The following is a 288,358-nucleotide window of genomic DNA, read 5'->3' as shown; positions in this document are numbered from 1 at the left end:
AACACGAAGAGTGCTGGGAGGTGGGTGGAGTTTAGTCTGCACCAAAGAGCGGGGAAGATAGGATTCAGGAGCAGTTGGTGAGAGGACCGCATCACGGTCTGGGACAGGTCCTGCTTAAGCACTGGTCCCTATTTATATACATATAACATTAATGATATATAATTAAGATATACTCTTGGGCCGTTTACTATATGGGGGCTGCATTTTCGGGTAAGCACCTTGTTTCCTCCCCTTACTTTAACTCTTTGGAATTATTCCGTTATGGCACATTAGGAGTTAAATTAGATATTATTGAGGGGGTGCTTTTGAGCAGGTTTTGCTGATTCACTTATTGCCATCCTATATATGTTTTGGAGGAGTGACATTTAATACTGTATATTTTGAGATACTGGTCACTTTTATAATGTCATCTGTATTTAGTGGATTTTTCCATTAATACCATGGGCACACGTTCCAATTTTTGGTGTCTTTTGTAATGCATTGTCTAATTGTCTGTTTTTAATATTTGTATTGTATTAATAAATATATATTTCGATTTAAATGAGCTCCTGCATTCCTCTTGTTTATCAAGATATGATGTTTTCGGTTGGAACTTTCCAGAAAAATCCGGCATTCTATGACATTGAAAACTGCCAGCCTGGCAGTGGGGCTGCAGCCCCCTCTCTTCCCCTTCTGAGTTACATGGTACACTGTAGTAGTTTCCCTTCCCCCCAAGTGCTATAAACCAGGACACTTCCTGTCACACCATTTGGCTTCTCTCAGCCTCAACTGAAAGAAAAAAAAAAAAAGTGCGGGAAAAGGGTCTTTGTCTGAAATCAAGGTTAGATGTAAACCTTTAAGAGCCTGCCCTGCGAAAACCGTACAAAGTAGAGATATGAAAATCATCTTTTGGTAATCTGAGCGGTCCCAGCTCCGCTACAGTGTCACTTCCGCAGTTCTAACATGTCCAGACCCTGAGATATGATTTGCTCCCAAATGGACGGTCATATCGCATAGATGTTTGATGTTTTCTTGATGGGCTCATTACGCTGGGAAACATGATACCACTGATGAGTCCATACCAGCTTCTCCCATAAAGTTATAGCTAATCTAAGTTTTGTAGCCAAATTATAACTTGGATGAGAGAGGTGGGATTAACCCAGAATGCACCTCTCTGCGATGTGACATCGCAGAGTCTATAAGGCATTCCCTTGGCAAAACCAGCAGAGGAGGGCTCCAATCCTCATGCTGACAAGAACTCCAGATGAGTGGAGATGGTGGCTCCGCCTTCTTTCTCCGCCGCATGGTTTTGCCTAAAGAGCCATGAACAACCGTGAGTGTACTTTCTATGTTCATCCATCTTTTATTTTATATTTGTAACTGTACATAATTAATGTCTCATCTTTTTAGCAACTTATCTGTAATCACTGTCCTCTTTCGGAAAATAAATGATTTGATATTTAGTCTGCCTCCATGCTCTAAGAATCGAACTATACGCCTTTGATAGATAATCGCTACTAATTCAAGGGGTTTGCCACGGACCCTCTTAATTTAACACTGTGAATTAAGTAACTGTGACTGGTGGCAGCGCGTTGTGTACGGCTATTGCGGCTTGCTGGCAGTACAGAAGGGTCTTATATTGCTGAATGAGGGGCTGCGGCCACAGCATTGATAATTCCCTTACTGCAGAAGCCTAATTGCCGGTTCACAACAGGCAGCCCGTCCGGCGACCAATTATCCTAGGTGCAGTTCCCTGACTGACCTGAGGGTAAGGGGGGTGCCGGAGAGCTGCGAGTTCCGAAGTGGAACTGAGGAAGTGGGATGTACATAAATCCCCGCAGTACTTAGAAGATTGATAGCAGTGGTGGGGCACCCAAAATACTCCCCTGCGGCAAATTGTAGACCGAGATTAGCTTGCTGGATATTTTTGGTCACATGGTGCCAGTGGTGGGATAACTAAGATAAGCCCCCCCACTGTGCCTGTGATAGCCGTGTGCCGGCAGTGTGTCTCGTCCCTCTGTCCGCTGATACACCCCCGTCAGTGGTGGGACTGTGACATAGTGGTGACACAGGGTCCGCTGTCCGTCGCGTTTTGGTGGTAGCGGGACCCCCGTCAGTCGCCGTATCGGACGAGCAGCGGTGGGCTGTTCGTCACATATTGGTGGCAGCGGTGGGATAACTACCGCTGTTCATCACATATTGGTGGCAGAGCGGTGGGATAATCCTAGAGCATTAGTGATTTGGTTTGAGCAATCATTCCTCTCACTAAAAACCTACACGGTTCCTGCGGGAATCCTGCATCATAGGTTTTGGAGAACAGACTCAGTGGTTACTAGTCCTGAGACATTAGTGTGTACTTGCAAGTATCCCCTCCCGTTTCTTCGTTTTTCTTTTCTATCTTTTATTTGGCAACCATGGCGCAGATGAGAGTGGAGTGGTATCAGCAGCAGAAAAAGGACACCCTTACTGGGTTATGCCGTACTGAGGCATAGACGCCGCAGGCGGAACCAAAGATCAAATGATCGCGGGTCTAGTGCAGCTGGACAACGACCAGAATCCAGCGGGCGCAGACGTTGGCCCAAGTGGCAATGGGGCTGCAGCAGAGGCTCCACTCATGAGCACTGGCCCCACATTCAATCAGAGCACGCTGGACCCCTACCTGCAAGAGGCCTTGGACGCACTCCCTGCCGAAGACAGTGAGGCACGGGGGAGGCTGATCCAGCAATATCGGCAGGAGGCCCAAGCCGAGCGCCAGGCCCAGGCTGAGAGAGCCGAGCGAGAGGCGGAGAGAGCTGAGCGCCAAGCTGAGGCTCAGAGAGCCCATGAGCTGGAGATGCTCCGACAAGGGGGGCATACCCCCACAGCCCGAAGCGGTGAGCCCAGCAGCGTCCAGACTCCCAAACCCCGGCCAGAGCATTTTCCCATGATGGAAAAGGACGGGGACTTGGACACGTTTCTGCGAGCCTTTGAGAAAGCCTGCAGACAGTACCGACTGCCCGAAGACCAATGGGCCAGGTACTAGACCCCAGGGCTAAAAGGCAAAGCTCTGGGGGCGTTTGATTCTCTTCCGCAAGCGCATGATGATGACTATCGCGCCATAAAGGAGGCGCTGATCGCCAAATATCGGCTGACACCTGAGGTATACCGAAAGAAGTTCCGACACCTCCAACGTGGCCCACATGATAGCTACAGTGATGTAGTGCAAGGACTCAGGACCCACTTTGACCAGTGGATCCATGGACTGTCGGTTGAATCCTTTGAGCAGCTACGGGACCTGATGATCAAAGACCAGTTCCTGCATCTCTGCCCAACGGTGGGCTGTTCGTCACATATTGGTGGCAGCGGTGGGATAACTACCGCTGTTCATCACATCCATCGACTCGTACGTCTGTTATTCTATCTGGCCTGTTGCTTAAAATTAAGTCCAGAAGGGCCGTCCCTCTAGTTGGGCCCTGCACAAGTGGTGACAGATAATTATCCTTGGACACTGACAGAAATTGGTTTCCTTTCTGAGATACGCAGGTTTCAGTTTCCCAATCTATGTCATTTGAACAGTTTTGGATGGCGGAGAATGTGGTGGTCTAGAGGCAAAATGGTGATCATGGTAATACGGCCGGACTACACCACCGATAAAGCAGCCACAGCGGGTGACTGAGAGGAATCTGTGACTTCTCTGCATTCAGTGGTTACTACTCACCTGGGTAGTCACATGTGGGAATTTCCTCTTTACACCACTCATCATCTCTCACATATGTCTCTGTAGTATTAATATGGGTCAGATCTTCACCCTGAAACAAATATTGTAAAAGTCACCGACAGATGGAGAAGTCCCATCTATGATCAGCTCTAATCCTGCCATCTCCACCGTTCTCATTACACAAGTATAAAACATATAATACTGGTGGATAAAACAAGACTGAGCACAAGACCTTCACAGCCGTCTACACATCATAGGGGAGATCTCCTGACACCTTCTCTCCATCTACCTGATGATCCTGAGGAGCACTGGGATCTTCTTGCTTACAGTCCTGTGGAAGAAGAGGACGAGGACATCTTTCTGGTGTTGTCCTCTTACTGGATAGATCTGGAGGAAACACATACAGGGACTGAATTCATTCTCTACATACAGATAATTATAGGCCATGTGTATTTAGTCCTGTCTATTACCTGGAGATGTGAGGTGCTGGGGAACCTCCATTATGACATTCTTGTACAGATCTCTGTGTCCTTCTAAATACCCCCACTCCTCCATGGAGAAATAGACAGCGACATCCTGACACCTTATAGGAACCTGACACATACAATGATACCGTCATCCCCCGATCCCTTCATAGTGTTACTGTGTAATGTCCCAGCATTCCCAGCAGTGTCACCTCTCCAGTCAGCAGCTCAATCATCTTGTAGAGGAGTTCTAGGATCTTCTGGTCATTGATGTCCTCATGGGTCAGGGGGTGAGGTGGAGGCCGCGTGATTGGGCTCAGGGGTCTTCCCCATCCCTCAGACACAGGGTCCTGACAGTGATCACTAGAGGTCTTCCTCACCACTGTGTAATCCTGGTTATGGAGAGACACATTAATAAATCTCACTACAGACATTTCCAGAGTCCTCACCTCTCCAGTTCTGTCCATCTGTTACTCCCATAGATAAGAATGATGTAATGTGACGTCATCAGAATCTCTCACCTCTCCAGTGAGATGGAAGAGGATCTCTAGGGCGAGGTGTAATATCCTCTCCGCCATCTTGTCTCTGTCCATATCCATCCTTGATGGGGAAATCAGGAAAATTTTCTTTTGTAGAAGATCTTCACTGAGAGGATCCGATATTGTAGAGACCTGAATGAGAAGAAGATGATCCGATGTAACATCATAAGAATCCTGTGTAATAATTCAATTACTGGAGATAATAAGGGAAACATATGAGGAGATTTATTATTTTACAGGGTTTAGTTTTCTTCCCTGACATCTGCTAATAAAACCTATATATTTAGGCCACAGACAACAAGCAGTTTCCTCCTCGGAGTCGGCAGCTGAACACGTTCCTCATAGACTCATCTTCCATAACGCTAATTCTCGTCTCATTACCGACACTGGAATCGGCATTAGCAATACTGCAGGAGAGATTCATTACACGCGACATGAGAAATAACTCCTTCATGATGAGGACGACATCTTCATCTTCTACTACGGCTCTAGAGACAGATTTGGCCAGAGTCGGTCACTGCCTCCATCCCCACCGGCCGTCTATATGAAGGTTTCCTGTCTTCCCCGCACTGGAATCTTCTATCACGTTAGATCTCAGCTCTGAGTCACACACAGAAGTTTGAGGCTTTTAGAAAAGATTTTTAGTTTCCACAATCAACGCGGACAGAAATGATCTGATCCCAAAGTCTCCATGTACAGTGATTTTATGGGGTTTATTTCTGGCCTTAGGCTTTCCCATATTACTGGAAAAACTCCAGAAAAAGCCGATATTAACACCTTTCCTACATTAGATGTACTATTCCGTCCATGTGACCTGGGACCTAAGTCCCAAGGACGGAATAGTACGTCTAGCACGATCAGCTGCGCTCACGGGGGGAATGCAGCTGATCGTGGCCGGGTGTCAGCTGATTATCACTGCTGACACCCGACACTATGTGTCAGGGGCAGTCACGGACCGCCCCCGACACGTTAACTCCTGGCACACTGCGATCAAACACGATCGCAGTGTACCGGGGGGTTTAGGGAAGCATCGGCAAGGAGGCTCCCTCCGTGCTTCCCTGAGACCCCCACAGCAGCGCGATGTGCAGCACTGCTGCGGGGGTCTCCTTCCCTGCAGGTCCCTGAAATCCAAAATGGTGGCGGGGACCTTCGGGGGCCTGCAGGGAGGCGGCTTCCTCATGGCTGCAAAGCGCCAGCATGAGGAAGCCTGCAGCACTGCCTGTGACAGATCGCTGATCTCTCACAGCGATCTGTGATGTGACAGATCAGCGATCTGTCACATGACAGTTATGTCCCCACTGGGACAATGTAATAAAGTTTAAAAAAAAAGTGTAAAAATAATTTATAAAAAAAAAAAAAAATCGCTAAATAAATTTAAAATATATATATATTCACTAATAAATTCATTTTTTAAATAAAAGTACACATATTTGGTATCGCTGCATCCGTAACGATCCGCCCTATAAAACTGTCCCACTAATTAACCCCTTTATTGAACCTCTTAAAAAATAAAAAACGAAGCAAAAAATAATGCTTTATCATCATACTGCCGAACAAAAAGTGAAATAACGCGCGATCAAAAAGACGGATATAAATATCCATGGTACCGCTGAAAACGTCATCTTGTCCCGCAAAAAACGAGCCACCATACAGCATCATCAGCGAAAAAATAAAAAAAGTTATAGCTCACAGAATAATTATTTTTTATATAAAATTGTTTTCAGTGCATAAAAGCGCCAAAACATAAAAAAAGACATAAATGAGGAATCGCTATAACCGTACTGACACGAAGAATAAAACTTTTTTTATCAATTTTCCGCACGCAGAACAGTGTAAACGCACCCCCCAAAAGAAATTCATGAAACGCTGGTTTTTGTTCATTCTGCGTCCCACAAATCGGAATAAAAAGCGATCAAAAAATGTCACAAGCCCGAAAATGGTACCAATAAAAACGTCAACTCATGACTCTGTGGGTCAAAATATGGAAAAATTATAGCTCTCAATATGTGGTGATGCAAAAACTGTTTTTACAATAAAAAGCATCTTTTAGCATGCGACAGTCGCCAAACATAAAAACCTGCCATAAATAGTAAATCAAACCCCCCGTTATCACCCCCTTACTTAGGGAAAAATAATAAAATAAAAAATAAAAATATTTCCATTTTCCCATTAGGGCTAGGGTTAGAGTTTCCACTGTTTTGGCACATCAGGGGCTTTCCAAACGCGACATGGCGTCCGATCTCAATTCCAGCCAAAAAGGTCAAATGGCCCTGCTTCCCTTCCGAGCTCTGCCATGCGCCCAAATAGTGGTTTACCCCCATGTATCGTACTCAAGACGAATTGCACAATAACTATTGGGGTCCTGTTGCTCTTGGGAAAATAACAATTGGGGGTAAAAAGATCATTTTTGTCGAAAAAAAACAGGATTTTTGGGTTGCTTACCGTAAAATCTGTTTCTCTGAGCCTTCATTGGGGGACACAGAGACCATGGGTGTATGCTGCTGCCACTAGGAGGCTGACACTATGCAAAAAAAGGTTAGCTCCTCCTCCGCAGTGTACACCCCACCGACCGGCAGGGAATTTCCTCCGTTAGTGAGAAAGCAGTAGGAGAAGTAACAGAACAGATTGAGAACAGAACAAACAACTCAACTGTAACCAATCAACCAAAGTAAGAACAGGAGTTGTAGAACATGGGAGGGTGCTGTGTCCCCCAATAAAGGCTCCGAGAAACAGATTTGTTTTCTCGTTCGCCTTATTGGGGGACACAGAGACCATGGGACGTCCCAAAGCAGTCCCTGGGGTGGGAAACAAACTTCCATCAGGCCAGTGGACTCACCACCCCTCCCTGCAGAATCCTCCTACCTAGGCTGGCATCCGCCGAAGCGTAGGTGTGGACCTTGTAGAATTTCACAAACGTGTGAACCGATGACCAGGTTGCAGCTTTGCAAAGCTGCAGCGTGGAGGCTCTGTGTCGTACCGCCCAGGAAGCACCCACTGCCCGGGTAGAGTGCGCTCTGATCCCCGGAGGCGCCACTCGATGCTTAACCCGGTAGGCCTCCAAAATTGCCGATCTGATCCAGCGAGCAATAGTAGCCTTGGAGGCCGGGTGACCTTTCTGCGCCCCATCTGGAATGATGAAAAGAGAGTCTGTCTTCCGCAAGGAAGTCGTCCTAGACAGATAGATTCTCATCGCCCTGACCAGATCCAGCTTGTTCAGGGACCGCTCCCGAGGGTGAGTAGGACTTGGACAGAAGGACGGCAGAACAATATCCTCATTGAGGTGAAAGGAGGACACCACCTTCGGAAGAAAAGAGGGCAGAGGCCGTAGAACTACCTTGTCCTGGTGAAGTACCAAGTAAGGAGAGCGGCAAGAAAGAGCCGCTAATTCCGACACGCGCCGGATGGAAGTGATGGCCACCAGGAAAGCTACCTTCCAAGAAAGGAGAGAAAGGGAAACATCCCTGAGAGGTTCAAAAGGAGAACCTTGCAGAACCTCAAGAACCAAATTAAGATCCCATGGATCCACGGGCGCTTGGTACGGAGGAGCCGTGTGAGCCACGCCCTGAAGAAAGGTTTTGACCTGAGGGCGGGAGGCCAACGTCTTCTGAAACAAAATGGACAGCGCCGAAACTTGACCCTTCAAGGAACTGAGAGCAAGCCCCACATCCAGCCCTGCCTGAAGAAACGCCAGAACGGAAGGGAGCAAAAAGCACATGGGCGCGATGTTATTGGCCTCACACCAAGTGAAATAGGCCTCCCAAGTACGGTAGTAAATCTTGGAAGACGATGGCTTCCTGGCTCGGATCATGGTATGAATTACTCGACCGGAGAATCCTGCTCGTTTCAAAACCTCGGTCTCAACAGCCACGCCGTTAAATTGAGCGGCCGAGAATTGGGGTGGCAAATCGGACCTTGAGACAGCAGATCTGCCCTGTCTGGAAGCTTCCAGGGGGCGTCCGCGAGAAGGTTGCCAATGTCCGCGAACCAAGACCTTCTGGGCCAATTTGGGGCGATGAGAATGACTGGAATTCCTTCTGCTTTGATCTTCTTCAACAGCTTGGGAAGAAGGGGCAGGGGAGGGAACAGGTAGGGGAGCTCGAACTGCGACCAAGGAATGGCCAGAGCGTCGGCGCCCACTGCGAGAGGATCTCGAGCCCTGGATACAAACTGTGGGACTTTCCTGTTGAGGTGAGAGGCTAGCAGATCTACATCCGGGGTCCCCCAACGACGGCAAAGCTGAAGAAACACCTCCGGATGTAGGGACCACTCTCCTGCCGCGAGACCCTCGCGGCTGAGAAAATCGGCGGCCCAGTTGTCCACGCCGGTAATGTGTACCGCGGAGATTGTCGGTACCGAAATCTCTGCCCACTGAAGGATCTTGGACACTTCTGCCAGGGCTGAGGCACTCCGTGTTCCTCCTTGGTGGTTGACATATGCCGCTGTGGCATTGTCTGTCTGAATGCGGATAGGCAGGCCCCTGAGGAGCCTCTCCCAGTGGACGAGAGCCAGATAAATTGCTCGTATCTCTAGGACGTTGATCGGCAGGGCTGATTCCCGAGTCGACCAACGACCCTGAACAGTGTGATTGCGGAACACTGCCCCCCATCCGAGGAGGCTGGCATCCGTTGTTACAATCTGCCAGTGAATGGGAAGAAAAGACCGCCCCAAGAGGATGAGAGGTGACGTCAACCATCAGTTGAGAGACCGCTTGATCCGGCATGAAAGACGAACAGGGCGATCCAGGGACAGAGCAGACCTGTTCCTCCGCGACAGAATGGCGCGTTGGAGAGGTCTGGCGTGAAATTGGGCAAAGGGAACTGCCTCTATCGCCACCACCATCTTTCCCAGGACCCTCATGGTTGTTCGGAGGGACGGATATCGTGTGGTCTGCAGCGATCGTACATCCTGCTGCAGGGAGAGAATCTTCTCTCGTGGGAGAAAGACCCTTGACCGACGAGTGTCGAACAGTAGGCCCAGAAACACAAGGCGTTGAGAAGGAACCAGACAAGACTTTTTCCTGTTGACGATCCACCCAAAATTGGAAAGAGTGTCTAGGACGATCTTCAAACTTAGGCGCACCTGGTGAAAAGAGGGAGCTTTGATCAGAATATCGTCGAGGTACGGAAAAAGAACGAGACCTCTGATCCTCAACAAGGCCATCAACGCAGCCATGATCTTCGTGAAGACTCTGGGAGCGGTGGCGAGACCTAAGGGCAGCGCAACGAACGGGTAATGTTCCTGGCGAACCGCAAAACGCAGGAACTTCTGATGTCCGGAGAAAATGGGAACATGTAGATAGGCATCTTGGATGTCTATTGAACACATGAATTCCTGCTCCTCCATGGAAGCGATTACCGAACGAACCGACTCCATCCAGAAGCGGCGAAGACGGACTCTCTTGTTGAGCCACTTGAGATCCAAGATGGGTCGAACCGTCCCGTCTTTTTTCGGCACCACGAATAGGTTTGAATAAAACCCTGTGAACCGCTCCGATTCGGGAACGGGCACAATCACCCCGGAACTGAGGAGAGAGGCGATGGCCGTAAAGAACCCCGGGATCAAGGCTGGATCTTTTGGAGGATGGGATTTGAAAACACGATCCCGTGGAAGAGAGACGAACTCTATCTTGTATCCTGATGATACGACCTCCCTGACCGAGGTGTCCTCTACTGAGGCCAGCCAGACATCCTTGAAGAACAAGAGTCGACCTCCCAATTGGAAGGGACCCTCGGGAGTCAGAGGATAGTCATGCTGAAGTTTACCGTCCAGATCTGGATCTGGATGGTCTGCCCTGTGAAGAGTGGGATCGCCAGGAGGGAGTGGGTCTGAATGAAACTTTCTTCCTATCTTGGTGTGCCTGCGGCCTGTCACGCTCGCGCCTTGGCTGAATGGCGCGAGCCGGGGGTTGTGGCCCCACTGTGCCACAGACCAGACTACCCTGGAAGGGGCATGACTGCGACAGCTACCTTGGTCTTCACTGGAGCCTCTGATGGTGAGGTCAGGCTTGTGCGGCAGGTAGCTGCCGGGTGCCACTCCAGGGTGGTGTCTGGCTGTGGCTGCTGATCCCACTCGGGAACAGGACACCTGGACAGGTGCGAGTGACAAGCAGGCTGAGACACTGGGCAAGCAGGCACGGCTTGGTACACTGGCAGGCAGGCACAGCTTGGAGACAAGGCTTGGAGACACTGGGCAAGCGGGCACGGCTTGGAGACACTGGGCAAGCGGGCACGGCTTGGAGACACTGGACACGGCTTGGAGACACTGGGCAAGCGGACACGGCTTGGAGACACTGGACACGGCTTGGAGACACTGGACAAGCAGGAGTGGTATATGAGAGAACAGGTTTGGACCTGTTCACACAGGAGATGCAGGTATGGATATAGGCAGGAAGGAGTGGTATATGAGAGAACAGGTTTGGACCTGTTCACACAGGAGATGTAGGTAGGCAGAGCCGCAGGAGTGTAGAGCAGGCAGAGCCGCAGGAGTGCGGAGCAGGCAGAGCTGCAGGAGTGCGGAGCAGGCAGAGCCGCAGGAGTGCGGAGAAGGCAGAGCCGCAGGAGTGCGGAACAGGCAGAGCCGCAGGCGTGCGGAACAGGCAGAGCCGCAGGCGTGCGGAACAGGCAGAGCCGCAGGAGTGCGGAACAGGCAGAGCCGCAGGAGTGCGGAGCAGGCAGAGCCGCAGGAGTGCGGAACACAGATAAAGCTGCGAGGGTGCAGATGCACACACAGGGAGGACACAAGGAAAGACACGGCAGAGAAGGAACCACAAACAAGGAGACTGACAGACAGAGGTAAGACTGAGTTCAGACAGAGACACAGGGGCAAAGACACAAGGACCAGGATATTCTGAGACAGAGCACGGACAAGGTACAGGGAACAAGACTCAAGGGCCAGGATATTCTGCCTCCTGGCAGGCGGACAAGGGACAAAGCGAGACAGAGTATTCCTACAGAGAAGGAGATACACAGAACAGGGCCTGGCTAGTTCAGCAGCAAGGAGCTAACTGAGTTTAGACATTGCACAGGCAATGTTTCAGTGGGAGTGGTGAAACTAAATAGTCAAGGGCTCCAGGTGATTGGTCAGGGACAGATTACCCAGGTGCACCCAGACTGCATAAGAACCAGAGAGTTCAGGCGCCGCCCCCTATACACACAGTCAGGAAACATGGAGAGCAAGCAGAAGAAGAAGAGGCATAGCACATGGAGCTCAGGGCTGGCAACAGACAGATTTCACAGCATGGCTTGAAGCAGAAAGTAAGTTGGTGTGCGGGGGATGGGAGGCCATGCAGTGACGCCAGCAAGGTTGTTACAGTACCCCCCCCTTTACGGCCCCTCTTCTTTAAGCCTGCAAGAATGGCCTGAAGAAGGAGTATGGGACCACACACAGTACAGGTTGACATGACATCCTTTAGGTAGGGTGGAGTATGTGTGCCATCAGGGATCCCAGATTGCCCGGTTTCTTGGTGCCCAAGGGAGTCAGTTTCCAACACAGAGGGTACAAAGACTTCTTCCTCCTGATTGGCAGAAGGCAGGGACCTGGAAGCTTCAGACTTGACCCCTACATCAGCCGGCCAGCTAGAAACAGAAGACACCATCACCGAGTCCGACTTCTGCCCGATGTGCCAGAAAAATTGGACCTCCTCCTCCCAGTTGGTGAGAAATGGAGATAGGTAGGTCACTGCTCCAACATCTTCACCCACCTGCCAAATGGAAGCTGGAGGCATACATACAGGGAGCCACTTCAGCCTGTTACCCTGAAAAAACTGGACCACATCTTCCTGGTTAGATAATGGGTGAAGCTCTGTCTTGGGACCTTCACCCCTGGGCCACAGGGGAGCTGAAGGCATACACTCAGGATCCATCTTCAGCCCTCTATCCTGGGGAAGACAATCAAGAGGCAGGGGTGCTCTTGGGAGCAGGACACTGGTATAGTCGCTGGGGATGTGTGAGGAGACTGAGACCGCCTCCCCCTCTTCAGAGGCATCCTCACACCTTGACTCGGCGACTAGCAAACCAGGCGAAGAAGACGACTTTGCTGACTGAATGCGACACAAGGGAACCAGACACCTCTCGTCCCTTGGTTGTTTCAAGTGTGGTGCCTTGCTGGGTCTCCAAACAAAAATGGGCATCAGGATCTCTGGTTCAGAATGACCCATGGGCATACCAGACAGCAAATGGAAGACGAACTTCTTCGTATACAAAGCTCCGACCTGGAGCTGTAGTTGTCCTTGCAGGACTAGACTGTTCTCCAATAGGGCTCGGCCACCTCGAGACAACGCCCACGCCGGCTTCGGGAGCTGTATGACAGAGACCACACACTGACTCTGTAAGACTGGCGACTTAAATACACCAAAGCTCCCTGAAGGCAGAGAAACAGCTAAAGAGTTTAATGGAGAGGGAGTACTCTCGCCAGGGACAGCCTCTTCTACTGGCCCAGGGTTCTGGAGTACAGGCTTCACAGGACAGAGGCCAGATTCCGGCTGCAACTTGGCCCGCTTCTTCTTTTTAGACCTCTTGGATCTTGCACGGGAGGCTGCATCAGCAGACTGTGGAACAGGTGATGGCTGGACTGTCATAGGTGGTGGAGACGATTCATCCACAGGTTCCTCTTGTCTCTGGAAGCTTGGAGGGGAAGACTTTTCAAGAACAGCTGGACGAGGCATGTCGAACACTTTACGGAAGGCCACCAGGAAGGCCCCCAGGCTCAAGATGACAGGATCCCCTGCTTCCCAAAGGGGACAGATCCATATCAAGGCATCACCAGCTAGGTAGGACATGATATATGCCACCTTGACCCGGTCAGAGGGGAAACAAACTGCATTCTGCAGGATGTAGTGCAGGCACTTTTTCAGGAACCCTTGGCACTCTTTGGGGTCCCCATAGAACCTAGGCGGATCTGCTGGGTCATGCTCTTCATAGGCCAGGAGCTGCTCATAGATGGCCTTGGAGACTATGAGTGGTTCAGAAGTCTCCACAATTGGAACCACACAAGGCGGAACAAACTCTTCCGGTGGCTCACACTGGCAGGGAGAGAGTTCATGACGCTCTGCGAGTGGAAGGACATGGGACTCAGCGGGGACCATGGCCTGTGCAAACTGTCACGCTCGCGCCTTGGCTGAATGGCGCGAGCTGGGGGTTGTGTCCCCACTGTGCCACAGACCAGACTACCCTGGAAGGGGCGTGACTGCGACAGCTACCTTGGTCTTCACTGGAGCCTCTGATGGTGAGGTCAGGCTTGTGCGGCAGGTAGCTGCCGGGTGCCACTCCAGGGTGGTGTCTGGCTGTGGCTGCTGATCCCACTCGGGAACAGGACACCTGGACAGGTGCGAGTGACAAGCAGGCTGAGACACTGGGCAAGCAGGCACGGCTTTGTACACTGGCAGGCAGGCACGGCTTGGAGACACGGCTTGGAGACACTGGGCAAGCGGGCACGGCTTGGAGACACTGGACACGGCTTGGAGACACTGGGCAAGCTGACACGGCTTGGAGACACTGGGCAAGCAGACACGGCTTGGAGACACTGGACACGGCTTGGAGACACTGGGCAAGCGGACACGGCTTGAAGACACAGGGCAAGCAGGAGTGGTATATGAGAGAACAGGTTTGGACCTGTTCACACAGGAGATGCAGGTATGGATATAGGCAGGAAGGTGTGGTATATGAGAGAACAGGTTTGGACCTGTTCACACAGGAGATGCAGGTATGGATATAGGCAGGAAGGAGTGGTATATGAGAGAACAGGTTTGGACCTGTTCACACAGGAGATGTAGGTAGGCAGAGCCGCAGGAGTGCGGAGCAGGCAGAGCCGCAGGAGTGCGGAGCAGGCAGAGCCGCAGGAGTGCGGAGAAGGCAGAGCCGCAGGAGTGCGGAACAGGCAGAGCCGCAGGCGTGCGGAACAGGCAGAGCCGCAGGAGTGCGGAACACAGATAAAGCTGCGAGGGTGCAGATGCACACACAGGGAGGACACAAGGAAAGACACGGCAGAGAAGGAACCACAAACAAGGAGACTGACAGACAGAGGTAAGACTGAGTTCAGACAGAGACACAGGGGCAAAGACACAAGGACCAGGATATTCTGAGACAGAGCACGGACAAGGTACAGGGAACAAGACTCAAGGGCCAGGATATTCTGCCTCCTGGCAGGCGGACAAGGGACAAAGCGAGACAGAGTATTCCTACAGAGAAGGAGATAAACAGAACAGGGCCTGGCTAGTTCAGCAGCAAGGAGCTAACTGAGTTTAGACATTGCACAGGCAATGTTTCAGTGGGAGTGGTAAAACTAAATAGTCAAGGGCTCCAGGTGATTGGTCAGGGACAGATTACCCAGGTGCACCCAGACTGCATAAGAACCAGAGAGTTCAGGCGCCGCCCCCCTATACACACAGTCAGGAAACATGGAGAGCAAGCAGAAGAAGAAGAGGCATAGCACATGGAGCTCAGGGCTGGCAACAGACAGATTTCACAGCATGGCTTGAAGCAGAAAGTAAGTTGGTGTGCGGGGGATGGGAGGCCATGCAGTGACGCCAGCAAGGTTGTTACAGTACCCCCCCCTTTACGGCCCCTCTTCTTTAAGCCTGCTAGAATGGCCTGAAGAAGGAGTATGGGACCACACACAGTACAGGTTGACATGACATCCTTTAGGTAGGGTGGAGTATGTGTGCCATCAGGGATCCCAGATTGCCCGGTTTCTTGGTGCCCAAGGGAGTCAGTTTCCAACACAGAGGGTACAAAGACTTCTTCCTCCTGATTGGCAGAAGGCAGGGACCTGGAAGCTTCAGACTTGACCCCTACATCAGCCGGCCAGCTAGAAACAGAAGACACCATCACCGAGTCCGACTTCTGCCCGATGTGCCAGAAAAATTGGACCTCCTCCTCCCGGTTGGTGAGAAATGGAGATAGGTAGGTCACTGCTCCAACATCTTCACCCACCTGCCAAATGGAAGCTGGAGGCATACATACAGGGAGCCACTTCAGCCTGTTACCCTGAAAAAACTGGACCACATCTTCCTGGTTAGATAATGGGTGAAGCTCTGTCTTGGGACCTTCACCCCTGGGCCACAGGGGAGCTGAAGGCATACACTCAGGATCCATCTTCAGCCCTCTATCCTGGGGAAGACAATCAAGAGGCAGGGGTGCTCTTGGGAGCAGGACACTGGTATAGTCGCTGGGGATGTGTGAGGAGACTGAGACCGCCTCCCCCTCTTCAGAGGCATCCTCACACCTTGACTCGGCGACTAGCAAACCAGGCGAAGAAGACGACTTTGCTGACTGAATGCGACACAAGGGAACCAGACACCTCTCGTCCCTTGGTTGTTTCAAGTGTGGTGCCTTGCTGGGTCTCCAAACAAAAATGGGCATCAGGATCTCTGGTTCAGAATGACCCATGGGCATACCAGACAGCAAATGGAAGACGAACTTCTTCGTATACAAAGCTCCGACCTGGAGCTGTAGTTGTCCTTGCAGGACTAGACTGTTCTCCAATAGGGCTCGGCCACCTCGAGACAACGCCCACGCCGGCTTCGGGAGCTGTATGACAGAGACCACACACTGACTCTGTAAGACTGGCGACTTAAATACACCAAAGCTCCCTGAAGGCAGAGAAACAGCTAAAGAGTTTAATGGAGAGGGAGTACTCTCGCCAGGGACAGCCTCTTCTACTGGCCCAGGGTTCTGGAGTACAGGCTTCACAGGACAGAGGCCAGATTCCGGCTGCAACTTGGCCCGCTTCTTCTTTTTAGACCTCTTGGATCTTGCACGGGAGGCTGCATCAGCAGACTGTGGAACAGGTGATGGCTGGACTGTCATAGGTGGTGGAGACGATTCATCCACAGGTTCCTCTTGTCTCTGGAAGCTTGGAGGGGAAGACTTTTCAAGAACAGCTGGACGAGGCATGTCGAACACTTTACGGAAGGCCACCAGGAAGGCCCCCAGGCTCAAGATGACAGGATCCCCTGCTTCCCAAAGGGGACAGATCCATATCAAGGCATCACCAACTAGGTAGGACATGATATATGCCACCTTGACCCGGTCAGAGGGGAAACAAACTGCATTCTGCAGGATGTAGTGCAGGCACTTTTTCAGGAACCCTTGGCACTCTTTGGGGTCCCCATAGAACCTAGGCGGATCTGCTGGGTCATGCTCTTCATAGGCCAGGAGCTGCTCATAGATGGCCTTGGAGACTATGAGTGGTTCAGAAGTCTCCACAATTGGAACCACACAAGGCGGAACAAACTCTTCCGGTGGCTCACACTGGCAGGGAGAGAGTTCATGACGCTCTGCGAGTGGAAGGACATGGGACTCAGCGGGGACCATGGCCTGTGCAAACTGTCACGCTCGCGCCTTGGCTGAATGGCGCGAGCTGGGGGTTGTGTCCCCACTGTGCCACAGACCAGACTACCCTGGAAGGGGCGTGACTGCGACAGCTACCTTGGTCTTCACTGGAGCCTCTGATGGTGAGGTCAGGCTTGTGCGGCAGGTAGCTGCCGGGTGCCACTCCAGGGTGGTGTCTGGCTGTGGCTGCTGATCCCACTCGGGAACAGGACACCTGGACAGGTGCGAGTGACAAGCAGGCTGAGACACTGGGCAAGCAGGCACGGCTTTGTACACTGGCAGGCAGGCACGGCTTAGAGACACGGCTTGGAGACACTGGGCAAGCGGGCACGGCTTGGAGACACTGGACACGGCTTGGAGACACTGGGCAAGCTGACACGGCTTGGAGACACTGGGCAAGCAGACACGGCTTGGAGACACTGGACACGGCTTGGAGACACTGGGCAAGCGGACACGGCTTGAAGACACAGGGCAAGCAGGAGTGGTATATGAGAGAACAGGTTTGGACCTGTTCACACAGGAGATGCAGGTATGGATATAGGCAGGAAGGTGTGGTATATGAGAGAACAGGTTTGGACCTGTTCACACAGGAGATGCAGGTATGGATATAGGCAGGAAGGAGTGGTATATGAGAGAACAGGTTTGGACCTGTTCACACAGGAGATGTAGGTAGGCAGAGCCGCAGGAGTGCGGAGCAGGCAGAGCCGCAGGAGTGCGGAGCAGGCAGAGCCGCAGGAGTGCGGAGAAGGCAGAGCCGCAGGAGTGCGGAACAGGCAGAGCCGCAGGCGTGCGGAACAGGCAGAGCCGCAGGAGTGCGGAACACAGATAAAGCTGCGAGGGTGCAGATGCACACACAGGGAGGACACAAGGAAAGACACGGCAGAGAAGGAACCACAAACAAGGAGACTGACAGACAGAGGTAAGACTGAGTTCAGACAGAGACACAGGGGCAAAGACACAAGGACCAGGATATTCTGAGACAGAGCACGGACAAGGTACAGGGAACAAGACTCAAGGGCCAGGATATTCTGCCTCCTGGCAGGCGGACAAGGGACAAAGCGAGACAGAGTATTCCTACAGAGAAGGAGATAAACAGAACAGGGCCTGGCTAGTTCAGCAGCAAGGAGCTAACTGAGTTTAGACATTGCACAGGCAATGTTTCAGTGGGAGTGGTAAAACTAAATAGTCAAGGGCTCCAGGTGATTGGTCAGGGACAGATTACCCAGGTGCACCCAGACTGCATAAGAACCAGAGAGTTCAGGCGCCGCCCCCCTATACACACAGTCAGGAAACATGGAGAGCAAGCAGAAGAAGAAGAGGCATAGCACATGGAGCTCAGGGCTGGCAACAGACAGATTTCACAGCATGGCTTGAAGCAGAAAGTAAGTTGGTGTGCGGGGGATGGGAGGCCATGCAGTGACGCCAGCAAGGTTGTTACACGGCCTTTGTTGGTTGGAGGATGTCTCCGCCGTATTGAAACGGCGGAAAGCCCGAAAGGGTCGAAACTGACGCCTTAGTGGAGGTCTGCGAGGCTTGGACTGAGGGAGGAGGGAACTCGTGCCTCCGGTGGCGTCCTTAATAATCTGGTCCAATTGGGATCCAAGGAGGCGTACTCCCTGAAAAGGCAGATTAGTAAGAGACTTTTTAGACGACAAGTCCGCCTGCCAAGCTTTGAGCCAAATTGTACGTCGGATTGCCACGACGTTGCTTGACGCCTGAACTGTGCAGGATGCGGCATCCAAAGAAGCAGAAAGCAGATAATCCCCCACATGGGAAATCTGATTGGCAGGATCGGCCAATCGATCTGGTTGTGCTTTCTCTAGGATGCCCTGACGAAGATCCTCTGCCCAAGTAGCTATGGCCTTTGCTGCCCAAGATGAAGCAAAGATTGGGCATACCACCGTCGAAGCCGCTTCGAAGGCAGACTTCGCCAGGGATTCTATAATTCTATCATTAGAATCCTTTAAAGACGCCACACCTGAAAGCAGGAGAACCGTGCTATTAGACAGTCTGGACACGGGCGGGTCCACCGAGGGAGAGGCAGACCAGTTATCCGTGAGCTCTTTAGCAAACGGGTACAGTACGCCGAGACGCTTTCCTCTTTGAAAGCGTCTGGTCGGATCTTCCCTTTCTCTTGTAAAAATCTTTCCAAACTCGGAATGAAAAGGAAATACCCTGGAGGGTGTTTCCTCCCGTCTGAACGAAACCTCCTGATCTGAAGATTTCGCAGGGGAGTCAGAGATTTTGAAGGTGTGGTTAATTGCTGCGATGAGGTTCTGTACTGTAACTTTCATGTCCGCGTCCTAGCCAGATTCCAGCTCTACAATCCCTTCAGAAGACATATCCGAGAACGCTTCACCTGACTCGGGTGAGGAGGCACGGGAGGGCGACTGCTGGGAAGGACTAGGTGCAGATGATGGGCCAGGAGAGGATTCCAGCCGGAGATCCTGCCTGGGCCTTTTGCGGCTTCTGCTAGCTGGCTCAGATGGAGCGTCTTGTGACCTGCTGGACCCTGCAAAAGTGTCCAGGGGAAACTTGTCAAGAACGGCCACTAGGGACTGAGACACCCTGGTGAGGTCGGCCACAGATTGTGAAAGAGACGAGGCCCAGCCAGGAATGGGTGGTTCGCTTTCCCGTGGCGCAATAGGTGGTTCCTGGACGGGGTCATGCTGAACGGGATTGCTGCAGTCCAGGCAGATGGGAGTAGGCTGACCTGAGGGAAGTTTGCGATTGCAAGAGGAGCATGCGAAGAACTGGACTAGGGTGCCCGTGGGGACTGGCGGTCGGCCACAATCAGGCTTAGAAGTAGACATGGTGAAGGAAGAGAAGATGAAAACCTGCGGAACTGCCGGAAGGTTGGGGTACAGAAAGGCAGAGTAGGGTGTCAGTCTGCAGATGCAGAAGTACTCACAGTCTGGTGACCCCGAAAGAGATGAATTAGGCTCCTGCAACTGGCCAGGGACCGACAGGAAGCGCTGGTCTCTGCTTTGGTCTCCGGCTGTCAGGCTGCAAAGATGGCGACAGCCCGACATGAGGAAGTAAAAGCACGGTTTCTGTGCAAGAAGAAGGGCGGAGCTAGTCGCCTCCACCAGAGGGAAAACCCGCCCCCCCTTCCCAGCCACAAGCCTGAAGAGGCGGTGGGAGGGCTTAGGAAGGCAATGGCCTAGGAGAGCGGATGGGGGCGTGGCCGCGACGGGCGCGAAGGCCCAAATTGAAGCCGGAGGCTAAATTAGACACGGCGGCCGCCTGTCAGCACGGGGCGGCGCGGAAGAACTGCGGCGCAGCCGCGCCCGCCCCTAAGAAGAATGCCGCCCTAGCCCTGCTCCCAGACGCCACCCTAAGCAAAAATACCGGTGGTGGGGTGAAGAAAGCCCGCACCGCAGCTGGGGCCAAAAGGGATGCGGCGACTGGGAAGCGCCGGCCGCTGATAACCTGCGGCGCTACTTTGGCGTCCTTGTGGAGACTCTGGGAGCGGTGGTGTCTTCTTCCGGTCCAATAAAGGTACCTTCCATATCCCACGCTGTCTGTCCATTCCGTCTTCGCGCCTTGTCCAACCGACAGGCTCTGGTGGGCGAGTGGGTGGGAGGCAGGGGGCAAGGACCATCCGTCTTCGCTGGCACGTCCTGTGCTGAGCCCGTGGTCCGCCCGGAGATCTATGAGGATACGGGGTGACAGTACACGCCGTACTCATAGTCTCTTGTGGGAGTACAGTTGTGACCGTTCACACTGTATCCCGCCTAAGACCTGAAACGACGCACATCGAGGTAGATATGGGTCTAATGAAGGACCCGTGTCCACCTCCTACTGACACTAAGCTAAACTGAGGAAATTCCTGCCGGTCGGTGGGGTGTACACTGCGGAGGAGGAGCTAACCTTTTTTTGCATAGTGTCAGCCTCCTAGTGGCAGCAGCATACACCCATGGTCTCTGTGTCCCCCAATAAGGCGAACGAGAAAAATGATTTTTTAATTGTACGGCTGTACTTTATAAACATCTGTGAAGCCCTTGGGGGTTCAAAGTGCTCACCACATATCTAGATAAGTTCTTTGGGGGGTCTAGTTTCCAAAATGGGGTCACTTGTGGGAGGTTTCCACTGTTTAGGTACATCAGGGGCTCTCCAAACGTGACATGGCGTCCGATCTGAATTCCAGCCAATTTTGCATTGAAAAAGTCAAACGGCGGTCCTTCCTTTCTGAGGTCTGCCATGCGCCGAAACAGTGGTTCCTCCCCACATATCAGGTATCAGTGTGCTCAGGACAAATTGCACAATAACTTTTGCAGTCCAATTTCTCCTGTTACCATTGGTAAAATAAAAAAATTGGACCTGAAGTAGTTTTTTTGTGAAAAAAAGTTAAATGTTAATTTTTTTTTAAATATTCAATAAATTCCTGTGAAGCATCTGAAGGGTTAATAAACATCTTGAATGTGGTTTTGAGCACCTTGAGGGGTGCAGTTTTTAGAATGGTGTCACTTTTGGGTATTTTCTATCATATAGACCCATCAAAGTGACTTCAAATGTGATGTGGTCCGTAAAAATAAAATGGTGTTGTAAAAATGAGAAATGGCTGGTCAGCTTTTAACTAGAGTTGAGCGACTTTTGGTTTTTTAGGGTCGCGTTTCGTTTCGTGAAACCCGACTTTTCCAAAAGTCGGGTCGAGCAAGATCGTCCGATTATAGGGAAAAGTCGGGGTCGTCCCGAAACACGAAACCCAATGTAAGTCAATGGGGAATAAAAGTCGGCAGTGAGAGGAGGACAGGAAACACACCTACAGTGCCCATTTGAATGCCAAAAGCATCAATTCTTCTTTCTTAAGCTTGTCAACCTTAATTAACTTCATAATACAAGTTACGCACTGAAAAATGGGGGTTATTTGGCTACAAACTGTGGGGGGGGAGGGCTGGCTCCAGGTTTTCATGTGCCCTGGGCGAAAGAGCGCCCCTTTAACACATACCACAACTCATCATGCTCCGATACGGCAGAGAAATAGCGGTATAGTACAATGAAAAATACCTCACTTTTTACATCTCATGACGAGGCCCATCTATTTCTCCATATAGAATCATTGGTCCCATATAATGTTTGAAACAGTATATGATGAGCTCCACATAATGCTACAGTATATGTTGGTCCCCATGGATGAAGCTCCACTGTCTTATGGGCCCAAATAATGCTCCAAACATAATGGGCCCCATTTCTAATGCTCTAGTGTATAATGGGCCCTGTAAATGCTGCTCCAGTGTCTGATGTCCACCTTTGGAATGTTCCAGTGTATGGTGGGCCCCATCTATCATTCTCCAGAGTAGATTCAAGATTCAAGATTCAAAGAAGCTTTATTGGCAGGACTAAATACACATTAGTTTTGCCAAAGCAGGTGTACAGAAGGGAATAGGGATAGGGACTGTAGGGATGTTGGGAAGGGGCTGTAGGAAAGGTGGATGAGGCAGATCCAGGTTGGGGCTATAGAAGTCCATGGCATAGGGAAGGTGGATGGCGGCATGGGGGCAGATCCAGGATGAGGCTATAGAAGTCCATGGCATAGGGAAGGTGGATGGGGGATTGGGGCATATCCAGGGTGGGTGCCATAGAAGTCCATGGCATATCAGAGTTCTCTTTCTCGCAGTCTGTGGCATTCGTTCACATATTGCGCTGCTATCTCCACTGCTCTCTCTTCTTCCCCCAGCAGGATGTATGTTTTCTCTTCCTCCTTCATGGTGGTGAAATCCGGGAAGAGATGTGAGAGTCTCCTGAAGTGAGTGTCCCTCACTGCTGAGTACTTGGAGCAGTGTAGCAGGAAGTGGGTCTCATCCTCCAGGGCCTCCTGGTCACAGTGTTGGCACAGTCTTTCCTCCCTGGGCTTGTAGCTCTGCCTGTGTCGGCCGGATTCGATGGCCAGACTGTGGGCACTGAGTCTATACCGGCTCAGGATCTTGCGGTCTTTGGGGTCCTGGAGTTTCTCCAGGTATGGAGCCAGTCTGTAGTCTCTCTGTAGACTCCGGTACATGGTCAGTTTCTGTGAGCTGATGATGTCGTTCTTCCAGTCACTTACGTACCTCTCCTGGCCTTCGTCTACCATCTTCCTGATTCCGGCTTTTGTCAGGTTGTTGTGATTGGTTTTCTGGTCAGGTTGGGTTTGGGTGAGCTGTTCCGAGGGTCCTGGTTTTTCTGTTTCCCCTACATGTGTCAGGGCTTTATGGTGATGGGAGCTTGGATTGCTCCTACGTAGATGAGCCCGGAATGACAGTGCCCTCTTTAGAACCGATAGGTGTAGAGGGAATCTGCCCAGCTCGGCCCGGCAAGCACTGTTGGAGGTGCTCCGATGGACTTGGAGAAGGTGCTTGCAGAATTCCAGGTGGAATATTTCTGTTGGGCTTGAATCCCACCTTGACCAGTCTGGGTAGGTGTGAGGACCCCAGACTTCGCTGCCATACAGGAGGATTGGGGCGATGATAGAATCGAAGATTTTTAACCAGACCCTCACTGGTGGCTTTAGATGGCAGAGTTTCCTTCGGATGGCATAGAAGGTTTTGCATGCCTTGTCTTTCAGGGTCTCTATGGCTTGTTTGAAGCTCCCTGATCGGTGAATCTCTAGGCCCAGATAGGTATATTTGTCCGTTCCTGTAAGGGCGCAGTTGTTGAGGATAAATGAAGGGTGCTGGTCTGATTTTCTCTTTCTCTTCTGGAACACCATGATGTTGGTTTTCTTTAGGTTGACCGGTAGAGCCCAGGTGGAGCTGAATTTCTCTAAGATTTTCAGGTTGTCTTGGAGGCCTTTCTCGGTTGGTGACAGAAGCAGCAAGTCATCTGCATACAGCAGGAATTTCACCTGCACGTCGTGGAGGGTGAGACCTGGTGCTGTGGAAGATTCCAGAGCGGTAGCCAGCTCATTGATGTAAATGTTGAAGAGCGTTGGGCTTAGGCTGCAGCCTTGTCTGACTCCCCGGCTCTGCTGGAAATAAGCCGTTCTTCTGCCGTTCACACTCACACTGCAGAGGTTCTCGGTGTAGGAGCTTTTGATAACATCATAGGTCTTTCCTCCTATTCCGCTCTCCAGCAGTTTCAGGAATAAGCCTGGGTGCCACACCGAATCAAAGGCCTTTTTAAAGTCCACGAAACAGGCGTATATCTTCCCGTTCTTTGTATTGTGGACGTGGCTCTGAATGAGGCTGTGCAGGGTGTAGATGTGGTCAGTAGTGCGGTGGTTTGGCATGAACCCTGCTTGGCTCTTGCTGAGGACGTTGTGCTCGGTGAGGAAACTGAGGATCCTCTTGTTCAAGATGCTGTTGAACAGTTTTCCCAGGTTGCTGCTGACACATATTCCTCTGTAGTTGGCTGGGTCATACCTGTCCCCATTCTTGTGGATGGGTGTGATGAGGCCTTGATTCCAGGTAGGAGGGAAGTAGCCGGCACTTAGCACAATATTGAAGAGTTTAACCATTGCGGCCTGTATTTCTGGTGGGCTGTACTTCAGCATTTCTGGTAGGATTCCATCCAGGCCACTGGCTTTTCTACATCTTATGGAAGAGATTCTCTCTGCTACTTCCTGTAATGTAATAGGTGCATCCACGGGGTTTTGGAATTTTTTTACTTTTTCCTCCATTGCTTTTAGTTTTGCCATTATGTTTTCCTGTTCTTGGCTTAGTTCTTCCTTTGGAATGTCTTTATAGAGGTCTCTGAAGTACTGGAGCCAGATGTTGCCATTTTGGATATGGATGTTGTTTTTCTTGTCTTTTGTGCCCATGTGGTTCCATAGTTCCCAGAAGGAGTTGTCTTGGAGGGCGTCTTGGAGTTGGTTAAGTTTGGTGGAGATGTAACTCTGCTTCTTCCTCCTGAGGATGGTTTTGTACTGCCTTTGTATGGTTTCATAGGCTTCCCTCAGACCCGGGTGGTTGGGGTCTCTGTGTTTCTTGTTTGAGGCTGTTCTCAGGGTCTTCCGTACGGCTTTACATTCTCTGTCAAACCATCCATTGATCTGTTTTTCTTTTGGTCTCTTGTAGTTGACTTTTTTAAGGTCGGACAGTCTGGCCATTGCATAGAATATATTGTTGAGGTCTTTTGCAGCTTGACTCACTCCCTTTGGGTTAGGCTGGTACTCGTAGTTGTAGAAGTGGTGGAGCATCCGCTGTATTTCAGGTCTGCTGGGAACCTCTTTATACTTTAATGCCGACGTTTTGTGCCATTTATAGGATGGAGGCCGGGTGAAGAGGCCGCTCTGCTGTGGCTTTTGAGTGGATGGTTTCTCTGTAGATTTCAGGTACAGAAGAAGTTGGTTGTGGTCTGACAGGTGCGTTTGTGGGGAGACTATGAAGGCGCTGATATTTGCCAGGTTCATATCTGTAATGGCATAATCTACTACACTCCTCCCTACATGGGAGTTTAGTGTGCACCTCCCTAAGGAGTCTCCTTTGGTTCGTCCGTTAAGAATATGAAGTCCTAAACTTCTGCATACGTTCAGGAGCTTTTTACCACTTTTGTTGACTGTACTGTCATAGCTGTTTCTCTCTGTGACTACTGAGTCTTGGCCGTTATTCTCTGCTCCAAATATGTAGATGTTCCCATCCGTGGTCAGGAAGTCATTTTCTCTCCCTGTTCTTGCATTGAGGTCTCCAAAGATGAGAACTTTGCCCAGGCCCTGATAGTGGGCGGCTTCTCTTTGTAAGATCTCGAAGCAGTCTGGATTGAAGTAGGGTGACTCTGGCGGTGGTATATAGGTGGCGCAGAGATAGACATCAGACTGAGAGGTGAGGTTGGAGCTGCTGATCCTGATCCATATGTGGCTGCCTCCTCTCTTCACGGGTTTGATGTACTGATGGAGCTCCTCTTTATGCCAGATCAGTATTCCTCCTGAGCTCCGACCCTGTTTGATGTTTTTATTTTTCAGGGCAGGGACAGAGATTTCCCTGTATCCGATGGGCACCAGAGATTCGTCTTCGGCTCTGGTCCATGTTTCCAGGAGGATCTGAATGTCTATATTTCTCAGTCTTTGTATAAAGTCAGGGTCATTTGTTTTACATCCAAAGGCCGAGGTGTTGAGACCCTGAATATTCCAGCTGCTGATTGTAAGTGAGGTCATTTTTTTTTTTTTATATATATCTTGGGTGTATATACCTTGTAATGAGTATGGCTGTGTAGGACACACCGGATCTCTGACTGGTTTATTAATGGTGTTGTTTCCGTCCAGTCACATTAGTTTCCTGCACACTGTGTTGAGTAGAGTCTTTATCTCCTCCATATCTCTGCTCTGTATATCTCTGCTCTGTATGCCTCTGTTTCGCATGTCTCTGTGTGAGGTCGGTGAACTCCTCCATGGTGGTCTCCTCCTCTGATGGTCCAATTTTGGGTGAGGGTGTATGTTTTCAGCTTCCTTTGATATAATTGTTGTTTCTTTCCTTCTTATTGTCGGGGGTCTTTTCATGGGATTCTGGTTGGTGTTGGCTCCAGGCCTAGGGTGGTCTCTGTTTAGTACAATGTCCTTCAGCTCTTTGGCCAGAAGGCTGACCCCTGATTTGTTCAGGTGCTTACTGTCATAGAGGTGATGGTGATTTATGGAGGGGTGTTGGGCCAGAATCACTCCTGGCACAGATTTCATTCTTTCTGTTAGGTCCATATTGATGTTCTGGATGGTGTGGTTGGATATGTCCTTTCTTGGGAGCAGAGATGACAGGATGATTTTGCTGTCTGGGAATCTTAGTTGTGCCGTCTTTGCTAGTTGGGCCAGTTCTCCTGAGATCTGCTGGTGCTGGTCTGGCAGATTGTTTGTGCCGGTGTGTATAATGATATGGTTTGGGTTGGAAAACCGTGGATTATTGATGACCGCTGTCACCTGCTCAATAGTTGCACAGCGGATTTTTTTGACCCTTTTTTCTGGGAATAGCCGCCTTGTATTCAGGTATTTCCCATTTGAGTCCATTATGAGGACGGTGTCAGGACTTTGTGATGTTGTTGGTGGGGGATGTGGCTGCTGATGGGGGTCTGTGCTGGAGATTATGCTGGTAGCAGGTTCTCTTCTCTCCTCTATGGGTCTTGTTTCTGGCTCACTTTGATTAGACTCCGGTTCCTCCATATTGGGGTTGTTTGGCCTCTCAGCCTCCTGGCCAGTGGAGGTCATGTCCTCTCCACTCCTCGTTTCCATGGCCCCCTCCTGGCTCAGATGTCCAGGTGTTGGTGCTTTCAGCTTTTCTATCTCCTGTCTCAGCATGGCATTTTCTTCCTGCAGTTCACACATTGCGGCTCGTATTTGCTGTAGGGATGACCTGTATTCACATTTCAGTTTGCTTATCTCAGTAACTATGTGGTCATTCGCATTTCTGTCACCAGTGTTTCTCAGATGTTCTTCCTTAAATTGTACAAATTCTCTTTCTAATTGAGATAAACAGTCTCTGAGGGTCTGGGGTGAGGGGTGTGAAGCATTGGGGGCAGTGGTGTCTCTGGAGGTCTCTGTAGGCCTGTGGACATCAGAGGTGGCTGTAATGGTGTGGATATCAGAGGTGGCTGGGGTTTGTTGTTCTTTGTGGGATTGGGCCTGGAGTTTAATATGAGGGAACCTGTCTTCAAATTGCCCCAGATTGTCCTCAGTCCCTTGCACCAGGACGGTGCCACTGTTGTACAGAGTGATGGTGAGTGAGCTGCATTCGTCGTCTTCATGGTTTCTGACTCTGATCTGCCGGCTATTATTGGTATCAGACTTGGTTGTGTGTTGATATAGCTTGCACAGGGCGGTGTGCCAGGCTCGGAGATGCTCTGTAAAGAATAACACATTGGTTTTCCTTTTCTCTTCCTCACTAGATGTGAAGTCTGCATACAGGGTCTCAGGGTTTTCTCTAATTGTGGCAGTTTTTATGGCTTTCTTTGCATGACTGTTCTTCTGCCCTTCAGAGTGTGTTATCTCCACGATCTTAGACCCCCTGCTGCCTTGTGTCTCCGGCCCTCTATCAACATTTACTTTGTTCAGTTTCCCTTGTTCCAAATTAACATTTTCCATTTTTATAATTCTAATTCTAATTCTTATTTCTGATAGTTTTAAGTTCTAGCAAGATTCTGAGTGTGGTGAGGCTGAGGATGGTCCTACCTGCGGGTGCTGTCCTCTGGATGTCAGACCTGGTGCTGCCTGGTGGTTGCTGTCTGTCCTCCAGGGGATTCTTGTTTTCTCCTTTGGAACTTATTTTTTCCTCCTTTTTCATAAAATCTTTAGTCCGGCTCCGTCCTGCTCACTTCTGTATTCCAAGGGGATGAATTTATCCAGGTTGTGTCCTAAAGTTTCCTCATTACAAGGTATAAAGTGATGAAAATTCAGGAGCTCATGTTCAGTGCTGCTTACTCCTGGAATGGTGGGCGGGGTACTATGTCCAATATTGGGGTCCAATATGTGACGAACAGCCCACCGCCGTTCGTCCACTTACGGGCGACACTAACGGGAGTCCCGCTGCCACCAAAACGCGATGGACAGCGGACCCTGTGTCACCACTATGTCACAGTCCCACCACTGACACGGGTGTATCAGCGGACGGAGGGGCGTGACACAATGCCGGCACACGGCTATCACAGGCGCAGTGGGGCTTATCTTAGTTATCCCAACACTGGCACCATGTGACCAAAAATATCCAGCAAGCTAATCTCGCTCTACAATTTGCCGCAGGGGGAGTTTAATTTGGATGCCCCACCACTGCTATCAATCTTCCAAGTACTGCGGGGATTTATGTATATCCCACTTTCTCAGTTCCAGAGTATAGTGCTCCCCAAAAATTGCTGTCCCAACATTAAAAACAATCAAATAAGTCTCCTCGCTAGGGAATCCCTGTACTTGTCTGGACAGGTGCTGTAGCTTGCTTAACAGCTCGCCAGCCGTTCTCACGCCCAGTATGGATTACACGTGATTGCACAAAGGTGAGAAAGGGTACCGTATCCCCAGATAACATGTATGGATAGCGTACACATTCAAAATATATGTCTCAGGAGGCAGGCTCAGACGGTGTTAGGCCCAGTATGGATTGCACGTGATTGCACAAAGGTTAGAAAGGGTACCGTATCCCTGGATAACATGTATGGATAGCGTACACATTCAAAATATATGTCTATACAGCATGAGGCAGGCTCAGACGGTGTTAGGCCCAGTATGGATTGCACGTGATTGCACAAAGGTTAGAAAGGGTACCGTATCCCTGGATAACATGTATGGATAGTGTACACATTCAAAATATATGTCTCAGGAGGCAGGCTCAGACGGTGTTAGGCCCAGTATGGATTGCACGTGATTGCACAAAGGTTAGAAAGGGTACCGTATCCCCGGATAACATGTATGGATAGCGTACACATTCAAAATATATGTCTATACAGCATGAGGCAGGCTCAGACGGTGTTAGGCCCAGTATGAATTGCACGTGATTGCACAAAGGTTAGAAAGGGTACCGTATCCCTGGATAACATGTATGGATAGCGTACACATTCAAAATATATGTCTATACAGCATGAGGCAGGCTCAGACGGTGTTAGGCCCAGTATGGATTGCACGTGATTGCACAAAGGTTAGAAAGGGTACCGTATCCCTGGATAACATGTATGGATAGCGTACACATTCAAAATATATGTCTCAGGAGGCAGGCTCAGACGGTGTTAGGCCCAGTATGGATCGCACGTGATTGCACAAAGGTTAGAAAGGGTACCGTATCCCTGGATAACAAGTATGGATAGCGTACACATTCAAAATATATGTCTCAGGAGGCAGGCTCAGACGGTGTTAGGCCCAGTATGGATTGCACGTGATTGCACAAAGGTTAGAAAGGGTACCGTATCCCTGGATAACATGTATGGATAGCGTACACATTCAAAATATATGTCTCAGGAGGCAGGCTCAGACGGTGTTAGGCCCAGTATGGATTGCACGTGATTGCACAAAGGTTGGAAAGGGTACCGTATCCCTGGATAACATGTATGGATAGCGTACACATTCAAAATATATGTCTATACAGCAGGAGGCAGGCTCAGACGGTGTTAGGCCCAGTATGGATTGCACGTGATTGCACAAAGGTTAGAAAGGGTACCGTATCCCTGGATAACATGTATGGATAGCGTACACATTCAAAATATATGTCTCAGGAGGCAGGCTCAGACGGTGTCAGGCACAGTATGGATTTGACGGCCCAGATTACACAGCGGAGGAGCAGGGAGAGGTAAAGATTGCAAATGCTGGGGCCCTGCCCAAGCAAGGGGGGCCCACTCGTGGGCGTCGGTACTGGCACTGGGCCCCTCATAGTACAGCGGTGTGTCTGACGGCGGGTGTGCACCACCACCGTCAGAGACACTTGATTGCACTATGAGGGACCCTGTGCCAGTGCCCGTGCCCAAGAGTCGGCCTACCCACCTGTCCAGGGCAACGGCACTCGCACGGTGTCGTGCGGTAGGTGGTGACCCCGGCCATGGGGGGGGAGGCAGCACAGTTAGGGAGTTTTAGAAAGTGGCATATGTTCATGTTGGACATTCAGCTGATGCAAAAGGCGAAATAGGTGAAGTACCAGGAAGAGGTGGACCAAAGCAAGCCATTTTTCTGTCACCCTATGTGTCATCAGGGGAAGGTGGGACAAAATCCTTGGAAACCCATGCGTGGTTCATTTTAATGAAGGTTAGATCATCCACATTTTGGGTTGACAGACGGGTCATTTTTCTGTCAGGATTGATCCAGCTGCACTGAAGACTCTTTCCGATAGCACACTTGCAGCTGGGCAAGCGAGCTCCTGTAAGGCATATTGGGCCAATTCAGGCCAGGTGTCCAGTTTAGCGGCCCAATAGTCAAAGGGGAATGACCTGTGTGGGAGAACATCGATATGGGAGGAAAAGTAGTTTGTTACCATAGTTGACAATTGCTGTCTCCTGTCACTTTCCATCGATGCAGTATTACCAGTTGTGTGAGCGGTATTTGAAAAATCAGTCCACAACATTGTCATGAAACCCCTGTCTCCAACGCCACTTCTGCTGTGTGCACCACGAACACCTCTGCCAAGCTGCCCCCGGCCCGTACGGCTCGTGTGAGAACCATCACCGCTGCTGTGTGCTGGGAATGCCTCAAGCAACCGATTTACCAGAGTTGCTTGTTTATTAGCCAATATTAGGTCAAGGTTCTCCTGTGGCATGATGTTTTGTAATTTGCCTTTATAGCGTGGATCCAGGATGCTGGCCAACCAGTAGTCGTCATCGTTCATCATTTTGGCAATGCGGGGGTCCCTTTTTAGGATCTGCAAGGCATAATCTGACATGTGGGCCAATGTTCCCGGTGTCAATGATGCACTGCGAGTGCTGGGTGGAGGAGCACTTTCTGGCAAATCCACATCCCTCCAGTCACGCACAAACCCTGTACCAGACCTTGCCACGCCAACATTTTCACTTGCCCCATGAGATGCATCCTCCTCCCCTAAGTAATCATCCCCATCATCCTCCTCCTCCTCCTCTTCTTCCTCCACCTCGTCCAGGAGAGGTCCCTGAGCAGACAATGGCTGAATGTCATCAAGGATTCCCTCCTTCTCTTCCTCCTCATCAACATTGGCTGCAGACGCCTGCTCCTTAAGGTGCGTCAATGCTTGCATTAGCAGACGCATAAGTGGGATGCTCATGCTTAGGATGGCGTCGTCTGCGCTTACCAGCCGTGTGCATTCCTCAAAACACTGAAGGACTTTAAAAAGGTCTTTCAGCTTCGACCACTGCACACTTGTCAACTCCATGTCTGCTCTCAAAGTGCCTGGCCGTGTATCCTCCCACAAATGCATTATGGCCTGCCTCTGCTCGCACAGCCGCTCCACCATGTGCAGGGTGGAGTTCCACCTTGTTGCAATGTCGATAATGAGGCGGTGGTTGGGAAGGTGGAGCAATCGCTGCAGCTTCTGCATACGAACGGAGTGTACAGGCGACCGGCGGATGTGCGCGCACAGTCTTCGCACCTTCTGGAGCAGGGCTGTTAACTCCGGATAATTTTTGAGGAAGCACTGCACCACCAGGTTCAAGGTGTGAGCCAAGCAAGGTATGTGGCTGAGTTTTGAAAGGGCTATGGCTGCCACAAAATTACGGCCGTTATCACTAACTACCTTGCCTGCCTCAAGATGTACACTGCCCAGCCATGACTCAGTTTGTCGCTTCAAGTCCTCGGCCAGCACCTCGGCGGTGTGTCTGTCGCCCAAACACATCATCTGCAACACAGCCTGCTGACGCTTTCCACTAGCTGCTCGATAGGGGGACACATCGTGTGCAACAGTGGCAGCTGCAGATGGAGTGCTCGTACGACTGCGCTCTGTGGACGAGCTTTCGCTTCTGGAGCAGGTGGAGGAGGAGGAGGGTCGAACGCCTACAGCCAACTGTTTCCTATACCGTGGGCTAGGCAGCACTGTCCCACCACCGCTGTCCCCTGTGGACCCTGCATCCACCACATTAACCCAGTGCGCAGTGATGGACACGTAACGGCCCTGGCCATGCCGACTGGACCATGCATCAGTTGTGAGGTGCACCTTTCCGCTCACTGACTGCTTGAGTGCATGGACAATGCGGTCTTTCACATGATGGTGGAGGGCTGGGATGGCTTTGCGAGAGAAGAAGTGGCGACTGGGTAGGTCATAGCGTGGTACTGCATAGGCCATGAGTTCGCGGAAAGCTGTGCTTTCCACCAACCGAAAGGGCATCATCTCAAATGAGATTAGTTTGGCAATGTGGGCGTTCAAACCCAGTGTACGCGGATGAGAGACTGAGTACTTTCTTGACCTACTCATAGTGTCTGGGAGGGTGAGCTGGACTTGAGAGCTGCATATGGTGGAAGTAGCGGTGGACAGGGCGGACTGAGAGAGAGTTGATGATGGTGATGGAGTTGGTGTTCTTTCTGAAGGCCTAGAATCAGTCTTTCGTTGATATAACAGTGGGATTCCCTGACTGCTGTGGCCTTGCAATGACACCTCAACATTTGCTGATGTGCTAACCGGTGGGCTTACAGTGGGGGAAACAATGTAGCGTTGCTGACTACCTTCGTTGTGATCAGTTGCACATGTGGCACTTGAGGTTTGGTGTTGTGTCCACGCTTGCAAGTGCATGCTGGTTAAATGTCTAAGCATGCAACTGGTATTCAAATTTTTCAGATTTTTCCCTCGGCTAAAGGTCTTTGCGCACTTCTTACAGATAACCTTGGCCTGATCATGAGGATTTTGTTCAAAAAAGTGCCACACTGCACTCTTCCTACTTTGGCAGACATTTTGCGGCCTAGCACGCTGTGATCTTTTGACCCTCTGGACAAGCTGTCCAGCAACTCTTTTGATGTTTGGAACCTGTCTTTGGAGTGCTCCGGGCCTGCCAGATAACAGCTGTTGCGATGTCGATGTCTGCTGTGGATGCTCCTCATCTGAGCTATTGGAAGCAGCACCCTCTTCCCCCAATGGATGCCAATCTGGGTCAACAACTGGGTCATCCATCACCTCCTCTTCTATGTCATGTGCACCTTCCTCTGTGTCACCGTGTATGGTGGTATAGTGTGCGGGAAGGGGCACCTGAGTCTCATCAGGGTCAGAATCTGGCTCTGTACACTGCGAGGACAATGTAGTGCTCTGAGTGAATGTACCAGCAGAATCATCCATCAGCGGCTGTGCATCAGTGCACTCCATGTCAGATTCATTTTGGCCTGGGTAATTCACCATTTCACTTGATAATCCAGGCATGGTATGTGAAAACAGCTCCATGGAGTAATCAGTAGTATGGCCTGCGTCATCCTTCGATCTTGGTTGGGGTGAAGGACACAAGGAAAGGTGTGGTTCATGAACATGAGCCTCCAATGACGACTCAGTGCTTTTACTTTTTACAACTAAAGAAGAGGAGGCGATAGAGCTGGAGGCTGAGTCAGCAATGTAAGACAAAACTTTTTCCTGATGCTCTGGCTTTAAAAGCGGTTTGCCAACTCCTAGAAAACTAAGCGTTCGAGGCCTTATGTAGCCAGACGATGACGCAGGCTCAACACCTCCTGCATTCGGTCCTATTTTGCTCTTGCCACTACCATCAGATTCACCACCAACACCATCATTACCAGCTGCCAACCCCCGCCCAATTCCACAGCCTCTTCCACCAGCCTTCCTCATTTTTGGTAGAAATGTAGACAAAATCCAACAAACTATATAGTATGTAAAACAAGGTGTCTATAGGACAGGGGAGATTTTGAATTTCTGCACACACTTTTGGACACTGGACACTTTTGGATTGTGTGAGGCCCACTGATATCTGAGCGCTATGTGACAGGCTCGATGGCACAGCTGTGACCTAAGTGACTAGAGAATAAGTGAGATTTTGAATCTCTGCACACACTTTTGGACACTGGACACTTTTGGATTGTGTGAGGCCCACTGATATCTGAGCGCTATGTGACAGGCTCGATGGCACAGCTGTGACCTAAGTGACTAGAGAATAAGTGAGATTTTGAATCTCTGCACACACTTTTGGACACTGGACACTTTTGGATTGTGTGAGGCCCAATGAATATCTGAGCGCTATGTGACAAGCTCGATGGCACAGCTGTGACCTAAGTGACTAGAGGATAAGTGAGAGTTTGAATCTCTGCACACACTTTTGGACACTGGACACTTTTGGATTGTGTGAGGCCCAATGAATATCTGAGTGCTATGTGACAAGCTCGATGGCACAGCTGTGACCTAAGTGACTAGAGGATAAGGGAGATTGGATTGCTTTTAAAAAAGCAGTTTGCGGAGCAGTGGGTAAACAGCAATGCCAGCCTGTCAGGAAGCCTTAAAAGGCAGCCCAACAACCAACACCACTGATACACCACTATATAGCCTCCCCTTGCACTGCACACAGTGACTGGTGTGTTGTGCAGGCCAAATTGCTATCAGCAGCAGAAGCAGTTTTTTTTTCTTCTCAGCAGGACAAAAAAAAAAATTGGGATTGCTTTTAAAAAAGCAGTTTGAGGCCCAATGAATATCTGAGCGCTATGTGACAGGCTCGATGGCACAGCTGTGACAAAAGTGACTAGAGGATAAGGGAGATTGGATTGCTTTTAAAAAAGCAGTTTGCGGAGCAGTGGGTAAACAGCAATGCCAGCCTGTCAGGATGCCTTAGAAGGCAGCCCAACAACCAACACCACTGATACACCACTATATAGCCTCCCCTTGCACTGCACACACAGTGACTGGTGTGTTGTTCAGGCCAAATCGTTAGCAGCAGAAGCAGTTTTTTGGTCTTCTTCCCTGCCTAACGCTCTCCCTACAGAATCAGCAGCAACCTCTCCCTATACTGAGATCGGCAGAAGTAAGATGGCGGTCGGCGTGCACGCCCTTTTATACCCCCTGTGACGCCCACCAAAGCAAGCCAATCACTTGCATGCCCTTCTGAAAGATGGTGGTGACCCGTGCCTATGTCATCACGTTGCCCACAGTGTCCGTGGATCCTGATTGGCTGAAAAAGAGCGCAAAACAAACTTTTGAAACGCGACTTTGGCGCGTAAGTCGCCGACCTCGTGGCCGACCTCATCCTAGGGTCGGGTTTCGTTTCATGAAACCCGACTTTGCCAAAAGTCGGAGACTTTTGAATTTTTTCGACCCGTTTCGCTCAACTCTACTTTTAACCCTTATAACTTCCTAACAAAAAAAAATTTTGATTCCCAAATAGTGCTGATGTAAAGTAAACATGTGGGAAATGTTACTCATTAAGTATTTTGTGTGCCATATTTCTGTGATTTAAGGGCATAAAAATTCAAAGTTGGAAAATTTGCCAAATTTTCAAAATTTTCGCCAAATTTCCATTTTTTTCACAAATAAACATAAGTTATATGAATGAAATTTTACCACAAACATGAAGTACAATATGTCACGAGAAAACAATGTCAGAATCACCGGGATCCATGGAAGCGTTCCAGAGTTATTACCTCATAAAGGGACAGTGGTCAGAATTGTAAAAATTGGTCTGGTCATGAATGTGCAAACCACCCTTGGGGGTTAAGGGGTTAAAATGTTTCTAAAGAAAAATTGTCTCCAACAATTCTTGTAAGAAGAAAAAAATAAGCAAAAAGCAGAAGACACATTTTATAATTGTTAACATGTTAAACATTTATTAAAAAGAAATTAATCTTTTTGTGCCCCAGAACATAGATGTACACCGCAGGGACGGCACAGATGAGGCTTCAACGAAAACCCTGACAGTTTAACCACTTGCTGCAGTAAAAAGCAAACATGGCATCTAAGAAGGTGTGACAGTTTGGCTGAATGCCCCCCGCCCCCAAGTACTCGATAGTATGGGGCGGCCTAGTTACTCCGATACTTACATGCCTAATAATGGGGTCTGGGCTGCAATGTATGAAGGTCTATTAGGCCGGGCCAGGGGCAGCGTCCAATAAGTTACCTTATAACGCCCCCATACACATTAGGCTAAAGTTCCATGAAAGCACTGATTTCGGGGGGTTTGGCCAACCATATAATGTATTTGGGGGCCTCCCGACAGATGATGTCAGGGCAGAGAAGGATCTGGCATCCTGAATTTCAGAGGATAATCCGTTTGTTCTTCCTGTAGATAATCCTCCTCTAGAGGAGTCTGGAGGCGACTCTCTCATACAGACCACAGGAAAGCTGGAATATTTGTGTGTATGGGGGAGTCGGCAGAGATCGCCGTCTGCCAAATGACCGTTCAGCCAACTCTGATCTCATGTGTATGGGGCCGTTAGTATTACACTGACAGGCAGTGATGATACACGGCACTACAGTAGTACAGGGCATCACCGGAGCCATCAGAGGCTTGTATGTTGTGTGATCGCACTGATCAGAGGGGTTTAAAAAAGGTTTAAAGTGGAAAAAATATCACAGTTTCAGCAACAAGAAATATCCATCACTATATGGAAAGCAGAGTCACTGCACAATGTTAGTTACGTCACGTCCATAACTACTTTATTATACTCTATTATCCTGTACACAGTGGAGTAGATAGAAATCACAGATCCCACAGCAATAGCTGGAATTGGACCCTCCAACGTAAAGAAAAAAAATCTCTCTATATACACTGTTCAAAAAAATAAAGGGAACACTTAAACAACAGAATATAACTCCAAGTAAATCAAACTTCTGTGAAATCAAACTGTCCACTTAGGAAGCAACACTGATTGACAATCAATTTCACATGCTGTTGTGTAAATGGAATAGACAACAGATGGAAATTATTGGCAATTATCAAGACACCCTCAGTAAAGGAGTGGTTCTGCAGGTGGAGACCACAGACCACATCTCAGTACCAATGCTTTCTGACTGATGTTTTGGTCACTTTTGAATGTTGGTTGCGCTTTCACAGTTGTGGTAGCATGAGACGGACTCTACAACCCACACAAGTGGCTCAGGTAGTGCAGCTCATTCAGGATGGCACATCAATGCGAGCTGTGGCAAGAAGGTTTACTGTGTCTGTCAGCGTAGTGTCCAGAGGCTGGAGGTGTTACCAGGCGACAGGCCTGTACAACAGGAGATGTGGAGGGGGCCGTATGAGGGCAACAACCCAGCAGCAGGACCGCTACCTCCACCTTTGTGCAAGGAGGAACAGGAGGAGCACTGCCAGAGCCCTGCAAAATGATCTTCAGCAGGCCACAAATGTGCATGTGTCTGCACAAACGGTTAGAAACTGACTCCATGAGGATGGTCTGAGGGCCCGACGTCCACAGATGGGGGTTGTGCTCACAGCCCAATACCGTACAGGACACTTGGCATTTGCCACAGAACACCAGGATTGGCAAATTCACCACTGGTGCCCTGTGCTCTTCACAGATGGAAGCAGGTTCACACTGAGCACATGTGACAGCCGTGACAGAGTCTGGAGACGCCGTGGAGAGCGATCTGCTGCCTGCAACATCCTTCAGCATGACCGGTTTGGCAGTGGTCAGTAATGGTGTGGGGTGGCATTTCTTTGGAGGCCGCACAATGTTGGGCTGTGAGCACAACCCCCATGGAGACACAATTGTGCCTTTACCTGGAGATAAATTCCCAGTGGGGGCAATTTCCAAAATGCAATAACTTAAGTGGGGAATTCAGCTCTTTTCTCACTTAAGGGATCTGTATATGGAGTCTACAAACTACAGTGGGGAAATAAGGATTTGTTACGCTGCCAATTTTGGGACTAAAGTCACATTTTCGTGAGGAAAAAAGTAAAATTGTCATTTTTTCCTTCCACATTGATTAAATTCCTGTCACACTATCCGAATTCAGATATTGTCCTGTCAGAAAGGAGAATACAGGGAGCAAAAGGGTTAATAGGACTCACAGGAGGAACCGGCCCAGAAAGCAGAAGATCCAGGAGTGTCCGCCACTTATATGACTGCTCTGTGCACACAGGACCTGTGATGAGGTCACAGGAGGGGAGGAGTCAGGGGTCACATGATCAGGGGCCTCAGTGTGTGCAGGACTCAGTGTGCTGGAGCGCTCCCGATAATCAGCTGCGTGTGTCGCGCTGTGTGATAGTCACAGCACCTGCATGGAGGGCGACACATGCAGCTGATTATCGGGAGCGCTCCAGGGATCCGGGGTCCCGATGCAGCTATTCGGTAAGCGATATTAGCCAATAACAACTTCTCCGACGATATTCGCTCATCTCTAGTAATAACAGCTCAAAGAAATTCACCAAACTTTTCATTAAGTTTAATAGTAAGACCCTATTAAATATTGAGCACCAGCGGGATGAAGCATTGACAGCGGCATGTAAAAGTGTGGGCGCCCCGGGTCAAAATGACCGTTATTGTGAGCAGTAGTAAGATGAAGATGAAATGATCTCTAAAAGGCCGAACCTCTAAGATGACACATGGCCTTTGTATTTTAGGCAAAAATAATAATTATAAAAAAATATATATATATATATATATATATATATATATATATATGGACTTTTTACAATTTCATAATTGCAAAAAGGAAAAAGGGCGCGATGCAAAACTTTGGGCACCCTTGGAGATTTGTGTACTGAGATAATTTTGATCAAAGTTTCACACCTTAATTAGCTTGTTAGGGTTATGGTGAGATCACATGGTGACCAGGAGCTACAGTCTGAAGAAAGGGCTAAAAAGCCTTCACTAGACCCCTGTACAGCTGTATAATGAGGCCCAGGCTTTATAGTGAAGGGACAGGAGTGAGGGCCTGTTCCCAGGAGCTACAGTCTGAGGAAAGGGCTACAAAGCCTTCACTAGACCCCTGTACAGCTGTATAATGAGGCCCAGGCTTTATAGTGAAGGGACAGGAGTGAGGGCCTGATCCCAGGAGCTACAGTCTGAGGAAAGGGCTAAAAAGCCTTCACTAGACCCCTGTACAGCTGTATAATGAGGCCCAGGCTTTATAGTGAAGGGACTGGAGTGAGGGCCTGATCCCAGGAGCTAGAGTCTGAGGAAAGGGCTAAAAAGCCTTCACTAGACCTCTGTACAGCTGTATAATGAGGCCAAGGCTTTATAGTGAAGGGACAGGAGTGAGGGCCTGATCCCAGGAGCTAGAGTCTGAGGAAAGGGCTAAAAAGCCTTCACTAGACCCCTGTACAGCTGTATAATGAGGCCCAGGCTTTATAGTGAAGGGACAGGAGTGAGGGCCTGATCCCAGGAGCTAGAGTCTGAGGAAAGGGCTAAAAAGCCTTCACTAGACCCCTGTACAGCTGTATAATGAGGCCCAGGCTTTATAGTGAAGGGACAGGAGTGAGGGCCTGATCCCAGGAGCTACAGACTGAGGAAAGGGCTAAAAAGCCTTCACTAGACCCCTGTACAGCTGTATAATGAGGCCCAGGCTTTATAGTGAAGGGACAGGAGTGAGGGCCTGTGCCCAGTAGCTAAAGTCTGAGGAAAGGGCTAAAAAGCCTTCACTAGACCTCTGTACAGCTGTATAATGAGGCCAAGGCTTTATAGTGAAGGGACTGGAGTGAGGGCCTGATCCCAGGAGCTACAGTCTGAGGAAAGGGCTAAAAAGCCTTCACTAGACCCCTGTACAGCTGTATAATGAGGCCCAGGCTTTATAGTGAAGGGACAGGAGTGAGGGCCTGTTCCCAGGAGCTACAGACTGAGGAAAGGGCTAAAAAGCCTTCACTAGACCCCTGTACAGCTGTATAATGAGACCCAGGCTGTATAGTGAAGGGACAGGAGTGAGGACCTGTGCCCAGGAGCTACAGTCTGAGGAAAGGGCTAAAAAGCCTTCACTAGACCCCTGTACAGCTGTATAATGAGGCCCAGGCTTTATAGTGAAGGGACAGGAGGGAGAAAAGTGGGAAAAGGAGCCAGAAGAGCCGGACTGCCCATCACTAACCTGCAGAGCCGCACTCCACATATATGGCTGCTCTGTGCACAGGACCTGTGATGAGGTCACAGGAGGGGAGGAGTCAGGGGTCACATGATCTCCGGAGTGCAGACCTCCATGGAGCCTTCTCCTCAGTCAGTGACATTCCCGCCATTATTCGCCCCTCACTACTGGCACAATTACCCCGCGCCGCCTTCTCTACACAGTGTTATGTGTGAAATGTAACGTGTGATTTCTCTGGAGGGAAATAGACCCCACACATGAGGGAATTCTCCCCAGTTACCGGCCGTCTACTATATGGCGGCATATGATTGTGCTATCGACTCCACACCAGGAGCTAAAATGCCCAAATCTCTAAAGTAACCGCTATAAGAGAAGATATAACAAATTTCCCCTAAACTCACACAGCGGAGGAGGCCTCACTTGGAGCAATGTGACTCGCGCACAGAAAATCTATTCCCGGTTCTGTGATAAGTTATCGGCCGACAGGAAGAAGAAAGGTCTGAATTACAGCCCAGACTGGAGGAGAAACTGCAGGAGTTAGAATTGGCCAATCAGCGCTCTTCACCCCTATACTTATCTACACAAATACAAGATATGAAATGACAATTAGACGCCATTCTCACCACCAGAACGGAGAGGCGCTAACTTGGAGTAAAGCCGCGTTTTATCACCATGCCAATAAGCCTAATAAGATGCCGCTCGTAAGCTCAGAATGAGAGAGTCATATAATCTCCTCTATAAAAGACCCTAAGGGTCAGACCTCAGCCCACCCCGATGTCATGTATAGCACTTATAATGAATACCCCCAGAGTTTGTATTCCCCCCACAATCACCCCCCCTCACTACTGGAGTCATTCCTTCACACACTACATCTACCTAACCTGACTGAGTCCGCGGCACAACAACTCCATTCACACATCTCTGAGGAGGAAATAGTTTCAACACTCAAAAAACTAAAAAGAGGAAAGGCCCCGGGGCCGGATGGTCTTACAGCAATATATTATAAAAAATGCAGCGATGTGCTGACACCACATATAAAAACCTCTGTAATTCACTACTAAATGGCTCACAGCTGCCCCCTGAGCTCTACGTGGCGCATGTAACCGTAATCCCTAATCCTAAGAAAGATCATCTCACCACAAATTATAGACCTATATCCCTCTTATACATTGACTTCAAAATCTTTACATCCATTGTGACTAACAGGACCAATAAAATCCTCCCTCACCTCATCCATCGGGGTCAGGTTGGTTTTATACCAGCGCGACAGGCCCCAGATAATATTAGGAGAGCGTTAAATATTATTCATACAACTAACCTACAGCGAAAGCGACTTCTCCTGCTTGCATTAGATACTGAGAGGGCTTCCGATTCGGTGTCCTGGACATATCTCTTTACGGTTCTATCGGAAGTCGGATTCTCCCCTAAACTTATAAAGTGCCTCCAATTGTTATATGATAGCCCTATCGCTTATGTAAAACTTCCGTCACCACATCCCCCTCCAATTAATATTCAGAGGGTACCAGGCAGGGCTGTCCTCTATCTCCGGCTCTTTTTGCACTTACAATGGAACCCATTGTGGAAGCAATAAGGAGAGATCAGAATATCCTGGGCCCTGAGAATATGGGAGACCAATATAAAGTCAGCCTCTTTGCGGATGATCTCCTGCTAACATTAATACGTCCCCACACTACACGCCCTCACTTGTTTTCCCTCCTTCACGAATTTGAGAAGATCTCAGGGTTAAAGATTAACATTGATAAATCCGAAGCATTATTTGTAAATTTTCCTAAGACAGAGCAAACTAATATAGCCTCCCATTTTGGGTTTATACACAAAGAACATTATCTAACATATCTGGGTATCAACTTAACAGCCAACAGGTCACCTCTGTTTAGGTGGAATTACACTCCACTGATCCAAAACTTCCAGAGGGACCTGGATAGATGGGCTTCCTCAAAGTTATCCTGGCCCGGCAGAATACAGGCATTAAAAATGGTGTCACTGCCTCGCTTCTTACATCTATTTAGGTCCCTCCCAATTATGGTACCAGCCAGAACGTTCACTCATTTACACTCTATGATGTCTAAGTTTCTTTGGCTCGGAAAACAACCCAGAATTGTGCAAAAACTTATGTTCCGACACAGAAAAGAAGGGGGTTTATCCCTCCCTAATTTTACACTTTATTACAAGTCGGCACAGATTGCTCCATTAATAAGTGCGTGTTCATATCCCAATAGTCCGAGATGGGTTATTCTGGAATCATTTCTCTCCAAACCATTCTCTTTATCAGGCCTAATGTGGACCACAGACCGACTTCCACGGGGGTCAATGAATGTGGCTCCTTTTACAGTCCACTCGTTGCTTCTTTGGAGGAAAGTCCGATTTAAATATAACTTACAATCAAGCCCTTCTCCCCTGACAGCTATATTACAAAACCCCATGTTCCTGCCAGGTCTTGAGCCACTAATGTTTTCTTGGTGGAAGCTGAAAGGTATTCATATACTTAAACATTTGTGTTCCCCATTTAATATCTTACTTGACAGACAGGAATTTGTTCAAACATTTGACCCTCCAGTTAGGGAGGTAATGCGACTGAACCAGATCTCCCACTTTGCAAAGCAGATCCTCCCGAGCGGTACTACTCTCAGGGCAATGAGTTTTGAAAATTAATGTCTAAATGACCCTTTGGGCAGGGGAACGATCTCATTGATCTACTATGCTATAAATTCTCCACAAGATGATAAGAAATTGAAGTATATAGTATGTTACAGTGGGAGGAGGATTTGGGGTTTGAACAGTCAATTGATGAATGGTATCGTAGCTGTGACACCCTATCATGAGGTAGTCACCAGACTTCCCTTGTGGAGACCTCCTTAAAACTACTGCACAGAGTCTATTATGTACCAGAAAATATTCACAGCATTTTTCCTAAAATCTCGGGAGACTGTTTTAGGTGCTGTGGAATATCTGGTGACATGAGACATATTTGGTGGTCTTGTATGGTGGTTTCTGGGCTTTGGGAGAAGGTGAAGCGTCTGATAGCACAGATGTATGGTGGACCGGTTGTTCTGGAACCTTTTAACCTTTTACTGGGAACCAGGCCTTCCCGGCTTCCAGAAAGCTTTCAGAAGCTAGTAAACTACTTATGTATGGCCACTAAAATCCACATTGCGGCAAAGTGGAAGTCGCCCTCACTGCCAATATCTGTGGTGAAAGAGAAGATGAACGACATTATGTTATTCTCATTTGTGGCCCCAGTGTTTCTTGTAGAATAAATCCCTTTCTCACACAGTCCTGTAGTAATGACTTTGTTCTCACGTTTTGTAGGAGGGTTCGTCTGACTCCATCTTATGTTATCAGTATAAGTGCGAGAGATGAGAGACCGACGACCGCAGTTTTACCGTGTGTGTCCGGTGCCAGTTCTACAGTGTGAGAGATGCAGGGTCTGTGACCGAAGCTGGGGGTATACGGGTGTATACAGCATACACAGAGGGGTCTGTGACCGAAGCTGGGGGTATACGGGTGTATACAGAGTACACAGAGGGGTCTGTGACCGAAGCTGGGGGTATACGGGTGTATACAGCATACACAGAGGGGTCTGTGACCGAAGCTGGGGGTATACGGGTGTATACAGCATACACAGAGGGGTCTGTGACCGAAGCTGGGGGTATACGGGTGTATACAGCATACACAGAGGGGTCTGCGCCCGAAGCTGGGGGTATACAGGTGTATACAGCGTACACAGAGGGGTCTGTGACCGAAGCTGGGGGTATACGGGTGTATACAGCATACACAGAGGGGTCTGTGACCGAAGCTGGGGGTATACGGGTGTATACAGCATACACAGAGGGGTCTGTGACCGAAGCTGGGGGTATACGGGTGTATACAGCATACACAGAGGGGTCTGTGACCGAAGCTGGGGGTATACGGGTGTATACAGCATACACAGAGGGGTCTGTGACCGAAGCTGGGGGTATACGGGTGTATACAGCATACACAGAGGGGTCTGTGACCGAAGCTGGGGGTATACGGGTGTATACAGCATACACAGAGGGGTCTGTGACCGAAGCTGGGGGTATACGGGTGTATACAGCATACACAGAGGGGTCTGCGACCAAAGCTGGGGGTATACAGGTGTATACAGAGTTCACAGGGGTCAGTTACCGAAGCTGGGGGTATACGGGTGTATTCAGCGTACACAGGGGTCTGCGACCAAAGCTGGGGTATACAGGTGTATACAGAGTACACAGGGATCTGCGACCGAAGCTGGGGGTATACGGGTGTATACAGTGTACACAGAGGTCTGCAACCAAAGCTGGGGGTATACGGGTGTATACAGCATACACAGAGGGGTCTGCGACCAAAGCTGGGGGTATACAGGTGTATACAGAGTACACAGGGATCTGCGACCGAAGCTGGGGGTATACGGGTGTATACAGTGTACACAGGGGTCTGTTACCGAAGCTGGGGATATACGGGTGTATACAGTGTACACAGGGGTCTGCGACTAAAACTGGGGATATACAGGTATATACAGTGAACACAGGGGGCTGTGACCGAAGCTGGGGGTATACGGGTGTATACAGCATACAAAGAAGGGTCTGTGACCGAAGCTGGGGGTATACGGGTGTATACAGCATACACACAGAGTTCTGAGACTGAAGCTGGGGGTATACAGGTGAATACAGTACACACAGGGGTCTACGACTGAAGCTGGGGGTATATGGGTGTATACAGTGTACACAGGGGTCTGCGACCAAAACTGGGGATAAACAGGTGTATACAGTGAACACAGGGGTCTGTGACCGAAGCTGGGGGTATACAGGTGTATACAGCATACACACAGGGTTCTGAGACTGAAGCTGGGGGTATACAGGTGTATACAGCATACACACAGGGGTCTGCGACTGAAGCTGGGGGTATACGGGTGTATACTGTGTACACAGAGGCGTCTGCGACCGAAGCTGGGGGTATATGGGTGTATACAGTGTACACTGTGGGGTCTGTGACTGAAGATGGGGGTATAGAGAGTACACAGAGGGGTCCACACAAATACGGCTCCGCTCCGTACACCTCGTACACACACAGCTCCGCTCCGTACACCTTGTACACACACGGCTCCTCTCCGTACACCTCGTACACACAGGGCTCCGCTCCGTACACCTTGTACACACACGGCTCCGCTCCGTACACATCGTACACACACGGCTCCGCTCCGTACACCTCGTACACACACGGCTCCGCTCCGTACACCTCGTACACACAGGGCTCCGCTCCGTACACCTCGTACACACGCGGCTCCGCTCCGTACACCTCGTACACACACGGCTCCGCTCCGTACACCTCGTACACACACGGCTCCGCTCCGTACACCTCGTACACACACGGCTCCGCTCCGTACACCTCGTACACACACGGCTCCGCTCTGTACACCTCGTACACACACGACTCCGCTCCGTACACCTCGTACACACACGGCTCCGCTCCGTACACCTCGTACACACATGGCTCCGCTCCGTACACCTCGTACACACATGGCTCCGCTCTGTACACCTCGTACACACACGACCTCCGTACACCTCGTACACACACGGCTCCGCTCCGTACACCTCGTACACACATGGCTCCGCTCCGTACACCTCGTACACACACGGCTCCGCTCCGTACACCTCGTACACACACGGCTCTGCTACATCCACCCTGCAAACCCCTCCTAACCCCACACAGAAACTTCCCCTCATCCAGCACCATGACAACCAGCACAGCAGAGTCCTGCACACACTGAGGCCCCTGATCATGTGACCCCTGACTCCGCCCCTCCTGTGACCTCATCACAGGTCCTGTGCGCACAGTAGTGATGGGTAAAATGCGTTTTTTTGGTGAGCCGGCTCTTTTGGCTCCGAAAACGGCTCTTCATTTCCTATTACCTTTGGCTTTAAATTTGAAGCCAAATTCTGGTATGTGTTAACCCATGATTGTATACCTTTTAGTAAAAATCTACACATGTGCCAATTTATGACATAAAACAGAATAGTTTCCAGAATAACCAGATTTTATATTTGCTGTAAAAACTTTAACAAACACAAAATGGACATGCAAAATAGCAACAAGATCCTAATTATCAGTGCCACATTTTAAAGCTACCTTCACACTTCGCAAGTTCGCTGTGGGCTGTCTGCTGCAAACAGTCTGCAGCAAAACTGCAGCGTCACATGTCGCATCTGCATCCAGGCGGATTTAGATAAGGAATTTGTGCCGTTGTGGGTCGGGCGGTGACAGCACGGAGCTGTGCGATCGGTCCCCGGAGGCCAATCACGGAGTTCTGTGCGCATGTCATGCGTGCGCACAGAACTGCCTGTCGCATCTCCGGCCCCGCCCCCTGAGGCAGGGGCATAAGAGAAAATGCAGCGCTGGAGCCGGGAAAGGTAAGAATTGAGCCTACCCCTTTAAACCTGATAATTTCCAAAATAACAGCGTGTGTGTTAACTTAAAAACAATCACAAGAGGGCAAGGAATGCTTGTCACAGATTGGAGGGGGGCGGGGCTGTGAGTCAGTGCTATGTGCGGCAGCAGGAGGAGCATGCATTCTTTCTCAGTCTCCTGGATAAGATCAGAGTGACTACTGCCGGGAGGGGCGGGGCAAGAGGGGACTGACTGTGGAACGTGAACTGGCAAAGAGCCGTTTAAATTTCAATTGGCTCCCTGCCAGGAGCCGGCTCATATGATTCACTATAAAGAGCCGGCTCTTAGAGCCGGCTCCTTCGGGAGCTACCCATCACTAGCGCACAGAGCAGCTGTAGAAATCTCCGGCCTCGGGGGGTCTCACCAGACTTCGCTCTTTTCTTGCAGGGGCCGCAGTGGATTTCATCCTGGATCCATAGAGCTGAATAGAGGAGCGATGTTCCTTCACTCTGATGGGAATTGATGGTGACGTTGATGAGTCTATGAGGAACGTGTTCAGCTGCCGACTCCGAGGAGGAAACTGCTTGTTGTCTGGGGCCTAAATATATAGGTTTTATTAGTAGATGTCGGGGAGAAAACTAAACCCTGTAAGATAATAAATCTCCTCATATGTTTATTATTATTATCTCCAGTAATTGTATTATTACACAGGATTCTTATGATGTTACATCGGATCATCTTCTTCTCATTCAGGTCTCTACAATATCGGATCCTCTCAGTGAAGATCTTCTACAGAGGAGAATTTTCCTGATTTACCCATCAAGGATGGATATGGACAGAGACAAGATGGCGGAGAGGATATTACACCTCACCCTAGAGATCCTCTTCCGTCTCACTGGAGAGGTGAGAGATTCTGATGACTTCACATTACATCATTCTTATCTATGGGAATAACAGATGGACAGAACTGGAGAGGTGAGGACTCTGGGAATGTCTGGAGTGAGATTTATTAATGTGTCTCTCCATAACCAGGATTACACAGTGGTGAAGAAGACCTCTAGTGATCGCTGTCAGGACCCTATGTCTGAGGGATGGGGAAGACCCCTGAGCCCAATCACGGGGCCTCCACCTCACCCCCTGATACACGAGGACATCAATGACCAGAAGATCCTAGAACTCACCTACAAGATGATGGAGCTGCTGACTGGAGAGGTGACACTGCTGGGAATGCTGGGACATTATACAGTAACACTATGAAGGGATCGGGGGGATGACGGTATCACTGTATGTGTCAGGTTCCTATAAGGTGTCAGGATGTCGCTGTCTATTTCTCCATGGAGGAGTGGGAGTATTTAGAAGGACACAGAGATCTGTACAAGGACGTCATAATGGAGGTTCCCCAGCCCCTCACATCTCCAGGTAATAGACAGGACTAAATACACACGGCCTATAATTATCTGTATGTAGAGAATGAATTCAGTCCCTGTATGTGTTTCCTCCAGATCTATCCAGTAAGAGGACAACACCAGAGAGATGTCCCCGTCCTCTTCTTCCACAGGACTGTAACCAAGAAGATCCCAGTGTTCCTCAGGATCATCAGGTAGATGGAGAGAAGGTGTCAGGAGATCTCCCCTATGATGTGTAGACGGCTGTGAAGGTCTTGTGCTCAGTCTTGTTTTATCCACCAGTATTATATGTTTTATACTTGTGTAATGAGAGCGGTGGAGATGGCAGGATTAGAGCTGATCATAGATGGGACTTCTCCATCTGTCTGTGACTTTTACAATATCTGTTTCAGGGTGAAGATCTGACCCATATTAATACTACAGAGACATATGTGAGGGGTGATGAGTGGTGTAAAGAGGAGATTCCCACATATGACTACCCAGGTGAGTAGTAACCACTGAATGCAGAGAAGTCACAGATTCCTCTCAGTCACCGGCTGTGGCTGCTTTATCGGTGGTGTAGTCCGGCCGTATTACCATGTTACCATTTTGCCTCTAGACTACAACATTCTCCTCCACCCAAAACTGTTCAAATGACTTTGGGCATTGAAAGTCCTTTTGTATAGAACTTACAAACTGGAGGATCCACCAACACCCTGCGATTAGTGTGAGGGTGATCCCTTAAAGCAATACCTATATGATTCCTTGTACTGACCCAATATAGGCTGAGTGCACACTTAAAGAGTCACACCGAATACACAGTTAGGCCGGAATCACACTTCCTTGTGTGATACGAGAAACTCGCACGAATCTCTCGTAATCAACATCCAGCACCGCTGCTGGTACTAAGGACCGGAGCTGCGGCTGCATAGAAATGCATAGAAATACATGCAACCACAGCTCCGGTTCTGAGTATCGGTGGCAGTGCCGGGTGTTGATGCGAGAGACTCGTGCGAGTTTCTCACATCACACACAGTAGTGTGATCCTGACCTTACATGTCTACTCCTTTCTCAGTAAAGGCTTGCACAAAACTCAAGTTTATTCTCAAAAGAAACGAAATAGCCATTCTCTCCATCACATTAGGAGACGCTGACCGTTACCTGCCCAGATCTGTAACTATAAAGCCAAATGACAGCGTACGTAGAATGTGCTGACAAGATAGAAAATCACTTGTAGAAAAATCTTATGCTGGGCCTGTAAGAGAAAGCGGAGGGTAATGATGCTGTTGGCTTCCTAGATCCCTGAGATCTTATCGGATGAATCTTCTCTCCCTTCTCTGCTGCTGAATGTCTCATGGTCCCTACAAGACCAGGTCCAGTCTTTCTGACCAAACTTCCCTTTTATGAGCGACACCAGTAAATGTGCAGTGAGGCCAAGTGTGAATTTCTGTCCAATAGCAGCAGAGTTTCCCTTTATCCTGACTTTTCCATTTGTATTAAAACCAACTAACTTCAGGAGGATTGTGATAATCTACAGGACAAACATTCCACCTGTGCCATTATAGATCTCTAAGCTGTGCGTGGCTGAGGGCTGTAATATACATTTATTCCCGGCTGCAGGAGATGTGTTGGCTCCAGCCCTGGTGTCATGGATTCACTCCACGTCATACATTACATTGTTTTCCATCGTAAGGAATTCAGATTACTGCACAATCTCTCCTGAAATGGGGACCAATATTATTTTCTCTAATCTTCTGGTCAGGATTCATAGTAGCTCCAATGGTCCACCATAAATGAGGGCAACTCTGGTTTACTGTTGTGTAATCTGTATTTGTAGTTTTCAGTAATGAGATTCTCGTGCTCTGGGGCGGGGCTGTGGGCGGGGCTTTATGTGGTGATCTGATTACATATTCCTCTGTATTGGCTTATGACAGGTCGCTGACCCCTCACTGACCTACCCCCATTATTACATAATGCATATAATAGCATTGATATTATTGGTGATAATACCTATAATATTGTGGCTATTGTGAGGCTTAGAAAAAAATTACATCCAGCACAATGTCACCGGTGATGGCGGCGCCTGCACAGTAGCCTCTATATCAACTATATCAAATTTTTTTTTGTTAGGAAGTTATAAGGGTTAAAAGTTAAACAGCGATTTCTCACTTTTATAGCAAAATTTACAAAACCATTTTTTTAGGGACCACCTCACATTTGAAGTGAGATTGGGGGGTAAATATGACAGAAAATACCCAAAAGTGACACCATTCTAAAAACTGCACCCCTCCAGGTGCTCAAAACCACAATCAAGAAGTTTATTAACCCTTCAGGTGCTTCACAGGAATGAATGGAATGTGGAAGGAAAAAATAAACATTTACTTTTCTTTCACAAAAATTTTCCTTTACACCTAATTTTTTTTTTACTTTCACAAGGGTAACAGGAGAAAATGGATGATACATTTTGTTTTGCAAATTCTCATTTTTTTTTTAGTGTAAAATATGCTGGAATAATTAGCGGTTGCCATGTCGCATTTCCAGAGCCCCTGATGTGCCTAAACAGTGGAAACCGCCAACAAGTGACCCCATTTTGGAAACTAGACCCCTTAGGGAACTTATCCAGATGTGTATTGAGCACGTTGAACCCACAGGTGCTTCACAGAAGTTCATAATGTAGAGCCGTGGAAATAAATAGGGAAACCACTGTTTGGGCGCATGGCAGAGCTTGAAAGGGAAGGAGCGCCATATTGGAATTGTTTGTGGGTGACGTCACATTGTCAGAGACAATGACGTGTCTAAACAGTGAAGTGACCCCATTTTGGAAACTAAACCCCCCAAGGAACTTATCTAGATGTGTGATGGGCACTTTGAATCCCCAAGTGCTTCACAGAAGTTAGTTACATACAGTTGTGAAAATAAAAAATCATATTTTTTCGACAAAAAATTAACTTTTCGACCTCAAATGTTTTTTCCAAAGGGTAACAGGAGAAATTGCACCCAAAAAGTTGTTTTGCAATTTGTCCTGAGTATTCTGACACCCCATATGTGGGGGTAATCCACTGTTTGGGTGCATGGCAGAGCTCGGAAGGGAGTGAGCGCCATATTGGAGAGCAGATTTTGCTGGAATTGTTTGTGGGTGACATGTCACATTGTCAGAGCCCCTGAGGTGCCAGAACAGCATAAGCCCCAAAAGTGACTGCATTTTACCAAATACTTCCCTGAATGAATTCTTCTAGTGGTGCAGTGAGCATACTGACACCACTGCTGTTCCATAGAAAATTATACCATTGGGCAGTGAAGAAAAAATTACTGTAGTTTTCGGACCATAAGATGCACCCCAAATTTTCAAAACGAGAATAGGGGAAAAAAGTGCCAAATGGGGGTCCGTCTTACAGTCTGAATTCAGCTTACCGGGGGGGGATCAGCACAGGTGCAAGAGTGATCACAGAGGTTGTTCGGTGGTCTATGCTGGTGCAGTGGCCTCCGGAAAATCCCATCCCAGGCTGGTGCGGCAGCGGTGCTCTGTGCTGGGGTGGCGGCAGCGCTCTATGCTGGTGCGGCAGCGCTCTACCTGCGACGGTGGCAGCACTCTGTGCTGGGGCGGTGGCGCCATTTTGTCAAAGCGGAGGCCTCTGCAGCTCCATTGCTGCGATGCGGTGGCTTCTGGGAAAATGGCAGCTGGGGGCGGTGCATGCTCAGATTCAGATCTCGGCAACGAGATCTTGGGGCGAGATCTGAATCTGGGCTTTGACAAAATGCTGGCGGAGCCCTCCACGCAGCACAGAGCGCCACTGCATCATTTGTAAGTATATTCCTACTATAAGACACACCCCTATTTTCCCCAAAAAATATTTGGGAAAAAGTGCGTCTTATAGTCCGAATAATATGGTACATTTATACGACTAAAATGTTTTTTTAACCCCAGATATTACATTGGAAAATAGGTAGATAGGTAAATGGTCACTACACCCAGAGATGAATTCCCAGAGGGGTGTCATTTCCAAAATGGGGTCACTTCAGGGGGGATTCTGCTTTTATGGCACTTTGGAGAGCCGCTAAGTGCCAGAACAAGAGAATCCTCCCTGAAGTGACCCCATTTTGGAAATGACACCCCTCTGGGAATTCATCTATGGGTATAGTGACCATTTTCACTACATGGATGATTTCCAGAAACTCGTAGTAGAAGTTTTATAGCAAAAATTGCAAAAATGTCATTGTAGTGCCCAATATATTGTGCCCAGCTTGTGTCTCTGGAGACCTCCCCCACCTACCCCCGGAAATTGTTAAGTCAGCTCTACTCAAATGTGTCGGTCACTAAATAAACCAAATACTTGAATGTCAAAACAGTTCAACAACGTGGTTCTGTGTGGAAGATTGTAAAGCCGTCATGGAGGCATAAGGCTGGCAATGATGGGCATTGTGGGTAATAATAGCAGGGATCATGCCTCATTCCTCTCTAGGAACATACACGACATCTTCTCTGGGGGTTCTTTCTTGTTTCAGTTACTGGGATGAGTGCATTAAAATGTCGCTCAGTGAGTCTTCTCACATCTTCAGATTCTAAAGGATTGGTGGGGGCAAAATTGTCAAAAACAAGATTTTCAGTGACCTTTTCATGATAATCAAGGAAAGTATCTGCATTTCCGGCTTTTTGTATAACACAAAAGAATTATATGTGGCCACCTGAAACAAATACATGACTAACTTTTATACCAGATATATGATTTTCTTGATACCTGGTATGGCTGTAGAACCTGATCTGCAAGGTCCACACCCCATATATTTGTTGTAGTCAGTGACAGACACAGGTTTTGGAGTAGTGGATCCCTGTTGGTCTGCAGTGGCCCTTGTGGCATCTGTGTGGATCGAGCTCAGGATAAAAATATCTTTATCCTTATACTTAAGGACAAGCAGCTCTCCATTGTGTAAAGCCCCTGACTGCCCCTTTCAGAACTTTTCTTTGACCAATGATTGTGGAAACCCCTGATGGTTCTTGCGAATGGTCCCACAAGCCCCTATGTTATGTTCAACCAGACTTTTAAATAGGGGTATGCTGGTGTAGTAGTTGTCAACATACAGATTGTAGCCTTTTTGTAAAAATGGAGTTATCATCTCCCAAACCATTTTTCCAGATGTCCATGTCATGATACCAGTGCTGGATGACCGGCACTTCTGGGGTTAATGTTCTGATCTCAGTGCAGACTTTCACCTGCACACCTGGGACCTATTATGGTGGCCTCTCATTGGTTCTGGGGAGGCTTCTTATAGCCTCAGGAAGCTCCCATCCCCCGTCAGTTATACTTTCGCCCTTGGCATTGTGTGGTGACCCCTGAGTGTGTTAGTGTTGTGTTCTGGTTGCTTGATTCTCTGTGTACGACTCGGTCTGTTCTCTGGATATCGCTTTGGATTCTGCCTGGTACCTTCTACGTCTGTTTGGTTTTGATCTCTGCTTGGCCCTGACTGTCCGTTCTGTCTCATCCCTGGTACTGTACTGATATCTTGTGTATGACCTTTGGCTTTGTCTGACCTTCCGTCTGTTTATCCCTCAGGTACCTCGCTTGCCTGTATTGTGCTTGACCCCCGCTTTGCCTGACTCTGAGTTTTCTACCTCCTCTGAAAGCAGGACACTAAGCCCTGCCCCCTTGCAGTCACATGACCATAGGTCCTATGCCGGCTTGCTAAACTTCTAGATTCAGGTCCTGTGCATCTTTATTTTCCAGCTGTTCTTGTCCCCAGGGGTCCCTACGGTGTGGGTGAGTCCCTGCTTAGCGGAGGCTGTACGCCGGCGCTGTCAGGACCCTGACATTATAACTGACCATTAAGTTTTTGGGGGGTTTTTTATGCAGAGAGTTATGGCTCCCATATGACAAGATGAAAAGTCTGAGTCAGATGTTTCAGGGTTTATCTCTGGAGCAGCAAGCTCTGGCTCGTTCTCAGCAGCAGGTTTCTGAGACAGTGCGGGGGGCTTTAGCTGCTGGGTCTCTGGGGGCTGGAGCGAGTGATGTTGCTTTGGTGTCCCCTGAACCACCTGTTAAACTGCCTGACTTTTTTTCTGGAAACAAAAAGGAGTTCAGGGTCTTCATGGAGGGGTGCCAACTTTTTTTTAGTTTGAGACCACGTTCCTCTGGGGACGAAAGTCAGAAGGTTGGGGTTGTTATGTCTCTGTTAAAATGGTCCCCACAAGCTTGGGATTTCTCCCTTTCTCCCACTGCCCCTGAGAGAGTGTCTGTGAATGCATTTTTTGAGGCCCTCGGGCACATTTATGTTGAGCCTGACCGAGTGCGATTGGCAGAGGACATGGTGATGAGTGTCTGTCAGGGGAAACACTCAGCTGAGTGGTTTTGTACTGAATTCTGCCGCTGGGCCGCAGAGGTCTCTTGGAACGACGCCGCACTCCGAGGACTCTTTCGCAGAGGCTTGTCCGAGCGGCTGCAGGATGCCTTGGCATTACATCCCCCACCTAACTCTCTCGAGGACGCCATGACCCAGGCTGTCTGGATGGACCGCAGGCTGTGGGCCAGAGGGGTGATGCAGGTGGAGACTCCATTGTTCCCCAGTGGAAAAGAGACTGCCCCTGAGCTCATGGATGTAGGCGCCCTCTCCTTGAAGGATACAGAGAGGAAACGCCGGAAGGACAAGCAGTTATGCTTTTACTGCGGTAAAACGGGACATTGGAAAAGGGAGTGTCCTGATTGCCCATCTTCAACCCGGTCAGCGGGAAACAACTAGGTCTAGGTAGTCAACAGGGAGACTACTCAGACCCTCAGGTACCCTTTTCCTCGTTTTCTAAAGTGTTACTGCCTCTGGAACTGTTTGTGGACGGTAGTTCTTTTTCCTCTACAGCCTTCGTGGACTGCGGGTCATCGACTAATCTCATTGACTCCCAATTGGTCACACACTGCAAGATAGGGACAGTTAGGCTCAAGGTTCCGATCAAGGTGATGGCCATTGACTCCTCTCCCCTCACTAAGGAGGGAATTCTCTTTATGTCTGACTTGTTTTCGCTCAGAGTGGGCGCTACTCATGTGGAAAATCTAAGTTGTTTTGTGCTGGACAATCTACCTGCAGGGTTGGTGTTGGGCATGCCCTGGTTACAACACCATAACCCAGTTATTAACTGGAAAACGGGGGAGATTGTTCAATGGGGGTTTAATGATTTTAAGTTATGTGATAAATCCGCACTGCTGGTTGAACCTGTTAAATCTGTGTCTGTATCATCTGTCGAGCTGAAAGGTATTCCGGGATGCCTGAAGGACTTCGAAGATGTATTCTCCGAAAGCGAGGCCGAGACGTTACCGCCACATAGACCCTTTGACTGCGCTATTGAGCTGGTCCCGGGGGCTAAATTACCTAAAGCCCGTCTGTTTAATTTGTCCGGTCCTGAGCCTTGGCTATGAAGGAGTACATTGCTGAAAGTCTGCGCAAAGGACACATACGTCCTTCAGTCTCACCTGTGGCGGCAGGTTTCTTTTTTGTAAAGAAAAAAGATGGCAGGTTACGTCCCTGTCTCGACTTCCGGGAGCTTAATCAGATTACTGTATGGAATACGTACCCCCTTCCGTTGATACCCGACTTATGTAACCAACTATCAGGGGAAAAGTGGTTTTCTAAACTGGATCTTCGGGGGCATATAATTTGATAAGGGTCCGAGAGGGGGATGAATGGAAAACTGCGTTCCTCACGACCGAGGGACTATTTGAAGATTTAGTCATGCCGTTTGGTCTTACCAACGCCCCCGCCATATTTCAGAATTTCATCAACGTGGTATTCTTAGATCTCATTGGTCGTTTTGTCGTTATCTACTTAGATGATATTTTGATATACTACTCCGACAAGCATTCTCATTTGGAACATGTACGATCTGTTCTCCAAAGACTGAGAGAAAATCATCTGTATGCCAAATTGATTGGAGAAATGTGTATTCTGTGTGCAAGAATTGTCTTTTTTGGGATTAATTGTATCCGGTGAGGGTTTTCGCATGGACCCCAAGAAGGTGCAGGCCATTGCGGATTGGGTGCAACCCCAAGATCTTAAGGGTCTTCAGCGCTTCTTGGGGTTTGCCAGTTATTACCGCAAATTTATCCGGGGGTTTTCGCAAGTGGTCAAACCTCTCACAGATCTAACATGCAAAGGTGCGGATGTGAGAAATTGGTCCTCACTCGCAAAAGAGGCCTTTGCGACGCTGAAAAAATGTTTTATGTCTGCTCCTGTCTTTGTACAGCCAGATCCTTCCAAGCCATTTGTGGTGGAGGTAGACGCCTCCGAGGTGGGGTTGGGAGCGGTGTTGTCCCAAGGGCCTGCCACTCTAACCAAACTCAGGCCATGTGCCTTCTTTTCCAGGAAGTTCTCTGCTGCTGAAAGAAATTATGATGTAGGCAATAGAGAGCTTCTTGCGGTTAAGTTGGCGTTTGAGGAATGGAGGCACTTTTTGGAGGGGGCCAGTCACCCGCTTACTGTGATCACTGATAACAAAAATTTGTCTTGCATCGAGTCTGCTAAAAGATTAACGCCCAGACAGGCCCGTTGGTCACTTTTTTTTTTCTCGTTTCCAGTTTACTATTACATTCCATCCAGGGTTAAAGAATGTCAAGGCTGACGCCTTATCTCATAGTTTTCACCCTGTGTCTGTCCCTGAGCCATCGTCCTCCATTCTGCACCCTGGGGTGGTGTTAGCAGGGATCTTGTCTGAATTGGAATGGGGAATTGAGGGGGCCCAGTCGCTGGCTCCTGCGGCCAAGCCAGGGGGCAAGTTGTTTGTCCTAGAGCAACTTCGCCTTAAACTCTTGCAAGAGTTCCACGAATCCAAGTTGTGTGCTCACCCTGGTATATCAGCCACACGACTGGTGGTGGCTAGGGTCTTCTGGTGGCCTACTCTGGGTTCTGATATAAAGAAATTAATTTCTGGTTGTGGGGTCTGCGCTAGTTCTAAAAGCTCCCATAGCCGGCCGGCGGGGGAGCTGATGCCCTTGGAAGCTCCCGAAAGACCGTGGACCCATCTGTCCATGGATTTTATTACCAATCTTCCCTCTTCCAGGGGTAATACGGTGGTATGGGTAGTGGTGGACAGATTTTCAAAGCATGCTCATTTTATACCCCTGTCCGCATTACCTTCTGCTGAGATCTTATCCAGATTGTTTGTGCAGCATGTGGTCCGCTTGCATGGGGTACCCCTGAATGTGGTGCCTGATCGTGGTGTGCAGTTTGTGGCTAAGTTTTGGCATGCTTTCTGCAAAAAATTAGGGATATCTCTGTCCTTTTCGTCTGCATACCATCCTGAGAGTAATGGTCAGACGGAACGCACTAATCAGTCTCTGGAACAGATCCTCAGATGTCTGACTTCTGCTAGACAGAATGACTGGTGTGATATACTGCCATTGGCTGAATTTGCCTTCAATAGTCGGGTGAGTCAATCCACTGGTATGTCCCGTTTCTTGATCAACTATGGGTTCAGTCCTCATTTTGGTGAGTTTTCTCGTCTGGATACGGGGTGCCCCGGGGCTGAGGACTCTGTTCAGCGGTTAAAAGATACATGGGCAGAAGTCCAGCAGCGTATATCTAGGTCTCAAGGCAGGTATAAGTTTTTCGCGGACAGGAAACGAACACCTGGTCCCATGGTTCAGGTGGGAGAGAAAGTTTGGCTCTCCACGCGAAACATTAAGTTAAAGATTCCGTCAGCCAAGTTGGGCCCCAAATTCATTGGCCTGTACAAGATTGTGGAAAAAATCAACCCAGTAGCGTACAGGCTGTGCCTTCCACCCTCTTTCAAGATCCCTAATGTCTTCCATAGATCTCTACTGAAGCCGTTTGAAGCAGTCCGGGGAGAATCCGAGTCCGCTGCTCCTCCGGTTTCGGTTGAGGGACATGTGGAATATGAGATTGGTCACATCGTAGATTCTAGGTTGGTACGGCGGTCAGTACAGTACCTAGTTCATTGGAAGGGGTATGGGCCGGAGGACAGGTCCTGGGTGCCGGCCCGGTTGATGCATGCGGATCGTCTGGTTCGGGCTTTCCATGCTAGGTACCCGGGCAAGCCTGGGGGTCCAGAGGCCCCCCCGTTGAGAGGGGGTTACTGTCATGATACCAGTGCTGGGTGACCGGCACTTCTGGGGTTAATGTTCTTATCGCAGTGCAGACTCTCACCTGCACACCTGGGACCTATTATGGTGGCCTCTCATTGGTTCTGGGGAGGCTTCTTATAGCCTCAGGAAGCTCCCATCCCCCGTCAGTTATACTTTCGCCCTTGGCATTGTGTGGTGACCCCTGAGTGTGTTAGTGCTGTGTTCTGGTTGCTTGATTCTCTGTGTACGACTCGGTCTGTTCTCTGGATATCGCTTTGGATTCTGCCTGGTACCTTCTACGTCTGTTTGGTTTTGATCTATGCTTGGCCCTGACTGTCCGTTCTGTCTCATCCCTGGTACTGTACTGATATCTTGTGTATGACCTTTGGCTTTGTCTGACCTTCCGTCTGTTTATCCCTCAGGTACCTCGCTTGCCTGTATTGTGCTTGACCCCCGCTTTGCCTGACTCTGAGTTTTCTACCTCCTCTGAAAGCAGGACACTAAGCCCTGCCCCCTTGCAGTCACATGGCCGTTCACATGACCATAGGTCCTATGCCGGCTTGCTAAACTTCTACATTCAGGTCCTGTTCATCTTTATTTTCCGGCTGTTCTTGTCCCCAGGGGTCCCTACGGTGCGGGTGAGTCCCTGCTTAGTGGAGGCTGTACGCTGGTGCTGTCAGGACCCTGACAGTCCCCAGATAAGTAGGGCATCCTGGTGGGTTCAGGTTGCTGTCATAATTGTGAAAAGCTGATGTGTATCCGGTTGAACTCTCACACATTTTATAGAGCTTTATGCCGAACCTTGCCCTCTTAGAAGGAATAAATTGCTTAAGATGCAGTCTTCCTTTTGAATTTTATAATGGACTCATCAATGGAAATAACATAGGGGTGGCTTGAACAGGGCAGTTGGACCAATAGGACTGAATGCTCATTTTTTTAACAAGCTCCATATTGAATGTAAGTCCTAAAAATGTTTTCATTTCTAGGACATTAGTTGGTGTCCATAAATTTGACCTAGCATAATAGGATCGTGGATTCTGGCTGATGAATTGGGACACATATAAATTTGTAGGACAATATGCTCTAGCAAGCTATCTGTCAGAAACAAATTAAAAAATTAATTGTTCCAAAATTTTCCACCTCCACATTTATACCAGTAATGGCATTAAAATTAGGGATGAATGGAGTAGCTGAATCCGAAGCCTCCCATCTTGGAAATATTTCATCAAGAAGCAAAGCCCCTTGGACATTGGTGTGCGCTAATTCCCGAGCACTAGGGACAGCGCTAGTACTGGGCATTGTTCCCTGAGTTGGAGACATTTCTCCAGAAGCGCTATTTGTCCTTCTTGTTGTACTGGTCCTTGTGTGTGAGGATGGACCAGAATCACTGCTCATTTCTGAACTATCACTGTCGCTGCTACTAAAGCCCTCGAAATCCACATCACCATCTGACACTGCACTTTCTTCACTGTCAGAACATAAAAGTGCATAAGCCTCCTCTGCACTATAATACTGACGGGCCATTTTATTTATTTATTTTTTTCCCGGAAATAGAAAACTCTGACGTGACCAAATAATTGGGGAAACAATTGAGAAAAACCTAATTCTTTAGCCTAACCCTAACCTGTCTTATCTGTATTGTTACTTTATAGCACAATCGCTGACTGACACAGCTGTTCCCAGCAGCTCTTGTAACACTGTTTCTCCTCTAATCTCTCACTGACAGGAGATCTGAGGAGAAACAGCGTTTTTATGGGGCAGATTGCCAGGAAAAGTTCGCTGCTACAACAAACTTTCCTAGTGATTTGTCTCATTGGCTGGTGTGACACTGACGTCATAAGGACCTGTACCGATCAGGTCTCAATGAGGTAGGGGGTCACAGGAAGCATTTTGCGGTGGAATCCCCTAGTTATAAGGTACGTGGGGCCCCGATGAGCACAAAACTGCCGACCGTAGACAAACGACTGCGCTGCACAAAGCCCTGCTAGCGCTGGCGTTTATCTACCATTGGCGGTCATGAACCGATTACGTTAAGGCCTATTTTCCCTTCACCCATGACAGCACCACATGAGAGAGGGATCCGCCCCGCCAGGACAGGAACCTACTGAAACATAAGGGGCGGCACCTCTCCCCCGCTTCAGTTGGGTTCCTGTCCTGGAAAGGAATCCCTCTGACAGCGGCGGTGCCTGTCAGAATGAAAGACCCAGGGCCGTCCCGGCGTGTAAGGATTGCAGGGCTGACTTGCCTGCAACGCCGGCCGTCGGCAGCTGGTAGTGCAGTCCCCGGGGTGTTGCCTGATTCGGGCCCCGGGTTCATGCGGGCACGTCCTGATGTCCTCCCTTCGGAGGTCCTCCTCGTGCCGCCCTCCCCCTGCGCGCGCCCGTCCTTCGCCTGCATGCAGGGGAAGCCGGGGGCGGGGACCGGCGTCTGACGTCAGCGGCGCAGAGGATTCTGGGAGCGCGACCGCTGACGTCATCAGGACGCGACGGTCATGGCGCCGGGCGCGACGCCGGCCAGGAGCGGCTGGCGGTCGCGGGAGGGAGGGGTAATGTGGGGCTCACTCACTGTTAAAAGAAGGAGCAGAAGCGGCTGCAGGGGTGACAATGGCGTCTCAGGAGGATCGCTCACCGTCCCCATTGTCCCTGCCCCCATCGCAAGCTTCTGGTCGCAAGAGCCGCTCGAGCGGCAAAAGCAGCAGCCGTCCAAGTCACCGATCGAGGGATTCCTCGAGGTCAAAAGAGCGCAGGACGCACGCTCCTTAGCAGCCCCAGAGCCCGGTATCAGTCTTTCCTGGGTGGTGAGTGATCTCCGTGAAAGTTAGGCAGTATTATAATAGGCCTTCCTATGTCTTTTTTGTTTTTCTTAGGGAGCCAAAAAAGCCATAAGTAAAAAGAAAAATAGAGAATGTGCCATATGCCACAGCCCTTTAGCAAAAGACTACCCAAAGGACTTATGTATCAGCTGTATTCAGCGGACTATGGCTGAAGAGGTGCCGAACCTGGCAACAAACCTCAGATCGATAATAAAATCTGAGGTACAGGGCTCACTTAAAAAATTATTAAAAAAGAAGAGTAGGAAAGCCTCCCCGAGTTCCTCATCAGGCTCCTCCTCTTCGGAGTATCAAGTTGAGCAGGGGTCATCTTCATCCTCAGACAGTGATACGGGGGGCAGACCTTGCTTTCCCGTAGAAGATACGGACGCTCTCCTTAAAGCCATCAGGTCCACTATGGGCCTGCAAGAGGAGAAAGCAGAGAGATCACTGGAGGATGTAATGTTTGGCGGCCTGCAAGAAAGGAAAAAGCGTACCTTTCCGGTCAATGACAAGGTTCAAGCCCTAATCGAGAGAGAGTGGAAGAAACCGGAGAAGTCAGGTAGCCTTCCCTCTTCAAAGCGCAGATACCCCTTCGAGGCTAAAGACACGGACGTCTGGGACAAGGTCCCAAAGATTGACGCTGCAGTGTCTAGGTCTTCCAAGAAGTCGGCCCTGCCCCTGGAGGATTCAGGGGTTTTGAGAGATCCCTTGGATAAAAAAGCGGACTCATACCTAAGGCACACTTGGCAGGCAGCGGCAGGGGGTCTGAAACCAGCAATAGCCGGCACCTGCACAGCCCGGTCATTAATGGTCTGGCTGCAACAACTCGAAGAGAAATTAGTCTCCAAAGTACCAAGGGAGAAAATATTAGGAGAAATGTACCTGCTACACGGAGCTGCCGCCTTCTTGGCTGACACCTCCGCCGACTCGATGAGGTTAACGGCAAGAGCAGCGGGGCTATCGAACGCCGCAAGACGGGCGTTATGGCTCAAAGGCTGCCCTGGGGACATTCAATCTAAGGCGAAATTATGTTCGTTACCATGTGATGGGCAGTTCCTGTTTGGAAAAAACCTGGATGACATCCTGGAAAAAGCCGGTGATAAAAAGAAGGGCTTCCCCAGATACATGGGTCATCAAAGGAGACCGCCCTTTCGGAGGGGAAGGTTCAATCGAGGCCGTCCCCCGGGAGAGCGGAAAAGGTGGGACGACAAGAGGAAAAAAGAACCAGGATTCATGTTTGGGGGAACTACCTCAACCGCCAAAAAATCCCCGCAATGACACCAGCCCTCCTGTGGGGGGAAGATTGAGGCTCTTTTTCCAAGAATGGGAGAAAATATCGGCCAACAATTGGATTTTGAACATTATAAAGAAAGGCCTAAAAATCCCCTTCTTCCAGCATCCAAGAGCTTCATTTGTGGTGACCCCCGTCAGGAAGAAACCAGAAGAGCAATCAGCCTTAGAAACAGAAATCTTAGGACTGTTGGAGAAACAAGTTCTGATAGAGGTCCCAAAAGACCAAGAGAGAAGGGGGTTCTATTCTCCCCTCTTCCTAATAAAAAAACCCGACCTTTCCTTCAGAACGATAATAAATCTCAGGCGCCTCAATCAATGGATTACGAACCAAACATTCAAAATGGAATCAGTGACTTCGGCCATAAAGCTGTTACACCACAACTGCTTCATGGCCGTAATAGATTTGAAGGATGCCTATTACCATATCCCGATGCACCAAGAATACCAGAAATACCTGAGGGTAGCCCTATACATCCAGGGCGACCTCAGGCATTTTCAATTTACAGCTCTTCCGTTCGGCATCTCCATAGCGCCAAGGATTTTTACAAAAGTAATAGCGGAAATGACAGCTTTCCTTCGAATCCACAATGTGATTATGGTGCCTTACTTGGACGATTTTTTGGTCATTGGCAATTCAGAACATCACTGCGCACATCAGGTAGAGAAAATAACGGAGACCCTGCAAAAACTGGGTTGGATGGTAAACTTAAAAAAATCAAAACTCCAACCCCTAAGGAAACAAACATTTCTAGGTTTCGTCTTGGACTCCGACCGTCAAGTTTGTCTCTTGCCAGAGAAAAAACTAGAGAAGGTGAGAGAAATGACCCTTACGGCAATACAGCATCCTCACATGACCCTAAGAAGGGCAATGTCCCTGTTGGGCACGCTAACAGCCTGTATCCCGGCGGTCAACTGGGCACAGTTTCATACCCGGCAACTGCAGGCGGAAATCTTGTCAGCCCAGAGACGATTGAAAGGGCGTTTAGAGGGGAAGCTGGAACTTTCCGAAAGGGGGAAAAACTCTCTCACTTGGTGGCTAGACGGCACAAATTTAGCAGGAGGAACGTTGTGGCACAGGCCCGTGTCCGATGTAATATTGACGGACGCAAGCTCCTCGGGATGGGGGGCACACCTGAGAGAACATATGGCCCAAGGGTCCTGGGGTCACATAGAGCAGAAGGCTTCCTCCAACTTAAGAGAGTTAAGAGCGATAAACAAAGCCCTAGAGGCATTTATCCCCATGTTTCAGGGTCAAAACGTCCGGATTATGTCAGACAACAGGGTGGCAGTGGCATATGTCAACCACCAGGGAGGGACAAGGTCAAACTCCCTAATGGACGAAGCCAAAAGAATCTTCCTCAAAGCAGAACAACATCTAACCTCCCTAACAGCCCTACACATCAGAGGGACAGAAAATGTTCAAGCCGACTTTCTAAGCCGCAACAAATTAAAACAGGGAGAGTGGGTCTTAAATCGTATAATATTCCAGAGGATAGTACAGGTATGGGGGCAACCAGTGATCGACCTCTTTGCTACCAAAAACAACCGGCAAGTGAGAAGGTTCTGCTCATTAAACCCAAGGGAAAACCCGTGGGCAGTAGACGCTCTACAAATCCCGTGGCGGTTCAAACTAAGCTACGCCTTTCCCCCGATAGCGTTAATCCCGGCAGTGGTAAGAAAGATAAGAGACGAGCAAGCCAGAGTAATCCTCATAGCCCCGTTCTGGCCAAAAAGACCGTGGTTTTCACTACTACAAAGGATGTCTCTCTCGGACCCGTGGGTACTGCCAGAAATTCCAGATTTATTAGCTCAGGGGCCGATATTCCACAAACAAGTCAAGGGGCTCCATCTGACGGCGTGGAATTTGAGAGGGCGCTTTTGAGAGATAAAGGGTTTTCCCCGGGGTTGGTGACTACTCTAATGAAAAGTAGGAAACCAATAACAACCAACATATATGGCAGGACGTGGAAGAAATTCCTTCAATTCCTGGGAAAACCGTTAGGTCAAGAACCCCCAATCAAGTCCATCTTGGAGTTCTTGCAGGCAGGCTTACAGCTAGGCCTGGCGGTTAATACCCTAAATGTACAGGTTTCAGCGCTGGGTGCATTATACAATTGCAACATAGCAGCAGACAGATGGGTAGCCAGGTTCATAAAATCTTGCCACAGATCTAGGCCAGTTTCCTTACCGAAAATAGCTCCATGGGATCTAAATCTGGTACTGGAATCCCTTACGAAGGAGCCGTTTGAACCCATACAGCAGATTTCAACTAAAAATCTCACCCTAAAAACCATCATTTTGGTAGCTCTAACGTCGGCACGTAGAGTTAGTGACCTGCAGGCCCTTTCAGTCAACCCACCATATACCCAGATATACCAGGATAGGGTGGTGATGAGAACAGACCCTGCTTACTTGCCGAAAGTAGTAACTAACTTTCACCGAAATCAAGAAATTGTCCTCCCTTCCTTTTGCGAGAATCCGAAAAACCCAGGGGAGGAGAAATTTCATAGCCTAGACGTTAAAAGAACCCTAGTAGAGTATATGTCTATAACCAGCCAGTGGAGGAGGTCCCAGTCCCTATTTGTAGCCTTCCAGGGTGCTAGGAAAGGTTATGGAGTGTCAAAAGGGACTATTGCCCGATGGATTAGGGAGGCCATTAGTGTAGCCTATTCAGCTAGTGGCGTCCCGGTTCCTGACGGCATCAAGGCTCATTCCACCAGAGCCGTGGCGACCTCCTGGGCTGAGAAAGCAGAGGTGTCAATAGATCAAATTTGTAAGGCCGCTACCTGGGCCTCACCCTCAACTTTCTTTAGACACTATAGACTAAATCTATCCTCCTCGGCTGACTTGACCTTTGGTAGAAGGGTGCTGCAAGCGGTGGTCCCTCCCTAAGGTGTTCGAAGTCTCCAGAATCTCTCATGTGGTGCTGTCATGGGTGAAGGGAAAACCACCATGGTTACTTACCGGTAGCCGTTTTTTCCGGAACCCATGACAGCACCCGTATATTTCCCCCCCTTTTCACCGTTTGGGTGTGCACAATAGCCGGGTGTATTTGTGTGATGTGGTGTTGGATAAATATGTAACTAACCGGGAAGTCCTCTCAAGTGCTCTGTAATCCAACTGAAGCGGGGGAGAGGTGCCGCCCCTTATGTTTCAGTAGGTTCCTGTCCTGGCGGGGCGGATCCCTCTCTCATGTGGTGCTGTCATGGGTTCCGGAAAAACCGGCTACCGGTAAGTAACCATGGTGGTTTCATGAGTTTTAATTTTTAAAAAATTCTGTGGAAGCCTGGCTGAAAAGCAATGTCAGACTTTCATCTGCTCATTTTCATAGATTTTTGATTTATTTCTACTTTTGTCAGATTAAAGTTATTTCTGTGACAATTGTGGGTTTTTCTGTCATTAAACGAGGGGTACCAACAATTTTGACCACGTGTGTAGGAGGAGTGAATATTTTGACTCCACAGCCCCTTTCCGGAAATTAACACGCAGTGGATGTTGGAGTGAAAATTACACATTTGCCATTTTATTACCCAGCACATAGTGCCCAGATTGTGCTCCAGGAGACACACACCACAAATTAAGTGGATTCTTCTCACTATAATATTGCTAAATACAGGAATCCTAAATGTTGTTTGCGCACACTGCAAGACTCCGAAGTGAGAGCGGATTTTGCAGGATTGGTTTATGGAAACCTTGTTGCTTTTCAACAGCCTTTGAGCCACTAATAGTGTGGGAACCTCTGTTTTTCCATTGACAGATGATGGACCTGAGTGGGGACTTGTTTTTGTGAGATGAGAATTGGTATTATTTTCGCCTACATAACATTGATTGGTTTCTTTTTATTTGATATTTGGGAGGCAGAATGAACCAACAGTTGAACACCGCACACTACTGGCTCATCCAACAAGATTTTCTATTAGACTGTGAACTCTCATTGTCTTGGTAAATAATTAAAGTTTTTTACATAGCTTGCCATTTTTATGGACAGTTCAAGTAAAAACGTTCAAAGATATAAAACTCAAGGATATTTTATTAAAAATAATTGTTTTTTTATTTTAGCAGATGACTGTACCAGGAGATCAGAGGGACAGCTGACATCTTCAATTTTGAAATCTGATGATCTTGAGATCCTACAAGATACAACTGAAGTGATTGCTATTACTCCAGATATATCATCATCCATTCACAGCAAAGATCTGTCATCTGGTCCTATGAAACAGGTCCCATCTTCTGATTCATTACTGACTACTAAGAAAAATCAAAGTCACAAAAGAGGCAATAAAAAACAAACTGCTCCTAAAGCAAAGAAGTCATTTTCATGTTCAGAATGTGGGAAATATTTTGCACGTAAATCACTGCTTGTTGCTCACCATAGAACTCACACAGGGGAGAAGCCTTTTTCCTGTTCAGAATGTGGGAAATGTTTTACACATAAATCAGATTTTGTTACCCACCAGAGAACTCACACAGGGGAGAAGCCTTTTTCATGTTCAGAATGTGGGAAATGTTTTCACAAAAAAAAACTTTTTCTTATTCACCAGAGAACTCACACAGGGGAGAAGCCTTTTTCCTGTTCAGAATGTGGGAAATGTTTTAACCAGAAATGGCATCTTGTTAGTCACCAGAGAACTCACACAGGGGAGAAGCCTTTTTCATGTTCAGAATGTGGGAAATGTTTTAACCAGAAATGTAATCTTGATATACACCAAAGAACTCACACAGGAGAGAAGCCTTTTTCCTGTTCAGAATGTGGGAAATGTTTTAACCAGAAAGGGAATCTTAATGAACACCATAGAACTCACACAGGGGAGAAGCCTTTTTCCTGTTCAGATTGTGGGAAATATTTTAACCGGAAAGCGCTTCTTGTTAGACATCAGAGCAGTCACACAGAGGAGAAGCCGTTTTCATTTTCTTAATGTGGGAAATATTTTACTTGGAAATCAACTGTTAATAAACATTAGAGACATCACATAGGGGAGAAGCCTTTTTTATGTTCATAATGTTGATATAGTTTTAAAGGCGAGTACTCTGGCAGCTGTGCTCTGCTTGTGAGCAACGCATTATGTCCCTGCCATGTGCTGCTTACAAGCATAAAGCAGTTGCTGGTATCAGAGCAGGATTCAGCAAGGGAGCGCCGGGTAGGTAAGTGTAATGCTTTTTTTTAATGTTTTGTGATGGGGCCATGGATACCAGGATGGGGCCAATTATAAGGATTGGGCTATGCATACCAGGACTGGAATGGGGGGCCAGTCATACCCGAATAGTGATGGTGCCCTGCATACCAGGATAAGGATGGGGGCCATGCATACCAGGAGCGGGATGGGGCCAATCATGCCAGAATAGGGATGGGACCCTGCATACTAGGACAAAATGGGGACGCTGCATACCAGGATAAGGATGAGGGCCATGCATACTACGACATGATGGGAGCCCTGCAAACCAGGATAAGGATGGGGCCATGCATACTAGTATAGGGATGAGGGATCTATGTATACCAGGGTAGGGATGATGGGACCATATATACCAGGATATGGGATATTAAGTACAGAATAAACCACAATTTTTGCTTCAATTTTTTTTCCTAATTTCCTCTAAACCTAGGTGTGTCTTATAGTCCAAAAAATACAGTATATATATCTTTTTTTTTTTTCTCAGTGAACTCATTCCTCACGTTTGACCTCATTAAAATAAAAACACACTACACTGGCGGGCCGGCTCCACTTCAGTGGTGTTGAGACTCACGGTCCCGGGGCTAATGTGAGGTTCTCACATCACACGAGCCCTGCACCCAATCAGCGGCAGCTTCACTGCTCCTTCCTTTGGTCTGAACATCAGCAGGAAGCCAGGGCTGCGGCTGCTCTCTGACGGCCTCATGATGCTTGATTTGTCCGAAGGTGGGGACAGTGATGTCAGCGCTGATTGGGCACAGGGCTCACATGACATAAAAACCTCAAGAGACCCCAGAAAGCAGGTACCGACAACGTTTTCAAACATCAAAAATCCCACACGGGGAAAAGTCATTATTATACCTAGAGTGTGAGAAATGAGTTACAGGAAAATCGTATTTTGTGGGCCATCAAAAATAACTCAGACGAGGAGAACCTATATATATTATTCACAAATTGTACAAAAACATGATGCACGCGGCGTGTGTTCAAGAATGATATATTATATGGGAGTTTTATAGAATAAACCAAATACCAACAGAAAATAAACGACCAAAAACAAACATTTATCAGTAAAATTAACTCATCTTAATTAGGTAAAGTATGAAAGAATTGTGCCATTTTCCGATACCCGTCGCATCTTCATTTTTCATGATCTTGGGTTGGGTGAAGACTTATTTTTTTGTGGACCGAGCGGACGTTTTTAATGATACCATTTTGGTGCAGATACGATCTTCTGATCGCCTGTTATTGTATTTTAATGTAATAGTGTGGCGACCAAAAAAACTTAATTCTGGCATTTTTTACGTTTTATCTCATTACGGCATTTAGTGATCGGGTTAATTCTTTTTTTATGTTGATAGATCGGGTGATTCTGAATGCAGCAATACCAAATATGTATTTTTTATTGTTTTATTTTAAATGGGGCAAAAGGGGAATTTGAACTTTCATATTTTTTTTTACTTTTTTAATATTTTTATTAACTTTTTTTTTTTTTTTTACTTTTGCCATTGTGAAGACATACAGCAGTGTTCCTTAATTAACCAGACAACTATTTTTAGCAAATAAAGAATAATAGAATGTTATCTGTATGTTGGCCTTAATTTTAAGTGTTTAATTTCTAGTTGGTCAAGAAAACAGACTTTTGTTTGTAAGTCGGTAATATTGACTTTTATTGTGCGCTTATCCTTGATCACTAGTGATGTTTGCTGATATGCTAATTATGCATTGTGTTATGGAGCCAGTTTGTTGACTTCTAAAGCAGAGAGGGAAAAACTATGCAAATAGTTTAATCAAGTAATGCTACTTGTTCTCATCTCCATTCTTACCCTTTATGTAAATACTAAATGAGGGACACTTGTTAAGTGTACAAAAAGAATAACTACAATGTCCCAAAACCTAATCCAAAAGGGCAAATCACGCAAATCCGTATCACAAATCCCATCAATATAAACATGGAACAAGGAAGAAATCCCAATAATATTAAAAATTCATTTTATTCAAAAATTCTAAAAATGACAAAAGCGTAATGCCGTAATAGGGGACACCGTACACACTTAAGTAATCATGATGAGACAATGTAAGACTGACATGTATGAACCAATTACATGACAGTACATATCAATTCTTATATCAATAATTATAATATTTATTCCATACAGTCAGAACCCATATACAATGTCTGAACAAGATCAATGATATCCAAAATATCCCTCCCCTAAGGGTATAAGGGAAACCACTCAGAGGCTAAAGGCATATATACTATAACCGTGTAAAATAACACGGACACAATGAGAACGTCAAGAATCCTGATCATAAATATGACGATATGCACAGAGCACAAGGAATGAAAAAGTAATATTACCTCTAATTACAAGTGTGATCCAGCGTCCCCTCACCCCGACGCGCGTTTCGCCGCCTGCTTCTTCCGGGGGCGTCAAAGAATTAAGAGTGGTGTACTTAATTATTTGTACCAACTGTCCAACTGGGGGGTCTGTATGTGGGAGAGACAGGGCAAAAGCTTAGAACAAGGATGAATTCTCACAACTACACAATAAGAGAAAAAAGAATAGATCTACCTGTGGCAAAACATTTTTGTAGCCCTGATCACAGCACCATGGACATGAAATTACTTGTATGAAAAAGGTAACTTCAAATCTCAGAGAAACAGAAGGATCTGGGAGTATAAACTCATGACAGTCTTTGACACTCTCAATGCAGGAATGAATGTGTCACATGGATTCATGTCTAATATCAATTAAGGAATTTTCTCCTCAGACATTGTGGGGCATCACAACACAGAACCAGACCCCTATCAGGGGACAATAAAACTTTCACACTCCTAATCTATGAACTGTTCCAATATTTATGGCCACCACTGTTTATCCCTCCCCCATAATGATAGTTCTACTTCACGTCATTTGTCTTACCTATTGCATTATGTCTGTGCTATGTGATTCTTCAGATTTTGTATTACTCTATGCCTGAAGAGACCTGAGTAGTCTGGAAAGCTTGCAATGTGTTACCATCTTTTCAGTTAGCCATTAACCCCTTTACTCCCAAGGGTGGTTTGCACGTTAATGCCCGGGCCAATTTTTACAATTCTGACCACTGTCCCTTTATGAGGTCATAACTCTGGAACGCTTCCATGGATCCTGGTGATTCTGACATTGTTTTCTCATGACATATTGTACTTCATGTTAGTGGTAAAATTTCTTTGACATAACTTGCGTTTATTTGTGAAAAAAATGGAAATTTGGTGGAAAATGTTGCAATTTTCCAATTTTGAATTTTCATGCCCATTAATCACAGAGTTATGTCACACAAAAGACTTAATAACATTTCCCACATGTCTACTTAACATCAACACAATTTTGGAACCAAATTTTTTTCGTTAGGAAGTTATAAGAGTTAGAAGTTGACCAGCCATTTCTCATTTCTACAACACCATTTTTTTTTTAGGGACCACATCACATTTGAAGTCACTTTGAGGGGTCTATATGATAGAAAATACCCAAAAGTGATACCATTTTGAAAACTGCACCCCTCAAGGTGCTCAAAACCACATGCCAGAAGTTTATTAACCCTTCTGGTGCTTCACAGGAATTTTTGGAATGTTTTAAAAAAGAAATGAACATTTAACTTTTTTTATAAAAACTTTACTTCAGATCCAATTATTTTTTTTCCCTAATGGTAACAGGAGAATTTGGACTGCAAAAGTTATTGTGCAATTTGTCCTGAGTACGCTGATACCTGATATGTGGGGGTAAGCCACTGTTTGGGCGCATGGTAGAGCTTGGAAGGGAAGGAGCGCCGTTTGACTTTTTCAACACAAAATTGGCTGGAATTGAGATTGGACGCCATGTTGCGTTTGGATAGCCCCTGATGTGCCTAAACAGTGGAAACCCCCACAAGTGACCCCTTTTTGGAAAATACACCCCCCAAGGAACTTATCTAGATGTGTGATATGAACTTTGAACCCCCAGGTGTTTCACTAAAGTTTATAGCGTCTGGGCGTGAAAATATGAAAATCATTTTTTCCACAAACATGATTTTTAGTCCCCAATATTTTATTTTCCCCAGGGTAACAGTAGAAATTGGACCCCAAAAGTTGTTGTCCAATTTGTCCTGAGTTCACTGATGCACCATATGTGGCAGAAAACTACTGTATGGGTGCACATTGGGGCTCGGAAGGGAAGTAGTGACGTTTTAGAATGCAGACTTTGATGGAATGGTCTGCGGTGTCATGTCACGTTTGGAGAGCCCCTGATGTGCCTAAACAGTGGAAATCCCCCACAAGTGACCCCATTTTGGAAACTAGACCCCCCCAGGGAACTTATCTTATTTAGATAAGACCCCCCCTGGGAACTTATCTAAATGTGTAGTGAGCACTTTGAACCTCAAGTGCTTCACAGAAGTTTATAACGTAGAGCCATAAAAGTAAAAAATATTTTTTTCCACAAAAATGATATTTTCTAAGCCAATTTTTATTTTCTCAAGGGTAGCAGAAGAAATTGGACTCCAAGAGTTATTGTGCAAATTGTCCTGAGTACGCTGATACCCCATATGTTGGGGTAAACCACAGTTTAGGTGCATGGCAGAGCTCAGAATGGAAGGAGCGCCACATTTTACTGTTATGGTTTGCAGGTGCCATGACACACTGGGAGAGCCCATGAGGTGCCAGAACAGCAGAACCCCCTATAAGTGACCCCATTTTATGAATTACACCTCAATGAATTCATCTAGGGTTTGCAGTGATCATATAGACACCATGGGTGTGTCACAGAATTTTATACCATTGGGCAGCCATGCGGAGAGACTCGGGAGGACCGGAGCACTATTTGCCTATTCAAGTGAATGGGTCTGTGCACATGTCAGTGTGTTTCCATGGACCGTGTGTCCATGAGCAAACCACGCTGACGTCCATTTTTAATGTCAGCATGGGCCACAAAACAGCATACGTGCACACATAAATCACATGGATATCATTCATGTGACACGCATTGGCACCGGGGAAGAAGCGTTACAGTAAGCGCTGTTCCCCAGTGCCAGGTGCTGAACACGACTCACCATTCTCCCCTGCTTGTGTCGATCTCCGGCACAGTACCAGTACCAGAAATATCAGGACATGTGAATGAGGTGCTATAGCGGGTTTTTATGCTTGGCAGCTGTCACACACTAAAAGATGCTTTTCATTGTAAAAATAGTTTTTGCATCACCACATTTTGAGAGCTATAATTTTTTGATCGCTTTTTATTCTGATTTTTGGATGCAGAATGAAGAAAAACCATCAATTCATGAGTTTCTTTTGGGGGGGCGTTTATACCGTTCCAGGTGTGGTAAAATTGATAAAGCAGTTTTATTCTTCGGGTCACTATGATTACAGCAATACCTCATTTATATCATTTTTTATGTTTATACAATAAAAACTATTTTATATAAAAAAATAATTATTTTTTCATCGCTTTTTTCTGAGAGCTATAACTTTTTTATTTTTCCGCTGATGACACTGTATGGGGGCTTTTTTTTGCGGGACAAGATGGCGTTTTCAGCGGTACCATGTTTATTTATTGATCACGTGTTTTTCCACTTTTTGCTTGGCGGTATGATGACAAAGCGTTGTTTTTTTGCCTTTGCTTTTATGGTGTTCACTGAAGGGGTTACCTAGTCGAACAGTTTTATAGGTTGGGTCGTTATGAACGTGGCAATACCTAATATGTGTACTTTTACTGTTTAGATTTTTTTTAATTCAAATATTTATTTAATGTTAGAATAAATATTGACTTTTTTATTTTCTATTTATTTTTTTTATTTCTACAATTAGTTGCATGTTTTTTTCATTTCATTCTATCTTTTACACTTTGTCCCACCATGGGACAGTCATTTTTTGCAGGCTGATCGCTTCTATGGCAGGCAGATGAAGCAACATCCCCATGTTATAGAACAGGGGTGGGAATCTTCTTTCTTCCAAGGGCCATTTGGATATTTATACCATCCTTCGGGGGCTGTACAAGCTCCGCCCACAAAGTACATCCTGACTCTGGCACTGGTTTCATGACTTAATCTTTCATTGCATGCCCTTCAATGTTCAGTAGTGAACACTGTGTGTGTGTGCTAACAGAGCAAGAAGAAATTAATGAGCTTCTGGCAATCAAAATACAGCTCCCTGCCCAAGAATGCAGTCCCTGAGAATCTGCTCGGAGGCCTGATAAAAGGTCATCGAGGGCCGTAAATGGCCCTGGGGCCTGAGGTTCCCCACCCCTGCTATAGAAGCTGTCAGCGCTGCACTCAGTGCCCTGACACTGAGAGACCGCCTGACTTGCACTGCGCATGACCAGGAAGTTTCTTAGCTCTGGTCGTGACAACATCAGGTTACCATGGCAGTGATCGCGACCTTGCGTCACGTTGTGGGGTCTCCGATCCAAAGGCAGAGGGACTGTCAGACCTCTGACTGCGCCAGGAATGCTGTGATCATGTTCGATTGCAGTATTTTGGGGGTTAAAATGCCGGGAGTGGTCTGTGACTGCTCCTGGCACTTAGTGCTGGGTGTCAGCTGTGAGAATCAGCTGACACCCGGCCACGATCGGCCGCACACCACCTGTGTGCGCGGCCGATCACCGAGACATACTATTCCGTCAATGGTCAAATTGGCTCAGGGCACATGGACGGAATAGTACGTCTGATGTCAGAAAGGGGTTAAACACAATACCACCCCTCTTATTTATTGTATTACGCTGCATTAGAAACTAAATAATTACGGTATGATGAAAATCAGCTTAAAGTTTCATGGAGCAATGTCTACCTTTCCCTCTTACCCCCCTTAGTTCGTATGATCCCTATTTTTTGTGCTTCAGTTTTCCTTGGTTTTTCCTTTTCTCTAGGAGCCAAGTCATATGTGACGCCCCTATCACCGACTCTATGGTCTCTGCGCTGACTGTAGGACTTGTAGCTGTTTAACATTTAATAATTCATTGGTTATAAAGAAGCTGTCTGGTTGAGTTATGAAACGAGCCGTGTCCTCCTGATTCTCCCCTTCTGAATTCAGAGCTGACAATGACAATTTTACTTGTCCCTTGTTTCTACGAGATCTACAAGTTTTCCTTTTACCGCTACATGTTATTGATACATAAAAGTTTCAGGACTCGGAAACATTATTTTTGCAAATATAAAGATGCGTAATATTTTGTTAGGCCAATTGTCTGATACTTAGAGGAAGCTTAGCAGCAATTCCAATATCTAAGACATATCTAAACACTATTACGGATTACAGTCACAGAAATTGCATTATAAGCTGTGGCCCTCATTCAGTGACAGCTCTTTTTCTTGTCTCTTGTACTCCGGCACCGGGTCATCTCTTACAATGGTCCAACGTTATCTACAAGCATTGGTGGATTCCATTGTCCTTGATCTCTTTTTTCCATAGGTGCAATATCTTGGTGAAATCTCTCACCGTGCTCATCGCTCACGACTTCACAGTTTGGTTGAAAAATGTCTTGATGCGAATGTAAGAAATGAATCTTTAAGGACATGTACAGCCAAGATCCTGACACAGTGCGGAAAATAAGTATTTGATACGCTGCCGATTTTACAAGTTTTCCCTCCTACAAAGAATGGAGAAGTCTGTAATATTTATCACAGGTACACTTCAACGGTGACAGAAAATCTAAAAATAAAAAAAACAGAAAATCACATTGTATGATTTTAAAATAATGAAATTGCATGTTATTGCATGAAATAAGTGTATGATCACCGACCAACCACCAAGAATTCAGACTCTCTCAGACCTGTTAGTTTTTCTTTAAAAAGCCCTTCTACTCTGCTGTGACCTGTATTAATTGCAACTAGTTTGAACTTGTTGCCTGTATAAAAAACACCTTTCCAGATAATCAGTCACACGTCAACCTCTCCACCATGGCCAAGACCAAAGAGCTGTCTAAGGACACCAGGGACAAAATTGCAGACCTGCACAAGGCTGGGGTGGGCTTCAGCACAATAGGCAAGCAGCTTGGTGAAAAGGCAACAATTGTTGACAAAATTATTAGAAAATGGAAGAAACACAAGTTGACTGTCAGTCTTCTTCGGTCTGGGGCTACATGCAAGATCTCATCTCGTGGGGTAAGGAAGATTCGGAGAAAGGTCAGAAATCAGCCCAGAACTACATGGTAAGACTTGGTCAATGACCTGAAGAGAGCTGGGATCACAGGCCTGGGCCTGCTCAGGAAGTGTGCACAGCTAATCAGCTACCTAGTGTTCACTGGTGGATACAGACTGACCTGCAGGTAGCCGCCAGGTACCACTCCGGGGCAGAACCCAATATTGCAGCTGCAGACCCCAGGGGTCAGGTTCGCTGACACTGAATAGGGATAGGTCTCTGTTCAGACTAGTAAGTTCTGGTACCTCTACAGAATGGTTACTGACACTGATTAGGGCAAGGTTAAGACACTCTGGTCTATGATACTGGAACAGGGTTTGGGCGAACACAGACCAGATGACAATGTTCAGGCACTGGCCACTCATGGACAAGCTTCAAGCACTGGCCGCTCCGGGAATGAGATTCAAGCCATGGCCTTTCTGGATCCAGGAGACTATGGATACAGGACTTGCCACACCGGAATGAGTTTCAGACACTGGCTGCTCTGGGACCAGGGTATGACGGATTCAGGACTGGCCACACTGAGGCAAGGAATACAGGTTTAGGACACTGGCCAAACCAGGACCAGGGGACCTCATAACTCACTAGTAGTACACCTTACTGACTAATGATTCTACACGTTGCATGGCGAATCCCTAAGGGAGAGGGAGTCTTTTATATAGGATGACTCCCAGCAATTAGCTGGAAGCCATCTTCCAGGTGTAGTAATTATACTAAATATCTCTGAGCAACAAGCTAAGAGTATTTAGTATTTATTCGGACTCCCATGACAGCACCACGAGAGAGAGGGGATCCGCCCTATAGGAACAGGAAACCTACAGATACAAAAGGGCGGTACCTCTCCCACGCATCAGTTGGTTTCCTGTTCCTGAGGGGACGGGATCCTACAGAAGAATGGGATCCCAGGCCGGCCAGCCGACACCGGTAGCGAGGGGGTCTCCTACCTCGGCTTGGTTCGGATTTTCTGGAAGACGCCACGGTGGCCCAGGATGGGTGTCACGGCGGTGGCGTGGACAGCAGGGAGCGGCGTCCGGAGGATGGCCGTCTCCGGAATTAAGCTGCCGCCGGTAAGTATTCCCCCCCCGGGGATTCCCGGCTCCGGCGGCGCAGATAGGTTGCCAGCGCTGTGCAGGGGGCTGCGACCGGGCGCTGCTCCGGAGCTCCCGGGCGTCCCGCGGAGCTTCCGGCGTTTCCGGGGTAGCGGTGATGTCAGGGGGCGGGCGGAGGAGGCGCTTCCGGGTCAGCACGCTACTGCGCATGCGCGGCGATCCCAAGATGGCGGCGCCCATCGGAAACACCGATGGCGCGCGGTGGGGCGCCAGCTGGGATAGGGAGCTCCGTTAAGGGGGGGGAGGGGCGCGGCATGGAATCTGCTGACCGGAGGAGGGGTATTTAGGTGGGACCCGGGCAGGGTACCTTGCCTTGGCCACATTACTACATGCAGCAGTGTGCAGCAGCAGCAGCAGCAGTGGTGATGGAAAGCGATCGAGAGCAGCAGCGACAGAAGCAAGGGCAGCAGCGGCAGACATCACTGCCGCCCCTGGATGACCTTCGGCAGGTCAAACAGAAAAAGAAAGGGTCCCGTGACAGTAATGCGGGACGAAGTGACCAGTCCACTCGTAAAAGCTCCTCCAGGCAGACAGGAGCATCGGCTGAAAGAAATCCCCCTCGTTCTCCGGTACTTGATTGTGGCACTGGTAAGTGATCTTCGTGAAAGTTCACTCAGTGACGGGACCCCCCTTCTGTGTTTTTCTTTTTCTAGGGAAAAAAAGCTACAAATAAAAATAAACATAGGGAATGCGCACTCTGTGCATGCCCATTACTGGACGCGTGCCTCAAAAGATTGTGCCCCCCCTGTATTCAGCAGACGGTGGCAGAAGAGTCGCCTGCAGTAGCGGCAAGTTTGAGAGACATTGTCAGGGTAGAAATGAGGGAAACCCTAAAGTCCTTGTCTCAGCCGCAAAGTCTAAGGGGCGAGGTCCCGGCGGAGTCTGATTCCTCGGCAGAGTGGAGAAAAAGCAGAGACTCCCAGGCTTCATCTCCCTCGTCCTCTTCAGGAGAAGAGGACTCGGGGCGATTTTGTCTGCCTCTTGACCGTGTAGACAAGCTGGTCAAAGCAGTCAGAGGGACAATGGAGGTAGAGGAGCCTAAGCCCCATTTATCCATGCAGGATGTCATGTTCGGTGGGCTGGAACAGAGGAAGCGGAGAGTCTTTCCGTTAAACCAAAAGATACAGGATCTGATCCACAGAGAGTGGAAAAGACCGGACAAAAGAGGGTCGCTACCACCAGCCCTCAAAAGGAGATACCCCTTCGACGATCCGGCAGTAAGTTCTTGGGACAGAGCCCCCAAATTAGATGCTGCCATTGCGAAGGCATCAAAAAAATCCTCGCTCCCCTTTGAGGACATGGGATCCCTTAAAGATCCCTTAGACAGGAAAGCTGATACTTTCCTGAAAAACACCTGGGAGATGGCGGCCGGGTCCTTAAGACCAGCAGTGGCTTCAACGTGCACGTTCAGGTCCATGATGGTCTGGTTGGACCAGTTGGAGTCACAACTAAAGCAGGGTACATCAAGACAAACAATTCTTGGGGCCCTACCGACCATCCAAGAGGGAGCAGCCTTCCTAGCAGATGCCTCAGCGGATGCAGTGAGAATGGCCGCCAGAGCAGCAGGTCTCTCTAACGCAGCTCGCAGAGCCCTGTGGCTAAAGTGCTGGCAGGTAGACATCCAGTCCAGAGCAAATGCTCTGTGCGATTCCATGTGAGGGCGAATACTTGTTTGGAACTGTCCTAGACGAGCTGCTTGAAAAGGCGGGGGACGACAAGAAAAAGTTCCCAAACCTTTCATCAGCGTCCTACCGTCGCCCATTTGGTAGAAGGAGATTTGGCCAGGGGAGAAGGCGCAACTCTTCGCCTGTTAGAGATCGACCCAGATGGGAAGACAGAAGGAGACGAGGTACGGGCTATATGTTTACACGCTCGTCAAGAGATCAAAAGAAACCAAATCAATGACTAGCGGTTCCCGTAGGGGGTAGACTGTCATCCTTCTTCCCGGCATGGTCGCAGATTACGAATAGTGACTGGGCGCGCAAGGTAATATCCACCGGGCTTAGGTTGGAATTTACCCAGATCCCGCGGGACACCTTTAAACTGACCCCCTTAAGATCTTCTCATCTTGAACAAGCGGTTTTAGAAGCGGAAGTCTTGAGCCTATGTCAGAAAAATGTTCTGGTAGAGGTCCCAGAGGCTGAAAGAGGAAGAGGGTTTTACTCTCCCCTGTTTCTAATCCAGAAACCTGATAACACGTTCAGAATGATTATAAACCTTCGTACCCTTAACGAATTTTTGATTAATCATAAATTCAAAATGGAGTCCATTAATACAACAATAAAAATATTGTTTAAAGGTTGTTTTATGGCAGTCATAGATTTGAAAGACGCGTACTATCACGTACCTATCCATACAGACTTCCAGCAGTTCCTGAGGGTGGCAGTTTCAGTAGAGGGCACAGTACGTCATTTTCAGTATAGAGCCCTTCCCTTTGGTCTCTCAGCAGCACCCAGGGTTTTTACAAAATTAGTGGCCGAAGTTATGGCTCACTTACGAGAGGTTGACGTCTTAATCATTCCATATTTAGACGATTTCTTGATTGTAGGAAAATCGGTGGGTTATTGTAAATCCCAGATAGAAAAAGCTAGATCCAGGTTAGAAAACCTAGGATGGATTTTAAACTACGAGAAATCCCGACTCCAGCCCTTAAAAATACAGAAATTTTTAGGATTGATACTAAATTCAGACACTCAGCGGTGCCTGCTACCACTAGATAAATTACAAAAGATACAGGAGCAGGTTCTTCGGGCAATGGATAATCCATCTATGACCCTCAGACAGGCCATGTCCCGGTTCTCTAACTTCATGCATCCCAGCAGTAAGGTGGGCACAGTTCCATACCAGAACCCTTCAAAACGACGTCTTGATTAATAGCAGGGCGCTTGGAGGCTCCTTACAAGGTCGGATGTGTCTAAGCCCCTCAACTGTTACATCACTAAGATGGTGGCTTCAGAGCCAGAACCTAGCGTCAGGGGTGCCCTGGATAGCACAGATAACCCGTATTATAACCACAGACGCTAGTTCCTTTGGTTGGGGAGCCCATATGGGGGACATAGTGGTACAGGGCCAGTGGGATTCTAATTCTGAAATCTCATCCAACCAGAGAGAACTATTGGCGATAGAGCGAGCAGTCAAGAAACTCATTATCTACCTGCAGGGCCATCATGTGAGGATACACTCGGACAACCAGGTAGCGGTAGCATATGTCAACCACCAAGGTGGAACCCGCTCCAGCGCTCTGATGCAGATAACAGAACGGCTCCTCCAGATAGCAGAGAGAAATTGTCTATCTTTGACCGCGCTCCACATCAGCGGAAAGGACAATGTAAGAGCAGACTTTTTAAGCCGCAAGGCTCTAAGACAAGGAGAATGGGCTTTGAACAAAGACATTTACCGCCAGATTGTCCGCAGATGGGGCCAGCCAGAGGTAGACCTCTTTGCCACCAGAGAAAACAGAAAAGAAAGATTGTTCTGCTCTCTGAACCCCAGGGAAAATCCCCTGGCGGTGGATGCCCTACTGATAAGATGGGACTTTTCTCTGGGATACGCCTTCCCACCATTGAATCTTCTTCCCCTGGTAGTCAGGAAGATCAGAGAGGATCAGGCAAGAGTCATACTGATTGCCCCCTTTTGGCCCAGGAGGACCTGGTTCGCGTGGTTGAGGACCATGTCGGTAGGCGATCCCTGGGTACTACCGAACCTTCCGGATCTCCTCTACCAGGGGCCAGTCAGCCACCCACAAGTAGCGGGACTTCATTTGACGGCGTGGTGTTTGAAAGGTCACTATTAAAGGATAGAGGGTTCTCCAAGAACTTAATTGACACCCTCCTAAGAAGCAGAAAATTAACCACCACTAATATTTATGCTAGGACCTGGAAACGCTTCCTATCCACCTTTCACTTTGACATCAGAGATGGAATTCCCACAAAACATATTCTGGAATTTCTCCAGAAAGGTTTCGAATTGGGTCTCTCCACAAGTACGCTAAAAGTACAGGTTTCAGCCTTAGGGGCCCTGTTTGCAGCTGATATTGCAAAAGATTATTGGGTAGCAAGGTTCATCAGAGCAGCGGCCAGATCGAGACCTATACACAAAGACAGATGCGTACCGTGGGACTTAAACTTAGTCCTTACAGCCATGACAGAAAGTCCGTTTGAACCTTTAGATTCCGCCTCACTAAACATTATATCCCTTAAAACAGCATTCCTGGTAGCAATAACATCCGCACGTAGGGTGAGCGACATACAGGCACTCTCCAGATTGCCTCCTTACACAGAGTTCTTACAGGATAGAGTGATCCTAAGGCCAGATCCAGCATACCTTCCCAAGGTAGCAACACAATTCCACAGGACACAGGAGATAGTTCTGCCTTCCTTCCTCCCTAATCCAACCAACCCTAAAGAGCAGAAACTTCAGGCATTAGATATTAGGCGGTGCTTACTGACATATTTAGCAGCCATGGATCCTTAGAAGAAGGAGAACGCATTATTCCTATCCTTCCAAGGTTCCAGAAAAGGATACAGAGTATCAAAACGCACATTAGCAAGGTGGATTAGGGAGGCTATCTCTCTTGCCTACACAGCAGGTGGCGGTCCGGCTCCACAGAACCTGAGGGCACATTCCACTCGGGCCATGGCATCATCCTGGGCAGAGAGATCTGGAGTATCAATTGATCAAATATGTAAGGCGGCCACCTGGTCATCTCCTTCCACCTTTTTTAACCACTATCGGTTAGACATGGGTGCCTCCTCAGACCTCACCTTCGGGCTAAGGGTGCTGCAGGCTGTAGTCCCTCCCTAAGTTAGTTTACATCTCTGTAATTCTCTCGTGGTGCTGTCATGGGAGTCCGAATAAAGTATTAAGTTACGTACCGGTAACGGTATTTTTCGGAAGCCCATGACAGCACCCTTAGTTCCCTCCCTTGTTCACATATAGGGGTGCACTCCTTAGAAGTTTGTTCATAGAATCACCTTATGTGGGAGATGGTATGAAATAATTCTGTTAAATAGGGTAGATAGGTTGTATATATCATATGTTGTGTACTAACCATGGTAGCCTCTCAAGCTCTGTAATCCAACTGATGCGTGGGAGAGGTACCGCCCTTTTGTATCTGTAGGTTTCCTGTTCCTATAGGGCGGATCCCCTCTCTCTCGTGGTGCTGTAACTTAATACTATACTTGCTCTGCCCCTTTAAGAATGGGGGAGTGCGCGCATGTGTGTACTAGGTGCATTGCTTAGAGCTGCGGCTCTCACACAACCAGGAAGCAGGAGAACGCTGGGGATTGTGCCGAGGGTCTGAGGCAGTGAGTAAGCTGGCATCCCACCATGCAGGGGTGCCAGTAATAGAGCTACAAGCACACTATGCCATCATGGATTAAAATCTTTCAGGGCACGCAAGGTCCTGCTACTCACACCAGCATATGCCAATGGCCATCTGGATGATCCAGAGGAGGCAAGGGAGAATGTCACTTGGTCAGATAAGACCAAAATAGAACTTTTTGCTATCATCACCACCCGCCATGTTTGGAGGAAGAAGAAGGATGAGTGCAAATCCAAGAACACCGTCCCAACCATGAAGCACGGTGGGGGGAAACATCATACTTTAGGGGTGTCTTTCTGCAAAACAGACAAAATGACTTCACCGTATTTAAGGGAGGATGGATGGGTCAAGGATCGCAAGATTTTAGCCAAAAACCTCCTCCCTCAGTTGGAACATTGAAAATGGGTCGTGGCTGGGTCTTCCAGCATGGCAATGACCCAAAACACAGCAAGAGGAACTAAGGAGCATTTCAAGGTCCGGGCGTAGCCTAGCCAAACTCTGATCCTGAACCCAATAGAAAATCTTTGGAGGGAGCTTAAAATCAATGCTGCCCAGCGACAGCCCTGAAACCTGAAGGATTAGGAGAAGATCTGTATGGAAGTATGGGCCAAAATCCCTGCTGCAGTGTGTGCAAACTTGGTCAAGAACTACAGGCAACGTCTGACCTCTGTAATTACAAACAAAGGTTTCTGTACCAAATATTAAAAGTTATCCACTACCCTAATTCGTTTAATTTTGTATTCATTAATCTTACCATTATGTGCCAGTAATGGATCCATACTCTTATTATAGTAATATATACCTTTATAAGGCAGATAGCATCACTTGGTGTCTGCCAGATGCAGCTCTGATGTTTATCAATCACTTCTTGTCCCCCGGCGTACTGCGCTCTAATACTACAAGCTCCGCTATGCGTTGCAGTGGCCTGTGAGCTAGCACTTAGCACGCCTTCTCCATTTTCCACACAAACTCCTCCCTGCCTCCTCACCATCACCATATGTATATACACACACACTGTATATATGTATACATAGACATATGCACACACATTTCCTATTCTTTGGCATGTTTGTCACACTTACATGTATCAGATCACCAAACAAATGTAAATATTAGCCAAAGAAAACACAAAATGCAGTTTTTTTAATGACGATCTTTATTATATAGGGAAAAAGAAATCCAAACCTTCAGGGCCCTGTGTGAAAAAGTGATTGCCCCTAAACCTTTTAACTGGTTGGGCCACTCTTAGCAGCAACAACTGCAATCAAGCGCTTGCAATAATTGGCAGTGAGTTTCTGGAGGAATTTTGACTACTCATCTTAGTAGAATTTCTGAGCATGGACCGCCTTTTTAAGGTAATGACACAACAGCATCTCAAATGCATAGCTCCCAACCATCCCAGATTCAGCTGGACTGTCATGTCCCGTCTCAGCTGTTCTCCCAACCTCTATATTCCTCTCCGACATTTTCATCGCTCCTGTAGCTCCTCCTGCTTGGAGGGATTGGCCGCTTCTCTCTGCTAAGTCTCTCTTATGCTAAGTGCATAAATTAGATTATAGATTCACTTCCTCTCCCTTCAGGGATTGGTCTCCCCAGGACTATGAGCTTCCATCTCAGTATCCACAGGCTGCTGCTTTACCAGTGAGCCACAGCTCACGATGCTGGAGATGGGAGAATTTGGTCATATTGACCGCTATATTGCCGGCAATGAACTCAGAAGCAGAGTATACATATCCATAGCAATACATTGTGTATAAGAATGCTTTTTATGGTGCCTGTATACTGAGGGGAAGAAAAATATATATTTTTGTTCCTATAAAAGTATTTAAAATAATAAGCAATTTACAAAAATGTATTTTTTTAACGTTAGCCTCCCAGATCCTGAACCCACAGCCTCAACATTACTGACAGGCACTGTAAGCTGCTGAGCCACAAGCTCCGGTGAAGTGACTGCAGGATTGTGTGCACTTGATCCATATTCCAGGCTCTGACTACAGGCAGATTATTCTGATAGAAATACACTGCTGTGTACAATGGATGTTTCTGAATTCTAGAGGAGAATAAGAGATTTTTTCATCCCATAAAATTACTAATAATAATGAAAAACACTTGATAATGAAAAAAAATAATAAGCATCACAGATCAGTGAATAACCCGGACATAGTTGTGCCAATATAACTGTAATGACCCGCAGAACGCAGCGATCAGATTATTTACAGGAATCGGTAAATTACGGGAGAAACAAAATGTGTAATTGATATTTTTCTCTATAAAACCCATAAAATAATGTGATAAAGCTGTAATGCGGAGGACGTGTTCACACGTAGCGTAAATGCTGCGTTCTTTCTTCTGTAAATGTCTGACCCAGATGACGTAGTGACAATCTTCCCTGATTATTGTGCGTTTGCTGCGTTTCTTCTTTTTTACATTTTCCCCCATATTTGATGCTTTTTTGGCAGATATGAAGCCGCGTTTAACACTTGTTTATTAGTACAGAAAAGCTTTGATTCTGCGCTTATAAATGTGATGGCGGTTTTCTCTTCATACATTTTTTTTCTTAATATGTTTTTTTCAGAAGAAGCATATAAAGGGAAAACGCATCAAAGCCCCAGAGGTCCGCAGGGTCTTCAGATCACAGAGAGCACAGATTTCATGAGAACTGCGGCGCTATCAGACTCCAACACTCAGTATCTTCCATGGTGTAACAGTCAGGATTCCTCTAGATTCTCGTCTCTCCGCCTGGTTACAGCTGTTCTTCCTTTCTCCCCTTTTCTTTCCTCGCCTTTCCCATTCCTTCTCTTCTCCTCCCGCCTCTTAAATGTTTTATATATAAGGTATTACATGTGTCCCGCAACCCCTTTCCCGGCCTATCCTGTGCAGACCAATCTTTTTCATTTTCTTTCTATCCCTTTCATTTTTCCCTTTTCCCCATTTTCCTTAACCCCTCCATGATCATCCTAGTACGGCGCAGGTAGCTTCTCTCCCTTTGATGTCGGCTCCGGCGGTGAGCCCGCATCTTTCCCAGCACACGTCAGCTCAAGTGAGGTATTCTGCTACATACAGGAGACCTGATCATCGCCTGTACGTAGCAGAGCCGACCGAGTTATGGCAGCTTCTAGTCTCCCATGGAAACTATTGAAGCAGGCCAAAAGTAAAAAAAAGTTTTTAAAAATATATAAAAAATATAAAAGTTTAAATCCCCCCCTTTCACCTCACTCAAAATAAAACAATAGAAAAATCAAACATACACAAATTAGGTATCGCCGAGTTCAGAATCGCCCGAAATATCAATAAAAAAAGGAACAAACTGATCACTAGACGGTGTAGTGAGAAAAAAAAGTAAAAATGCCAGAATTAAGGTGTTTTGGTCGCCGCGACATTGCATTAAAATGCAATAATGGATGATCAAAAGATCGTATCTGCACCAAACTGGTATCAATAAAAACATCAGCTCGGCGCGCAAACAATAAGCCCTCACCCAACCCAAGATCATGAAAAATGGAGATGTGACGGATCTTAGAAAATGGCACATTTTTTTTCCCAACAAATTTTTGATTTTTTTTCACCACTTAAATACAAAAGAACTGAGACCTGTTTGGTGTCTATGAACTTGTAATGACTTGGAGAATCATAATGGCAGGGCAGTCTTAGCATTTCGTGAATATGGTAAAAAGAAAATCAAAAAAAAGTTGTGGCGTTACACTTTTTTTGCAATTTCATCGCACTTGGAATTTTTTTCCCATTTTTGAGTACACGATATGGTAAAACCAATGATGTCGTTCCAAAGCACAACTTGTCCCGCAACAAACAAGCCCTAACATGGCCATACTGACGGAAACATAAAAAGTTATGGCTGTGGGAAGAAGGGGAGCGAAAAACAGAAGCGCAAAAATGAAAAAGGGCAAGGTCTCTAAGGGGTTAACAAACCCTATTTTTCCTTCCCCATTCTCCTCCTTAACCCTTTCTCCCGCCTCTCTCTTTCATGACTTTACATTTCTCTCTTTTTCTGTTGTTTGGTTCTTGTCTGTATTACTGGGTATTTATAATCTGTCTCTCCCCTTTTTTCTTTACCCCATTTATGTAAATAAATCCTTAATAAAAACTACTTTACCTTAAAAGGCGCCCGCTGTGCGCCCAAGGCACGCGACTGATCTGTGCTGATTTGGGGCTTTTCTCTCTAATAAAATCGCAGGTAAAAAACTGCAGAAACTTTATTAAGTGCAGAATCAAAGCTTTTCTGTCCTCTAAAAAGCGCATTAAAACTGCGGCTTCACCTCTGCACCAAGAACGCATCAAATAAGGGGGAGAAGATCGTTATTGTAGATGGTGCGGATCCTGCAGAAAACAAACACCGTATTTCTGCAGTGTGTGAACACGGCCTTACAGGCACAAATAAGCCGGATGTCGTATAGTGACGCTACATAAAGAGGAGAACGTTCTGGAGGCTCCGACTGTGAATGACGGCACAAAAAATAATCCCCAGGTCCCACGCACGCTGGACCAGAGAGCCATGAATCCACCTGCTCATCTCTAGTCCCAACTGTCCTGGATACAGCAGTCAGTCCCAGAATTGGGTCTACGTCCTGCAGTCTCAGGCGTCTGCTGAATTTCCCACACTACCAGCGCCCCTCTGACAACTCCTCCTGCCGGGGGAGAAAGAAGTGGTAAATGGCCGTGGATTAGGGTGAGGCCAAAATTTGCTGCTATGTGCGCCGCATGCTCTGTGCCTCTATCTGTGCTTCAAAAGTTGTGAGATGTGCACAGTTACTTGGTGTAACACTGGTGGATGTGGACCCACTGCACCATCAGCCAGGCTTACCCTAGAGAGGTGTAACTGGGTGTCCACCAGGTCTTCACTAGAGCTACTGGTGGAGAGGATAGGCCGGACAGCCGGTAGACACCAGGAACTACTCCACGGTAGTCCCCAAGACTACCTCAGCTGATTGGTGGGTCAGAGACACAAGTGTGAGGTACAACAGGCAAAGTGAACTGCCTAGGAACCAACATCCAGCAGAAAGCGGATGGTGGAGCTGCCTAATATAGGACCTGCCGGCACAGGATAGGCTGGGGAACCTAATCTGTGAAGGACACAGCAGGGTTAAATTCCTTTAGAGACTGGCCAATCCCCCAAGGCTAAATGGAAGCAACATGCTGAAAAGCTGCAGTGACCATAGTGAGTAGGGAGGCGCTGAGAGGGACCACCATAACACCTGGTTAGGAGCCCACTCAGATGTTTCCCCACCTGTGCTGCACCTCGGAACAAATGTCATATTATCTTCACAGCAAGTGGTAAAGAAATCAGTGACACCTGTAAGATAAAAATGCCCATTACACCCTTAGATGACTTCCTGATGGGTACAGTGTCTGAAATGGGGTCACTTTAGGGGGTTGTATGTTGTCCACAATCATCGGGGACTTTACAATTGGCCCCCACAAGCGAGAACTGCCAAATTAGTGCTCCAAAAGCAAAACAGTGACTGTCCCCATTGGAGCCCGGCTGTGTGCAGTCATTCCTGGCCTCAGGTTTGGGAAACATTTCTCTGTAAATTGTGGCTCCATTTTACTCTGTGAAATTGAAAAATTGGATTCTAAAACATTACACCTCGTACATGCAGCTCTGCTCTGTACACCTCGTACACACAGGGCTCCGCTCCGTACACCTCGTAAACACACAGCTCCGCTCCTTACACCTCGTACACATAAGGCTCCGCTCCATACACCTCGTACACACACAGCTCTGCTCCGTACACCTCGTACACACATGGCTCCGCTCCGAACACCTCGTACACACATGACTCCGCTCCGAACACCTCGTACACACAGGGCTCCGCTCCGTACGCCTTGTACACACACGGCTCCGCTCTGTACACCTCGTACACACACGGCTCCGCTCCGTACACCTCGTACACACACGGCTCCGCTCCATACACCTCGTACACGCACGGCTCCGCTCCGTACACCTTGTACACACAGGGCTCCGCTCCTTACACAGCAAAACAGTGACTCTCGCCATTGGAGCCCGGCCGTGTGCAGTCATTCCTGACCTCAGGTTTGGGAGAAATTTCTGTGTAAATTGTGGCTCCATTTTACTCTCTGTGAAATGTAAAAATTTGAGTTTAAAACATTTCACCTCGTACACACAGGGCTCCGCTCCGTACACCTCGTACACACAGGGCTCCGCTCCGTACACCTCGTACACACAGGGCTCCGCTCCGTACACCTCATACACACACGGCTCCGCTCCGTACACCTCGTACACACGCGGCTCCGCTCCTTACACCTCGTACACATGCGGCTCCGCTCCATACATCTCGTACACACAGGGCTCCGCTCCGTACACCTCGTACACACAGGGCTCCGCTCAGTACACCTCGTACACACGCGGCTCCGCTCCTTACACCTCGTACACACGCGGCTCTGCTCCGTACACCTCGTACACACAGGGCTCTGCTCCGTACACCTCGTACACACACGGCTTCGCTCCGTACATCTCGTACACACGCGGCTCCGCTCCGTACACCTCGTACACACGCGGTGTCATGATGTATATATTTTTCCCTGTCCTGTATTTGTATAATATGCCACGTAACTGTTCTCTGCTTGCATTTGCTGTGTTAGCCATGTTTCCCTTCCCCCCAATGCTTTGCAATGCCATGTGATGTGTGTAATTGTTCTCTGGTTCTATTAGCTGTAACTAACCTGACTTCATTCCTGAGACTATAATGTAATTAACTTGGTCAACAGATTGGGAGAGATTAGCTATTGTTTAGTAAGCAGAGGACTACTTTCAGTGCAAATCCTTGTAGACACAGCGGTGCCTTGCTGTGGGCCAAACCATTGCATAGGAGGAGTGGAACCCTCCTCCACTACACACATGGGCTGATCCAGGAGCAGAGCAACTCAGTCAGATGTGAGTTGGATGCTGAAAAAGAAGGACGAGGCTGTCTGAGGAAGCCTCGGCCTCTGTGTGATCTTGGTGGATTTCTGGGACTCTTAAAGGACTATGGTTTTGTGATCTGGCACAAGGATTGTCGGGAGGTGCCCCCGAATCAGTTTCCTATGGACTTATTTTGGGACTCTGCAAATTACCTTCGTGTTGTTCCTGTTTTCTGGTCAATAAATCTGTTGGATAGTTCCCAGGCCTGTTGTCCCTCCTTGCTCTTGAGAATACTCCCGTCACAAACTGGTTGGCAGCGGTGGGATCAGAGCAGAAGAAATGGAGGACAACGGCCCATCAACTTCTGGAACCAGAGCCTCAGAGTACAAGAACTGGACTGCGAAGAACCTACAAACAAAGGCCCGTGAACTGGGAGTCAGCTACAAGGGACTCTCCAAGGAGCAGCTGATTGAGGCTTTGGAAGCAGTTCGCCTGCAAGACGATGCTGAGGAAGGATCCTCACAGCAAAGAGAGGAAAGACGGCAGCCGGAGGTAAATACCCAAAAAAGTCAGTGGGTTGTGTGGTACGAGGAGGAGATGGCCTTGCTGGGAGAAGAGGTCTCCATAGAATATAAGATGGAGGTCATGCGCAGAGCCGAGGAGAGGCAGTGCAGGATGGAGGAGAGGGCATTGCTAGAGGGGCAGAGGGCAATGCTGGAGAGGGAGATCGCTTTGGAGGCAGCGAGAAGCTCCAGACAGACTGTACCCACAGCATCCCCCATGAGGGAACTCCCCAGAGTGTCCCGCAAAGACTTCAAGCCGTTTAATGAGGCTTCCGGTGACATTGAGGGCTTCTTCCAGGACATTGAGCATCAGTGTCGATTAATGGAAGTCCCGGAAAGGGAGCGCGTCCGACATCTGGTGGGGCTCTTAGAGGGTGGAGCTGCCGCAGCCTATAGAGCTATGGACCCTCAGTGGAACTGTGAGTATGCAGAGATTAAACGGACTGTTACAGAACATTATGCTGTGACCCCAGACACTTACAGGACCCAGTTTCGTACTTTAGCCTGTAATGAGGAAGTGTCTTTCAAGATGTATGCCCATAAACTCAAACAAATATGTAATCGCTGGCTGGAGGCAGAGGAGGCCTTAACCTGGAACACCTGTCTCCAGGTTATCCTAAAAGAACAATTTTTTGCCCAGTGCCCCGCTGAGATCAGGGAATGGGTGCGTGAGAGGAAACCTGCTACAGTGGAAGAAGCTGCATCTCTCGCTGATGAGGCTCTCACCATCAAGCCTCAGTGGAGAGTTCTGTTGGAGGATGGAGAGAGGCCTACCTGCTCCACAACACCGGTGGCCCCCAGTTCTTCTGTCCCCATTGTTCCCCGTTCCTCTGAGCCACCACCTCGTGTTGATACCTGTGTTAATGTGCCTCCTGTTGCTTCTACTGCGCCTTCTGGAATACGACGAGGAGAGGAAGTAGCAGAGCGCAGGTGTTATGGTTGTGGGCATCCGGGGCATCTGCAGGCCTCATGTCCAGCCAGCCCATGGAGGAGTCGTCCTCAACCCCCTACAGCACCTTCAGGTGGGAGCCGCCCGGCAGGTTCCCTTACTCCTCGCCCAAGAGGACGCATTGGATGGAGTGAGACACAGCACAGATGCTATTGATGTGGGCAGCCGGGGCATCTGCAAGCCTCCTGCCCAGCTGTTCAAATGAGGATTGTTCCTGTACCCAATCATATTATTAATTATGTACAGCCAAGTGCCATGGAGGAAGACGTGTCACCACTACATGAGGACTGGCCTAGTGCCTCACCCACCCATGTTGCACCACTAGGAGTTTATGGTGTGCGACCCGCAGCTATGACGACTTCAGCTCATCGAGGTAAGCACTTGCAGGAGGTCGTGCAGGATGGACAAAGACTTGTTGGATTTTGTGACTCAGGGGCTTTCCTCACGATGGCTGATCCCCGAGTGGTTCGGCCTGAGGCAATCCATAGAGGACCTGGGATTGTCATTGAACTGGCTGGTGGACAATGGAGGACTATTCCCACAGCCACTATGGATCTGAACTTTGGTTTTGGGGTCAGGCGATGTGTGGTTGGGGTGATGGGTGGTCTGCCTGCAGCTGTTCTCCTGGGCAATGATGTGGGAAAGCTACGATGCCAATTCGTGGCTGCATGAAGCCACATGTAAGTTACGCCATGCCTGTGTGTACTTAACCAGTGACCTGTAGAGGTCCCTAGTACGTACACAAATTGGGAGGGGAAGGGATTGTCATGATGTATATATTTTTCCCTGTCCTGTATTTGTATAATATGCCACGTAACTGTTCTCTGCTTGCATTTGCTGTGTTAGCCATGTTTCCCTTCCCCCAGTGCTTTGCAATGCCATGTGATGTGTGTAATTGTTCTCTGGTTCTATTAGCTGTAACTAACCTGACTTCATTCCTGAGACTATAATGTAATTAACTTGGTCAACAGATTGGGAGAGATTAGCTATTGTTTAGTAAGCAGAGGACTACTTTCAGTGCAAATCCTTGTAGACACAGTGGTGCCTTGCTGTGGGCCAAACCATTGCATAGGAGGAGTGGAACCCTCCTCCACTACACACATGGGCTGATCCAGGAGCAGAGCAACTCAGAGCAACTCAGTCAGATGTGAGTTGGATGCTGAAAGAGAAAGACGAGGCTGTCTGAGGAAGCCTTGGCCCCTGTGTGATCGTGGTGGATTTCTGGGACTCTTAAAGGACTATGGTTTTGTGACCTGGCACAAGGATTGTCGGGAGGTGCCCCCAAATCAGATTCCTGTGGACTTATTTTGGGACTCTGCAAATTACCTTCGTGTTGTTCCTGTTTTCTGGTCAATGAATCTGTTGGATAGTTCCCAGGCCTGCTGTCCCTCCTTGCTCTGGAGAATACTCCCGTCACATGCGGCTCTGCTCCGTACACCTCGTACACACGCGGCTCCGTTCCGTACACCTCCCACATACAGGGTTCCGCTCCGTACACCTGGTACACACGCGGCTCTGCTCCGTACACCTCGTACACACATGGCTCCGCTCCGTACACCTTCCACATACAGGGCTCCGCTCCGTTCACCTCGTACACATGCGGCTCCGCTCCGTACACCTCGTACACACGCGTCTCCGTTCCGTACACCTCGTACACACGCGGCTCCGCTCCGTACACCTCGTACACACGCGGCTCCGCTCCGTACACCTCGTACACACGCGGCTCCGCTCCGTACACCTCGTACACACGCGGCTCCGCTCCGTACACCTCGTACACACGCGGCTCCGCTCCGTACACCTCGTATATACACGGCTCCGCTCCGTGCACCTCGTACACACAGGGCTCCGTTCCGTAGACCTCGTACACACAGGGCTCCGCTCCGTACACCTCGTACACACACGGCTCCGCTCCGTACACCTCGTATATACACGGCTCCGCTCCGTGCACCTCGTACACACAGGGCTCCGTTCCGTAGACCTCGTACACACACGGCTCCGCTCCGTACAACTCGTACACACAGGGCTCCGCTCCGTACACCTCGTACACACAGGGCTCCGCTCCGTACACCTCGTACACACACAGCTCCGCTCCGTACACCTCGTACACACGCGGCTCCGCTCCGTACACCTCGTACACACACGGCTCCGCTCCGTACACCTCGTACACACGCGGCTCAGCTCCGTACACCTCGTACACACGCGGCTCTGCTCCGTACACCTCGTACACACACAGCTCCGCTCCGTACACCTCGTACACACGCGGCTCCGCTCCGTACACCTCGTACACACACGGCTCCGCTCCGTACACCTCGTACACACGCGGCTCAGCTCCGTACACCTCGTACACACACGCGGCTCTGCTACATCCACCCTGTAAACCCTTCCTGACCCCACACAGAAACTTCCCCTCATCCAGCACCATGACAACCAGCACAGCAGAGTCCTGCACACACTGAGGCCCCTGATCATGTGACCCCTGACTCCTCCCCTCCTGTGACCTCATCACAGGTCCTGTGTGCACAGAGCAGTCATATATGTGGCAGACGCTCCTGGATCTTCTGCTTTCTGGGCCGATTCCTCCTGTGAGTCCTATTAACCCTTTCGCCCCCTGTCTTCTCCTTTCTGACAGGACAATCTCTGAATTCGGACAGTGTGACAGGAATTTCAACAATGTGGAAGGAAGAAATTACAATTTTCCTGTTTTCCTCACAGAAATGTGACTTTCCCCCAATGTATCATTGTCCTACAGGTGACAGGAGCGCTGAGGCCGCACAGTGCGCCGTGTCTCCTGAGTGCCGATACCCCACAGGCTCGGGAGGGAAGGGGCGCCATTGTGGCTGGGATAGACGGCGGACGCCGTGTGACGTGTGAAGAGCTCTGACACCAGAACAGCAGAGACCCCACAAGTGGCCCCATGTTACCCCCTCCACCTCTGGGGGACTCATCTAGGGGGCAGGGAGGATTATTAACCTTCAGGGGGTCACAGAATTGTATAACATTGAGCGGAGGAATGAAATGTTCCCACTAAAATGTCGCTTCTGTCCCCGAGTCTGTAATTATCACACGGGAGAAGAGGAGAAAACAGAAACCACTTGTTCCACAATTTCCCCTGAGCGCCGATACCCCATAAGGGGCCGGACACTCCTCAGGAGGGAAGGAGCGCCGTCTGACAGGGCAGAGTCTGCTCTTATGGTGTTAGGGGGTCACATTATCAGAGCCCCCAATAAGAGGCGCCATGTTACACCTGCCACCTCTCAATTACTCATCTTTCTCTCAGAATTTTGCACCATTGGGCGATGAGGAAAAAATAATTACATTTTACCACAAAAATAGTTTTCTCCCCAGAGCAGCCATAGAAGCTGTCAGTGCTGAGAGAGAGACTGGATTGTTACAGGAGCCTGAAGAAGGAGCCGCTGTGCTCTGCAAGCTGCAAACATACTATTATCTGGTTATAAAGGCGTCACTCCGAGAATAGTTATATCATCATTGGGCAGAAAAGTCTTCACATCCATCTTGTAATATAGGAAAGTCTAAGGCCAGAAATAATCCCCATAAATCACTGTACATGGAGACTTTGGGATCAGATCATTTCTGTCCGTTGTGTTTGTGGAAACAAAAAATCTTTTCTAAAAGCCTCAAACTTCTCTGTGTGTGACTCAGAGCTGAGATCTAACGGGATAGAAGATTCCAGTGCGGGGAAGACGGGAAACCTTCATATAGACGGCCGGTGGGGATGGAGGCAGTGACCGACTCTGGCCACATCTGTCTCTAGAGCCGCAGTGGAAGATGAAGATGTCGTCCTCATCATGAAGGAGTTATTTCTCATGTCGCGTGTAATGAATATCTCCTGCAGTATTTCTAATGCCGATTCCAGGGTCGGTAATGAGACGAGAATTAGCGTTATGGAAGATGAGTCTATGAGGAACGTGTTCAGCTGCCGACTCCGAGGAGGAAACTGCTTGTTGTCTGTGGCCTAAATATATAGGCAGGGCCGCCATCAGGGCATTACTAGCCTTACTGGTGTAAGGGGCCCCGGGAGCTGGAGGGGCCCCATGCTCAGAATTTTCATAAACCGTCGTTCTGTGTGTGTGGAGGGAGCAGGAGTCATTGTGACAGACAGCTGGGAGAGGCAGCCAGTGCTGAGCAACAGGAGGGTGGGACTTTCCAGCAACCAATCCTGGCTGAGCGCGGGCTTAGTGCGGTGCAGTTATAGTATTCTACCGTCACACAGTCAGGAGTCAGTCACTGAGCAGCAGTGCAGCCCTCAGTCCCCCCCGGTGAGTGTCTGAGCCTGTGTTGTTTAAGTGTATGGCCAGTGTCTTGCCAGGATCTACTGTAGTCCAGCCCCTGTAGCAGATGGATCCTCAGTGAGTGGGCTGTGTGCTCAGTGACAGCGTCAGTCACACTATCAGCACAGCAGCCACTCACCAAGGAAGGACGCTGCTATGTCCTGAGTCTGACCCCTGCCTGTATCAGCTATAGACCAAGATAACAGCAGAGCTGAGTGCCCCCTCACCTCCTACAGAGAAGCATAAGACCGCTGAGCACAGCCTGCCCCCTGACAGGACAGCAGCCCCCTCTTAGGATTCCCTGCATTTACTCTCCAAACTTATGTAAAAAAACTTCAGTCTTCAGAATGGAGCTGTGGTGTCCTGTCAGGGGCAGAGGGGGCACAGCAGCCTTATCCTTCTCTGGAGGGGACAGGGGGCCAGGACCCTGCTCATCAGGATTTATAGCATCTCCCAGAGATGTTATGTAACCCTAACCACACACTATAATCACAAACACAGTATAAGTTAGGGTATATGCACACATGGCAGATTCTGCTGCGTTGTACCCTTAGGCCATGTGCACAGGTTGCGGATTCTGCTGCGGATCCGCAGGGGTTTTGGCTCTGGAACTGCAGCTGAGCTGCGTCGTACAGGACCATTGTTTTCAATGGAAAATGAAAAATGCTGTGTGCATGCTGTGGATTTTTCCACGGGTTCAAATCCGCAGCATTTCTTTGTGCGGAATCCGCAGTGGTTTCACACCTTCTCCATTGTGAGGTGTGAAACCGCAGGGCTAATCCACAGGTAAACCGCAGGACTTTTGACCTGCGGATTTTTCCAAATCCGCACAGAAAAATCCGCAGTACGTTTCACTACGTGTGCACATAGCCCAAAAGTCTATCTAAAACCAAAACTGTTGTTCACATGCTGCGGCTCTAAATCTGCAGCATGTCAATTCTTTGGCTGATCCGCAGCATTTTTACACCTCTTTTATTATAGGAATCCACAAGTGTAAAACCGCTGTGGAAATCTGCACAAAATCTGCAGAAAATCCTCAGGTAAAACGCAGGTCATTTTACTGGCGGATTCAGTGAAATTTGTGTGGAAAAATCCGCAGCAGAATCCGCAACGTGCACACACCCTAAAAGTATGCAAAAATTCCACAGTATTACAGAAAAGTAACTGAGGCCGGACTCCAGCATGAGAGGCTAATGAGAGAAGATCTGCAGGGGGAATGAAGGCTCTCAGTCCTCGCTCACACAAGCGTATAACACGGCTGAGCGCTATGTGATGTTTTATTGCATAACACTCAGCACAGTGTTATACTATGGGGCATCACAGATCTGTGATTTTTTCTACAGACCGAATTCGTCTGTGGAAAAATAATCTGCAGCATGCCGTGAGTGGCTTTGGAATTCGGATCACACGGACCCATTGAAATCTATGGATGCGTGTGAACCATCAGGCTGCACTCAGCTGTCAGCTGAGTGCAGTCTGAATCCACGACCTCAGACAATGGAGAAGATGGAGAAATTAAGTTCCCTGTCTTCTCAATGTGCTCCGATTATTTCATGCAAGAGAATCAGATGACACTCGGATGAGAGTTTGAGCTGAGTGTCAGTAGCATAACTAAGCTGATTCTCTCACATGAGAGTATCATCACTCGTGTGACCCCGGCCATACACTTTTTTCAGCTGGACAATTCTTTTATATACCTTAATAATTCCTAATATTACCAAAAACTTTATAATATAAGTATCCTTCCCAAACCCACTGACCTAAGCAGGGCCGCTATCAGGGCATTACTGCCCTTACTGGATGGGGCCTGATGAGCAGAGTGGGCCCGGAGTGGGGCCCCGGTCACTATGTGGTGGTAAAATGTGGTCTGGTCATGGCGTGATGGTATTTGTTCCTTGTATATGGGATTTTAGTTCACCATGTGGTGGTAATATGGTGGCTGGTCATGGTCCGGTGGTATTTGTCCCTTGTATGTGGCATTATTGGTAATTTTTAAAAATGGAAAAATAAATAAAAATATACCGAAATTGTATTGGATATTTTAGCAAATGTTTAGTAAGTTACAGTAGAGTAGGGCCTGGCCAAAAGAGTCTACCTTGTCGTGGTGGCGGATTAAAAAATCTTTTGGCCAAAACAAAAGCTGCTGGCTATGTATGTGGTGATGGGAACTGTTAATGTGTGATTTGTGAGGACATGGTGCAGAAGTGGAGTTGTTCCAAGAGAGAGTGGTGGGACTTTGGAAGGTTCGAGGGGTGGAGACGGGGCTGGGTAGAGCCTGGGCGGAGTTTCAAAGGGCCCCGAAAATTTTGCCAGTATGGGGCCCCGAAATTCCTAGTGGCAGCCCTGTATATAGGTCTTTCATAAGTTCCCTCCATCCAGCAGGATAACAACCAGCACAGCAGAGTCCTGCACACACTGAGGCCCCTGATCATGTGACCCCTGACCCCTCCCCTCCTGTCACCTCATCACAGGTCCTGTGCACAGAGCAGCCATATATGTGGAGTGCAGCTCTGCAGGTTAGTGATGGGCAGTCCGACTCTTCTGGCTCCTTTCCCCACTTTTCTCACTCCAGTCCCTTCACTATAAAGCCTGGGCCTCATTATACAGCTGTACAGGGGTCTAGTGAAGGCTTTTTAGCCCTTTCCTCAGACTGTAGCTCCTAGGAACAGGCCCTCACTCCTGTCCCTTCACTATAAAGCCTGGGCCTCAGTATACAGCTGTACAGGGGTCTAGTGAAGGCTTTTTAGCCCTTTCCTCAGACTGTAGCTCCTGGGAACAGGCCCTCACTCCTGTCCCTTCACTATAAAGCCTGGGCCTCATTATACAGCTGTACGGGGGTCTAGTGAAGGCTTTTTAGCCCTTTCCTCAGACTGTAGCTCCTGGGAACAGGCCCTCACTCCTGTCCCTTCACTATAAAGCCTGGGCCTCATTATACAGCTGTACAGGGGTCTAGTGAAGGCTTTTTAGCCCTTTCCTCAGTCTGTAGCTCCTGGGCACAGGCCCTCACTCCTGTCCCTTCACTATAAAGCCTGGGCCTCATTATACAGCTGTACGGGGGTCTAGTGAAGGCTTTTTAGCCCTTTCCTCAGTCTGTAGCTCCTGGGCACAGGCCCTCACTCCTGTCCCTTCACTATAAAGCCTGGGCCTCATTATACAGCTGTACAGGGGTCTAGTGAAGGCTTTTTAGCCCTTTCCTCAGTCTGTAGCTCCTGGGCACAGGCCCTCACTCCTGTCCCTTCACTATAAAGCCTGGGCCTCATTATACAGCTGTACGGGGGTCTAGTGAAGGCTTTTTAGCCCTTTCCTCAGTCTGTAGCTCCTGGGCACAGGCCCTCACTCCTGTCCCTTCACTATAAAGCCTGGGCCTCATTATACAGCTGTACAGGGGTCTAGTGAAGGCTTTTTAGCCCTTTCCTCAGTCTGTAGCTCCTGGGCACAGGCCCTCACTCCTGTCCCTTCACTATAAAGCCTGGGCCTCATTATACAGCTGTACGGGGGTCTAGTGAAGGCTTTTTATCCCTTTCCTCAGACTGTAGCTCCTGGGAACAGGCCCTCACTCCTGTCCCTTCACTATAAAGCCTGGGCCTCATTATACAGCTGTACAGGGGTCTAGTGAAGGCTTTTTAGCCCTTTCCTCAGTCTGTAGCTCCTGGGCACAGGCCCTCACTCCTGTCCCTTCACTATAAAGCCTGGGCCTCATTATACAGCTGTACGGGGGTCTAGTGAAGGCTTTTTAGCCCTTTCCTCAGTCTGTAGCTGCTGGGCACAGGCCCTCACTCCTGTCCCTTCACTATAAAGCCTGGGCCTCATTATACAGCTGTACAGGGGTCTAGTGAAGGCTTTTTAGCCCTTTCCTCAGTCTGTAGCTCCTGGGCACAGGCCCTCACTCCTGTCCCTTCACTATAAAGCCTGGACCTCATTATACAGCTGTACAGGGGTCTAGTGAAGGCTTTTTATCCCTTTCCTCAGACTGTAGCTCCTGGGATCAGGCCCTCACTCCTGTCCCTTCACTATAAAGCCTGGGCCTCATTATACAGCTGCACAGGGGTCTAGTGAAGGCTTTTTAGCCCTTTCCTCAGACTGTAGCTCCTGGTAACAGACCCTCACGCCTGTCACTTCACTATAAAGCCTGGGCCTCATTATACAGCTGTACAGGGGTCTAGTGAAGGCTTTTTAGCCCTTTCCTCAGTCTCTAGCTCCTGGGCACAGGCCCTCACTCCTGTCCCTTCACTATAAAGCCTGGGCCTCATTATACAGCTTACAGGGTTCTAGTGAAGGCTTTTTAGCCCTTTCCTCAGTCTCTAGCTCCTGGGATCAGGCCCTCACTCCTGTCCCTTCACTATAAAGCCTGGGCCTCATTATACAGCCGTACAGGGGTCTAGTGAAGGCTTTTTAGCCCTTTCCTCAGACTGTAGCTCCTGGGCACAGGCCCTCACTCCTGTCCCTTCACTATAAAGCCTGGGCCTCATTATACGGCTGTACAGGGGTCTAGTGAAGGCTTTTTAGCCCTTTCCTCAGACTGTAACTCCTGGGAACAGGCCCTCTCTCCCGTACCTTCACTATAAAGTGTGGGGTGCAGCACGCAAGCATCCCATAAGCAAAGCATCACAGAAGCTAAGCATCCAGCAAAACGGCAGTTATACATGGCAGTTAGTCAGGGCAGGAGTCAGGTAACCCACACTTTGCTCTCCCCTTTAACCATGTGTTTTATTTTTATCTTCCTGTGTTCCCTTGCCATCCACATTCACCACCCTATCCCCCCTCCATCATGACTCGTACACATCAGCCCCTCTATACTTCCCTTTCCCATGTACAGCTCACATGTGCTCCTCACCTTCCTGAGAAACCTCAGCCCATCTTGCCCAAACACATCGCAGAAAAAAACTACTTACAATTCCAACAACTATTTGCTCTTTATCTTCCTACTCCTACTGATTTCAGGGGACATCTCCCCCAACCCTGGTCCACCATCCCCCAACCTCAACCCCTACCACATATCGAAACCATAATAATCTTATTAACATTACTTGCACTCCCTCATCTCCATCTTTTAATTGTGCCCTCTGGAATCCACGGTCTGCTTGTAACAAGCTTCCTTTCCTACACAACTACTTTCTGAACAACTCTCTTAATCTGTTGGCCCTCACTGAAACCTGGATTCAGGATTCTGACACTGTCTCTCCTGCTGCCATTTCCTACGGTGGCTTACAATTCTCTCACTCCCCGAGACCCACAAACAGACATGGTGGTGGAGTCAGCATACTCCTGTCCCCACAATGCACTTTCCAGGTCATCCACCCCGTTCCATCACTCATTCCCTTTTGAGGTCCACACCATCAGGCTCTTCCGTCCCCTCTCCCTCCGGGTAGCGGTCATATACCGGCCCCCAGGCTCACCCACCCACTTCCTTGACCACTTTTCAGCCTGGCTGCCGCACTTCATGTCCTCAGAACTTCCAACCCTCATCCTGGGAGACTTCAACATCCCCATTAACAGCCCTACTTCCACATCTGCATCCCAGCTTCTATCACTAACCACCTCTCTAGGCCTCTCGCAGCTTTCAACCTCTGAGACACACAAGGACAGTAACACCCTTGATCTGGTCTTTGTCCGGCTCTGCTCAATCTCCCACCTAAATAACTCACCGCTTCCACTCTCTGACCACAACATTCTCTCCTTCACACTCACAAATCCTCGCCCACCCCAGCTCACTCCTACCTCCCACACAGTCAGAAATCTACAAGCCATTAACTCTCAGACACTTTCAGATTCCCTACACTCATCACTGTCCCCTATCTCCTCTTTTTCCTGTCCTAATCTGGCTGTTCATCACTACAATGACACGCTTAGAAGCACCCTTGACCAAGTAGCTCCCCTCACCCTCAGAACCTCCAAACACTGAGTAAAACAGCCCTGGCTCACATCACAAACTCAACTTCTCCAGCGATGCTCTAGGAGTGCTGAACGCCTATGGAGAAAAACCCTCACACCAGAAGACTTCATCCACTTCAAATTTATGTTAAGAACCTATAACGCTGCCCTTCACCTCGCCAAACAGACCTACTTCACCACCCTGATCTCCTCACTAGCCAACAACCCCAAGAAACTTTTTGACACTTTTCACTCCCTCCTCAGGCCAAAAGCACAAGCCCCTATCACAAACATTTGTGCTGATGACCTGGCCTCCCACTTTACAGAAAAAATAGATAATATCCGTCAGGAAATCTGCTCCCAACCACCAAGTCCTGTGACTCCCATCCCTTCCTGCATCTTCCCTGGCTCACTTTCCACATTTGATCCCATCACAGAAGAAGAAGTCTCCAGACTCCTCTCTTCTTCTCGTCCGACTACATGCACTACCGACCCCATGCCCTCACATCTCCTCCAGTCTCTCTCTCCAGTCGTCACAACCCACCTAACTACAATCTTTAATCTCTCCCTCTCCTCGGGCATTTTCCCATCCTCCTTCAAACACGCCATTGTTACTCCATTACTAAAGAAACCTGCTCTTGACCCATCCTGCACAAACAACTACAGACCAGTCTCCAATCTCCCCTTCATCTCTAAACTTTTGGAGCGCCTAGTTTACTCTCGCCTTACCCGTTACCTCTCCACTCACTCCCTTCTAGACCCTTCACAGTCCGGCTTCCGCCCCCTACATTCGACTGAAACTGCACTTATCAAAGTGACCAATGACCTTCTGACAGAAAAATGTAACGGTGACCACTCTCTGCTCATTCTTCTCGATCTATCTGCAGCTTTCGACACTGTTGACCACCATCTCCTACTCTCTAGGCTCCAGTCACTAGGCATTAAGGACACCGCACTCTCCTGGTTCTCTTCTTATCTCTCTGACCACTCCTTCAGTGTTTTGTTCTCTGGCTCCACGTCATCTCCTCTTCCTCTTGCTGTCGGGGTACCTCAGGGCTCAGTCCTTGGCCCCCTTCTTTTCTCTCTCTACACGGCCCCAATTGGACAGACCATCAGCAGATTTGGCTTTCAGTACCATCTTTATGCTGATGACACACAACTATGTACGTATTCCCCCGACCTTACCCCCTCTGTACTACAGAACGCCAGTGACTATCTGTCCGCAGTCTCCAACGTCATGTCCACTCTCTATCTGAAACTCAACCTCTCTAAAACTGAACTTCTTCTGCTCCCGCCGTCTACTAACCTCCCTTAAATCTGACATTTCCCTCTCCTTGGGTAGAACCACAATAACAACCCTGCAGAAGGCGCGCTGTCTGGGTGTTATGTTTGACACCAATCTCTACTTCACATCCCATGTACAATCTCTTGGCCGCTCTTGCCGCTTACACCTAAAGAACATCTCTAGAATTCGCCCTTTTCTCACCATGGAAACAACAAAAACCCTCACTGTAGCATTGATCCACTCCCGCCTGGATTACTGCAATGCTCTATTAATTGTCCTCCCCGTCACTCGACTATCCCCTCTCCAGTCCATAATGCAGCAGCCAGTGTCATCCATCTGGCTAATCGGTACTCGGACGTGTCTGCTCTTCGTCAGTCATTACACTGGCTGCCCATTCATTATAGGATCCGATTCAAAGTACTTGTTCTCACCCACAAAGCTCTCCATGGTGCGGCACCCCCCTACATCTCCTCCCTCATTTCTTTCTATCGGCCTAGCCAATCGCTGCGCTCTGCAAACGACTTTCGACTAACCTCTGCACTAATCCGTACCTCCCACTCCCGACTCCAAGACTTCTCCCGTGCTGCTCCTATACTCTGGAATGCTCTACCCCAAGAAATTAGGACTAACCACAGTTTTAGGCGCTCCTTCAAAACACATTTGTTCAGAGTGGCTTATCACATTCGCTAATCAAAGTCATTCTATGTGTAAGTGTGTGTGTGTAGCCCATTCACTATCTCCATCCATCCTTCACTCCGTCAAGATGGCTGGACATCATTGTAAATATACAATTGTAAATTCACACCTGTACTTTGTATCTCCCCCACCTCATTGTAGATTGTAAGCTCTCACGAGCAGGGTCATCTTATTTCGTCTTATTTTGCTTTAATTATTGTATTGTTGTTGTTACTTATGATTTGTGTTTTGAAACTGTTAAACTGTAAAGCGCTGCAGAATATGTTGGCGCTATATAAATAAAGATTATTATTATTATTGAAGATTACAGTGCGGGGAAGCCGGGAAACATTCATATAGACGGCCGGTGGGGATAGAGTCAGTGACCGACTCTGGCCACATCTGTCTCTAGAGCCGCAGTAGAAGATGAAGATGTCGTCCTCATCATGAAGGAGTTATTTCTCATGTCGCGTGTAATGAATATCTCTTATTGCTGATGCCGATTCCAGTGTCGGTAATGAGACGAGAATTAGCGATATGGAAGATGAGTCTATGAGGAACGTGTTCAGCTGCCGACTCCGAGGAGGAAACTGCTTGTTGTCTGGGGCCTAAATATATAGGTTTTATTAGTAGATGTCAGGGAAGAAAACTAAACCCTGTAAGATAATAAATCTCCTCATATGTTTCCCTTATTATCTCCAGTAATTGTATTATTACACAGGATTCTTATGATGTTACATCGGATCATCTTCTTCTCATTCAGGTCTCTACAATATCGGATCCTCTCAGTGAAGATCTTCTACAGAAGAGAATTTTCCTGATTTACCCATCAAGGATGGATATGGACAGAGACAAGATGGCGGAGAGGATATTGCACCTCACCCTAGAGATCCTCTTCCGTCTCACTGGAGAGGTGAGAGATTCTGATGACGTCACATTACATCATTCTTATCTATGGGAATAACAGGAGGACAGAACTGGAGAGGTGAGGACTCTGGAAATGTCTGTAGTGAGATTTATTAATGTGTCTCTCCATAACCAGGATTACACAGTGGTGAAGAAGACCTCTAGTGATTGCTGTCAGGACCCTGTGTCTGAGGGATGGTGAAAACCCCTGAGCCCAATCACGGGGCCTCCACCTCACCCCCTGATCCATGAGGACATCAATGACCAGAAGATCCTAGAACTCATCTACAAGATGATTGAGCTGCTGACTGGAGAGTTGACACTGCTGGGAATGCTGGGACATTATACAGTAACACTATGAAGGGATCGGGGGGATGACGGTATCATTGTATGTGTCAGGTTCCTATAAGGTGTCAGGATGTCGCTGTCTATTTCTCCATGGAGGAGTGGGAGTATTTAGAAGGACACAGAGATCTGTATAAGGACATCATAATGGAGGTTCCCCAGCCCCTCACATCACCAGGTAATAGACAGGACTAATTACACACGGCCTATAATTATCTGTATGTAGAGAATGAATTCAGTCCCTGTATGTGTTTCCTCCAGATCTGTCCAGTGAGAGGACAACACCAGAGAGATGTCCCCGTCCTCTTCTTCCACAGGACTGTAACCAAGAAGATCCCAGTGCTCCTCAGGATCATCAGGTAGATGGAGAGAAGGTGTCAGGAGATCTCCCCTATGATGTGTAGACGGCTGTGAAGGTCTTGTGCTCAGTCTTGTTTTATCCCCCAGTATTATATGTTTTATACTTGTGTAATGAGAATGGTGGAGATGGCAGGATTAGAGCTGATCATAGATGGGACTTCTCCATCTGTCTGTGACTTTTACAATATTTGTTTCAGGGTGAAGATCTGACCCATATTAACACTACAGAGACATATGTGAGGGGTGATGAGCTGTGTAATGAGGAGATTCCCACATATGACTACCCAGGTGAGTAGTAACCACTGAATGCAGAGAAGTCACAGATTCCTCTCAGTCACCGGCTGTAGCTGCTTTATCGGTGGTGTAGTCCGGCCGTATTACCATGATCACCATTTTGCCTCTAGACCACAACATTCTCCTCCACCCTAAACTGTTCAAATGACTTTGGGCAGTGAAAGCCCTTTTCTATAGAAATTACAACCTATTACATTGTTTTTGATCCTAAGGAATTTAGATTACTGCACAATCTGTCCTGAAATGGGGAGCAATATTATTCTCTTTGTGCAGTGGATGATTTTGCAAACTCCCCTCTCCCGCTCTCTGACCACAATCTTCTTTCATTCTCTATCAAGAACTGCCAGGCCGCTCAGGTCACCCCCACTGTCCATACTTATAGAGACATACAGGCCATTAACACCCAGAAACTTATGAAGAACTTGCATTCTTCATTGGCCCCTATCTCCTCCCTCTCCTGTCCTGATTCTGCATTGAAGCATTACAATGAAACACTTCAAACTGCCCTGGATGAATTTGCACCCCCTATAAATAGAACACCACAACACAGATCGCGACAACCCTGGCACACGGTGCAAACACGTTTCCTGCAGCGGCTCCAGGTGCGCCGAACGTCTGTGGAGAAAATCCAATCTACACGAAGATTTCATCCATTATAAGTTTATGCTTAGAACATACAACACTGCCCTTCACCTCTCCAAACAAACCTATTTCAACACCCTCATCACCTCACTGTCAATAACCCGAAACGTCTCTTTGACACTTATCATTCTATACTCAACCCAAGAGTACAGGCCCCAACCACGGAGCTCTGAGCTGACGATCTGGCCAATTACTTCAAAGAAAAAATTGACCAGATTCGACAGGAAATTATCTCCCAATCACCTCATACCATGCACTGTCCTCCCTCCCCCACTGCATCTAGCTCACTCTCTGATTTTGAACCAGTAACAGAAGAAGAAGTAAGCAGGCTCCTTGAATCTTCTCGCCCAACCTTTTGCATCAGTGACCCATTTCCGTCACATCTCCTCCAGTCCCTTTCCCCTGCTGTCACCCCTCACCTAACTAAAATATTTAACCTCTCTCTCTCTCTTCTGGTATCTTTCCCTCCTCATTTAAGCATGCCATCATACATCCACTACTTAAAAAACCATCCCTCGACCAAAACTGTGCCGCTAACTATAGACCTGTCTCTAATCTTCCCTTCATCTCTAAACTCCTGGAACGCATGGTCCACTCCCGTCTTATCCGCTATCTCTCTGATAACTCTCTTCTCGACCCTCTCCAATCCGGTTCACGCTCCTTACACTCTATTGAAACTGCCCTCAATAAAGTCTCTAATGATCTACTAACAGCTAAACCAAATGGTCATTACTCCATGCTAATTCTCTTGGATCTCTCTGCAGCATTCGACACTGTGGATCATCAGCTCCTCCTCACTATGCTCCATTCCATTGGCCTCAAGGACACCGTTCTCTCCTGGTTCTCCTCCTATCTCTCTGACCGCTCCTTTACTGTATCTTTTGCCGGTTCCTCCTCCTCTCACCTTCCCCTTACTGTTGGGGTTCCTCAAGGATCGGTTCTAGGCCCTCTCCTCTTCTCCTTGTACACTGCCCCTATTGGTCAAACAATCAGTAGATTTGGTTTCCAGTACCATCACTATGCTGATGACACACAATTATACGCTTCTTCTCCTGACATCACGCCAGTCTTTCTAGAAAACACCGGCGATTGTCTAAACGCTGCGTCTAACATCATGTCCTCACTATATCTGAAACTGAACCTGTCAAAGACTGAACTCCTTGTATTTCCTCCCTCTACTAATGTACCTATACCCGACATTGCCATTTCTGTGTGTGGCTCCGCTATTACTCCCCAGCAACATGCCCGCTGTCTTGGGGTCATACTTGATTCCGAGCTTTCCTTTGCCCTCCACATTCGATCACTGGCTCGCTCTTGTCATCTGCACCTCAAAAACATTTCTAGAATTCGACCTTTTCTTTTGCAAAAACTCTTACTGTTTCTCTTATTCATTCTCGTCTCGACTATTGTAACTCTCTTCTAATCGGTCTCCCTCTTACCAAACTCTACCCTCTCCAATCTGTCTTGAATGCTGCAGCCAGGATCATATTCCTCCCCAATCGTTACACCGATGCCTCTACCTTGTGACAGTCATTACACTGGCTACCCATCCACTCCAGAATCCAGTACAAACTTATTACCCTCACCCTCAAAGCCCTCCATGGCTCAGCACCACCCTACATCTCCTCCCTTGTTTCAGTATACCACCCTACCCGCGCCCTCCGTTCTGCTGATGACCTGAGGTTAGCATCCTCAATAATCAGAACCTCCCACTCCCGTCTCCAAGACTTTACACATGCTGCGCCAATTCTTTGGAATGCACTTCCTAGGTCAATACGATTAGTCCCCAGTCCCCACAATTTTAAGCGTGCTCTAAAAACGCATTTATTCAGACTGGCCTATCACCTCAACACATTAATCTAATCTATCCCTGTGTGGCACAGCCAAAAGTTTTACCATAACCAGGTTTCCCGCATCATGTTCCCACATGCTTTATGCATTCATTAGCCCTCTGTGTCTGTACTGTTACACACTTAACATTATGGCTGGTCCATACAATCAGGGCAACTGTTACCACCCACCTTTCGTGTCTACCTCTTTCCTCATAGATTGTAAGCTTGCGAGCAGGGCCCTCATTCCTCTTAGCATTTGTTATAATCTATGTGATTATTGTTATGCTGTAATGTGCTGCAGAATATGTCGGCGCTATAGAAATAAAATGTATTATTATTATTATTTTCTCTGATCTTCTGGTCAGGATTCATAGTAGCTCCAATGGTCCAACATAAATGAATTCAACTTTGGTTTACTGTTGTGTAATCTGTATTTGTAGTTTTCAGTAATGAGATTCTCGTGCTTTGGGGCGGGGCTGTGGGCGGGGCTTTATGCGGTGCTCTGATTACATATTCATCTGTATTGGCTTATGACAGGTCGCTGATCCCTCACTGACCTGCCCCCATTATTACATAATGCATATAATAGCATTGATTTTATTGGTGATAATGCCTATAATATTGTGGCTATTGTGAGGCTTAGAAAACAATTATATCCAGCACAATGTCACCGGCGATGGCGGCGTCATTTGACTTTTTGAATGTAAAATATGCTGGAATAATTAGCGGTTGCCATGTCGTGTTTGGAGAGCCCCTGATGTGCCTAAACAGTGGAAACCCCCAACAAGTGACCCCATTTTGAAACTAGACCCTTTAGGCAACTTATCCAGATGTGTATTGAGCACCTTGAACCCACAGGTGCTTTACAGAAGTTTATTGCGTAGAGCCATGGAAATAAAAAAAAATAAAATTTTTCCTAAATCTTTTTCCCTCGATATATATTTTAGTTTGTCCTGAGTATGCTGACACCCCCATATGTGGGGGTAAACCACTGTTTGGGTGCATGGCAGAGCTCGGAAGGGAAGGAGCGCCATATTGGAGAGCAGATTTTGCTGGAAGTGTTTGTGGGTGACATGTCACATTGTCAGAGCCCCTGAGGTGCCAGAACAGCATAAGCCCCCAAAAGTGACTGCATTTTACCAAATACTTCCCTGAATGAATTCTTCTAGTGGTGCAGTGAGCATACTGACACCACAGCTGTTCCATAGAAAATTATACCACTGGGCAGTGAAGAAAAAAATAATTACATTTTAACCACTAAAATATTGTTTTAACCCCAGATTTTACATTGGAAAATAGGTAGATAGGTAAATGGTCATCATAGGTAAACCTATGGGTGTACATAGATGAATTTGCAAGGGGTGTCATTTCCAATTCCCAGAGGGGTGTCATTTCCAAAATGGGGTCACTTCAGGAGAGATTCTGCTTTTATGACACTTTGGAGAGCCGCTAAGTGCCAAAACAACAGAATTCCCCCTGAAGTGACCCCATTTTGCAAATGACACCCCTCTGGGAATTCATCTATGGATATAGTGACCATTTTCACTACATGGATTATTTCCAGAAACACGTAGTGGAAGTTTTAGAGCAAAAATTGCAAAAATGTCATTGTAGTGCCCAATATATTGTGCCCAGCTTGTGTCTCTGGAGACCTCTCCCCACCTACCCCCGGAAATTGTTAAGTCAGCTCTACTCAAATGTGTCTGTCACTAAATAAACCAAATGCTTGAATGTCAAAACAGTTCATAAACGTGGTTCTGTGTGGAAGATTGTAAAGCCGTCATAGAGGCATAAGGCTGGCAGTGATGGGCATTGTGGGTAATAATAGCAGGTATCATGCCTCATTCCTCTCTAGGAACATACACGACATCTTCTCTGGGGGTTCTTTCTTGTTTCAGTTACTGGGATGAGTGCAATAAAATGTCGCTCAGTGAGTCTTCTGACATCTTCACATTCTAAAGGATTGGCGGGGACAACATTTTCAAAAACAAGATTTACATGACCTTTTCCTGATAATCAAGGAAAATATCTGCATTTCCGGCTTTTTTGTGTAACACAAAAGAATTATATGTGGCCACCTGAAACAAATACATGACTAACTTTTTATACCAGGTATATGATTTTCTTGATACCTGGTATGGCTGTAGAACCTGATCTGCAAGGTCAACCCCCCCATATATTTGTTGTAGTCAATGACAGACACAGGTTTTGGAGTGGTGGATCCCTGTTGGTCTGCAGTGGCCCTTGTGGCATCTGTGGGGATCGAGCTCAGGATAAATATATCTTTTTCATCCTTATACTTAAGGACAAGCAGCTCTCCATTGCATAAAGCCCCTGACTGCCCCATTCGGAAATGTTCTTTGACCAATGATTGTGGAAACCCCTGATGGTTTTTGAGAATGGTCCCACAAGCCCCTATGTTATGTTCAACCAGACTTTTAAATAGGGGTATGCTGGTGTAGTAGTTGTCAACATACAGATTGTAGCCTTTTTGTAAAAAATGCTCAAAACGATTTTTCCAGATGTCCCCAGATAAGTAGGGCATCCTGGTGGGTTTAGTTGGCTGTCTTTCCCCTCATAAATGTGAAAAGCTGATGTGTATCCGGTTGAACTCTCGCACATTTTATAGAGCTTTATTCCGAACCTTGCCCTCTTAGAAGGAATAAATTGCTTGAGGTGCAGTCTTCCTTAGAATTTTACAAGGGACTCATCAATGGAAATGTTTTCTGTTGGGGTGTAGAGCTTTAAGAACTTTTCTGTCAAGTCTTCGATGATGGGTCTGATTTTGTATATTCTGTCATGTTCTGGGACATTTCTGGGCAGGCATTGACTATTGTCATTAAAATGCCAAAATCTCATGAGCATTTCATAACAGGTGCTAGGAAGAACGGCAAAAACATAGGGGTGGATTGAACAGGGCTTTTTTAACAAGACACATAGCGAATGTAAGTCCTAAAAAAAATTTCATTTCTAGTTGGTGTCCTTAAATTTGATCTATGAATTGGGACACATATAAATTTGTAGGACAATATGCTCTAGCAAGCTATCTGTCATAAACAAATTAAAAAATAATTGGTCCAAAATTTTCCACCTCCACATTTATACCAGGAATGACAATAAAATTAGGGCTGAATGGAGTAACCGAATCCGAAGCCTCCCATCTGGGAAATGCTACATCAAGAGGCAAAGCCCCTTGGACATTGGTGTGCGCCAATTCACGAGCACTAGGGACAGCGTTAGTACTGGGCATTGTTCCCTGAGTTGGAGACATTTCTCCAGAAGCGCTATTTGTCCTTCTTATTGTACTGGTCCTTGTGTGTGAGGATGGACCAGAATCACTGCTCATTTCTGAGCTATCACTGTCGCTGCCACTAAAGCCCTTGAAATCCACATCGCCATCTGACACTGCACTTTCTTCACTGTCAGAACATACAAGTGCATAAGCCTCCTCTGCAGTATACTACTGACTGGCAATTTTATTTTATTTTTTTTTTTCGTAAATAGAAAACTACGACATGACGTGACCAAATTATTGGGCAGGCAATTGAGAAAAGTCTAATTCTTTACCCTATCCCTAACTTTAGAATAAACCCTAACAGTAACCCTAACTTTAGTCCCAACACTAACCCTAACTATAGCACTAACCCTAACCTGCCTTATCTGTTTTTTACTTTATAGCAAAATCGCTGACTGACACAGCTCTTGGCAGCAGCACTTGTAAGGCTACTTTCACACTAGCGTTTCCTGGAGCTGTGGAGGGATGCGCATGGCCGCCCCTCCTCCGGTCAGCTCCGCCTATGGGCGCATGACGCTGCATGCGACCTGCGTATCCTATCTTTAGCATTGGGTACGCAGGCCGTGCGCAGGTATGTATTTGCTGGCGCATGCGTTCTGTTGACGGTGCGCCGAGCGCACCAAAATGCAACACGGTTAAAGTTTTTTGCATAGCTTGCCATTTTTATGGACAATTTAAAGAGGTTGTCCACTACTTTTTAGTAACCCCCCCTATTGTATCCCCCGGGGCCCATAATGATTTTTGTAATTACCTTGCGTTGCCAATTCTGCCTGTGAGCGGCGCTATGCGGGCGGCTGAGTCCGAGTCATGTGACCGCCAGGCTACAGCCGCCGCTAACATCCGCTGTCACGTCAATTTCCTGACTATGGAAATTGATGTGACATCAGCAGGCGTGACCCAGTATCAACACACTGCTGTCACTCATCAAGAGTCACAGTAGTGTGTGGGCGGTGCTGCATCACACATCACAGCCCCGTCACTCTGCAGCGTCTGTCTCCTCACCCATCAAGAGTGACGGGGCTGTGTAGGGGTTGGACAGGCTGTCTGCCAGCTGTGCGAGGGGTGGACAGGCCATGCAGGGGTCTGCGGGCTGCTGTGCGGGGGGCCGCCGTGCAGGGGTCTGCAGGCTGTCTGCTGGCTGTACGGGAGGTGAAGGAGCTGAGCGGGGTCTGCGGCCTGTCTGCCAGCTGTGCGGGGGGTGGGCGGGTTGTGTGGGGGTATGCAGGCTGTCTGCTGGTGCCGGCTCTGCGGGGGGTGGAAGGGTCGTGCGGGGGTCTGTGGGCTGCTGTGCGGGGGGTGGTGGGCGGGCTGTGCTGGGGTCTGCAGGCTGTCTGCTGGCTGTGCAGGGGGTGGACGGGCCGTGCGGTGGTCTGCCGGCTTTGCGGGAGGGTGGGCGGGCTGTGTGGGTGTTGCCAGGGATGTGCGGGGGAGTCTGCGTGCTGTGCTGGCGGTGTCGGGGCTGTGCGGGGGGGTGTGTGCGCGTGCGTGTGTATGCAGGCAAGCATCATCCAGTGGGACTACAAGTCCCATCAGGTGATGCTTGCTACACTGTCAGTGAGTGACACATTAGCCAATGATGGGACAGAAGTAGTCCCATCATCCGGCTAATGTGTTGAAAGTGAAAAAAAAAAAAACACATACTGAGCATACAACATATAGAATATACATATAACATACAACACATAACATAGAGTATATACTTACCAATCACCTAGTTCCCCGAAGCCATCGATCTTCTGTAATAAAAATAAAATAATAAAGCAACCTATACTCACCTTTCCGCTGTAGTCCAGATAATAACGAGGGTCCCACGACGATCTCCCGTGTAGAGCAGCCACATCAGCTGATGCGACCGCTCTCCAGGGGCCCCAGCAATGAAATGATAGACGGAGGTAATCCTCCGCTGTGTATCCCTCCGCCGCCGGGAAAGTGGTCCCGTAACCCTAACCCAAGCCCTAACCCTAATTCTCATGCCGCATTGCTGGAAAGTGAGAGCCTGAACTCATGTAACCTCAGTGATGCACTGCAGGAGCCATTGTCTCCTGTCAGTTCACCACTGGGAGGCACTATAGAGCGGCCACATCACCTGATGTCACTGTTCTATAGGGGAGATCGTCGTGAGACACTCGTTATTAATTGGACTGTGCCGGACAGGGAGTATACGGTTTGTTTATTTTTTTACTTTTTATTAGAGGAGACCGAGGGTGTCGCTTGGATCTGGGCGTGCAATAAAAATATGATATCCATGTTGTGTTTTATTTCATTAAAATACTTTATTCTTATGTGTGTGGTTTTTTTTAACCCTTTATTACTATAAGATTAATAATGGATAGGCTGACGCCACTCCATTATTAACCGGGCTTAATGTCATTTTCCAATAGCAAGGTGACATTAACCCCTTATATACCCCTTATTACCCCATATCCCACCGCTACACGGGAGTGGGAAGAGGGGCTAAGTGCCAGAATTGGCGCATCTTATATATGCGCCATTTCTGGGGCGGCTGCAGGCTGGTATTTGTAGCTGGGGGGGTCCAATATCCATGGCCCCTTCCTAGGCTATGAATATCAGCCCGCAGTATAAAATTTAGGGGGACCCCCACGTCATTTTCTTGGGGGGTCCCCTATTTTAATAGCCAGTAAAGGCTATGAAGACAGCTGCGGGCTGATATTCATAGCCTGGGAAAAGGCCATGGGTATTGTCCCATTCCCAGGCAAAAAATATTGGCCCCCGGCAGTCGGCTTTCCTCCTCTGGTGCAGAAAATTGCGCTGGAGCCCACGCCATTTTTTTTTTTACTTTCTAAAATGAAACATAGTTCATTAATAAACATGGATATGGAAATATCTATGGATATCTATGGAAAAATCTATGGAAATATCTATGGAAATAAAGTATCTATGGAAAAATCTATATATAAATCCATATATCTATCCCATATCTATCTTTCTATCTAGCTATCTATCCATCTATCCCATATCTATCTATCTATCTATCTACGTGTGTAATGTAGTGTGGGTTGGACAAGTGTAAATGAGGAGGTTGGACAGAAATGACAACACAAATCTTTCTTTTTTTGTTAAATGACATCTTTATTTAGGTTACAAAAACACATACAATCCACATGTAAAAAAGCACATGAAAAACCGCATGACAAACGCATCAATAACGCACCTGCATTTTCTGCCAAGAGCTGCGGTTACTGAGTAGAATAATCCGCCCTGGAATCCGCCCGGTGTGCACACAGCCTTATAGCTCTCAGCACTATAACGGTGTGTACATGGGGACTTATTATTAAGAACGCCTGTGTCTGTGCGCGCTCCTGTGTGTGCGCTCATGATGCTTGCAATGTGTTTTATGTGAACACGTGGCGGATTGTGCTGTGGATTTTTCTGTGTGGATTTTGCTATATCCGCAGGTACAATGACCGGCGTTTTATCTGCAGATTTATAGCGGATTTTGTGCGGCTTCCACCTGCGTTTTGACACCTGCGGATTCTTATAATGGAACAGGTGAAAAACGCTGCGGAATCCGACATTCTACAGAAATGAACCCTCAGCGTTTATGCTGCTGATTTTCTGCACCATGGGCACAGAGGTTTTTGTTTTACATTGACTATAATGGTACTGTACAACGCAGGAGAATCTGCTGCGGATCCGCAGGGCCAAATCCGCTGCAGATCCACAGTAGAATCCACAACGTGTGCACAGACCCTTACAATAAGATGCTTCAGATTGAAGAGAGAGGAGGGAGAGGTTTGGGTGTGTTTTGGAGTGGGTGTGCAAGGTGCTGGCTTAGGCCTCTCTCACACTACAGTTTTTTGTGTCAGTTAAAATCCGCCAAAAAGGCGGACAAGCGGATCCGTTCTTAACTGATGTGAACGGATGCCACAGGATCCGTTTTTTGACAGATCCGCAAAATGAGGAAATTTAAAGGAACCGCTGGTCAGAGAGAGAGAGAATTTTTTTTTTTGTCCGGCACCCAGACAGAATTTTGGGTTAAATCAGTGTCTGGAGGATCCGCCGCCCAAAAAAACGTTGCAAGCTCCGTTTGGAAATCTTTGAGGATGTTGACGGACACCAACATTGTGGCGGATCCTCATAAAAACAGATGCAACGGACGGCAATCTGTCAAGATCCGCCAATAATGAAAGTCAATGGGGAAAAAAACGGATCCGCAAAGAAAAATGGCGAATCCGTTTTTTTTCCAAATCGGCGGATCTTGACTGATTGTCAAAAATGGAAGTGTGAAAGAGGCCTTACAGGCCAGTGCAATGCATCATGGAACTTGTAGTATTAGAGCACAGTAAGTCGGGAGAAAGAAAGTTGTCAATTAACCCCATGAGAGCTGGAGCCAGCACTGAAAATGTGCTGCGAGAGGATGATAAAAGGTAATATTGCTAAAATAAACACAGTGGATGTTTTTAGTGGCACATAATAGCAAGATTTATGAAAAAAAAGTTAAAGTAGTGGACAACTTCTTTAAGTAGAAATGTTCAAAAATATAAAACTCAATGATATTTTATGAAAGAAAATTGTTTTTTGTCTTGGTAGATGACTGTACCAGGATATCAGAGGGACAGCTGACAGCTTCAATTTTTAAATCTGATGATCTTGAGATCCTACAAAATACGACTGAAGTGATTGCTGTTACTCCAGATATACCATCATCCATTCACAGCAAAGATCGGTCATCTGATCCTATGAAACAGGTCCCATCTTCTGATTCATTACCGACTACTAAGGAAAATCAAAGTCACAAAAAAGGCATTAAAAAACAAACTGCACCTAAAGCAAAAAATTCATTTTCATGTTCAGAATGTGGGAAATGTTTTCACAAGAAATCTCATTTTGTTACACACCAGAGAACTCACACAGGAGAGAAGCCTTTTTCATGTTCAGAATGTGGGAAATGTTTTAACCGGAAATCAAGTTTGGTTGATCACCATAGAACTCACACTGGGGAGAATCCTTTTTCCTGTTCAGATTGTAGGAAATGTTTTAACCAGAAATCACATTTTGTTAACCACCAGAGAATTCACACAGGGGAGAAGCCTTTTTCCTGTTCAGAATGTGGGAAATGTTTTAACCAGAAAGGGGATCTTGTTAAGCACCAAAGAACTCACACAGGGGAGAAGCCTTTTTCCTGTTCAGAATGTGGGAAATGTTTTAACCAGAAAGGGGATCTTGTTAAGCACCAAAGAACTCACACAGGGGAGAAGCCTTTTTCCTGTTCAGAATGTGGGAAATGTTTTAACCAGAAAGGGGATCTTGTTAAGCACCAAAGAACTCACACAGGAGAAAAGCCTTTTTGATGTTCAGAATGTGGGAAATGTTTTACTCAGATTTTAAGTCTTGTTGCCATGAGAGAATTCACACAGCAGAGAAGCCATATTCATGTTCAGAATGTGGGAAATGTTTTAAATGGAAAATACAGTTGTGGCCAAAAGTATTGACCCCCCCTGCAATTCTGTCAGATAACACTCAGTTTCTTCCTGAAAATGATTGCAAACACAAATTCTTTGGTATTATCTTCATTTAATTTGTCTTAAATGAAAAAACACAAAAGAGAATGAAGCAAAAAGCGAAACATTGATCATTTCACACAAAACTCCAAAAATGGGCCAGACAAAAGTATTGGCACCCTCAGCCTAATACTTGGTTGCACAACCTTTAGCCAAAATAACTGCGACCAACCGCTTCCGGTAACCATCAATGAGTTTCTTACAATGCTCTGCTGGAATTTTAGACCATTCTTCTTTGGCAAACTGCTCCAGGTCCCTGATATTTGAAGGGTGCCTTCTCCAAACTGCCATTTTTAGATCTCTCCACAGGTGTTCTATGGGATTCAGGTCTGGACTCATTGCTGGCCACCTTAGAAGTCTCCAGTGCTTTCTCTCAAACCATTTTCTAGTGCTTTTTGAAGTGTGTTTTGGGTCATTGTCCTGCTGGAAGACCCATGACCTCTGAGGGAGACCCAGCTTTCTCACACTGGACCCTACATTATGCTGCAAAATTTGTTGGTAGTCTTCTGACTTCATAATGCCATGCACACTGTCAAGCAGTCCAGTGCCAGAGGCAGCAAAGCAACCCCAAAACATCAGGGAACCTCCGCCATGTTTGACTGTAGGGACCGTGTTCTTTTCTTTGAATGCCTCTTTTTTTCTCCTGTAAACTCTATGTTGATGCCTTTGCCCAAAAAGCTCTACTTTTGTCTCATCTGACCAGAGAACATTCTTCTAAATCGTTTTAGGCTTTTTCAGGTAAGTTTTGGCAAACTCCAGCCTGGCTTTTTTATGTCTCGGGGTAAGAAGTGGGGTCTTCCTGGGTCTCCTACCATACAGTCCCTTTTCATTCAGATGCCGACGGATAGTACGGGTTGACACTGTTGTACCCTCAGACTCCAGGGCAGCTTGAACTTGTTTGGATGTTAGTCAAGGTTCTTTAACATCCGCACAATCTTGCGTTGAAATCTCTTGTCAATTTTTCTTTTCCGTCCACATCTAGGGAGGTTAGCCACAGTGCCATGGGCTTTACACTTCTTGATGACACTGCGCACGGTAGACACAGGAACATTCAGGTCTTTGGAGATGGACTTGTAGCCTAGAGATTGCTCATGCTTCCTCTTTGGTCATCTTTCTTTTCTCCATGCTCAATGTGGTACACACAAGGACACAGGAGAGAGGTTGAGTCAACTTTAATCCATGTCAACTGGCTGTGAGTGTGATTTAGTTATTGCCAAAACCTGTTAGGTGCCACAGGTAAGTTACAGGTGCTGTTAATTACACAAATTAGAGAAGCATCACATGATTTTTCGAACAGTGTCAATACTTTTGTCCACCCTCTTTTATGTATGGTGTGGAATTATATCCAATTTGGCTTTAGGACAATTCTTTTTGTGTTTTTTCATTTAAGACAAATTAAATGAAGATAATAATACCAAAGAATTTGTGTTTGCAATCATTTTCAGGAAGAAACTGAGTATTATCTGACAGAATTGCAGGGGTGTCAATACTTTTGGCCACAACTGTAGATCTTGAACGCCATCAAAGAACACACACAGGGGAGAAGCCTTTTTTGCTGTTCAGAATGTGGGAAATGTTTTAACCGGAAAGCTATTCTTGTTAGACATCAGAGCAGTCACACAGAGGAGAAGCAATTTTCATTTTCTTAATGTGGGAAATATTTTACTTGGAAATCAACTGTTAATAAACATCAGAGACGTCACATAGGGGAGAAGCCTTTTTTATGTTCATAATGTTGGAATAGTTTTAACCAAAATAGAATTTTCTTAAATGGGTTGTCTCTTGTCATTCCTCATGTTTGCTGATAAAAGGATAAAACTAAACTTTATTAATTCAAAATGTAAAACTATACCCATAATTCACCCCCTTAAGGTTAGTCAGTAGGTGACTAATAGAAAAAACATGTACCCCAAAGTTCAGTATATAAGGTGAGGTGACGTATACTGTGACGGAGTCAGCTTCAGCTGAACTGATTTCTAGAGTGGACCCTCTGGGTCGTGGCACCCACCCACCTAGGGCGAGCTGACCTTGTGAGGGACCACCACCTATACAGGGAGTGTCAGGGCAAGACCAAGGGGGTGAGCCACCGCGACTGCTGGAACCAGACGGCCGGCTCAAGAAAGATACGTGTTAGTGTCTGGCAACAGGGAACGTGCAGGGTACAAGACATATCAAAGCGTGGTCACAGGGTTTCTTCAATAAAGCATGGTCTCAGGGTTTAATCAGGAACAAGACATACTTACAAGGACAAAGTGAAACATAGCAAGGTGCGTGCATTGGCACGACAAGGTCCAAGGCATGATACGTGCTAGGTGGCACGCCAGGGTTCCCGCAAGGGCTAGATGGCATTGGACTCCGGACATCTGGCAACGATCGACAGGCTCCGGACATTAGTCTGCAGTCATCAGGTTCCGGACCTCTGGCAGCGATCGGCAGGCTCCGGACATCCGCCAGGCAAGCCAGGGTTCAGGCAAGGAGGGACGCCAGAGTTCAAGACATGGTGCATGTTAGGAGACACGCCAAGGTCCAAGGCAGGGGTCCAGACAGCATGAGTGCTGGGAGAAACCAGGGTCCAAGGCAAAGTTCAAGGCAGGGTGCGTGCTAGGGGGCACACCAGGGTCCAAGGCAGGGTGCAAGGCAAGGTGCGTGTTAGGGGCTATGCCAGGTTCAGACTAGGGCAAGGGCCTGCATGTGCTAGGAGGCATGCCAGGGTTCAGGCTAGGGCCTGTGCATGCTAGGAGGCACGCCAGGTTTCATGGCAGGACCTGCGGGTGCTTTAGAGATGCACGGGGAGGTATGTCAAGGAGCAACCTAGGGCCTGCGCGTGCCAAGATGGCACACAGTGCAGCGACAGCGTGAGTGCAAGGAAGCACAGAGCACGGCTGGGGCACTGGCTAGCTGGTCAGGCTGAGGCTCAGACTGGCGAGCACGGCTGAGGCACAACAGTGGACACAGCTAAGTCACTAACCGACATGCACGACAGGCACAAGCAGGCGGGCACAGCTAAGGCAGGCATGGCTGAGGCACAAACAGGAGGGAGAGGGAAGGCCAGGTGCGTGCAGAGGGCTCACGAAGAAGCAAGGCAAGGCAAAGTACAAATCAAGGAGCGGAACGTAGGCTGAAGCACAGAGCCGGGTACAAGAAAGGGAAGCAGAGCGTATGCTAGAGCCCAGAGCCAAGTCAGAGACATAGAGCAGAGTACAGATAGGTAGTGGAATGTATGCTGAGGCACAGAGCCAGGTACAAGGGAAAAGCGGAGCATATGCCAAAGCACAGAGCCGGGTATATGGCAAAGCACAGAGTACAAGATAAGACTTGTGCTAAAGGAGTACAGAAGGTCAGAATGAAAAGATAGAGCTCAAGACAGATTGGATTGGAGAAGCAGGAAGCTCATCTGCATATTTCCGGTGTATTCTGGGAAGAGGAGAAGAGTCGCCTTAAGCTGATCGATCGCTGGGACTTGCCGCGTCTCGCTATTTGAGGACATCGCAAAACCGGGGATTGGAGAAGCAGGAAGCTCATCTGCATATTTCCGGTGCATTCTGGGAAGAGAAGAAGAGTCGCCTTAAGCTGATCGATCGCTGGGACTTGCCGGGTCTCGCTGTTGGAGGACATCGCAAAAGCAGGGATTGGAGAAGCAGGAAGCTCATCTGCATATTTCCGGTGTATTCTGGGAAGAGGAGAAGAGTCGCCTTAAGCTGATCGATCGTTGGGACTTGCCGCGTCTCGCTGTTTGAGGACATCGCAAAACCAGGGATTGGAGAAGCAGGAAGCTCATCTACATATTTCCGGTGCATTTTGGGAAGAGGAAAAGAGTCGCCTTAAGCTGATCGATCGCTGGGACTTGCCGGGTCTCGCTGTTTGAGGACATCGCAAAACCATGGATTGGAGAAGCAGGAAGCTCATCTGCATATTTACGGTGCATTCTGGGAAGAGGAGAAGAGTCGCCTTAAGCTGATCGATCGCTGGGACTTGCCGAGTCTCGCTGTTTGAGGACATCGCAAAACCACCCATCATAGACTGCATCGGCAATAGCAATATGGAAGAGAAGAAAATCCACATGGTCACCTGCAACACATGCTACATGTTTATGGATCTGCCGGCCCAAAAACTCAACTTTACCTGTCAGAAGTGCAAACTTGTTGCCCTCTTAGAGGAAAAGGTGCAGGGACTGGAAGAAAGAATAGCAACATTGAAGGTAATTTAAGAACATGAGGACTTCTTGGATGAAGCAGAAGCAATCATTCAGGATGCGGAAAGTGAGAAAAGCTTCAGAGCACATACAGAGGCTGAAAAGTGGAGCCATGTGACGAAAAGACGCAAACGGATCAAGTGGTCACCCACACAGCTTAGCAACCAATATGAAGCCCTCATGCTGGAGAACAAAAATAGCACAGCTCAGGATGATACCGTATCTACAAGAGAAGACACACTATCAACAAAAGAAGTTACTCTGTCAACAAAAGCGGAAACAAAAGACACTCAAAAACACTCACGAGCAACAAGCAGTGCGTCCGGAAAGAAAAGAAGAGTGGTAGTTATGGGCGACTCACTACTAAGAGGCACGGGGGCAACTATCTGCAGGCCGGACATAACCGCAAGAGAAGTATGCTGCCTCCCAGGAGCAAAAATCAAGGATGTGGCCAACAGGATACCAACTATCCTCAAATCCAAGGATGACGACCCTTTCCTACTGATACATGTAGGCACAAATGACACAGCAATAAATGACCTACCAACTATCTGCGTGAATTACCTCTACGATGGACTTCTCGCAAAACCTGGGAATCACACATTCGCGAGAAAACTTGCAACACTCATCAGGAGGGCTTTAAACTAGAAGAAGAGGGGATGGGAGGAAAAACAGCAGACAAGAACATGCAGAAGGACAAACTAATCAAGGATACTAGATGTGGTAAAGAGGACCCAAGACAGGGTACTCAGAAGGAAGCTAAGAAAAAGGAAGCAAAACTTCTTTCCTGCATGCTGACCAACGCACAGAGCCTGACCAATGAGATTGAAGATCTGGAGTTGGTAATGTATGAGGAAAAATACGACATAGTAGGAATAACTGAGACATGGTTAGACGACAGCTATGACTGGGCGGCTAACTTGCAAGGATATGATTTGTTTAGGAGGGATCATAAAAAAAGGAAAGGGGGTGGAGTCTGTCCATATATAAAGTCCACTTTAAAGCCCACACTAAGAAGATATACAAGAGGGAAATGAAGAGGTGGAGTCTCTATGGGTGGAGATACAAGGAGGGAAAAGTAATAAAATCCTCATAGGGGTTTGTTATAAGCCACCAAATATAACAGAAACCACTGAAAATGTATTATTGAAACAAATAGACAAAGCAGCAAATCCCAATGATATCCCAAAAATAGGAGCACAGAAAATAAATGGGAAATATTTAAATCAGTTTTACACCCCCACTGCGAGCTAGCCATACTGTACAGAAATAAAAGGGCTAGGAACAGGAGAACACCAATGTGGCTAAATAAGGATGTAAAAAGAGCAATAAATAACAAGAACAAGACATTTAGGAAGCTAAAACAAGAAGGCAATGAAGAAGCATTAAAAAGTTATAGAGAAAAAAATAAAATGTGTAAAAAACAAATACATTTAGCAAAAGTGGAAACTGAGAGACTCATTGCTAAGGAAAGTAAAACAAACCCCAAACTATTCTTTAATTATATAAACAGTAAAAAGATTCAAATTGATGGTGTTGGCCCTTTAAAGAATAATGAGGGTGAAATCATAGAGCGCGATGTGGGAAAAGCAAATGTTTTAAATACATTTTTCTCAACAGTGTTCACACAGGAAAAGGATTTGCCAGGGGAAATGCAGAGTGATAATGTAAACTCCCCATTAAGTATTACCTGCCTAACCCAGGAAGAAGTGCAGAACCGCCTTAGTAAGATTAAAATTGACAAATCACCAGGCCCTGATGGCATTCACCCTCGGGGATTAAGGGAGTTAAGTAATGTGATAGACAGGCCTCTATTCCTTATATTTAAAGGCTCTATAGAAGCAGGGTCTGTTCCTTTTTATTGGCGGCAAGCGAATGTGGTACCAATATTAAAAAAGGGGTGTAAAAGGGAACCTGGAAACTATAGGCCGGTAAGCTTAACATCTGTTGTGGGTAAAATTTTTGAAGGGTTTCTAAGGGATACCATTATGGAATATCTCAATGTTAATAAATGTTTAACTCCATATCAACATGGATTTATGAAGGATCGCTCCTGTCAAACTAACCTGATCAGCTTCTATGAGGATGTAAACTCTCAAATGGACCAAGGAGAATCATTGGATGTCATTTATCTCGACTTCTCTAAAGCATGTGACACTGTCCCACATAAAAGATTGGTAAGTAAGATGAGAAAGCTTGGGCTAGGGGAAAATGTGTGTAGATGGGTAGGTAGCTGGCTTAGTGATAGAAAACAAAGAGTGGTTATTAATGGTGCATCCTCAGATTGGGCCAGGGTTACTAGTGGGGTACCACAGGGGTCTGTATTGGGCCCCCTACTATGTAATATATTTATTAATGATCTAGTGGATGGCTTACACAGTAAAATATCAGTATTTGCAGATGATACAAAACTATGTAAGGTAGATAACACAAAGGAGGACAGTTTGCAACTACAGACAGATTTGAGTAAATTGGAGAATTGGGCTGAAAAATGGCAAATGAGGTTTAACACAGATAAGTGTAAGGTTATGCACATGGGAAGGAGAAAAAGATGCTACAATTACTTACTAAATGGGAAACTGCTGGGGAAATCAGACATGGAAAAAGACTTAGGCATCTTAGTCAATAAGAAGCTAAATTGGAGTGCCCAGTGTCAGGCAGCTGCCACCAAAGCAAATAGGGTCATGGGATGCATCAGAAGAGGTCTGGGGACACGAGATGAAAACATAATTCTCCCTCTGTACAAATCACTCGTCAGACCACACTTGGAGTATTGTGTGCAATTTTGGACGCCGGTGCTCAAGAAAGACATTACTGAACTTGAAAGGGTTCAAAGGCGGGCTACTAGAATGATAAATGGAGTTGGTTCACTACAATACCTAGAAAGGTTATCAAAATTAGGTCTATTTACTCTAGAAAAGAGAAGACTTAGGGGAGACCTAATATATATGTACAAGTATATCAGATGGCAATGCAGAGATCTCTCCAATGAACTGTTTGTACCAAGGACTGTGACAAGAACAAGGGGGCATTCTCTTCGTTTGGAGGAAAGACAATTTCTGCACCAGCATAGAAGAGGGTTCTTCACGGTAAGAGCAGTGAGGCTCTGGAATTCTCTTCCTGAGGAAGTGGTGATGGCCAACTCACTGAATGAATTTAAGAAAGGAATGGATGCTTTTCTTGTGAGTAACAGTATAGAAGGTTATGAATAACAGAATATTATAGGTAGATGGTTGACCCAGCTTAGGAGTCGGGAAGGAATTTTTTTCCCTACTAAGAAAATTGGCTTCTACTCTGTGGGTTATTTGCCTTCCCCAGGATCAACAATGCAGAACAGCTGCACTAAAAATAGGCTGAACTAGATGGACATAAGGTATTCCTTCAGCCTTCAAAACTATGTTACTATGTAACTATATGCCAGCTCACCCCTGTATATGCCATGCACAACCTTCATATGCCAGCTCTCCCCTGTATGTGTCACACACATCCATATGCCAGCTCACCCCTGTATATGCAACGCGCAACCTCCATATGCTACTTCCGCCTGACACATACCATCAACAACCTCTCATATTTTTGCCTCTGTGCAAAAAGCAGTATTCCTGGCCCTTCACCTCTGCAGATCTGATAGTTACCAATGAATGATGTCGCCACCCCACTCCTGTCATCGCTGCAGCACCCCTGGTATACAGCAGGTCTTCATCTTCAGCAGCTCATCGGGTCTACAGCAGACAGCAATTCGTCAGGTCTACAGCAGGCAGCAGCTCATCGGGTCTACAGCAGGCAGCAGCTCATCGGGTCTACAGCAGGCAGCAGCTCATTGGGTCTACAGCAGGCAGCAGCTCATCGGGTCTACAGCAGGCAGCAGCTCATTGGGTCTACAGTAGGCAGCAGCTCATCGGGTCTCCAGCAGGCAGCAGCTCATCGGGTCTACAGCAGGCAGCAGCTCATCGGGTCTACAGCAGGCAGCAGCTCGTCGGGTCTCCAGGAGCATGTCCGGTATCCTGTCCTGATCTCCTGCAGCTCCTCTTGTATGCACAGTGTAACCATCCGAGACCTGTTATGCCGGAAGTGAACAGTACAGCATCCGACATAATAGGGCTAGCGATAGTGTAAATGGAGCTCAGCGGATAGCGCTGGTCTCTAATAAAATGGCGCCTGGCCACAACTACAGCTGTAAATTGAGCAGCCCACAGAGGCGTACCTGGTTCACAGCTCATGTGGCTGCAATGTTAGAGATATGGTCGGCGTCCGATCGCTGTCTCCTATGCCCATGGACTTCCGTATCTGAGGACCGAAAGTGACGTCCAGCAGCCATTACAGACCTGCATGGTAAACTGGCAGCGCCCAGTGGCTGCACTAAAACAGTAAAAAAAAATAAACGTAACAGTCAAGCTTAGGTGAAAACATCTTTTCACATAATTTTCATTTTTATAATAAATTATCAAAAATCACGGCACCTTCCCATTAATCTCATTTCAACCTTGATAGTGACACTCTCTTAGGATACATTTTACTCTATGATGGCACTTTTGCACATAGCCACTAGATGGAGCTACATTTGACTGCATTTTTATATCTACACATGATTTACAAAAATTATATTTTCTTGTATTAACTCTATACTATTTAACATTAGAAGCTGTGTATTTCTGTAATCATTTGTACGTATACATGATTGATTACCACTTCTGTCTCTGTAAAAACAAACCCCTTTAACCCCTTTCTGACATCAGACGTAAATGTATGTGGATGTTGAACTCCCTCCCTTTGATAAGGGCTCCAGCACTGATCCCACATCTTTTCTGGCACATGTCAGCAAGCGCATCGGAAATCCCGCCCATCAGTGACCCCGTCACGATTGTGGGTCACCGATGCGTTGGCCTCCAGCAGAAGTCTATGGTTGTCACTGCCGGATTGCTATGAGCGCCACCGACTAGCCAAAAATGCATGGACCAGGGATCGTCCTGCCAAACTCCCGCTCTCCTTATAACATGGGCAAAACGCTATTCAGGCAACATAGGGTGAGGGTAAAACAGTGTGGCAATGTTTTACTGAGCCACAAAACAGGCAGATAACACATAGAACAGTCCCAGGAAAATACCCAAGATGGGGCACATTGCAGAGTGTCACCCTTATACTGACCCGCCAGGGTGATATCAGCTGTGACTCTAGATCTTCCAAGGTCACTACCGCACCTGTGGCACGCACACAAAGAGTAGGTAATGACAAGCGTAGGAAGATGACAGTCCATACAAGGCCAGTTGATTTGAGGATCACAATCTGGCTTCTCCAAATGTATCCAAGGTTCAATGGAGCAGATCTGTATTCTTCCAACCGAGGCTGAAAACCCCTAGGTTGTTTCCTATAGAATGATAGATCCGTGTCCCTCGTAATGGAGTCATGATGTAAAATGGCTGCTGTCCTGTCTCTGGTCCTTTTAAGATGTATGGATGTCTTGGCAGAATCTCTGCCTGTTTCTCTCTCTCTCAGTCTCTTTATACAGAGGCAAGTAACCTATTTTTAGACTTAACAAGTGTCCCTCATTCATTATTTACATGAAGGGTAAGAATGGAGATGAGATCAAGTAGCATTACTTGATTATTTAAACTATTTGCATAGTTTTTCCCTCTCTGCTTTAGAAGTCAACAAACTGGCTCCATAATACAATGTATAATTAGCATATCAGCAAACATCACTAGTGATCAAGTATAAGCACACAATAAAAGTCAATATTACCAGCTTACACAAACAAAAGTCTGTTTTCTTGACTAACTAGAAAATAACACTTAAATTTGAAAGCCAACATACAGATAACATTCTATTATTCTTCTTTTGCTAAAAAATAGTCATCTGGTTAATTAAGATACAATGCTGTATGTCTTCACAATGCCAAAAGTAGAAAAAAGTTTAAAAAATATAGAAAAAATATATAAAAGTTCAAATCACCCCTCTTTCACCCATTCAAAATAAAACAATACAAAGAAAATAAAACATATTTGGTATCGCCGCTTTCAGAATTGGCCGATCTATCAATATAAAAAAAGAATTAAATGATCGCTAAATGGTATAATGAGAAAAAGCCAAAACGCCAGAATTACGTTTTTTTGCTCGCCTCAACATTACATTAAAATACAATTACAGCCGATCAAAAGATCATATCTGCACCAAAATGGTATTCATTAAAAGCGTCAGCTCGGCACACAAAAAATAAGCCCAAACCCAGCCGAAAATCATGAAAAATGGAGATGCAACAAGTATCGGAAAATGGCGCAATTGTTTTATACTTTACCTAATAAAGATGAGATATTTTTACTGATAAATGTTTATTTTCTGTTGGTAATTGGTTTATCCTATAAAACTCCCATATAATATTCTCACCTTGAATTTATCCTATAAAACTCCCATATAATATTCTCACCTTGAATTTATCCTATAAAACTCCCATATAATATCCTCACCTTGAATTTATCCTATAAAACTCCCATATAATATTCTCACCTTGAATTTATCCTATAAAACTCCCATATAATATTCTCACCTTGAATTTATCCTATAAAACTCCCATATAATATTCTCACCTTGAATTTATCCTATAAAACTCCCATATAATATCCTCACCTTGAATTTATTCTATAAAACTCCCATATAATATTCTCACCTTGAATTTATCCTATAAAACTCCCATATAATATTCTCACCTTGAATTTATCCTATAAAACTCCCATATAATATTCTCACCTTGAATTTATTCTATAAAACTCCCATATATTATTCTCACCTTGAATTTATTCTATAAAACTCCCATATAATATTCTCACCTTGAATTTATTCTATAAAACTCCCATATAATATTCTCACCTTGAATTTATTCTATAAAACTCCCATATAATATTCTCACCTTGAATTTATTCTATAAAACTCCCATATAATATTCCATCCTTGAACGCACGCCGCGTGCATAATGTTTTTGTACAATTTGTGAATAATATATACAGGTTCTCCTCGTCTGAGTTATTTTTGAAGGTCAACAAAATACGATTTTCCTGTAATTCATTTCTCGCACTCTCTGTATAATAATGACTTTTCCCTGTGTGGGATTTTTGATAAAAAGGTTGACAACTAGTTGGACAACCCCGTCTCATTCCTCATGTTTGGTCCTGTTAAAATAAAAACACTTATACAAACCTCCCATGCTGGCACCGTTTCAGTGGTGTCGGTACTTGCGTTCTTCGGTCTCTTTTGAGGTTTTTACGTCATGTGAGCCCTGTGCCCAATCAGCGCTGACGTCACTGTCCCCACCTTCGGACAAATCAAGCATCATGAGGCCATCAGAGAGTAGCCGCAGCCCTGGCTTCCTGTTGATGTTCAGTCCAAAGGAAGGAACAGTGAAGCTGCCGCTGATTGGGTGCAGGGCTCGTGTGATGTGAGAACCTCACATAAGCCCCGGGACAGTGAGTCTCGACACCGCTGAAGTGGAGCCGGCACGCCAGCAGAGTATGAGTGGTTTTATTTTAATGAGGCCAAACATGAGGAATGAGTTCACTGAGAAAAAATCCCCATCCCTATTGCCCCCATCTCATCCTGGTATGCAGGGCCCCATCCCTATTCTGGTATGCATGGCCCCATCAAATAGCATAAAAAAAAATTACAGTTACCTACCCGGTGCTCCTTCACAGCATCCTGCTCCGGTGCCAGCAACTGCTTTATGTTTGTAAGCAGCACATGGCAGGGACGTCATGCGTTGCTCACAAGCAGAGCACAGCTGCCGGAGTACTCACCGAGACTGTGCGCACAGAGAGCAGTGAGTATTCATTCCTCTTCAGTAGCGCGCAGTGTCAGCCACCGACTTCCTGCTGCTGCCGGCAGTCACATGTGCCACTAGTCAAGAGAAATGAATATTCATTGGATTCATCAATTATTCATCAGGAGACTATTTAATATTGAACTATATTCAAGCGGAACTAGACGAAGAAAAACCTAAAATCATGTATCATGTTAACCAAAACAGTCAGAAAACTAGCGAGATATTGGCAGATCCCAGACCTCAAACTATATACTTTGTAAGATTATAAGCCCCTCCAGTGTCAGGAATAGATAGTATGTGAAAATACCGTATATACCGCTCAGGGAACACTTACCTGTCAGAGATAATTTCCATATTCATACTAAATAATGGCACAGATCTCCCAGGCATTATGACTGCACATATCCCTAGTCTTTATAACGATATTGCACTCATTCCCTGACAGACCGCAGCATGGCCATTAGGTAGAAGCTGCTAATGATCCTTGGAGCAGGTAAGTTTTCCCTGAGTGGTACATATTGGGCCGACTGAAAACTGAGTTTAGTCTAGGACAATTTGTCTGCAATACTAATTACAATTTATACTCGTGTATAAGCCGACCTGAGTATAAGCTGACCCGCCTAATTTTGACACAAAAACCTCGGAAAACTTATTGACTCGAGTATAAGCCTAGGGTGGAAAATGTAGTTGCTACTGGTAAATTTCAAAAATAAAAATAGATACCAATTAAAGTAAAATTAATTGAGACATCAGTAGGTTAAATGTTTTTGAATATCCATATTGAATCAGGAGCCCCATATAATGCTCCATACAGTTCATGATGGCCCCATAAGATGTTCCATACAAAATACGCCCCATATAATGCTGCACAAAGGTTAATAAAGGCTCCATAAGATGCTCTATAGAATAATATGCCCCATATGCTGCTCCATAAAAGTTATGGCCCCATAAGATGCTCCATTGATTATGCCCCATATGCTGCTCCATAAAGGTTATGGCCCTATAAGATGCTCCATAAAGGTTATGGCCCCATAAGACGTTCCATAGATTATGCCCCATATGCTGCTCCATAGATTATGCCCCATATGCTGCCCCTGTCACGGTCCAATTCTTGGATCCGTGTCAGATTATGCATTCCTTCCCGTAAACCTTTTTTTTCCTTTTCAGGCTTCTGGGGCTTAATATGGGTTTCTGCCCCCGGTGGCCACAAGTGTCACTACAGCCTGATAGGTTCTATTGGTTGCCTTTTGCTCCCGGTGGTCACTGGGGTTATTGCATGTTTTTGGTCCCTGCTCATGTGACCGCTCCTCCTTTGCTATATGAGGTCAGCTGGTCTATCAGCAGGTGTTGGTGATAGCAGCTTTTCCTTAGTTGGATTCCAACCACGGTGAAGGGAGCAGCTGGCTGAGGTGTTAAGCCACTGCTGAAACCTGGTGAAGTGGGCAGCTGGCTCTGAGGTGTAGAGCCACTGCTGAAACTGGTGTTGAACTCTGTCTGCCCGGTGTCTGCAGAAGAGTGAGATGGTGAAGGTGGCAGCTGGCTGAGGTGTCGAGCCACTGCGAAAAGTTAATCCGGTGATGCACTCTGCTGCCCGGTGCTGCAGCAGAGCAAGATAAGTGTTTTTGGTGTTTTCCCATTTGTATATTTTCCTTGGTGTGTATTAGTACAGCGGTGGGGACCAGTGTCCGCATCACCCAGTTCCCTAGAAAGGGATAGGTGCAGGGTGAGTTAGGGACACAGGTATCCTGCTCGGCGACAGGTGAAGAGCCTATATAGGGAACGCTAGGAGTGTTCAGGGACACTGCCTCAGGGGAGTGAGGGAGGTCTCCACGTCCCCGTTTCCTATTGCAGGGCCCACCATTGTAACTGTTTTCCCTTCCCCTTTGTCTTGTTGTTTGTTACCGGCCTGCGGGTCGTGTCACACAGGACAGTTACACGTGTTGGTCTTGTTGTTTTAGTTACCGACCTGCGGGTCGTGTCACACAGGACAGGTACATGTGACAGCCCCATAAGTCGCTCCATAGAATAGGCCCCACATGCTGCCCCATAAGATGCTTCATAGATTATGCCCCAATATGCTGCCCCATAAGATGCTGCATAGATTATGCCCCCATATGCTGCCCCATAAGATGCTCCATAGATTATGCCCCCATATGCTGCCCCATAAGATGCTCCATAGAATAAGCCCCATATGCTGGTGCAAATAAAAAAAATGACATACTCACCTCTCGTCGCTGGGGGCCAGGTGCCGGTGTCCTGAGCAGGTGGGGACACCGGCGATCTATGTGGGACGGATGCTGGTGTCAACGCTGGGTCAGGACCCGGCACCTGAGATATTCATCTGTCCCCATTCCAATGCTGCTCGCCGCTATCTGCCGGGTCCTCTGTCAGTGACCTTCAGGCAGCAGAGGGCGCACACTAACTACATCATCGCACCCTCTGCTGCCTGAATGTCACTGACAGAGGACCCAGCAAACAGCGGCAAGCAGCGTTGGAACGGGGACAGGTGAATATCGCATATAGTTACGCCCTCCTGGCGCGGTCTCTGCAGCCCTGTTCTCACGCCTGCCTTCAGCGGTCACGTGGTATTGCTCATTAAAGTCATGAATATGCACATATTCATGACTTTAATGAGCGGTACCACGTGACCAATGAAGGAAGGTGCCTGAGAGCATGGGACAAGCAGGGGGGCTGCAGAGACACGCCAGGGGTGGGTCAGTATGATCTGACACCCCCCCCGCTCCCTCTCCTCCGCCAACCTTCTGGCATTTATGACTCATGTATAAGCAGAGAGGGGGACTTTTAGCCCAAAAAAATGGGATGAAAATCTCGGCTTATACGCGAGTATATACAGTAACAGCAGTTACAATACCAAACTAGGGCAGTCCCTATAGGAGAAAAAACACAAGCATCTGTACTATATTTTCACATACTATCTATTCCTGACACTGGAGTGGCTTATAAACTTACCAAGTATATAGTTTGAGGTCTGGGATCTGCCAATATGTGGCTAGTTTTCTGACTGTTTTGGATAACATGATACATGATTTTAGTTTTTTTGTATAGTCTTGCTTGAATATAGGTCAATATTAAATAGTCTCCTGATGAGTCACCTTTGGCGAGGACGATGAAACCCATAGAAATGAGAGGCTTGGAGAGTGAGTGTGTACACGTCACCTCACCCTATATACTGAACTGTGGGATATATGTTTTTTCTATTAGTCATCTATTGACTAACCTTCAGGGGCAAATTATGGGTATAGTTTTAGATTTGGAATTAATAAAGTTTAGTTTTATCCTTTTGTCAGCAAACATGAGGAATGACAAGAGACAACCCATTTAAGAAGATTTAATTTTGGTTAAAACTATTCCAACATTATGAACATAAAAAAGGCTTCTCCCCTATGTGACGTCTCTGATGTTTATTAACACTTGATTTCCAAGTATATTTCCCACATTAAGAAAATGAAAAAGGCTTCTGCTCTGTGTGACTGCTCTGATGGCGATCAAGAAGCACTTTCTGGTTAAAATATTTCCCACAATCTGAACAGGAAAAAGGCTTCTTCCCCGTGTGAGTTCTATGGTGATTAGCCAAATTTGATTTCCGGTTAAAACATTTCCTACATTCTGAACATGAAAAAGGTTTCTCCCCTGTGTGAATTCTCTGGTGATTAACCACTTGTGATTTCCGGATAAAACATTTCTTACATTCTAAACATGAAAAAGGTTTCTCCCCTCTGTGAGTTCTTTGGTGCCTAACCAATTCTGATTTGTTGACAAAACATTTCCCACATTCTGAACAGGAAAAAGGCTTCTCCCCTGTGTGAATTCTCTGGTGATTAACCAATTGTGATTTCCGGTTAAAACATTTCCCACATTCTGAACAGGAAAAAGGCTTCTCTCCTGTGTGGATTCTCTGGTGCTTAACACAATCTGATTTACTGTTAAAACATTTCCCACATTCTGAACAGGAAAAAGGCTTCTCCCCTGTGTGAGTTCTAAGGTGACTAATAAGATGCTCTTTCTTGTTAAAACATTTCCCACATTCCGAACAGGAAAAAGGCTTCTCCCCTGTGTGAGTTCTATGGTGAATAACCAAATTTGATTTCCGGTTAAAACATTCCCCACATTCTGAACATGGAAAAGGCTTTTCCCCTGTGTGAATTCTATGGTGACTAATAAGATGCTCTTTCTTGTTAAAACATTTCCCACATTCCAAACAGGAAAAAGGCTTCTCCCCTGTGTGAGTTCTATGGTGATTAACCAAATCTGATTTCCGGTTAAAACATTTCCCACATAATGAACAGGAAAAAGGCTTCTCCCCTGTGTGAGTTTTTTGGTGCCTAACCACTTCTGATCTATTGATAAAACATTTCCCACATTCTGAACAGGAAAAAGGCTTCTCCCCTGTGTGAGTTCTATGGTGATTAACCAATTGTGATTTCCAGTTAAAACATTTCCCACATTCTGAACAGGAAAAAGACTTCTCCCCTGTGTGAGTTCTTTGGTGCCCAACCAATTCTGATTTATCGATAAAACATTTCCCACATTGAGAACATGAAAAAGGCTTCTCTCCTGTGTGAGTTCTCTGGTGAGTAACAAAATGAGATTTCTTGTTAAAACATTTCCCACATTCTGAACATGAAAATGACTTTTTTGCTTTAGGAGCAGTTTGTTTTTTACTGCCTCTTTTGTGACTTTTATTTTCCTTAGTAGTCAGTAATGAATCAGAAGATGGGACCTGTTTCATAGGATAAGATGACAGATCTTTGCTGTAAATGGATGATGGTATATCTGGAGTAATGGCATTCACTTCAGTTGTATCTTGTAGGATCTCAAGATTATCAGATTTAAAAATTGAAGATGTCAGCTGTCCCTCTGATCTCCTGGTACAGTCATCTGCTAAGATAAAAAACATCCTTGAGTTTTATATTTTTAAACATTTCTACTTAAACTGTCCATAAAAATGGCAAGCTATGTAAAAAACTTTAATTATTTACCAAGACAATAACTGTTCACAGTCTAATAGAAAACCTTGTTGGATGAACCACTAGTGTGCGGTGTTCAACTGTTTGTTCATTCTGCCTCCCAAATATCAAATAAAAAGAAACCAATCAATGATATGTAGGCAAAAATAATACCAATTCTTATCTCACAAAAAATAAGTCCCCACTCAGGTCCATAATTTGTCAATAGAAAAACAGATAAGGCAGGCTACAGTTAGTGCTATAGTTAGGGTTAGTGTTGGGGTAAAGTTAGGGTTACTTTTAGGTTAAAGTTAGGGTTAGGGTCATGCTAAAGTTAGTTACTGTTAGGCTAAAGAATTAGGCTTTTCTCAATTGTCTCCCCAATAATTTGGTCACGTCAGTCATGTCAGAGATTTCTATTTCCGGAAAAAGAAATAAAAACAAATAAAATGGCCCGTCAGTATTATAGTGCAGAGGAGGCTTATGCACTTTTATGTTCTGACAGTGAAGAAAGTGCAGTGTCAGATGGCGATGTGGATTTCAAGGGCTTTAGTAGCAGCGACAGTGATAGCTCAGAAATGAGCAGTGATTCTGGTCCATCCTCACACACAAGGACCAGTACAACAAGAAGGACAAATAGCGCTTCTGGAGAAATGTCTCCAACTCAGGGAACAATGCCCAGTACTAGCGCTGTCCCTAGTGCTCGTGAATTGGCGCACACCAATGTCCAAGGGGCTTTGCCTCTTGATGTAGCATTTCCCAGATGGGAGGCTTCGGATTCGGCTACTCCATTCATCCCTCATTGTAATGCCATTCCTGGTATAAATGTGGAGGTGGAAAATTTGGGACCAATTATTTTTTTAGTTTGTTTCTGACCGATAGCTTGCTAGAGCATATTGTCCTACAGATTTATATGTGTCCCAATTCATCAACCAGAATCCACGATCCTATTATGCTAGGTCAAATTTGTGGAACCAACTAATGTCCTAGAAATTAAAACATTTTTAGGACTTACATTCGCTATGTGGCTTGTTAAAGAAATTAGCATTCAGTCCTATTGGTCCAACCGCCCTGTTCAAGTCACACCCTACTTATCTGCGGACATCCAGAAAAATCGTTTGGGAGCTGATAACTCCTTTTTTACAAAAAGGCTGCAATCTGTATGTTGACAACTACTACACCAGCATACCTCTATTTAAAAGTCTGGTTGAACATAACATAGGGGCTTGTGGGACCATTTGGAAAAACCGTCAGGGGTTTCCACAATCATTGGTCAGCAAAAAGTTCTGAAAGGGGCAGTCAGGGGCTTTACACAATGGAGAGCTGCTTGCCCTTAAGTATAAGGATAAAAATGATATTTTTATCCTGAGCTCGATCCACACAGATGCCACAAGGGCCACTGCAGACCAACAGGGATCCACTACTCCAAAACCTGTGTCTGTCATTGACTACAACAAATATATGGGGGTGTGGACCTTGCAGATCAGGTTCTACAGCCATACCAGGTATCAAGAAAATCATATGTCTGGTATAAAAAGTTAGTCATGTATTTGTTTCAGGTGGCCACATATAATTCTTTTGTGTTATACAAAAAAGCCGGAAATGCAGATACTTTCTTTGATTATCAGGAAAAGGTCACTGAAAATCTTGTTTTTGATAATTTTGTCCCCGCCAATCCTTTAGAATCTGAAGATGTGAGAAGACTCACTGAGCGACATTTTATTGCACTCATCCCAGTAACTGAAACAAGAAAGAACCCCCAGAGAAGATGTCGTGTATGTTCCTAGAGAGGAATGAGGCATGATCCCCGCTATTATTACCCACAATGCCCATCACTGCCAGCCTTATGCCTCCATGACGGCTTTACAATCTTCCACACAGAACCACGGTTTTGAACTGTTTTGACATTCAAGCATTTGGTTTATTTAGTGACAGACACATTTGAGTAGAGTTGACTTAACAATTTCCGGGGGTAGGTGGGGGAGGTCTCCAGAGACACAAGCTGGGCACAATATGTTATTGTGAGGCTTAGAAAAAAAACTACATCCAGCAAAATGTCACCGGTCATGGCGGCGCCTGCACAGTAGCATCTATAAGTAAGAGATAGAGGCTACTGGACAGGGGCCGCTGGTGTCATTTTGCTGGATGTAATTTTTTTGTAAGCCTCACAATAGCCACAATATTATAGGCATTATCACCAATAATATCAATGCTATTATATGCATTATGTAATAATGGGGGGCAGGTCAGTGAGGGGTCAGCGACCTGTCATAAGCCAATACAGATGAATATGTAATCAGAGCACCACATAAAGCCCCACCCACAGCCCCACCCACAGCCCCGCCCCAGAGCACGAGAATCTCATTAACTGAAAGCTACAAATACAGATTACACAACAGTAAACCAGAGTTGCCCTCATTTATGGTGGACCATTGGAGCTACTATGAATCCTGACCAGAAGATTAGAGAAAATAATATTGCTCCCCATTTCAGGAGAGATTGTGCAGTAATCTGAATTCCTTAGGATCAGAAACAATGTAATTTATGACGTGGAGTGAATCCATGACACCAGGGCTGGAGCCAACACATCTCCTGCAGGCGGGAATAAATGTATATTACAGCCATCAGCCACGCACAGCTTAGAGATCTATCAGGGCACCGGTGGAATGTTTGTCCTGGAGATTATCACAATCCTCCTGGAAGTTAGTTGGTTTTAATACAAATTGAAAAGTCAGGATAAAGGGAAACTCTGCTGTTATTGGACAGAAATTCACACTTGGCCTCACTGCACATTTACTGTTGTCGCTCATAAAAGGGAAGTTTGGCCAGAAAGACTGGACCTGGTCTTGTAGGGACCATAATACATTCAGCAGCACAAAAGGGAGAGAAGATTCATCCGATAAGATCTCAGGAATCTAGGAAGCCAACAGCATCATTACCCTCCGCTTTCTCTTACAGGCCCAGCATAAGATTTTTCTTCAAGTGATTTTCTATCTTGTCAGCACATTCTACGTACGCTGTCATTTGGCTTTATAGTTACAGATCTGGGCAGGTAACGATCAGTGTCTCCTAATGTGAAGGAGAGAATGGCTAAGGAAATCAACTATTAAATCTTATATAAGTCAGTTCAGATATGGTGTACCAAGATGGCGTCTGTGTCTTCAGACAACACCCTGGAATGAATCCTTGGAATGCAGAAGCTGAGATACTGGATACCATATATGGAAGTGAAGATGAAATGGACCTATCATAGACTGACACTGGCTACTCAGAAGATTGTGTGACACCCATTTCCTGTCTCTCTGTCATAAGAATAAACTTCAGTTGTGTGCAAGCCTTTGCTGAGAAAGGGGTAGACATCTAACTCTGTGTTCGGTGTGACTCTTTAAGCGCGCACTCGGCCTATATTAGGTCAGGTACAAGCAATCACATAGATCTTGCTTTAAGGGATCACCCTCACATTAATCCCAGGGGGTAGGTGGATACTCCAGGTTATAAGTTCTATAAAAAAGGTCTTTCAATGCCCAAAGTCATTTGAACAGTTTTGGGTGGAGGAGAATGTTGTGGTGTAGAGGCAAAATGGTGATCATGGTAATACGGCCGGACTACACCACCGATAAAGCAGCCACAGCCGGTGACTGAGAGGAATCTGTGACTTCTCTGCATTCAGTGGTTACTACTCACCTGGGTAGTCATATGTGGGAATCTCCTCTTTACACCGCTCATCACCCCTCACATATGTCTCTGTAGTATTAATATGGGTCAGATCTTCACCCTGAAACAAATATTGTAAAAGTCACAGACAGATGGAGAAGTCCCATCTATGATCAGCTCTAATCCTGCCATCTCCACCGTTCTCATTATACAAGTATAAAACATGTAATACTGGAGGATAAAACAAGACTGAGCACAAGACCATCACAGCCGTCTACACATCATAGGGGAGATCTCCTGACACCTTCTCTCCATCTACCTGATGATCCTGGGGAGCACTGGGATCTTCTTGGTTACAGTCCTGTGGAAGAAGAGGACGGGGACATCTCTCTGGTGTTGTCCTCTTACTGGACAGATCTGGAGGAAACACATACAGGGACTGAATTCATTCTTTACATACAGATAATTATAGGCCGTGTGTATTTAGTCCTATTACCTGGTGATGTGAGGGGCTGGGGAACCTCCATTATGACGTCCTTGTACAGATCTCTGTGTCCTTCTAAATACTCCCACTCCTCCATGGAGAAATAGACAGCGACATCCTGACACCTTATAGGAACCTGATACATACAATGATACCGTCATCCCCTCGATCCCTTCATAGTGTTACTGTATAATGTCCCAGCATTCCCAGCAGTGTCACCTCTCCAGTCAGCAGCTCCATCATCTTGTAGATGAGTTCTAGGATCTTCTGGTCATTGATGTCCTCATGGATCAGGGGGTGAGGTGGAGGCCCCGTGATTGGGCTCAGGGGTCTTCCACATCCCTCAGACACAGGGTCCTGACAGCGATCACTAGAGGTCTTCTTCACCACTGTGTAATCCTGGTTATGGAGAGAAACATTAATAAATCTCACTCCAGACATTTCCAGAGTCCTCACCTCTCCAGTTCTGTCCATCTCTTATTCCCATAGATAAGAATGATGTAATGTGACGTCATCAGAATCTCTCACCTCTCCAGTGAGACGGAAGAGGATCTCTAGGGTGAGGTGTAACATCCTCTCCGCCATCTTGTCTCTGTCCATATCCATCCTTGATGGGTAAATCAGGAAAATTCTCTTCTGTAGAAGATCTTCACTGAGAGGATCCGATATTGTAGAGACCTGAATGAGAAGAAGATGATCCGATGTAACATCATAAGAATCCTGTGTAATAATACAATTACTGGAGATAATAAGGGAAACATAGGAGGAGATTTATTATCTTACAGGGTTTAGTTTTCTTCCCTGACATCTACTAATAAAACCTATATATTTAGGCCACAGACAACAAGCAGTTTCCACCTCGGAGTCGGCAGCTGAACACGTTCCTCATAGACTCATCTTCCATAACGCTAATTCTCGTCTCATTACCGACACTGGAATCGGCATTAGCAATACTGCAGGAGATATTCATTACACGTGACATGAGAAATAACTCCTTCATGATGAGGACGACATCTTCATCTTCTACTGCGGCTCTAGAGACAGATTTGGCCAGAGTCGGTCACTGCCTCCATCCCCACCGGCCGTCTATATGAAGGTTTCCCGTCTTCCCCGCACTGGAATCTTCTCTCACGTTAGATCTCAGCTCTGAGTCACACACAGAAGTTTGAGGCTTTTAGAAAAGATTTTTTGCTTCCACAAACACAACGGACAGAAATGATCTGATCCCAAAGTCTCCATGTACAGTGATTTATGGGGATTATTTCTGGCCTTAGGCTTTCCTATATTACAAGAAAAACTCCAGAAAAAGCCGATATTAAAATGTTTCTAAAGAAAATTGGCTCCAACAATTCTTGTAAGAAGAAAAAAATATGTAAAAAGCAGAAGATACATTTTATAATTTTTAACATGTTAAACATTTATTAAAAGGAAATTAATCTTTTTGGGCCCCAGAACATAGATGTACACCGCAGGGACGGCACAGATGAGGCGGCAACAAAAACCCTGGCAGTTTAACCACTTGCTGCTGTGAAAAGCAAATATGACATCTAAGAAGGTGTGACAGAGTTCGGCTGAATGCCCCCTGCCTCCAAGTACTCGATAGTATGGGGCGTCCTAGTTACTCCGATACTTACATGCCTAATAATGGTGTCTGGGCTGCAATGTATGAAGGTCTATTTGGCCGGGCCAGAGGCAGCGTCCAATAAGTTACCTTATAACGCCCCCATACACATTAGACTAAAGCTCCATGAAAGCACTGATTTCGGGGGGTTTGGCCGACCATATAATGTATTTGGGGGCCTCCCGACAGATGATGTCAGGACAGAGAAGGATCTGGCATCCTGAATTTCAGAGGATAATCCGTTTGTTCTTCCTGTAGATAATCCTCCTCTAGAGGAGTCTGGAGGCGACTCTCTCATACAGACCACAGGAAAGCTGGAATATTTGTGTGTATGGGGGAGTCGGGAGAGATCGCCGTCTGCCAAATGACCGCTCAGCCAACTCTGGTCTCACGTGTATGGGGCCGTTAGTATTACACTGACAGGCAGCGATGATACACGGCACTACAGTAGTACAGGGCATCACCGGAGCCATCAGAGGCTTGTATGTTGTGCGATCGCACTGATCAGAGGGGTTTAAAAAAGGTTTAAAGGGGGAAAAAAATCACAGTTTCAGCAACAAGAAATATCCATCACTATATGGAAAGCAGAGTCACTGCACAATGTTAGTTACGTCACGTCCATAACTACTTTATTATACTCTGTTATCCTGTACACAGTGGAGTAGATAGAAATCACAGATCCCACAGCAATAGCTGGAATTGGGCCCTCCAACGTAAAGAAAAAAAATCTATCTATATACACTGTTCAAAAAAATAAAGGGAACACTTAAACAACAAAATATAACTCCAAGTAAATCAAACTTCTGTGAAATCAAACTGTCCACTTAGGAAGCAACACTGATTGTCAATCAATTTCACATGCTGTTGTGTAAATGGAATAGACAACAGAAGGAAATTATTGGCAATTATCAAGACACCCTCAATAAAGGAGCGGTTCTGCAGGTGGGGACCACAGACCACATCTCAGTACCAATGCTTCTGGCTGACGTTTTGGTCACTTTCGAATGTTGGTTGTGCTTTCACACTTGTGGTAGAATGAGACAGACTCTACAACACATACAAGTGGCTCAGGTAGTGCAGCTCATCCAGGATGGCACATCAATGCGAGCTGTGGCAAGAAAGTTTGCTGTGTCTGTCAGCGTAGTGTCCAGAGGCTGGAGGCACTACAAGGAGACAGGCCATTACACTAGGAGATGTGGAGGGGGCCGTATGAGGGCATCAACCCAGCAGCAGGACCGCTACCTCCACCTTTATGCAAGGAGGAACAGGAGGAGCACTGCCAGAGACCTGCAAAATGATCTTCAGCAGGCCACAAATGTGCATGTGTCTGCACAAACGGTTAGAAACTGACTCCATTAGGATGGTCTGAGGTCACGACGTCCACAGATGGGGGTTGTGCTCACAGCCCAACACCGTACAGGATGCTTGGCATTTGCCACAGAGCACCAGGGTTGGCAAATTCACCACTGGCGCCCTGTGCTCTTCACAGATGGAAGCAGGTTCACACTGAGCACATGTGACAGCCGTGACAGAGTCTGGAGACGCCGTGGAGAGCGATCTGCTGCCTGCAACATCCTTCAGCATGACCGGTTTGGCAGTGGTCAGTAATGGTGTGGGGTGGCATTTCTTTGGAGGCCACACGATGTTGGGCTGTGAGCACAACCCCCATGGAGACACAATTGTGCCTTTACCTGGAGATAAATTCCCAGTGGGGGCAATTTCCAAAATGCAATAACTTAAGTGGGGAATTCAGCTCTTTTCACACTTAAGGGATCTGTATATGGAGTCTACAGACTACAGTGGGGAAAATAAGGATTTGTTACGCTGCCAATTTTGGGGCTAAAGTCACATTTTTGTGAGGAAATAAAGTACAATTGTCATTTTTTCCTTCCACATTGCTTAAATTCCTGTCACACTGTCCGGATTCAGATATTGTCCTGTCAGAAAGGAGAATACAGGGAGCGAAAGGGTTAATAGGACTCACAGGAGGAACCGGCCCAGAAAGCAGAAGATCCAGGAGCATCCGCCACATATATGACTGCTCTGTGCACAGGACCTGTGATGAGGTCACAGGAGGGGAGGAGTCAGGGGTCACATGATCAGGGGCCTCAGTGTGTGCAGGACTCAGTGTGCTGGAGCGCTCCCGATAATCAGCTGCGTGTGTCGCGCTGTGTGATAGTCACAGCACCTGCATGGAGGGCGACACACGCAGCTGATTATCGGGAGCGCTCCAGGGATCCGGGGTCCCGATGCAGCTATTCGGTAAGCGATATTAGCCAATAACAACTTCTCCGACGATATTCGCTCATCTCTAGTAATAACAGCTCAAAGAAATTCACCGAACTTTTCATTAAGTTTAATAGCGAGACCCTATTAAATATTGAGCACCAGCGGGACGAAGCATTGACAGCGGCATGTAAAAGTGTGGGCGTCCCTGGTCAAAATGACCGTTATTGTGAGCAGTAGTAAGATGAAGATGAAATGATCTCTAAAAGGCCGAACCTCTAAGATGACACATGGCCTTTGTATTTTAGACAAAAATAATATTAAAAAAATATATATATAGACTTTTTTACAATTTCATAATTGCAAAAAGGAAAAAGGGCGATGCAAAACTTTGGGCACCCTTGGAGATTTGTGTACTGAGATGATTTTGATCAAGATTTCACAACTTAATTAGCTTGTTAGGGTTATGGTGAAATCACATGGTGACCAGGAGCTACAGTCTGAGGAAATAGCTAAAAAGCCTTCACTAGACCCCTGTACAGCTGTATAATGAGGCCCAGGCTTTATAGTGAAGGGACAGGAGTGAGGGCCTGTTCCCAGGAGCTACAGTCTGAGGAAAGGGCTAAAAAGCCTTCACTAGACCCCTGTACAGCTGTATAATGAGGCCAGGCTTTATAGTGAAGGGACAGGAGTGAGGGCCTGTGCCCAGGAGCTACAGTCTGAGGAAAGAGCTAAAAAGCCTTCACTAGACCCCTGTACAGCTGTATAATGAGGCCAGGCTTTATAGTGAAGGGACAGGAGTGAGGGCCTGTGCCCAGGAGCTACAGTCTGAGGAAAGGGCTAAAAAGCCTTCACTAGACCCCTGTACAGCTGTATAATGAGGCCCATGCTTTATAGTGAAGGGACAGGTGTGAGGGGCCTGTTCCCAGGAGCTACAGTCTGAGGAAAGGGCTAAAAAGCCTTCACTAGACCCCTGTACAGCTGTATAATGAGGCCCATGCTTTATAGTGAAGGGACAGGTGTGAGGGGCCTGTTCCCAGGAGCTACAGTCTGAGGAAAGGGCTAAAAAGCCTTCACTAGACCCCTGTACAGCTGTATAATGAGGCCCAGGCTTTATACAGAAGGGACAGGAGTGAGGGCCTGTGCCCAGGAGCTACAGTCTGAGGAAAGGGCTAAAAAGCCTTTACTAGACTCCTGTACAGCTGTATAATGAGGCCCAGGCTTTATAGTGAAGGGACAGGAGTGAGGGCCTGTTCCCAGGAGCTACAGTCTGAGGAAAGGGCTAAAAGCCTTCACTAGACCCCTGTACAGCTATATAATGAGGCCCAGGCTTTATAGTGAAGGGACAGGAGTGAGGGCCTGTTCCCAGGAGCTACAGTCTGAGGAAAGGGCTAAAAGCCTTCACTAGACCCCTGTACAGCTGTATAATGAGGCCCAGGCTTTATAGTGAAGGGACAGGAGTGAGGGCCTGTTCCCAGGAGCTACAGTCTGAGGAAAGGGCTAAAAAGCCTTCACTAGACCCCTGTACAGCTGTATAATGAGGCCCATGCTTTATAGTGAAGGGACAGGTGTGAGGGGCCTGTTCCCAGGAGCTACAGTCTGAGGAAAGGGCTAAAAAGCCTTCACTAGACCCCTGTACAGCTGTATAATGAGGCCCAGGCTTTATACAGAAGGGACAGGAGTGAGGGCCTGTGCCCAGGAGCTACAGTCTGAGGAAAGGGCTAAAAAGCCTTTACTAGACTCCTGTACAGCTGTATAATGAGGCCCAGGCTTTGTAGTGAAGGGACAGGAGTGAGGGCCTGTTCCCAGGAGCTACAGTCTGAGGAAAGGGCTAAAAGCCTTCACTAGACCCCTGTACAGCTATATAATGAGGCCCAGGCTTTATAGTGAAGGGACAGGAGTGAGGGCCTGTTCCCAGGAGCTACAGTCTGAGGAAAGGGCTAAAAGCCTTCACTAGACCCCTGTACAGCTGTATAATGAGGCCCAGGCTTTATAGTGAAGGGAGAGGAGTGAGGGCCTGTTCCCAGGAGCTACAGACTGAGGAAAGGGCTAAAAAGCCTTCACTAGACCCCTGTACAGCTGTATAATGAGGCCCAGGCTTTATAGTGAAGGGACAGAAGTGAGGGCCTGTGCCCAGGAGCTACAGTCTGAGGAAATTGCTAAAAAGCCTTCACTAGACCCCTGTACAGCTGTATAATGAGGCCCAGGCTTTATAGTGAAGGGACAGGAGTGAGGGCCTGTTCCCAGGAGCTACAGTCTGAGGAAAGGGCTAAATGCCTTCACTAGACCCCTGTACAGCTGTATAATGAGGCCCAGGCTTTATAGTGAAGGGAGAGGAGTGAGGGCCTGTTCCCAGGAGCTACAGACTGAGGAAAGGGCTAAAAAGCCTTCACTAGACCCCTGTACAGCTGTATAATGAGGCCCAGGCTTTATAGTGAAGGGACAGGAGTGAGGGCCTGTTCCCAGGAGCTACAGACTGAGGAAAGGGCTAAAAAGCCTTCACTAGACCCCTGTACAGCTGTATAATGAGGCCCAGGCTTTATAGTGAAGGGACAGGAGTGAGGGCCTGTGCCCAGGAGCTACAGTCTGAGGAAAGGGCTAAAAAGCCTTCACTAGACCCCTGTACAGCTGTATAATGAGGCTCAGGCTTTATAGTGAAGGGACAGGAGGGAGAAAAGTGGGGAAAGGAGCCAGAAGAGCCGGACTGCCCATCACTAACCTGCAGAGCCGCACTCCACATATATGGCTGCTCTGTGCACAGGACCTGTGATGAGGTCACAGGAGGGGAGGAGTCAGGGGTCACATGATCTCCGGAGTGCAGACCTCCATGGAGCCTTCTCCTCAGTCAGTGACATTCCCGCCATTATTCGCCCCTCACTACTGGCACAATTACCCCGCGCCGCCTTCTCTACACAGTGTTGTGTGTGGAATGTAACGTGTGATTTCTCTGGAGGGAAATAGACCCCACAGGAGGGAATTATCCCCAGTTACCGGCCGTCTACTATATGGCGGCATATGATTGTGCTATAGACTCCACATCAGGAGCTAAAATGCCCAAATCTCTAATGTAACCGCTATAAGAGAAGATATAACAAATTTCCCCTAAACTCACACAGCGGAGGAGGCCTCACTTGGAGCAATGTGACTCGCGCACAGAAAATCTATTCCCGGTTCTGTGATAAGTTATCGGCCGACAGGAAGAAGAAAGGTCTGAATTACAGCCCAGACTGGAGGAGAAACTGCAGGAGTGAGAATTGGCCAATCAGCGATCTTCACCCCTATACTTATCTACACAAATACAAGATATGAAATGACAATTAGACGCCATTCTCACCACCAGGACGGAGAGGCGCTAACTTGGAGTAAAGCCGCGTTTTATCACCATGCCAATAAGCCTAATAAGATGCCGCTCGTAAGCTCAGAATGAGAGAGTCACTGCATAAAATCTCCTCTATAAAAGACCCTAAGGGTCAGATCTCAGCCCACCCCGATGTCATGTATAGCACTTATAATGAATACCCCCAGAGTTTGTATTCGCCCCACAATCACCCCCCCCTCACTACTGGAGTCATTCCTTCACACACTACATCTACCTAACCTGACTGAGTCCGCGGCACAACAACTCCATTTACACATCTCTGAGGAGGAAATAGTTTCACCAATCAAAAAACTAAAAAGAGGAAAGGCCCCGGGGCCGGATGGTCTTACAGCAATATATTATAAAAAATGCAGCGATGTGCTGACACCACATATAAAAACCTCTGTAATTCACTACTAAATGGCTCACAGCTGCCCCCTGAGTTCTACGTGGCGCATGTAACCGTAATCCCTAATCCTAAGAAAGATCATCTCACCACAAATTATAGACCTATATCCCTCTTATACATTGACTTCAAAATCTTTACATCCATTGTGACTAACAGGATCAATAAAATCCTCCCTCACCTCATCCATCGGGATCAGGTTGGTTTTATACCGGCGCGACAGGCCCCAGATAATATTAGGAGAGAGTTAAATATTATTCATACAACTAACCTACAGCGAAAGCGACTTCTCCTGCTTGCATTAGATACTGAGACGGCTTTCGATTCGGCGTCCTGGACATATCTCTTTACGGTTCTATCGGAAGTCGGATTCTCCCCTAAACTTATAAAGTGCCTCCAATTGTTATATGATAGCCCTATCGCTTATGTAAAACTCCCGTCACCACATCCCCCTCCAATTAATATTCAGAGGGTACCAGGCAGGGCTGTCCTCTATCTCCGGATCTTTTTACACTTGCAATGGAACCCATTGTGGAAGCAATAAGGAGAGATCAGAATATCCTGGGCCCTGAGAATATGGGAGACCAATATAAAGTCAGCCTCTTTGCGGATGATCTCCTGCTAACATTAATAAGTCCCCACACTACACTCCCTCACTTGTTTTCCCTCCTTCACAAATTTGAGAAGATTTCAGGGTTAAAGATTAACATTGAGAAATCCGAAGCATTATTTGTAAATTTTCCTAAGACAGAGCAATCTAATATAGCCTCCCATTTTGGGTTTATAGACAAAGAACATTATCTAACATATCTGGGTATCAACTTAACAGCCAACAGGTCACCTCTGTTTAGGTGGAATTACACTCCACTGATCCAAAACTTCCAGAGGGACCTGGATAGATGGGCTTCCTCAAAGTTATCCTGGCCCGGCAGAATACAGGCATTAAAAATGGTGTCACTGCCTCGCTTCTTATATCTATTTAGGTCCCTCCCAATTATGGTACCAGCCAGAACGTTCACTCATTTACACTCTACGATGTCTAAATTTCTTTGGCTCGGAAAACAACCCAGAATTTATGTTTCGTCACAGAAAAGAAGGGGATTTATCCCTCCCTAGTTTTACACTTTATTACAAGTCGGCACAGATTGCTCCATTAATAAGTGCGTGTTCTTATCCCAATAGTCCGAGATGTGTTATTCTGGAATCATTTCTCTCCAAACCATTCTCTTTATCAGGCCTAATGTGGACCACAGACCGACTTCCACGGGGGTTAAGGAATGTGGCTCCTTTTACAGTCCACTCGTTGCTTCTTTGGAGGAAAGTCCGGTTTAAATATAACTTACAATCAATCCCTTCTCCCCTGACAGCTATATTACAAAACCCCATGTTCCCGCCAGGCCTTGAGCCACAAATTTTTTCTTGGTGGAAGCTGAAAGGTATTCATATACTTAAACATTTGTGTTCCCCATTCAATATATTACTTGATAGACAGGAATTTGTTCAAAAATGTGACCCTCCAGTTAGGGACGTAATGCGATTGAACCAGATCTTTCTACTTTGCAAAGCAGATCCTCCCGAGCGGTACTACTCTCAGGGCAACCAGTTTTGAAAATTAATGTCTAAATGACCCTTTGGGCAGGGGAACGATCTCATTGATCTACTATGCTATAAATTCTCCACAAAATGATAAAAAATTGAAGTATACAGTATGTTACAGTGGGAGGAGGATCTGGGGTTTGAATAGACAATTGATGAATGGTATCGTAGCTGTGACACCCTATCATGAGGTAATCACCAGACTTCCCTTGTGGAGACCTCCTTAAAACTATTGTACAGAGTCTATTATGTACTGGAAAAAACTCACAGCATTTTTCCTAAAATCTCGGGAGACTGTTTTAGGGGCTGTGGAATATCTGGTGACATGAGACATATTTGGTGGTCTTGTATGGTGGTTTCTGGGCTTTGGGAGAAGGTGAAGCGTCTGATAGCACAGATGTATGGTGGACCGGTTGATCTGGAACCTTCTACCCTATTACTGGGAATCAGGCCTTCTCGGCTTCCAAAAACCTTTCAGAAGCTAGTAAACTACTTATGTATGGCCACTAAAATCCACATTGCGGCAAAGTGGAAGTCGCCCTCACTGTCAATATCTATGGTGAAAGAGAAGATGAACGACATTATGTTATTCTCATTTGTGGCCCCAGCGTTTCTTGTAGAATAAATCCCTTTCTCACACAGTCCTGTAGTAATGACTTTGTTCTCACGTTTTGTAGGAGGGTTCGTCTGACTCCATCTTATGTTATCAGTATAAGTGCGAGAGATGAGAGATCGACGACTGCAGTTTTACCGTGTGTGTCCGGCGTCTGTTCTACAGTGTGAGAGATGCAGGGTCTGTGACCGAAGCTGGGGGTAAAGGGGTGTATACAGCATACACAGGGGTCTACGACCGAAGCTGGGGGTATACGGGTGTATACAGTGTACACTGAGGGGTCTGTGACCGAAGCTGGGGGTATACGGGTGTATACAGAGTACACAGAGGTCTGTTACCGAAGCTGGGGATATACGGGTGTATACAGCATACACAGGGGTTTGCGACTGAAGCTGGGGGTATACGGGTGTATACAGAGTACACAGGGGTCTGCGACCGAAGCTGGGAGTATACGGGTGTATACAGCGTACACAGGGGTCTGCGACTGAAGCTGGGGGTATACGGGTGTATACAGCATACTCAGGGGTTTGCGACTGAAGCTGGGGGTATACGGGTGTATACAGCGTACACAGGGGTCTGCGACCGAAGCTGGGGGTATACGGGTGTATACAGAGTGCACAGGGGTCTGCGACCGAAGCTGGGGGTATACGGGTGTATACAGAGTGCACAGGGGTCTGCGACCGAAGCTGGGGGTATACGGGTGTATACAGAGTACACAGGGGTCTGCGACCGAAGCTGGGGGTATACGGGTGTATACAGCGTACACAGGGGTCTGCGACCGAAGTTGGGGGTATACGGGTGTATACAGCGTACACAGGGGGTCTGTGACCAAAGCTGGGGGTATACAGGTGTATACAGCGTACACAGGGGTCTGTGACCGAGTCTGCAACCGAAGCTGGGGGTATACAGGTACATACAGCGTACACAGAGGTGTCTGCGACCGAAACTGGGGATATACGGGTGTATACAGCATACACGGAGGGGTCTATGACCGAAGCTGGGGGTATACGGGTGCATACAGCGTACATAGGGGGATCTGTGACCAAAGCTGGGGTATACGGGTGTATACAGCGTACACAGGGGGGTCTGTGACTGAAGCTGGGGGTATACGGGTGTATACAGCATACACGGAGGGGTCTATGACCGAAGCTGGGGCTATACGGGTGCATACAGCGTACGTAGGGGGATCTGTGACCAAAGCTGTGGGTATACGGGTGTATACAGAGTAGACAGAGGGGTCTGCGACTGAAGCTGGGGGTATACGGGTGTATACAGCGCACACAGGGGGGTCTGTGACCAAAGCTGGGGGTATACAGGTGTATACAGCGTACACAGGAGTCTGCGACCCAAGCTGGGGATTTACAGGTGTATACAGTGAACACAGGGGTCTGTGACCGAAGCTGGGGGTATACAGGTGTATACAGCGTACAGAGTGGTCTGCGACCGAAGTTGGTGGCATACGGGTGTATACAGAGTTCGCAGAGGGGTCTGTGACAGAAGCTGGGGGTATACAGTTGTATGCAGCATACACACAGGGTTCTGAGACTGAAGCTGGGGGTATACGGGTGTATACAGTGTGAGAGACATGGGGTCTGTGACCGAAGCTGGGGGTATACGGGTGTATACAGTGTACACAGAGGCGTCTGCGACCGAAGCTGGAGGTATACGGGTGTATAAAGAGCACACTGAGGGGTCTGCGACCGAAGCTGGGGAATACAGGTGTATACAGCATACAGAGGGGTCTGCAACTGAAGTTGGGGTTATACGGGTGTATACAGCATACAGAGGGGTCTGTAACCGAAGCTGGGGGTATATGGGTGTATACAGTGTACACACGGGTCTGAGACCGAAGCTGGGGTATACGGGTGTATACAGCATACACAGAGGCGTCTGCGACCGAAGCTGGGAGTACACCTCGTACACACACAGCTCTGCTCGGTACATCTCGTACACACACGGCTCCACTCCGTACACCTCGTACACACACGGCTCCGCTCCGTACACCTCGTACACACACGGCTCCGCTCCGTACACCTCATACACCCACGGCTCCGCTCCGTACACCTCATACACACGCGGCTCAGCTCCGTACACCTCGCACACACACGGCTCCGCTCCTTACACCTCATACACACGCGGCTCCACTCCGTACACCTTGTGCACACGCGGCTCCACTCCGTACACCTTGTGCACACGCGGCTTCGCTCCGCACACCCCGTACACACGCGGCTCCGTTCCGTACACACACGGCTCCGCTCCGTACACCTCGTACACACACGGCTCCGCTCCGTACACCTCGTACACACACGGCTCCGCTCCGTACACCTCGTACACACATGGCTCCGCTCCGTACACCTTGTACACACAGGGCTCCGCTCCGTACACGTCGTACACACACGGCTCCGCTCCGTACACCTCATACACACACGGCTCTGCTCCTTACACCTCATACACACACGGCTCCGCTCCGTACACATCGTACACACGCGGCTCCGCTCCGTACACCTCGTTCACACGCGGCTCCGCTCCGTACACCTCGTACACACACGGCTCTGCTCCGTACACCTCGTACACACACGGCTCCGCTCCGTACACCTTGTACACACACGGCTCCGCTCCGTACACCTCATACACACACGGCTCCGCTCCTTACACCTCTTACACACACGGCTCTGCTCCGTACACCTCGTACACACAGGGCTCCTCTCCGTACACCTCGTACACACACGGCTCCGCTCCGTACACCTCGTACACACACGGCTCCGCTCCATACACCTCGTACACACACGGCTCCGCTCCGTACACCTCATACACACACGGCTCCGCTCCGTACACCTTGTACACACATGGCTCCGCTCCGTACACCTCGTACACATAGGGCTCTGCTCCATACACCTCGTACACACAGGGCTCCGCTCCGTACACCTCGTACACACGCGGCTCCGCTCCGTACACCTCGTACACACACGGCTCCGCTCCGTACACCTCGTACACACACGGCTCCGCTCCGTACACCTCGTACACACACGGCTCCGCTCCGTACACCTCGTACACACACGGCTCCGCTCCGTACACCTCATACACACACGGCTCCGCTCCGTTCACCTTGTACACACATGGCTCCGCTCCGTACACCTCGTACACACAGGGCTCCGCTCCATACACCTCGTACACACAGGGCTCCGCTCCGTACACCTCGTACACACGCGGCTCCGCTCCGTACACCTCGTACACACACGGCTCCGCTCCGTACACCTCGTACACGCACGGCTCCGCTCCGTACACCTCGTACACACACGGCTCCGCTCCGTACACGTCGTACACACACGGCTCCACTCCGTACACCTCGTACACACAGGGCTCCGCTCCGTACACCTCGTACACACAGGGCTCCGCTCCGTACACCTCGTACACACACGGCTCCACTCCGTACACCTCGTACACACACGGCTCCGCTCCGTACACCTCGTACACACACGGCTCCGCTCCGTACACCTCGTACACATAGGGCTCCGCTCCGTACACCTCGTACACACACGGCTCCGCTCCGTACACCTCGTACACACACGGCTCCGCTCCGTACACCTCGTACACCTCGTACACACACGGCTCCGCTCCGTACACCTCGTACACACACAGCTCTGCTACATCCACCCTGTAAACCCCTCCTGACCCCACACAGAAACTTCTCCTCATCCAGCACCATGACAACCAGCACAGCAGAGTCCTGCACACACTGAGGCCCCTGATCATGTGACCCCCTGACTCCTCCCCTCCTGTGACCTCATCACAGGTCCTGTGCGCACAGAGCAGCTGTAGAAATCTCCGGCCTCGGGGGTCTCACCAGACTTCGCTCTTTTCTTGCAGGGTCCGCAGTGGATTTCATCCTGGATCCATAGAGCTGAATAGAGGAGCGATGTTCCTTCACTCTGATGGGAATTGATGGTGACGTTTGTCCAACGTCCACGTTACCGAGTAAATCCCCCCAGGACTGCAGCCGGTAAAGACCCCGATATCCACAGGTGTCCCCTCTAATTGGGGGAAAGGGATAGAGAAGCCTCTTATCCCGAGGGGAAACCCTGTACATGGAGACATCGGCCTCAGATCTCTCCTGTCCTGTTATTGCAGAAAAGCCTCAAACTTCTGTGTGTGACTCAGAGCTGAGATCTAACGGGAGACAAGATTCCAGTGCGGGGAAGACGGGAAACCTTCATATAGACGGCCGGTGGGGATGGAGGCAGTGACCGACTCTGGCCACATCTGTCTCTAGAGCCGCAGTAGAAGATGAAGATGTCGTCCTCATCATGAAGGAGTTATTTCTCATGTCACGTGTAATGAATCTCTCCTGCAGTATTGCTAATGCCGATTCCAGTGTCGGTAATGAGACGAGAATTAGCGTTATGGAAGATGAGTCTATGAGGAACGTGTTCAGCTGCCGACTCCGAGGAGGAAACTGCTTGTTGTCTGTGGCCTAAATATATAGGTTTTATTAGTAGATGTCAGGGGAGAAAACTAAACCCTGTAAGATAATAAATCTCCTCATATGTTTCCCTTATTATCTCCAGTAATTGTATTATTACACAGGATTCTTATGATGTTACATCGGATCATCTTCTTCTCATTCAGGTCTCTACAATATCGGATCCTCTCAGTGAAGATCTTCTACAGAAGAGAATTTTCCTGATTTACCCATCAAGGATGGATATGGACAGAGACAAGATGGCGGAGAGGATGTTACACCTCACCCTAGAGATCCTCTTCCATCTCACTGGAGAGGTGAGAGATTCTGATGACGTCACATTACATCATTCTTATCTATGGGAATAACAGATGGACAGAACTGGAGAGGTGAGGACTCTGGGAATGTCTGTAGTGAGATTTATTAATGTGTCTCTCCATAACCAGGATTACACAGTGGTGAAGAAGACCTCTAGTGATCGCTGTCAGGACCCTGTGTCTGAGGGATGTGGAAGACCCCTGAGCCCAATCACGGGGCCTCCACCTCACCCCCTGATCCATGAGGACATCAATGACCAGAAGATCCTAGAACTCATCTACAAGATGATTGAGCTGCTGACTGGAGAGGTGACACTGCTGGGAATGCTGGGACATTATACAGTAACACTATGAAGGGATCGGGGGATGACGGTATCATTGTATGTGTCAGGTTCCTATAAGGTGTCAGGATGTCGCTGTCTATTTCTCCATGGAGGAGTGGGAGTATTTAGAAGGACACAGAGATCTGTACAGGAACGTCATAATGGAGGTTCCCCAGCCCCTCACATCACCAGGTAATAGACAGGACTAAATACACACGGCCTATAATTATCTGTATGTAGAGAATGAATTCAGTCCCTGTATGTGTTTCCTCCAGATCTATCCAGAAAGAGGACAACACCAGAGAGATGTCCCCGTCCTCTTCTTCCACAGGACTGTAACCAAGAAGATCCCAGTGCTCCTCAGGATCATCAGGTAGATGGAGAGAAGGTGTCAGGAGATCTCCCCTATGATGTGTAGACGGCTGTGAAGGTCTTGTGCTCAGTCTTGTTTTATCCCCCAGTATTATATGTTTTATACTTGTGTAATGAGAGCGGTGGAGATGGCAGGATTAGAGCTGATCATAGATGGGACTTCTCCATCTGTCTGTGACTTTTACAATATTTGTTTCAGGGTGAAGATCTGACCCATATTAATACTACAGAGACATATGTGAGAGATGATGAGTGGTGTAAAGAGGAGATTCCCACATATGACTACCCAGGTGAGTAGTAACCACTGAATGCAGAGAGGTCACAGATTCCTCTCAGTCACCGGCTGTGGCTGCTTTATCGGTGGTGTAGTCCGGCTGTATTACCATGATCACCATTTTGCCTCTAGACCACAACATTCTCCTCCACCCAAAACTGTTCACATGACTTTGGGCAGTGAAAGCCCTTTTCTATAGAACTTACAACCAATTACATTGATTTTGATCCTAAGGAATTCAGATTACTGCACAATCTCTCCTGATATGGGGAGCAATATTATATTCTCTAATCTTCTGCTCAGGATCCATAGTAGCTCCAATGATCCACCATAAATGAGGGCAACTCTGGTTTACTGTTTAATCTGTATTTGTAGTTTTCAGTTAATGAGATTCTCGTGCTCTAGGGCGGGGCTGTGGGTGGGGCTGTGGGCGTGGCTTTATGTGGTGCACTGATTACATATTCATCTGTATCGGCTTATGACAGGTTGCTGACCCCTCACTGACCTGCCCCCATTATTACATAATGCATATAATAGCATTGATATTATTGGTGATAATGCCTATAATATTGTGGCTATTGTGAGGCTTAGAAAAAAATTACATGCAGCACAATGTCACCGGTGATGGCGGCGCCTGCGCAGTAGCATCTATATCAACTATATCAATTTTTTTTCATTAGGAAGTTATAAGGGTTAAAAGTTGACCAGCGATTTCTCATTTTTACATCAAAATTTACAAAACCATTTTTTTAGGGAGCACCTAATATTTGAAGTGAGTTTGAGGGGTCAATATGACAGAAAATACCCAAAAGTGACACCATTGTAAAAACTGCACCCCTCAAGGAGCCCAAAACCACATTCAAGAAGTTTATTAACCCTTCAGGGGCTTCACAGGAATGAATGGAATGTGGAAGGAAAAAATAAATATTTACTTTTCTTTCACAAAATTTTCCTTTATACCTAATTTTTTTTACTTTCACAAGGGTAGCAGGAGAAAATGGACGATACATTTTGTTTTGCAATTTCTCCTGAGCATGCCGATACCCCATATGTGGGGGAAATCTACTGTTTGGGTGCACGGCAGGGCTCGGAAGGGAAGGCGCGCCATTTGACTTTTTGAATGTAAAATATGTTGGAATAATTAGCAGTTGCCATGTCGTGTTTGGAGAGCCCCTGATGTGCCTAAACAGTGAAAACCCCCAACAAGTGTCACCATTTTGGAAACTAGATCCCTTAGGGAACTTATCCAGATGTGTATTGAGCACCTTGGACCCACAGGTGCTTCACAGAAGTTTATAACGTAGAGCCGTGGAAATAAAAAAATAACATTTTTCTCAAATCTTTTTAGCTCCATATTTTGCATTTTCATAAGGGGAACAGGAGAAATTGATCCATAACAGTTTGTTGTGCAATTTCTCCTGAGCACGCCGATACCCCATATGTGGGAGAATACTACTGTTTGGACGCATGGCAGAGCTTGGAAGGGAAGGCGCGCCATATTGGAGAGCAGATTTTGCTGAAATTGTTTGTGGGTGACATGTCACATTGTCAGAGCCCCTGAGGTGCCAGAACAGCATAAGCCCCAAAAGTGACTGCATTTTACCAAATACTTCCCTGAATGAATTCTTCTAGTGGTGCAGTGAGCATACTGACACCACTGCTGTTCCATAGAAAATTATACCATTGGGCAGTGAAGAAAAAATAATTACTGTATTTTTCAGACTATAAGACGCACCCGAAATTTTTAAAAGGAAAATAGGGGAAAAATTATACCAAATGGGGGTCCGACTTACAGTCCGAATTCATCTTATCGGGGGGGATCACCACAGGTGCAAGAGTGGTCACAGACATTGTTTGGTGGTCCAGGCTGGTGCGGTGGCCTCTGGAAAATCCCATCCCAAGCTGGTGTGGCAGTGGTGCTCTGTGCTGGGGCGGCAGCACTCTACCTGGGGCAGCGGCAGCGCTCTGTGCTGAGGTGGCGGCAACACTTCGTGCTGGGGCGGCGGCAGCGCTCTGTGCTTGGGGCGGCGGCAGCACTCTGCTGCGTGGGGGTCTCCACCGCCATTTTGTCAAAGCCAGAGGCCCCTGCAACTCTACTGCTGCGATGTGGTGGCCTCCTGGAAAACGGCAGCTGGGAGCGGCACATGCTCAGATTCAGATAGCAGCAACGAGATCTCGGGACGAAATCTGAATCTGAGCATGCGCCGCCCACAGCGGCCATTTTTCCAGAGACCACCGAATCACAGTAATGGAACTGCGGGGGTCTCCGGGTTTTGACAAAATGCCGGCGGAGCCCTCCACGCAGCACAGAGCGCTGCTACCACAGCATTTGTAAGTATATTCTGACTATAAGACTCACCCCTATTTCCCACAAATATTTTTTGGGAAAAAGTGGGTCTTATAGTGAGAAAAATATGGTACATTTTTACCACTAAGATGTTGTATAAGCCCCAGATTTTACATTGGAAAATAGGTAGATAGATAAATGGTCCATACACCCATAGATGAATTCCCAGAGGGGTGTCATTTCCCAAATGGGGTCACTTCAGGGGGGATTCTGCTGTTGTGGCACTTTGTAGAGACGCTAAGTGCCAGAGCAATACAATCCCCCCTGAAGTGACCCCATTTTGGAAATGACACCCCTCTGGGAATTCATCTATGGATATATTGACGATTTTCACTACATGGATGATTTCCAGAAACTCGTAGTGGAAGTTTCAGAGCAAAAATTGCAAAAATATCATTGTAGTGCCCAATATATTGTGCCCAGCTTGTGTCTCTGGAGACCTCCCCCCACCTACCCCCGGAAATTGTTAAGTCAGCTCTACTCAAATGTGTCTGTCACTAAATAAACCAAATGCTTGAATGTCAAAACAGTTCAAAAACGTGGTTCTGTGTGGAAGATTGTAAAGCCGTCATGGAGGCATAAGGCTGGCAGTGATGGGCATTGTGGGTAATAATAGCGGGGATCATGCCTCATTCCTCTCTAGGAACATACACGACATCTTCTCTGGTGGGTTCTTTCTTGTTTCAGTTACTGGGATGAGTGCAATAAAATGTCGCTCAGTGAGTCTTCTGACATCTTCACATTCTAAAGGATTGGCGGGGACAGAATTTTCCAAAACAAGATTTTCAGTGACCTTTTCCTGATAATCAATCAATCAATCAATCAATCAAATTTATTATCGCCAAGTACATATTACATATATACAAGGAATTCTTTGTGGCAAAGAGACAACATAATATATAACAACAGATACAACAAGTAACATCTAACAAGACAGATAAAGTATATAGTCTACACATGACGATTTAATTGTTGAACAGAGAGTGGATAGAAGCTGTTCATATGGCGGTTGGTGCTGCATTTGGGGACTCTGAAGCGACGTCCTGAAGGGAGTAGTTGGAATGAGGAGTGTCCCGGGTGAGAGGGATCGGATGAAATTTTCAATGCGTGGGATCGAATACTCTTATCATAAAGATCCTGGATTTTAGGCAGGGGGGAGCCTATAATTCTCTCTGCTGTTCTGAAAGTCCTTTGTAAGCGGAGTTTGTCATGCGCAGTGGCTCCCCCATACCAGACTATCAGAGAGGAACAAATCACAGATCTGATGACAGCATTAAAGAATAAGATCAGCAGATTCTTAGACAAACCATATCTTTTCAGCTGACGCAGGAAGAACATCCTCTGTTGTGCTTTTCTTATAACAGCATCCACGTTTTTCCCCCATTTAAGATCATGAGAGATGATAACACCAAGGAATTTGGTCTCTGTGACCCTAAGAACCACTTCGTCATGGATGTAGATTGGAAGTATCTCATGTTGATCTTTCCTAAAATCCACAACCATCTCAGCAGTTTTTTTAGTGTTGAGTACAAGATTATTGGCTTTACACCAGTCACATATTCTTTCCACCTCACTCCGATACAAGTCTTCAGCATTTCCCCTGATGAGACCAATCAGTGTCATATCATCGGCAAATTTCAAGATTTTTACTGAGTCTGCTGAAGAGATGCAATCATTCGTATAGAGAGAAAACAGTAACGGGGACAAAACACACCCCTGAGGTGCCCCGATGTTTGTGACCAAGGTGTCCGAAGTGAATGGTCCAACTTTTACACTCTGTATCCTGGCTGTCAGGAAGTTATAAATCCACAAGCATAAGTTGAGAGGGACTCCAAGAGCTACCATTTTCTTATGAAGTAAATTCGGATCAATGGTATTGAACGCTGAGCTAAAGTCCATGAAAAGAATCCGGACATATGAGTGCCGTTCATCTGTATGATCAAAATGTACTTCAGTGCCAGATTGACAGTGTCGTTTGCCGAACGATTCTCCTTATAGGCAAACTGAAGCGGGTCCCATAGCTTCTGCGTGAATTTTATCAGGTGGGACATCATAATTCTTTCGAAGACTTTCATAGCTACAGATGTGAGTGCTACTGGTCTATAGTCGTTCAACTCAGAGGATCCCACTTTCTTGGGGACAGGGATAATTGTGGAATTTTTCCAACACTGAGGTACAACGCACTCTTTCAGTGACACATTGTATATATTTGTCAGTATAGGGGCAAGCTGGGTAGCACATACTTTCAGACACATTGGAGATACACCATCAGGGCCAGGTGCCTTTTTGACCTTAAGTCCCTTCAGGATGCGTATCACCTCTGCCTCGGAGATCACTACTTGGGTGTTGCACAATGAATGATCTTTATATGAACAGACTGAGGAGCTTAGAGATGAATTGCCACTGTGTGTAGAGCTTGCCTCAAATCTGCAGTAGAATTCATTTAACTCTGCTGCCAGACTTCTGCTGGGGTTCACTATAGTGGGGTGGCTTTTATAATTGGTGACCTCTCTTAATCCTCTCCATGCAGATCTAGTATCTTTTGATGAGAACCTTTCCTCCAGAATCTTTGCATACTCGTGTTTGGCTAACTTGATCTCTTTAGATAGCGAGTTCCTAAGTTTCTTGAATTCAGTAATATCGCCTGCTTTATAAGCCTCCTCTTTTCTCTTACGGATCAACCTGACTTTATTTGTAAACCACGGCTTGTTGTTTCCCCGAAAGTGGACAGATTTGGATGGAATAAACGTGTCTTCACAAAAACGGATATATGAGGACACTGCATCAACCCATTCATCCAGACCCGAGCATGTTTCCTGGAATACCTCCCAGTCCGTGCATTCAAAGCATGCTTGCAGTTGCAATTTTGCCTCCTCAGACCATGTCTTCTTTGTATAAACTGTAGGTTTGGATGTTTTCAACCTTTGCCTGTAGGCTGGAATTAAATGAATTAGACAATGATCTGAAAAGCCCACTGCTGCTCTCCTCACTGCCCTGTAGGCCCCTTTTAAGACAGTATAGCAGTGATCAAGCGTATTGTTCTCTCTCGTGAAGCAGTTTATATGTTGAGTAAATTTGGGGAGATCCAGGTTGAGTTTTCCTTTGTTAAAGTCCCCCATTACGATCACAAATGCTTCAGGAGATCCTTTCTCCCATTCTGATATTTTGCAAGCTAATTCACCAATAGCAGCTTTAACAGATGCTTGAGGGGGAATATATACTGCAACCAGAACCATAGATGAAAACTCTCTTGGAGCGTAAAATGGTCTACAATTGAGTGCAAGGTACTCTAGATCTGGAGAGCAACCTTTTCCCAGTATGTTAACATCACAGCACCAGCTAGTGTTGATGTAGAGACTAACCCCACCCCCGCTTTGTTTACCTGAAGCTACACAATCACGGTCAGCTCTGTAGATAACAAAACCAGGTAGATCCAGACTACAATCAGGGATGGTGTCATTCAATCAGGTCTCAGTAAAACAAAGAGCAGCTGAATTGGCCATATCAGATCTCATGTTACAAAGTAAGTTCAGTTCCTCCATTTTGTTAGGTAAGGAACGGACATTAGCCAAGTGGAGTGAAGGAAGAGCTGTTCTGAACCCTCTCCTCCGAAGGCGTGCCAGGACTCCTCCTCTCCTACCTCTCTTGCAGTACACCTCCACAGGTTTCACAGAAGTAATGGATTTTATGTACTCAATTGTTGAATTAGCAATCATGCTCCAAGAAGGGGAGTCCATGAGAAATTGCGGATGATTCCAGAATAATAAATCGTCCCTTGAAATCATAAGAGTAGGTTTACAGAGTGCAGTGGCCATGACTACACTCAGCTTGTAGCTATAAAGACTGAACAGTCACAGCTTAGCAGAGTTAAATGTACAACTTTCCATAAAGGGTGCTCCCAGCACTGCTGGGGGGGAGGGCATGGGTGCAACAAGACAGGGACATCAGGGGACACGCCAACAGTCAGTCCAAACCTGCCCAGCTCACCCTTTCAGCTCCACCTGGATCACAAGATCTCCAGAACATCTCCAGCACCGCACACTCCACCAGCTTTCCTATCCCGGGATCATCTGCATGCTGGAAATGGGTACAAGGCAGGTAGCCAGCAGCTTCACTCTCTCCCAGCTGAAACCAGGCACGGAGCTCCACGAGGACAGAAAGACACCGGTCCCAGCTGGTCGCAGTCTCCACACTACTCCCAGCTCTGCCGAATCCTGTAGCCCTACAGCTCCATGTGGACCACAAGATCTCCAGAACAACTCCAGCACCGCACACTCCACCAGGTTTCCTATCCTGGGATCATCTGCATGCTGGAAATGGGTACAAGGCAGGCAGCCAGCAACTTCACTCTCTCCCAGCTGAATCCAGGCACGGAGCTCCACGAGGACAGAAAGACACCGGTCCCAGCTGATCGCAGTCTCCACACTACTCCCAGCTCTGCCGAATCCTGTAGCTACGCAATGGTGAGTGAACCAAAGGGAGAATTAACAATTAAACGGGGTAAAAAACTAAAAAACTCAGGAGCCTCATGCCAGAGCAGCCATCTCTCGGCGCTCCTCCTCCTGAGGAGTATCTGCATTTCCGGCTTTTTTGTATAACACAAAAGAATTATATGTGGCCACCTGAAACAAATACATGACTAACTTTTTATACCAGGTATATGATTTTCTTGATACCTGGTATGGCTGTAGAACCTGATCTGCAAGGTCCACACCCCATATATTTGTTGTGGTCAATGACAGACACAGGTTTTGGAGTAGTGGATCCCTGTTGGTCTGCAGTGGCCCTTGTGGCCTCTGTGTGGATCGAGCTCAGGATAAAAATATCTTTATCCTTATACTTAAGGGCAAGCAGCTCTCCATTGTGTAAAGCCCCTGACTGCCTCTTTCAGAACTTTTTGCTGACCAATGATTGTGGAAACCCCTGACGGTTTTTGCAAATGGTCCCACAAGCCCCTATGTTATGTTCAACCAGACTTTTAAATAGAGGTATGCTGGTGTAGTATTGAAAACAAATTCAAAACCTTCATAACTATAAAACGTGGTCAGGAACCAGTTCGAAAACAATCATAGTTCCCCCACCAAAAATAAGGACTAATAAAGTAATAGTGGAGTACTCCCAATTGCATACAAATAAAGAAAAAGATAGCGTAGCCATAAACCACAATAGAAATATAAGAAAAATGATAAATCTTTATTAACACATCTTAAAACAAAATCAGACATTTATAAACACATAATAGAGGTAGATATACAAGGAATAATCCCAGTGTAGCGCACGGTAGGCATCCCTATATATAAAGTGACAGCAGGCCAGAGCACCATATGTTACAAGTATGAAGCTTAGTCTAAGCACCTAAACGTATTGTGCAACTTATCCAGAGACAATGTCTCTATATACCTAAAAAAGGACCGGGTGCTGTATATAGCAAGATGCTAAAATTTATATAAACAATTGCTGGCTCAGAGGAATATATCGATCAATTCTGGGATCATACCAAATATCCATATTGCTCATGGCACTTACCCATAGGGGAATATGAATGCAGGGAGGATACCGCGCTCAACCCCGACGCGTGTTTCGCCTCGGCTTTCTCAAGGGGAAGTGCCTATCTATCCTCAAGCACCCATATATAAATGCAGCGTTCCAGGTGTAGCTAATCAATAACGGCGCATGCCCAGTGTAGCCGCATAGTAACCGCGCGATGGCCCGCCGCCATCAGTGAGCAGCGCGCGTGCGCGGTGAGAAAAACACCACTAGACATCATCAACACGCGCGCGGCCCACAATATGATGGCTGGAGCATCGCGACCAATGTCGGGCACACCGCGCATGCGCTCAGGATCAGCGCCATGTTCTCGGAGACACTGCAAGCGGCCATGATGGTGGGGTCTGAACAGGTCGTTAAGCTGCTCACAGGCAAAATACAAAAGGGAGGGAGGGGGACATCATAATAAGAAAAGAATCCATGATTGCTAGAAAAAGGAGTCCAAAGAGAATCCCCATTATGTAGTTGTAATAATATACAGCCAATCAAAGACATGAGCAGTGCATATAATATAAAACCATACAGAAAGGAAGACAATAATGCAAATATGCAAAAAAGGTAATATTAAGTATAAATCATAAGGAAATCCCGCCATCATAAAATACCATCTACTGGAGGAAAAAACGTTCTAAAAAAGGAACAAGCTATGCCCCAGATCATACATATAAATGGCACTTATGGTACATACAATTAAATATTATATAAGAATACAATAGATCTCATAATGTATAATATTACAAAGCATCATACAAACATCATTGATTAAATGATACAAAAATATGGAGGATTCTTCTTTAATGTCTGGACATAACAAGGTCAACATTATATAGAAAGTAACCACACCAACCCCCCCAACCCACGAACCCCCACCTAGTAATGGCAGTATCTTCAGTGAAGCGTAGGAGATGGATATCATAGTCAGCCATGTTTCACAAAATAGCAGGCAGTATAGTTTCCCAGAGAAGGCGACTACTGGTCCAAATAGTTATGAAAAATATAGTGGAACCAACTCTTCCGCATTCAGACATGGATGCCAGAAATAGTACAGCTGTGAAATAAACTAGAAGAAACAGACACAAAATATTAAAACCAAATTAAAAGCACAACAAGAACAAAAATGGATAAATAGTCAGACCACAACGGTAAAAAAGATAGACTGAGTCATAGCCGGGATCGTTATTATCCCAGTGGAACTTAAAGAACCGTAATGCTTCAGAACCCAATTCAAGATCTATTGGGACCAATCCCTAATTAAGGAAAGGAACAAAGGTATTAGTTTCATTCAGGCCAGCAGGAGCTAAGGTATCTAATGTCACAATCCACCTGCACTCGTGTTGTGCAAGGATCTTTTTAACATTGCCACCACGAATACCACAATCAATCCTATCAATCCCACGGACTAATAAACCCTTGGGATTGGCACTATGAAACAATTTAAAGTGTTTCGGAAGTGTTTTTAGACAGGAAATATCCTCAATATCTCTAGATGCCATTATGTCCCTAACATGTTCACGCACCCGAACTGTAAACTCTCGTGACGTAAGTCCAATATAAATTTTATTACAAGGACAAGTGGCATAATACACCACATTTGGTGTGTTGCATGTAATATAACTCTTTATAGAGAAAGTCTTTTTTCCGTCAGATGTACTAAAAGATGTAGATTTACAAATATTCGGACATGCAACACATCTCCCACAAGGGAAACATCCTTGTATACGAGTAAGGCCACGGACTGTTGGTATTGTTGGTACATAATGGCTTTTAACTAGATGATCTTTTAAATTCCAGCTTCGTCTAGGAATGATTCTAGGTCGTGGTGGCAAATGTGCTGCTAAAGTGGTATCAGTATAAAAAGTATCCGAATAAAAAGTGCAAAAAACACATTTTAAAAAATGTGGAGTATTAGCTGATATCTTTATTATATGGGTCCACTGCATCCTGATAGTGCATTTGTTTGGAGGCCTGTACGGGTAAACCTTGTTGTTCTTTTGCTGTTCTCATTATTGGAGGATTTTCAAGTCCTCTTTTTGTACTGTGCTGTATTAGTATTTAGTGTTAGGTACCCGTAAGCGTGGAGATCTTTGACGTAGGTTACGGGCTCACGTATTTTGGCCAAAATATCAGCTAATACTCCACATTTTTTAAAATGTGTTTTTTGCACTTTTTATTCGGGGTGCAGTTGGGCCCATTTGGTCTTGTAAACTGCGGTGTCTGTTCACACGGCATGCATTTTGTTAGCGCTGGGCAGCCCGCCTGATCTAATAGAAGGGTGTTGGTACTAGGCTGGCCTGGATGCTGTGCATGGCCTTAGTGTGAACAGCGCCGCATACAAGTTGTTTTGTGCATCAACATACCAGGCAATCGCCCCCTCCATGTATTGGTAGGCTGGAGCAGTTGCTTGATTGGTATTTTTGCACCTGTGTTGCCATCTTTATTATATGGGTCCACTGCATCCTGATAGTGCATTTGTTTGGAGGCCTGTACGGGTAAACCTTGTTGTTCTTCTGCTGTTCTCATTGTGTGGGGACCCCTGAGTGTGTTAGTGCTGTGTTCTGGTTGCTTGATTCTCTGTGTATGACTCGGTCTGTTCTCTGGATATCGCTTTGGATTCTGCCTGGTACCTTCTACGTCTGTTTGGTTTTGATCTCTGCTTGGCCCTGACTGTCCGTTCTGTCTCATCCCTGGTACTGTACTGATATCCTGTGTATGACCTTTGGCTTTGTCTGACCTTCCGTCTGTTTATCCCTCCTGTACCTCGCTTGCCTGTATTGTGCTTGACCCCCGCTTTGCCTGACTCTGAGTTTTCTACCTCCTCTGAAAGCAGGACGCTAAGCCCCGCCCCCTTGCAGTCACATGACCGTTCACATGACCATAGGTCCTATGCCGGCTTGCTAAACTTCTACATTCAGGTCCTGTGCATCTTTATTTTCCGGCTGTTCTTGTCCCCAGGGGTCCCTACGGTGCGGGTGAGTCCCTGCTTAGCGGAGGCTGTACGCCGGCGCTGTCAGGACCCTGACAGTCCCCAGATAAGTAGGGCATCCTGGTGGGTTCAGTTTGCTGTCTTTCCCCTCATAATTGTGAAAAGCTGATGTGTATCCGGTTGAACTCTCACACATTTTATAGAACTTTATGCCGAATCTTGCCCTCTTAGAAGGAATAAATTGCTTAAGATGCAGTCTTCCTTTGAATTTTATAATGGACTCATCAATGGAAATAACATAGGGGTGTCTTGAACAGGGCGGTTGGACCAATAGGACTGAATGCTCGTTTTTTAACAAGCCCCATATTGAATGTAAGTCCTAAAAATGTTTTACTTTCTAGGACATTAGTTGGTGTCCATAAATTTGACCTAGCATAGGATCGTGGATTCTGGCTGATGAATGGGATGCATATAAATTTGTAGGACAATATGCTCTAGCAAGCTATCAGTCATAAACAAATTAAAAAAATTAATTGGTGCAAAATTTTAATTAAATTAAGAGAAAGCGGAGGGTAATGATGCTGTTGGCTTCCTAGTTCCCTGAGATCTTATCGGATGAATCTTCTCTCCCTTCTGTGCTGCTGAATGTCTCATGGTCCCTACAAGACCAGGTCCAGTCTTTCTGGCCAAACTTCCCTTTTATGAGCGACAACAGTAAATGTGCAGTGAGGCCAAGTGTGAATTTCTGTCCAATAACAGCAGAGTTTCCCTTTATCCTGACTTTTCAATTTGTATTAAAACCAACTAACTTCAAGGAGGATTGTGATAATCTCCAGGACAAACATTCCGCCTGTGCCATGATAGATCTCTAAGCTGTGCGTGGCTGAGGGCTGTAATATACATTTATTCCCGCCTGCAGGAGATGTGTTGGCTCCAGCCCTGGTGTCATGGAGTCACTCCACGTCATAAATTACATTGTTTCTGATCCTAAGGAATTCAGATTACTGCACAATCTCTCCTGAAATGGGGAGCAATATTATTTTCTCTAATCTTCTGCTCAGGATCCATAGTAGCTCCAATGGTCCACCATAAATGAGGGCAACTCTGGTTTACTGTTGTGTAATCTGTATTTGTAGTTTTCAGTTAATGAGATTCTCGTGCTCTGGGGCGGGGCTGGGGGTGGGGCTGTGGGCGGGGCTTTATGTGGTGATCTGATTACATATTCATCTGTATTGGCTTATGACAGGTCGCTGACCCCTCACTGACCTGCCCCCATTATTACATAATGCATATAATAGCATTGATATTATTGGTGATAATGCCTATAATATTGTGGCTATTGTGAGGCTTAGAAAAAAATTACATCCAGTAAAATGTCACCGGTGATGGCGGCGCCTGCGCAGTAGCCTCTATATCAACTATATCAAATTTTTTTTGTTAGGAAGTTATAAGGGTTAAAAGTTAAACAGCGATTTCTCACTTTTACAGCAAAATTTACAAAACCATTTTTTTTAGGGACGACCTCACATTTGAAGTGAGTTTGGGGGGTCAATATCACAGAAAATACCCAAAAGTGACACCATTCTAAAAACTGCACCCCTCAAGGTGCTCAAAACCACATTCAAGAAGTTTATTAACCCTTCAGGTGCTTCACAGGAATGAATGGAATGTGGAAGGAAAAAATAAACATTTACTTTTCTTTCACAAAAATTTTCCTTTACACCTAATTTTTTTTTTACTTTCACAAGAGTAACAGGAGAAAATGGACGATACATTTTGTTTTGCAAATTCTCATTTTTTTTTAGTGTAAAATATGCTGGAATAATTAGCGGTTGCCATGTCGCATTTGCAGAGCCCCTGATGTGTCTAAACAGTGGAAACTCCCAACAAGTGACCCTATTTTGGAAACTAGACCCCTTAGGGAACTTATCCAGATGTGTATTGAGCACCTTGAACCCACAGGTGCTTTACAGAAGTTCATAATGTAGAGCCGTGGAAATAAAAAGGCTAAACCACTGTATGGGCGCATGGCAGAGCTTGAAAGGGAAGGAGCGCCATATTGGAGAGCAGATTTTGCTGGAATTATTTGTGGGTGACATGTCACATTGTCAGAGACAATGACGTGTCTAAACAGTGAAGTGACCCCATTTTGGAAACTAAACCCCCCAAGGAACTTATCTAGATGTGTGATGGGCACTTTGAACCCCCAAGTGCTTCACAGAAGTTAGTTACATACAGTTGTGAAAATAAAAAATCATATTTTTTCGACAAAAAATGAACTTTTCGATCTCAAATGTTTTTTCCAAAGGGTAACAGGAGAAATTGCACCCAAAAAGTTATTTTGCAATTTGTCCTGAGTATTCTGACACCTCATATGTGGGGGTAATCCACTGTTTTGGCGCATGGCAGAGCTCGGAAGGGAAGGAGCGCCATATTGGAGAGCAGATTTTGCTGGAATTGTTTGTGGGTGACATGTCACATTGTCAGAGCCCCTGAGGTGCCAGAACAGCATAAGCCCCAAAAGTGACTGCATTTTACCAAATACTTCCCTGAATGAATTCTTCTAGTGGTGCAGTGAGCATACTGACACCACAGCTGTTCCATAGAAAATTATACCATTGGGCAGTGAAGAAAAAATTACTGTAGTTTTCGGACCATAAGATGCACCCCAAATTTTCAAAACGAAAATAGGGGAAAAAATGTGCAAAATGGGGGTCCGTCTTACAGTCTGAATTCAGCTTACCGGGGGGATCAGCACAGGTGCAAGAGTGATCACAGAGGTTGTTCGGTGGTCCATGCTGGTGCAGTGGCCTCCGGAAAATCCCATCCCAGGCTGGTGCGGCAGCGGTGCTCTGTGCTGGGGTGGCGGCAGCGCTCTATGCTGGTGCAGCAGCGCTCTACCTGGCATGGTGGCAGCGCTCTGTGCTGGGGCGGCGGCGCCATTTTGTCAAAGCCGGAGGCCTCTGCAGCTCCATTGCTGCGATGTGGTGGCTTCTGGAAAAATGGCAACTGGGGGCGGTGCATGCTCAGATTCAGATCTCGGCAACGAGATCTTGGGGCGAGATCTGAATCTGAGCATGAGCCGCCCACAGCGGCCATTTTTCTGGAGACCACCACATCGCAGCAATGGAGCTGCAGGGGCCTCTGGGCTTTGACAAAATGCTGGCGGAGCCCTCCACGCAGCACAGAGCGCCGCTGCATCATTTGTAAGTATATTCCTACTATAAGACACACCCCCATTTCCCCAAAAAAATATTTGGGAAAAAGTGCGTCTGATATTCCGAATAATATGGTACATTTATACGACTAAAATGTTTTTTAACCCCAGATATTACATTGGAAAATAGGTAGATAGGTAAATGGTCACTACACCCATAGATGAATTCCCAGAGGGGTGTCATTTCCAAAATGGGATCACTTCAGGGGGGATTCTGCTGTTATGGCACTTTGGAGAGCCGCTAAGTAACAGAACAACAGAATCCCCCCTGAAGTGACCCCATTTTGGAAATGACACCCCTCTGGGAATTCATCTGTGTATATTGTGACCATTTTCACTACATGGATGATTTCCAGAAACTCGTAGTAGAAGTTTTATAGCAAAAATTGCAGAAATGTCATTGTAGTGCCCAATATATTGTGCCCAGCTTGTGTCTCTGGAGACCTCCCCCCACCTACCCCCGGAAATTGGTAAGTCAGCTCTACTCAAATGTGTCTGTCACTAAATAATCCAAATGCTTGAATGTCAAAACAGTTCAAAAACGTGGTTCTGTGTGGAAGATTGTAAAGCCGTCATGGAGGCATAAGGCTGGCAGTGATGGGCATTGTGGGTAATAATAGCGGGGATCATGCCTCATTCCTCTCTAGGAACATACACGACATCTTCTCTGGGGGTTCTTTCTTGTTTCAGTTACTGGGATGAGTGCAATAAAATGTCGCTCAGTGAGTCTTCTCACATCTTCACATTCTAAAGGATTGGTGGGGGCAAAATTATCAAAAACAAGATTTTCAGTGACCTTTTCCTGATAATCAAGGAAAGTATCTGCATTTCCGGCTTTTTTGTATAACACAAAAGAATTATATGTGGCCACCTGAAACAAATACATGACTAACTTTTTATACCAGATATATGATTTTCTTGATACCTGGTATGGCTGTAGAACCTGATCTGCAAGGTCCATACCCCCATATATTTGTTGTAGTCAATGACAGACACAGGTTTTGGAGTAGTGGATCCCTGTTGGTCTGCAGTGGCCCTTGTGGCATCTGTGTGGATCGAGCTCAGGATAAAAATATCTTTTTTATCCTTATACTTAAGGGCAAGCAGCTCTCCATTGTGTAAAGCCCCTGACTGCCCCTTTTGGAAATTTTCTTTGACCAATGACTGTGGAAACCCCTGACGGTTTTAGTGAATGGTCCCACAAGCCCCTATGTTATGTTCAACTAGATTTTTAAATAGGGGTATGCTGGTGTAGTAGTTGTCAACATACAGATTGTAGCCTTTATGTAAAAAAAAAAGGCTCAAAACCATTTTTCCTGTTGTCCCCAGATAAGTAGGGCCTCCTGGTGGGTTTAGTTGGCTGTCTTTCCCCTCATAAATGCGAAAAGCTGATGTGTATCCGGTTGAACTCTCGCACATTTTATAGAGCTTTATTCCGAACCTTGCCCTCTTAGAAAGAATAAATTGCTTGAGGTGCAGTCTTCCTTTGAATTTTACAAGGGACTCATCAATGGAAATAACATAGGGGTGGCTTGAACAGGGCAGTTGGACCAATGGGACTGAATGCTCATTTTTTTTAACAAGCCCCATAGCGAATGTAAGTCCTAAAAATGTTTTCATTTCTAGGATATTGGTTGGTCCCATAAATGTGACCTAGCATAATAGGATGGTGGATTCTGGCTGATGAATTGGGACACACATAAATTTGTCGGATAATATGCTCTAGCAGGGTAACTACGGGACAAAGTTACCAAGGGGCATAGACAGGCTGGGGTCAAAGCACGAGATAGCACTACAAAACCAGAGGATAGGCAGAACGGTGAGTCAGGATGTATCCAATGAGTCATACACAGAGATAGCTGCAAAGTACAAGAGAGGCGAGCAAAGAATAGTCAGGTCACAGGCAAGGAGTCGTACACAGAGAGGGTAGCGCAGTACAGAATCAACAGGCAAATGCACAACGGGGGACAGAACCGGGTCAGAACCATATAAGCAAGCTAGAAGACAACGAACAGGCACACAGGGGTCAACACACTCGGCCAAAGGCAAAAGTATAACTGATTGGAGTTTCTCAGGGCTATAAGAAGCTCTCCCTGAACCAAAGAGAGTCCACAATAATTAACCCCAGGCGTGCAGGTCAAAGCTTGCACTGGGCTCAAGACATTAACCCCTAACTGTGCAGGTCAAAACTTGCACTGGGATCATGACAGTGTGTGAGGATGGACCGGAATCACTGCTCATTTCTGAGCTATCACTTCGCTGCTACTAAAGCCCTCGAAATCCACATCGCCATCTGACACTGCACTTTCTTCACTGTCAGAACATAAAAGTGCATAAGCCTCCTCTGCACCATAATACTGACGGGCCATTTTATTCGTTTTATTTTTTTTTTCTGTAAATAGAAATCTCTGACATGACCAAATTATTGGGGAGACAATTGAGAAAAGCCTAATTCTTTACCCTACCCCTTACTTTAGAATAAACCCTAACCCTAACTTTAGCCTAACAGTAACCCTAACCCTAATACTAACCCTAACCTGCCTTATCTGTTTTTTTTACTTTCTAGCACAATCGCTGACTGACACAGCTGTTCCCAGCAGCACTTGTAACACTGTTTCTCCTCTAATCTTTCACTGACAGGAGATCTGAGGAGAAACAGTGTTTTTATGAGGCAGATCGTCCGGGAAAGTTCGCTGCTACAACAAACTTTCCTAGTGATTTGTCTCATTGGCTGGTGTGATGCTGACGTCATGAGGACCTGAACCAATCAGGTCTCAGTGAGGTCAAGGGTCACAGGATGCATTGTGCGGTGGAATCTCCTTGTTATAGGATACATGGGGGCCCGATGAGCATAAAACCGCCCACCATAGACAAATGTCGGTACTGCACAAAGCCCTGCTAGCGCCAGCGTTTATCTACCTTTGACAGTCTGGAAGCGCATAAGTTAAGGGTACCATCATTTCTGTCCAGGCCTATTTCATGAGGTTTAATTTTCAAAAAATACTATGGAATCATGGTTGAAAAGCAATGTCTGACTTTCATTTGTTCATTTTCATAGAGTTTTGATTTATTATTACTTTTGTCAGATTCAAGTTATTTCTGTGACCATTGTGGGTTTATCTGTCATTAAACGAGGGGTACCAACAATTTTGACCACGTGTGTAGGAGGAGTGAATATTTTGACTCCATAGCCACTTTCTGGAAATTAACACTTAGTGGATGTTGGAGACTGAAAATTACACATTTGCTATTTTCTTACCCAGCACATAGTGCCCAGATTGTGCTCCAGGAGACACACACCGCAAATTACGTGGGTTCTTCTCACTATAATATTGCTAAATACAGGGATCCTAAATGTTGTTTGCGCACACTGCAAGACTCCGAAGTGAGAGCGGATTTTGCTGGATTGGTTTATAGAAACCTTGTTGGTTTTCAATTGAGCCACTAATAGTGTGGGAACCTCTGTTTTCCACTGACAGATGATGGACCTGAGTGGGGACTTGTTTTTTGTGAGATGAGAATTGGTATTATTTTCGGCTACATAACATTGATTGGTTTCTTTATATGCAATATTTGGGAGGCAGAATGAACAAACAGTTGAACACCGCACACTACTGGTTTATCCAACAAGGTTTTCTATTAGACTGTGAACTGTCATTGTCTTGGCAAATAATTAATTTTTTTTTTCACATAGCTTGCCATTTTTATGGACAGTTTAAGTAGAAACGTTCAAAAATATAAAACTCAATGATATTTTATAAAAATAATTGTTTTTTATCTTAGCAGATGACTGTACCAGGAGATCAGAGGGACAGCTGACATCTTCAGTTTTTAAATCTGATGATCTTGAGATCCTACAAGTTACAACTGAAGTGATTGCTATTACTCCAGATATACCATCATCCATTCACAGCAAAGATCTGTCATCTGATCCTATGAAACAGGTCCCATCTTCTAATTCATTATTGACTACTAAGGAAAATCAAAGTCACAAAATAGGCATTAAAAAACAAACTGCTCCTAAAGCAAAGAAGCCATTTTCATGTTCGGAATGTGGGAAATGTTTTAACAAGAAATCACATCTTGTTAATCACCATAGAACTCACACAGGGGAGAAGCCTTTTGCCTGTTCAGAATGTGGGACATGTTTTACCCATAAAGGGAATCTTGTTACACACCAGAGAACTCACACAGGGGTGAAGCCTTTTTCCTGTTCAGAATGTGGAAAATATTTTGCAAATAAATCACATTTTGTTAGACACCAGAGAACTCACACAGGGGAGAAGCCTTTTTCATGTTCAGAATGTGGGAAATGTTTTAGCCATAATTCACATTTGGTTAATCACCAGAGAACTCACACAGGGGAGAAGCCTTTTTCATGTTCAGAATGTGGGAAATGTTTTATCCAGAAATCACATTTTGTTAAACACCAGAGAACTCACACGGGGGAGAAGCCTTTTTCATGTTCAGAATGTGGGAAATGTTTTAGCCATAAATCACATTTGGTTAATCACCATAGAACTCACACAGGGGAGAAGCCTTTTTCATGTTCAGAATGTGGGAAATGTTTTAAATGGAAAATAGATCTTTGTAGCCATCAAAGAACCCACACAGGGGAGCTTTTTAACTGTTCAGAATGTGGGAAATATTTTAACCATAAAGGGAATTTTGTTAGTCACCAGAGAACACACACAGGGGAGAAGCCATTTTCCTGTTCACAATGTGGGGAATGTTTTAACCAGAAAGCGCTTCTTGTTAGACATCAGAGCAGTCACACAGGGAAGAAGTCTTTTTCATTTTCTTAATGTGGGAAATATTTTACTTGGAAATCAACTGTTAATAAATATCAGAGACGTCACATAGGGGAGAAGCCTTTTTTATGTTCATAATGTTGGAATAATTTTAGCCAAAACTGAATTTTCTTAAATGGGTTGTCTCTTGTCATTCCTCATGTTTGCTGACAAAATGATAAAACTAAACTTTATTAATTCCAGATATAAAACTATACCCATAATTCACCCCCTGAAGGTTAGTCAGTAGGTGACTAATAGAAAAAAAATGTACACCACATCTCAGTATATAGAGTGAGGTGACGTTTACACACTCACTCTCCAAGCCTCTCATTTCTATGGGTTTCATCGTCCTCACCGAAGGCGACTCATCAGGAGACTAGTTAATATTAACCTATATTCAAGCGAGACTAGACAAAAAAACTAAAATCATGTATCATGTTATCCGAAAGAGAAAACTATCCACATATTGGCAGACCCCAGACTTCAAACTATATACCTCGTAACAAAAAAACGAGGAATGGATTCGGCACACCACCTATGTAAAAATAGAAGAAAAACTTTATAGCAGCATGTGAAACCGGTTTAAAAACCTCAAACACCTAAGGCGTTTCTGGCACGTTACAAGAGCCCTTACTCATAGGATATAGAAAAACAAACTGACATAAGCATCATATACAACAGAAAACCAATCAAAATCATGTGAATAATAATGACATTAATTATGCACCAGTTATGAATAGGGATGAGCGAGTAGTGAAATACTCGGACTCGCTGTACTCATTACGAGTAGCTCCTAGCACTCGGGTACTCGTAACGAGTAGCGACTCCAATGTAAGTCTATTGGAAATGCGAGTAATGGGCAGAGAATGTGTGTGGGCGGAGACTATGTGTGCGTGGAGAATGTGTACGCGGGTTTTTGGGGCTGTGTGTGTGTGTGCGGGGCTTGTGCGGGCTGTGCAGGCATCGTCCGATGGGACTACTTGTCCCATCTGGCTATGCCCGCTACAGTGACAGCATTAGTGGATGATGGGAAAGTAGTATTCCCATCATCCGGCTAATGGGGTGAATGTGTAAAAAGAAAAAGACATACAGAACATACAACACATAACATACAGTACATACACATAACATACAGCACATAACATAGAGTACATACTCAGTGCACACACCTAATTCCCCAAAGCCATTGATCACCTGAACCTGTCAAAGACTGAACTCCTTGTGTTTAAACCCGCTACTAATGTACCTATACCTGACATTGCCATTTCCGTGTGATTCCACTATTACTCCCCAGCAGCATGCCCGCTGTCATGGGGTCATACTTGACTCCGAGCTTTCCTTTGCCCCCCACATCCGATCACTGGCTCGCTCTTGTTATCTGTACCTCAAAAATATTTCTAGAATTCGACCTTTTCTTACTTTTGATTCCGCAAAAACTCTTACTGTTTCTATTATTCATTCTCGTATCGACTATTGTAACTCTCTTCTAATCGGTCTCCCTCTTACCAAACTCTCCCCCCTCCAATCTGTCCTGAATGCTGCAGCCAGGATCATATTCCTCGCCAATCATTACACCGATGCCTCTACCTTGTGCCAGTCATTACACTGGCTACCCATCCAGTCCAGAATTCAGTATAAACTTATTACCCTCACCCACAAAGCCCTCCATGGCTCAGCACCACCCTACATCTCCCCTTGCTTCAGTATACCACCCATCCCGCACCCTCCGTTCTGCTGATGACCTGAGGTTAGCATCCTCAATAATCAGAACCTCCCACTCCCGTCTCCAAGTCTATACACGTGCTGCGCCAATTCTTTGGAATGCACTTCCCAGGTCAATACGATTAGTCCCCAATCCCTACAATTTTAAGTGTGCTGTGAAAAAGAATTTATTCAGACTGACCTACCGCCTCAATGCATTAACCTAATCTATCCCTGTGTGGCCCAGTCAAAAGTTTTTACCATGGCCAGGTTCCTCGCATCATGTTCCCACATGCTTTATGCATCCATTAGCCCTCTGTGTCTGTACTGTTACACACTTAACATTATGGCTGGTCCAAACAATCAGGGCAACTGTTACCACCCACCTTTCGTGTCTCCCTCTTTCCTCATAGACTGTAAGCTTGCGAGCAGGGCCCTCACTCCTCTTGGTATGTTATGATCTATGTGATTATTGTTATGCTGTAATGTCTATTGTCTATACAAGTCCCCTCTGAAATGTAAAGTGCTGCGGAATATGTTGGCGCTATAGAAATAAAATTTATTATTATATTATTATCACCTGTAAAAAAAATTAAAATAATAAAGTAACCTACTGTATACTGACCTTTCTGCTGTAATCCCATTAATAATGACCGCTCTCCAGGGGCTCCAGCGATACAGTGATGCTGCGCGGCCCGCCAATCACAGTAATGCCACAATAAAGAAGGCGGCGGCTTTACTGTGATTGGTTAGCGCATGCCAGGTGGGAGATCCGAATATTGCGAGGTGAGCAGTGAAACTTACTTGCTAGGATTCGAGTACCATGAGTATCTCATTACTTGCCGAGTACCGAATCCTAAGGAGTATACTCGCTCATCCCTAGTTGTGAGCGAATGAACCTGGGATTGGAAAGACACAATACAATAGTCAATGGACCCAACACTGATCCTGTCTTAAATAACAAAAACTGATGATATAAAAATTATTAACATGATAATTGTACAGCCATGAAAAGAAAACATAAAATAATATGGCAGGAAAACTAATATAAACAAATAGTTTCTCAAATTCATGCCTCTGGGGTGTTTAGTGTCAAGCTTCAAGATCCAATATGCTTCACGTATAGTCAGAAGTTTGTGTTTATTGCCTCCTCTGGTCGGATTATAAACCTTCGCAAACGCATAAAAGGTAAAATTAGAACCATCTCCTCTGTGAACATTAACAAAGTGCTTGGCAGCCCCCGAATAAGCCACATTCTTATTGGGAAGATTGGTCAAGTGCTCGGCAATACGTTTGTTTTTATTTTCCGTGTGTTACATCCGATGTAATTTATCCCACACAGTGTACAGCAAATACAATAAAGTACGGATTGGGGGTCACAATTGATAAATGAGGTGATGTCGTACGATTTACCGTCTGATGATTGAAAAACCTTTTTTCTGTCTATCGCATGCGTGCAAACATTGCATCTACTACCGGCACACTTATAGAAACCAGAAATGGACGACCAAGATTTAGGAGTAGACATTGGCTTTAATAGTCTAGGGGAAAGAGCATTAGCTAAACTGCAACCCCGTCTGGCCACGGACCGCAGCCTGTACTGATAATATGCCGCAATTTGTCCTCCTGATACTGGTAAATATTTCTTAATTATAGATATTATTCGATTATATTGGGCTGTAAGACGCGGAAAAGGTGATAATAGAGTCGGACTTAAAATGAATAACAGATGATGTTTTAGTCGGTTCTAATGCGCTGGGTTTATTGGAAGCGTTATTAAATGCACGCTTGATGTTCAGGTTACTATAACCACTCGCCGTAAGGGATCGCCTTAGTTGTATGATGGGGATGAGAAGATGAAGAAAGTGACAGAGAATTACCAGAATTCTCCTTCCTATGGATAGTGGTGTGAATACAATGGAGGGTGGGATCGCCCATAAGAAAAATGTCCAAGAAGCAGACTTGGGTATTTATATTACTGACAGTAAAAGAAAGATTCAAAATATTAGAATTCTGATACTTATGAAGGGAAGACAAATCAGATGGGAACCGCGCCAAATGAGCAGTAAATCATCCACATACCTACCAGAAAAAACAAGATTTATACAAAAAGGATTGGAATCAGAAAATAAATATAATTCCTCCCACCAAGCCATATAGAGAAAGGCTAATGTTGGGGAGAATTTTGAGCCCATTGGGGCACCAAGGACCTGCAACAAAAAAAATTCATTGTTAAACAGGAAAAAATTATGTTTTAACAAATATGTAAGAGACTCAATGATAAATGACTTAAGATGATCAGAATCATTGCTGTAACAATCTAAATGGTGAATAATCGCACGTACAGCCAAATTGTGGGGAATAGGAGAATATAGGATAACAACGTCACATGTAAAAAATTGAAAATCCTCTTGCCAATGAAAATGCTCAAAAACCCGCAAGACCAACAAGGTATCCTGGAAATCCCCGGGATTCTGGACACAAGAGGGCTTAAATGATCGTCCACCCAAGAACTCAAATTCTCATGTAAAGATCCAATTCTAGAAATGATAGGACGTAAAGGTGGTGGAAAGATATTTTTGAGTCTTGGGTAGACCATGGAAACCAGGAATAATCTCATGATCTGGTAATAGCCATTTGCTGGCTTTAGAATTTATGATGCCGGCACGTGTGGCTTTTCCACACTACAACCCCCTTTGTCAGATTGACGTATCACAATGTTGGAGTTGCACTGTAATTACTGGACAGCATTAGATTAATAGACAAATTATTAACATGATTTATGTCAATTTTGGCATCCAGTGCTTTCAGTTCTTTTTCAACCAATGATTGGAAAACATCAAGAGAAGGAACCCTTGATTGTAAAGGGTAATAAGTCGAATTCTGAGTAGAAACAAAAATGTCATTGTCTTGAACAGAACATGGATTGCATTTTGGATCCTGAAGAGATGATAATGTACAAATGGCTTTCTGTTCCTCAAGTGAAAATAATGCGGTAGTCATAGGTGCTGAAGCAGGTTCAAATGTTGGAAAAATACATTGCTGATCCACAGAGAAAAAAGTGTCTTTTGACGGTTAACAACCTCGTAAGTTTATTAACATCTTTGATGGTCTGGAATAAGTTGAACTTTTTGCTCGGTACAGAATTCAGTCCTTTTGATAAAACTTCCATTTGTGCTTTAGATAAAACCACAGGGGTCAGAATCAGGACATAAGAAAAACTATCAATGGCTTTTACTAAGTTGTTTTCCTGTGCCTCGTAGGATAGCGTCTCCATGGACGGTTTTCTCTGTCTCCGTCCTTCTCTCCTACACACATTGTGTTTTTTGTTGCAACAGTGGAAAAATTACGAGGGTCACGTGTATCCACAGTCATACTATGTGAGGAATGACCAGTGTCATAATCCGAGCTACGGTATTCAGATGAAGAAAAATAGACGGTTTTATTGCGTTTATAACCAGGCTTGGAAGCGTTCACATCATTTCTCAAGATGGATTTTTTAGAGGAACCATGAAAAGAAGATTTATTCCAATTATATACTTGATTGTTTTTATAGTCCTTAGTGTCTTTAGTCTTGAATATATATTGTCTTCCAATGATTTTATATTATCAGTGATTTTTTTCATGGAAATGTCAAATCAGGTAGTGAGTTAAATTTATTTACCGTATATACTCGCTTATAAGCTGAGATTTTCAGCTCATTTTTTTTAGGCTGAAAGTGCCCCTCTCAGCTTATTCTCGAGTCATTGTCTCAGGGGGTAGGCGGGGGAGGGGGAGCACAGGAGCCGGCGGCTGTCAGATCATACTCACCCCCTCCTGGCGCGGTCTCTGCACTTCCCTGCTTCTCAGATGGTTTCCGGTGCCGCAGATCTTCCTGTGTTCAGCCGTCACGTGGTACCGCAGGTGAATATCACAGGTGTCGGGGCCCTGAGCAAGTGGCGACACTAGCACCTGGCCCCCATAGCATGCCAGTATCCGCACCTGCTCATGACACCGTCATCTGGCCCCCAGCGGTGAGAGGTGAGTATGTCATTTTTTTTAATCACAGCAGCATATGGTGCATATATATCTATGGAGCATCTTATGGGGCATCTTATGGGGCCATCAACATTTATTCAACATTATATGGGGCATATATATCTATAGAGCATCTTATGGGGCCATCAACCTTTATGGAGCAGCATATGGGGCATATTATTCTATGGAGCATCTTATGGGCCATCAACCTTTATGGGGCAGCATATTATTCTATGGAGCATCTATTGGGGCCATCAACCTTTATGGAGCAGCATATGGGGCATATTATTCTATGGAGCATCTTATGGGGGTATCAGCCTTTATGGAGCAGCTCTCCTCAACCACGACTATAAACTCTTGGTGAGGATCCTGGCGAACTGACTGCAGATGCTGCTACATGGCCTATGTGAGGCTAAGACAGGATTTACTCAGGGATGCAGCAGCGTGGCAAACATTCGCATTTCAAACCTTTCAAACCTTTGCGGGCATTAAGGTTCCCGTGTCAATTTACTAATGGCTCACTAAAATACTTGGGAATACAGGTGACAAAACACCCAGCTAAATTATAGAAAACTAATATTAATACATATCTTAAAAACGTAGAATCTACCTTAGTGAAATGGAAAGATTTTAACTTGTCATATCTAGGCAGAGCCAACTTAATTTAGATGACGGAATTCCCACGTCTCCTCTACCTCTTCCATACTATCCCAATTAACTATCTGTATCACTCATTCATCTGGGAGGGAAAAATGCCCTGTATAGCCTTCAAAATACTCCAATTATTGCGGCGAAACGGGGGGATAAATTTCCCTGACATTTGACACTATACCTTAGCATCCCTGTACCGGGTGGTGGTGGACTGGCTGAGAGGAATGTCTTATTATGCCCAATATGACCTGGAGCTGTCTTACCCCGGCACTGGCTCTCCCTACCCTTCTACATCTCCCTTATACGGAATTGCTGACTGAAGTATAAGGGAGGGACAGGACTGTAGTCGTGACCTGTATTCCGGTGACAGCTGTGTCCAGTCCTTCCCCTACATGAAACAATACTATTCTCGGCATACCTGCATCTCCAGATTCAGTTTCACCCGGGCACTTCCCAGGCCATAGCAGTCTCTCTTCTAATGCGACCCCCATCAATGGAGACACAGTCCGAGACAACTTTAACACTTTCTCTACTTAGAATTTTGCACGTTACATCCACAGTTGGTACATCATAACATTTTCTTGCTTCCTGATCTTTCCTTTGCTTGTTGTCACTTCTGTGCAGTAAACGCCCGGACTGGACCGTACTAGACTGCTTCCCAGTTCCTTCCAGGCCTGACCTCACTATAATGACATTTCTTTCAGCCTGTTTCACCCCAGACATGAATTCATCAATCACTACGTTTGGTGACCCCTAGTGAAGCATCCGGCCTGTCTGTACTGATCTTGTCGAAGCTCCAACTCCTTTCATCTCCTTAGTCCAGCCAACTTCTGCCCTAAAAGCATTGGCACAGGCGGTAAAATGCCACATCTTCCTTTTCCGATTCTGACCCACTGCTTAGGCATGCAGTGGCCGTGGGTAACGTGGACAATAACGACTTAATTTTATGTGACTGCCGAGCTGTCTGGCCCTATAGCCCATGTGGACACTTGGGCACCCTGGCCCCATCTGACTAAACCACTCTTCATCACTAACCTTAACTCTCAGCAGCCCCTCCTACAAATAACCCTCTAAGAACCTCCTATCAGGCCCCACTAGTATACCCCCTCTAGTGGTCCGCAACATAATTACAACTACCTGGTCTATAGGGGAAGCTATATAGTAAGAGTGTCCTTCTCTAATATCCCAAGAAGGATGCACTACCTATCCCTGACTGTACATATACAAAGAACACATAATATGTAAGCATTATAATACAGGAATGCAAGTCAATATATACAGTTTTCTATACAATGGTAACACATTCAAGTGGCAATACCATAAGTAATGAGCAGTAATACATAGTTATACATATAGCAGTACCGCAGGCAATTATCATAAAACACGTCTGTAAACATTTAGAACTGGAAGACAATCAGAGGGAAGTGGAGCATGAAATACATCATATCTTACCCCCTTACACTCATGAGAGCTAACCCCCTTTTAATGTCTACATGGAGGGTATGGTGGAAACTACGTTAACATTTCCAGCTCTCTGCCTGGATGTCTCTTCTTCTTCCACTTATTGGTAACCCCACTTTCAGGACGGGCACTCTCACCCTGTCTTCTACCAGTGGTACTCCTAAGGTATAACAACTACTAAGCACTTAGTCCACCCCGAGGAACGATGGATATACTCAATAGAGGAGTTGAAATGTAAATATCCCACTGCCATATTCCCTCCCTTCTAATATTGCAAGGTAAAAGCTATGGAACAAAAGTGTTAGCACATCTTTCTGACTATGAATGGAGACCATCCGTGCTTAGATGGCTCACGAAATCTAATTCTCCATCTGGCCAAATAGCCACTAATTACAAATTCATCCATGCAGCTCTGGATTATGAACAACTCCAATTTCCACTAACAAAATGGCAGACTGAAGACCCCAGCATGTCTTGCGACACTATTCTGAAAGCTCTAGACCCAGCCTACAAATTCCTCCCTTCAGCCCGTTTCCTAGAAATGAGATTGAAAATCTGTCACGGCTCTTACCTGACTCCGCAAAAGGTCATAGAATGGGGTTGTGCACAACTTCTAAATGTTTTACATGCCATTCCCTAGAAGCCAACCTGTTTCATTGCTTGTGGGCATGCCCGGTCATTAGACTATTTTGGGAAAGAATACGGCAATACACCGCCACACATCTGACAAACTTTGTTCCTGATGAACCCTTATGGGCCATATTTGGATACCTAAAACCAGATAATTTCACCTGTTCTCCAGGGGCCTGTAAACTACTGCATTGGGTGGCGGCTGCCAGTACTAAGGCCATTTTACAGACATGGATCCACGACCATGCCCCTCCTTTCAATATCTTTCTAGAGAAGCTGTCGTTCTTGCTTCAAATGGACTGGGTTGAGGTCTCTTTACATAAAGAGGGAAGGGTGCAGGCCTTTTTCGAAACTTGGGAAAGCTTCATCTCTCTGCTCCCACAGCACATCCACAGCAATATTAAGACCTGTTCTCAGCCGACAGTCTGGTACCAGGAGCAACTACTACAATTGGGGAGACACCTGTCCAATCATGTCTCTGGGAGAACCGCTGCGGAGAGACACTTCGGGGTGTTTGGGGTGTACTTTGGTGACAGTGGGTCCTGAACTTAAGGTTGGACACACGTGCTGGATGTCTGATGGGTAAACATTATGCTTGTGTTTGACATGCCCCCCGCTTCCTTCTCCTTTTTTCCCTTCCCCGGTTTTTCAGGTTTGTCTTTATCTATTGTTCTGTGTACCAATGCGATCTCTAATGAGGAGGTTTATGTTACATATGCCTCAAACATTATCTGCATGGATATATGTAGGAACATTTTTTTGCATTCAATAAAAACAACGATTAAAAAAAAGACACAGCTGGACCCCAATGAAGGAGTAGAACCATCTCAAGGAGGATCACAGGGAAATGGACAGCATGAGACTTACATATGAGTGTCTGAGCAAAGGGTCTGAATACTTATGACCATGTGATAGTTCAGTTTTTCTTTTTTAATAAATTAGCAAAAATGTCTACATTTCAGTCAAGATGAGGTGCAGCGTGAACATTAATGAGAAAAAAATGAAATTGTCTGAATTTACCAAATGGCTGCAATGAAACAAAGAGTGAAAAATGTAAAGGGGTCTGAATACTTTCCATAACCACTATATAGGTAGGGCGTATTTAGGTCATTGAGTGTAAGCCGGCAGTGAGCGTGGCCGCCATATCGCAATGTTAGGGTGCCAACCTCGGCGGGAAGGCGGGCTGAGTGATAGGCCGTAATATGGCTAGATAACGTCTCCTCACTGTACCTCTGTTATGATAAGCCCACCTTAGAATCATAGAGTTGGAAGGGACCTCCTGGGCCATCTGGTCCAACCCCCTGCTCAAAGCAGGATTCGCTAAATCATCCCAGTCAGATGTCTGTCCAGCCTCTGTTTGAAGACTTCCATTGAAGGAGAACTCAATGGAAAGTATTTATTAGAATCGCTGTAAGTAGTAGGAGGGTCTCGTTTTTAGCTATTTGTTTATCTTCCCACTCTTCCATTATCATGGCTCTAATGTGTTTGTTAGCTGGAAAGACTCTGTTTCTCTGGGTTCACAGCCCCTAAACATTTCATCCTGTATTGAGTGAGCCATTTGTGCTTCCTCAGTTTTCATTGTACTCGTTCTGTATCGTCGGATGAGAAATAATCTTTATTCCTTTCCTCTGGGAGAACCTGAGGCATTTCCTCTCCACCCTCCAGATATTGGTACCGATCATAAGAACCTTCATCTTTCTCTGATGATACTTCCATTTCCCACCTTTCTCTCTTATGATGGGACATGACCTGTACTGTCTGAGGGGGAACTGGACTGGAAACTGTGCTTAGCGCGTCTTCCCCAATTATAGACCTCATGTCAGCCATGAATGAGGTCTGCTCCTTCTTTAGGATCTTTGTAATACATTCAGCACACAGCTGGTTCTTATGTGTCACAAGTAACTTAGCCAACACACCTAACTACTTTGGCACGGAGGGTAATAAAAGGGATTTTTTCCCTGTTGTAACTGTATAGCTTGCCCCAATATGGAGAGGAGATTGACATTTCGCTTGAGTAAATAAACCAATATATTTGGTTGAAGATTATTAGATCTACTGATCTTCAGCCAAATGTATTAGTCCACCTGACCTAATAAGTGATGGCTCAAATTAACCTGATTTTAAGGCAATACCACAAAAAACACAAAAAAAAAAAAAAATAATTATATATTATATATATATAACAATAAATAATAAAATGGTTATAATTCCCTTAATATACCTGTGTAGCTCATCCAGCAGCGTTCCTCCAAGGTATATACCCTCTATTCTTCCCTCCTTTCCCCCACATTCACTTTTTTATATTTATTTTTGTGTTTTGCATTTTTTGCACTTTATACCATCATATTGGTTCCTCTCTTTGTTGATTGTTTTGCATTACCACACGGTTTTATGCACAGACACTTGTTTGAGCCTATATGGGCTCTGTATATTCTATGTCACTCATTTAAGGAGCTAATATATAGAGGGATAAAATATAGTTGTTTATTAATGGGGAACGCTGTGCTTTATTAACCTATATAGGTGTATATAAAATTCTTTTGAGCACACATCTTTTTTATATCTTTTTTATATGTATTTGTATTACTATTACTCAATAAAGGTATTTTAATCTTACATCTGTTTTATGACTTTTTTATTATTTATATATTTTATTTAATTTTTACATTTTTTGACCAAAAATTCGGGTTTTTCTTTTGATTCGGTTTACTGACCTAATAAGTGTTCTTTAATCTGTAACTGATGTAAGAACAAAACGTTTTGTTTACTACGATTGTGGACATTAAATTATTGTTTGATCACTTAAACTGGGTACCAATGCACTCGGCGGTCTTCGGCTTTTTCAGGCAGTGTTCATGCGATGATGTCAGGGTTCACCACAGTTCATGGCTCAGCCTGGGGTGAACCCTGACATCACTGCGCGAACACTACCAACGCTGGCCGAAAATTGCCAAGCAGTGGAGTGAATAACCCGGAAGTTAATGAGCGGCCCCGGAAGTAGATGCTGTTGTGAGTTCATTTTTCCCTTCACCGTTGAGGTCTGATGAACTCCCTCCTCTGGTGAAGGAAGGTAGTGAGGCTGATTACCAAACACCTGGGCAGCTAGATGATGACTGGGTGGCTGGAATTGAGGACTGGATATAAGGCAGCCGACGCCCTTCTGCCTTGCTGGTGATCCTGCTGGATTCTTGGAGACCAGTCTGATTCCTGTGTCTCAAAGCTAAGTTTTTCTGGTCTGCTTTGTACACTTCAGTTTTGTGTTTGTTTTGCCTTGTTTTTTGGGAGTTTTGCCATCCCCGGCCGGGGATGAGCTGAATTCCATTTTTGTCTCTGATCTGTTGATCTTTTGCTCTGTCTTCAGTATATACCTGAGTGCTGATATAGTCTTTTGAAGCCTAGCGACTTCAGGGCCTGTTTTTCCTATCAGTCGGTTGGCACATTTTGGATAGGGTTTTTGCGGATGGCAGACAGTGGCTTTCCTATCCTGTCCTTTTTAGTTAGCTTGGGCCCCATCATTTGCTCAACCTATCTTTCTATCTGTGTTAGTGTTTTCATCTTGCTTCACCGTCATTATATGTTGGGGGCTGCCTATTGTTTTGGGGTCTGCTCTGGGGCAGTTTAGTTTTTCCCCTTTCTGTCTTTAGGCTATGTAGTTCTCCGGCTGTTATCGAGGGGTCTAGGGCACCGTAGGAACCCCCCATGGCTACTGCTAGTTGTTGTGGATAGGTTCAGGGGCCGCAATCCGATAGCTGCCAACCTCTCTGGTTTTTCTGGACTTAGCTAGTATTTTGTTTTTTCCTCCTTCGGTGACTCATCATAACAGAATCACCAGCCATACCGCAGATCCTAGGGTACTCAATAGCAGGAGAGAATTGTAAAAAAAAAAAAAAGGGGTCAGAATTTTTTTTTTTTGCGCATATTTTTTCCTCTATATCTCTGAGGCCATAGGGGGAATTTTTCTCTCAATGGAGATGAAGCAATTGTCTGATCGTGTGGAGCAGCTCGCTGCTGAAGTGCGGGGAATTTCCGCCTATCTTGCTCATTCACATGCTGCTGAACCAAAGATTCATGCCCCTGATGTGTTTTTTGGGGATCGGTCTAAATTCTTGAATTTCAAGAATAATTGTAAATTATTTTTTGCCTTGAAGCCTAACTCGTCGGGGAACTCCGCGCAGCAGGTTAAAATTGTCATCTCTTTGCTGCGCGGCGATCCCCAGGATTGGGCGTTTTCTTTGAAACCTGATGATCCTATTCTGAATAATGTGAACGCATTTTTTCAAGCCTTGGGGTTGTTGTATGATGAACCTAATGCTATTGATCAGGCTGAAAAGACCCTGTTGGCATTAAGCCAGGGTCAGGATTCGGCAGAGTTGTACTGTCAAAAATTCCGAAAGTGGGCGGTCCTTACTACCTGGAATGATTGTGCCTTGGCAGCCCTCTTTCGGAAGGGTTTGTCAGAAACTGTAAAAGATACTATGGTGGGATTTCCTGTTCCCTCAGGTCTTGACGATTCTACATCATTAGCCATTCAGGTGGATCGGCGTTTACGTGAACGCAAAACTACACGAGAGATGTTACCACCTGTTGAACAAATGTCTGAACCTATGCAATGTGATAGAGTTTTGTCTAGGGCGCAACGTCAGTAGTTCAGAAGGCGTAATAAGCTGTGTTTTTTTTGTGGAGATGCCTCGCATATTATTTCTGTCTGCCCTAAACGAGAGAAACGTTGTGCACACACGTTTTCTGTGGGTGGTGTTCAACCTAAGTTTCTTCTGGCAATTACTCTGATCTGCTCCCTGTCCACATTTTCCGCCAAGGCTTTTGTGGATTCAGGAGCAGCTCTGAACCTGATGGACTTGGATTTTGCTAAACATTGTGGATTTCCTATGACACCTCTGTGGATGCCTATACCTTTGAGGGGTATTGATGCTACTCCTTTGGCAAAGAATAAACCTCAGTTTTGGACCCAGGTGGTAATGCGGGTCGCCCCAGACCATCAAGAAAATTGCAGATTTTTGGTGTTGCATAATTTGCATGATACCATTGTTCTGGGGTTTCCCTGGTTGCAAATCCATAATCCTGTTCTGGATTGGAAATCTTTGTCTGTGGTGAGTTGGGGTTGTCGGTGTGCCCTTAGTGATGCTCCTGTTTTCTCCACCTCTCCCCAGTCGCTTGATGTTCCTGACTATTTGGCTGACTTTTATGATGTATTTAGTGAGAATGAGTCTGCGTCTTTGCCTCCTCATAGGAGTTATGACTGTGCAATTGAGCTGAACCCGGGGTGTAAATTCCCCAAGGGTCGGCTTTTCAATTTATCTGCACCCGAGCACGAGGCTATGTGATCCTATATTAAGGAGTCGTTGGAGAAGGGTCATATTAGACCATCCTCTTCACCCTTAGGTGCTGGGTTTTTTTTCGTGGCTAAAAAGGATGGTTCAGTAAGGCCTTGTATTGACTATCGTGCCCTCAACAAAATTACTGTTAAATATCAGTATCTAGAGTTGAGCGACTTTTGGTTTTTTAGGGTCGCGTTTCGTTTCGTGAAACCCGACTTTTCCAAAAGTCGGGTCGAGCAAGATCGTCCGATTATAGGGAAAAGTCGGGGTCGTCCCGAAACACGAAACCCAATGTAAGTCAATGGGGAATAAAAGTCGGCAGTGAGAGGAGGACAGGAAACACACCTACAGTGCCCATTTGAATGCCAAAAGCATCAATTCATCTTACTTAAGCTTGTCAACCTTAATTAACTTCATAATACAAGTTACGCACTGAAAAATGGGGGTTATTTGGCTAAAGTTGTGGGGGGGAGGGCTGGCTGCAGGTTTTCATGTGCCCTGGGCGAAAGAGCGCCCCTTTAACACATACCAGAACTCATCATGCTCCGATACGGCAGAGAAATAGCGGTATAGTACAATGAAAAATACCTCACTTTTTACATCTCATGACGAGGCCCATCTATTTCTCCATACAGAATCATTGGTCCCATATAATGTTTGAAACAGTATATGATGAGCTCCACATAATGCTACAGTATATGTTGGTCCCCATGGATGAAGCTCCACTGTCTTATGGGCCCAAATATTGCTCCAAACATAATGGGCCCCATTTCTAATGCTCTAGTGTATAATGGGCCCTGTAAATGCTGCTCCAGTGTCTGATGTCCACCTTTGGAATGTTCCAGTGTATGATGGGCCCCATCTATCATTCTCCAGAGTATAGTGCTCCCCAAAAATTGCTGTCCCAACATTGAAAACAATCAAATAAGTCTCCTCGCTAGGGAATCCCTGTACTTGTCTGGATTCCTCGTCGTCCCCATCTTCCATCTCACTGCACAGTATTTCAACTTTGCAAGTGCTGTGATCCTGAGCAAGCAGGGGGGGGCCCACTCGTTGGCGACGGCACTGGCACAGGGCCCCTGATAGTACGGTGGTGTGTCTGATGGCGGGTGGGCCGAACCTGCACTTTCATCTGCAGCTTCCTCTTTGTCACCGTGTAAGATGGAACTGTATATGGGAAGGGTAACCTGAGTTTCATCAGGGTCAGATTCAGGTCGTGTACCGTGCGAGGGGAATGTAGTGGTCTGGGTCAATGTACCAGCAGATTCATCGAGCAGTGGTTGGGCATCAGTGCACTTGTGTCGCCCCCAGGAGTACGGTCGCCACAGTGGCATTACCTTCTTCCTAGGGAGTGTGATGTCATGCTTGGGAGCAACGAAGGATCTCTCTAGCAGGTTAACTGATTGGGCGGCTTTATTCCCACGAGTCATGACCCTCCAAACAGCGTTCATGAAGGCAAAGTGTTTGTTTTACGTGGGCAGTATGGTTGCAAAGCTGAACCTTAAAGGAATGTCCAGAAGGGCACCACCAGGAGTGGAGCCTACGGTTAAATTCGACTCCACCTGGGAAACCTCAACCATGCCAGCTACAGAACAGATGCACACATTGCAAGCTTAATTCCGTTAACGAACGAGACTCCGTCATGCCCCGCGGTCCGAGTCCGGCTTACTAGAGGGACACGTGAGGCTCTGGCACATGAGATTGGCCAATAACTGGTGTGTCATGCCCTTACATGTCCGTGGCTGCATGTGCGCTACACTGAAAAGGCCAGCGTTTGTCGCTTACAGGTGCAGATAACCCGCTGAACAACGTTAGTGATGGGGATCACTGATTACAATTATTACCCGCGAACAATGATTTCCCAGTAAGTGCAGGTCAACCGCAGTTCCGGAATTAGGCCTAACCGTCATTCCTGAAAAAATGAAAAACTTACGTGTGCAAACCACAGGTGCTGTAGCTTGCTTAACAGCTCGCCAGCCGTTCTCACGCCCAGTATGGATTACACGTGATTGCACAAAGGTGAGAAAGGGTACCGTATCCCCAGATAACATGTATGGATAGCGTACACATTCAAAATATATGTCTCAGGAGGCAGGCTCAGACGGTGTTAGGCCCAGTATGGATTGCACGTGATTGCACAAAGGTTAGAAAGGGTACCGTATCCCCGGATAACATGTATGGATAGCGTACACATTCAAAATATATGTCTCAGGAGGCAGGCTCAGACGGTGTTAGGCCCAGTATGGATTGCACGTGATTGCACAAAGGTTAGAAAGGGTACCGTATCCCCGGATAACATGTATGGATAGCGTACACATTCAAAATATATGTCTATACATCAGGAGGCAGGCTCAGACGGTGTTAGGCCCAGTATGGATTGCACGTGATTGCACAAAGGTTAGAAAGGGTACCGTATCCCCGGATAACATGTATGGATAGCGTACACATTCAAAATATATGTCTCAGGAGGCAGACTCAGACGGTGTTAGGCCCAGTATGGATTGCATGTGATTGCACAAAGGTTAGAAAGGGTACCGTATCCCCGGATAACATGTATGGATAGCGTACACATTCAAAATATATGTCTCAGGAGGCAGGCTCAGATGGTGTTAGGCCCAGTATGGATTGCACGTGATTGCACAAAGGTTAGAAAGGGTACCGTATCCCCGGATAACATGTATGGATAGCATACACATTCAAAATATATGTCTCAGGAGGCAGGCTCAGACGGTGTTAGGCCCAGTATGGATTGCACGTGATTGCACAAAGGTTAGAAAGGGTACCGTATCCCCGGATAACATGTATGGATAGCGTACACATTCAAAATATATGTCTCAGGAGGCAGGCTCAGACGGTGTTAGGCCCAGTATGGATTGCACGTGATTGCACAAAGGTTAGAAAGGGTACCGTATCCCCGGATAACATGTATGGATAGCGTACACATTCAAAATATATGTCTCAGGAGGCAGGCTCAGACGGTGTTAGGCCCAGTATGGATTGCACGTGATTGCACAAAGGTTAGAAAGGGTACCGTATCCCCGGATAACATGTATGGATAGCGTACACATTCAAAATATATGTCTCAGGAGGCAGGCTCAGACGGTGTTAGGCCCAGTATGGATTGCACGTGATTGCACAAAGGTTAGAAAGGGTACCGTATCCCCGGATAACATGTATGGATAGCGTACACATTAAAAATATATGTCTCAGGAGGCAGGCTCAGACGGTGTTAGGCCCAGTATGGATTGCACGTGATTGCACAAAGGTTAGAAAGGGTACCGTTTACCCGGATAACATGTATGGATAGCGTACACATTCAAAATATATGTCTCAGGAGGCAGGCTCAGACGGTGTCAGGCACAGTATGGATTTGACGGCCCAGACTACACAGCAGAGGAGCAGGGAGAGGTAAAGATTGCAAATGCTGGGGCCCTGCCCAAGCAAGGGGGGCCCACTCGTGGGCGTCGGTACTGGCACTGGGCCCCTCATAGTACGGCGGTGTGTCTGACGGCGGGTGTGCACCACCACCGTCAGAGACACTTGATTGCACTATGAAGGACCCTGTACCAGTGCCCGCGCCCAAGAGTCGGCCTACCCACCTGTCCAGGGCAACGGCACTCGCACGGTGTCGTGCGCTAGGTGGTGACTCCGGCCATGGGGGGGAGGCAGCACAGTTAGGGAGTTTTAGAAAGTGGCATATGTTGATGTTGGACATTCAGCTGATGCAAAAGGTGAAATAGGTCAAGTCCCAGGAAGAGGTGGACCAAACCAAGCCATTTTTCTGTCACCCTATGTGTCATCAGAGGAAGGTGGGACAAAATCCTTGGAAACCCATGCGTGGTTCATTTTAATGAAGGTTAGATCATCCACATTTTGGGTTGACAGACGGGTCCTTTTTTCTGTCAGGATTGATCCAGCTGCACTGAAGACTCTTTCCGATAGCACACTTGCAGCTGGACAAGCGAGCTCCTGTAAGGCATAATGTGCCAATTCAGGCCAGGTGTCCAGTTTAGCGGCCCAATAGTCAAAGGGGAATGACCTGTGTGGGAGAACATCGATATGGGAGGAAAAGTAGTTTGTAACCATAGTTGACAACTGCTGTCTCCTGTCACTTTCCATCGATGCAGTATTACCAGTTGTGTGAGCGGTACTTGAAAAATCAGTCCACAACATTGTCATGAAACCCCTGTCTCCAACGCCACTTCTGCTGTGTGCACCACGAACACCTCTGCCAAGCTGCCCCCGGCCCGTACGGCTCGTGTGAGAACCATCACCGCTGCTGTGTGCTGGGAATGCCTCAAGCAACCGATTTACCAGAGTTGCTTGTTTATTAGCCAATATTAGGTCAAGGTTCTCCTGTGGCATGATGTTTTGTAATTTGCCTTTATAGCGTGGATCCAGGATGCTGGCCAACCAGTAGTCGTCATCGTTCATCATTTTGGCAATGCGTGGGTCCCTTTTTAGGATCTGCAAGGCATAATCTGACATGTGGGCCAATGTTCCCGGTGTCAATGATGCACTGCGAGTGCTGGTTGGAGGAGCACTTTCTGGCAAATCCACATCCCTCCAGTCACGCACAAACCCTGTACCATACCTTGCCACGCCAACATTTTCACTTGCCCCACGAGATGCATCCTCCTCCCCTAAGTAATCATCCCCATCTTCCTCCTCCTCCTCCTCTTCTTCCTCCACCTAGTCCAGGAGAGGTCCCTGAGCAGACAATGGCTGAATGTCATCAAGGATTCCCTCCTCATCAACATTGGCTGCAGACGCCTGCTCCTTAAGGTGCGTCAAAGTTTGCATGAGCAGACGCATAAGTGGGATGCTCATGCTTAGGATGGCATCGTCTGCGCTTACCAGCCGTGTGCATTCCTCAAAACACTGAAGGACTTTACAGAGGTCTTTCAGCTTCGACCACTGCACACCTGTCAACTCCATGTCTGCTCTCAAAGTGCCTGGCCGTGTATCCTCCCACAAATGCATTATGGCCTGCCTCTGCTCGCACAGCCGCTCCACCATGTGCAGGGTGGAGTTCCACCTTGTTGCAATGTCGATAATGAGGCGGTGGTTGGGAAGGTGGAGCAATCGCTGCAGCTTCTGCATACGAACGGAGTGTACAGGTGACCGGCGGATGTGCGCGCACAGTCTTCGCACCTTCTGGAGCAGGGCTGTTAACTCCGGATAATTTTTGAGGAAGCACTGCACCACCAGGTTCAAGGTGTGAACCAAGCAAGGTATATGGCTGAGTTTTGAAAGGGCTATGGCTGCCACAAAATTACGGCCGTTATCACTAACTACCTTGCCTGCCTCAAGATGTACACTGCCCAGCCATGACTCAGTTTGTCGCTTCAAGTACTCGGCCAGCACCTCGGCGGTGTGTCTGTTGCCCAAACACATCATCTGCAACACAGCCTGCTGACGCTTTCCACTAGCTGCTCGATAGGGGGACACATCGTGTGCAACAGTGGCAGCTGCAGATGGAGTGCTCGTACGACTGCGCTCTGTGGACAAGCTTTCGCTTCTGGAGGAGGAGGAGGAGGAGGGTCGAACGCATACAGCCAACTGTTTCCTATACCGTGGGCTAGGCAGCACTGTCCCACCACCGCTGTCCCCTGTGGACCCTGCATCCACCACATTAACCCAGTGCGCAGTGATGGACATGTAACGGCCCTGGCCATGCCGACTGGACCATGCATCAGTTGTGAGGTGCACCTTTCCGCTCACTGACTGCTTGAGTGCATGGACAATGCGGTCTTTCACATGATGGTGGAGGGCTGGGATGGCTTTGCGAGAGAAGAAGTGGCGACTGGGTAGGTCATAGCGTGGTACTGCATAGGCCATGAGTTCGCGGAAAGCTGTGCTTTCCACCAACCGAAAGGGCATCATCTCAAACGAGATTAGTTTGGCAATGTGGGCGTTCAAACCCAGTGTACGCGGATGAGAGACTGAGTACTTTCTTGACCTACTCATAGTGTCTGGGAGGGTGAGCTGGACTTGAGAGCTGCATATGGTGGAAGTAGCGGTGGACAGGGCGGACTGAGAGAGGGTTGATGATGGTGATGGAGTTGGTGTTCTTTCTGATGGCCTAGAATCAGTCTTTCGTTGATATAACAGTGGGATTCCCTGACTGCTGTGGCCTTGCAACGACACCTCAACATTTGCTGCTGTGCTAACCGGTGGGCTTACAGTGGGGGAAACAATGTAGCGTTGCTGACTACCTTCGTTGTGATCAGTTGCACATGTGGCACTTGAGGTTTGGTGTTGTGTCCACGCTTGCAAGTGCATGCTGGTTAAATGTCTAAGCATGCAACTGGTATTCAAATTTTTCAGATTTTTCCCTCGGCTAAAGGTCTTTGCGCACTTCTTACAGATAACCTTGGCCTGATCATGAGGATTTTGTTCAAAAAAGTGCCACACTGCACTCTTCCTACTTTGGCAGACATTTTGCGGCCTAGCACGCTGTGATCTTTTGACCCTCTGGACAAGCTGTCCAGCAACTCTTTTGATGTTTGGAACCTGCCTTTGGAGTGCCAGATAATAGCTGTTGCGATGTCGATGTCTGCTGTGGATGCTCCTCATCTGAGCTATTGGAAGCAGCACCCTCTTCCCCCAATGGATGCCAATCTGGGTCAACAACTGGGTCATCCATCACCTCCTCTTCTATGTCATGTGCACCTTCCTCTGTGTCACCGTGTATGGTGGTATAGTGTGCGGGAAGGGGCACCTGAGTCTCATCATGGTCAGAATCTGGCTCTGTACACTGCGAGGACAATGTAGTGCTCTGAGTGAATGTACCAGCAGAATCATCCATCAGCGGCTGTGCATCAGTGCACTCCATGTCAGATTCATCTTGGCCTGGGTAATTCACCATTTCACTTGATAATCCAGGCATGGTATGTGAAAACAGCTCCATGGAGTAATCAGAAGTATGGCCTGCGTCATCCTTCAATCTTGGTTGGGGTGAAGGACACAAGGAAAGGTGTGGTTCATGAACATGAGCCTCCAATGACGACTCAGTGCTTTTACTTTTTACAACTGAAGAAGAGGAGGCGATAGAGCTGGAGGCTGAGTCAGCAATGTAAGACAAAACTTTTTCCTGATGCTCTGGCTTTAAAAGCGGTTTGCCAACTCCTAGAAAACTAAGCGTTCGAGGCCTTATGTAGCCAGACGATGACGCAGGCTCAACACCTCCTGCATTCGGTCCTATTTTGCTCTTGCCACTACCATCAGATCCACCACCAACACCATCATTACCAGCTGCCAACCCCCGCCCAATTCCACGGCCTCTTCCACCAGCCTTCCTCATTTTTGGTAGAAATGTAGACAAAATCCAACAAACTATATAGTAATGTAAAACAAGGTACAAGGTGTCTATAGGACAGGGGAGATTTTGAATTTCTGCACACACTTGTGGACACTGGACACTTTTGGATTGTGTGAGGCCCACTGATATCTGAGCGCTATGTGACAGGCTCGATGGCACAGCTGTGACCAAAGTGACTAGAGGATAAGGGAGATTTTGAATCTCTGCACACACTTTTGGACACTGGACACTTTTGGATTGTGTGAGGCCCAATGAATATCTGAGCGCTATGTGACAGGCTCGATGGCACAGCTGTGACCAAAGTGACTAGAGGATAAGGGAGATTTTGAATCTCTGCATACACTTTTGGACACTGGACACTTTTGGATTGTGTGAGGCCCAATGAATATCTGAGCGCTATGTGACAGGCTCGATGGCACAGCTGTGACCAAAGTGACTAGAGGATAAGGGAGATTTTGAATCTCTGCACACACTTTTGGACACTGGACACTTTTGGATTGTGTGAGGCCCAATGAATATGTGAGCGCTATGTGACAGGCTCGATGGCACAGCTGTGACAAAAGTGACTAGAGGATAAGGGAGATTTTGAATCTCTGCACACACTTTTGGACACTGGACACTTTTGGATTGTGTGAGGCCCAATGAATATCTGAGCGCTATGTGATAGGCTCGATGGCACAGCTGTGACCAAAGTGACTAGAGGATAAGGGAGATTTTGAATCTCTGCACACACTTTTGGACACTGGACACTTTTGGATTGTGTGAGGCCCAATGAATATCTGAGCGCTATGTGACAGGCTCGATGGCACAGCTGTGACAAAAGTGACTAGAGGATAAGGGAGATTTTGAATCTCTGCACACACTTTTGGACACTGGACACTTTTGGATTGTGTGAGGCCCAATGAATATCTGAGCGCTATGTGACAGGTTCGATGGCACAGCTGTGACAAAAGTGACTAGAGGATAAGGGAGATTTTGAATCTCTGCACACACTTTTGGACACTGGACACTTTTGGATTGTGTGAGGCCCAATGAATATCTGAGCGCTATGTGACAGGCTCGATGGCACAGCTGTGACCAAAGTGACTAGAGGATAAGGGAGATTTTGAATCTCTGCACACACTTTTGGACACTGGACACTTTTGGATTGTGTGAGGCCCAATGAATGTCTGAGCGCTATGTGACAGGCTCGATGGCACAGCTGTGACAAAAGTGACTAGAGGATAAGGGAGATTTTGAATCTCTGCACACACTTTTGGACACTGGACACTTTTGGATTGTGTGAGGCCCAATGAATATCTGAGCGCTATGTGACAGGCTCGATGGCACAGCTGTGACAAAAGTGACTAGAGGATAAGGGAGATTTTGAATCTCTGCACACACTTTTGGACACTGGGCACTTTTGGATTGTGTGAGGCCCAATGAATATCTGAGCGCTATGTGACAGGCTTGATGGCACAGCTGTGACAAAAGTGACTAGAGGATAAGGGAGATTGGATTGCTTTTAAAAAAGCAGTTTGCAGAGCAGTGGGTAAACAGCAATGCCAGCCTGTCAGGAAGCCTTAAAAGGCAGCCCAACAACCAACACCACTGATACACCACAATATAGCCTCCCCTTGCACTGCACACACAGTGACTGGTGTGTTGTGCAGGCCAAATTGCTAGCAGCAGAAGCAGTTTTTTTTTCTTCTCAGCAGGACAAAAAAAAAAATTGGGATTGCTTTTAAAAAAGCAGTTTGCGGAGCAGTGGGTAAACAGCAATGCAGGAATGTCAGGAAGCCTTAGAAGGCAGCCCAACAACCAACACCACTGATACACCACTATATAGCCTCCCCTTGCACTGCACACACAGTGACTGGTGTGTTGTGCAGGCCAAATCGCTAGCAGCAGAAGCAGTTTTTTTGTCTTCTTCCCTGCCTAACGCTCTCCCTACAGAATCAGCAGCAACCTCTCCCTATACTGAGATCGGCAGAAGTAAGATGGCGGTCGGCGTGCACGCCCTTTTATACCCCCTGTGACGCCCACCAAAGCAAGCCAATCACTTGCATGCCCTTCTGAAAGATGGTGGTGACCCCTGCCTATGTCATCACGTTGCCCACAGTGTCCGTGGATCCTGATTGGCTGAAAAAGAGCGCAAAACAAACTTTTGAAACGCGACTTTGGCGCGTAAGTCGCCGACCTCGTGGCCGACCTCATCCTAGGGTCGGGTTTCGTTTCATGAAACCCGACTTTGCCAAAAGTCGGCGACTTTTGAAATTTTTCGACCCGTTTCGCTCAACTCTATCAGTATCCGTTACCCCTGATTTCTGATCTATTCTCCAGAGTTAAAGGTGCTTGCTGGTTTACCAAGCTTGACCTCAGGGGGGCGTATAATCTTATTCGCATTAAGCATGGGAATGAATGGAAGACGGCGTTTAATACTCCGGAGGGACATTTTGAGTACCTGGTGATGCCTTTTGGGCTCACTAATGCCCCTTCTGTCTTCCAGTGCTTCATGAACGATATATTCCGAGACTTTGTGGATACATTTTTGATTATCTATCTGGATGATATTTTGATCTTCTCCAAGAATTGGGACTCTCATGTGGAACATGTTCGGACTGTGTTCCGGATTTTGAGGGAGAATTCCCTGTATGTCAAGGGTTCGAAATGCATTTTTGGGGTACAGAGGATTTCATTTTTGGGATTTATTTTGTCTCCATCAACTATTGAAATGGACCCGGCCAAGGTACAGGCCATTTATGATTGGGTTCAGCCCACCTCTTTGAAGGCCCTCCAGAAGTTTTTGGGTTTTGCTAATTTTTATCGGAAATTTATAGCTAATTTTTCTGGTATTGCCAAGCCATTGACTGATTTGACTAGGAAGGGTGCTGATGTGCTGAATTGGTCTCCGGAGGCTGTTTCATCCTTTCAGGAGCTGAAGCGAAGATTCACTTCTGCTCCGGTTTTGCGGCAACCTGATGTCTCACTCCCGTTTCAGGTGGAGGTGGACGCTTCTGAGATTGGTGCAGGAGCGGTGTTGTCCCAAAAAGATCCTGTGACATCTAAAATGAATCCTTGTGCTTTCTTTTCCCGAAAGTTCTCCCCATCCGAACGTAACTATGATGTGGGGAATCAGGAACTGTTGGCCATGAAATGGGCATTTGAGGAGTGGAGACATTGGTTGGAGGGAGCCAAACACCAAGTCGTGGTCCTTACTGACCACTTGAATTTGATTTACCTGGAGTCGGCCAAGCGCTTGAATCCTAGAAAGGCTAGGTGGGCCTTGTTTTTCACACGTTTTGATTTTGTGGTCTCTTTTCTTCCGGGCACTAAGAATGTCAAGGCAGACGCCCTCTCTAGGAGTTTCCTTGCCGATTCTCCTGTTGTGACTAAGCCTGCTACCATCTTAGGTGAGGGGGTAGTTCTTTCTGCCATCCTGCCCGATTTGAGATGTGCTCTGGAAGAGTTTCAGGAGGACAAACCTGAGCGTTGTCCCAGTGGAAAGTTGTATGTTCCTGACCAGTGGAGGAAGAGAGTGATGTCTGAAGTTCATTGCTCTGCATTGGCTGGTCATTTTTGGTACTAGAGATCTGGTGAGTTGGTCTTTTTGGTGGCCCGCCTTGTCTCATGATGTCAGGAATTTTGTGCAGTCTAAACCTTGCTCTCGCTCTAGTGGCTTGTTGATGCCTTTGCCGGTGCCCAGGAGGCCATGGACCCATATTTCAATGGATTTTATCTCTGATATGCCTGTCTCTCAGAGAATGACTGTTATTTGGGTGATTTGTGATAGATTCTCTAAGATGGTCCATCTTGTACCACTCCTTAAGTTGCCATCTTCCTCTGAGTTGGTGCCCTTGTTTTTGCAACAGGTGGTTCGCTTGCACGGGATTCCTGAGAACATTGTATCTGACAGAGGAGTTCAGTTTGTGTCTAGATTTTGGAGGACTTTCTGTTCCAAGCTGGGAATTCAGTTGTCCTTCTCCTCTGCGTTTCACCCTCAGACCAATGGGCAGACGGAGAGAACAAACCAGACTTTGGAGTCGTATTTGAGATGTTTTATTTCTGCCGATCAGGATGATTGGGTTTCATTTTTGCCCTTGGCCGAATTTGCTTTAAATAATAGAGTTAGTTCTGCCACTTTGATATCACCTTTTTTTTGTAACTTTGGGTTTCACCTTCAATTTTCTTCAGGGCAGGTGGAGCCTTCTGCGTGCCCAGGTGTTGACACTGTGGTGGAGAGAATGCACCAGATCTGGGACCAAGTAGTGGATAAGTTGTCTCTCTCCCAGGAAAAGGCCCAGCGGTTTTCCAACCTGCGTAGGATCGTTGGTCCCCAGTTTAAGGTGGGTGATATGGTTTGGTTGTCATCAAAAAATATCGCTATGAAGGTGGCTTCTCCTAAGTTTAAGCCTAGATTTATTGGAGATTTTGGAGATTATTAATCCGGTCTCCTTTCGGTTGGCTCTTCCTGTCACATTTAAAATTCATAATGTGTTTCATAAGTCCTTGTTGAAGAGGTTTGTTGAACCAGTAGTTCCTGTGGTGGCACCTCCTGACCCTGTATTGGTTGAAGGTAACATAGAATATGAGGTAGAGAAGATACTGGATTCCCGTCTGGCTAGACGGAGACTCCAGTATTTGGTTAAGTGGAAGGGTTATGGTCAGGAGGATAATTCCTGGGTCTCTGCCTCTGATATTCATGCCGAAAGATTGGTGCGTGCCTATCATCGGGCTCACCCAGATCGCCCTGGTGGCATGGATGAGGGTTCGGTGACCCCTCCTCAAGGGGGAGGTACTGTTGTGAGTTCATTTTTCCCTTCACCGTTGAGGTCTGATGAACTCCCTCCTCTGGTGAAGGAAGGTAGTGAGATTGATTACCAAACACCTGGGCAGCTAGATGATGACTGGGTGGCTGAAATTGAGGACTGGATATAAGGCAGCCGACGCCCTTCTGCCTTGCTGGTGATCCTGCTGGATTCTTGGAGACCAGTCTGATTCCTGCATCTCAAAGCTAAGTTTTTCTGGTCTGCTTTGTACACTTCAGTTTTGTTTTTGTTTTGCCTTGTTTTTTTGGGAGTTCTGCCATCCCCGGCCGGGGGTGAGCTGAATTCCATTTTTGTCTCTGATCTGTTGATCTTTTGCTCTGTCTTCAGTATATACCTGAGTGCTGATATAGTCTTTTGAAGCCTAGCGACTTCAGGGCCTCTTTTTCCTATCAGTCGGTTGGCACATTTTGGATAGGGTTTTTGCGGATGGCAGACAGCGGCTTTCCTATCCTGTCCTATTTTGTTAGCTTGGGCCCCATCATTTGCTCAACCTATCTTTCTATCTGTGTTAGTGTTTTCATCTTGCTTCACCGTCATTATATGTTGGGGGCTGCCTATTGTTTTGGGGTCTGCTCTGGGGCAGTTTAGTTTTTCCCCTTTCTGTCTTTAGGCTATGTAGTTCTCTGGCTGTGATCGAGGGGTCTAGGGCACCGTAGGAACCCCCCACGGCTACTGCTAGTTGTTGTGGATAGGTTCAGGGGTCTGCAATCCGATAGCTGCCAACCTCTCTGGTTTTTCTGGACTTAGCTAGTATTTTGTTTTTTCCTCCTTCGGTGACTCATCATAACAAGATGCGGTTGGGAGACGGGAGGACGCGTCGCTGGACCAGTATGTATAATTATAATGTTTATTATTAATTGTATGCTTTGTTTTACAGCCCCCTGCCCCGTCCCATATCTGTAAAGTCCAAGCTCGGGGTTCGGACGCAAGTTCGAGTCATCTCCGGCCCTCAGATCAAACTTTACAAAAAAACTCGGGTGAACCCACCGATATCGGTCATCAGGGGATACGCCCATCACTACTGGTCACAATTAGAAAGTAAATGGATCCGGCAATTAAATCCCTTACATCCTAATGGTGTAGATGACGTTCTCAGCTTCTCCCCTTTCCTATAGGGGGTTTGGTGGAATTCGTTCTCTGCACTCTTTATAACATAAAACAGTTTTCTCTGACTCAATGTGTCTTATTTGTTTCTTATTTCCCCATAATACACCGGTCACAAGATCGCTGATCTGCACTTTACTCTCCGATGGTGAAGATCCTCTAGACATCCGGACAGTCAGGAGCATTGGATCCCATCTGTGTCTCCCCACTATTCTAACAATGGACGCTCTCTCCGCGATCATTTCCTCCTCTATACGGTTATTACGGGGAATGACGCTGTGATGACTTCTCTTCTGGGAGAGACACAGATCACAGGTGACTAATATTGCAGTGTGAATAGAAACTTATATTTCCGGTATTTTTCTGACCTTACATTGTGGGTTATGAGGTGTTTGGGGCTTGTTTTTTGTTCCGCCCTTTTCCCTTTGTTTTTATCTTTCCAGTTGGTAATTGGGATTCTAATATAAGCCCATATATCCCGGGAAGTGTCAGGTGCTGGGATCTCATTATATTATTAATAACAATTTCATTCCCGATTATTCCCGTCATTTATTGCTCGTTACATTCTCTCTATATAATAACAGATTCCTCTTTGTTACACGTCCTAATACTGATCATTTATATCTCTATATTGTAGAGGAAACATTTCTAGGAGTGTATACACTTCACCACAAACACTTCCCATAGATTTTATTATCATCACTGTTATTAAGCTGCTTTTCTCTTTATATCTTTACCATATCACTGTTTATTCTCTTTTCTTACCCGTTGCACAGTTGCACTCTCACTGGTCACTTGGTGGGGTCACATTTGGCTCTTTTCACCTGCATTGTTTTGTTTCCGGACCCCCCTCACTATCACTTCATCTGACTGATCGCTACCAGATGGCTCTATGCAGCATTATCCATCTTGGTCTAACCAACAGGTTTTCATCCTGAACCTCCTGCTTCACTGGGGAAGATGTGACCGGGGAACAGCCCCAATTCCTTTAGGAACACCCCCACTTTACCCCAGAGTTACCCCCCTTGCCTGGATTAGTGCAGGACCTTGGTGTGTTGGAAACACTTATCCGTACCCTCTGAGGAAGCTGACGTGGCGAAACACCAGTAAGAGGGAACAGTGGTGACTCTGCCATCTTTCTCTGTACACTCCCGGCATGTCATCTGTAGGATCTGTAATCTCCATCTCTTGTTAGGATGGTTCCTCCTTTACACTATATGGGCTGTGCTGTATTCCTGGGATATCCCATATAGCACTGGCTGCACTTTATATCTCCTATCTGTACTCCAGGGATGTAATGCGCTGTCAGCTCTTTATTTTCTTACTATTTATACCCTTTGCTCTGTGTCCTCTCATTATATAAGCTATTCATCTATAAGTGCACAGGATCTATTCCCCTCATACACTGATATCCAGTGATAGATCTACAATCCGCTTACATATATCTATGTATGGATTTATCTTACACTCAGTAAATACGGAGCACTTATCTCATCTCCACCTTGATAGTGACGCTCTCTTAGGATACATGTTACTCTATGATGGCACTTTTGCACATAGCCACTAGATGGCGCTACATTTGACATTTGCCTGAATTTTTATATCTATACATGGTTTACACAAATTATATTTTCTTGTGGTAACTCTATACTATTTACCATTAGAAGCTGTGTATTTTTGTAATTATTTGTATGTATACATAGAATCATAGAATCATAGAATCGTAGAGTTGGAAGGGACCTCCTGGGCCATCTGGTCCAACCCCCTGCTCAAAGCAGGATTCGCTAAATCATCCCAGTCAGATGTCTGTCCAGCCTCTGTTTGAAGACTTCCATTGAAGGAGAACTCACCACTTCTCGTGGCAGCCTGATTGATTACCACTTCTGTCTCTGTAAAAACAATCCCCTTTAACTCCTTTCCGACATCAGGTGTAAATGTACTTCCTCCCTTTGATGTGGGCTCCGGCGGTGAGCCCACATCTTTTCTGGCACATGTCAGCTGTTTTGAACAGCTGCCATTTGCCCCTAACAGCCTCTGACAGCGACATTTAATGCGCACTTCCAGCAAGCGCATCAAAAATCCTACCCATCGGTGACCCCACCACATGATCATGGGTCACCGATGGGTTGGCATGATAACCAGAGGTCTCCAGCAGACCTCTATGCTTGTCACTGCTGGAATGCTATGAGCGCCGCCCACTAGACAAAACCACATGAACTAGGGATCGTCCTGCCGAACTCCCGCTCTCCTTTTAACATGGGCAAAACGCTACTCAGACAACACAGGGTGAGGGTAAGACAGTGTGGGCAATGCTTTATTCTACCACAGAACAGGCAGATAACACATAGAACAGTCCCCGCACAGTACCCAAGATGGGGCACATTACAGAGTCTCACCCTCCACTGACCCGCTGGGATAATAGCTGCTGTGACTTCAGATCTTCCAGGGTCACTACCCAGCTGTGGCACACACAGAGAGGAGGTAGAGACAAACATAGGAAGATGTGTCAGCGCCGGGATTTTTTCTTATGGTCACCAACCTCGGGTAAAGCTCATTTAGAGCTTCTCTTACCTAGGATCCTAGAAGTGGAAGAATAAAGAGAGAGACACAGGTGGCTTGTCTTTCAAGTTAATCTCCTTTATTGGGAGGGTCAGGGTAGATCTTTTATAGTGAATCAGAAAGAGGAAATGAACAAATATGGATACTTCCGTAATGTTGTGTAACAACTTCGAAATGGTGGATAGTTGGCAAAAACAATAGTTATATAACAGATATGACAAAATGATATATTATGTGTCTAATTGGGGATGACGGGAGTATGGCACTTCCTTGATATCAATTTAACAATTCGTGGAACTGCATCCGGTAATACTAATAGGCCAGAATACTTGGCCTTGACATTTTAGACATTATTCTGAGAAAAGAGAGAATTTTTGGAACTGACCACTTGGCAGAATCTCCTAACCACGTAGACAGATGATAACAATTAAAATTGTGTCATGAGTTGCAAGTTATTTTTCAGTTATTTTTCTGGACTTTAGAAACTAAGATTAACCATTTCTTTGACAACTCCCCTCTTTTTATCATTCTGTCTACCTACCTCTATCTATCCTTGCCTTTATCCGAGGCCTGCAAGATAACCCTACTTCAGAAAATACACGGCTTGTCCTATGTATATCATGGGACACCAGTCCTGCTGTGTATCCATTCAGATTATACCTGGGAATCAGACCTCCTTTCCCTACTTCTCTTTCATTTATTGCCCTATCTCAGAGGAATACAGATTTTATTGAGGGGAGTTTATGTCTGTTTTGTGTGTAACGTGTTAATAAGATATATTATAACATATATTTTGATATATTAGTATGTATATATACATTTTTTATATCTTTATTCATTGGTAAGTGTTAATCATTTAATCATTTAAAGTCCATAATGCATGTAATCTTCATCGTTGTAGTTCTTTGTAGAGCCTTTGTCTTTGCTCAGACCAGCGGTTTTCCACAATGCAGACAATCAGCCAAGTCTACTGACGTTTGCTTGTTGCAGAATATACATTCACGCTGAACGGTGGTTATGAAGGTCGTCAGCACTTGGGTTTGCTTTATATCAGAGTCAGTATTGATTCTAGCTTTATGTTTACCTGGAAAACATTTACAATTAGAACCAAGAATTTTCTTTATGAGTAAAACAAATAATCTTATCATCACTGCAATAACCAATATTACAAAGACTGCTTGAATTAGAAAATGAATTATTCCTGATATCCATCCCCTATCCCTTTAAACAAATTCAAAGGCTTTAACCATGCGAGCCGTTCAGGGAGGGGCAGGTCCTCCAGGGAATTAACCTTCCGTATTCCTTCCTTTATCAGCCTAGCTTGTTCTATGTCATGAGTGACTCTCATCAGTCCGGATGGATCTATATAGTGGCAGCAGGCGGGTCCCACTACCTGACAGAATCCCCCTTGAGATGCTGTGAGATAGTCGAGCACCATAGAGTGTTGGTTGGTTATGACAATGAGCTGTCTCATATCAGCAGATCCTACATTGATGGCGTCAAATAAATACTCAGTCACATTATCAAAGATATCACCCAATTCCTCTATCATCTGAGCATTCCTTAGAGTTCCGAACATAACTCCCAACGGACCAGTGAGAACCATCCCAGTCTTAAGATACCATGGGGTGTGCATTAAATGCTTGGGTGGCTGGGGAGAGGGTGCACTACGCTTTGCTATCATGTGACCAGGGACATTTTTATAAGGGAAATCATTCTCATTCCATACCCAGGTGGCCGGCTCTAACCTGGCCAGTGTACATGCTCCTTCAGCTCCTTTAGGAATCCACCTATATGCATTACTCCCACATACTATGTTTATAAACTGAAATTTATTAAGAACAGCTATTGTCATTGAAACTAACCTGGTAGTGGCAGTGTAAAGACACCAAGAGTCATCTAAATCTGTAGTGACTGCCCTATAATATTGTAATGACTAGCATTCTGGGTCAGTATTTATACTTATAGACATCTCAGCAGCTCCATCTCCATACTGACCTTCTCTGGTTTCTTCATCTACGTAAACTGCCTCTCTCTCTCAATAGAGTTACAAAATATTGCATAGTTTTTACAGCAATTGGGGCATGTGAACAAATCCAGCAATTGGATAGATTTCTGACCTGGGCAATATAGCTATGGTACTGGATAAATTTATTAGCCCATCATTTTGACACATCACTATCCCATGCTCCATTCCTAAGGCTCGGGTGATTCCTTGGCACACTTGTGACGTAAAATGACTACCTCGGTCACTTTCGATTACCTCTGGTACTCCAAATCTGCAAACAACTTCAGATATTAACTTTTTAACCACAGTACGTGCATTTGCATGAGCACAAGGCCATGCTTCTGGCCAATTTGAGAAAAGATCCACACATACCAGCACATATTCATAGTTGCCTTCCCTTGGAAGCTGAATGAAATCAATCTGCAGTCGCTGAAAAGGGTACAATGGCCTCGGGGTGCACTTTAGTGGCACCTTTACTGTTTTTCCCACATTGTGGCATGCGCAGATTACACACCCCTGTACGAATTTTGTAGCAGCATAATGTAACCCTGGTGCGACCCAACTTGCTTTTACCTGGCTTACCATTCCATCCTTGGATTGGAGTGTTAATCCATGGGAGAGGGAGCACACCATAGGGAACAATGCCCTGGGCAAGCAATACCTATCATCCGCTCTCCACAATCCATCTTCTTCCTTCGCACCTGCGTACCTTTGCCACTCTTCCTTTTCTGGTGCAGAGGCCTGATCTTGCAGGTTCTGAAGTAATTGTAGATCCACCTCCCCTGACACCTGTACAGTGTATGTTCCTGCGGGAAGAGGGAACAAAGCAGCCTTGGCTGCAATATCAGCTCGGTTGTTGCCTTCGGCTTCCTTAGTGCGCTCCTTTGTGTGAGCTTGCACTTTCACTATAGCAACTTTCTTAGGCAGCTCCAATGCTCTAAGGAGCTGGGCCACCAATTCTGCATTTTTAATGGGCTTACCAGAGGAACCAACAAACTGTCTGCTCTTCCATATGGGACCATAATCATGGCATATGCCAAATGCATAGCGGCTATCTGTGAAAGTATTTTCTGTCAAATGTTCAGCGATTACACACACGTCAGCGAGTGCTTTCAATTCAGCTTCTCAAGTAGACATCCTAGAAGGCAAAGCTTTACTTTGTACCACCTTATATTGATCAACTATTGAATAAATAACCTGTATAAGGTACTTCATTTTGATAAACCTGTGACACATCTATATAAAACTCTTGATCTACATTAGGGATTGGTGTCTCTTGCACATTGGCAAGTAGCCATGTTAAAAATACAGTATACCCTTAGCATGTCCCCCCCCAATTCATGACAAAGCAAATGGAATTGGAGGTCATAATTTGGGATTCCTAGAGCCGAGGCTGAGAGAATGGCCTACTTCAAGTTCTTGAACCCCTCTTTTGCTTCCGGGGTCAGTTGGCATGGCTTCTCTACAGTAGCTGGTCAGCCCCAGGAATATACTCAGTGGCAGATGGAAGTGAGCTCCATTGCTTGGCTTATGGCTTTTTCTTCTGGTGTTATGTGTTTCAGCTGAAGTGAAATGCAATGACCTAAGAAAACAACCTTTTCCTTTGCTATTAGCAGTTACCTCTTTAGACCTTACATACTTCATGGTACAAAAATATTAACAAGGAAGCCTTTTCCATTAAACACACAGTACCCGTTTGATCTCTCTGCTCAGGGGATATCGTCTAATACGCACCGGTACAGTTTCTGGCTTCAATCTAATGAATACTGGTACTATCCTAAAAAAAAAACCACCTGTCTTATCCTTTACCCATACCGCATCTGGTATCTGCTCGAGCATATGCATTATTTCCTCACATTGGTCAGTTGCAGTTTTTCTCGCCATCTAGCTAAATTGGCAACATCCTTGTGAGAGGGTTGCTTCAGACAACGGGCCTGTAACAGTAATGCCTTTCTTCCAAACTTAATAAAAAAAAACTGCATTCATAGTACTCAGGATATCAGCACCTATCAAGATTATAGGACATTTATCTTTGACTAGTAATTATGCACACAAGTATGTAGTATGTGCTATTCACACATTCATAGGTTCTGTTTCATACAAGGGATGATCTATTCCACCTGCTCCTAATCCCTGTACCATTTCCCCTGTCATGAATTGTGGTAAACAAAAGATCCTGAGTTTGAATTGTTGTGGCATATCCTTTTACTTATATATTATAGTACGGCTCACCCCGTATCAATTAAATATTTCATTTGTTTCCCAGGAGGACATTTTAATTATGTCATAGTGATTGGACCATCCTGTGGGGGAACCATTATTTTTGTTTACACTTCTCTGGACTTGTTATCCCATCTTTTCTTTTCTTCTCTCTCTACTGTTACCCTGTGATGTATACCTATACCTGCCACCTGGACCACAGTTTTCACAGCATTCACTATTGCATTATTAAATGCATCCGGAGTTATATTCACCATAACAGGAGTCGCCTTCTGCTGTTTCTTTACTTTCCAATTGTTAATCTGGTCCTCTATCCCCTGAACATGGGAAGGGATTGTATATACATTCTGGCCGTACTCTCATCACTTCTGTTCTCAGATCTTCCTTCAATCCTATCAGTAACATATTTTTACAAATCTGGCTTCTCTGGGGTTGTCTGCAAGTGTAATGTAAAATGTTTCCTCATTTCTCCCCTCCGTAGCAATTGCTTGGGGCTGTTCTTACCGGAGTGGAGAGACTGTCTGTGAACCCCTGTGGCGACCCAAGGGTAATAAGTATAGAGGAGAAGCATCATATACAAGTCAGCTAGTTTGCATCTGTGGAGACATGGGGATCAGTCCTCCCCCGTGTTTGGCACCTATGGGACCCCTGGCTGATGGTATATCACCAGGGTCTACCAGAGATGGGGCGTATAGAATTATACAGATGTTAAGGCTGCAGAAATCTCCTGTCAGCACATAACTTTGCTCTTTGGGCTGCTTAAGGGGGGGCCGGTCTCATCCCCTCCGCTACTACAGGGGCGCAGGGAGCTGTGGAAGCACAGACTGATCTTGTGAAGGGGAGCAGCCTGTGTGTGGAGACGCTGCAGATTGCCTGACATACATTCTCTCTAACGTCATCACATTTAGTATTAACTTCATCATTCATCATAACTTCTTAGTAATAACGTCATCATTCTTAGTATTAAAACACAACATATCATTCAGAGGTTCTGATCCACGCTGCAACTTGCACACCATAATCACATTTTCCCAATCCATACAGCATGCTCCTTACTTAAACACTCATCGTATCTCTCAGCATCCAAACATCCATTCCTTGGCACTTCTGCCTTTTTAAAAATTGTCAGCGGTATTGTTAACTGCTCCATAATCCTGCAGGTCCTTTATCTTATATCTCGGATCCGTAGTCTGTCCTGACCAGGTGTGCCCAGCACCATAACAGCTGTCAAAGGTAGCGACCCCTGTCTTCAGCCCTGTTATGTAATAGCCGGATCCCACTGGTCTACTACAATAGCCAGCAATCCCACTATCAAAGCAATAACCTGAACCGCAGCTCTCTGTTCTGTCCTGATGCTGATACATACTCTCCCAAACAATTAGACAGATTACTGTCAACAACACAGCTCCAAACACAAGCGCTGTATACTCCTCATACAGCAGAATCAGAACCTGGATTCTCGCTAGACTCTGAGCATGCCAAATCTATTCCTGAGTCTGTCTTAGAGAAATCAAAATAATAATCATGTGAAACCATATCTTGCCACCTTGGCATGTACCATCTAGTCTCTAAGATGTATGACCAACTTTTTACATGACAAGAGAATACTCTATACAACTTATTTACTCTCTTGTACTGATGGGGAACAACTGGCGTCAAATGTATTCTTTCCAGAAACCAATCAGATCTTAATCTTCTCACACTTTACTATAGTAACCGAATGCAAACAATTTTCACATGACATGTAACACGTACACTTCACAGACTAGTATTCATCTCAAAGTGTCTCAAAGCCACCGGGCAGTAACTGGCTCCTGCACTTCCAAATCTTCGCTATCTCACAATTGACCGGGATATCTCGAGGTACTCTAAAATGAATATTTATAGTCAATATATACACTCTCACAGGTCCAAGCCACGTTATGCCTGCCCACCAGCCGACTCCTCCAGTAATCTTTTCCTCAGACTTCCAATAACGTGGGGTTTTCAGATTCACACCAACCAATCAACCAATTCTTATCCTTTTACTACTTACCAACTGGATTCTGTCCCTTGTAGGACTGCAACTACTGGTAACATTTGAGTCACTAAGAGAGATTTCCCTACTCTCACTCAAAGGGGCGGAGGGAGCTGCGGACACAGACTGCGCTGTAAAGGAGGGGCTGCTGCTCGTCCCTGCGCTATTTGATTTCTCCCTCTCCTATTCTGGACAAACTCCCTCTCGTCATCAGTATTAAAATATGGATCATGCTGCTCAGCTGTTCTCATCCATGCGGCCACTTGCTTCTCATAACCATGTTTCTTAATCCATTTATCATGTTCTCTGCTAAATCGCTTCCATCTAGAGTCCAATACACCTATCCAGCTTTTAAGCAATGCATATGACAAGAATATACTCTGCGCCTATACTGGTGGACTGAACACAGACCCTTTTCACACAGCATATGGTGCACACATAGTAAGCATCTGTCTGACACTTCAATCACATCCATACACGCAGTACTTCTGTACTCTCTCGCTCCCCGCATCTTATAAGAAATGCTCTAGTGCCAATGGACGAAAACATGAATCACATCTATTTGTAGAAACTCTTGCTTGGTTCACTATATCCTCTAATTAGCGTCCTATCTGAGTGCCGGGTTGCATACAAAAAACATTTATATTTATATTCACATAGATTGTCTTCACGTGATTCTCCCTCTTTACTACAAACTCCTACCCGGGACCTTCCTGTAAATTTTTCCAAGTAGCAACTAACTGGAGAGTTTTATCTTACTTCTTTGAGTAAGAAAACTATTTTATACACTGAGCACACGTCCTTTAGTCTCCATACATCAACAGCGCAGCTTAGTGTCCCACAACACAGATATAGCAAATATCAGGACTGCATTCTGCATGCAACATACAACTCACACACAATTGTTCCCATAATCCAAACACACAATTTCAGCAGTCTTTTGGTCTATCCGGTCTTGCTTTGCAATAACAATTAAGCACACAAAATTAGGATGTTAGGATGGTTAGTATTTTTAGTCAGATAAACAAATACAAATATGCAACCACAAACAATACAAACTACATTAAAGCCAAGAAACAAAAGAAACAAAACAAACAAAAAAAATTAAAAAAAACTTAAAAATAAAATAAAAAAATAAAAAAATAAAACAAACCTTAATTTTTGTTACCCGAGGGGATTCCCATTCAAAGATCCAGACAGACTGACCTACCTACCCTGTCTTAGGGAGACAAGAAAGGATGCGAGCCAAAATGGCTCACGTACCCGGGTCTCCTTTCTGTTCTCCCCCCGACAGAGCAAGGCAATCCTTTTCAGTCCAAATTGATAGATAAAGGGGAATTCAATCTCCCTGTGGGCCTCCAATTGTCAGCGCCGGGATTTTTTCTTATGGTCACCAACCTCGGGTAAAGCTCATTTAGAGCTTCTCTTACCTAGGATCCTAGAAGTGGAAGAATAAAGAGAGAGACACAGGTGGCTTGTCCTTCAAGTTAATCTCCTTTATTGGGAGGGTCAGGGTAGATCTTTTATAGTGAATCAGAAAGAGGAAATGAACAAATATGGATACTTCCATAATGTTGTGTAACAACTTCGAAATGGTGGATAGTTGGCAAAAACAATAGTTATATAACAGATATGACAAAATGATATATTATGTGTCTAATTGGGGATGACGGGAGTATGGCACTTCCTTGATATCAATGTAACAATTTGTGGAACTGCATCCGGTAATACTAATAGGCCAGAATACTTAGCCTTGACATTTTAGACATTATTCTGAGAAAAGAGAGAATTTTTGGAACTGACCACTTGGCAGAATCTCCTAACCACGTAGACAGATGATAACAATTAAAATTGTGTCATGAGTTGCAAGTTATTTTTCAGTTATTTTTCTGGACTTTAGAAACTAAGATTAACCATTTCTTTGACAATGACAGTCCATACAAGGCCAGTTGCTCCAAAGATCACAATCTGGCTTCTCCAAACGTATCCATGATTCAGTGATGGTCAGTGGAGCAGATCTGTATTCTTCCAACCGAGGCTGAAACCCCCTAGGTTGTTTTCTATAGAATGATAGATCTGTGTCCCTTGTGATGATGTTGTGGCTGCTGTCCTGTCTCTTGTCCTTTGGATGTATAGATGTCTTGGCAGAATCTCTCTGGCTGTTTCTCTCTCTCAGTCTCTTTATACCAAGGCATGTAACCCATTTTTACACTTAACAAGTGTCCCTCATTCAGTATTTACATAAAGGGTAAGAATGGAGATGAGATTATTATAGCATTACTTGATTATTTAAACTATTTGCATAGTTTTTCCCTCTCTGCTTTAGAAGTCAACAAACTGGCTCCATAACACAATGCATAATTAGCATATCAGCAATCAATCATCACTAGGGATCAAGGATAAGCGCACGATAAAAAGTCAATATTACCGACTTACACCAACAAGTCTGTTTTCTTGACCCACTAGAAATCAACACTTAAATTTAAAGCCAACATACAGATAACATTCTATTATTCTTCATTTGCGAAAAAATAGCTGTCTGGTTATTTAAGATACAATGCTGTATGTCTTCACAATGCCAAAAGTAAAAAAAGAAATGTTTTTAAAAATATAAAAAACAATATAAAAGTTCAGATCACCCCCCTTTCGCTCCTTTTCAAAATAAAACAATAAAAAAATCAAACATACACATATTTGTTATAGCCGCGTTCAGAATCGCCCAATCTATCAATATAAAAAAAGAATTAACCAGATCGCTAAATGGCGTAACGAGAAAATGGTCAAAACACAAGAATCACTTTTTTTTGGTTGCTGCAACATTGCATTAAAATGCAATAAAGGATGACCAAAAGATCGTATCTGCACCAAAATGGTCTCCATTAACCCCTTCACCCCCAAGGGTGGTTTGCACGTTCATGACCGGGCCAATTTTTACAATTCTGACCACTGTACCTTTATGAGGTCATAACTCTGGAACACTTCCATGGATCCCGGTGATTCTGACATTGTTTTCTCGTGACATATTGTACTTCATGTTAGTGGTAAAATTTCATTCAAATAACTTGCGTTTATTTGTGAGAAAAACGGAAATTTGGCGAAAATTTTGAAAATTTCGCAATTTTCCAACTTTGAATTTTTATGCCCTTAAATCACAGAGATACGGCACACAAAAAACTTGATAACTAACATATCCCACATGTTTACTTTACATCAGCACAATTTTGGAACCAAAATTTTTTTTTGTTAGGAAGTTATAAGGGTTAAAAGTTGACCAGCGATTTCTCATTTTTACAACACCATTTTATTTTTACGGACCACATCACATTTGAAGCCACTTTGAGGGGTCTATATGATAGAAAATACCCAAAAGTGACACCATTCTAAAAACTGCACCCCTTAAGGTGCTCAAAACCACATTCAAGAAGTTTATTAACCCTTTAGGTGCGTCACAGGAATTTTTTTGAATATTTAAAAAAAATGAACATCTAACTTTTTTTCATAAAAAAAATACTTCAGGTTCAATTTTTTTTATTTTACCAAGGGTAACAGGAGAAATTGAACTGCAAAAGTTATTGTGCAATTTGTCCTGAGTACGCAGATACCTGATATGTGGGGGAGAACGACTGTTTCGGCGCATGGCAGAGCTCAGAATGGAAGGAGCGCCGTTTGACTTTTTCAATGCAAAATTGGCTGGAATTCAGATTGGACACCATGTCACGTTTGGAGAGTCCCTGATGTACCTAAACAGTGGAAACCCCCTACAAGTGACCCCATTTTGGAAACTAGACCCCCCAAGGAACTTATCTAGATATGTGGTGAGAACGTTGAACCCACAAGGGCTTTACAGAAGTTTATAACGTACAGCGGTACAATTAAAAAATCATATTTTTTCAACAAAAATGATCTTTTCACCCCAATTTTTATTTTCCCAAGGGTAACAGGACCCTAAAAGTTATTGTGCAATTTGTCCTGAGTACGCTGATACCCCACATGTGGGGGTAAACCACTATTTGGGCGCATGGCAGAGCTCGGAAGGGAAGCAGCGCCATTTGACGTTTTTGGCTGGAATAGAGATCGGACACGATGTCGCGTTTGGAAAACCCCTGATGTACCAAAACAGTGGAAACCCCCCACAAATGACACCATTTTGGAAACTAGACCCCCTAAGGAACTTATCTAGATGTGTGGTGAGAACTTTGAACCCCCATGGGCTTCACAGAAGTTTATAACATAAAGCCATACAATTAAAAAATCATATTTTTTCCACAAAAATGATCTTTTCACCCTCAATTCTTATTTTTCCAAGGGTAACAGGACCCTAAAAGTTATTGTGCAATTTGTCCTGAGTACGCTGATACCCCACATGTGGGGGTAAACCACTATTTGGGCGCATGGCAGAGCTCGGAAGGGAAGCAGCGCCATTTGACGTTTTTGGCTGGAATTGAGATCGGACACGATGTCGCGTTTGGAAAACCCCTGATGTACCAAAACAGTGGAAACCCCCCACAAATGACACCATTTTGGAAACTAGACCCCCTAAGGAACTTATCTAGATGTGTGGTGAGCACTTTGACCCCCCCAGTGCTTCACAGAAGTTTATAACACCCGGGCGTGAAAATAAAAAATTCGTATTTTTTCCACAAACATGATCTTTTAGTCACCATTTTTTATTTTCCCAAGGGTACCAGGAGAAATTGGACCCCAAAAGTTGTTGTCCAATTTGTCCTGAGTATGCTGATACCCCATATGTGGGAGAAAACTACTGTATGGGCACACGTCGGGGCTCGGAAGGGAAGTAGTGACGTTTTGGAATGCAGACTTTGATGGAATGGTCTGCGGGTGTCATGTTGCCTTTGGAGAGCCCCTAATGTACCTAAACAGTGGAAACCCCCCACAAATGACACCATTTTGTATACTAGACCCCCCAAGGAACTTATCTAGATGTGTGGTGAGCACTTTGAACCCCCCAGTGCTTCACAGAAGTTTACAACGCCCGGGCGTGAAAATAAAAAATTCGTATTTTTTCCACAAACATGATCTTTTAGTCACCATTTTTTTTATTTGCCCAAGGGTACCAGGAGAAATTGGACCCCAAAAGTTGTTGTCCAATTTGTCCTGAGTACGCTGACACCCCATATGTGGGAGAAAACTACTGTATGGACACACGTCGGGGCTCGGAAGGGAAGCAGTGACGTTTTGGAATGCAGACTTTGATGGAATGGTCTGCGGGTGTCATGTGCGTTTGGAGAGCCCCTGATGTACCTAAACTATTGAAACTCCCCACAAGTGACCCCATTTTGGACACTAGACCCCCCACGGAACTTATCTAGATGTGTGGTGAGCACTTTGAACCCCCAAGTGCTTCACAGAAGTTTATAATACTCGGACGTGAAAATAAAAAAATCATTTTTTTCCACAAAAATGATATTTTTGCCCCCAATTTTTTATTTTCCTAAGGGTAACAGGAGAAATTGGACCCCAAAAATTGTTTTGCAATTTGTCCTGAGTAGGCTGATACCCTACATGTGGGGGTAAAACACTGTTTGGGCGCATGGCAGAGCTTGGAAGGGAAGGAGCACCATTTGACTTTTTCAACTCAGAATTGGCTGGAATTGAGATCAGACGCCATGTTGCATTTGGAGAGCCCCTGATGTGCCCAAACAGTGGAAACCTCTAATTATAACTCCAACCCTAACCCCAACACGCCCCTAACCCTAGCCCTAACCCTAGCCCTAACCCTAACCCTAGCCCTAACCCTACCCTAACCCTAGCCCTAACCCTACCCCAACACACCCCTAGCCCTAACCCTAGCCCTAACCCTAATGGAAAAATGGAAATAAATACATTTTTTTTATTTTATTATTTTTCCCTAACTAAGGGGGTGATAACGGGGGGTTTGATTTACTATTTATGGCGGTTTTTATGTTTGGCGGCTGTCGCACGCTAAAAGACGCTTTTTATTGTAAAAATAGTTTTTGCATCACCACATATTGAGAGCTATAATTTTTCCGTATTTTGACCCACCGAGTCATGTGAGTTCTTATTTTTTGCGGGACGAGTTGACGTTTTTATTGGTACCATTTTCGGGCACGTGAAATTTTTTGATCGCTTTTTATTCCGATTTTTGGGACGCAGAATGAACAAAAACCAGCGTTTCATGAATTTCTTTTGGGGGGTGCGTTTACACCGTTCCGCGTGCGGTAAAATTGATAAAGCGGTTTTATTCTTCGGGTCAGTACGGTTACAGCGATACCTCATTTAGGTCGTTTTTTTATGTTTTTGTCGGTTTTATGCAATGAAAACTATTTTATATAAAAAATAATTATTTTTGCATCGCTTTAACTTTTTTATTTTTTCGCTGATGATGCTGTGTGGTGGCTCGTTTTTTGCGGGACAAGATGACGTTTTCAGCGGTACCATGGATATTTATATGCGTCTTTTTGATCGTGCGTTATTACACTTTTTGTTTGGCGGTATGATAATAAATCATTATTTTTTGCTTCGTTTTTTATTTTTATTTTTTAAGGGGTTCGCTAAAGGGGTTAACTAATGGGACAGTTTTATAGGGCGGGTCGTTACGGACGCGGCGATACCTAATATGTGTACTTTTATTGTTTTTTTTTTATTATTTCCAAAAAATGGATTTATTCGGGGAATATTTTTTTTTTTTTTCTAATTTATTTGGCGATTTTTTTTTAATTATTTTTACACTTTTTTTTATTTTTTTTTTTACTTTATTAAATAGTCCCAGGTGGGACATCACTGTCCTGTGACAGATCGCTGATCTGTCACATCACAGATCGCTGTGACAGATCAGCGATCTGACACAGGCAGTGCAGAAGGCTTCCTCATGCCTGCGCTTTGCAGGCACTGAGGAAGCCAGCTTCCGAAGGCCCCCGTCGCCATCTTGGATTCGGGGGCCTGGAGGAAGGGAGTCCCCCGCAGCAGCGCTGCACATTGCGCTGCCGTGGGGGGCTCAGGGAAGCACGGAGGGAGCCCCCTCCCTGCCGATGCTTCCCTTTAACCCCCAGTACACCGCGATCGTGTTTGATCGCTGTGTGCAAGGGGTTAACGTGTCGGGGGCGGTCCGTGACCGCCCGACACATTGTGCCGGGTGTCAGCTTTGATAATTAGCTGACACTTGGCCGCGATCAGCGGCGCTCACCACGTGCCCGGGTACCGTGGACGGGATAGTACGTCGGATGGCAGAAAGGGGTTAATAACATCAGCTCGGTACACAAAAAAAAGCCTTCACCCAACCCGAGATCATGAAAAATGGAGACACAACGGGTATCGGAAAATGGTGCAATTCTTTTATACTTTACCTAATAAAGAGGAGTTATTTTTACTGATACAGTGAGTATGGAAAGTATTCAGACCCCTTTAAATTTTTCACTCTTTATTTCATTGCAACCGTTTGGTAAATTCAAATTCATACTATCTATTCTTGACACGGGACGGGCTTATAAACTTCCGAAGTATATAATTTGGTGTTTGGGATCTGCGAATATGTGGCTAGTTTTCTGTTTCGGATAACATGATACATGATTTTAGGTTTTTTTTTCTCATTTAGTCTCTCTTGAATATAGGTCAATATTAAATAGTCTCTTAATGAGTTGCCTTTGGTGAGGACGATGAAACCCCTAGAAATGAGAGTGAGTGTGTATATGTCACCTCACCCTATATACTGAGATGTGGGGTATATGTTTTTTCTATTAGTCACTTTCTGACTAACCTTCAGGGGGTGAATTATGGGTATAGTTTTACATTTGGAATTAATAAAGTTTAGTTTTATCCTTTTGTCAGCAAACATGTGGAATGACAAGAGATAACCCATTTAAGAAGATTCAATTTTGGTTAAAACTATTCCAACATTATAACATTATGGACATAAAAAAGGCTTCTCTCCTGTGTGGATTCTCTGGTGCTTAACACATTCTGATTTAGTGTTAAAACATTTCCCACATTCTGAACAGGAAAAAGGCTTCTCCCCTGTGTGAGTTCTTTGGTGGGTAACAAAACGTGATTTATGTGCAAAACATTTCCCACATTCTGAACATGAGAAAGGCTTCTCCCCTGTGTGAGTTCTCTTGTGGGTAAGAAAATGTGATTTCTGTCCAAAACATTTCCCACTGTCTACACATGAAAAAGGCTTCTCCCCTGTGTGGATTCTCTGGTGCTTAACAAAATCTGATTTAGTGTTAAAACATTTCCCACATTCTGAACAGGAAAAAGGCTTCTCCCCTGTGTGGATTCTCTGATGATTAACACAATCGGATTTAGTGCTAAAACATTTCCCACATTCTAAACAGGAAAAAGGCTTCTCCCCTGTGTGAGTTCTCTGGTGGATAACAAAATTTGATTTATGTTCAAAACATTTCCCACATTCTGAACAGGAAAAGGAAAAGGGCATCTCCCCTGTGTGAGTTCTCTGGTGGATAACAAAATGTATTTTCTGGTTAAAACATTTCCCACATTCTGAACAGGAAAAAGGCTTCTCCCCTGTGTGAGTTCTATGGTGAGTAACAAAATGTGATTTCTGTGCAAAATATTTCCCACATTCTGAACAGGAAAAAGGCTTCTCCCCTGTGTGAGTTCTCTGGTGGATAACAAAATGTGATTTCTGTGCAAAATATCTCCCACATTCTGAACAGGAAAAAGGCTTCTCCCCTGTGTGAATTCTCTGGTGAGTAACAAAATGTGATTTCCATGCAAAATATTTCCCACATTCTGAACATGAAAATGACTTCTTTGCTTTAGGAGCAGTTTGTTTTTTAATGCCTCTTTTGTGACTTTGATTTTCCTTGGTAGTCAGTAATGAATCAGAAGATGGGACCTGTTTCATAAGATCAGATGACAGATCTTTGCTGTGAATAGATGATATATCTGGAGAAACAGCAATCACTTCAGTTGTGTCTTGTAAGATCTCAAGATCATCAGATTTAAAAACTGAAGATGTCAGCTGTCCCTCTGATCTCCTGGTACAGTCATCTGCTAAGATAAAAAAACTTTTTTAAATAAAATATCCTTGAGTTTTATATTTTTGAACAGTTCTACTTAGCTTGCCATTTTTATGGACAGTTTATGTAAAAATCTTTAATTATTTATCCAAGACAATGACAGTTCACAGTCTAATAGAAAACCTTGTTGGATGAGCCAGTAGTGTGCGGTGTTCAAGTGTTTGTTCATTCTGCCTCCCAAATATCAAATATAAAGAAACCAATCAATGTTATGTAGGCGAAAATAATACCAATTCTCATCTCACAAAAAAAATTCCCCACTCAGGTCCATCATCTGTCAATGGAAAAACAGAGGTTCCCACACTATTAGTGGCTCAAAGGCTGCTGAAAAGCAACAAGGTTTCCATAAACCAATCCAGCAAAATTCGCTCTCACTTCGGAGTCTTGCAGTGTGCGCAAACAACATTTAGGATCCCTGTATTTAGCAATATTATAGTGAGAAGAACCCACTTAATTTGCGATGTCTCCTGGAGAACAATCTGGGCACTATGTGCTGGGTAAGAAAATGGCAAATGTGTAATTTTCACTCTCCAACATCCACTGTGTGTTAATTTCCTGAAAGTGGCTGTGGAGTCAAAATATTCACTCCTCCTAAGGATTATAACCCTCAGTGAATTAATTTATAAAATGGAATCACTTTATGGGGATTTCTACTATTCTGGTTTTCTGTCATTTAGTTATATTAGGGCTTCTGCATATGGTGTGTCCAATCTCATCTGGGATCTGTTCCTGCTGTCCAGCTGGAGTAATCTGCTCCCTACTTCAGCCAATTGGAAAGTACCACACCCTACTAAAGCGCAAAGCACATGGCCGGAATCTGCCAGATACAGCGCTGTTCTCCTCTGGTTCAGTCCTCTGTGCTCAGCTTGTGGCTTGTGTATTTGTTTCCTGCTGTGACCGTGGCCCGTTTACTGACTACTCTTGTGTCTACTGATTCTTTCCTTCTGGTTCTGACCCGGCTACCTGACTATTCTTCTTGCCATCTAACACCACAGAGTAGCAGGTAACACCATGGTCCAAGCCTAGGGGTCCCAGTGTAAGTCCAGATTCCATGTGAGGGTGTTATAGGGCGATGAGCAAGGCAATCCTTGGGAAAGCAAAGAAGATAGAGCCAAGCATGTTCATGGTGGACATCTTTTGAGCTGCCAGGTGACCACGAACAGTGCTCCCAATACATTGTGTCTGCAAACTATTCAGCTAGATCTGCATTCAAATAGCTAAATGGCGCTCCTTCCCTTCTGAACACCGCCAGACAGTAGTGTATATAGGGTACAGTGCGAAGCTGGAAAACAATTTCTAAGATCCATTTGTTTTCTATTATCCTTTGTGAAGAATTCCAAACTTACCACCACATAAAGTGACACACGTCAGATATTAATAATGGGGCCTGATTAGGAACTACTGAAATGATCAAACTCCACAGTCTCCATCAGTAATAAATGAATAACTAGTGGTGAAACCTCTCTGGTGTAATTAGAGTATGAAGCCACATAAACCATATGAAGCGCATCAATCCCTCTAATCTTCAATAAGGTCGCATCGCTATTATGACATGATCTATAATGTTGGGGAATGGTTTTCAGATCCCCAATATCGGACACTGTCTTGGCCGCGCCAATGTCCCGCACATGCTCGCGCACTCGAATCCTGAGTTCTCTTATTGTCAGACCCACATATATTTTGGGACAAGGGCACGTGGCATAGTAAATCACGTTTGAAGTTCCACAGGAAATTCTCTGTCTAATCTGGAGTTCCCTTGTCCCATCTGATGAGAAGAGAACTAGAGGGATGGATGCGTTTCATATGGGGATTAGGGGTGGTGACAGCAAACATTTTTTATCACAGACGGAACTCAGGTGGTTCATTCAACTGGACACCATGACCCCTAATGGACTCAATGAAGTTTTGAGCTTGGCCCCATTCCTATAGTCTTTGGGGATTTAACAATTATGCATCAATTGGTCCCGGATATTATTTTCTTTTTTGTTAATGGATTCCCAATGGGATGATTTGCATTATTCTCTTTATAGTATATTCCATATGGATATCTGGGTATATTTATAGGCATATAATATATAGGTAATGAGAATTCCTCCTGTCCTTTTTCCTCCACAGGTCTATATCACACTCCCTCCTTTTTTCTGGCAGTGTGTTGTTTTTATATTGTTTTTAATTTTTACTCTTTATTTTCACTAATCTTTTCTTGTATGTCAATAATTTATATTTAGTGACCTTGAGGACACCATATGTCTCCTTGGACCCTCACCCTGTACCATATCTATGTGAACCGCATCCAGCAGTCTCTACAGTTGTGGGAATCATGACCATATATTGTATTCTATGTATTTTATGTACTTAGTATGTGAGATTTTTTCACTGTTTATGTCATATACGATGTACATTTATATATATGTGATGACTTTTTTTACGGTCATGACCCGATTAGGATAATTGTGTGCATGGACCTTAGGGTTCTTCCCATGTATGGGATATAATTATGAGCATATTATATCAAACATGTGAATCGGATCTAGTGGCCTTTATAGTTGTATGTGTCATGACCATATATTCGTTTTATGCATTTGATGTATTTAATATATGAGACTCTTTATCGCCTGGGCTATATGTGATGTATATCCATGTATGTATGTGATGATTCTTTTGTATGGCCATGACCCCTTTAAAAATCATTCATCTTCCCGGTATGGATTTTTGGGATTTCCATTTACCCTATATATGGGATACAATTATGGGCGGCTGTGAGCATCTCTCTGCGGTGGTAATTGTGCTGCTGACAGATGGGCATCTTTATGTGTTGTACATGGGCGCCTTGGTCTTTTGACCTGTGTCCTGTGTTCAGCATGACGCCTGTTCTGTGCAGCGGTGCTTTCCGACCTCAGAGCGCATGCGCCGATGAGGCCACGATGATTGGTTGATCTCGGTCACGTGACTGTGGTCACAGGGTATATGAAGGTCCTGTGGAGATATGGTTACTATCTCCTTGATAAAGCAGCCTTTCTGCGCCACGAAACGTGCGTCAGGGGTCACTGCCAGACGCTTCCCCTCTTCCTCCTGCATCCTCTGGTAAGATTTTGATCTGACATTTATTTCTGTCTTTCACTGGTGGTCGCCCTTGTTTATGTCCAGATTCATTGCACCCTAAGGACATTATATGTCTCTCCTCCTTACTTTTTGAGCTTTGCTCAGGGGATTTACTTGAAGTAATCTGGGCCATATGGCCATTGATTTTTGTAGGGCGGTATTATATTTTGGGCTTCCACTTGGGCATGATGTCTAAAATACATATATGAGGACATTATTTCCATCTTGGATGGACGGGGGGATGGTCGGGTATGTGTTCATCTGCTTTATATTGGCACCTCATCATGATTTTGTGCACTTCTTTGTACGATAGTTAATAAAAATTATTAATATTTTTGCAGTCGTCGTTTTGCTCCCTTTTTTCTCCGGTGTTTCCATGTTTATAGGAGCTGATGTGGCTTGTGCCTACGGTGAACAAATTGTTTTGGTATCATCCATAGGCATTTTAGCATTTTACATGGGAATCTTGTTATTAATCCCAGGGGGTAGGTGGATCCTCCAGGTTGTAAGTTCTATAGAAAAGGGCTTGCAATGCCCAAAGTCATTTGAACAGTTTTGGGTGGAGGAGAATGTTGTGGTCTAGAGGCAAAATGGTGATCATGGTAATGCGGCCGGACTACACCACCGATAAAGCAGCCACAGCTGGTGACTGAGAGGAATCTGTGACTTCTCTGCATTCAGTGGTCACTACTCACCTGGGTAGTCATATGTGGGAATCTCCTCTTTACACCACTCATCATCTCTCACATATGTCTCTGTAGTATTAATATGGGTCAGATCTTCACCCTGAAACAAATATTGTAAAAGTCAACGATAGATGGAGAAGTTCCATCTATGATCAGCTCTAATCCTGCCATCTCCACCGTTCTCATTACACAAGTATAAAACATATAATACTGGTGGATAAAAGAAGACTGAGCACAAGACCTTCACAGCCGTCTACACATCATAGGGGAGATCTCCTGACACCTTCTCTCCATCTACCTGATGATCCTGAGGAGCACTGGGATCTTCTTGGTTACAGTCCTGTGGAAGAAGAGGACGGGGACATCTCTCTGGTGTTGTCCTCTTACTGGATAGATCTGGAGGAAACACATACAGGGACTGAATTCATTCTCTACATACAGATAATTATAGGCCGTGTGTATTTAGTCCTGTCTATTACCTGGTGATGTGAGGGGCTGGGGAACCTCCATTATGACGTTCTTGTACAGATCTATGTGTCCTTCTAAATACTCCCACTCCCCCATGGAGAAATAGACAGCGACATCCTGACACCTTATAGGAACCTGACACATACAATGATACCGTCATCCCCCGATCCCTTCATAATGTTACTGTATAATGTCCCAGCATTCCCAGCAGTGTCACCTCTCCAGTCAGCAGCTCAATCATCTTGTAGATGAGTCCTAGGATCTTCTGGTCATTGATGTCCTCATGGATCAGGGGGTGAGGTGGAGGCCCCGTGATTGGGCTCAGGGGTCTTCCCCATCCCTCAGACACAGGGTCCTGACAGTGATCACTAGAGATCTTCTTCACCACTGTGTAATCCTGGTTATAGAGAGACACATTAATAAATCTCACTACAGACATTTCCAGAGTCCTCACCTCTCCAGGTCTGTCCATCTGTTATTCCCATAGATAAGAATGATGTAATCTGACGTCATCAGAATCTCTCACCTCTCCAGTGAGACGGAAGAGGATCTCTAGGATGAGGTGTAATATCCTCTCTGCCATCTTGTCTCTGTCCATATCCATCCTTGATGGGTAAATCAGGAAAATGTTCTTATGTAGAAGATCTTCACTGAGAGGATCCGATATTGTAGAGACCTGAATGAGAAGAAGATGAGCCGATGTAACATCATAAGAATCCTGTGTAATAATATAATTACTGGAGATAATACGGGAAACATATGAGGAGATTTATTATCTTACAGGGTTTAGTTTTCTTCCCTGACATCTACTAATAAAACCTATATATTTAGGCCACAGACAACAAGCAGTTTCCTCCTCGGAGTCGGCAGCTGAACACGTTCCTCATATACTCATCTTCCATAACGCTAATTCTCGTCTCATTACCGACACTGGAATCGGCATTAGCAATACTGCAGGAGATATTCATTACACGCGACATGAGAAATAACTCCTTCATGATGAGGACGACATCTTCATCTTCTACTGCGGCTCTAGAGACAGATTTGGCCAGAGTCGGTCACTGCCTCCTTCCCCACCGGCCGTCTATATGAAGGTTTCCCGTCTTCCCCGCACTGGAATCTTCTCTCACGTTAGATCTCAGCTCTGAGTCACACACAGAAGTTTGAGGCTTTTAGAAAAGATTTTTTGTTTCCACAAACACAACGGACAGAAATGATCTGATCCCAAAGTCTCCATGTACAGTGATTTATGGGGATTATTTCTGGCCTTAGGCTTTCCTATATTACAAGAAAAACTCCAGAAAAAGCCGATATTAAAATGTTTCTAAAGAAAATTGGCTCCAACAATTCTTGTAAGAAGAAAAAAATAACAAAAAAGCAGAAGACACATTTTATAATTTTTAACATGTTAAACATTTATTAAAAATAAATTAATCTTTTTGGTCCCCAGAACATAGATGTACACCGCAGGGACGGCACAGATGAGGCTGCAACAAAAACCCAGACAGTTTAACCACTTGCTGCTGTGAAAAGCAAACATGGCATCTAAGAAGGTGTGACAGAGTTTGGCTGAATGCCCCCCGCCCCCAAGTACTCGATAGTATGGGGCGGCCTAGTTACTCCGATACTTACATGCCTAATAATGGGGTCTGGGCTGCAATGTATGAAGGTCTATTAGGCCGGGCCAGAGGCAACGTCCAATAAGTTACCTTATAACTCCCCCATACACAGTAGACTAAAGCTCCATGAAAGCACTGATTTCGGGGGGATTGGCCGACCATATAATGTATTTGGGGGCCTCCCGACAGATGATGTCAGGGCAGAGAAGGATCTGGCATCCTGAATTTCAGAGGATAATCAGTTTCCTCTTCCTGTAGATAATCCTCCTCTAGAGGAGTCTGGAGGCGACTCTCTCATACAGACCACAGGAAAGCTGGAATATTTGTGTGTATGGGGGAGTTGGGAGAGATCGCCGTCTGCCAAATGACCGTTCAGCCAACTCTGATCTCATGTGTATGGGGCGTTAGTATTACACTGACAGGCAGTGATGATACACGGCACTACAGTAGTACAGGGCATCACCGGAGCCATCAGAGGCTTGTATGTTGTATGATCGCACTGATCAGAGGGGTTTAAAAAAGGTTTAAAGGGGGGAAAATATCACAGTTTCAGCAACAAGAAATATCCATCACTATATGGAAAGCAGAGTCACTGCACAATGTTAGTTACGTCACGTCCATAACTACTTTATTATACTCTATTATCCTGTACACAGTGGAGTAGATAGAAATCACAGATCACACAGCAATAGCTGGAATTGGACCCTCCAACGCAAAGAAAAAAAAATCTCTCTATCTATATACACTGTTCAAAAAAATAAAGGGAACACTTAAACAACAGAATATAACTCCAAGTAAATCAAACTTCTGTGAAATCAAACTGTCCACTTAGGAAGCAACACTGACTGACAATCAATTTCACATGCTGTTGTGCAAATGGAATAGACAACAGACGGAAATTATTGGCAATTATCAAGACACCCTCAATAAAGGAGTGGTTCTGCAGGTGGGGACCACACACCACATCTCAGTACCAATGCTTTCTGGCTGATGTTTTGGTTACTTTTGAATGTTGGTTGTGCTTTCACACTTGTGGTAGCATGAGACGGACTCTACAACCCACACAAGTGGCTCAGGTAGTGCAGCTCATCCAGGATGGCACATCAATGCGAGCTGTGGCAAGAAGGATTACTGTGTCTGACAGTGTAGTGTCCAGAGGCTGGTGGTGCTACCAGGAGACAGGCCAGTACACCAGGACATGTGGAGGGGGCCGTATAAGGGCAACAACCCAGCAGCAGGGCCACTACCTCCCCCTTTGTGCAAGGAGGAACAGGAGGAACACTGCCAGAGCCCTGCAAAATGATCTTCAGCAGGCCACAAATGTTCATGTGTCTGCACAAACGGTTAGAAACTGACTCCATGAGGATGGTCTGAGGGCCCGACGTCCACAGATGGGGTTGTGCTCACAGCCCAACACCGTACAGGACACTTGGCATTTGCCACAGAACACCAGGATTGGCAAATTCTCCACTGGCGCCCTGTGCTCTTCACAGATGGAAGCAGGTTCACACTGAGCACATGTGACAGACGTGACAGAGTCTGGAGACGCCGTGGAGAGCGATCTGCTGCCTGCAACATCCTTCAGCATGACCGGTTTGGCAGTGGTCAGTAATGGTGCGGGGTGGCATTTCTTTGGAGGCCACACGATGTTGGGCTGTGAGCACAACCCCCATGGAGACACAATTGTGCCTTTACCTGGAGATAAATTCCCAGTGGGGGCAATTTCCAAAATGCAATAACTTAAGTGGGGAATTCAGCTCTTTTCACACTTAAGGGATCTGTATATGGAGTCTACAAACTACAGTGGGGAAATAAGGATTTGTTACGCTGACAATTTTGGGGTAAAGTCACATTTTTGTGAGGAAAAAAAAATAAAATTGTCATTTTTTCCTTCCACATTGCTTAAATTCCTGTCACACTGTCCAAATTCAGAGATTGTCCTGTCAGAAAGGAGAATACAGGGAGCGAAAGGGTTAATAGGACTCACAGGAGGAACCGGCCCAGAAAGCAGAAGATCCAGGAGTGTCCGCCACATATATGACTGCTCTGTGCACAGGACCTGTGATGAGGTCACAGGAGGGGAGGAGTCAGGGGTCACATGATCAGGGACCTCAGTGTGTGCAGGACTCAGTGTGCTGGAGCGCTCCCGATAATCAGCTGCGTGTGTCGCGCTGTGTGATAGTCACAGCACCTGCATGGAGGGCGACACATGCAGCTGATTATCGGGAGCGCTCCAGGGATCCGGGGTCCCAATGCAGCTATTCGGTAAGCGATATTAGCCAATAACAACTTCTCCGACGATATTCGCTCATCTCTAGTAATAACAGCTCAAAGAAATTAACCGAACTTTTCATTAAGTTTAATAGTAAGACCCTATTAAATATTGAGCACCAGCGGGATGAAGCATTGACAGCGGCATGTAAAAGTGTGGGCGCCCCGGGTCAAAATGACCGTTATTGTGAGCAGTAGTAAGATGAAGATAAAATGATCTCTAAGAGGCCGAACCTCTAAGATGACACATGGCCTTTGTATTTTAGGCAAAAATAATAATAAAAAATATATATAGACTTTTTTACAATTTCATAATTGCAAAAAGGAAAAAGGGCGATGCAAAACTTTGGGCACCTTTAGAGATTTGTGCACTGAGATAATTTTGATCAAGATTTCACACCTTAATTAGCTTGTTTGGGTTATGGTGAGATCACATGGTGACCAGGAGCTACAGTCTGAGGAAAGGGCTAAAAAGCCTTCACTAGACCCCTGTACAGCTGTATAATGAGGCCCAGGATTTATAGTGAAGGGACAGGAGTGAGGGCCTGATCCCAGGAGCTACAGTCTGAGGAAAGGGCTAAAAAGCCTTCACTAGACCCCTGTACAGCTGTATAATGAGGCCCAGGCTTTATAGTGAAGGGACAGGAGTGAGGGCCTGTTCCCAGGAGCTACAGTCTGAGGAAAGGGCTAAAAAGCCTTCACTAGACCCCTGTACAGCTGTATAATGAGGCCCAGGCTTTATAGTGAAGAGACAGGAGTGAGGGCCTGTTCCCAGGAGCTACAGTCTGAGGAAAGGGCTAAAAAGCCTTCACTAGACCCCTGTACAGCTGTATAATGAGGCCCAGGCTTTACAGTGAAGGGACAGGAGTGAGGGCCTGTGCCCAGGAGCTACAGTCTGAGGAAAGGGCTAAAAAGCCTTCACTAGACCCCTGTACAGCTGTATAATGAGGCTCAGGCTTTATAGTGAAGGGACAGGAGTGAGGGCCTGTGCCCAGGAGCTACAGACTGAGGAAAGGGCTAAAAAGCCTTCACTAGACCCCTGTACAGCTGTATAATGAGGCCCAGGCTTTATAGTGAAGGGACAGGAGTGAGGGCCTGTTCCCAGGAGCTACAGACTGAGGAAAGGGCTAAAAAGCCTTCACTAGACCTCTGTACAGCTGTATAATGAGGCCCAGGCTTTATAGTGAAGAGACAGGAGTGAGGGCCTGTGCCCAGGAGCTACAGTCTGAGGAAAGGGGTAAAAAGCCTTCACTAGACCCCTGTACAGCTGTATAATGAGGCCCAGGCTTTATAGTGAAGGGACAGGAGTGAGGGCCTGTGTCCAGGAGCTACAGTCTGAGGAAAGGGCTAAAAAGCCTTCACTAGACCCCTGTACAGCTGTATAATGAGGCCCAGGCTTTATAGTGAAGAGACAGGAGTGAGGACCTGTGCCCAGGAGCTACAGTCTGAGGAAAGGGCTAAAAAGCCTTCACTAGTCCCCTGTACAGCTGTATAATGAGGCCCAGGCTTTATAGTGAAGGGACAGGAGTGAGGACCTGTGCCCAGGAGCTACAGTCTGAGGAAAGGGCTAAAAAGCCTTCACTAGTCCCCTGTACAGCTGTATAATGAGGCCCAGGCTTTATAGTGAAGGGACAGGAGTGAGGACCTGTGCCCAGGAGCTACAGTCTGAGGAAAGGGCTAAAAAGCCTTCACTAGACCCCTGTACAGCTGTATAATGAGGCCCAGGCTTTATAGTGAAGGGACAGGAGGGATAAAAGTGGGGAAAGGAGCCAGAAGAGCTGGACTGCCCATCACTAACCTGCAGAGTCGCACTCCACTGTGCACAGGACCTGTGATGAGGTCACAGGAGGGGAGGAGTCAGGGGTCACATGATCTCCGGAGTGCAGACCTCCATGGAGACTTCTCCTCAGTCAGTGACATTCCCGCCATTATTCGCCCCTCACTACTGGCACAATTACCCCGCGCCGCCTTCTCTACACAGTGTTATGTGTGGAATGTAACGTGTGATTTCTCTGGAGGGAAATAGACCCCACACAGGAGGGAATTCTCCCCAGTTACCGGCCGTCTACTATATGGCGGCATATGATTGTGCTATCGACTCCACACCAGGAGCTAAAATGCCCAAATCTCTAATGTAACCGCTATAAGAGAAGATATAACAAATTTCCCCTAAACTCACACAGCGGAGGAGGCCTCACTTGGAGCAATGTGACTCGCGCACAGAAAATCTATTCCCTGTTCTGTGATTAAGTTATCGGCCGACAGGAAGAAGAAAGGTCTGAATTACAGCCCAGACTGGAGGAGAAACTGCAGGAGTTAGAATTGGCCAATCAGCGCTCTTCACCCCTATACTTATCTACACAAATACAAGACATGAAATGACAATTAGACGCCATTCTCACCACCAGAACGGAGAGGCGCTAACTTGGAGTAAAGCCACGTTTTATCACCATGCCAATAAGCCTAATAAGATGCCGCTCGTAAGCTCAGAATGAGGGAGTCACTGTGTTGTGAGTTCATTTTCCCCTTCGTCACTGAGGTCTGGTGAACTCCCTATTCTGGTAAAGGAAGGTAATGAGCCTGATTATCAGGCACCTGAGCCTAATGAGGATGACTGGCTGAGTGGAGTCACAGACTCGGCTGCTGACGCCCTTCTGCCCTGCGGGTGATTTTTCTGTGGACTTCTAGGACACCAGTCTGTTTCCTGCTCCTCTAAAGCTAAGTTTTCTGCTTTGCCTGTTAGCATTTGTGTTTTGTTTTTGTTTTCCTTGCTTTTCTGGATTCTGTCATTCAATGCTGGGGTGAGCTGAATCTCCTTTTGCCGATTGCTCTGTCTTCAGAATATTCCTGAGTACTGACATAGCTTTTTTGAAGCCTAGCGTCTTCAGGGCCTTTTTCACTGTCAGTCTGTTGGCTCTTATTTTCATAGGGTTTTTCACGGATTGCAGACAGCAGCCTTCCTGTCCTTTCCTATCTAGTTAGCTTGGGCCCCGTCTTTGCTCAGTCTATCTTTCTGTCTGTGTTAGTGTTTTCATCTTGCTTCACCGTCATTATATGTTGGGGGCTGCCTATTGCTTTGGGGTCTGCTCTGGGGCAGTTTAGATTTCCCCTTTCTTTCTTTAGGCCTATTTAATTCTCCGGCTGTGATTGAGGGGTCTAGGGCATCGTAGGAACCCCCCACGGCTACTGTTAGTTGTTGTGATAGGATCAGGGGTCTGCAATCCGATAGCTGCCAACCTCTCTGGTTTTTCTGGACTTAGCGAGCATTTCTGTTTTTGCCTCCTACGGTGACTCAATCATAACTCACTGAATATAATCTCCTCTATAAAAGACCCTAAGGGTCAGATCTCAGCCCACCCCGATGTCATGTATAGCACTTATAATGAATACTCCCAGAGTTTGTATTCGCCCCCACAATCACCCCCCCCCCCCCACTACTGGAGTCATTCCTTCACACACTACATCTACCTAACCTGACTGAGTCCGCGGCACAACAACTCCATTTACACATCTCTGAGGAGGAAATAGCTTCAACACTCAAAAAACTAAAAGAGGAAAGGCCCCGGGGCCGGATGGTCTTACAGCAATATATTATAAAAAATGCAGCGATGTGCTGACACCACATATAAAAACCTCTGTAATTCACTACTAAATGGCTCGCAGCTGCCCCCTGAGCTCTACGTGGCGCATGTAACCGTAATCCCTAATCCTAAGAGAGATCATCTCACCACAAATTATAGACCTATATCCCTCTTATACATTGACTTCAAAATCTTTACATCCATTGTGACTAACAGGATCAATAAAATCCTCCCTCACCTCATCCATCGGGATCAGGTTGGTTTTATACCAGCGCGACAGGCCCCAGATAATATTAGGAGAGCGTTAAATATTATTCATACAACTAACCTACAACGAAAGCGACTTCTCCTGCTTGCATTAGATATGGAGAGGGCTTTCGATTCTGCGTCCTGGACATATCTTTTTACGGTTCTATCGGAAGTCGGATTCTCCCCTAAACTTATAAAGTGCCTCCAATTGTTATATGATAGCCCTATCGCTTATGTAAAACTCCCGTCACCACATCCCCCTCCAATTAATATTCAGAGGGTACCAGGCAGGGCTGTCCTCTATCTCCGGATCTTTTTGCACTTGCAATGGAACCCATTGTGGAAGCAATAAGGAGAGATCAGAATATCCTGGGCCCTGAGAATATGGGAGACCAATATAAAGTCAGTCTCTTTGCGGATGATCTCCTGCTAACATTAATAAGTCCCCACACTACACTCCCTCACTTGTTTTCCCTCCTTCACGAAGATCTCAGGGTTAAAGATTAACATTGATAAACCCGAAGCATTATTTGTAAATTTTCCTAAGACAGAGCAAACTAATATAGCCTCCCATTTTGGGTTTATACACAAAGAACATTATCTAACATACAGTGGGGAAAAAAAGTATTTAGTCAGTCAGCAATAGTGCAAGTTCCACCACTTAAAAAGATGAGAGGCGTCTGTAATTTACATCATAGGTAGACCTCAACTATGGGAGACAAACTGAGAAAAAAAAATCCAGAAAATCACATTGTCTGTTTTTTTTTCATTTTATTTGCATATTATGGTGGAAAATAAGTATTTGGTCAGAAACAAAATTTCATCTCAATACTTTGTGATATATCCTTTGTTGGCAATGACAGAGGTCAAACGTTTTCTGTAAGTCTTCACAAGGTTGCCACACACTGTTGTTGGTATGTTGGCCCATTCCTCCATGCAGATCTCCTCTAGAGCAGTGATGTTTTTGGCTTTTCGCTTGGCAACACGGACTTTCAACTCCCTCCAAAGGTTTTCTATAGGGTTGAGATCTGGAGACTGGCTAGGCCACTCCAGGACCTTGAAATGCTTCTTACGAAGCCATTCCTTCGTTGCCCTGGCGGTGTGCTTTGGATCATTGTCATGTTGAAAGACCCAGCCACGTTTCATCTTCAATGCCCTTGCTGATGGAAGGAGGTTTGCACTCAAAATCTCACGATACATGGCCCTATTCATTCTTTCATGTACCCGGATCAGTCGTCCTGGCCCCTTTGCAGAGAAACAGCCCCAAATCATGATGTTTCCACCACCATGCTTTACAGTAGGTATGGTGTTTGATGGATGCAACTCAGTATTCTTTTTCCTCCAAACATGACAAGTTGTGTTTCTACCAAACAGTTCCAGTTTGGTTTCATCAGACCATAGGACATTCTCCCAAAACTCCTCTGGATCATCCAAATGCTCTCTAGCAAACTTCAGACGGGCCCGGACATGTACAGGCTTAAGCAGTGGGAGACGTCTGGCACTGCAGGATCTGAGTCCATGGTGGCGTAGTGTGTTACTTATGGTAGGCCTTGTTACATTGGTCCCAGCTCTCTGCAGTTCATTCACTAGGTCCCCCCGCGTGGTTCTGGGATTTTTGCTCACCGTTCTTGTGATCATTCTGACCCCACGGGGTGGGATTTTGCGTGGAGCACCAGATCGAGGGAGATTATCAGTGGTCTTGTATGTCTTCCATTTTCTAATTATTGCTCCCACAGTTGATTTCTTCACTCCAAGCTGGTTGGCTATTGCAGATTCAGTCTTCCCAGCCTGGTGCAGGGCTACAATTTTGTTTCTGGTGTCCTTTGACAGCTCTTTGGTCTTCACCATAGTGGAGTTTGGAGTCAGACAGTTTGAGGGTGTGCACAGGTGTCTTTTTATACTGATAACAAGTTTAAACAGGTGCCATTACTACAGGTAATGAGTGGAGGAAAGAGGAGACTCTTAAAGAAGAAGTTACAGGTCTGTGAGAGCCAGAAATCTTGATTGCTTGTTTCTGACCAAATACTTATTTTCCACCATAATATGCAAATAAAATGAAAAAAAAACAGACAATGTGATTTTCTGGATTTTTTTTTCTCAGTTTGTCTCCCATAGTTGAGGTCTACCTATGATGTAAATTACGGACGCCTCTCATCTTTTTAAGTGGTGGAACTTGCACTATTGCTGACTGACTAAATACTTTTTTTCCCCACTGTATCTGGGTATCAACTTAACAGCCAACAGGTCACCTCTGTTTCGGTGGAATTACACTCCACTGATCCAAAACTTCCAGAGGGACCTGGATAGATGGGCTTCCTCAAAGTTATCCTGGCTCGGCAGAATACAGGCATTAAAAATGGTGTCACTGCCTCGCTTCTTATATCTATTTAGGTCCCTCCCAATTATGGTACCAGCCAGAACGTTCACTCATTTACACTCTACGATGTCTAAGTTTCTTTGGCTAGGAAAACAACCCAGAATTGTGCAAAAACTTATGTTCCGTCACAGAAAAGAAGGGGGTTTATCCCTCCCTAATTTTACACTTTATTACAAGTCGGCACAGATTGCTCCATTAATAAGTGCGTGTTCATATCCCAATAGTCCGAGATGGGTTATTCTGGAATCATTTCTCTCCAGACCATTCTCTTTATCAGGCCTAATGTGGACCACAGACCGACTTCCACGGGGGTTAATGAATGTGGCTCCTTTTACAGTCCACTCGTTGCTTCTTTGGAGGAAAGTCCGGTTTAAATATAACTTACAATCAAGCCCTTCTCCCCTGACAGCTATATTACAAAACCCCATGTTCCCGCCAGGTCTTGAGCCACAATTTTTTTCTTGGTGGAAGCTGAAAGGTATTCATATACTTCAACATTTGTGTCCCCATTTAATATCTTACTTGACAGACAGGAATTTGTTCAAATATTTGAACCTCCAGTTAGGGAGGTAATGCGACTGAACCAGATCTTCCACTTTGCAAAGCAGATCCTCCCGAGCGGTACTACTCTCAGGGCAATGAGTTTTGAAAAAAAATGTCTAAATGACCCTTTGGGCAGGGGAACGATCTCATTGATCTACTATGCTATAAATTCTCCACAAAATGATAAAAAATTGAAGTATATGTTACAGTGGGGGGAGGATCTGGGGTTTGAACAGTCAATTGATGAATGGTATCGTAGCTGTGACACCCTATCAGAAGGTAGTCACCAGACTTCCCTTGTGGAGACCTCCTTAAAACTATTGCACAGAGTCTATTATGTACCGGAAAAAATTCACAGCATTTTTCCTAAAATCTCGGGAGACTGTTTTGGGGCTGTGGAATATCTGGTGACATGAGACATATTTGGTGGTCTTGTACGGTGGTTTCTGGGCTTTGGGAGAAGGTGAAGCGTCTGATAGCACAGATGTATGGTTGACCGGTTGATCTGGAACCTTCTACCCTTTTACTGGGAACCAGGCCTTCCCGGCTTCCAGAAAGCTTTCAGAAGCTAGTAAACTACTTATGTATGGCCACTAAAATCCACATTGCGGCAAAGTGGAAGTCGCCCTCACTGCCAATATCTATGGTGAAAGAGAAGATGAGCGACATTATGTTATTCTCATTTGTGGCCCCAGCGTTTCTTGTAGAATAAATCCCTTTCTCACACAGTCCTGTAGTAATGACTTTGTTCTCATGTTCTGTAGGAAGGTTCGTCTGACTCCATCTTATGTTATCAGTATAAGTGCGAGAGATGAGAGACCGACGACCGCAGTTTTACCGTGTGTGTCCGGCGTCAGTTCTACAGTGTGAGATATGCGGGGTCTGTGACCGAAGCTGGGGGTATACGGGTGTATACAGCATACACAGAGGGGTCTGTGACCGAAGCTGGGGGTATACGGGTGTATACAGCATACACAGGGGTTTGCGACTGAAGCTGGGGGTATACAGGTGTATACAGAGTACACAGAGGTCTGCGACCAAAGCTGGGGTTATACAGGTGTATACAGCATACACAGGGGTTTGCGACTGAAGCTGGGGGTATACGGGTGTATACAGAGTACACAGGGGTCTGCGACCAAAGCTGGGGTTATACGGGTGTATACAGCATACACAGGGGTTTGCGACTGAAGCTGGGGGTATACGGGTGTATACAGAGTACACAGGGGTCTGCGACCAAAGCTGGGGTTATACGGGTGTATACAGCATACACAGGGGTTTGCGACTGAAGCTGGGGGTATACGGGTGTATACAGAGTACACAGGGGTCTGCGACCGAAGCTGGGGGTATACGGGTGTATACAGCGTACACAGGGGTTTGCGACTGAAGCTGGGGGTATACGGGTGTATACAGCGTACACAGGGGTCTGCGACCGAAGCTGGGGATATACGGGTGCATACAGCGTACACAGAGGGGTCTGCGACTGAAGTTGGGGGTATACGGGTGTATACAGCGCACACAGGGGGGTCTGTGACTAAAGCTGGGGGTATACAGGTGTATACAGCATACACAGGGGTCTGCAACCGAACCTGGGGGTATACGGGTGTATACAGTGTACACAGGGGTCTGCGACCAAAGCTGGGGATATACAGGTGTATACAGTGAACACAGGGGTCTGTGACCGAAGCTGGGGGTATACGGGTGTATACAGTGTACACAGAGTGGTCTGCGACTGAAGTTGGTGGCATACGGGTGTATACAGAGTACACAGAGGGGTCTGAGACTGAAGCTGGGGGTATACGGGTGTATACAGTGTGAGAGACGCGGGGTCTGTGAGCGAAGCTGGGGGTATACAGGTGTATACAGCGTACACAGAGGTGTCTGCGACCGAAGCTGGGGGTATACGGATGTATAAAGAGCACACTGAGGGGTCTGCAATCTAAGCTGGGGGAATACAGGTGTATACAGCATACACTGAGAGGTCTGAGACTGAAGCTGGGGGTATACGGGTGTATACAGCGTACACCGAGGCGTCTGCGACCGAAGCTGGGGGTATACAGCGTACACAGAGGGGTCTGTGACCGAAGCTGGGGGTATACGGGTGTATACAGCCTGCACATAGGGGTCTGAGACTGAAGCTGGGGGTATACAGGTGTATACAGTGTGAGACGCGGGGTCTGCGACTGGAGCTGGGGGTATATGGGTTTATACAGCATACACAGAGGCGTCTGCGACCGAAGCTGGGAGTACACAGAGGGGTCCACACAAACGCGGCTCCGCTCCGTACACCTCGTACACACACAGCTCTGCTCCGTACACCTCGTACACACACGACTCCGCTCCGTACACCTCGTACACACACGGCTCTGCTCCGTACACCTCGTACACACACGGCTCCACTCTGTACACCTCGTACACAGGCGGATTCGATCCGTACACCTCGTGCACACGCGGCTTCGCACCGTACACCTCGTACACACACAGCTCTGCTCCGTACACCTCGTACACACACGGCTCCGCTCCGTACACCTCATACACACACAGCTCCGCTCCTTACACCTCATACACACACGGCTCCGCTCCGTACACCTCGTACACACACGGCTCCGCTCCGTACACCTCGTACACACACGGCTCCGCTCCGTACACCTCGTACACACACGGCTCCGCTCCGTACACCTCGTACACACACGGCTCCGCTCCGTACACCTCGTACACACACGGCTCCGCTCCGTACTCCTCGTACACACACGGCTCCGCTCCGTACACCTCGCACACACACGGCTCCGCTCCGTACACCTCGTACACACACGGCTCCGCTCTGTACACCTCGTACACACACGGCTCCGCTCCGTATACCTCGTACACACACGCTCCGCTCCGTACACCTCGTACACACACGCTCCGCTCCGTACACCTCGTACACACACGGCTCTGCTCGGTACATCTCGTACACACACGGCTCCACTCCGTACACCTCGTACACACGCGGCTTCGCACCGTACACCTCGTACACACACGGCTCCGCTCCATACACCTCGTACACACACGGCTCCGCTCCGAACACCTCGTACACACACGGCTCCGCTCCGTACACCTCGTACACACACGCTCCGCTCCGTACACCTCGTACACACACGGCTCCGCTCCGTACACCTCGTACACACACGGCTCCGCTCCGTACACCTCGTACACACACGGCTCCGCTCCGTACACCTCGTACACACACGGCTCCGCTCCGTACACCTCGTACACACACGGCTCCGCTCCGTACACCTCGTACACACACGGCTCCGCTCCGTACACCTCGTACACACGCGGCTTCGCACCGTACACCTCGTACACACACGGCTCCGCTCTGTACACCTCGTACACACACGGCTCCGCTCCGTACACCTCGTACACACACGGCTCCGCTCCGTACACCTTGTACACACACGGCACTGCTACATCCACCCTGTAAACCCCTCCTGACCCCACACAGAAACTTCCCCTCATCCAGCACCATGACAACCAGCACACTGAGTCCTGCACACACTGAGGCCCCTGATCATGTGACCCCTGACTCCTCCCCTCCTGTGACCTCATCACAGGTCCTGTGCGCACAGAGCAGCCATATATATGGCAGATGCTCCTGGACCTTCTGCTTTCTGGGCCGGTTCCTCCTGTGAGTCCTATTAACCCTTTCGGTCCCTGTGTTATTCTTTCCTTAGTTTCCCTGTCTCTGTGTTTCGGGTCGTTGTTCTGTTCGAAGACACAGCCTCCACCCATCTTCAATGCCGTTACTGAGAGAAGGCGGTTATTGGCCAAAATCTCCCGGTACATGACCCCATCCATCCTTTCTTCAATACGTTGCAGTTGTCCTGTCCCCTTTACAGAGAAGCACCCCCAAAGTGTGATGTTTCCCCCACTAGGCCTCGCAGTTGGGACTGTGTTCTTGAGGTTGTACCCATATATTACATATAGATAGAAGATTCCAGTGCGGGGAAGACGGGAAACCTTCATATAGACGGCCGGTGGGGATGGAGGCAGTGACCGACTCTGGCCACATCTGTCTCTAGAGCCGCAGTAGAAGATGAAGATGTCGTCCTCATCATGAAGGAGTTATTTCTCATGTCGCGTGTAATGAATATCTCCTGCAGTATTGCTAATGCCGATTCCAGTGTCGGTAATGAGAGGAGAATTAGCGTTATGGAAGATGAGTCTATGAGGAACGTGTTCAGCTGCCGACTCCGAGGAGGAAACTGCTTGTTGTCTGTGGCCTAAATATATAGGTTTTATTAGTAGATGTCAGGGAAGAAAACTAAACCCTGTAAGATAATAAATCTCCTCATATGTTTCCCTTATTATCTCCAGTAAGTGTATTATTACACAGGATTCTTATGATGTTACATCGGATCATCTTCTTCTCATTCAGGTCTCTACAATATCGGATCCTCTCAGTGAAGATCTTCTACAAAAGAGAATTTTCCTGATTTACCCATCAAGGATGGATATGGACAGAGACAAGATGGCGGAGAGGATGTTACACCTCACCCTAGAGATCCTCTTCCGTCTCACTGGAGAGGTGAGAGACTCTGATGACGTCACATTACATCATTCTTATCTATGGGAATAACAGATGGACAGAACTGGAGAGGTGAGGACTCTGGAGATGTCTGTAGTGAGATTTATTAATGTGTCTCTCCATAGCCAGGATTACACAGTGGTGAAGAAGACCTCTAGTGATCGCTGTCAGGACCCTGTGTCTGAGGGATGGGGAAGACCCCTGAGCCCAATCACGGGGCCTCCACCTCACCCCCTGATCCATGAGGACATCAATGACCAGAAGATCCTAGACCTCACCTACAAGATGATTGAGCTGCTGACTGGAGAGGTGACACTGCTGGGAATGCTGGGACATTATACAGTAACACTATGAAGGGATCGGGGGATGACGGTATCATTGTATGTGTCAGGTTCCTATAAGGTGTCAGGATGTCGCCGTCTATTTCTCCATGGAGGAGTGGGAGTATTTAGAAGGACACAGAGATCTGTACAAGGACGTCATAATGGAGGTTCCCCAGCCCCTCACATCACCAGGTAATAGACAGGACTAAATACACACGGCCTATAATTATCTGTATGTAGAGAATGAATTCAGTCCCTGTATGTGTTTCCTCCAGATCTATCCAGTAAGAGGACAACACCAGAGAGATGTCCCCGTCCTCTTCTTCCACAGGACTGTAACCAAGAAGATCCCAGTGCTCCTCAGGATCATCAGGTAGATGGAGAGAAGGTGTCAGGAGATCTCCCCTATGATGTGTAGACGGCTGTGAAGGTCTTGTGCTCAGTCTTGTTTTATCCCCCAGTATTATATGTTTTATACTTGTGTAATGAGAACGGTGGAGATGGCAGGATTAGAGCTGATCATAGATGGGACTTCTCCATCTGTCGGTGACTTTTACAATATTTGTTTCAGGGTGAAGATCTGACCCATATTAATACTACAGAGACATATGTGAGGGGTGATGAGTGGTGTAAAGAGGAGATTCCCACATATGACTACCCAGGTGAGTAGTGACCACTGAATGCAGAGAAGTCACAGATTCCTCTCAGTCACCGGCTGTGGCTGCTTTATCGGTGGTGTAGTCCGGCCGTATTACCATGATCACCATTTTGCCTCTAGACCACAACATTCTCCTCCACCCAAAACTGTTCAAATGACTTTGGGCCGTGAAATCCCTTTTCTATAGAACTTACAACCAATTACATTGTTTCTGATCCTAAGGAATTCAGATTACTGCACAATCTCTCCTGAAATGGGGAGCAATATTATTTTCTCTAATCTTCTGCTCAGGATCCATAGTAGATCCAATGCTCCACCATAAATGAGGGCAACTCTAGTTTACTGTTGTTTAATCTGTATTTGTAGTTTTCAGTTAATGAGATTTCTCGTGCTCTGGGGCGGGGCTGTGGGCGGGGCTTTATGTGGTGCTCTGATTACATATTCCTCTGTATTGACTTATGACAGGTCGCTGACCCCTCACTGACCTGCCCCCATTATTACATAATGCATATAATAGCATTGATATTATTGGTGATAATGCCTATAATATTGTGGCCATTGTGAGGCTTAGAAAAAAATTACATCCAGCAAAATGTCAACTTATCCAGATGTGTATTGATCACCTTGAACCTTCAAGTGCTTCACAGAAGTTAATTACGTAGAGCCGTGAAAATAAAAAATCATATTTTTTTCTCAAAAAATGATCGCTTCTCTCTCACCCATGACAGCACCATGGAGAGAGGGGATCCGCCCATCAGGGACAGGAACCTACAGATAAAAAGGGCGGCACCTCTCCTCCACCCCTGGTTGGGTTCCTGTCCCTGACGGGTGACCTACAGAACCGCAGCAGCTTACCTAATAGGAGATCCAGGGCTGTCCCGTCCTGGGGCTCACAGCGGGGAAGCCCCTGTCATGGCGGGTCGGTTCCTGAAGCCGCCACCGCTGCAGCCGACGGGCTCGACAGGGTGAGCTGGGGGGAGAGGACTGAGCCGCCGCTCTGGAAAGGATTCTGGGGCTGGTGGGGACCCGGGACACACACGGGCAGCGCCATGGTACAGAGGTGTACCAATATGGTGCTGCCCCAGAAATGGACAAATGACTTCTGAGTCAGCGCACTGCGCACTCCCCGGGGCAGACAGCGGTGCAGTCTGGTAGAGGAGGTGACGTCACGCGCCGCGAAATTCGAAAATGAAAGTGCTGGAATTGCTCCTGGCTGTAAGCGCCCTGTAAGTATGGAAGACAGCGACCAGCAAGAGGAGCAGCAGCTCAAGCAGCAGCCTAAGCAGCAGCCCAGGCAACAGCAACACCAGCATCACCGGCAAAAAGAGCAGGACAGGAGTGATGGCCGATCCAGTCGCCACTCCACGCAACGCAGCAGGTCGGCTGCAAGGAGCAAGTCGCCATCCTTGGATCAGCCCGTACGGGACCTGAATCCACCTCCCGAACCGATACCTGCAGCCGCGCATATCAGGTGAGTGACCTTCGAGAATGTTCACCATTGTAATAGACTTCTTTTCCCTTATCAGGGAAAAAAGAAGGGGGAACAAAGAACAGGGAATGCCCCACTTATAGCAGAGCCCTGCGAATCCTGCATACAGGAAGTTCTTTGTGAGGAAACCCCGGATTTCGCCTTGGACCTAAGTGCTGTAATCAGATCAGAGGTTCAGAGTGCCCTTTTATCCCTGAAACAAGGGGAAAAAGTTAAAAGGAAGGACGCTGGAGTGGGTTCCCAGTCAGAAGTCTCGGCGTCAGGGGAGGTTACCTCACATACCTCAGTCACTGGCTCATCATCCTCAGACGAGGAAACGGGAGGCCATCATTGTTTTCCCCCAGAGGAGGTAGACACGCTAGTTAAGGCAATAAGATCTACCATGGGGGTGGCAGTCCCTCACCCTGATAGGTCAGTCCAGGACATAATGTCTGGGGGACTGAGCCAAAAGAAACAGAGTGTTCCCGCTAAACGAGAACATACAGGGCCTTAAAAAAAGAAAAGGGAAAAACCAGAGTGGAAAAACTCCACGGTCCCTTCCCTTAAGAGGAAATATCCCTTTGATGAAGAGGCGTCCACATCTTGGGACAAAGCCCCGACACTAGACGTAGCTGTCGCCAAGGCCTCAAAAAAGTTTTGCACTCCCCTTTGAGGACACTTTTAGGGTACTCTGAAGGACCCCTTAGAGAAAATGGCCGATACCTTCCTCAAGGGCACTTGTAAATCAGCTGGGGGAAATCTGAAGCCAGTTATAGTGGCAATATGTACCTCCAGAGCCCTTATGGTATGGGTGGATCAACTAAAGAGACAGTTAAAGGAAGGTACACCCAGAGAGAAGATTCTGGAATCTATTCCAGTAAATAAGGGGAGCGGTGGCATTCTTGGCGGACTCATCAGCTGACTTGGTGAGATTATCATCTAAAGCAGCAGCCATGTCAAACGCAGCCCAAAGAACGTTGTGGCTCTAATGTTGGCCAGGGGATTTACAAACTAAAATGAACCTAGGTCGATCCTCTGCGAAGGGAAGTTCCTATTCGGGGAGACGCTAGATGACATCCTCCAAAAGGCAGGGGATAAAAGAAGGGATTCCCAAATCTGGGTCCTACAGTGTTTGAGGTCCTTTCGTAACAGAAAGTTCTTTCAGAGCAGAAATAGGATGACAGAAGGAGAGATATGGGGATTCTCTTCGGTAACTCGTCCCGAGACAAGAAACCCTCTTGGTGACATTTGCCCAAGATGGGGGGGGGAGTCTAAACCTTTTTCTCCCAGCTTGGAGGGAAATCTCGAACAGCCCTTGGTTGGTAAGTCTGATTGGCTCGGGCCTAAGGATAGACTCTCTCTCTCCCACTGTAATGTAATGTCTGCAAAATATGATGTTTTCTGTTGGAACCTTCTAGAAGTCTCCCATTTTCTTATCAGGACATTGCAGCCTGCCATGTAGCTGCAAATCCCCCCTTTCTCTTCCCCCCACACACACACCAGTGTCTTCATGGGCACAGCTCTGTGAAACCTGAAACCGTCCATTTCCTGTGATCTAGGAATGTTAATTAAGCTACTGGAAAAGATGTTCCTTTGTTCTCAGATCTGTGGCTGAATGAAACTATGGGTGATATTAAAGAGACTGTACCGTAAAAACCATACGCAGCAGAGATATAAAACCCACATTTCTGCGAAGGGCACAAAGCCAGCTGTCTAAACCCCTAAGTTTCACGATTCTCGTACTTCTAGAAAATGAGATATGGATTCCTTCTAAACAGTGTGTCCGAAATACTGCATATTTGGTCTTGAATTATTGTAATCAACAAACTACAAAGAATGATACCATGTGCGTGTTTGTGCGAACTTCCTCCTGCGAGATACAGTTATATTAAGTTTTGTAGTTTGATTCTAAATCCAAGAGTAGGGGGCAGACCCTCTCCAGACTGCCCCTTCCGTGATGTCACACAGCATAGGCTATAAGGCATTCCCTTGGCAAAACCAGTTCAGAGCAGCTGAAGTCCTCATGCCAGAGAGACGTGCCGATGAGTGGCGACGTTTGGTTACGTGCCCCTCCCCCTCCAGCCACATGGGATGCCTAAAGATTCATAAGCAACCGTGAGTGTACTTTCTGTTTTCATCCACTTTTGTTTTATACTTGTATCTGTACATATGTAATGTCTCAACTTTATAGCAATTTTTATCTATATAATCACTGCCCTCATTTTGGGGAATAAATGATATAATAATTCAGTCTGTCTTCATGCTCTTAGAAACGAACTATATGCCTTATTTAGATAATCGCTACTAATTTGGGGTTTGTCACGGACCCTCTTAATTAACTCTGTGATTAAGTAAAGTGTGGCTGGTGGCAGCGTGGTGTGCGCGGCTGGCGAGACTAGCTGGCAGTACAGAAGGGTCTTATATTGCTGAATGAGGGGCTGCGGCCACAGCATTGATAATTCCTTACTGCAGTAGTCTAGAGGCCAGTGCACAACAAGCAGCCCGTCCGGCGACTAATTATCCTAGGTGCAGTTCCCTGACTGACCTGAGGGTAAGGGGGGCGCCGGAGAGCTGCGAGTTCCAAAGTGGAACTGAGAAAGTGGGCTATACATAAATCCTCGCAGTTCTTGGAAGGTTGTTAGCAGAGGTGAAGGCATCCAAAATAACCCCCCCTGCGGTAAATTGTTAGAGCAAGGTTAGTTTGCTGCATTTTGGTCACATGGTGCCAGTGGTGGGATAACTAAGATAAGCCCCCACTGTGCCTGTGATAGCCGTGTGCCGGCAGTGTGTCGCGTCCCTCCGTCCATTGATACACCCGTGTCAGTGGTGGGATTGTGACAAATTGGTGACACAGGGTCTGCTGTCCGTCACGTTTTGGTGGCAGCGGGACCCCCGTTCGTCATATTTGGTGGCAGCTGTGGGCTGTTCATCACACACCTCAAAAATACGTGGTAACTCCATACTCCATAAGATCTATATGAGAACAAAAAACTCTTGGAAATGAGGTCCTAAGTTTACTAAAGAAAGGAGGAAATGGAGTCAACCACCAAAATCCTGTTCCCTCACTGCCTTATGACAGTATTAGATCTCAGCGACGCATACTATGACGTCCCCATCCACAAAGACTACCGAAAATACCTCAGACTGCCGGTCTCTATAAATGGCGAGATGAGTTTCAATACAGGGCCCTTCCGTTCGGAATATCTATAGCCCACGAGTTTTCACGAAACTAGTAGCAGAAATGATGGCCCACCTAAGGCAGCAGGACATATTAATAATTCCATGTTTGGACGACTTTTTAATAGCAAGCGACTCGGCTCAAAATGCAAGGAACGGAGGGACAGAGTGATGAACACTCTACAGAACCTCGGCTGGCTTCTAATCCTGGAAAAAATCAAGGTTGCAGCCCAGCAAAATTCAGGAGTTCCTAGGACTAACACTGGAATCAAACACCCAAGAGTGTTACCTCCCGGACCACAAAAAGAGAGAATTGCTCAAATGATAGCAAAGGTGATACAGAACCCTTCCATGACACTAACAAAAGCAATGTCACTACTAGGCTCTCTCCTCTCTCTCCGCCTGCCTGCCGGCGGTCCAATGGGCACAGCTACATAGGAGAGATCTCCAATGGGATGTATTAGCCAACCAGTTAGCATTAGGAGGTCACTTAGATGGTCGCATTACCCTAGATTCCAAAACTTCATTAAATAGCCTGTTGGGGAAACACAGACAATCTATCCAAAGGGATTCCGTGGGTAATAAAAATCACATATAATTACCGCGGATGCCAGTCCCAATGGATGGGGAGCACACATGAACAGCAGGGTGGCTCAGGGGGAATTGGGAGGCCAGGAATTAGAAGCCTCCTCAAACCAAAAGGAACTCTGGGCAGTAGGCTATGCCTTAACACACTTCCTATCCATGCTGCAAGGTCATCATGTCCGCATATTTTCGGACAATCAAGTGACAGTGGCCTATATAAATCACCAGGGGGGGATCCAGGTCCCGAGCCCTAATGAACACGTCCTCCAAAATCCTCACCCTAGCCGAGATAAACCTACTATCTCTTCCTGCACTGCACATACAGGGAACAGAGAACCAGACAGCAAACTTTCTGAGTTGCACTCAATTGCGCCAGGGAGAATGAGCCTTAAAACAGTCCATTTTCGGCAGATGGTGGAAATGTGGGGAATCCCAGACATAGATCTGTTTGCCGACTACAAAAATAAAAAAAGTGGAAGCATTTTGTCCCCTAGACCCCAGGGGGAATCCTCGGGCCCTGGACGCCTTGATGCTCCCGTGGACACAGAACCTAACGTATGCCTTTCGCCTGATCATTCTCATTCTGGCTGTCATAAGGAAAGTCAGAGAGGATGGGTCGAGAATGATACTGATAGCCCCCTGCTGGCCAAAAAGAACTTGGTTCTCCTGGCTGAGAATGCTCTCGATAACTGACCCCTGGATCTTACCAGATCTCCCAGACCTACTGTCTCAGAGACCAAGGTTACACCCTCGGGCAGTGAACCTCCATTTGACAGCATGGAATTTGAAAGGGCACTGCTGAGGAAAAGGGGGTTCTCCGAAAGCCTAGTTTCTACACTACAAAAGAGTAGGCAACCGACCACGACGAGCCTATGGGAGAACTTTGAGGAAATTTCTGTCCACCTCCGGGACAAGGGTTCAGGACGGGGTCCAGATTGAAAGAATTGTTGAATTTCTGCAGAGGGGCTTAGAGCAGAGACTGGCGGTTAACACACTGAAAGTACAGATAGCAGCCATAGGTGCCCTTTATAACCAGGATATGGCAGGCAGCCCCGGGGTAACATGGTTTATTAGGGCGGCAACCAGGTCCAGGCCAATAGTCAGCCTGAAATTACCATTGTGGGACCTGAATCTCGCATTATCCGCACTAACAGGTCCCCCGTTTGAACCTATCCAGTCAGTACCCCTAAATATCATCATTAAAAACCGTGCTTCAGGTGGCGCTATCGTCGGCTCGCAGGGTGAGCGATATTCAAGCTTTATCAGCGGCGCCACCGTTTACTAAAATACTAGACGACAGAGTCATCTTAAAGCCTGACCCGGCATATCTATCTAAAGTAGCATCACATTTTCATAGGTCCCAGGAGGCAGTCCTTCCTTCCTTCTGCCCAAACCCTAGGAATAGGGGAGAGGAAAGATTTCATACCCTAGATGTAAAGAGGTGCCTAGTTCAGTACTTAGAGGCCACCAAAGGATGTAGGAAGGAAGGCTCTCTCTTTGTGTGTTTCCAGGAACCTCGGAAAGGACTCAAAGCATCTAAGAGTACCCTGGCAAGGTGAATAAGGGATGCGATTGCCAGGGCATATTCATCAAGTGGAAATACCATCCCGGAAGGGTTGAGAGCCCATTCCACAAGAGCGATGGTGACCTCATGGGCTGGAAGATCGGAGGTATCTATAGAACAGATCTGTAAGGCGGCCACCTGGTCATCACCTTCTACCTTTTTCAGACACTATCATAGAATCGTAGAGTTGGAAAGGACCTCCTGGGCCATCTGGTCCAACCCCCTGCTCAAAGCAGGATTCGCTAAATCATCCCAGTCAGATGTCTGTCCAGCCTCTGTTTGAAGACATCCATTGAAGGAGAACTCACCACTTCTCATGGCAGCTTGTTCCACTCATTGATCACTCTAACTGTCAAAGTTTTTTCTAATATCTAATCTGTGTCTCCTCCCATTCAGTTTCATCCCATTGCTTCTAGTCTTTCCTTGTGCAAATGAGAATAAAGTTGATCCTTCTACAATGTGATAGCCCTTTAGATATTTGTAGACAGCTATTAAGTCTCCTCTCAGTCTTCTCTTTTGCAAACTAAACAATCCCAAATCCTGCAACCTTTCCTCATAAGACAGGGTTTGCAGACCGGTCACCATTCTGGTTGCTCTTTTCTGAACTTGTTCCAGTTTGTTGATGTCTTTTTTTAAAATATGGTGCCCAAAACTGGACACAATATTCCAGATGAGGTCTGACCAAAGAGGAGTAGAGGGAAATAATGACTTCACGTGATCTAGACTGTATGCTTCTGTTAATACATCCTAGAATTGCATTTGTTTTTTTTTGCTGCTGCATCACACTGTTGACTCATATTCAGTCTGTGATCTATTAGTATACCCAAGTCTTTTTCACATGTGCTGTTGCTTAGGCCTATTCCTCCCATTCTTTGCATTTTTCCCTGTTAAAAACCATTCTGTTAGTTGCTGCCCACTTCTCCAGTTTATTTATATCTTTTTGAATCCTCTCTCTCTCTTCTCTGGTATTAGCTATCCCTCCTAGCTTTGTGTCATCAGCAAATTTAATCAGTTTACCCTCAATTCCTTCATCTAAATCGTTGATAAAGATGTTGAACAATACAGGGCCCAGGACAGAGCCCTGTGGTACCCCACTTGAGACATTCTTCCAACTGGATGTGCAGCCATTTACAACCACTCTTTGGGTCTGATCACTAAGCCAGTTATGAATCCACCTAACAGTTGCCTTGTCCATTCCATACTTAGCCATTTTATCAATAAGGATTATATGAGATACTTTGTCAAATGCTTTGCTGAAGTCAAGATATACTATATCTACAGCATTTCCTTGATCCACCCAATCAGTGATTCCGTCATAGAAGGAAATTAAGTTAGTGTGACATGACTTATTAGTTACAAACCCATGCTGACTCTGTTTAATCACTTCATTCTTATCCAGGTACTGACATACATGTTGTTTAATAATTTGTTCAAAGATCTTTTCCTGGTATAGAAGTCAGACTCACCGGCCTATAGTTGCCTGGGTCCACCTTCTTCCCCTTTTTGAAGATAGGAAAAACATTTGCTTTTCTCCAGTCTTCTGGGACTTCTCCTGTTCTCCAAGAATTTTCAAAGATTATGGAGAAGGGTTCAAAAATTTCTTCTGCTATCTCCTTCAGTACTCTGGGGTGTAATTCATCTGGACCTGGAGACTTGAATTCATTTAGGTTAGCTAAGTGTTTCCTCACTATCTTTCTGTTTATAGATATCCTGGATTCTTCTATTCCCTTAATAGGACAGTGAAGAACAGTTGATGTCACATTTCCTTTCTGAGAGAAAACAGATGCAAAATAGGAATTTAAAAGTTCGGCCTTCTCAACATCCTGTCTTACGTTTAGATCTAGCCTCTACGTCTGACCTGACCTTTGGGAGAAGGGTCCTTCAGGCTGTGGTCCCTCCCTAAGCTACAAATCTCTGAAATTCTCTCCGTGGTGCTGTTATGGGTGAGAGAGAATAGCTTAGTTACTCACTGATAACGGTGTTTCTCGGAACCCATGACAGCACCCGCTTATTCCCCCCCTTCATGCGTGCGGTGAGCACGTTTTACTGTTCGTAGATTGGTTTTCATCTAGACACGGTGCTTCTTGATAATTTGCAACATTACAATGTTATGTATATTCTTTTGTTGTTAACTAACCTGGAGACCCTCTGATGCTCTGTAACCAACTGGGGGCGGAGGAGAGGTGCCTCCCTTTTTATCTGTAGGTTCCTGTACCTGATGGGCGGATCCCCTCTCTCCATGGTGCTATCATGGGTTCCGAGAAACACCGTTATCGGTGAGTAACTAAGCTATTCACCCTCATTTTTTTTCCAAAGGGTAACAGGAGAAATTGGACGCCAAAAGTTGTTGAGCAATTTCTCCTGAGTACGCCCATACCCCATATGTGGAAGAATACTACTGTTTGGCCGCATGGCAGGGCTTGGAAGGGAAGGAGCACCATATTGGAGAGCAGATTTTGCTGGAATTGTTTGTGGGTGACATGTCACATTGTCAGAGCCCCTGAGGTGCCAGAACAGCATAAGCCCCCAAAAGTGACTACATTTTTCCAAATACTTCCCTGAATGAATTCTTCTAGTGGTACAGTGAGCATACTGACACCACAGATGTTCCATAGAAGATTATACCATTGGGCAGTGAAGAAAAAATAATTACTGTATTTTTCGGACTATAAGATGCACCCCAAATTTTCAAAAGGAAAATAGGGGAAAAAATGTGCCAAATGGGGGTCCATCTTACAGTCTGAATTCAGCTTATCGGGGGGATCAGCACAGGTGCAAGAGTGGTCACAGAGGTTGTTTGGTGGCCCACGCTGATGCGGTGGCCTCCTGAAAATCCCATCCCAGGCTGGTGTGGCAGCGGTGCTCTGTGCTGGGGTGGCAGCGCTCTGTGCTGGGGAGGCGGCAGCGCTCTGTGCTAGGGAGGCGGCAGTGTTTTGTGCTGGGGCGGCAGCGCATTGTGCTGGGGTGACGGCAGCGCTCTATGCTGGGGCGGCGGTGCTCTGTGCTGCGTGGGGGGGCTATGCCGCCATTTTGTCAAAGCCGGAGGCCCCTGCAGCTCCATTGCTGCGATGCGGTGGCAGAGATCTGAATCCAAGCATGCGCCGCCCACGGCGGCCATTTTTCCGGAGACCACCGCATCCCAGCAATGGAATTGCGGGGGTCTCCAGGCTATGACAAAATGCCAGCGGAGCTCTCCACGCAGCACAAAGCACCGCCGCACTTTAGAATAAACCCTAACAGTAACTAACAGTAACCCTAACAATAACCCTAACTCTAGCCTCAACACTAACCCTAACTCTAGCACTAACTCTAACATGCCTTATCTGTTTCTTTTTACTTTATAGTAAAATCGCTGACTGACACAGCTGTTTGCAGCAGCACTTGTAACACTGTTTCTCCTCTAATGTCTCACTGACAGGAGATCTGAGGCAGATTGCCCGGAAAAGTTTGCTGCTACAACAAACTTATCTAGTGATTTGTCTCATTGGCTGGTGTGACACTGACGTCATAAGGACCTGAACCAATCAGGTCTCAATGAGGTCGGGGGTCACAGGAAGCGCTGTGTGCCAGAATCCCCCAGTTATAAGGTACATGGGGGGCCCGATGAGCACAAAACCGCTGACAAGCGTCGGCGGTGCACAAAGTCCTGCTAGCGCCGACGTTTATCTACTCTTGGTGGTCACAAAGCGGTTAAGTTAAGGGTACCAAAATTCCTGTCCAGGCCTATTTCATGAGTTAAAAAAAAAAAAAAAAACTGGAGTCTGAACTGAGAAAGTAAGTTAATGTGTATTCACAATGTAAGTGCATATTAACACATGACCATTAACCAGAGAAAGCAAAAAACACAAATATCCTAAAATAAAAAATATATTTCATGAGTTTTACTTTTTCTTAAATACTGTGGAAGCATGGTTAAAAAGCTATGGTGTAACTACAAAGTTATGGGCCCCTATGCAAACTTTCAAATGGGGCCCCCCCACCCCGGGCTGCCACTAGGAGTTTCGGGGACCCCATACTGGCAACATTTTTGGGGCCCCCTTGAGACCAGCCTCCATCCCCCGAACTGTCCACAGCCCCATCGTTCCCATAATTCCACCCCCACATAGAGAATGAAAGGAGCAGAGGGCAGATGTCTGACTTGCTATACCATAGAATATAATGCCGCCCCTCATATTATATAACACAGCCTCCCCCATAGAATATAATGTACCCCCCATGGTATATAACACAGCAGCATAGTATATAGCACAGCATCACTGTTAGCGTGAGTGGTCTGGAGCAGGAAACCCCGGGAGTGGACCCTCTGGACCGTGGCACCGAGGGACCCCGGGCGAGCTGCCAGGTGGAACCGACCCCTATACAGGGACCGTTAGGAGCAGGCCCAGGGGTTTGAGTACCACGGTAGCCGGTACCAAGAGGGGCGGCTCAGGATGGATCGGAGTAAGACTGAGACTGGAGTAGGATGGCAGGAACACTGGAGGCTGGACTGGAGTAGGACGGCAGGAGCACTGGAGCCAGGACTGGAGTAGGACGGCAGGAACACTGGAGATAGGACTGGAGTAGGACGGCAGGAACACTGAAGGCAGGACTGGAGTAGGATGGCAGGAACACTGGAGACAGGACTGGAGCAGGAACACAGGAGACAGAACTGCAGAAGAGAACAAGGAACACGGGTAGCAGGACTGAGAAGCTGCTGCAGGGAGCAGCCGAGAACGGAACTGCAGGAGCAGAGCGCACACGATGTAGCGAGGCCAGAGTGCTAGGAAACACAACGATCAGGCGCCTCCCTCAGGGGAAAGCGGCCTGATATGGCCCCGTCTGGTCCACCATTGGTCCAAAGGTGCTTCCGGGTCAGGGCACAGCCGGAGCATAAGAAGCAGGAAGGAGGCGCGGCCTATGGTGCATGCGCATAGCATGCAGGGACGGCATCGGTCGCGAGCCCGTCTCAGGTGACCGCCGCGGCCGTCGGGTGGAGAGAGGCTGCGGCATGGGAGCGGAGGCCAACTGCGGCGTGGGAGCGGAGGCCGGGTGAGTATGGCGGAGCGATGTAACAATCACATAGTATATAGCACAGCATCACATGGTATACGGCACATTACCGCATGGTATACATTACAGCACCCCCCATTCTATACAACACAGCACCCCCATGGTATACAGCATCGCATGGTATACAGCCCCCTTCATGGTATATAGCATCGCATGGTATACAGCACAGCACCACATGGTATACAGCACAGCACCCCACCATGGTATACAGCACCCCCTGTTGTGAATTCGCTTTCTGGCCTCCCTCTGGTTATTACTGAAGGTAGTGGAGCTGGTCAGTTTGACAGAGGGATTGCGAGTTCTCTTTCTGGGCTCCCTCTGGTGGTTACTGGAGGTAATGGAGCTGATCTGATTAACAGAGGCTTGCCACCTGATAATGAGGACGACGATTGGAGATCTGGGGTTTCAGATTGGGATTTAAGACAGCCGACTCCCTCTATCCCTGCTGGTGATTTTCTTCTTGCCTCCTGAGGTCTGATGTTTCCAGCTCTGTCCCTGCATGTTCAGCTAAGTGTTCTTTTGCTATTCTGTTTAAATTTGATCTGGTTTTGTCTATTTCAGTTTTGTGCAGGTCAGCCAGCTCCGGCTGGGGCTGTGCTGAATCACCGTCCATATGTTACTGCTTGTGCCAGTTTGTTTTTGTCCCTTATTAGATTGGCCTCTTTTTGCTCTGCTTTCAGAATATACCAGAGTGCTGATATAGTGGGTGAAGTCGTGTGACTTCAGTGTTTTTTTGCATCAGACGTGTTGGACTTTTTGCAGGGCTTTTTGCGTGATTGCAGACAGCGTCTTTCCTTTCCTGTCCTGTCTAGTCAGTGTGGGCCCCATCATTTGCTCAGTCTATTTTCCTGCCTGCGTTTGTGTTTTCATCTTGTCTCACCGACAATATATGTTTGAGGGCTATCTATTCCTTTGGGGTTTGCTCTGGGGCAGTTTAGATTTCCCCTTTCTTGCTTTAGGCTTAGTTAGCTCTCCGGCTGTGCCGAGGCGTCTAGGATCATCGTAGGTACGCTCCACGGCTACAGCTAGTTGTGTGGATAGGATCGGGGTCTGCAATCCGCATAGTTACCAACCTCTCTGGTTTTCTGGGGCTTAGCTTGGGCTTGCTCTCCTCCTCGGTGACCCAATCATAGCACCCCCCATGGCATACAGCACAGCATGGTATACAGCACAGCACCCCCCATGGTGTAATAATAAATAATCTTTATATAGCGCCAACATATTCCACAGCACTTTGCAGTTTAACAGTTTCAAAACACAAGTCATAAGTAACAATGTTAACAATACAATAATTAAAGCAGAATAAGACAAAATAAGATGACCCTGCTCGTGAGAGCTTACAATCTACAATGAGGTGAGGGAGATACAAAGTACAGGTGTGTATTTACATTTGTGTTTTTACAATGAAGGTCCAGCCATTTTGAGGGAGTGAAGGATGGATAGAGATAGTGAATGGGCTACACACGCACACTTACACATAGAATGACTTTGATTAGTGAATGTGATAGGCCACTCTGAACAAATGTGTTTTGAGGGAGCGCCTAAAGCTATGCAAATTGTGGTTAGTCCTAATTTCTTGGGGTAGAGCATTCCAGAGGATAGGAGCAGCATGCAGAAGTCTTGGAGTCGGGAGTGGGATTAGTGCAGAGGTAAGTCGAAAGTTGTTTGCAGAGCGCAGCGATCGGCTATGCCGATAGACAGAAATGAGGGAGGAGATGTAGGGGGGGGCCGCACTGTAGAGAGCTTTGTGGGTGAGAACAAGTACTTTGAATTGGATCCTATAATGAATGGGCAGCCAGTGTAATGACTGACGAAGAGCGGACACGTCCAAGTACTGATTAGCCAGATGGACGACCCTGGCCGCTGCATTAAGAATGGACTGGAGAGGGGATAGTCAAGTGACAGGGAGGTGTTGTGTTCATTTTTCCCTTCACCAGTGAGGTCTGATGAACTCCCTCTTCTGGCGAAGGAAGGTAGTGAGGCTGATTACCAAACAGCTGAGCAGGTAGATGATGACTGGGTCACAGGAACTGATGACTGGATATAAGGCAGCCGATGCCCTGCTGCAATGCTGGTGATTTTCCTGCTGGATTCTTGGAGACCAGTCTGATTTCTGCTTCTCAAAGCTAAGTTTTGCTCTGCCTTTTGTACTCTTTAGTTCTGGTTTTGTTTGCCTTGTTTTATGGAGTTCAGCCATCCCCGGCCGGGGGTGAGCTGAATTCCATTTTTGTCTCTGATCTGTTGATCTCTGGCTCTGTCTTCAGAATTTACCTGAGTGCTGATATAGTCTTTTTGAAGCCTAGCGGCTTCAGGGCCTGTTTTTCCTCCTTCGGTGACTCATCCATAACAGAATCACCAGCCATACCGCAGATCCTAGGGTACTCAATAGGAGGAAAGAATTGTAAGAAAAAAAAAAAGTGTCAGAATTTCTTTGTGTATATTTTTTCCTCTATATCTCTGAGGCCGTAGGGGGAATTTTTTTTTCTCTCAATGGAGATGAAGCAATTGTCTGATCGTGTGGAGCAGCTTGCTGCGGAAGTGCGGGGAATTTCCGCCTATCTTACTCATTCACATGCTGCTGGACCAAAGATCCCTACTCCTGATGTGTTTTTTGGGGATCGGTCTAAATTTTTGAATTTCAAGAATAATTGTAAATTATTTTTTGCCTTGAAGCCTAACTCGTCGGGGAGCTCCGTGCAGCGGGTTAAAATTGTCATCTCTTTGCTGCGCGGCGATCCCCAGGATTGGGCGTTTTCTTTGAAACCTGATGATCCTATTCTAAATAATGTGGATGCATTTTTTCAAGCCTTGGGGTTGTTGTATGACGAACCCAATGCTATTGATCAGGCTGAAAAGGCCTTGTTGGCATTGAGCCAAGGTCGGGATTCTGCAGAGTTGTACTGTCAAAAATTCCGAAAGTGGGCGGTCCTTACTACCTGAAATGATGATGCCTTGGCAGCTCTCTTTCGGAAAGGTTTGTCAGAAACCGTAAAAGATACTATGGTGGGATTTCCTGTTCCCTCTGGTTTTGACGATTCTATGTCATTAGCCATTCAGGTTGATCAGCGTTTGCGTGAACGCAAGACTGCACGAGAGGTGTTGCCACCTGTTGAACAAATGTCTGAACCTATGCAATGTGATAGAGTTTTGTCCAGGGAGCAACGTCAGGAGTTCAGAAGGCGTAATAAGCTGTGTTTTTTTTGTGGAGATGCCTCGCATATTATTTCTGTCTGCCCTAAACGAGAGAAACGTTGTGCTCACACGTTTTCTGTGGGTGGTGTTCAACCTAAGTTTCTTCTGGCAATTACTCTGATCTGCTCCCTGTCCACATTTTCTGCCAAGGCTTTTGTGGATTTGGGAGCAGCTCTGAACCTGATGGACTTGGATTTTGCTAAACGTTATTGGAAATCTGTGTCTGTGGTGAGTTGGGGTTGTCGGTGTGCCCTTAGTGATGCTCCTGTTTTCTCCACCTCTCCCCAGTCGCATGATGTTCCTGACTATTTGGCTGACTTTTATGATGTATTTAGTGAGAATGAGTCTGCGTCTTTGCCTCCTCATAGGAGTTATGACTGTGCAATTGAGCCGAGCCCGGGGTGTAAATTTTCCAAGGGTCGGCTTTTCAATTTATCTGTACCCAAGCACGAGGCTATGCAATCCTATATTAAGGAGTTGTTGGAGAAGGGTCATATTAGACCATCCTCTTCACCCTTTGGTGCTGGGGTTTTTTTCGTGGCTAAAAAAGATGGTTCATTAAGGCCTTGTATTGACTATCGTGCCCTCAACAAAATTACTGTTAAATATCAGTATCCGTTACACCTGATTTCTGATCTATTCTCCAGAGTTAAAGGTGCTTGCTGGTTTACCAAGCTTGACCTCAGGGGGGCGTATAATCTTATTCGCATTAAGCATGGGGATGAATGGAAGACGGCGTTTAATACTCCGGAGGGACATTTTGAGTACCTGGTAATGCCCCTTCTGTCTTCCAGTGCTTCATGAACGATATATTCCGAGACTTTGTGGATAAATTTTTGATTATCTATCTGGATGATATTTTGATCTTCTCCAAGGATTGGGAGTCTCATGTGGAACATGTTCGGACTGTGTTCTGGATTTTGAGGGAGAATTCCCTGTATGTCAAGGGATCGAAATGCCTTTTTGGGGTACAGAGGATTTCATTTTTGGGATTCATTTTGTCTCCGTCAACTATTGAAATGAACCCGGCCAAGGTACAGGCCATTTATGATTGGGTTCAGCCCACTTCTTTGAAGGCCCTCCAGAAGTTTTTGGGTTTTGCTAATTTTTATCGTAAATTTATAGCTAATTTTTCTGGTATTGCCAAGCCATTGACTGATTTGACTAAGAAGGGTGCTGATGTGCTGAATTGGTCTCCGGAGGCTGTTTCTTCCTTTCAGGAGCTGAAGCGAAGATTCACTTCTCCCGTTCTGCGGCAACCTGATGTCTCACTCCCGTTTCAGGTAGAGGTGGACGCCTCTGAGATTGGTGCAGGAGCTGTTTTGTGCCAAAAAGATCCTGTGACATCTAAAATGAATCCCTGTGCTTTCTTTTCCTGAAAGTTCTCCCCATCCGAACGTAACTATGATGTGGGGAATCGGGAACTGTTGGCCATGAAATGGGCATTTGAGGAGTGGAGACATTGGTTGGAGGGAGCTAAACACCAGGTCGTGGTCCTTACTGACCACAAGAATTTGATTTACCTGGAGTCGGCCAAACGCTTGAATCCTAGACAGGCTAGGTGGGCCTTGTTTTTCACACGTTTTGATTTTGTGGTCTCTTTTCTTCCTGGCACTAAGAATGTCAAGGCAGACGCCCTCTCTAGGAGTTTCTTTGCTGATTCTCCTGTTGTGACCAAGCCTGCTACCATCTTAGGTGAGGGGGTAGTTCTTTCTGCCATCTCGCCCGATTTGAGACGTGCTCTGGAAGAGTTCCAGGAGGACAAACCTGAGCGTTGTCCCAGTGGAAAGTTGTATGTTCCTGACCAGTGGAGGAAGAGAGTGATGTCTGAAGTTCATTGCTCTGCATTGGCTGGTCATCCAGGTATTTTTGGTACTAGAGATCTGGTGAGTCGGTCTTTTTGGTGGCCCGCCTTGTCTCGTGATGTCAGGAATTTTGTGCAGTCCTGTGGGACTTGCTCCCGGTCTAAACCTTGTTCTCGCTCTAGTGGGTTGTTGATGCCTTTGCCGGTGCCCAAGAGGCCATGGACCCATATTTCAATGGATTTCATCTCTGATATGCCTGTCTCTCAAAGGATGACCGTTATTTGTGTGATTTGTGATAGATTCTCTAAGATGGTCCATCTTGTACCACTCCCTAAGTTGCCATCATCCTCTGAGTTGGTGCCCTTGTTTTTGCAACAGGTAGTTCGCTTGCACGGGATTCCTGAGAACATTGTGTCTGACAGAGGAGTTCAGTTTGTGTCTAGATTTTGGAGGACTTTCTGTTCCAAGCTGGGAATTCAGTTGTCCTTCTCCTCTGCGTTTCACCCTCAGACCAACGGGCAGACAGAGAGAACAAACCAGACTTTGAAGTCGTATTAGAGATGTTTTATTTCGGCTGATCAGGATGATTGGGTTTCATTTTTGCCCTTGGCCGAATTTGCTTTAAATAATAGAGCTAGTTCTGCCACTTTGATGTCACCTTTTTTTTGTAACTTTGGGTTTTATCCTCGATTTTCTTCAGGGCAGGTGGAGCCTTCTGCCTGCCCAGGTGTTGACACTGTGGTGGAGAGAATGCACCGGATCTGGGACCAAGTGGTGGATAAGTTGTCTCTCTCCCAGGAAAAGGCCCAGCGGTTTTCCAACCGGCATAGGACCATTGGTCCCTAGTTTAAGGTGGGTGATATAGTTTGGTTGTCATAAAAAAATATCGCTATGAAGGTGGCTTCTCCTAAGTTTAAGCCTAGATTTATTGGACCTTAAAAGATTTTGGAGATTATTAATCCGGTCTCTTTTCGGTTGGCTCTTCCTGTCACGTTTAAGATTCATAATGTGTTCCATAAGTCCTTGTTGAAGAGGTTTGTTGAACCAGTAGTTCCTGGGGTGGCACCTCCTGACCCTGTATTGGTTGAAGGTAACATGGAGTATGAAGTAGAGAAGATACTGGATTCCCATCTGGCTAGACGGAGACTTCAGTATTTGGTTAAGTGGAAGGGTTATGGTCAGGAGGATAATTCCTGGGTCTCTGCCTCTGATATTCATGCCGAAAGATTGGTGCGTGCCTTTCATCGGGCTCACCCTGATCGCCGTGGTGGCATGGATGAGGGTTCGGTGACCCCTCCTCAAAGGGGAGGTACTGTTGTGAGTTCATTTTTCCCTTCACCAGTGAGGTCTGATGAACTCCCTCTTCTGGCGAAGGAAGGTAGTGAGGCTGATTACCAAACAGCTGAGCAGGTAGATGATGACTGGGTCACAGGAACTGATGACTGGATATAAGGCAGCCGATGCCCTGCTGCCTTGCTGGTGATTTTCCTGCTGGATTCTTGGAGACCAGTCTGATTTCTGCTTCTCAAAGCTAAGTTTTGCTCTGCCTTTTGTACTCTTTAGTTCTGGTTTTGTTTGCCTTGTTTTATGGAGTTCAGCCATCCCCGGCCGGGGGTGAGCTGAATTCCATTTTTGTCTCTGATCTGTTGATCTCTGGCTCTGTCTTCAGAATTTACCTGAGCGCTGATATAGTCTTTTTGAAGCCTAGCGGCTTCAGGGCCTGTTTTTCCTCCTTCGGTGACTCATCCACAACAGGGAGGCCAATTAATAGGGCGTTGCAGTAATCCAGGCGGGAGTGGATCAATGCTACAGTGAGGGTTTTTGTTGCTTCCATGTTGAGAAAAGGGCGGATTCTAGAGATGTCCTTTAGGTGTAAGCGGCAAGAGCGGGCAAGAGATTGTATATGGGATGTGAAGGAGAGATTGGTGTCAAACATAACACCCAGACAGCGCGCCTGATGCCGGGGTGTTATTGTGGTGCCATCCACGGAGTGGGAAATGTCAGATTTAGGGAGGTTAGTAGACGGTGGGAGCAGAAGAAGTTCAGTTTTGGAGAGGTTGAGTTTCAGATAGAGAGTGGACATGATATTGGAGACTACGGACAGACAGTCACTGGCGTTCTGTAGTACAGCGGGGGCAAGGTCGAGAGAAGACGTATATAGTTGTGTGTCATCAGTATAAAGATGGTACTGAAAGCCAAATCTGCTGATGGTCTGTCCAATTGGGGCCGTGTAGAGAGAGAAAAGAAGGGGGCCAAGGACTGAGCCCTGAGGTACCCCGACAGCAAGAGGAAGAGGAGATGACGTGGAGCCAGAGAACAAAACACTGAAGGAGCGGTCAGAGAGATAGGAAGAGAACCAGGAGAGAGCAGTGTCCTTAATGCCTAGTGACTGGAGCCTAGAGAGTATGAGATGGTGGTCAACAGTATCGAAAGCTGCAGATAGGTCAAGAAGAATGAGCAGAGAGTGGTCACCATTACGTTTTGCTGTCAGAAGGTCATTGGTCACTTTGATGAGTGCAGTTTCAGTCGAATGTAGGCGGCGGAAGCCGGACTTTGAAGGGGAGTGAGTGGAGAGGTAACGGGTAAGGCGGGAGTAAACTAAGAGTTCCAAAGGTTTAGAGATGAAGGGGAGATTGGAGACTGGTCTGTAGTTGTTGGTGCAGGATGGGTTGAGAGCGGTTTCTTTAGTAATGGAGTAACAATGGCGTGTTTGAAGGAGGATGGGAAAATCCCCGAGGAGAGGGAGAGATTAAAGATTGTGGTTAGGTGGGTTGTGACGACTGGAGAGAGAGACTGGAGGAGATGTGAGGGAATAGAGTCGGTAGTGCATGTAGTCGGACGAGAAGAAGAGAGGAGTCTGGAGACTTCTTCTTCTGTGATGGGATCAAATGTGGAAAGTGAGCCAGGGGAGATGCAGGAAGGGATGGGAGTCACGGCACTTGGTGGTTGAGAGATTTCAATATTATCTATTTTTTCTGTCAAGTGGGAGGCCAGGGCATCAGCACAAATGTCTGTGATAGGGGCTTGTGCTTTTGGCCTGAGGAGGGACTGAAAAGTGTCAAAAAGTTTCTTGGGGTTGTTGGCTAGTGAGGAGATCAGGGTGGTGAAGTAGGTCTGTTTGGCGAGGTGAAGGGCAGCATTATAGGTTCTTACATAAATTTGAAGTGGATGAAGTCTTCTGGTGTGCGGGTTTTTCTCCATAGGCGTTCAGCACTCCTAGAGCATCGCTGGAGAAGTTGAGTTTGCGATGTGAGCCAGGGCTGTTTTACTCTGTGCTTGGAGGTTCTGAGGGTGAGGGGAGCTACTTGGTCAAGGGTGCTTCTAAGAGTGTTGGATAATTGTTGGAAAAGTTCCACAATTATCCCTGTCCCCAAGAAAGTGGGATCCTCTGAGTTGAACGACTATAGACCAGTAGCACTCACATCTGTAGCTATGAAAGTCTTCGAAAGAATTATGATGTCCCACCTGATAAAATTCACGCAGAAGCTATGGGACCCGCTTCAGTTTGCCTATAAGGAGAATCGTTCAGCAAATGACACTGTCAATCTGGCACTGAAGTACATTTTGGATCATACAGATGAACTGCACTCAAATGCCCGGATTCTTTTCATGGACTTTAGCTCAGCGTTCAGTACCATTGATCCGAATTTACTTCATAAGAAAATGGTAGCTCTTGGAGTCCCTCTCAACTTATGCTTGTGGATTTATAACTTCCTGACAGCCAGGATACAGAGTGTAAAAGTTGGACCATTCACTTCAGACACCTTGGTCACAAACATCGGGGCACCTCAGGGGTGTGTTTTGTCCCCGTTACTGTTTTCTCTCTATACGAATGATTGCATCTCTTCAGCAGACTCAGTAAAAATCTTGAAATTTGCCGATGATATGACACTGATTGGTCTCATCAGGGGAAATGCTGAAGACTTGTATCGGAGTGAGGTGAAAAGAATATGTGACTGGTGTAAAGCCAATAATCTTGTACTCAACACTAAAAAAACTGCTGAGATGGTTGTGGATTTTAGGAAAGATCAACATGAGATACTTCCAATCTACATCCATGACGAAGTGGTTCTTAGGGTCACAGAGACCAAATTCCTTGGTGTTATCATCTCTCATGATCTTAAATGGGGGAAAAACATGGATGCTGTTATAAGAAAAGCACAACAGAGGATGTTCTTCCTGCGTCAGCTGAAAAGATATGGTTTGTCTAAGAATCTGCTGATCTTATTCTTTAATGCTGTCATCAGATCTGTGATTTGTTCCTCTCTGATAGTCTGGTATGGGGGAGCCACTGTGCATGACAAACTCCGCTTACAAAGGACTTTCAGAACAGCAGAGAGAATTATAGGTTCCCCCCTGCCTAAAATCCAGGATCTTTATGATAAGAGTATTCGATCCCACGCATTGAAAATTTCATCCGATCCCTCTCACCCGGGACACTCCTCATTCCAACTACTCCCTTCAGGACGTCGCTTCAGAGTCCCCAAATGCAGCACCAACCGCCATATGAACAGCTTCTATCCACTCTCTGTTCAACAATTAAATCGTCATGTGTAGACTATATACTGTATCTGTCTTGTTAGATGTTACTTGTTGTATCTGTTGTTATATATTATGTTGCCTCTTTGCCACAAAGAATTCCTTGTATATATGTAATATGTACTTGGCGATAATAAATTTGATTGATTGATTGATTGAAGAGTGTCATTGTAGTGATGAACAGCCAGATTAGGACAGGATAAAGAGGAGATTGGGGACAGTGATGAGTGTAGGGAATCTGAAAGTGTCTGAGGGTTAATGGCTTGTAGATTTCTGACTGTGTGGTAGGTAGGAGTGAGCTGGGGTGGGCGAGGATTTGTGAGTGTGAAGGAGAAAATGTTGTGGCCAGAGAGTGGAAGCGGTGAGTTAATTAGGTGGGAGATTGAACAGAGCTGGCCGAAGACCAGATCAAGGGTGTTACCGTCCTTGTGTGTCTCAGATGTTGAAAGCTGCGAGAGGCCTAGAGAGGTGGTTAGTGATAGAAGCTGGGATGCAGATGTGGAAGTAGGGCTGTTAATGGGGATGTTGAAATCTCCCCGGATAAGGGTTGGAAGTTCTGAGGACATGAAGTGTATAGCACAGCACCCCCCATGGTATACAGTCCCCTATGGTATACAGCACAGCACCCTGCCATGGTATACAGCAGAGCATAGTATACAGCACAGCACCCCCATGGTATACAGCACGGCATGGTATACAGCATGGCACCCCCCATGGTATACAGCACAGCACCCCCCATAGTATACAGCACAGCATCCCGCCATGGTATACAGCACCCCCATGGTATACAGCCCCCCATGGTGTACAGTACAGCACCCCCCATGGTATACAGCATGGCACCCCCCATGGTATACAGCATGGCACCCCCCATGGTATACAGCACGGCACCCACATGGTATACAACACAGCACCCCCATGGTATACAGCACTGCATGGTATACAGCCCTGCATGGTATACAGCACCATGGTATACAGCCCCCCCCCCGAGAATGGCCCCACAGTCCTGGCTGTACTGTTGCATAAGCTAAAAGAAAAACTCTCCTCACCTTCTAATCGTGCTTCCGTTGCTCCCAGCTCCTGTCTCCTGCTCTGCCTGATAAACAGTTAGTGCGCATGTGTCAGAGGCAGAGAGGGGAATGATGGGAGAGGGAGCATCGGCTGATGCTCTCTCCTCCATCATTGCTTTGAACTGTACCGGCATCATAGACGCCGGTACAGTTCAATGCGGCGGGGGGGGGTCGGCGCTGACATGGTGCCTCTCTGACCCCCCTCCCGCCCAGCCTGCCCCGCCGCTGGGGCCCAATGCGGGCCTCCTCTGCTCATTGGGCTCCATACGCCAGTCAGGGCATTAATGCCCTGAGTGGAGGCCCGGACCCCTAAGCGCTCGGGCCCCGTCTCAGCTGCGACCCCTGTGACCGCGGGTGTTACTTTTCTGTTGAAAAGCAATGTCTGACTTTCATTTGCTCATTTTCACAGATTTTTTATTTATTACTACTTTTGTCAGATTCAAGATATTTCTGTCACCATTGTGGGTTTTTCTGTCATCAAACGAGGGGTACCTGCAATTTAGACCACAGGAGGAGTGAATATTTTGATTCCACAGCCACTTTCCGGAAATTAACACGCAGTGGATGTTGGAGAGTGAAAATTACACATTTGCCATGTTATTACCCAGCACATAGTGCCCAGATTGTGCTCCAGGAGACACACACCAAAAATTAAGTGGATTCTTCTCACTATAATATTGCTAAATACAGGGATCCTAAATGCTGTTTGCGCACACTGCAAGACTCCGAAGTGAGAGCGGATTTTGCTGGATTGGTTTATAGAAACTCTGTTGCTTTTCAACAGCCTTTGAGCCACTAATAGTGTGGGAACCTGTTTTTCCATTGACAGATGATGGACCTGAGTGGGGACTTGTTTTTGTGAGATGAGAATTGGTATTATTTTTGCCTACATAACATTGATTGGTTTCTTTCTATTTGATATTTGGGAGGCAGAATGAACGAACAGTTGAACACCACACACTACTGGCTCATCCAACAAGGTTTTCTATTAGACTGTGAACTGTCATTGTCTTGGTAAATAATTAAAGTTTTTTACATAGCTTGCCATTTTTATGGACAGTTTAAGTAGAAATGTTCAAAAATATAAAACTCAAGGATATTTTATTAAATTTTTTTTTTTTATCTTAGCAGATGACTGTACCAGGAGATCAGAGGGACAGCTGACATCTTCAACTTTTAAATCTGATGATCTTGAGATCCTACAAGATACAAATGAAGTGACTGCTATTACTCCAGATATACCATCATCCATTCACAGCAAAGATCTGTCATCTGATCCTATGAAACAGGTCCCATCTTCTGATTCATTACTGACTAATAAGGGAAATCAATGTCACAAAAGAGGCATTAAAAAACAAACTGCTCCTAAGGCAAAGAAGTCATTCTCATGTTCAGAATGTGGGAAATGTTTTACATGGAAATCACGTTTTGTTACACACCAAAGAACTCACACAGGGGAGAAGCCTTTTTCCTGTTCAGAATGTGGGAAATGTTTTATCCAGAAATCAGATTTGGTTAATCACCATAGAACTCACACAGGGGAGAAGCCTTTTTCATGTTCAGAATGTGGGAAATGTTTTACACGTAAATCACTGCTTGTTACTCACCATAGAACTCACACAGGGGAGAAGCCTTTTTCATGTTCAGAATGTGGGAAATGTTTTGCACATAAATCACTGCTTGTTACTCACCATAGAACTCACACAGGGGAGAAGCCTTTTTCATGTTCAGAATGTGGGAAATGTTTTGCACATAAATCACTGCTTGTTACTCACCGTAGAACTCACACAGGGGAGAAGCCTTTTTCATGTTCTGAATGTGGGAAACGTTTTAACAACAAATCACATTGTGTTGCACACCAAAGAATACACACAGGAGAGAAGCCTTTTTCATGTTCAGAATGTGGGAAATGTTTTAACCTGAAAAGAAATCTCGTTAAGCACCAAAGAACTCACACTGGAGAGAAGCAATATTCATGTTCAGAATGTGGGAAATCTTTTGCAGATAAATCACTGCTTGTTACTCACCAGAGAACTCACACAGGGGAGAAGCCTTTTTCCTGTTCAGAATGTGGGAAATGATTTGACCGGAAAGAGCATCTTGTTAGACATCACAGCAGTCACACAGAGGAAAAGCTTTTTTCATTTTCTTAATGTGGGAAATATTTTACTTGAAAATCAACTGTTAATAAACATCAGAGACGTCACATAGGGGAGAAGCCTTTTTTATGTTCATAATGTTGGATCTTCTTAAAGGGGTTGTCTCTTGTCATTCCTCATGTTTACTGATGAAAGGAAAAAATAAACTTTATTAATTCCAAATGTAAAACTATACCCATAATTCACTCCCTGAAGGTTAGTCAGTAGGTGACTAATAGGTTGAGGGTATATAGGGTGAGGTGAAATATACACACTCACTCTCCAAGCCTCTCATTTCTACGGGTTTCATCATCCTCACCAAAGACGACTCATCAGGAGACTATTTAATATTGACCTATATTCAAGTGAGACTGGACAAAAAAAACTAAAATCATGTTATCCGAAACAGTCAGAAAACTAGCCACATATTGGCAGACCCCAGACCTCAGACTATATACTTTGTAAGTTTATAAGCCACTCCAGTGTCAGGAATAGATAGTATGTGAAAATACAGTATAATTCTTGTGTTTTCTCCTATAGGGGCCGACCTAGTTTGGTATTGTAACTGCTGTTAATTAGTGGTGTAAACAAATTGTCCTAGACCAGTGATGGCGTACCTATGGCATGCAGAGCCCTCTCTGCTGGCACGTGGTATCCCCTCATCTACAAGTGTCCTCGCTCCAGATCTGCAGCTTCCTGCCTCACATGGCAGTCAGCAGCGCTGCTGGATAACATCATCATTCAGCTCCGCAGCCGCTGTGCCAGTGAGAGGAAGCTTCCGGCGAGTTCGCGGAGAGGTGTGTGTGTGTCTAATGATGTGAGTGATGGAGAAGGAAATGATGGGGAGAAGGCAATGATGGGTGTGATGGAGAAGGCAATGATGGGGTGATGGAGGAGGCAATGATGGGAATGATGGGGGTGATAGCAATGATTGAAGTGATGGAGAAGGCAATAATGTGAGTGATGGAGAAGGCAATGATGGGGGAGAGGGCAAAGATGGGGTGGTAGTGAAGAGGGCAAGGATGGGAGTGATGGAGAAGGCAATGATGCGGGTGATGGGGGAGAAGGCAATGATGGGGAGAGGGCAATGATGTGAGTGATGTAGAGGGCAATGATGGGGTGGTGAGGAGAAAATGATGGAGGTGGAATGGGCAATTTCTACATGAAAGAGATCATGATGGGGCAATTTCTACATGAAGGGGATCAGGATGGGGCACATTATTAAAAGAATGGGGCATATTACTAAAAGAAGGGGATAATGATGGGGCATATTACTACAAGAAGGGGACAATGATGGGGCATATTTCAGGGTAGAATCTGCTTGTTATTGTTAGGTTCTTTAGAAGGACGTAGATCTGGGGATTTATTCTGACAGAATTTTATAGGCTGAACTGGATGGACTAATGTCTTTTTTTTGGCCTTACTAACTATGTTACTAAGTTATTCCATGCTAAAATCTATCTATTTAATCTGCATTTTTTTCCCTAAAGATCAATCCAGCCGCTGTGTCTGGAAAGGGCAGTGTGAGTGGCTCAGTGTCAGTGTGCGACAAGCACGCATGAGCTTGAAGCCCCCCTGCTGAACAGAAGAGAAGACTGCAAAGGTAAGTTTCAAATCAATGAATTGTTTACATAATAGAATTGATCGTCAAGGTTTAGGGACGGCAAGCGTTGTACAGGGATGAGAGGTGGCAGCTTTTCCTTCTATACCAGGAAAGATCTTTGAACAAATTATTAAACAACATGTATGTCAATACCTGGATAAGAATGAAGTGATTAAACAGAGTCAGCATGGGTTTGTAACTAATAAGTCATGTCAGACTAACTTAATTTCCTTCTATGACGGAATCACTGATTGGGTGGATCAAGGAAATGCTGTAGATATAGTATATTTTGACTTCAGCAAAGCATTTGACCAAGTCTCTCATACAATCCTCATTGAAAAAATGACTAAGTATGGAATGGACAAGGCAACTGTTAGGTGGATTCATAACTGGCTTAGTGATCGGACCCAAAGAGTGGTCGTAAATGGCTGCACATCCGGTTGGAAGAATGTCTCAAGTGGGGTACCACAGGGCTCTGTCCTGGGCCCTGTATTGTTCAACATCTTTATCAACGATTTAGATGAAGGAATTGAGGGTAAACTGATTAAATTTGCTGATGACACAAAGCTAGGAGGGATAGCTAATAATAGAGAAGAGAGAGAGAGGATTCAAAAAGATATAAATAAACTGGAGAAGTGGGCAGCAACTAACAGAATGGTTTTTAACAGGGAGAAATGCAAAGTACTACATCTGGGCAATAAAAATGAAAAAAGCATATATAGAATGGGAGGAATAGGGCTAAGTGACAGCACATGTGAAAAAGACTTGGGTATACAAATAGATCACAGACTGAATACGAGTCAACAGTGTGATGCAGCAGCAAAAAAGGCAAATGCGATTCTAGGATGTATTAACAGAAGCATACAGTCTAGATCACGTGAAGTCATTATTTCCCTCTACTCCTCTTTGGTCAGACCTCATCTGGAATATTGTGTCCAGTTTTGGGCACCACATTTTAAAAAAGACATCAACAAACTGGAGCAAGTTCAGAAAAGAGCGACCGGAATGGTGACCGGTCTGCAATCCCTGTCTTATGAGGAAAGGTTGCAGGATTTGGGAATGTTTAGCTTGCAGAAGTGGAGACTTAATAGCTGTCTACAAATATCTCAAGGGCTGTCACATTGTAGAAGGATCAACTTTATTCTCATTTGCGCAAGGAAAGACTAGAAGCAATGGGATGAAACTGAATGGGAGGAGACACAAATTAGATATTAGAAAAAACTTTTTGACAGAGTGATCAATGAGTGGAACAGGCTGCCACGAGAAGTGGTGAGTTCTCCTTCAATGGAAGTCTTCAAACAGAGGCTGGACAGACATCTGACTGGGATGATTTAGCGAATCCTGCTTTGAGCAGGGGGTTGGACCAGATGGCCCAGGAGGTCCCTTCCAACTCTACGATTCTATGATTCTATGACTCTCCTCCTGTGCAGCGCTTATGACGGTCACTGCTGAGTAGTTCTCATTCATTTTGAATGAGGGGAGTGCTGCAGGACCTTGAGACACCACTACACATTTTTCATAACACAAAATTGCCCTGGTGGCACTTCGTCATAAATAATTGGATTTTAGGTTGCAGTTTGGGCACTCGGTCTCAGAAAGGTTCACCATCACTGCCCTAGACTAAACTCAGTTTTCAGACGGCCCAATATGTACCACTCAGGGAAAACTCACCTGCTCCAAAGATCATTAGCAGCTTCTACCTAATGACAAAAAAAAAATGAAGCAAAAAATGTGGTCATTTCTGTACTTATTATCCCCTTTCCTGGTATATATGGTCCTCTCATCCCCATCCTGATACACAAGGCCCCCTCATCCCTATCCTGGTATACAGGGATCCCTCATCCCTATCCTGGCCGGAATGATTGCCCTCATCCCTATACTAGTATGCAGTATACAAAAAAAAGGTTGCACTCTATCATGCTAAAGCATGTCAATGTAGAATATGTGAAATTTGAATAGCAATACGGCTTTGGAAAAAATATGAGACGCTTATCATAAAATTTGCCCAAATATTATCTGCCCACCAACCAACGTTAAGTACAGAATTGACCACTTTTTTGTTTCAATTTTTTTTCCTAATTTCCTCCTCTAAAACCTAGGTGTGTCTTATAGTCCAAAAATTACGGTATTTTTTTTTTTTCTCAGTGAACTCATTCCTCATGTTTGGCCTCATTAAAATAAAAACACTCATACTCCGCTGGCGTGCCGGCTCCACTTCAGTGGTGTTGAGACTCACTGTCCCGGGGCTTATGTGAGGTTCTCACATCACACGAGCCCTGCACCCAATCAGCGGCAGCTTCACTGTTCCTTCCTTCGGACGTATTGAACATGAACAGGAAGCCAGGGCTGCGGCTGCTCTCTGACGGCTTCATGATGCTTGATTTGTCCGAAGGTGGGGACAGTGATGTCAGTGCTGATTGGGCACAGGGATCACATGACGTAAAAACCACAAGAGACCCAAGAAAGCAAGTACCAACAACCTTTTCAAACATCAAAAATCCCACACAGAGAAAAGTCATTATTATACCTAGAGTGTGAGAAATGAATTACAGGAAAATCGCATTTTGTTGACCATCAAAAATAACTCAGACGAGGAGAACCTATATATATTATTCACAAATTGTACAAACACATGATGCACGCGGCGTGCGTTCAAGGATGGAATATTATATGGGAGTTTTATAGGATAAATTCAAGGTGAGAATATTATATGGGAGTTTTATAGGATAAATTCAAGGTGAGAATATTATATGGGAGTTTTATAGGATAAATTCAAGGTGAGAATATTATATGGGAGTTTTATAGGATAAATTCAAGGTAAGAATATTATATGGGAGTTTTATAGGATAAATTCAAGGTGAGAATATTATATGGGAGTTTTATAGGATAAATTCTAGGTGAGAATATTATATGGGAGTTTTATAGGATAAATTCAAGGTGAGAATATTATATGGGAGTTTTATAGGATAAATTCAAGGTGAGAATATTATATGGGAGCTTTATAGGATAAATTCAAGGTGAGAATATTATATGGGAGTTTTATAGGATAAATTCAAGGTGAGAATATTATATGGGAGTTTTATAGGATAAATTCAAGGTAAGAATATTATATGGGAGTTTTATAGGATAAATTCAAGGTGAGATTATTATATGGGAGTTTTATAGGATAAATTCTAGGTGAGAATATTATATTGGAGTTTTATAGGATAAATTCAAGGTGAGAATATTATATGGGAGTTTTATAGGATAAATTCTAGGTGAGAATATTATATGGGAGTTTTATAGGATAAATTCAAGGTAAGAATATTATATGGGAGTTTTATAGAATAAATTCAAGGTGAGATTATTATATGGGAGTTTTATAGGATAAATTCTAGGTGAGAATATTATATGGGAGTTTTATAGGATAAATTCTAGGTGAGAATATTATATGGGAGTTTTATAGGATAAATTCAAGGTGAGAATATATGGGAGTTTTATAGGATAAATTCAAGGTGAGAATATTATATGGGAGTTTTATAGGATAAATTCTAGGTGAGAATATTATATGGGAGTTTTATAGGATAAATTCTAGGTGAGAATATTATATGGGAGTTTTATTGGATAAATTCTAGGTGAGAATATTATATGGGAGTTTTATAGGATAAATTCAAGGTAAGAATATTATATGGGAGTTTTATAGGATAAATTCAAGGTGAGAATATTATATGGGAGTTTTATAGGATAAATTCTAGGTGAGAATATTATATGGGAGTTTTATAGGATAAATTCAAGGTGAGAATTTTATATGGGAGTTTTATAGGATAAATTCAAGGTGAGAATATATGGGAGTTTTATAGGATAAATTCAAGGTGAGAATATTATATGGGAGTTTTATAGGATAAATTCTAGGTGAGAATATTATATGGGAGTTTTATAGGATAAATTCAAGGTAAGAATATTATATGGGAGTTTTATAGGATAAATTCAAGGTGAGATTATTATATGGGAGTTTTATAGGATAAATTCTAGGTGAGAATATTATATGGGAGTTTTATAGGATAAATTCTAGGTGAGAATATTATATGGGAGTTTTATAGGATAAATTCAAGGTGAGAATATATGGGAGTTTTATAGGATAAATTCAAGGTGAGGATATTATATGGGAGTTTTATAGGATAAATTCTAGGTGAGAATATTATATGGGAGTTTTATAGGATAAATTCTAGGTGAGAATATTATATGGGAGTTTTATAGGATAAATTCTAGGTGAGAATATTATATGGGAGTTTTATAGGATAAATTCAAGGTAAGAATATTATATGGGAGTTTTATAGGATAAATTCAAGGTGAGATTATTATATGGGAGTTTTATAGGATAAATTCTAGGTGAGAATATTATATGGGAGTTTTATAGGATAAATTCAAGGTGAGAATATTATATGGGAGTTTTATAGGATAAATTCTAGGTGAGAATATTATATGGGAGTTTTATAGGATAAATTCAAGGTGAGAATATTATATGGGAGTTTTATAGGATAAATTCAAGGTGAGAATATTATATGGGAGCTTTATAGGATAAATTCAAGGTGAGAATATTATATGGGAGTTTTATAGGATAAATTCTAGGTGAGAATATTATATGGGAGTTTTATAGGATAAATTCAAGGTAAGAATATTATATGGGAGTTTTATAGGATAAATTCAAGGTGAGATTATTATATGGGAGTTTTATAGGATAAATTCTAGGTGAGAATATTATATGGGAGTTTTATAGGATAAATTCAAGGTGAGATTATTATATGGGAGTTTTATAGGATAAATTCAAGGTGAGAATATTATATGGGAGTTTTATAGGATAAATTCTAGGTGAGAATATTATATGGGAGTTTTATAGGATAAATTCAAGGTAAGAATATTATATGGGAGTTTTATAGGATAAATTCAAGGTGAGATTATTATATGGGAGTTTTATAGGATAAATTCTAGGTGAGAATATTATATGGGAGTTTTATAGGATAAATTCTAGGTGAGAATATTACATGGGAGTTTTATAGGATAAATTCAAGGTGAGAATATATGGGAGTTTTATAGGATAAATTCAAGGTGAGAATATTATATGGGAGTTTTATAGGATAAATTCTAGGTGAGAATATTATATGGGAGTTTTATAGGATAAATTCTAGGTGAGAATATTATATGGGAGTTTTATTGGATAAATTCTAGGTGAGAATATTATATGGGAGTTTTATAGGATAAATTCAAGGTGAGAATATTATATGGGAGTTTTATAGGATAAATTCAAGGTGAGAATATTACATGGGAGTTTTATAGGATAAATTCTAGGTGAGAATATTATATGGGAGTTTTATAGGATAAATTCAAGGTGAGAATATTATATGGGAGTTTTATAGGATAAATTCAAGGTGAGAATATATGGGAGTTTTATAGGATAAATTCAAGGTGAGAATATTATATGGGAGTTTTATAGGATAAATTCTAGGTGAGAATATTATATGGGAGTTTTATAGGATAAATTCAAGGTAAGAATATTATATGGGAGTTTTATAGGATAAATTCAAGGTGAGATTATTATATGGGAGTTTTATAGGATAAATTCTAGGTGAGAATATTATATGGGAGTTTTATAGGATAAATTCAAGGTGAGAATATTATATGGGAGTTTTATAGGATAAATTCTAGGTGAGAATATTATATGGGAGTTTTATAGGATAAATTCAAGGTAAGAATATTATATGGGAGTTTTATAGGATAAATTCAAGGTGAGATTATTATATGGGAGTTTTATAGGATAAATTCTAGGTGAGAATATTATATGGGAGTTTTATAGGATAAATTCTAGGTGAGAATATTATATGGGAGTTTTATAGGATAAATTCAAGGTGAGAATATATGGGAGTTTTATAGGATAAATTCAAGGTGAGAATATTATATGGGAGTTTTATAGGATAAATTCTAGGTGAGAATATTATATGGGAGTTTTATAGGATAAATTCTAGGTGAGAATATTATATGGGAGTTTTATAGGATAAATTCTAGGTGAGAATATTATATGGGAGTTTTATAGGATAAATTCAAGGTAAGAATATTATATGGGAGTTTTATAGGATAAATTCAAGGTGAGATTATTATATGGGAGTTTTATAGGATAAATTCTAGGTGAGAATATTATATGGGAGTTTTATAGGATAAATTCAAGGTGAGAATATTATATGGGAGTTTTATAGGATAAATTCAAGGTGAGAATATTATTTGGGAGTTTTATAGGATAAATTCAAGGTGAGAATATTATATGGGAGTTTTATAGGATAAATTCAAGGTGAGAATATTATATGGGAGCTTTATAGGATAAATTCTAGGTGAGAATATTATATGGGAGCTTTATAGGATAAATTCAAGGTGAGAATATTATATGGGAGTTTTATAGGATAAATTCAAGGTGAGAATATTATTTGGGAGTTTTATAGGATAAATTCAAGGTGAGAATATTATATGGGAGTTTTATAGGATAAATTCAAGGTGAGAATATTATATGGGAGCTTTATAGGATAAATTCTAGGTGAGAATATTATATGAGAGTTTTATAGGATAAATTCAAGGTGAGAATATTATTTGGGAGTTTTATAGGATAAATTCTAGGTGAGAATATTATATGGGAGTTTTATAAGATAAATTCAAGGTGAGAATATTATATGGGAGCTTTATAGGATAAACCAAATACCAACAGAAAATAAACGCAAAACAAACATTTATCAGTAAAAATATCCTCTTTATTAGGTAAAGTATAAAAGAATTGCACCATTTTCCGATACCCGTCACATCTCCATTTTTCGTGATCTAGGGTTGAGTGAAGGCTTATTTTTTGCGTGCCACTTAGAGCTGACGTTTTTAAGGACTTTTTGGTGCAGATACAATTTTTTGAACACCCGTTATTTAATGCAATGTTGCGGCAACCAAAAAAACCTAATTCTGACGTTTTTACTTTTTTCTTGCTATGCCATTTAGCGATCGGGTTAATTCTTTTTAATATTCATAGATCAAGCTATTCTGAATGCGGCAATATCAAATATGTATATGTTTTATTTTCTATTTATTGTTTTATTTTGAAAGGGGGGTGATTTGAACTTTTATGTATTTTTATATATTTTTAAAAACTTTTTTTTTACTTTTGGCATTGTGAAGACATACAGCATTGTATCGTAATTATCCAGATGAGTATTTTTAGCAAACGAAGAATAATAGAATGTTATCTGTATGTTGGCTTTCAAATTTAAGTGTTGATTTCTGGTTGGTCAAGAAAACAGACTTTTGTTTGTGTAAGCCAGTGATATTGACTTTTATTGTGCACTTATCCTTGATCACTAGTGATGTTTGCTATATGCTAATTATACATTGTGTTTTGGAGCCATTTTTGTTGACTTCTAAAGCAGAGAGGGAAAAACTATGCAAATAATTTAAATAATCAAGTAATGCTATAATAATCTCATCTCCATTCTTACCCTTTATGTAAATACTGAATGAGGGACACTTGTTAAGTCTAAAAACAGGTTACATGCCTCTGTATAAAGATTCTGAGAGAAACAGGCAGAGAGATTCTGCCAAGACATCTATACATCTAAAGGACCAGAGACAGGACAGCAGCCATTTTACATCATGGCTCCATTACAAGGGACACGGATCTATCATTCTATAGGAAACAACCTAGGGGTTTTCAGCCTCGGTTGGAAGAATACAGATCTGCTCCATTGACCATCACTAAACAATGGATATGTTTGGAGAAGCTAGGCTGTGATCCTCGGATCAACTGGCCTTGTATGGACTGTCATCTTCCTACGCTTGTCGTTACCTCCTCTGTGTGTGTGTGCCAAGGGTGAGGTAGCCACCCTGGAAGATCTGTAGTCACAGCTAGAGTTGAGCGAAACGTGTCAGTCAAATTCAAAACTCACCGATTTTCGCCAAAGTCGGGTTTCATGAAACGAAACCCGACCATAGCGTGAGGTCGGCCATGAGGTCGCCGATCCGCGCACCAAAGTCGCTTTTCAAATGATGCTTTCAGCGCCTTTTTTCAGCCAATGATGGAGGACGCACACTGTGGGCAACGCGATGACATGTGCAGCGGCCACCACCATCTTAGAGAAGGGCATTGAAGTGATTGGCTGGCTTTGTGTGGCGTCACAGGGGCTATAAAAGGCCATGACCACTGACCGCCATCTTACTTCTGCCGATCTTAGAACAGGGAGAGGTGCTGATGCTGAATAGGGAGAGCGTTAGGCAGGGAAGAAGAAAAAAAAAAGCTTCTGCTACTAGCGCTTTTCACTGTACAGTTAGTGTGCAGTGGAAGTGGAGGATTTTAGTTGTGTGCAGCAGCGCTGGTAGTGATTAGGCTGCCTTTTAAGGCTACCTGCTAGCTGCATTGCTGTGTGCACACTGCTGTTCAAACTGCTTTTTTCAAAGCACTCCAACTTTTATTATTTTCTTCTGCTCATTTACCGAGCGTTCATTTTTTCACACACCGTATACCTGTGTACGCTCCTCACACACTGCCATCTACTGGCTGGGATCGTGGACAAATACAAGCTATCTTTGCAAACAGTTTAGTATATGTGCTGTTTGATCACGGTCCAAACTATACAGAAACATCGTGTGTCACTCCGTTTGAGCATAGCCTGAGATTTACAATCTTCCATACAGACACCGTATAGCGGTGTATGCTCCTCACACACTACCGTGTACCGGCTGGGATCACTGACAAATACAATCTATCTGTGTGTTTTTCTGGAAAACCAAGCTGAGGCGATTTGTCAGTTTTCCAGACCTACACTGTATAGAGCTGTCGGCTTTGCAAACAGTTTAGTATCTGTGTGTTTTTCTGGAAAAAAAAACGAGGAGATTTTCCATTTTTCCAGACCTGCACCGTATTGAGCTGTCCGATTCTCAAACAGTATTGTGTATCTGCTGTTCGCATTACAGTCACCTCTCTATAGAGTCAGCGTGTGTGTGTGACACTTTTTAAATACATATACGGACATTGTTAGTTAGACAAAAACCGTATCCAGCTGTACACTTCTGATACAGTACCGTATATCTGCTTGTATTACGGTCAAATACATACTGGGAGAGCGTCTGTGACTAACAAAAAATATCCGTAGATTTAATTTTTTTAATACACCTTACACAGCTGAACGCTCCTCATACAGTACCATCTCTATGCTGGTATTTCGGGTACATTTTCCCAAACATGAGGAAGTATGGTGGAAGAGGCCGTCGATATGGGCAGGGGGGTGCAGCTGGTACTGATAGTGGTGGTGCATCGGCTGGTTCTGGCAAAAGCACAATAGCAGCTAAGGCAGGAGGTGTTGAGCCTGCGTCATCGTCTGGCCCAAGAAGGCCTATAAGGTTACCTTTTCTTGGAGTAGGAAAACCGCTTTTAAAGCCGGAGCATCAGGAACAGGTTTTGGCGTACATTGGTGAAACAGCCACCAGCTCTATTGCCTCCTCTTCTGAACGTTCCAAACCTGCAAGCACGAAGTCGTCAGTGCAGGGTTCTGGTCAGGAAAACACCTTTCCCTGTGTCCTTCACCCCCACCAAAAGTGAAGCATGCGGCAGCCGACGATTGAGATTACTCTATGGAGCTCTTTTCACATACCATGCCTAGGTTATCCAGTCAAATCCTGAATTTCCCAGTCCAAGATGAATCTGACATGGAGTGCACTGATGCACAGCCACTGCTAGATGATTCTGCTGGTACATTGACCCAGAGCACTACATTGCCCTCGCACTCTACTGAGCCCAAATCTGACTCTGATGAAACTCAGGTGCCCCTTCCTGCATACTATACCACCTTACACGGTAACACAGAGGAAAGTAAAGAGGAAGGTGCAGATGACTTTGAAGAGGAGGTGATGGATGACCCAGTTCTTGACCTGGATTGGCATCCATTGGGGGAGGAGGGTGGCGCTGGCAATAGTTCAGATAAGGAGAAAGATCTGCAGCAGGCATTGACATCGCAGCTGTTATCTGGCAGGCCCATAGCTGTCCAAAAACGTGGACCAAAAAATAAAAGCGTTGCATGACAGCTTGGTCAGATGGTCAAGTTAGCAGAGTGTGCAAGGCCAGAAAATGTCTACCATAGTAGGAAGAGTGCAGTGTGGCACTTCTTTGTCCAAAATCCTACTGGTGAGGCAAAGGTTACCTGTAAGAAGTGCGGAAGGACCTTTAGCCGAGGTAAACAACTCAGAAATTTGAATACCAGTTGCATGCTTAGACATTTAACCAACATGCACTTGCAATAGTGGACGGACTACAAAACGTCACGTAGCACATGTGCACCTGCTCCGACTAAAGGTAGCCAGCAACGCTCCATCACTTCCCCCTCTGTAACACCACTGCCACCATTAAGTACACCACCAGCACAAAATGTTGAGGTGTCGTCGCAAGGCCAAAGCACTCAGGGAATCACAATGGTTTTGCAACACAACACTGAATCTAGGCCATCACCACCCACCCCCTCTCACTCTGTCCGGTCCACCGCCAGTTCCCCCATATGCAGCTCTCCAGTACAGCTCACCCTACCAGACACTCTGAGTAGGACAAGCAAGTACTCATCCTCTCATCCGCGTACACTGTGTTTGAATGCCTACATTGCCAAACTAATCTCGTTAGAGATGATGCCCTACCGTTTGGTTGAAAGCGAAGCTTTCCGCGAGCTCATGGCCGTCGCTGTCCCACGCTATGACCTACCCAGTCGGCACTTTTCTCGAAAAGCCATCCCAGCCCTCCACCTGCATGTGAAAGACCGCATTGTTCATGCCCTCAAGCAATCAGTGAGTGGAAAGGTGCACCTCACAACAGATGCATGATCCAGTAGGCATGACCAGGGCCGTTACGTGTCCATCACTGCGCACTGGGTTAATATGGTGGATGCAGGCTCCACAGGGCACAGTGGCGGTGGAACAGTGCTGCCTAGCCCATGGTATAGAAAACAGTTGCTTGTAGGCTTTCGAGCCTCCTCCTCCTCCTCTATAAGCGAAAGCTCGTCCACAAAGCACAGTCGCATGAGCACTCCAGCCGCAGCTGCCAGTGTCGCACACAAGGTGTCCCACTATCGAACAGCTAGTGGTAAGCGTCAGCAGGCTGTGTTAAAGATGATGTCTTTGGGTGACAACAGACACACCGCGGAGGTACTGGCCGACTACTTGCAGCAACAAACAGTCATGGCTGGGCAGTCTACATCTTGAGCCAGGCAAGGTAGTCAGTGATAATGGCAGTAATTTTGTGGCAGCCATAGGCCTTGCAAAACTCACACACATACCTTGCCTTGCTCACACTTTGAACCAGGTGGTGCAGTGCTTCCTTAATAATTATCCAGAGTTAACATCCCTGCTCCATAAGCTACGAAGACTGCTCGCACATCCGTCGCTCGGCCGTACACTACAGTCGTATGCAGAAGCTGCAGCGATTGCTCCACCTCCCCAAGCACCGCCTAATTATCGACGTTGCAACAAGGTGGAACTCCACCCTGCACATGGTTGAGAGGCTGTGCGAACAGAGGCAGGCTGTAATGCATTTGTGGGAGGATACACGGGCAGGCAGTTTGAGGGCGGACATGGAATTGTCGGGGGTGCAGTGGTCAAAGTTGAAAGACCTCTGTAAAGTCCTTTAGTGTTTTGAGGAATGCATACGGCTGGTAAGCGCTGATGACACCATCATTAGCATGTGCATCCCACTTATGCGTCTGCTCATGCAAGGCTTGACGCACATTAAGGAACATTTGTCTGCAGCGGAGGAGGAACAGGAGGAGGAGGAGGGAAGCCTTACTGACAGTCAGCCATTGTCTGGTCAGGGAACTGTCCTGGACGAGGTGGAGGATGAGGGGGATAATTATTTTGGGCAGGAGGATGCTTCTTGGGGGCAAGAGAAAATGTTGGTGTTCCAAGGTTTTGCGTGACTGGAGGGATGTGGATTTTCCAGAAAGTGCTCCTCCACCCAGCAGTGGCAGTGCATTATTGACACCTGGAACATTGGCCCACATGTGCGATTATGCCTTGCGGTGTTAAGGGTTAATACTAAAATCAGAGTTGAAGTTTCGTTTTGTCCATTCAATGTAAGGTTTCGTTTCTCCGTTTTTGCTGTTGTAAGATAAATTTTTATAATTGGCATGGCCTGTCATGAAACCAGACTGCTTCCATCAGGTGCAAGATAATTGGCTCGGGGGGGGAGTATATTGCTCTGAATATGCCATTATACTACTTTCTATTTGGATACGGACATATATGTAGTTTCCGGTTTTCTTGCAATATTATTGGCTTATAAAGTGAAATGATGCTATTGGTACTTGAGAACCTTACATAATTAAGCAAAAGATTATAAAGGATGTGACTAAAATAAAGGGGCTTAGTGATCTGCCTCGATCCTCCCGTACAGAGACCCCAGTCTCCATGTGGTCATTTGAGTTGCTAGCAACACTGGAATAATTTGGAAATCACTGGCTCAACCGTGAAGGGTTAATTTAACTCTCTCCTTATCAGCTTGGTGCCCAACGTGGGGCCCCTGAATAGGGATGCCTCTGCCCCCCGGAGGACAACAAGACAAAGGACCCTCGGAGCGGACACAGGTGCTGGAAAATTGGGACTGATCACCCCCCCCACGACCACGGTAAGTTGGCAGTTATACTGTTCAGACTGATCGTTGGTGTGGTTTTCCTGTGCTTGCTGCTGCAAAGAGGATCTGAGGTTTGTCCCCTGGTGGGGTGATTCATGGGTGGAATCATATAGAGGTGTAGTCCCGTTGGGGGCCCAGTGCTCGAACCGTACCTCATAAGGGACGGACACCCCGGATTAACCAGTGATTGTGACTCTCTTTATAGTCAAAATATCCTGAATTCCTGATCATTATTAGTATTGGGTGTGGTCATGTGATCGAAGATGGGTAGGATACGTAACTCAGGTATATATAGATAGATAGATATAACCAGAGGTGTCCGGAGGGATAGTCTGAGAGAGAGAAAAAAAAAAAAAAAAAGCAAGCTAGTAGCTGCAGCTGCTTCAGTACCCCCTCCCATCTTAGCCCACACCATATCCCCCTTCGCCCCCACCGCAGCTGCGAGTGCACAGCCAATCTCTTATCACTGGAGCACACAGCAAACTCTGCCCCCCCCCCTCAGACTTCAGCTACTGGGAATCCTGCTCCTCAGCCCCTCCCTGCTAATTCTGGCGATGCGCCAGACTCGAGCACTATAAGAGATTGTCATTCCCCTGCTGTTTTGATCGGAGTAGATGGTAGACCCAATTAATATACTTTTATAAACCCTATTTCTGTGGGACCCTTCCCCGAAGTTACTGCCCAGTTTGTAATCTCTCCCACATGCCCTGTAAATTTACTAGGGAGAGATTTATTATCGCAGTTCCGCTCCTGAATACAATTCCAAGATGATGGTCAGATGTTTTTTTTTTTTTTTGTTATATAATCCCTATGTAGATGAAGACAGTGAGAAAATCTGTATTTTGCATGCCCTTCCTACAGTTATGATGGCCCTGATAGGCCCAGATCCACCCCCAATATTGCCTGAGGATCAATGACTCACCCCATACCTCTCAGAGATACTATCTAAACTCCTGTCAAAAGGGCCAAATGATATAGGGAAAATGCCTGTAGAACCAGTAAAAGTGTTTCTCAAACCTGGTGCCTAATCCTCATACTTTTTTTGTCCCAAATACCCCAGGATGCTGCTTGGTTTACAGTTATTGATCTTACCAATGCCTTCTTTAGCATTCCGTTATACCCAGACTGCCAGTTTCTATTTGTATTCACTTAACTGTCCATATTAACTGTCATCCCTGCTATGTCACAAGGGGCCCAAAACAGTCCCAACCAGTTTGCAAAAAAATATGAGCAGGTGTCTTTTGCCATTGCTGCCACTGTTAGCCTCCTTAAGTATCTGGCAGCACTGAACTGTCGGGTTTCGGCCTCGAGACTTCGGTTCTGCCTTGGTCAAGTGATATTCTTGGGTCACTGTCTCCTTCAGGGTGTCAGACACCTCGCAGAAGAAAGAAAAATAGCTGTCAGCTCCCTTCCTTTCCCAAAAGATTAAACTGAACTCCAGCGTTTTCTTGGACTATGCACTTATTGTTGTCAGTGGATACCGGATGCATCCCGCATAATGCAACCCCTTTACAACGCCTTGAAAGACGGTATAATGACCTATAAGGGAAGATGGCAGTGATGAGGATTACCTCCAATATGATTGTTCCCAACTTTTGACTGAAGAAACAGCTACTCCACCAAATGTCAGTGAGAACCCACTCCCAAATCCTGATCTGGTGTTATACACGGACGGTTGAAGATATGCTGACGAGTTTGGTAGATTCCACACGGGATATGCTGTTACCACAGAGGACACTGTAGTGCACGCAGCTGCACTCCCGCCCTCACAGTCAGCACAAGAAGCAGAACTTCAGGCTCTGTCTAATGCATGTACTTTGGCCAAGAACAGACGGGCTAATATATACACGGACTCACGGTATGCATTTGGTATTGCTCACGATTTTGGGGCTCTATGGGCCAATCGAGGGTTTATTACTACTGCCGGAACCCCAGTGAAAAATGCTGAAGCTGTTAAAGCCCTCATGGACTCGATCAAATTACCTACTCAGGTGGCTATTATCAAAGTTAAGGCGCACGGTCCTAGGATCCTAGGACCAGTCCATAGACTGATGGCAACACATTTGCGGATATGCAAGCAAAAGCCGCCGCTCTCTTATCCGTTGAACCAACCATACCAACTATGGTGACCACACGCTCTCAGCGTAAACAGTTACAAGAAGCATTGACCCTACAAGAACCTGATGATCTTCAACAGACTGAAGTTTTCTGTCGGACCCCGCTAGACCGCTTAATGACAATGCAGAGAATGTCTCCAAAGGAGAGGTGAAGCAATGGAAGACTGATGGGGCACAAATGGATAATGGTCTCTGGAAAAAGGACCAACTCGTGTGTCTCCCTAAGCGGATGTACCCTGCTATTGCCACATGGGCACATGGGCCTATATATCGAGGAAAAAATCAGGCCCTCGCACTGGTGCAAAAATTCTACTGGGCCTCGGTTCTCCATGTGGCCGGAAGCATTCCCTGTTACCAACATGACTGTAAAGACCACATCGAAGAAACTGGTGATGGAAGTTATATGCAGATATGGGGTTCCAGAAGTTGTTGAAAGTGATCAAGGCCCGGCCTTTTCTTCTCATATGTACCAAGAAGTTCTGACAATGCTTGCATCCACTGTAGCCCTCCATACTCCGTACCACCCACAATCCAGTGGGAAGTTGAGAGGTTGAATGGCACACTGAGGGGACAATTGACCAAAATGATGCAGGAGACTACGGCTCCATGGCCGGAGCGCCTACCCATTGTGCTATACCACATCCGTACTACCCCTATTACAAAATATGGCCTGTCCCCATATGAGATATTGTTTGGTACTAGGCCCCCAGTTGCAAATTTCCAGCCTCAGCAGTTATCAGAAGAGACTGACCGTGATGTTCAATATGTTATTCTGCTTAGTAAAAATCTTGCTAACACCTATGTTCTAGTTTTCTTTTCCTTTCCAGATTCAGCAGAAACCGATACCTGTTGTAACCTGAAGCCTGGCGATTTGGTACTCGTGAAAAGGCATGTCAGGAAGCACGGACTAGAACCCTTGTATGACGGTCCCTATCAAATTCTCCTCATCACCCAACAAGCCAATAGCAAATGAAGGGGCATAATGTTTTGGTTTTCCGCATTTTTCATATTATTATTGGTAGAAGTTAAAGGTTAAAGTTAGAAGATATTCAATGACTCAGAGATTAATACGATAAAGACAATGATCGTAATAAGGACAGTTGGTTGTTCAGACACCTCCTTTTTCAATTCAGCCAATTGGTTTAAGGGAATTGGGGGCTGGATAACTGGGATCTTACAATGCTTGTTACACATTGCTGCCTGTATCCTTGTTGTATATGTGATACTAAAACTTGTTCTTTGGTGTATTTCTGTATGTATTAGGAAATTCTGCACTAAGACAGCTAATGATGATACCAAAGGTGTCGTTGCCTCTGCTTTTCTCTACACCGATCTCAAAAGGCTACTTGATGAAGATGTTGAAGCCAAGCGCATGGCTACCTACAAAAGATCCCCACCACCGTCATCAAAAATTGTTATTCGTGAACTGCAGTATACAGGGGGGACGGGTGCGCCGCGACAGCCATGACTGGTAACATGGCATCAGTCATGTGAAGACCAGTACCCCTCAAGCTGTTAGCTTGGGATAGCACCTCTGATGCTGCATATGTGTTAAAAAAATTTATCTGGGGGGAATGTTAAGGGTTAATACTAAAATCAGAGTTGAAGTTTCGTTTTATCCATTCAATGTAAGGTTTCGTTTCTCCATTTTTGTTGTTGTAAGATAAATTTTTATAATTGGCATGGCCTGTCATGAAACCAGACTGCTTCCATCAGGTGCAAGATAAGGGGCTCGGGTGGGGGGGAGTATATTGCTCTGAATATGCCATTATACTACTTTCTATTTGGATACGGACATATATGTAGTTTCCGGTTTTCTTGCAATATTATTGGCTTATAAAGTGAAATGATGCTATTGGTACTTGAGAACCTTGCATAATTAAGCAAAAGATTATAAAAGATGTGACTAAAATAAAGGGGCTTAGTGATCTGCCTCGATCCTCCCGTACAGAGACCCCAGTCTCCGTGTGGTCATTTGAGTTGCTAGCAACACTGGAATAATTTGGAAATCACTGGCTCAACCGTGAAGGGTTAATTTAACTCTCTCCTTATCAGCGGATCCTAAAAAGGGACCCCGCATTGCCAAAATGATGAAGGATGATGACTACTGGCTGGCCAGCATCCTCGATCCACGCTACAAAGGCAAGTTACACAACATCATGCCACAGAAGAACCTAGTGATAATATAGGCTAACAAACAATCAACTCTGGTAAACCGTTTGCTTGAGTCTTTCCCAGCACACAGCAGCGGTGCTGTTTCTCCCACGAGCCGTAGTGGGCACAACGGAAGAGGTGTTCGTGGTGCACACAGCCGAAGTGGCGTTGGAGACAGGGGTTTAATGACCATGTTGTGGACTGATTTCTCAAGTACCGCTCACACGACAGCTAATACTACATCGATTCAAAGTGACAGGAGACAGCAGTTGTCAACTATGTTTGCAAACTACTTATCCTCCCATATTGATGTTCTCCCTCACAGGTCATTCCCCTTTGACTATTGAGCCTCTAAACTGGACACCTGGCCTGAATTGGCACAATATGCCTTACTGGAGCTCACTTGCCCTGCTGCTAGTGTGGCGCCCCCAGGAGTATGGCCGCCACAGTGGCTTTGCCTTCCTCCAGGTAGGTTAATGCCAGGCTTGGAAGCAGTGAAGGGTCTCTCTCGCAGTTAACCTATACATGCAACACAGTTCCACTCTAGGCCAACAGGGTGTGACTCTGAACCAGATTTGAAGGGAGGAGTGCTCTCTGAGGGCCAAGAGGAAGGAGTGGTCAGTTAGTGTGAGGAGGGTGAAGTATGGAGAGAAGCTGGAGGTTGAGCTGAGGAAAGAGAGCTCCCTCACAGCGAGAGCGCATGAACTGGAGCCTTGTCTCCACCGTTGTATGGATACTAATGATCCTGCAACAGACACCAGAGGAGTAGGAGGCTGTAAATGCCCTACCCCCATCTAAGACTCGGAGGCACAACAGCATGGAGTGAGCCAAGAGAGGAATAGCGGCTACATCTGTCTGCCATACGAGGAGTGCTAGTAGAAAAGAATTATGAGGAACTTCAATGTAACTCAGTACTAGGAGTACTTTACTCAAATAAGCGCTAAGAAGGAGACTGCACAGCCCATCTGCTGAGAGAGAATCCCTGAGTTGCTTCCAGGCTAGCCTGCTCCAGTACCATCTGTAATCAGGACCCTGGACTGCATATCAAGTAAAGGTACAGAAATTGCACCCCGCTGTGTCTTTGTCTGCTTCCTACCCTTCCGGCACTGCTACATCCCCATGCCAACCACATCTACACTGCCGTGTGACTACAGCTTCACCTGTGGGGAGCTTTTACATCTTTGCTGCACCATACCATCAGTCCCAGTGGATCTGCATGCAGCGTCGGCTTAACATCTCACTTGCCGAACACCACAGGTGGCATCACGAACTATTCCATTAACTACATTCCACCATTCAATCTCCCCTAATACTTGGGCGCCCAGGGCCACGGACCGGGTCACCGCTGCTGTGACACATCCCGCTGACACCGGCCCGGTACCGAGTACCCCACAGCCCTGGGAGGGCGACCCACTAGTGTGTTATCTGAAAGAGTCTTCAGTGCTGCTGGATCAATCCTTACAGAAAAAAGGACCCATCTGTCAACCCAAAATGTTGATGATCTAACCTTCATTAAAATGAACCATGCATGGGTTTCCAAGGATTTTATCACACCTTCCCCTGATGACACATAGGTTGCCAGAAAACTGCCTCGCTTTTGTTCTCCTCTTCCTCTGACTTGCCCAATTCTGCCATTTACAGCTGCTGAATGTCCAGCCTACACATCAACATATGTCATTTTTTAAACCTCCCTAACTGGGCTGCCCACCCCCCCAAGGGTTGGGGTCAACACCTGGCACACCCGGGCAAGTGCCGTTGCTCTGAACCGGTGGATGGGCCCACTGATGGCCGACTGCACTAACAGAGGGCCCCTCATAGTACAACACAGTGTCCCTGATGGTGGGGGGGCCCACTCGCCGTCAGACACACCAGCGTACTATGAGGGACCCTGTGCCAGTACCGTCGCCCACAAGTGTGCCCCCCTGCTTGGTCATGGCCACAGCACTTGCAAGTTGCAATACTTACCTCTCTGTGCTCCACCGCTGTGTAGTCTGGGCGGTTAAATCCTTCACAGGGACGGCTACTAGAAATTTGGTGTATTGATCGATGATGGTTAAGATGTAGCTATGGCCTGTCCTGCTGGCCTCTACCTTCAGATGATCAATGGCTACCATTTGTAAAGGACGTCAACTCACAATCGGATGCAGTGGTGCTTTATGATCAGCTTTCACAGTTTTCCTAGTCACAGATGTGTGACATTCCTGCCGCCATTTTTCAATGTCTCCTTTCATGCCAATCCAATAGAATCGCCTACGGCCTGTGGCTTCTGTCTTTTGCCCTCCAAAATGCCCAGACACATCATGATAGGCAGTAAGGACCATGTCTACATCTCTCCCTGTGATCACAATTTGATGGAAACGAGTAACGGTGATGTGATCCACGCTACTGCGATAAAGCTATCCTTTCTTCACAAAGAACCGTTTTCACTGTCTCCACAGACACAGTAATTGAGGGTCTACATTGTCTCTGCAACATCTACTGTGAGGTTTTCCCACGATGAGTGATTCCCAAATTTCCGCAAACACTCGACTTTCCGTCTGAACTTTTATCCATGTAGTTTGCAGTAGCGGAGAGCCTGGATGGTTTACTGAAATTGAAATATATACGAAGATTTAAAAGTACCACAACACTGTATACTGGTGTACGCCTCGAATACCTTTCCCTTTCTCTACTATTTAAATTCTGGTGTAATACATACTGAGCCTGTGAGCATCTGTGTATGACTCATGAAATATATACGGAGATTTACTATTATTCCTAGACTGTATAGAGCTGTGCGTTTCTGATATATGGTACTGTATCAGCTGGTATTTTGGGTCCATTTTTCAAAACATGAGGAAGTATGATGGAAGAGGACGCGGATGTGGGCGTGGGGGGCCACCTGTTAGTGATGGTTGTGGTGATGCATCTGCTGGTAGTACCAAAAACACAATATCAGCTAAGGCAGGAGGTGTTGAGCCAGCGTCATGGTGTAGCTCCGGAAGGCCTATAAGGCTCCCTTTTCTGGGAGTAGGTAGACTGCTTTTAAAGCTGGAGCATCAGGAACTGGTGTTGCCTTACATTGTTCTGAAGTTTTAAAAAAACAAGAACTGAGTCGTCAGTGCAGGCTTCTGGTCAGGAGCAACCCCTTACCTTGTGTCCTTCACCCACATCAAAAGTGAAGGATGCGGTAGCACACACTTAAGATAACTCCATGGAGCTCTTTTTACTTACCATGCCTCGGTTCATTAAAAATGGGGCCCATCATATACTGGAGCATTCCAAATGGGGGACATCAGACACTGGAGCAGCATTTACGGGCCCATTATACACTGGAGAATTAGAAATGGAGCCCATTATATATGGAGCATTAGTAGGGCCCATCTGTGATGGGTATACGACAGAGCAAGAAGGGACAACAGGCTGAGGGACGATCCAATGAGATTTATTAAGGCAGGGAGCATACAACATAAAATATCCATAATGTCCTTGGAATCCATGAGAAGTCCACAATAAGTCCACACAATGGAAACAAATCCGGGCACCTCACAATAGTCCTTGTGCCAGATACGATAACAATAATCCTTGCAATAGTCCACAGGATTCCACACAATCCCACGGACGTCACGAGCTGGCCTCAACTCAGTTCGTGACTCCTTCCACGTCCGCACTCAAATCACAACTGATCTTAAAACAAGAATGTATTGTCAGGGCTCCTAGGATCAGCCCATCTGAAGGGGGGTAGGGGTCACACCTACTATTCAATGGTTTGGTCCATCAGATGATTCTAGAAATGTAAGGGCTCCACTTAGTCTACAGGATGTGTATTGTAGGCTATCTTCTGCTTAGGAAAACAATAGCCAAAGTTCCACTAACTGTTGACACAAGCCTAAATTAGATTATGGTCCAGGTACATCACAAGACATTGCAAAGTATTGGGGGAAGGAGACATGGTTAATTTACAGCAAATACAACCAGAGAAAAGTTAAATGACATATTATACAAAATACAGGACAGGGCAAAACTATAAATCATGACAATCCCTTCCCCTCCCAATTTGTGTACGTACTAGGGACCTCTACAGGTCGCTTGTTATGTACACACAGGCATGGCTGACCAGACTCAGGGCTCCTCCTGCCTGGACAGTCCATCTGCATTTTGGTGTTGGCTGCCTCTTCTATACTGTATGGTAAAGTTATAGGGCTGCAGAGCCAGGCTCCATCGTAGTAAGCGTCCATTGTCCCCAGAGACTCGGTTTAGCCAGGTGAGTGGATTGTGATCAGTAATGACAGTGAATTCTCGTCCATACAGATACGGTCTTAGTTTCCTAAGGGCCCACACTACAGCCAGACATTCTTTTTCAACAGTTGCATAGGCCACTTCTTGGTCCAGCAGTTTCCTGCTAAGGTAGGCGATGGGGTGTTCGTCCCCAGCTGCATTTACCTGGCTGAGGACAGCTCCCAGTCCATAAGCAGAGGCGTCCGTCTGCACAATGGATCTCCTCTTGTAATCTGGAGCAGCCAGAACATGGTCGCAGACCAGGGCGTCCTTCAGCCGGTTAAAAGACTCATCACAGGCTGGAGTCCAGATCACCAGCTGGGGCATAATTTTCTTGGTCAGGTCGGTAAGAAGCTTGGCCACAGTGCTGAAATGAGAAACAAATTTTCGGTAATAACTGGCAGTGCCCAAAAAAGCCATAACTTGTTTTTTAGTTTGGGGTACAGGCCAGTCTCTAATAGCCTGGATTTTGGCAGGTTCAGGACGGAGCTTCCCTCCTCCTACTCTATGCCCTAGGTACTGGACTTCACCTATCCCCAATTGGCATTTATTGGGTCGAATGGTTAGGCCGGCTGCAAGAATCAGGTCAAGAATAATGGCTACTTGATTCAGATGTTCCTCCCACGTCTGGCTGAAGATGGCAATATCATCCAAGTAGGCACAAGCAAAGTCACCACATCCCCGGAGGATCTGGTCCACCATTCTGTGGAAGGTTGCCGGGGCATTCTTCATTCCAAAAGGCATGCTTAGAAATTCATACAGACCAAAGGGGGTTATAAAAGCATACCGTTCTCTCCCTTCCTCCGTGAGAGGGATTTGCCAGTATCCCTTACTGAGATCCAAGGTAGTGACATATCGGGACCCAGCCAGTCGGTCTAGAAGTTCGTCAATACGGGGCATTGGGTAAGGATCGCTGACAGTATGGTCGTTTAGTCGTCGATAGTCCACACAAAATCGAGTACTCCCATTCTTCTTGGGTACTAACACCACAGGAGAGGCCCAAGGGCTATGGGAGGCCTGGATTACCCCAAGCTGTAACATCTCCTCCAGTTCGTGCTGCATGGTGTTTCGAACAGATTCAGGTACCTGGTAAGGAGCCTGTTGTATGGGAAGGATATCCTGAGTGTCCACGTGATGTTGGTGTCATGTCGGACGCTGTTCACACCACAGCGTCCAGCAGGCAGAGGTAGTTCCACCTCCAGCCACTATAGCCTCAGTGGCGCCGGCCTGATCTTCAGGCTCTCGGGGGTTAATCCTGCTGGAGACCAGGTTGGATGGTTAGTCACGCCCACGGTCTTTAAATAGTCATGCTGGCCTATGGGCGTCGCCGATTATAGCTTGTGTTTCATACCAAGTGGTTCCGGTCTGGAGTGGAGGTGTTGCAGAGAGAGAGATTCATATCTGGTGTCGTATAATCCGTTGTTATCCTTTCTCCTTCCCATATTTGTGTTTAGTTGTGCCCTGTTCACATTACTGTATATTCCTGTGTGTGTGCGGCGCAGTGCAGTTTAAGTTCTCCCTGTCTGTCTTTATTTGTGTGGGGGGGCTTTGGTGGTGTGTCTCCTCACTGGGTGGAGGGTTAAGTGCAGGGCTGAGCAGGAGACAAGGAAAGGTTGGAGGCTCAGGCATTTGCACCATCAGCAAAAACCCTGGGTTGATGGTCAGACAGGGTTTCCCCTAGTTATAGGGACATCACAGGGCCCCCAGGGTATTACAGCCTTAGTGGGACTAAGCCCCACGAGACATTATAATCGGCCCACATTTTTTCAGGAGTCCATGGATCCATTAGATTCCATAACCCGCCAGTTGGCGGCGCTGTCCTTACAGGTCTCCGAGTTGAAAGGGGCAGTTCAGCAGCAGGGCCTGGTAGTAGCGAAGGTGCAAACGGCATCTGCAGGTATCGGTGCAGAGCCGAAGTTTCCGCTGCCAGAACGTTTTTCAGGGGATCGCAGCAAATTTGTCGTATTTCAGGAGGCCTGCAAGTTATACTTCCGCATGCGGCCAATCTCCGCAGGTAATGAGGCCCAGCGGGTAGGGCTGGTGTTGTCATTACTGAGTGGTGACCCCCAAGCATGGGCATTTTCCTTACCAGCTGACTCTGCTACATTTCTTTCTGTGGATAATGTTTTTTCTGCCCTCGGACTCATTTACGATGATCCTGACCGACTGGCTCTAGCGGAATCTAAAATCCGCGCCCTCCGCCAGGGGGAGCGCTTGGCAGAGGACTATTGTTCGGAATTTCGCCGCTGGGCCGTAGACACACAGTGGAATGACCCAGCGCTGCGGAGCCAGTTTATGCATGGGGTGTCAGGGAGGGTTAAACAAGCCCTCCTGATGTATGAGTCTCCGGCATCGTTGGAGTCTGCCATGAGTTTGGTGATACGTATTGATCGCCGTTTTCGTCAGGGGGCACAGGAGACGCTACCTCTGGGGGAAAGCAGAGGTGCAAGTGTGGTTGAAGTAGATGAGTCCCCTGAACTTATGCAGATTGCTGGCGTGGCACAGGTTAAGCATCGCGCTCCGGGATTCCGGAAGCCCGGAGCATGTTTCTACTGTGGTAAAAGAGGTCATTATATTAACGTTTGCCCGGTACTACCTAAGAGGGTCACATCGGCGGAAAACTATTAAGCTCAGAGGGTATGGAGGAGACCCAACTGAGCGTATGCATATCCTCCATGATGGTATCTCAATGTATGCTCCCTGCCAAGGTTATTATCGCGGGCAGAGAGCTACCAATATCAGTGTGGATAGCGGTTCCGCCACCAATCTCATAGATGAGGAGTTTGCACACACCGCCGGGTTTAAGATTGAAAAACTTCCTCACCCCATACAGGTGGTGACCATTAATGCTGTTCCCCTCCCTCAAGGGGAGATTACGGAGTTTGTGGCAGAGGTGAAACTCCACATTGGGGTCCTACATTCTGAGTCGGTTACATGTAGGGTCCTCCGTAATCTCCCAGCACAAATGGTCCTGGGTTTTCCATGGTTGTCCAGACACAACCCGGTAATTGATTGGAAAACTCAGGACATAGTACAATGGAGTGGTTTTTGCCAAGACAATTGCTTGGCCACATGTGTGTCCGCCGTGACGCCCAGCCTGCCGGAGGCTTTGCAGGATTTCGCAGATGTTTTCTCTGAGAAGGGTTGCTCAGAACTGCCTCCACATAGAGCCTATGACTGTGCGATCAGGTTAAAACCCGGGGCCAAATTACCTAAGGCCAGGATGTTTAATATTTCTGGTCCTGAGAGACAAGCTCTGAAAGACTACATCGCGGAGAGTCTGAGTAAAGGACACATCCGGCCTTCGTCCTCGCCTGTAGCCGCGGGGTTTTTCTTCATTAAGAAGAAAGATGGGGGGTTACGCCCGTGTCTGGATTTCCGAGAGTTAAACCAGATTACTGTCCGTGATCCTTACCCTATGCCGTTAATCCCGGATTTGTTCAACCAGGTAGCAGGGGCGAAATGGTTTTCCAAGCTGGACCTCAGGGGGGCGTATAACCTCATAAGGGTCCGTCAGGGGGATGAGTGGAAGACGGCGTTTAACACTCCTGAGGGTCATTTTGAGAGTCTGGTTATGCCGTTTGGGTTGACCACCGCGCCTGCCGTTTTCAACATTTTATTAATGATTAGAGTTGAGCGATACCGTCCGATACTTCAAAGTATCGTATCGGATGGTATCGGCCGATCTTTAAAAAAAGTATCGGTATCGCCGATTCCGATACCGGAAGTCCCATTCAAGTCTATGGGACTTCCGGTATCGGAATAAGAAAAACCCTTTCCTGCCCTTGTACAGCCTCTCTGGGGTCTGTACGGGCCTTTCGGGGGGCTGTGCCGGCCTGCCAGGGGGTCTGTGCAGGCTCCGGTGGTCTGTGCCGGCCTGCCGGTGGTCTGTGCAGGCTCCGGGGGGCTGTGCCGGCCTGCCGGGGGGCTGTGCCGGCCTGCCGGGGGGCTGTGCCGGCCTGCCGGGGGGCTGTGCAGGCTCCGGGGGGCTGTGCCGGCCTGCCGGGGGGCTGTGCAGGCTCCGGGGGGCTGTGCAGGCATCGTCCGATGGGACTACAAGTCCCATCGGGCGATGCCTGCTACCATGACAGTGATTGACACATTAGCCAATGATGGGACAGTAGTAGTCCCATCATCCGGCTAATGTGTTAAATGTAAAAAAAAAAAAAAAAAAAAAATTACATGCTACATACATACAACATGCATACTACATACATGCTACATTCATACTACATACTACATACATGCTACATTCATACTACATGCATGCTACATACATACTGCATGCTACATACATACTACATGCATGCTACATGCATCATACATAACACATATATACTACATGCATGCTACATACATACTACATGCTACATACTACATATATACTACATGCATGCTACATACTACATGCTACATACATACTACATATATACTACATGCATGCTACATACATACTGCATGCTACATACATACTACATACATACTACATGCATGCTACATACATACTACATATATACTACAT

General features: G+C 46.0%; 4 protein-coding genes across 4 annotated transcripts; 3 read left to right on the top strand and 1 right to left on the bottom strand.

The window, feature by feature from the left end:
• The first annotated feature begins 66,280 nt into the window (after positions 1–66,280).
• LOC141099686 (uncharacterized) lies at positions 66,281–67,182 on the top strand. Its single transcript, XM_073587647.1, has one exon. The coding sequence runs from the start codon at positions 66,425–66,427 to the stop codon at positions 67,127–67,129; it is 705 nt and encodes a 234-aa protein (XP_073443748.1). The 5' UTR covers positions 66,281–66,424; the 3' UTR covers positions 67,130–67,182.
• Positions 67,183–102,559: 35,377 nt separating this feature from the next.
• On the top strand, positions 102,560–115,578 carry LOC141099696 (uncharacterized). The gene is made up of 4 exons (XM_073587657.1): positions 102,560–102,575; positions 103,984–104,081; positions 104,280–104,370; positions 114,697–115,578. The coding sequence occupies exons 1-4, from the start codon at positions 102,560–102,562 to the stop codon at positions 115,455–115,457; spliced, it is 966 nt and encodes a 321-aa protein (XP_073443758.1). The 3' UTR covers positions 115,458–115,578.
• A 15,421-nt stretch (positions 115,579–130,999) lies between these two features.
• Positions 131,000–234,749, bottom strand: LOC141099695 (uncharacterized). Its single transcript, XM_073587656.1, has 9 exons — positions 234,699–234,749; positions 220,493–220,672; positions 220,287–220,410; positions 220,106–220,203; positions 219,817–219,907; positions 214,890–215,993; positions 175,013–175,074; positions 136,318–136,399; positions 131,000–132,565 (listed from the first exon to the last, which is right to left on the bottom strand). The coding sequence occupies exons 1-9, from the start codon at positions 234,747–234,749 to the stop codon at positions 131,124–131,126; spliced, it is 3,234 nt and encodes a 1,077-aa protein (XP_073443757.1). The 3' UTR covers positions 131,000–131,123.
• A 584-nt stretch (positions 234,750–235,333) lies between these two features.
• On the top strand, positions 235,334–236,011 carry LOC141099694 (gastrula zinc finger protein XlCGF66.1-like). The gene is made up of 3 exons (XM_073587654.1): positions 235,334–235,479; positions 235,609–235,788; positions 235,871–236,011. Exons 1-3 carry the CDS (start codon positions 235,402–235,404, stop codon positions 236,009–236,011), a joined length of 399 nt encoding a protein of 132 aa, XP_073443755.1. The 5' UTR covers positions 235,334–235,401.
• Positions 236,012–288,358: the final 52,347 nt, after the last annotated feature.

The sequence above is a fragment of the Dendrobates tinctorius genome, unplaced genomic scaffold, assembly GCF_039654945.1.
Source record: "Dendrobates tinctorius isolate UK_male_01 unplaced genomic scaffold, ASM3965494v1 ptg000101l, whole genome shotgun sequence".
NCBI lineage: Eukaryota > Metazoa > Chordata > Amphibia > Anura > Dendrobatidae > Dendrobates > Dendrobates tinctorius.
This window is presented reverse-complemented; position numbering and strand designations above follow the sequence as displayed.

Bases quoted from the DNA above. Each gene is read 5' to 3' on its own strand.
- LOC141099686 (XM_073587647.1), top strand. From the start codon at position 66,425: ATGAAACAGGTCCCATCTTCTGATTCATTACTGACTACTAAGAAAAAT.
- LOC141099694 (XM_073587654.1), top strand. From the start codon at position 235,402: ATGGATATGGACAGAGACAAGATGGCGGAGAGGATGTTACACCTCACC. The intron at 235,480-235,608 runs GTGAGAGACTCT...CTCCATAGCCAG, and splicing joins TCTTCCGTCTCACTGGAGAG to GATTACACAGTGGTGAAGAA. The intron at 235,789-235,870 runs GTGACACTGCTG...TGTATGTGTCAG, and splicing joins TTGAGCTGCTGACTGGAGAG to GTTCCTATAAGGTGTCAGGA.
- LOC141099695 (XM_073587656.1), bottom strand. From the start codon at position 234,749: ATGGATGGGGTCATGTACCGGGAGATTTTGGCCAATAACCGCCTTCTC. The intron at 220,411-220,492 runs GTGACACTGCTG...TGTATGTGTCAG, and splicing joins TTGAGCTGCTGACTGGAGAG to GTTCCTATAAGGTGTCAGGA. The intron at 220,204-220,286 runs GTAATAGACAGG...TGTTTCCTCCAG, and splicing joins CCAGCCCCTCACATCACCAG to ATCTATCCAGTAAGAGGACA.
- LOC141099696 (XM_073587657.1), top strand. The intron at 104,082-104,279 runs GTAGATGGAGAG...TATTTGTTTCAG, and splicing joins GTGCTCCTCAGGATCATCAG to GGTGAAGATCTGACCCATAT. The intron at 104,371-114,696 runs GTGAGTAGTAAC...TTGTCTTGGTAG, and splicing joins TCCCACATATGACTACCCAG to ATGACTGTACCAGGATATCA.